Consider the following 270000-nt stretch of genomic DNA (forward strand, 5'->3'; position numbering starts at 1 on the left):
AATACATTTCCACGTTGAAAAAAAAAATACCTGACTGAATCCCAAAGTAATGACAAAGCAACAGGGTTGTCATAGAAACATAAATACATTATCAGAGATTTCACAAGAGTGGCTTTTTATATATTGTCATTTTCTGAAATTAATGATTATATAATACTTAATTTTGAATTAAAGCATCACAAAGATGCAGAGCCACTTCTTAAATACATACAAACTTTTGTAGTGAAAAGAAAAAACTTGGGTGTGTCATGCTGAACTACGGGGAAGTGTATTGATGGCAAGTAAAAAAGAGTGGAAGGACGAAAATTATGATTCATGAGTTTCACGTTGATGCACGCTGATGTTAAATATAGATTTTTATAGAGAAGTGAAGAAGAAGAAGCAGAAGGAGGAGGAGAAGAAGAAGTGGGCGGGAGTTTCCAGGTTGCCAGATGGGACGTCTCAGTCCTCCGGCTGCTCGGCACGGACGGCGCCAGGCCACCGACCCCCAGACACAACTACTGTATCACTCAGCAGTGTTTTCCTCCGCCTTCCGTCCGCTCACCCCCCCCCCCCCCCTCCCCACTTACCCCCCCCCCCCTCCTCCTCCCGACCGTCACTCACTGATGAGAAAACCCCTTGTTGTTGCCAAAAAATAAAATTAAAAAGAGAAATGCTGATTGTTTTTTGGCCGTCAAACGTGTTGTGATTGTGTTTGCAGATTTGTCACTCCTTCCCTCCCTTCTTTTCTCCCTCCCTCCCTTCTTCCCTCCCTCCGCTCCGATTGTTCTTCCACTCTTTGTCCGTCCGGCAGCAACAGGAAAGCGAGCGGAGAGAAGTGAATCAAAGAAAGCTTCCTATCCATCCTCCGGAGAGAGGCCGTTAATAGTCAAAGTCGGGCATGCGTGTGTGTGTGTGTGTGTGTGTGTGTGTGTGTGTGTGTGTGTGTGTATACATTTAGCTAAATAAAACCCTGATGAGTGCGTTGGTCAAAACCCCCCCTTATATTGGAGGACTTTCACAAAGACAGGATAGCGAGTCGGAGGAGGCAAGGAACGAGCTCCCGCCCTCCTATTTTTAACCGTCCAGTCGCTCCAGTTCCAGTTGGAGCGACTTGACTGGCGTCCGTCAGCCCAGGCCGCATACCAGAGACCCCGTTTCCGCAGTTTTTCAGCTTGTATTTTCCACCCCCTCCCCCTCCTCACCCCGGCTGTAATTGTCCACCTGTGTCTCCCAGATTGATTGCTATTGTTGCTGCTGTTGTCCTGTTGTTTGTGTGTGTGTGTGTGTGGGCCCCCCGGAGCTGTAAACCACACACCGTGCATGCACAGTTTGTGCGTGATTTTTCGCCCCTCCCGACTCTACTCCAACTATAATTTTTCACGACGAGTGGAGGTCTCCCCTCTCTCAGCAGGCGTTGCGTCTTTACGAGTGCGTCTCCGTCACACCAGCGCTCCAAACGAACGGGCCGCGTGAGGTGTGTGTTCCTCTTGTGAAAGGTGTGTGCGCCAGAGCCGGCGGGGACCCGACAGTTGTTTGATGTGCGTGTGTGTGTGTGTGTGGACCACATGCACTGCCCCCCAACTGCCCCCCGCTCCAACCTTCTGCGCCGAGACAGCTGCCACCTCCTGGTTTGTCACCAACCTCGGCGCTGCAGCGCACAGCTGAGAAGTCGCCGTATCATGCGTGTGACCCCCGAGTGAAGGGGTCCGGATGCAGGACACGGGGGTGCCCGACAGTCACCTGAGCGGTGCAACGTTGGGGCCCCACTTCGACTTTAGCACTTGCACCACATGCACACCCGCCGCTGCCGCCGGCAGCTTGCAGGCCGAGCATTTGGCCGTCGTTAGCGACGTGCTACACGTGGCCCCGCTTTCTAACTTTAACCGCGAGGCGATTGACACCAGCCTGAGGTTTTACACTTTTATTTTTTTACACATGTAGACGGGAACCAGGCTGTGAAGTCTCTAAGGCCACGTTTAGACTGCCAGCCAAAATCTGATTTTTTTTTTAGCCCATCCAGAATGTAACTGGATGGCTCTTTTGTAGTCTGAACAGTTGCAAATCACATGAAATGTGATTTTTGCACAACAGATTGACCCCAATAATGTCAATAATGTGGCCCAGTCTGAACAGAACCCGATCCCATTTGGACACTTGCTAAAAACAAGCCTGGACAGTCAGCCCTGATTGGAACCAGATTCACTTGCAGTGTGAACGCAGCTTAAATGTTGCACTGAATCTCCAATAAGACAGACAGAATCATCCCAGCTAGTGGGCATGAGTGGGCAGAGACATAGTCCACTAAACCAGTCTCAACAATGTCCACGCTAGGCTAGCCCAGACGTATCACAAGGCTAATACAGCTCCTATAGGTATGTAAAGAAAGAGCAACAACATTCAAATTCTCAAATTCAAATTCCCAAAAGCTTCTACCAACTAAGCCCTGACTTGTGCTGTAAAGCGGATGCGTAAACACATGAAGCGGAACTAAAAATGTAAAAATCTAAATATATTCATATATATTGGCAGCTGGGCGTTGTTAACACCTGCAGCAGGTCGTATGAGGCGTGTGGGACTGTGTGAGGCTGTGTGTGTGGGGGTGTGTGTTTTTTGTGTGTGGCTGTGTGTTGCTGTCAGTGGGGAGGCTGCTGCACGGCCTCCAGGACGCTCTGGCTTCATGGGCTCACAATGGCAGGAAGTGGACACACAAGTCGTCCGTCTTGTTCTGTGTCATTGTTTGAAAACAACAAATCTTTGTCTTAGTTTTTCCCTTTTTGACCGGCCGCTTTCTCCCTTGTTTATAGCCGCACTCCATCACCCTGACGATGGCCCTTTTTAAAAAGTCAGGCAGCAGCGGCGGCGACTTTCTTTCTATATTTACCTCCCTGATGACGCACATACCCACACACGCGCATATATACACACACGAACACACGCGTGTGTCCACTTCACAAGACGGTGGGGCAACATCACAGGCGTCGGGGGGCCTCAAACTCAAGGCAGCTATTCTGAGTGGCTATTCTGAGGGGAGCTCAACTGATATCAATCTTCATTTCAACCTCTTATTGGCTCAGGTGGGGAGGATTCGGGGGGGTTGAAGTATTTGTCAAACAGGAGCTTGAGGACGAGCCAAACAAGTTCTCATCAAAAACACACACACATACACAAGAAATAAATCGCCGGGCCTATAAATAAAGGCGCACTTGCTGCTGGAGGTCAGCAGTGAAAATGTGTCGGTGGCAGGAAGAGAAAGCGGGGCTGCCTCGCGCAGCAGAGACACTTCAGTGGGCCAGGGGAACAAAGGGCAGGGGTTCATCTATCAGCCGTGAGGTCACCGAGGGAGGATGGCTGTTTGTTTTACTCCGGCAAACGTTAGCTGACACTGTGGAGTCCCATTGTGAGCGGAGAGATGAGTGTAAACACGGCAACGGCGCTGTTTACATTGGATTTTTAAATAAAAGGCAAAGGCGTTTTTTTTATTACTGTTTTATTGCACCTCGCAGAGGCAGACGCAGACACGGCGGCTGGAAGGACTTTCAAACTGGCTGGATTTATTTCACGCATCTCCGCAAAGCGTCCATAAGAATGTACATACGCAGAATAACCTCAAATGTTCACAGAATGTATAGAAACAGATCAAAATTTTATATTTAAAGGTTTTTTTTGGTTCTGTTTTCAGGTTGAGCCATGCCGTTCACTCCCAGAGAGAAGTCATTTTGCTCGCACTCTGTCACCCAAGACTGAAAAACTTCACCAAATTCTTGTGCACATATTGAACACTTATGAAATAGGTCCCCATAAAAAACTTGGGATGTTCAACACCTAAACTGTTCAATGTCATTGAACTAAACTTAAGTAGTTTTCAAGATAATTGCTTTTGAAGTTTTTTTGGGGACGCCCTGCATTTGGGAAAAAAAAAGAAAAACAACGAATAATCCGTTAAAGGGGCATCCCATTGGTGGAGGGAAAAGAGGACGGATAAATTTAGATTTGCTCAGCACAGATCAATCTTCCGCTGTCGGAGGATGCTGATTGGTTCCCCGATACGACGACTGGCTGAAAAGTCTTCAGGCTGGACTTTGAGAAGATGTAGAAGATGTGAATTCTCGACTATCCAACCAGATTTGATCCCACCTCATCCTGCAAGTCACCATATCCAGCAGCTGCAGCCTCGCTGGGCCCTGCATGAGACACAGTCACATGACACATTCTGTGGATTTTTTGAGTATTTTTAAATCTGACTGATGGTTTCAAACGTCCTTTGACCCCTGGGTGCAAAATCAACCCCACTGCAAAGTGCAAAGGGTTTAAGGACACGATAAATTCAGACTAGTCGCTTCAGCCGCCAGTGAGAAAAAGACAAGATTGGCAGCTTCCTGTTGTCCAAACAGCAGCCAGCTTCGTTGGGAGCAGCTCCTGTCTCCACTCTTCCTGCAGAGCCGGTGCAGGGGGGCTGAGGGGTGGACACTCCACTTCCCCCAGCGATAGTCGGCGAGCGTGACGACGGGAAAATCTGAGAGCGACTCTTTAAAAAATCTTGTGAGTCTTTTCATCCCTCGCATGAAACACGAACCGCATCGTGGGGGAAGATTTTTCATGGCCGCGTCGACTTCACAGAGGTTTGAAAGGCAAGTCGCCACTTAAGTTTCAGGGTTTGGCACAGACACACACACACACACACACACACACACACACACACACACACACACACACAGACACACACACACTGATGCAAGGCTCACTCTCACACCACGTAACAGCCATGACTGCACCGACGGCAACACAATAAGCTATTGTAACCTCAGCCCAAAAGGTCCCGACGGCCATATGCTCATGTCGTTAGTATCAATTATGAGAGACCGTGAGGTCACTCGCCGATACACGCATTACTCTCTTTCATTCACACACACACACACACACACACACACACACACACACACACACACACACACTTGCAATTCGTACCGCCGCTGCACTTTTGCACCGTTTCTCACATGCAGAGATCAAAGTGTGTTCAAAGTTTCAGATGATGCTTAATAAACGTCAACTATTCTTTTTTTCTCACCAACAGTCTCGCCAGGGTTTATGCATCATCATGTTTTTCACAGCAAACTGGTGCATGCACAGCAACAGCAGCGTATCATCAACCTTTATTTAAATCTTGATAAAATCATTGGGGACAAGGCCTCATTTTCAATGATGTCAAGAGAACAGAAACATTCAAATACACAAAACATTGTATTCCAGGTAGCTGCAGCGGAGGAACTGAGAGCAGTTTTGTGTGCAAACCGTGTTTTTCAAAGTGATATACTCTCATGCTATTTGCAGCCTTGCAGTTGCAACAGCTGCTCTGGTCAAAGTTGTTGTGGTTGCCAAGGTGCCCACTTGGCTGCTTCACCCTGGACACTGTTATCAGGCCGCGCGTGCTGCTCCTGCTCACTATCAAGCGTCTGGTCCACTTCACCCTGGACTCTGGCTTTATCAGCATCCCAACAGGACGGACTCTCCCTCTCTCTCTCTCTCTCTCTCTCTCACACACACACACACACACACACACACGTATCCTCCCTGAGCCACTGACTTCCTTGATGGGGGAAGAGGGGTCTGGATGGACGGGAAGAGAGGAGACAGCGGGGATGTGACAGCAACAATGGCAGGAAGTGACTTCACATCAGTGCAGAGCGGCACGGAGCTCAGCCGACGTGGCCCGCAAAACACCACACCTACCCCCCACCACCACCACCACCACCAACGGAGAGATAAACACCCAACACAAACAAAAGGCACACATGTTGTTGCTGTCTGTCTGCACAGTCTTTATTTTTAATCCTGCAAACACATCCTTCAGTTTGAAATGATTGATGGTTTACAATTCAACACACGCACGGTGGTAATTACTGCAATCATAAATAAATAAAGTGCCACTGCCCCCTACAAAGCAATCCAATCGACTAGACGGCCTCAATCTCGGTGATTCACTCGGACAAACCGGCCGATCTCCCTAATTAAAGTTTGACAAACAGGAGAAGGGAAATTAAAATTTTGCGCAAAAGGGAAAAAACACAATGGCAAGATGTTTGCAGGAAGCTGTAAAAATCAACAGCAGGGGCAGATACAGGGTGGTGGTGGTGCTAGTGGTGTCGGGGGTGGAGGGGGACTGAGCAGTTCAGGGGTCACAGTGAGGTCCTTGAAACAGAAAACCCAACAGTATTTGACCATTAACCTCGCTTCAAACGTGCAGGAATCAAGAAGAAGGAGCCCAAATTTCACCTTATAAGAAAGTTGTTTCATTTCAACTGAAATCAGGAGAAACAGGTGTAGGAAGATTTAAGTAATAATAAAAAGCACGGAATGGAATGAGCTTCAGGACCATGAAGGTTTTATGAAAACTGAAGACGTGTTCTATCGGCTTTGCCGTCATGATCTTCTGAAGAGATTCTCTTTTTAAACATCCACAGATGGGCACAATAACACGGTGGATATGAATCTTCCGCTGACGGATTTAAGACTCTTCTGATGAGTCACAGGACATTCAGCAGCAGATTAGTGTGGTGGGGGTGCTCAAGCAGGTGTGCGTCGCATTCATCACTCTGCGTCAACAGAACAAAAGCCCCTGACGGATCGGAGCTCATCGAGTCCATCCAGCTCCTGTTGTCCTGAGGAGACACCGCCACCGGCCGGGGCCACGCAACCGCTCGCATCCTGTCCACGGCCGGCATCTGTCCGACCCCTGACGCCTTCCACTTCCTGTCCCACATGTGCAACCCGAGCACTTGAAAGTTTCTCAATGAGACCTTCCTGAACCCCTGAACCCCTGAACCCTGGCTGCTGTTTGGAAGAACCTCAAACGGCAGCAGCAGCAAGATCTCACTCCTCACTCACCTCCGGCGGTGGCGGTGTGGGTGGAGGGGCGCAGAGGATAATTTGTGTTACAACCACGGATGCAAATTATCGATTAATTCATTGATAGTTAGTTGATTGACCTTATTGATCGATTAACGATTAATTGATAAGCGGCGATTTTCCTGAGAACCTAAATTTCACAATGAAAAATGTGTTAGGAAGACATTACTCACATCACAGTAGCTACAGGTGAATTGCTCCTTCCTCCCACTACACTGTTATAATGATATTAACTACCCGTGTAGAAGAAGGTTCAATTAATTACGACTAATTTGATTTAATCGATTAAATTCGCTCCCTAATCGACAGTTAATCGATAATTGATTAATTGTTAACATCAATAGTTATAACTTATAGTTACAACTTAACTTATCATGCATGCACACAAACGCAACGCAGCCATTTAAAGAATTATCAGCCATTGTTCGCCACTCCCGACCTCTTGGCCCTTTTTAATCCTCACTTTGGCCATGATGGAGGCAGAGGGGGGGTGGTGTAGCCAGCTCCACCTCCCCAGGGATAAGGGTCCCAGTCAGGGATAAGGGTCCCAGTCAGGAGGAGCCCAGTCCCGGTCACCCCAAAAGCTTTAGAGAAGCTTTGCGGGCTTTCCAGAGGCCAGACTTTAATCTCCCAGACGCTTCACGCATATGTTCTCATGAGATTATCCACCACGCTCGCCTCGCCGTTCACAGCTACAGCATGCCAACGCGCAACTTGCCGCATGCTGCCTTTTCGTCATACACATTTGTGGTTTAATTTGCATGGAAAGGTCAGTGATGTCAGCGGGGTTCCAGGGTCTGAAGGGATTTTTTCCCCCCTGGATTTTACTTTTCATGCAAGATGTTTCTGCAACCACGTCCCCTCCCTATCCACCCACCTCACCCACCCACCTCACCCCTTCAATTACAGACACATCCACGAGACCTAATGTTGCCTCAGCTGCAGCATCATGAGGTGGAAGAGACGACCAAGTTTTATTATTTGTCCCAAAACAAGAGGATCAAGATGTTTTGTTCCTGTGAAATCTACACGTTCTGCAGTTTCTTTCTCCCATGGTATGTGTGTGTGTGTGTGAGGGCATGTCTGGGTCACAATCCAAAGAGAAGCTCTCTCATTACACCCTCTGCAGACTACTCCTGGGTATTATAGGAGGTCGATGTCAGTGTAAGCCCCGGCGCAAGTAAAGGAGTGTATGCGTGTGTGTGTGTTTGCAGGTGGAGGGGGGTTGTGGGTGGAGGGCAGACAGGTTTTGTAAGGGGGCGGGGGGTGGGGGGTGGGAGTCGGCTTGAGACGAGTCGGGCGTGTTTTTGTGTTGTATACAAACAGCCGTGAAAGCAGAAACCAGACGGGCACCAGGAGACAAACTGATGGGGCTCCAGTGACAGAGGGACGGAGAGACAGACAGACAGAGAGACAAGGCATCCTTCACACACAGCGAAGATGTGATAAGGGGAAAAGCAAAAAAAAAATCAAAAATCAAAATCGAAATTGTAGCAGAAGACAGGAAGTCAAGGGCAGCAGTCTGTCCAACTGTCCAACGGTGCAATTAACCAGCAGCAGCAGGTGTCAACAGAGTTTTATTTCAGTAATTCTTATCAATGATGAACATTGATTCTTCTGGTCACATGATCAGTGATGCTCCTGGATTCATCGAGTGCCTTGAGTCTTTGAACGTTATAAGGCCTCACTGGCTGCGTTTCCATTACCCCTAGAATTGCACAGAACAAATCATTAAATAAAATGTTTTAAAAAATGGTAATGGAAACACCTAAACTTCGAAAAACCTCTCGAATATCGCTAAAAGGTTTTTACGCTCTCATGAAGTGCTTTTTCAGACGTATCCATATGGAGGTAAATGGCAAAAGTGTCATGGAAACACTTTTTTTTTTTTTTAAACTCTGACGTTTTAGTTTTGCAGTTGGAGCTTCGCTGGGACTCTGGACGGCAGCTGAAGCTCGTCCAGGAAGACGACGACGGCAACGACGGTGATGGTGGTGGGAGAAGAATGAGCGGATCCTCATTCAGGGGCCAGAGGCGAGTGGCTGGTGGCGGAGGGGGCTTCTGGACGGAGCTGTGGGAATTTGCCCCATTTGAGATGCAAATTCCTGGCGGAGCTGAAAGAGCCGGAGAAACAGGTGTCCGACGGAAGTGTGTGGCGAGCGGTGGCGGTGGCAGCGGCGGCGGCTGCGAGGCCGCTCAATGACAACACAGGACGCATTGAGAGCTGGAGCCTCGACTCCCGAGGCCTCGTCTCGGTCCAGGGAGATACAGAGAGGGGATTCTGCTTCTCAGGATGTGACGGGAAACACACAGCGGCTTCGTGAGGAGTTTTCCGAAATTTTTATTGACTCTATAAGCGATCTGATATATAAAAAAAATAGCAGAGAGACCAGAAAAAGTTCCTCGACACCCAAAGGTGCTTTTTCTTCACTACAGCTGCAATAATAACTGGGAGCATCTCAGCATCCAATGGGAGTGAAGTCGATGGTGGTTTATATAAATATTTCTTTTCATTTGCACCTAAAATATACAAAGGTTACTGCTGCAAAATCAACAAGACTTGGTTGAATCCGATTTGACAACCAGTTTTCCCATGATTCACAGTCACATTGTTAAAAATTGTTACAAATGTGCAATAATTTTCAATTTATAAAACAGAAACAGGGCAGCAAACACTGTAAGAATATAGATTTATGCAAAGAGCTGCTGATTGTAAAATAAAATACATACTATTTTTTTTAAGCACCGGCACAAACATTATAGATATTCGAGGCTCCTTAGTTTCAATATGTCGCTGTTCTTTTCTCTCTACAATAAAAAGCCTTCGTGTCTGAGTGCAAACAAGACCTGTGGAGAATCGCACAAAGACGTTAGTGTCACTTCATTTCATCCAAACGCCTCCATTGGACCCAAGTCTGTGGAAATTAAAGGTCCATTTCTCACAATTCAGCATTGTTTCAGCATTTAAAAGTTAAGTCTGATCTAGAAATAGCGTCATAAAATTCTTTGGCTTTAAATCTGAAAAAGAATTCCAAGAAAAAAAGTATAAAATTATGACAATTAAAATCCCTGCACATGTCCTTCGTCCTTGGTGTCAGAATCTCACAGTTTGAATCTTTTTTTCTGCAGTCGCAACAGTGCTGCTGGTTCCTCGCTGATGCAGAGGGCGCCCTCTGGTGATCAATAACGCTATATACCGGTCAGGTTGCCCTTGCACTGCCCTTGAAGAGCGTCAGTGACTTTGGACCCAGAACCTCGACATGAATAAAATGAATGGCAACGAAGAGAAGCGAAGACTAAAAGGTCAAAGTGCAGGAGGAAAGACAAACAAACAAACAAACAAACAAACAAACAAACAAAACCAGACTAGAATCCTGATGAATAACTACAGCAGATGTTCCCAGTGACGGCATGAGAGGGTCTGGTATGATTAAGACGATTATACCGCACAAACACTACGACTCAGAGATGCCATCTGTTGGCGCTGTTTGGTAATTGCACGCTGACGAGCTCCAGGTACGACAGTCAGAGTCCAGTAGACACGAGCGGCTGGAAAGCAGAGCTGGACTTTCTGTCACTTGTCGTTAAAAGCTGCGACCGACGCTACAGGTAGGTGTCGTGCTCGCTGCTGCTCAGGCTCTCTTTGGAGCTGCCGGGGACGGCGTTGGGGAGGAGGGGGGCGGGGTCAGTGGACAGAAAATGCGGGTGGACGGGCCGCGGCCGCGTGGCGCCCTTCACTTTGTCCCTGCTGGTCTTTGCGGCGGTGGCGGCGGCGCTGCTGTTCTCCGGCCGCTCCCCGTCCTTCTCCGTCGCCGCGGGCGCCTGCGGCGACTCCACGATGATGGCTGGCCGCTGCCGCAGGTCCTGTCGCGACGGCGGCTCAGCGGCCATGATGGCCTTGGCGCCGTGCATCCTGGGCGGTGACTTGCAGCGGAGGTCGCCGTGCGCCTCCTTCCAGCGCCGCAGCTGGCCGTGATGCTCTTTCTCGATGTCCTTCTCCGACACGGGCAGCTCGGCGATCTGCAACAACAACCCTGGCGTTTACTGCCACTGGGGGTGCAAAACCTGTCCGGCTGCCGAGATCCGTCCGGTGGGTACACGGACACTGGCTAAGCGGTGTCTGTGAGGCTACAAGATCTGTCCAGGGGGTCCGGTGACTGCCGACGGCATCGCATTCGGCAACTCCAGTAGGACAAACTAAATCGTGGTCGAACAAACAAACAAACGATCGATAGGTAGATTCAGAGGTAACAATGAATTGGTAAGATTCAATTTTACCTCTGAGTCTGTCTATCTATCATCTATCTATTATCTATCTATCATCTATCTAGACATCCAGAGATAGACAGATTCAGAGGTAACAATAAATCTTACCAATTCATTGTTACCTCTGAATCTATCCATCTATCTATCTATCTATCTATATCTAGATATCTAGATAGAGGGGGTTGCTTTCTTTCAATGGCTGTTACATTGCAGTGTATAGATATGATTATATTTATCTATCTATCTATCCATCCATCTGTCTGTTCGAGCGCAATGTAGTTTGTCCTAATAGAGTTGCCGTAAGACCCCGGACAGAGCTCATAGCCTGGACAGATTTTGGACCCACGCCGCCTCTTTATCTCGAGCGAGGAGGGCAAAGGTCGAGAAGGAGGAAAACAGCTGATGAAGTGCCGCGTCAGCTCGGGGCAATAAAACTACAAGAAGAAGGCGCGACACGTGTCTCTACCTCCTGCACCAGGAAGGCCTCCTTCATGTACTCTGGCCGCACGGCTCGCAGCAGCTCCATGGTTTCGTAGAGGCCCTGGCAGGACTTGAGCTTCTCCTGGGTTCCCAGCATGCATTTCAGGAGAACCAGACCCACCCGGAAGAGGATCTTGACCCCTGTGGACGGGAAGAGACGACGCACGACGCATCAAGCAGGCGTTTGCTTGTCTGCAATACGCTTCATTACCACTAGATGCTGCCCGACCTCACACACTGGGCCTTTAAAATAGAATATAGAATAGAAAAGATGTACTTTATTGATTACCGGTATGGGAAACTACGCTAACTACGGGTTGTGCTATAGTAGCTCTACCTCTTCTGTCTGCTCCATTACATTACAGCTCCGTACCTCCAATGGCGCTCTCTGGTCTGGCATCGCATAGTGTGATGTCACAGACCGTCAAAACCAATCGGTGTGTTTGGAGCCGTTCAGACTGAGACGCACCTGTCCAAATGCCATTTGAAACTACCTACCGAAGGTGGTTTCAATCCGTTTTGCAAAAATCTGATTTCATGTGATTTGTGACTGTTCAGACTGTGAAAGCAAAACCATCCGGTTTCAATTTGGATTGGGCTGAAAATCGGATTTTGGCTGGCAGTGTGAACGAGACTGATATGTATCAGGGATATGTAGAAAACATATCATGTGACTTGAATGTCAATTGAAAATAAACTAAAAGAAAGTTGCGACAAAATCAGTATCTTTGAAGCCCCACGGTGTTTCGCTCTTTATTGAAATGACTCTTTAAACACTGAGAAAATGCAGCTATTTGATGACTTACTGACTATTCATACAATTTGTTCAAGTTCGGCGGACTCGGATCCTGTTCTGACGACGAGCACATGACGGAGCCTGCAGGCAGATTAAACACTGCCGCTGTGTGTTCAACTCCAGCGACGAGGCGCCACAAACGCACAACCGTCGTGTTTACCTGACTTGTGTGTTTCACGCTGGCGCTCTACAGGTGAAACAGCCGCGCCGCCGGCCGAGTAACCTGAAACCCTCCGTCTTCCAGAAGCCGGCGAGCGACTGAGTGATAATCAAAACGCCGCCGGCGGTCCGTGACGCCATCGCCGCAGGTTTAGCAGAAAACACACATTAGACGCACAGCGTTTGTCACGTCTCACCCTCGCAGAGGAACATGTCCCAGACGCGCAGCACCGAGGCCCACGGCAGCGTCCGCGAGAAGGCGCACATGAACCACTCGGTCATGTACAAGATGGGCTCCAGCTTGTGCTTCTTGAGGTGGCGGTGGGCGATGGGCGAGACGCGGCGCAGCAGCGCGTAGAGGATCTCGCCGTCCAGCTGGATGGCCTCCTGCAGGGGGCGACAGGAGGAGGAGAGTCTGACCACTATTGTTTTGTGCATTTATCGCACACATAATAAGCGAGCAAATGATTCACTTTACTTCTCGTTTTCGTAGAATTCACAGAGAGGATAGACTATTATTATTACAATATGTTGGTAAAGTGAATTTCCATAACACGAGCCCCATAAAGGAACACTTCCTCTTTCAGGTTCTGTTGAACTCTTTAAAAAAAAAAAACTGAAGCAGAATATTTTTTTTTTCACAAGTAATCAAAGAGAGAACTATAACAACCATGCTTGGCAGAAAACAAACGCAACTAAACAAAAGTTTGGAAACGCAGCTCCGGTTGTGTCTCTGGACTCTTACCAGCCCTGTGCTGTAGTATCCTGGGAGGTACTTCTCACAAATCTGCACAAGAACCCAAAATGCATCCTAGGGAAAAAAGATAAAACAAAATAAGATTTTAAAAAAATAATTAATTAATTAAAAAAAAGAAAATCCAAATTCATAACAGAAAAATGACAGACTGAACTGAGTTTTTAACTGGGGCCTCTCGGAGAGTAACAAGACACAAATACACAGTGAAATATGGTTCTTTTGAAAGTTTGCCACCACCACCATCATCATCATCATCACCCTAATATCTTCTATATGTGGGAAATGAGGGGACAGGTCTATGTACCTCTGCTGGCATGTGCATCAGCAGCACAGCAGCGATGGGGGCCTGGGCCTGACAGTAGCCCTCCTCCGGCCGGTGCAGGGTGTAGGCCTTCAGCACACTGAACAGGTCCTGCTGCCTGGATGGATGGACGGACGGACGGAGGAACAGAAAGGAAATTAGAAATCAATTCATGAATTCAGCCAACGCAGCAGCTGCAGGCGACGTCCTGTCTCACCCGTGACCTCCTCTGGCTGCGAACATCTCGTGGAAGGGGAACTGTCGGTGCAGATCCCGCTCGATGATGTCGACCCACTTCGGGTCGCCCGGCTGGCTGCTCAGCTCCTGAGACCAAAAGACCAAACAAAACATTTGTCAGCTTTTAAGGACGTTAGTACGACTGTGGCAAGAGGCTGCAATCCAGATTAAAGACTTGGGGGCCGACCTGGAACTTTTCCTTATTCTGCTCCCTCTTCACTTTGGCCCCGGTGAGGTAGAGCCAAGCTCGGCCCCGGAGGGATGGAGGGATCCCCTTCTGGCAGCGCTCTTTCACCTGCCGGTCGCAGACAGGTAGGAAGACAACGCCAAGGGACGGTCAGTCGTCATCTCCTGATGATGAAAGATGCACTTTCCACTGGGACCTGAGCGACAAACCTTTTTGTGCTTTTTCAACATGAACTTGTCCCAGCTGTCCAGCATCTCCAGCCACTTGGCCTCCCGCTGCCGCAGCACCGCGTTGGGGATTTCCTCAGCGCTACAGAGACGCAGGAATTCATGGCCTCGTTAGTAACGGACTCGCCATGTGATGCTTTACTGCACTCTGTGCCGTCGCGTCTTCCTTGTCCGCACACCGGAAAGCCTGACTGCAGGCCAATCTGTGTTAATGCTTTGCCAAGGAGCAAGAAAACAGGAAGCTGCCGGGGAGCTTTCCCCTTATTCACTTCCCCAGAAGTGAAAAAAAAATGCAGAGTCTCACTTCACCACAGATGAGACTTGTCATGTTGACAAGTTCCTGATCGCTCTCAAAATCCAGAAGAAAAGAGCTGGCTTGCAGGCTTGGGCCTCTCAACAGTCCACAGACTGGATTCATAACAATGAAATCAAACAGAAAAATATGATAAACAACTACAGCTCAAATGAATACGTAAATAAAATAAAGAATAGCAATGAAATTTAAACACGTATCTTTATTGCAGTTGTTTCCATTCTATTGCGCTACTACAAACAACTACATAATGTAGTATCAAGAAAATAAAAATGCTGAAATATCCATACAACTTGAGTAAAAAGAAAACTAAAACTTAAAAAAAAAAATAGAAAGAAAAAAATGGAGATTGCCTTGGTCACATGACAGGAAAGCTTACAGCACGTGAATCCTACATGAGACACATTTTCAAATGAAATGTTATTTTTGACTTATTACCTCAAAAACGACAACTAAATACTTTAATTATCTGTTGGTCGCAGTTACTTATTACTGTGTCCTCAGCTCTCTCGGGAATGACAAAACCTGATGACTCAGTGTGTGTGTGTGTGTGTGTGTGTGTGTGTGTGTGTGTGTGTGTGTGTGTGTGTGTTGCTCGCAACAACACATTACAACTACGGTATGCAGAAATGAGTGCAGAGCGACGACTTCGACCGATCCGCTATGTTCTTGCGGTATTTCCGTAAAAAAAAACAACAACAACAACAACGTGGTAAATATAAAACAGCTCTACTCACGCTTCCCCGGACACCTGCTGGGCTCCTCCTGTGAATCCGTACTTGTCCACCTGTGTTTCTCCCGGTATGGCGCTGCCGTTCGGCTCCAGGTCGGAGCTCGCCCTGCCATTGTCTGTCAGCTTGTCGGCGGCGCTGCTGCCCCGCAACTGCCGCAGCCCATTGACCTTCTCCGTCTTTGCCATTTAGTTTTCCACATTTATTTCGCTCAGCAGTAGCCGCCGGGCCCTTCGCCTCGGGACTCGCCCTCAACCCCCGGGCTTGGACGGTTGCCTGTCAAACTTTGAAACCTCCCATGAAGACGCCGCGCCTCGCTGGTTGGCCGAAGCGACGTTCCGCTGCTAGCTCCGGTTGCTAAGGCAGAAACGCTACCTAGCCGTTAGCTCGCCAAAATGCTGCTACGAAAAAGCTGCGCTCCACGAGAAACCTGTTCAATTTGATGCCATTTCTAGACGTCGCAAGTGCCAGTTGGTCAATCAGTTAAACGCGACTGCTGGTTCATCTTACTGTCGCTCAGCTGCGTGCTGGCTAAGCCGGACTGTTAGCATCACACAACTGTCAGCTGACACACCTATTTTGGTCCGTATCAGATCGGGACTGTCAGCAGGAATGAAGGTTGGCCGGCGGCTACGAGGAAGAGAGTCGGCGGTAGATCTGATAATAAACAAAACATCCGCGGCACCTTCAGCTCTCCATTGCCTTCTACTGGCCAAAATGTGAAATGACTCCCATGCTTCTTTGCATTCGCCAGTTCATTGCATTCAATTGGTAAACGGAAAACACCGCCACCTACTGTGCCGGAGTATAAAATGCACTAAGATGTTCCAACGGTTGTACGTAATTCTACGTATCTACGAGGGTTTGTAGCGTTAAATAACTAAAGGAATGACACTGCTTTCATAATAGATTGTTTTCAGGGATAAGGTGTACAAATATTTAATTAAAAAAAACAATCACAGGCAGATTTTGTATAAATACTAAATTTATTTAAATATTTTACATATTTTAAAACATATTTACATAAATTAGACCTGCATTGTTGCACAGTAGACAATAGCTGTAATCTTTCGTACACGCACATCACTTGCAGAAAAAAAACACAAGCACGATCGTTTCATACAGACTGCAGAAGAAGCACCTTTGAGGGCAGCTTTGACTGGAGAGAGAGAGAGCGCTTCGTTTACATCCAACAGACATCGGGAGACGGGACGGGCTTGCAATGACAGGAAAGGCCTCTTAAGTTACAGGTCGAGCTATTTTGTTAAGGCTGAAACTGTGCTCACCCTCACAGCACCTTTACCACATCCTTCTGCATATACAACATACATCGACATTCTTAGAAAACAAACATGTGAAATTAAAACCAGTGTCAACGGCCGTGACAGAAACCATGCACTGACAGACGGTAGACAGACCGTTTCCGTTATTTGTTTGTCCACACACCACCTCAACAGCAGGGGGCGCACGACGAGCAGCGTCCTAAACATCAGTGAGTTCAAATATGGCTTTCCTTCTTTGGTTTCATCACCCCAGTGACTTGTACTTTTTCTGCAACCAGTCAGACGCAAAAATGAAAACTCCTTTTTTTTTCTTCGTTAAAACAAAAACTGCAGGAGTCGAAAACGTACTGTAACATCCTTTTGAGCATTTCTACCAATACTGCCCATCGACCGCGCAAGATCTGCAGCGCGACGACAATTTACAGTACTGTTGTGTGATGCCGTTTACAACAAGGTGCAATGACGTACGCAAAGAAAATGTGTCTTTGGTGCAACCTGCTTTTCAACTGTAACCATGTTGTCCAGAACACTCAGGCGAGCGCTTTGATTATTTAAAAAAAAGAAAAAGAAAAGAAAAGAGGGCAGAACAGTATCGTCAGTGTCTTTGATTAATATCATGTGATGCACAAAACACATTCTCACAGACACACACAAACACACTGTGGTGATCATAGTTATATAAATCATGTTGCGTCTTTTACACACATCTGAATGATACGAAAGAGGATTAGGGCCAGAAGAAGAGAAAAAACGTAATAGGAAGGTGATTTCTTTTTTAAGAATCCATTTTGAGTTTTAAGTTGAAATTTCGTGAATAAAGTCGAAGTAAACAGGAAACTGGCGAAAACGGAAGTATCCACTAAGGTTGTGCACAGAGCCTTTCGACTTTATTCTCGACAATTAGACGTTAATCTTGGAATATCAGCTTTATTTACGTTGACTTTAATCTTGAAATTTTAACTTCAATCGCAAAATTTCAAATTTAAATTCTCGAAATTTCAAATTTTTTTCCCCCACGAAATTTCAACTTTATTCTCAAAATGGAAACTTGAATAAAAATTATTTCTTAATTTTTTTCCCCCTTCTTGCAGCCCTAATTATTTTCCGTAGAGTAAACAAACAAAACGAAAAGCAGCAAATGAGAAAAAAAAACAAGAAAAAAAAAAGAACTGAGATATTTACAAAAACAAATCTCTCTCACACACGCACACGCACACACCTGATTTAAAGTATGTGACACAACTTTCATGTCAGCAGACATTTAAAACTCTTTGAGGTCTTAAAAACTAAATAACGTTAAAAAAATACATCTCTTTGCTTTCATACACTTGCCTGACCTATCATTGCAATTTTCATTATTTTTAACATTTCCCAGATGCTGGCTGTAGCTTTTTGAGATAAATACAAATATAAACATTAAATACGTCATACACATTTGAATAACTTCACACAAGTATGCCACACACACACACACACACACATGCACACACACGCACTGCAGCACAGACTTTTTTTTTTGTTCATGTCAGCTAGTGGAAGCAGTGGGATTGACAAACCTCACATCTACACAGGGACAGATCTTTATGAACGAGTGTGTGCATCTTTCACCAAAGTAACAAAAATAAGTGTTTGCTTTGCAACGACAAAAATCGAGAAGACGACCCCAAAAAAAGAAGAGGGTTTGGGGGCAGAACCTAGCGTCCCCCAGCAAACACAAAATATATTTACAATTCATCAGGAAGTGCTCACCGACAGATCCTTCAGACGGATTAGCATTCACACATTGCCCTGGTACAATATCCCTTTTATGCAATCTTATTTTTCCGAGTTATTCCTCCTCCTAGTTCACATTCCAAAGCTGGAGACAGTCAAACTGCTGCTCTTTTCCAAAGATGAGCCTCATTCGTCATCATCACTTCATCCGCCAACTTCTCGCGCGAGCAACAAGAACAAGAGGAACAGGAACGCCAGCACTGTTTGGCAGTCAACCCTGTGACCACACCCAAAAAAATATTTAAATTGCAAAACTGCAAAATGGCTTTTGTCTCTCACACCTCCTCCCTACTGCATGTGTGGTAACTGTTTTGTCTTGTTGGTTCACTGGGTCGTATTTGCTCAGGTTGCACTCCGTGGATCCGTTCTGGGCCTGAGGTCTCGTCAGGCATGGCGATCTTTTGTTTTAAAAAGACAATTGCAATTTTTTTTTCTCCTTCTATAACGTCCAAAGTAAGTGCAAACAACCCTAATTTAACACAGCTGATGTGTGTTGCAATGACAAACGCCTAACAACGCAACATCGATCGCACCGCCTGAATAAGTGCTGGGGACAGTGACGAGCGGGAGGTCGAGAGGCTTCATCCGCTCGAGCACCAAGACTGACCTGAAGCCGTCCGCTTCCAAACGCTCAGGCCCCGAAACTAAACAGAGGAAGAACAAAACCAAAGGAAAGGAGATGTAGATGGATGGACATCGCTCCAAAGAGCCTGCGTGGTGGTGTGAGGCCTTCCCCCTCCCCCGTTGCTCCACAGACTGCAGGTGGAAGACTCAGGTAGACCGGCGACAAGGAAGGAGCGGCCAGCCACACACACACACACACACACACACACACACACACACACACACACACACACACACACACTTTCAGTCTGTGTATTCAGCCACAATGGACAGCAGCACCGTGATGTCGTCCGGCTTCCCTCCTGCAAGAGGGAGCACTTCGTTAGAGGGACGGCCAGCAAGAGAACATAATCTGTGTGTGTGTGTGTGTGTGTGTGTGTGTGTGTGTGTGTGTGTGTGTGTGTGTGTGTGTGTGTGTGTGTGGAGGAGGCAACACCCGCAGCTGCTTACACACCTCTTACATTCAGGCCATTGTCACAGGCAAACTGTGCAAAAGGAGACATGTAGTTGGGGTCGTAGGCCAGGTCATGGGCCTGCTTTGCGATGCTCTGCGCAGTTTGCAGGATGCTGTCGTAGTTGGTGTTCTGGAATATGGAAAAGGCGCAACGATTTATGATCATCTTGAAGTTGGGTTAAAGGTCCAGTGTGTAAAATTTGGCCACCATAGTTCACTGACAAGTTTTACACGCTGTACCTTTCAAATGGAGCCTATAGCGCTCGGGTTACTGTACCCACGCAAAGTGTACAACGACTTGTGTTTTAAAGTATGAATTGTGGCACCTTGAGTTTTTTGAGCTCTTGCAGGATCATGTAGTCGGGCATGTTGTCAAAGAGGCCGTCGCTCGCCGTCAGGATGATGTCGCCGAGCTCCACGTCGAAGGAGGAGCTGTCAGCCGCTTCGGGGCTGAAGTTTGCAGGGGGGGGACACACAAACACGCACATACGCACACAGACAGACAGATCGGTCACAAGAGCAACAGGAGCTGGCTGCGTCTGAGATTTTTCCAGACTGGAATTAAGCGGGTCAGGTGTCACCCTACGGCCATGGGGGGCAGGAGGGGGGAGGGGAGGGGGAGGGGGGGCAGACGCAAGCGGAGGCGTTAAATCTTACGGCTGACCGGGAAGTGGCACGTCATTGCCACACAAGAGGACACACAATTAAAAGCTCATTTACTTTGATGTAAGACTTGTTTTCCACACCAGGAGGAGTCAACGTCCACCTCAGAAAAACAAGACCTTCAAATTAAAAGAGCCGTGTCCGATTTTAAAAAGCCACAATACTTTAGTCAGCCTGTTGTGTAGAGCATTTTTAGAATTGGGTGCCATGTGCTTGCAGTAACAATATATATTAGATTTAACATTTTGTGCACATCATTTATTTGTCACTGAATAAACTAACAAAACGCCCCGGGTTAAACTCTGTGGTGAACTTGCAGGCAGGAGCGCCAGCAGCTATGATAACATTCTAGTCAACCTGAGTAACTGTAGAGTGATTGTTTAACTGCTATCTTCCCACATCTACTATTCATATCCATGAAATTAACATGCGGCGCTCCAAGCTAAAGCTCAGCGGTTAATTAAAACTGAGCTTTACTACTGTTTTAGATGTAAACTAGACATAAAAGCAGCTGTGAGGTGACATTTTACAAGCCTGAGGGCTTGTGTGGCACAGGCGTGATGCCAAAGCACATCTTGTTTATCCTGCAAACACAGTATGAATGTTCTTTACTAGGAGTCATTACATCTCGGGTGACTCCCTTAGCGTTGCTTAGTTAAGTGGCAAACACACTCATGTGCAGGAGCTAAGAAGCACTGATTCACTTTAAATGACTCGCTAATTGCTTCGTACTCCTAATTTTGTGTGATGTGAATTGCCAAAAAAAAAAAAAGTCCTTTCGACATAAACTGAGCTACCAACCTGTCGCTGAGCACCACTCCCTCAGCCCCCGGAGGGGCAATGGACAGCTGGAAGGGCGTGTTGAAGTAATGTTGCTGTTCGTCCGAGCGATGAACGACCTCTCCTCCCCGGACGACCAGGAAGCCAGAGTCACCGAGGTTACACGTGTGCAGCCGGTGACTCCGCCGATCCAGCACCACGATGCAGGCAGTGCTGCTTCCTGCAAAACAACACAGCATTTCCGTGACGCGTGAAGGATGTCAAGATGAACTGATCTAAATAAGAAACCCATCTTCTATGGACGAAACCAAGCAAAAGATGAAGTTGTGTGGAACAGCACAAAACTCTAAATTGGGTGAACCTTGGTGGATGACGTTGTTACGACACCCAAAAAAACAGGAGGCAAGAATTTACTCAAAGGTTGGAGACACTGCTGGCGACCTTGAGGCAGAGCGGTCACGCGGCAACCTTGTCACAGCTTCCCAAAATAAAAGTAGGCCAGTAGACAAACATTGTGACAAGGAGGAGAAGACAGCCAATATCCAGCTTCTAGGCTAACTGTGGCTCGCGGATATTGAGACTCTAGTGAAATGCGCCCTCGGTCACATTAGACATCGGCAGGTTTAAAAAAAACCTGCTTTGACCCATAAGTTGTGTGTCAGCTACGCAGAGACTCTTGACCTATGGAGCTCTGGTATGAGGGGCAAAGCATTCTGCCTACTTGTCGAGCTCCGAAAATGTCCCTAACGATCACCTTGTATGTCTTGGCACAATGAAAAATGGGCTGATTTCAGCAAGTTACTTCACAGGTGTTACATAACTCTGGACGCAGGTTCGCTCTAAACAATAGCTGCACAAACAAAACACTGCGCGCAAGTCCGGAACTCTTGACAAGTGACTGCCTGACTCATCCAGCAGCTATGCTTTCTTATTTCTCCAGAGTGAGCCTGTACAAATGGAAAACATGATTCACTTCATCTCCGTTTCAGGCGTATCACCATGAACACTTGGTTGAGCTATGCTGAGCACGATCCAAGGTAAAAACAAAACAAAAACAAACCCACCTAACAGAGGAACTTTGTTCTGTAAGAGCTCGTAGTATCCGGAGGTCAGGATTCCCACGGGATTGCTGGGGGTGAAGCGCCCCTCCTTCACCAGACGCTCACATGTTCTCATCAGGGTGGCGGAGAACTGAGATGGATCAACGCCGTAGTCACGCCAACCCCCCACACCGTCTGCAACACCTGAAGAACAAAAGGGGGGGAAACATTTGTTACTGGTGAGATCGTGTTTATGAAGCCACCTAAATAATGCATGAGTTGGTGGGCAGCAACAAAGAGCCCTTATTTCATAAGAAATAAGATGAGAGCAGCTACAGCCTCTTGTACAAACACTCAGTCAAATGTCCTGGATGCAAAAAAAGAAACAAGACAGCATAAGGGCAGGCAATATCAAACTAAGTTTCTAAAATTTTTACAAATAAAACTGCATTTGTACATATTTAAAAACCAATGGCCGTTCAAAATTAAAGGTTATAAATCAACAGTTAAAAAAATGATTGAAGTAAACCGTTGTTATTGATGGATGTTTTTTATTTAACAAAACGACCATGCAAAACAGTTAGGAGGAAACGGAAATGGCTGTAATTTAATTTCTTCTTCATAAAGCAGGAGGAAGTCAGATTGAATTAGGAGAAAACGGCATTCAATAATTCTTCTCCCTAATTCTTAGTTCACAGTGGGTGGGCTGCCGAGGTGACCTCAGGGGAAGTTCTCCACGCACCAAACACCACAACGTCATGTGTCACACGTGAAGCCCTAACAAACATTTACGCCCACCGACACACACTCGACATACTTTCTGCCTATTTCTTCACAATACACAATTACTTCAGGGGTATTTATGGACGTCAACGTGTGTCAACTGGGTTGTGAACTTGGACTTGGAAGCTGTTGCGAGCGTGGCGAGGAGGTGCTTGGGGACAAAGCCACTGCTCTCGGCCGAGCTAACAGGCTAATGACGTTAGCAACATGGCTGCCTCCACGCTCAACCATTCTGACCTTTGCGAGACATTGCAGTTTGGACGCCTAACGCGTGCGGTTACCAACATGTCAGTCCGTGCGCACGTATAATTTGGCGACGGCGTTTGATGACGACGAAGGAGCCTTAGGGCTGCATTCGGTTTAGCTGAAGCCTATGTGGGTGAAAGGTCACCCCGCTGTTCCGCCTCAAACAACGACACCGCCAGTCGTTCATAATTATCTTGCATCATAAAAAATGACGCAGACACAGACTGAGGGTGGGAGGTGAGGGTCGTACATCACTTAATAAGGCGAGTCGCAGCTGATAAACTAGCTGCAGAGAAGGGGATTTTATTGATTGGTGGTTCCAGTGTCGGGGGGGGGGGGGGGGGGTGCGCGCTGTTATGTTGTCATCCTGGGGTCGGTGCACGTGCGGGGCAAGCGAGCTTAAAGGTCACGCGGGCGCAGGGTGAAGCAGCGAGCGAGCCGCCCACTGGTGTCGTGCGTGGAGAGAGGGGGACTCACCAAGGACATCGGCGGCCCGGTGCCGCGCAATGAAGCAGGCGTCGTCGCCGTAGCACATCCCTTTCTTGAGGATCCCCTTGCGAAAGTCTTTGCCGAAGCCATAGCTGGCGCTGATTAGACTGTAGTCCCGACCGTCCGTCTGAGAAAGTCCGCCCAGGACAGCCCTGGCTACCAGTCTGCCATAAGACAGTACGGATAACATCCCCTGACGAGGATCAGCACCAGATTCTTGCTATATACGGGCCCCCCCTCGTCCCACCACCACTTAGCCGGCCCGGATGTCTCCCGTTTGGGCTGCTTATTCGGTTTAAGAACCCCCTCTCTGCTTTGCCTCCTCTTTATCCGTCCATTCGATACCCGAGCCTCTAGCCTCCAGGAAACGGCGAACGACCTCCAGCTGACAACGACTCGTGTAGAACCTCCTTCCCCGGACAGTGAGCTCCTTGACGCGGCTTAGGTCTCAGGTTCGCCTCTCACCAACGCAGTTCCGCCGCTGGGCTCTCTCCTTGCCGACATGTTTCCACCGTGGTACGGGACAGAAAGCTCAGCCCCCGGGAACATACGGGTGCTTACGGTTTTACAATTGTGACGTGACGTCCTTGCGTGGAACGTCCAATGAGAGCGCAGACGCACAACCCCTCGCTGCAGTTTCCACAACACCAATGTGACTGGGCTGCGCAGGAACGGAGGTGCGCTCGTTTTTAACACAGCCACGTTTTTTATTATTATTATTATTTTATATATATATATATATATATATATATATATATATATATATATATATATATATATATATATATATATATATATATATATAAAAATGTAATTTAAAAAAAAAAAAAATTCCACTGTGGGATCAATAAAGTTCTTCTTCTTCTTCTTCTTCTTCTTCTTCTTCTTCTTCTTCTTCTTCTTCTTCCATATTCTGACTGGCAGTGGTCAGGGGAAGAAGACCGTGCTCTGATGCCATAAGCCAGCCAAATAGAGGCAGGCCACGGCTTGCAAATAAACAGAATAATCTTGAGAGGATAACGTCTTTGTTCTCCGGCACCGAGATAGGAAGCAGGTCGCGTCAGAGAAATGCAACCGCCCTCTCGATTCCATTTACGGGATGTGCCGTTATTAAAACCAAGTGCATCCACGTCCCCATTTAGACGACACCACCGAGAGCGAGCGAGCGACTTCACACTGTGCCAAGAGGGAGCGCAGTCAACAGCTTTATCTGTACATTTTGCTCGGACCACGCCGTTAAAGCGCCATTTCACGGTAAGAGACGCGTTATTACCAGTAATCCACTGAATTAACGACACGGGTGTTTGATTGTGTAATCGACTAGAAACCTAAACGACCCAAACATAATACCTTAGTTACATATTAACGCTTTTGGTTTATATAATAGGAGGGTTCGTTAGGGCGACGGTGATGGTGCGTTGCTGGGTGTTCAGTTAGCAGAATAGATAAATTGTACCGTCAGTATCGTCACCAAGTCGCTTAAGGACATGTCTTTCTTTATGTTTTTATTTATTTTTTGTTTTATGTTTGCTCGCCCGTGTCCAATGACATTATTTTCACCAAAAATAACGGATCGCGGCGCTGACGTAGGCCACGTTATGATGGCAGGGATATTTAAAGAATCGCTTGGTTATCATTTATTTTATCTTATCATATACACTGTATAATAATAAAGAGGGTGTTGTGTACTATTTGATATATAATGACTGCTCGTTGATCCTGGCTAATTTAAATGGCAACGTTTGGTTTTTGTATTAAAATACCCAGAGGTTTTTTGTCTGTTTTTTTTTTTCACAACAAAACAAAACAAATAATTTATCATAATAAATTAACTCTTCACTTTTTTTCTTCAGGGCCGTGATGTCCAGGCTGTGCAATGTGGCGGTTTTGCCCTGTCTCATTTTTCTCCTCCTAACAACTGAATCGTCTTCGGCAAAGAAAGGTGGAGGCAGCAGCGGCAAGAGAGGCTCGTCCAGTAACAAATGGGGGTCAAACTCAAAACCATCCAGCTCTGTGCCGAACCGTAACAGCAACCCATATCCCGCTGGTGGAAGTTACCCAGGGGTGGGCAACTCCAATCCGGGAGGATACCCCAGACAGAACCCTGCAAGTTATCCAGGGGCCGGCAATGCTCCTAATCAGCACCCAGGTAGAGCTGGTTATCCCAACCAGAACCCTGCTGGAGGCTATCCACAGGGGGGATATCCCAACCAGAACCCTGGAGGCTATCCAGCAGGTGGCTATCCAAACCAAAATAATCCAGCTCGAGGAGGATATCCTAACCAGAACCCTGCTGGAGGCTATCCACAGGGGGGATATCCCAACCAGAACCCTGGAGGCTATCCAGCAGGTGGCTATCCAAACCAATATAATCCAGCTCGAGGAGGATATCCCAACCAGAACCCTGGCGCTGGAGGCTATCCACATGGGGGGTATCCCAACCAGAACCCTGGAGGCTACCCTGCAGGAGGATTTCCTAATCAAAGGTCCCCTTACCAGTATCCAGGAGCAGGTGGTTACCCTGTCAGAACCGGAAACACGGGGCAGGGCTGGGGCCAGCCGGGCTACAATCCCGGTGGAGGGGTTGGTGGATATCCAAACTGGAACCCGAACAATAAGATCCTAAGTCCCAGCTATGGCGGAGGAGGTTATGTTCCTGGGATGGGAGGGTCTCCCTTCTCCCAGTCTGTGCAGCGTATGGGGTACAAGCCCCAGTCCTCAGGTTTTGCCAAAAAAGCCATAATGGCAGCAGGTGTTGGTGCCGTGGCAGGGATGGCCGTCGGATACGGACTGGGACGTTTCCCTCGACCACATTTCAGTTTCCGCAACCCCGAAGAAGAGTATTATTACAACAACTACATGTACCGGCGCTATGGAGTCAAGTCCACTGATGAGAAAGACTACGGCCGCGATTTTGTCTACAAGCCACCACCACGGGCCGAGACGTACGACGCCTACATGGACAAGTGTATGAATAGAACCGACCTTCTTAAAGATCAAGGCAAAGGAAAGGGGGATGATGACACCGTCAGCATTGAGGAGATCGGATACCCGATGTTAATTGAGCAGATGAAGGCCCGGAAATGCGTGGAGCTGTACATGGAGTACTCTGCGAAATTTCTGCAGGAACAGAAACCCGAGCAACGGTCGGGTCCGGGTCCGATGAACCGCTGCCACTCGCTGAGTGATGGCACAGTCCAGCTTTTCACCTCCCTCCTAATGCTGTGCAGCATGCTCCTCCTCCAGTGAGAATAATCCAGGGAATTAATAACAGTTATTGTTATCATTTTATTTGCACGCCCAAATTCTGCAATTACAAACAGGCGGTTGTCTTCACATTGCGCCTTTTTCATGTAGTTCGTTAGCATGGCAGCTCCCATTTGCCGGATTTTAGATTTTGAATACTCGAAGAGAATTAGACTCTGGTGTTAACATTTCCAGGAAGGAAAGCACTGACATAGAGGTTGTGCTTCTCCCTCGACCTTCCTTTTCTTCCTTATGTTCTCAACCACTTAACGTTGCTCATGTTTTCTATTCTTCAGCTTTTTCCAGCCCCTTATCCAGCTTTTCTGGACAGATTTTTCCAAGCTTGAGCTGGTCATTGATTCTTCTTCCATTCGTCGCCTAAATGTTCTCCCCAGCACTGTTAGGATGTCGAGGTGAGGTGTTGGCTGGCTCTGTAGATATCTGCGTTTGCTTCTTCTCCTCCTCTCGACTGTCATAACTGGATAGGATTGATCGGTTGGATTTGAAAACGTTCCCTGCGTTTCCCCTCGTCGCTGTCGAAGTTTAACTGGAAGCTTGTTCAGTTCAAAACACTGTACACTGTTCCTTTGTGTTTGTTAAAAACCTTTTTTACCTGCTCGTTTTGTTTTTTTTTTCGATCTTTAAACTCTTTCTTTCCTGCTGGTGTTTGTAACTTTGCACTTTGAAACTGTGTTTGATAAAGAAGTTCATTGGCAAGCTGTCACATACTATAATCTACAAGATTATTTCAATGAAGCAATCTGCACGAGATAATTAGTGGCGAAGGTATGCTGCGTATGGCAGGTAATTAATCTGTTGTTCCGACAGGCCTCTGATGTATTGATTAGTGTTGGTTATTTTCCAATGCAATATTAATAACGCTTCATTGCTCACATCTATATATAATCTATATATAATTCAAACACAGTAATATCCAATTGCTAAGCATATGCACTGTATCAAGAAGTGATTTCTTGTGATAAAACTGAATCTAACAATACATTAAATCTTTTATTTTATCCCTGTTGGCAATGTCTTGTTGGTTTGGTTTGACTCTGCAAAATGTGTAACTTAATTTAGTTTCACCTTTTTCTGTAGGCTGTAGAATGTCTCAGAAGTGCACTTATGTCCCTGTCATAATTTGATATAATATACATGTTAACGGTTGTGCTTTCCTGTCGAGTACTAACACTGATGTGTGTGGTCATGATTGTTCATGTGATGCCATAAATAAAAAAAGAAAAAAAAAAACCTTCTGTCTGAATGATGTTATTTGCAGAAAGCAAGACACATGCTTGGCCAAATTAAGCATTTCATGAGTAAAATTTTTTTTTCACATTTTTCTGTTGCAAATAAACGACAATGTGCTCATTTATAGATGTATCAAGCACAATGGATAAAAGTTGAACTGGCTGTATTAACAAAGAACAGAAGGCTTATTTGTCCGGAATAGTTTTTTCCCCCACTTTATTATTAATCAGATGTTTCGGATCCAGGCAACCACTATGAAACACATCACGTGACCAAAGGTGAGAAGGACATTGGTCGCTGGAGCAGGGGCAGCAGCCCTGAGGAACACCCTCCACAGCGACTGGTTGCGAAAGCCCTGGCGCTCGCCACTCTGGTGCAGCTTCTGATCTTGCTGTTCGACACCGTGGCCATGGCCGTGGCCGTGGCCGCGACGGCTCCCTCCTCCGTGCTTGTTCTTGCCCAGGAAGCCCAGGCCGTAGCCGGTGCCCCCGCCCCCCAGCATCCCGGCTGCTGCCGCCCCCGCCCACTTCAGGCCCTGCTTAGAGAGGCCGCGGCTCTGGGAGGGAGACGCCTTGCTGTCATCACTTTTTCCCCCTTTACTCTTGGCGCTGCCACCGCGCTTGCTGTAGGCGTACTGCACGCCGGGGCACAGGGCCGCCATGAGCAGCAGCCAGACCCACAGGGTGAGAAGCTTCCGCTGGCCAGTCATTACCCCTGGAAAAAAAAGACACAGCCACTTTTCATGACCAACGAAACCCATGACACTCCCTTAATGTTTCAAACTTGAGGATCGGCTGCAAATCGGTTGTTTTTACCCCTGCCTAAACAGCCTGTTTGAAGGGACAAAAGGGCATGGAGAGTCTGTTGGCTGCCATTCAAGCTTCTACTGAAGCTTTTGATTTTGCTCACTCAACTCCCAAAATCACATGCTCACTCGGGCCGACAACACAGACAACAGACGTCCAGAACTATCTTCCCCATACTGTGGCAATACTGGGCTTAGCTGCCCTTTATGTGCGCACAGGCTGTTTAGGTTACGAAGCAGCTCATAAATTGTCATAAAACATAGTAGCAACGTTTAAAAAGCTGCAATAACTGTCTGTGTCCTTGGCGAAATAACACACTAGCAAACTTCCTTTATATTTTTTAAATTACACACATCAATATATTGCTATTAGCCATCAGGGGCCTGTTTTTCTTTTCTTTTTTTGAATTAAGTTTAAACTGACATGTTAAACAAGATATATATGTATATATGTATTTATTTTTTTTTACCTTTTGTGATGAGTCTCTGTGATGCTGCATCCACCACAGTCCACCGTCAAACAGCAGTACACAGGTGCACAGTTTTATTTCCACACCATCGTCCCCACATTGGCCCCGCCCCCTCCAAACAAACCTGGCTTAGCCATTGGTTCAATATCAATAATACAGTACAGGTTGAATGATTTCAGCTGATGGTGGCATTACACATTATGCAAAGGCTTACAAGCTATTTGCCATCATAAGTCTGCAGCAGGCGGTTTGTAAAAAAAAAAAAAAATATGTCAGTGCTCGACAGTCGTGTTTATTTATCACTTCTTCTTTCATTTTAATCTGATGGACTAGTGGAGGGCCCTAAAGCAACAAGCGAAAACAGGAAGGGCAATGATGCACTCTGGCTTTCTGGGCACCATCATTTTTCTCTGTATTCTTTAACTTTTCTTTATTTCTCAGTACGCCTTTTTCAGATCAGTGGGTGAATTCCACACACAGACAGACTGGCTGACTGACTGACAGGCAGGCAGAGCCAGAGCCATAGCAGAAGCTTCACAGAGGATAAAAGCAATTACAGCGCCAGTTGCCCGAAAGCAGCTGCTTCTCTGAGAGCTTCCTAATGATGTATGAAGGCTCCAGTGTCACCACGTCCAGCAGACACAAAACAGGAGCGGCGTCTGTTCGGAGAGGACGGGTCACGTCGGGTCAGCGTGGATGGACATCAACCACCAGCGAGGGGAGAGTTCTTACAAATGTGAAGTTGTGTGGCTGCTCCATGACACTGCTCCGTTTCAGAACAGTCTGTCCAGCCTTGGCGGGGGATTAAGGTGCCATATGGCTGCAGCCACCAAGCGCTTTGACGGTCAGCCGCGGAGCACTCATTTAGCTGGTGACATCATTGATTCTGCAACATCTAAGTTGTCTACAAGCTGGAGGCAAAGATTAAGATCAAAACATCATTGCCTAAGAATCTTTTTCACAACTGGAATTCATCTGATGTGAATTATCCCAGTGTCCCATTAGTCTCTCTGAACAACTGTCCTTCTCATGAAGACTTCTTTTTTGGTGCCAGACTGTCATTAGGCCTCACGCGACAGGCCACAAATTCTTAGAGCCAGTTGCGTGTGACCAGCCGAAATGAACAATCGCAGCTAATTCCGTCACTTTTTTAAATTCTATTTTTTTTAAACTTGTTTCATCTGTTCGTCATCCTTACCGCTTTTGTCCTATTCAACAAAACATATCCATCAGACCTGAAGGGTAATTTTGAGGCTGTTTCATGCACTTGTATTCAGTTTATTGAGGCCTCCAGCTTTTTAGACATTTTGGCCAAATTATTTACCAATCAGGTTTCAAAATCTGCATGTTTTTTTTGTCCTAGAATTTTAATCTGGTTCAAATAATGACGTAAAAAAAAAATGCATGTTTAATGCCGTTGTCATCTCGTGATCTTTATTCCAGGAGGTTGTTTAGGGTCAACATAACAATGACGGTGTCACATTCACACAGGAAAATAGAAAAACAAAATTGTTCATCTTGACACTATCATACAGTGGCAAACGAAACAATCAAGCGTTTGTTTGTTGTTGTTTTCTTTAACATCACATGCTTCAAAATGCTGGACAGGCACACATGCTCCTCTGGCGATCAGCCACAAAGAAACGGCCCAATGTGTGAAAGGACAATGCGTTGTTTCTCCTTCAAGTAAGTCTGTGAATTCTACCCAGTTTTCTGCACAGAAAAACTTCACAGGAAAGACGAAAATAAGCATGTGTCAGTTTACATGAAAATGCTATGAATGTATTCTTAAGATCCCGTTCCCCCACATCCCCTTCAAGATGATTATTTTTAGCCGCTGTCTCAGGACAGAAGACTTGCAGCTGGAAGCACAACGCGGCGGTCAGAAGCTCCGCCCCCCTGCAGCGATTAGATGACGTTCTCAAAGAGCTGCATGGAGGCCATAATACTTTCATCCTGTCCGGGAAAGAACACAGATGTGAGACGGGTGAAGTGGACAGGGAAACTGGTCAGTGTCTGCCGGCCGGGCAGTTTTTCACCTTTTGGCAGGTTTCTATAAACTCGTCGATAGTCACAACTCCGTCTCTGTTACGATCCATTTTCTGGGGGAATAAAAAAAAAAAAAACGCAGGAACATGGAAACATGTTCAATTTTAAAACATGGAAATGTTTTCAAAATTTCAATTTATAAACCGATGGAGGTGAAGAGGCCGCTGTACGTGATGCACCTGGAAGAATTTCTCGACATGCTCATAGGGGGAGTCCTCTCGTACAGAGGGAAAAGTGTATCTGCCCATCATGTCATAGACGGAGGTCATTATTGCCAACATCTCCTGCAGGATGGCAGACACGTTAGTGGGTGAACCCCCCCCCCCCCCCCCCCCCCCAAAAAAAAAACCCTGAACTTGCTGAACGTGCCTCTTTGGTAACGTAGCCGTCCTTGTTGATGTCGTACAGGTTGAAGGCCCAGCGCAGCTTCTCCGTGACGGAGCCCCTGAGCAGCACGGACAAGCCAATCACGAAGTCCTGCCAACGCAACAGAAAAGGGCAGGTAAAGTCTTGACTCACAAAAGAGGCTAGCTTGTGAAGGTACTCAAGATTAGCCGCTTTGTGCGAGCTTCTTAAACGGAGGTTTGTCAGGTTTTTCCCCTTCAGAAGCAAGCCACATATTTGGTCTTTTTCCACAACAAAATATTTGCCTTTATCACTCTCCTTGCCATATTCGGAAAGAGTCCCATATCGGACTTTCCCGCTGCGTGAGTCCTTCGTTAAAGAGGGGTGACGTCATAGAGCACGGGGTGCATTTCGGTGCTGCCGCGTACTAAATATAAAAATAAAAATTTCCAGGGGAAACATTCATTTGACAGAGACGAAAACGAAGGGAAATATGACTTTAATTTAAGTTTTAGTTAGTTTTGTAAACACACAAAACAGTTGAAGTTAGTTATCATTTTTGTCTTGTAATCTTAGTTTTTATCTATTTCAGTTAACCAAATTGTTTTTCTCAATTTTAGTTTTCGTTATTTCGTTTGTTTTCGTTAACGATTAAAACCCTGTTCACAACTCAACTAAACTGGATATCTGTAGAGTTTGGATGTCACAAAGCTTTTGTCCAACCACCGACCACTTTACCTCAAAACGTATGGAGCCGCTTCTGTCCATGTCGAACGCGTTGAACAAGAAGTGCGCGTACATGGTTGCATCTGAGGGACGCGGAATGAGGGGCGCATGATTAGAGTTCATCTGGAAACATTCAAATCCAACCACAATATTTACTACACGGCGATGACAATGAGTCATTTGGCCGGAGGAAGGGAAAGGAAAAAAATGTTGTTTTCTCGAAAGTCACTCAAGCTTTTTCCATCTGAAACATTCCTTTGAAACTAAAGATCCGATTGAATTCAATTAAACAAAAAAAAAAAAGATTCGGGTGGTTGTAACTTGCCGCACCTCCTTGTGGGAAGAACTGCGAATAAATGACCTTAAATGTTTCCTCATCCACGAGGCCGCTGGGACACTCCTGTTCAAAGTAGACAAAGCGGAACAAGGAGAAGGTCAAAAAGCCGTCAGCTTGTTGTGACCCGACTTCAGATATTAAATGTCAAGATCGTTCAACAGGTAGGCATCTATTCAACAGCATGAGGGCATCCAAGCACAAGCACAGACAGTAATATTTAAATGTCAATACCTTTGAACACATTTCTCTAATTTCATTTAAAAACTTTTTTTTCTTTCCATCCATGTGTTCGTGTAAGACTGCAGTGCATAATTGTACCACAAGAGGGCACAAAAGGGCCTTTGTACTTAAATCTTTTTTGTTTTTTGGTTGAGTGCAGCTGTTGCGTCACTTAGCAACAGTAATGTAAAGCAGCGTGTCCTGCGTGCACAACCTACTGTCAACATCAGTAACAGACAACTGTGCACAACTGAAAGCTCGTCGTGTCAGGGCGTGATTTGTTTTTTTTGTTTGTTTTATAACTACACCCAACAACAACAACAACAGCCATACATTTTTGAAACCTCTGTAAAGGGACTGAAGCTCCTTCCTGGTGAACTGCGTCTGGGCCTGGAGCTGGTCGAGGCCCTCCGGCTGATGCCGCACCATGGAGAGTTCGAGGTCGTTGTCAGCGCAGTCTGTCGACGGGAGACAGAGCGAAAAAACAGTGGGGGAGGAGAGGCACAACGGGGAACAAAGCAAAAATAAGAAAAAAACAGGAAGAGGGAGGAGGGGAAGCGAAAAATGCAAGAAACGAAATTCCAAATAAATACAGAGGTTCCAAATAAAAGTTGTTGGAGGTAAATAAAAAGACACTTACCGTCTTTAAAAACCAACAAAACAGACAACAAAAGAACAAAACAATTGGGTTTGGTTGAAAGACAAGAGAATTGGTGGAGAATAGGAAAAGGAAGCAGGGGTTAGACGTCAATAGAGAAATATCTTTTTGATTACAAGTTGGCATATGGTTGTTGCATGTAATAATTTCCTGGTTACAGAAAGGTATCTTTACTATAGATATATAGATATATATACACACACATACAGTATACATATCTACAGTATATGTATCTACGACATGCATCACTTTGGCAAAGCAGGGATGAAGCAAAAAACAGCATAACACAGGCAAAATGCTAGAAACTGCTGTTTCTTTTAATACGTTACAAAATTATAATAAAGCACGGTTTAAGAGGCCCAGTGTGCAACATTAGCCTCCACAGCCAAGAAAGCTAACCGCTAACACTAATGGTGTTCATTTTGTTTTTTGATGAAGACAACTAAATGCCACAGCAGTGACTTTATTTTCATTAAAAAACATACACATACACTTCCTTGCAACTCCCTATTTCACACGGTGGGCTTTTAAATTGACCGAAATTTAAAGGCCCATGAGGATGTATCAGAGACAATACAAAAAAATCATTACGTTAAAAAAAATAATTTGAAGTGAAATCAATAATAACGCCAGTTCTCCGTTTCAAAAAGTTCTTCCAGAATCAGCAAAGAAAAGAAATCAATTGAAATCAGATGCAGTACTGGACAACACCACTAGAGGTACTCACCATCTTCACAAGGACAAATCACAAGCAGGTAGTTGGATAAAATATAAAGAGAAGAGAAGAAGAAAACCCAGAGGATTTGAATTTTTGCAAGTTATTTTTTAAATATACAACCAATCTAATTTCCAGCACTAATTCTAGCCAATTTGAGTTTGCTGCACAGGAAACTTCTCTCAACTTGCCGTGCACGTCCTACCTTCCAGCGACAGCGGCTCCCATATTCCAAACTGCTTGAGCACGACAACAAACAGTCCGATAACAACTATAATGGCAATCACTTCCATGCCATCCAGTTCCATGATTGCCGTGCATTTATAGATGCCACCTGCACAATGGTCCTCTCCAGTGAAAAAACTTCAAGAGCAGCTTATTTAGACTGACGCCGAATCACCTCGTATCACAGCAGACGACCATCTTCTTTCTCCGGCTACTTCATTTTTTATTAGCGTTTTTGTGCAGGGATCAGCTCTTACATACACTCAAGCGAAACCCCTGACTCAAACCACTGACCACTCAGAAAAAAAAATAAATAAAGGCTGTTAGACCAAAGCATTTTTCTTTGAGTAAACCTGTCCACAGTCCGTCATCTCCTCTTGTTACCGGATGAAAAATTCACCAAGTCTCAACCTCCAAAATTCATCCGACGCCATCCCCACTCGTGGCCAATCCGCCTCTGTTAGCTCTCGCCAGCATTTTGGACTTGATTTCGGATCTGCATGTCCCACAATTCTGTCAACTCAGGGGCTCCACCTCCTCCTTATGCTGTGTGTGTGTGTGTGTGTGTGTGTGTGTGTGTGTGTGTGTGTGTGTGATGTGATGTGGAGGTGGAGGGGATGGAGCTGAGGAGTGGAGGGGGTCATTACTCAAGGAATTCCTTTACTAATAGTTTCTGATTGACAGTCGGCGCTCTCTTTTATTCGCGCAGTCATTTGAAGGATGCAGAGCTGTAAAAACAGTGCATGCATTGATCCATCCTGTGCTGATGGGCTCCGGGATGCGAGCAGCACTTAGGGATGCTGGAGCCGCTGCTGCCTTGTGTGGCGCTGCTGGTGTCTAGTAGGGATACACAAAAATCAATAACTGAGAGATGAAAAAAACAAAAACAAACTATGGTCATTGAAATAATGTTGTGAGAACGAGGAAGACACCGTCTGTCATTCCGTCACAATTACAAATATATATATTTTTTTTCTTGGCCAAAATTTGACTACATTTGCCAGCTGTAATCTCCCACTTTATTTTGTGCATTTTGGTTGCCTGTTAGTATTTTCTGACGCAGTTGCTCGCATCTTTGCGCGATTAATCTCAATGATTAATCTCAAGAACACGTTGGCAGCTCTTTTGCACTTACTGGAATTAACAACAGTTTTCCTCACCTGTCGGAACTGCAAACATAAATCAAACATACAACACAATAACCACAACAACAAAAAAAGCACTGGCTACCCCTGAAATCTAATTGGACACCCCGAGTACTGCCCCTAAACTTTAATTATTCAGGATGGTAGTTTGATAGTAAAAGACCTACCTGTGACCTTAGTATGGACCTCGCACACTTTGCTGCCTTATTCAGGAACTTTACATTCTCCCTCTTGTCAGCGGGATTTGTGCTCCGTAAATGCGTTAGCGTGTTAGCTAACATTAGCATCCACTCATGAGCTAAATTGACTTTTGTGTGAAAGGCGTCAATCTTAATTTGCAGACCAAGTCGTAACAGTACACTGTATGTACATATACTTCTATACTCAGAGTGAAAGCACAATGTGCACCAATATTGCATCTTAAGAGAATGAAACCGTGTTTTGAATTGAGACTGATTGATACTTCTGGCCTCATCTGGCCATGTTGTCTAATTTAAATGACCGTCTCATCTTGCTTAATTTTTGGTTTTCTGTTTAAGGACCTTAATTATAATTATTGAAAGTCAGCCAAGATGAAAATAATAAGCACTTTATCCGGTTTATGACATCAGTCGTGTTAGCGAACGTAAACTTTGGCTATTGTCAGCTGACGTTGCGAGTCTCTGCGATCACGTCGCGCTGCTGCGGGAAAACAAAGGAGAGTAAACGAGGAGTATGAGCCTTTGTTCACAATTGATGACTGTGCACAACATAATGGACTCGGTTTAAGAGTGGTGGAGAGGAAATCAATGGTCCGGAGCTTAAATACTGGTCTCAGACAAGCAGGAGAGAGTGGCACAGGGATGCATTCAGATGGGAGGGCGATCTTTAGTTCATGTAAATGGAGGCGGTCTTTAATGTCTTGGGAGTTAAACTGCTACAGAAATAACCATGAACTTGTGTCACTCACCGTGCAAGAAAGAGCTGATCGATGGCCAAGTCCGCGCATTTAAAGATTTATAAAAATAAAAATAAAAAAAAACTAAATGTGCACTTTAAGGTGGTTGCCTTTCAGGGTTTTAAGTTGTTCCAATTGGCGGTAGGAGTAAAAATCCCTGCTGTCTGTCGCCACCTTGTGGTGAGTCCCGATGGCGTTGCCCACGCCAGGCAGGAGTCTAGTTCTGATTCAACAGACCACAATGTAAGGAACACAATTTAATGTCACAGGTTTGAAGTTACTTCTCGTCTTGCTTTATACACGCATGTAAGTTTTGAAATGGATCTACTGGGACTCAAACTAGAACAAAGGCAGCAGCAGGTCTTTGCCAACAACGAGTCAGTGCAAAAGTGCATCGATGGCCACTTAGCACCCTCTAGTGGGCACACAATTGAGTTGGTTTTTAGCACTAGTAAATTATATCTCCATTATTTGTTCAGGGAATTATTTGTTTGGTGTATCCGAGCAGTGAAAAAGTGGAAAATTTGGGGAAGAGTAAAGCCAAATGGAAAAGTTATATAGTTAACCAAAACAAAAGTTTTTTTTCGGTCCTGCCGAAGTTGGTGAACAGACCCGGTGGAAGTGCGTCTACTGACAAGATTACCATGATTGGTGGAGGTGTGCAGGCCAGGCTGCAAAAGTAATCACAACACTGTGATATTATGCTGTATCAACTTTTCCCCTTTCAGTCCATAGCCTGCCACCTTCTGCAGACACACACACACACACACACTGCCATTACAACGACATGCAATATGTATGAGCTGCGGAAAAAGTCTCTTCCCTTAAAAATGATGCGGCATTCGGCTGTTTAATGCTGAGCAACCAACGGTGCCTCTGTTAAATCCAACAAGGAGAGAGGCGGCTTCACCCTGCACACGGATCACCGGTTCCAGTGACTCTGTTCAACAGTAGCTTTGATTGCAAACTTCAGTCCCTCACTATGCACCCTCCCATTTTTTTTCTCCAGTACATCCTGTAAGTGTATCATTCATTAAGTTCAGGCATTTTAGCTCTTGGCAAGAAAGATAACCCAGCGCCAAGCTTCATCAAAAACTGCATTGTCAGGCATCTGACATCAGAGATTTAAGCACTTTGCTGCAGGAGCAAACTTAAAGGGACATGGTTCACTGTCCTCACATTAAATCAGACCAATAGAAAGGTTAAAAATATATTATATGATTATATTTTATCAGGACTACAAACTTGCACCTGACTCCATGCAAGTGTCATACCTTGTACATATAGAAATACCCTTCCCTCTTCAAATCCTCCCTTAAAACCCATCTGTTCAGGACTGCCTTTTCTCTCTGATTTAATTTGTTTAGCAAATTTTGATATCTTTGATTTTACTTGTTTGCATTTTTTAAACCCTTTTTTACAGCCAGTGTGTTTTTATGATTATTATTTATGATGTATGTACGGTGTCCTTGAGTGCCAGAAAGGCGCTTCAAATAAAATGTATTATTAGATAGACAAAAAATAGACACACTGGTGCAGGTGGTATAATGTCTTCCCACCACAAGGTGGCAATCAAACAGAGTATATTTGCTCCAGCACAAAATCGAAGGAGACCTGTGGGGTCTGTTTGACATTATAAAAGCCTCCGGGGCGTGTTTTAGCACAAACCATCAGACCAGTAGAGCAGGCAAAGGGCAAATTCTCATTTCTAGGGAGGGATGGAAACACGGATTCTTTGAAAACATCGGTGTAGTACATTTTTAAATAATTAGTGACCTTCAGCAGAGGAGAGAGTCACAGCGACGCAAGTGGAACTGCGGCATCTCATTGAGAACTCACTGTGTGAGAACTGTCTGTCCTGGCTGTCACGTGCATGTACACGTGCCTCGCTGACAGTCGGGTGGCGATGTCTGCCGCACAAGGGCGTGGGGGTGCGAGGGGTGTGTGTCTGTGTCAATAATTTAGATGAACCAGGGAAATGAGGGCATGTAGGTGCAGCCGGCGGAAGGAGCCGCGTGCTCCACCTCTCCTCCACCACCGTCCGACACACAGCCGCGACGAGAGCCCGTCCAGAGTGGCGCGACGTCTTTGTGTTGATTAGTGTGCGTGTTTAATGACTGCAATGAGGTAAAAGTTGTGTAATAAAAAAGGGGGGGATGGCAGTGTTTTTAAAAAAAGCAGCCTGACAAATGAATCATGATGGCGTGCAAAAGCAGGAAGTTTGAACGTGGTCCTGTGTGTTACCTGGTCCCTGCTGCTTGGTGCTGGCGATGATCCACTTGACGAGGCAGCACTTCATCAGAGATTTACGCGTGAGCCGCGGCTTCTGCCACTTGGAGCCCTCCGTCTGCCCACCCGGGTTTGGGTCTTTACCGTTGGCGTCGGGCAGCACGCCACCGTCCACGGCCTTCTCATCCTGCAGGCACAGACACGTAGTACTACAGGTCACCACAAGAGGACACTGAGGGCATCTTTATGCATGCGTTACTTGTTACTTTTACTTTTAATTTGAATGTTTCTTTGAGTCTGACCACATTTTTAAAATTATTGTCACACCGTTAAAACTAGGGATGTGATGATTCATTAATCGTTAGTTGATTGACCTTATTTAATTATCTTTAAATTTTTCCTCAGAACCTAAATTTCACAATAAAAAATGTGTAAAGAACGCATTATTTAACCCTTAAATAATGTTGAGGTTCCAATGCCACCCATTTTTGCATTAGAGAACAGTAAAAACACACGATACATTTATCCTCTGACTTTAAGTTGACTTCTAATGGGTCACAACTTTTTTTTTAAGTTGTTTAAAAGTAACTTGTTCTAGGTATATTATGACCATCACAGTATCTACAGGTGAATTGCTCTCTCCTGCCACTACACTGTTATAATGATATTAACTACCCGTATAAAAAATTTAATTTAATCGATTAAATTATTAATCGACAATTAATCGATAATCGATTAATTGTTAACATCCCTAGTTACTGAAAACACAAGTTCTAACATGTTTCTCATTTTTTTCTTTGGGACACGATAAAACAATATGACACAACAACAAATATAAATAAATATTTCCTTTTAAATTGCCCAGGGGAAAGGTCAAAGTACAAAAAGTCTCCATTTTTGCATTTTGTTTTCACTAAAGAATCTGTGTGAGTGCATCTCCATTAACTTGTACTCCTTGGGCCAAACAACATCTGCACGTGTCTCAGGCAGGTTCACTGAAAGCTGTAATTTCGCGCACATGAACGCACTTGGTGTCTTAACATTTTGGCCCGCCAGGGATCAGCTTACACACTCGGCCAACTCGCCGTCTTTTCACGTGTTTACACAGATCGATGAATATTACAGGAGTTTCAGATGGATTAGGTTTCGGCAAGTAGACGTCTAGAATCTAATATTCCTGCACCATGTGTGGCAGCACTTATGAGAATAGGGACACGGAGGCTTCCAGTTATCCTGCATCATCTCACCACCGACTGCAGACGCTCTCTCCGCTGCGCCCGGATTAATATTTCAGCGGCGATGAGGCTCTCACGACAGATCCAGGACGATAGAGTCAAGTCTCGTTGGTTTCCACAACGGCGACTGTTTACAATGTTTACAGTAACGCACTTTTGAAAGGTTTCCATGTTGAGCAAAATTCTCTGTTGCTGATCTGCGTCCCCCTGTTTGCTCGTTCCAATCTTCAGCATATGCACATTGAGACGCTACCCCCTCTGACGTCACAAAGGGCAATGGCACTATTTCCCAAATTCGCGACCCCTCTCAGACCACCTTGCCGCCATTTGTCCCAACAAGTAGGAGGTCCTGTAAACAAGACTTTTAGCAGGAAGCTGAACTCAGGCTACGTTTTTTTTGTTTTGTTTTTTGCTGAAGGCTGTAAACAGAGGGCTAAATGTGATTTCATGATCAACCATGCAAACCTGCTCCGCATTCAAATGGCAAACTAAAGATCTGAAAGTTGGAAAAATATTTGTACAGAATTTTACTGTAGAAATCTGTGTGCATTCCATTTTTTTCGTTGTGGACCTGAGAGGACGGTTTTCAAAGTATTTTTGTCTCCTGTTTCTTTGTCCTCTGCCGGCCTGCGATCACAGGCTTTATGAATAAAACAACTTTCTCTCGGAGGCTCCTTACGAATGCAATGTAAAGACTCCTTTGGACGGTCGTCCCCTCTTTGAATATGAAGGAACGTGGACAGCGAATCGAGACCACCGCTCAATAATTCACACAGCTTAAAGCTGCATCAATAAAAGATCAGAGGCGGCGGCCGGCGCTGAGGTGACTGCGACACTTGACGGATCAAGAAACAACAACTCACATCAACGATATAACAACAACAAATAGACACTTAATGACTTCAATAGAGTTCAAATTAAAAAAAAACAACAGCATGCATACAGAAAATCTGTGAGTTGTTGAGAAGGCTCGAACTTGACTTGGTGCTGAAAGACACAGAGAGGTTGATGATTTGGGCTTCTGGCAGCAAGTTGCATTATTGAAAGAGCTGAGGTCAAGTGTGGCTACCGGTGAGGTGAGGCGCCCTCTGTGGGACGGACCGTGGGCGAGCGTCAACTGGACGGTCAGCATATATGTGACCTTTCTCTCTGTCACACACACACACACACACACACACACACACACACACACACATGCACGCACATGCACAGAGGCATACGCATACATTCATACATTTTTATATATTTCTTTGGAGAAAAACAAAACCTTTCATATTTCAGTCTGTTTGGGGTCTTCTTGGAAACTACTCTTCTGTTCAAAACAGTCATCATTGCTCTCTTCCTCTCTAAAATCACAACGTTTTCGTTCTTCTACCTCACACAAAACAAATTGTTTGTGAGCAATCCTGATCTCATTCTTACTTCAGACTCATATAATAACATTAAAGTGGTTTTAGTTGAAATCCTCTGCCTCACAATAAACTGTTTCTAATAATACAAGATTCAGAGACTTCATTCTTCTGTTCTTCTTTTAAGACCGCTTAACTGTTGTAAACTTAATTCCCATTCATATGTTTACATATATATTTTGAACATTCTGTGTAGATGAGTTATTCAAATTAAAAAAAAATCTTGTGTAAAGAGAGATCAGAAACACAACCAAACTGCTTGTTTGGGTTCTGTCAAGTTTCAAGCGATAATCAAGCAGACGCTGGATCAGATTCTGGATGAGAAGAGTCGGTTTACCTGCATGGTGTCTGGCTTCGCGTCGCTCTGAAATCGGTCAAATCGGTGACGGTCCCGCTCGGCTGGAGTCCCTCATGCGATGTGCAGCTGTAGACAGGCAGAGGGAGGGAGAAAGAGGGAGAGAGAGAGAGAGAGAGAGAGAGAGAGAGAGAGAGGAGGTGGCAGTGTGGTGCGGTGTGAAGTGTGAAGGAGGAGCGTCTGTCAGTCAGTTGGTTCGCCTGTCACTTAGACGGCCTGAGCAGCGACGCCAGAGTCAGTCAGTCAGTCAGTTAGTTTGCCAGTCAGACTGTCAGACAGCCTGAGCAGCAGCAGCAGCAGCAGCAGCACAGTGGGAACCACCGGGGCGCCGTCATGCCGAGTTCTGCACACCTGCCGAGATTTGCGCGCATCTCGCGGGAGCGGAGCGCACGCCGCTGTAAGCGTCGCAGCTGTAGCTGATCAAAGACGACTTTTCAAACGCGATCTGTCATGAAAATAAAGCGCAAGCAGTCACGTCACTGTAGGTGTATTTGATTAAATTGAAAATGCCCTTACTGAGTGTTTATGAAATGATTGAGTTGGTTGCCAGGTGTCAAACTTTCTGTCAGGTTAGAGGTGCGCAAAAATGTGGCAGCAGCATCAGCATCATCAGCAGTAGACAGCACTGTGGGTGAGCAGGGCCCAAACTCAGACAAGGCGCCAACAGTCGGACCCCCGGGGGAAATTAAAAGCGGATTCTTGTGTTTTCACACACACACACACACACACACACACACACACACACACACACAGCTCTGTGTGCTGGGCTTTCTTCTGTGTCAGCCTGCACGGATATAATCATAATAATAACAACAACAGCAGATATTAGATTATTAGATTTACAGTCCTCACCCTCTTTACCAACAGAAGTTGTTGCAGGAGGCTGCTGGCTGCAGTTTCTCACTCCCTCCCTGGAGCCATCTGGAGCCACGTGAAAAAAATATGAGCAAAAAAACAAAAACAAAACAAGAACTATATACAAATGTGCAAAAATATTTTTAAAATTCATACTTTGTATCATGTAATCATATTTTATAGTCCTGTATTGTGCAAATTCTCATCACCTGTGTTTTCACACAATCATCTGTGTGCCTCTGTCTGGTCATTAAAATCCCCAAACATGAAAATAAATCATCCTATTCTTCTTTGTTTGCTGTTTGTTTTAAATATTCTGTAAAAACAGAAACGGGTTTCCTAAGAAAACAGCATGACAACAAGGATGACATTGAACTGTGACCTTACAGGCCTGTCAGTGCACCTCACTGCACACAGGGTTTCATATTTACAATCCTGGTGCCGGAAGCAGCCTGAGAGTCTCTGCCTCCGTTTGGGCTTCTCTAATACATGAAAGGAGGAAACATGCTTATAATAAAGGGGATCTTTCTCATGCGGAGGAGAGAAGACAGAATTTTCGGGGGATGTCACTGTCATTGGAACAGATTTGTAAAAAGAACAAATTAAGAAATGCAAAAGTTAAAGAAAAAAGGGAAATAGTACACATAAAATAGTCTATTTCAAGAACCATCAACTTGAATAGGAAGCTTGACCCCCCTGTCCATTATTGGGACTGCAGAAACCTAATATTTCTACACCTTCTTGTCCTTGAGTCTCTTTTCTCCTCGCAGGTCCGTCTCAATGCCGCCACATCCTGGTTATTTTTAGCCCCAGTAAGTTTCAGTGGGCCTCCAGTTTCCCCAGCGCCTTTACACATCAGCGCAGGGATTAAATTAGGGCGCGTGTTCTTTGTGTTTGTGTGTGTGTGTGTGTGTGTGTGTGTGTGTGTGTGTGTGTGTGTGTGTGTGTGTGTGTGTGTGTGTGCGTTTGCCTGTGTGAAGAGGCCTTTCTTTTATTTCCCTCTTTCCCCATAAATACTGCATTTTTTATCTTTGACACTGCCATGCATGGCTGCACACACTGCAGCGCACGTTCACACTCTTTGTGCAGCCATGCAGCAGCTTCCACCTCACAACTGGAGACGGATGAAAATGCCACCGCATGATGCATTTGGAAAAAAAAATTTAAATGATTTTTATGTTTTATGAGTTCATCCAATATTGTATTATATCGTGTCCCTCAACTTACATCTATTCTGCAGAGCTGAGTTGAAGAGTCCGAGGCTGGAAATTTTCTCTGCTTCGGTCGCCCCTCCACCCAACCTCACCCCAACCCCGCTTCTACGACCCTGGGGGAATTATGGGAATCTTAAAGCCAGAGAATGTCAAATTCTTAATTAACTCAACACACCCAATCTGCCCCTCGTGTTAATTATGAAGGTGGTCACTTTTTATTTCTGGACCACTGGAGGTTACAAGTTAATTACACAGCGAGCCGCCACTTAATTTCCAGTAAAAAGTCGGAATGTGTGTGGAATATTCCAGATAACACTTTCTAATCAATTTGCTCCGCTCTTGCCTACAATCTCCGGTAATTGCGCCAAAACACTGCACCAGAGCTATTTTATGCAGGCTGATTTGAATTCTTTGAAGTGTTTTTCTTCATGTTTTATGTGTGTGAGAGTTTGTGTGTACACAGTTTCCCAGACAGGGACAAGCAGCGTCACGGAATCTTAAATTTTCATCTGCAATTTGGAACTAATATCTATTTAATTGGATATTTTATTTTTTTTATATATATAAAAAGTCACCACATTGCCGTCGTCATCAGGGGCAGCAGCACCGCGATGACGTCATTGTCCTCTTCACCTGCTTCCCTTACTCAACCGCTTCCGTTTTAGCTTCATCTTCGTGTTTCCATTTCAACTTTGGACACCAGATGTCACTGTTGTTCATGACACCGAGTCCACGACTCCTTTCCCAAATCATACATAAGAACGATAAAAGTGATCCAGAAGCATCAAAGAATTTCCACAGCTTCAAAGAAAATACTACATAGAAAAATACATTTTTTTTCTATTTGGATTACAAACTCTGATGTTTGTGAAGAAAGAGGCTGATGTGTAGTGGACGGATGCTGCAGTCCCTCTGGGAACAGTTTAATATCTGCTTTAATAAGCAGATGAGGGGGAGAAAAGGGGAAAAATGGAAAGCTTGCAGGAGTCTGCAGTGTCCATGTTTGCCTTTGGCAGAGGGTTCTTCCAGCAGGAAGTGTTCTCACATTGTGTGACTCACCTGGTAGTCTTGTTTACCCTTTTTAGCCGTGATGAAATCTAATTGGGCAGAGTGCCTCACTGAGAGAAAGGGGCAGGGAGAACTATGTCACAGCTCAGGCTGCCACACACTCAGACTTGCTGGCTCAAAGTCACAGAAAATGGATTTACATTTTTCAGCAGTTACTCTGCAGCAGATTAAGAGAGTTGAGTGAAGGCAGGACTTTCCTCCTCTGCGCTGCCAGACTTCACAAACATGCCACAGTTCAAAAAAAGAGGGGGAGAGAAAAAAAATCCAGAGTCCGCCCCCGCTTCCTGACTGGGACGTTTACGTCAGCCCAGAGAGAAAAGACGAGGCCCCGCTGAGATCCCCTGACTATCTGCTGAGATCTGCTGAGAGCGTGGAACTGCTCCTGCTCCTGCAACTCCGTCATTTCCCTACAATCAACAGGAAGACCGTCGGACTGAGGGAGCCGCCTCACTCTGCACCGGAGGAAGGACGTGGAAGGTCCAGCTGCACACGGAGGGGAACAACCAAGGCAGAAGGAATGAGCAAGAATCAGAAAGAGGTGAAGAAAATCCAGTCAGTCTATCTGCAGAACTTGGAGAAGCTCAACCAGGGGCTGAAGCCTGACAAGAAGAGTTGGAAGCCCAAGGAGGGAGAGTTTGCTGTGCAAACGGCCATGGAGAAGCTGCGGCCGCCTCCTATCGGCGGGAAGGCGGCCAAGGGCTCGGCGCACACCAACCGGATCAGCCGAGATCTCACCTGCTCCATCTGCCTGGACCTGTTCAAGCAGCCGGTGTCGCTGCCCTGCGACCACACCTTCTGCCAGGCCTGCATCGAGGGCTACTGGACTGGACCGCGGGGTCCCAGCCAGGGGGGGACGGGTTCATGTCCCCAGTGCAGGAAGATCTACCCGGGTCAGAGCTACAGGCCCAACCGCATCGTGGCAAACATTGTGGAGAGCTACTGCCAGGGCCTGGAGGAGAGCGGGGCCACGGCAGGGCCTACCGAGGGGTCCGGTGGCAGCGGCGGGGTGGAGAGGGTCCCAGCACCGGTGCCCCGCTGCACCCGCCACAGGGAGGAGCTGAAGCTGTACTGCGAGGAGGACCAGGAGCTGGTGTGTCTGGTCTGTGGCCTCTCCCAGGAGCACCGGAACCACAGCATGGTGTGTGTCCAGGAGGCCGAGCACAAGTACAGGGTGAGTGGGGATCCCGTCCAATCACAGCGCAGGGAGACAATGAGGTGGTCAGCTAACTTTGATAGAAGCATATTGGATTTGTTTTAGTTCCTCTCTCTGCTGCTCTGTTGCTATCTATGAACCAATTGAGTGACGTCGTTGAGCGATTCCTAGATGGACGTGTCGGTGTGTGATGACTGTGTGTGTTTGTGGTGGCAGGCGTCTCTGAACAGCTCCATGGAGTCCCTTAGGGGTGAACTCAACACGGCGCTGCAGTGTGACAGGGAGGCCGAGGAGGAAGTCCGAAAGCTGAAGGTACGAAACCAAAACAAGTCGCTCCCTGCAAGTTTCTGAAAACTCATCTAGTCCCTCCCAGAGGTCCCAAATCATCGGTCGACGCTGAGATATTTGCTTTTTCATCCAAAAATCACATGATTGATTATGCAAAACCTTATTAGATCTCCGGACAGCAGGATAGTTTGCCCCGTGTTGACAACTTTCTGCTAAAGCTGATGCTTACATGCACCACATGCATCCAACATGTCTGGAAGCTGGTTTGAGATCTTTGACGTGCCCACCGTGCAGATCGTCCGTTTTTTCCCACCCACCCAGGAGCACACGGCCGACCTGAAGCAGCGTATCGAGGCCCAGTTCAGCGACCTGCACCAGTTCCTGTACCAGGAGGAGAAGCTGCTGCAGGTCAAGCTGAAGACGGAGGAGCGGCGGGAGCTCATCCGTCTGGACGAGCACAAGGCCCTGCTGTGCGTGGAGATCTCCCGTCTGCAGAGGGCCGTGCAGGAGATCGAGGAGAAGCTGAAGGAGCAGGACCCTTTCACTCTGCTGCGGGTGAGTTTCACCTCCCGCCTGCTGCCTCCCACTCCTGCCCACGGGCGACGTCAAGCACCACAAACACAGTCCATCTGGATGCTGCCGAGAGGCCCCATGAGTCAGTCGAGGGGATGACTGAGGCCGGAAATGCTGAGCTGTCGATTCTGAGCCTTGTTTATGACCGAGGTTTATGTGTATTGCCAGAAAAAAACACAAGGGCTGAAAAAGGCGAAAGTTTAGTTAATTCATCGGTTTGGTCGGTGATTGAAAAAATATCTAAATGTGACGATGAAGGCTCAGTTTTGGAACGTTTGAAAATCAATGCCGCTACTACTACCGCTAGTAGGAGAAGCCTGGAGCAGTGAGGGGAGACAGGAAGTAGGCCAGTGAGCTCATTCGCTGATCGGCGGGATAAAGAGTTTAGTTTGGGCACGGCGCCACCCGCAGGCTCCCAGCTGTGGGACTTTCCCCCGGCCGCTGGGACGTCCCAGCGGCCGGGGGAAAGTTAGCGTAGCCTCAGAGGTTGATGTCATGTGGAAAAAACTTTATCTCCATTCAAGTTTCAGGAAAATGTTAATCCCCATTAACTCTCCCCCTCTCTCGCCCCCCCTCTCTCCCCGTTCCCTTCCCCATTTCTCTCTTCCTGTGTTTGTTATTGCGTCTGCTCTCAGAGCATCAAGGTCCTCCTGCAGAGGTGAGAGTCGGGCCGATCGCTCCAACATTCCTTCCCGTTCTTTGTTTTCGCTCGGCCTTCTGACTCTTTGCTTCTGTTGGCAGGCCCTCGCTCAAGTTCGAGAAGCCGGCGCTGACGCCGCCCAGTCTGTGCGAGGGTCGCTTCGCAGGGCCCCTGCAGTACCGAGTGTGGAAATCCATGAAAGGGAGCATTTATCCAGGTGCGTGAGAGAGAAACAGACACATTGTTTTCCTTTACCGACGAATCTTGCATGCACTCAATGATCAGATTCCCGTAAAAAAGTTAAACAAACGCTTTTGATTAGCTTTATTTCATCTTTTCCTGCATAAATTAAGAACAAAAGGTTCCCCTGGTGTCCAGAAGATCTAGAGATCTGAAAATTAGTAGAATATTGGGCATTATATACATACAATTATTGCTTTGATTGATTGATTGAAAGCACTGCCTGTAGTAGAACTCCACACCAAGCTGAGACCAATAATCTTCCTCTCTCCCAGTTCCAGCAGCCATCACTTTCAACTCCAGCACGGCCAACCCCTGGCTCAGCCTGACCTCCTCCCTCACCTGCGTGCGCTACCAGACCTTCAACCACACGGTGCAGGACAACCCCTACCGCTTTAACGCCGCCCTGTCGCTGCTGGGCAGCCAGGGCTTCACCCACGGCCGCCACTACTGGGAGATCGAGGTGTACAGCAGCACCGTGTGGACGGTGGGGGTGGCGCGGGAGTCCGTGCCCAGGAAGGGGGTGATCAAAGCCCTGCCTGCCAACGGCTTCTGGACCCTGTCGCTCTCCTACGGCATCCAGTACATGGCCGGCACCTCGCCGCCCAAGGTTCTGTCCCTGGAGGAGCCGCTGGCCCGGATCGGCGTCTACCTGGACTACAAGAGGGGCCTGGTGTCCTTCTACAACGCCGAGAGCATGACGCACCTGTACACCTTCAGGGAGAACTTCAGGGAGACGCTGTACCCCTACTTCAACCTGGGCTTCCTGGACAAAGTGCACGAAAACGAGCCGCTCAAAGTTTTCCTTCCAAAGATTTAGGAGGCGGCTGGTTGGAGGAGCCAGACAGGATCTGCAGCCCGACCGACCGCCGCGTGTCTAATTACAAGAGACCGAGCCGAGAGGAGCCGAGAGGGGAAAACGTCCATTTCTCCCTCCCAGTGCGCTTTTAGAACCCTAGTTGCATTTCTCCAGCGTTTACCATAAACATGTAACATAGTTGAGTGGGAAAATCGTTCAAATGGTGCCTTACAAAATCCTGTGATATTTTTCATGCAACTCATGCAAGTACATACCACTTAAAGACTAGAAATGCTCGTGCTATTGTTATTAATTAAACATGAACCAGCAATTCAGTTGTTAGATTTCATTACATCATATGTTCATTTTTTTTATTGTGCATTATTGTTGTTTTGTTTATTCTCAGATTGACTCTGGAATTTTTGGTTGTACCATTGTGCCTGCAGGACTAAAGAGAAGTTCAAGCAGCGGGGTTTAATTTGACTCACTTTGTTTCCTCTTTGGAGGAATTTCCCCGCGGAGAAAAAAATAGGGCAAAGGGAAACACCTTTATGCTCGTGCAGCCCGAACAGGATGGGCAGTAGCTCCTTAGTGATAGGATGCTGGATGGTGTCAAAGAAACAAAAAAAGCTGCATGAATGCACTTGCAAAATAATATAAAGCTTAAATCTTTGACATATTTTATTCCCTATTTAACAATAAAGTGCATCAAATTCAGATGTGATCAAACCTCAAGCTCACACAACCAAAGAGCAACACGATGTTCATCGCGTCGGGATTGAAAACGAGGCAACAAAAAAAATATATATATAGATACTGTATATATCACAATATATACATCCCACATCTCGAGCCGATGCGATTGGCTGATTCATTTACAGGCTAAGGCGGCCGAGGTGCCCTGGGGATAAATCACTAACACACACTAACAGTCCTCCGTTTTCCGCCCTACAGGCAGCTACGGGAAGGTTCGGCGCCCAGTTCCAGCAGCTGTGAGCGTGCCGGGGTTTTTGTGGCGCACGTCCTCGCCTTCGCCCTCCGTCTGCAGACAGGGCGTGTCCCGCCCGCTGAAAACATTTCGTTTCGTGGCGCGTCGGCTCCAGGTTCAGATCTGGGTTCGCTCCGACTCGCTGGTGTGCAGCGTGTCCTGGAACTTGGTGCTGGTGTAGCGCACGTGGAAGCCTTTCTTGTTGATGCTGTCGTCCGAGTGGAACTTCAACACTAAGGCGTCGCCTGCTGAGTAGACCTCCTCCGGGGCCTGAAGTTGGTTTATAATAATAAGTGCAAGACGTAATAATTAGGGTTGTCAGCATAAACGTGGCAATCGCAATGAGGTCAGATAATAACATTGGGCTAATTTCTTTAATCGCATTTTAATCGCAGACCCCTTCCTTTCACCGACAGTCAGGTCCTCAAGCCACATAGCTATGTTTCAACGACATTAGCTGTGCTTCTATTGTGCAGTTCACACCGCTGTAGCTGTATTTAACCGAGAAAGGACCCAAATTGGAACTCCTGCAAATTACATATATTTAAATGTGTCTAGATGCACCGCTTTCAAAAATCTTTTCTTTGTGCTCATTTTGGTTCCCAATTCAGACACTCCCATAACAATTAATTTACATTAATATGGACACGAAACCTGTTCTGAAATGCAAAATAACAAAATTATAAACATGCAATCAATACGCGATTAATCATTATTAACTATGGAACATCAGAGATTGAATAATTGATTGAATAATTGATTGAATAATAATAATTGAATAATTGCAATTAAATTTTAATCGTTTAATCGCCCTGGAAATAAGTACTAATAAAGTGTTTTACATGTCAGGCTGGATGTTGTTGGGCTTACCCCAGACCCGCAGTACCGTCCCAGCCTCGGGGACTTGACATCAGCGCCGTCGTACAGCTCCACATAGTCGTAGCCACAGTCGGCCTCCTCCTCGATCTCAAAGACGTGGAAGACGACCTCCACGCCGTAGCCCTTCTCGGCCGAGACCACCCACAGGCAGTCCGAGCCGCTGGGGTAGTTGTTGTCCCCAAACTGGGCATGAGAGTAGAGCTCCTTGGTCCTGACCTCGGCGTTCAGGCTTCCTCCGCATTCTGGGAATTTGCAACCACAAAATTAGAGGGGGTCAAAAAAGAAGAACTCGTTAAAAGGGACCAAAAAAAAAAGCGAGGGAAGAATGCGGGCGGCTAAATAAAGCAGCTCGCAAAAAAAAGGAGTGGTTAGAATGTCACGTTTCAAAGTCAATAATTTGGCCTCTAGTTTGGCAGCTCTTTCTGATTGGTGCGAACCTACCTGCTGTGTATGAAGCCTCGAAGCCTTTCTTCTGCACCGAGTTGTCCGAGAAGAAGCGCAGGAACATGTCGCTGCCGCCCGAGACCACCGGCGGTGGCTTCCTGGCGCCACAGAAACGTCCCAGACTGGATGCCCGAGCGTCCCGGCCATCAAAGACCTCCAGGTGGTCGTAGGCGCACTCCAAGTGAGCCTCCATGTCGACCTCATTAAAAACCTGCTCACACACACACAAAGCCTCTGAAATGTCAGAGTTTTGGGTTTTTTGGGTTTTTTTCACTCGACCATGGCAACAGAAGCTTTTCGGAAGTTCCACATAGAGAAAGATTCCACCCACTGTCAACACAAGGGAAGAAGCCTAGAGTGGCCATGTGCTTAAACATGCAAAAAAAAAAAAAAACACTCACACAAAAATGATGAAAATCAATGCAACTATGCAACACAGAATCACAGTATGATACTTTAATTGCTAAATAGACTCATTTCATGGCACGCGGTGAAACAGCAGATAATTGTAGGGCTTGCATGGGTTATACGATAAATGTCACAGGAGTTCCTCGCGCCTAATTAGCCAATTGAGAAGTCGGTCATGTGCAATCAGCGGAAGGGATGTTGTTACTTTCCTGCTTTTGGAGTCGCAATGTGGGAATGTTCCATCAATAATGTGCGACAACCTTGTTAACTGTGCGCGACTCGCATAGCTTTGCATTCCATGTACCTTGTGTGTGTCTACTTTTGTCTTTAGCGGCAACATTTACAAGTCAGCATGAGCTCAAAGCTCCGGCTAGCAACAGCGATGCGGATGTTATAAGACCATAGAGCCCTGTCTCTGTCTCTGTCTCTGTCTGTCTCTCTCTCTACCTCACTCACCCTTTCTTTCTCTCTCTCTTTGTGGCCTCCTCGCCAGGAGCCGCTGTCACGCCAGTGTGGTGCCGCTGGAAAGCTGTCGTGAGACACCAGACGAGCTGCAGCGTCACACAGCTGCCCAGACCGACTGTTTGCACGTCACCAACGTGAGCGCTGCTCCCGGCTGGGCAGGATTTTCTGCCTGCAAAACTTTCTTCTCATCTGAAGGCCACCACATTTGCAGATTCTTAAACCTTTTACTTTTCCATGGAATTTGGCCACTACAGGCTTCCATCGGTTGGCACAAATGTTCTAATCAACACAGTGGCAAGTAGCAAATGTGAGAAATTTGGATTCAAGTTGAGTTATTTGGTTTAATGTCTATTGTTAGACCCTCTCACCAAAAAAAATAAATATATGTGGACATACCAGTCTGATGCGATGTCCTGGCGTGGTGCTCAGTGCCCAGGTGCAGGCCTTCTTGCTGGGATACCTGTGAGGCCAGTTGGGGCTGCTGACGGTGCCCGACACCCCGGTGAGAACCTGATCACAGCCAGCTGAAGGACGACAACAGGAAGTAGTTTAGTACTCTCCAGCTCCTCAGAGTCTGCAGGCCGGCTGTTTTTCGTCCACGCTGTACCTTCCTTGCAGTCGCGCCGGTTGTCGTGCAGCATGAAGCCGCTGCGGCACTGGCAGCTGTAGCTCCCGAAGGTGTTGACGCACTCGTGCTGGCAGCCGCCATTTTCCGTGGAGCACTCGTCGATGTCTGTGGGAAATGTCGGTTCATTTTGATGCAACCCCGAAAATCGCATTGTGATCAGTCAACGGAGGATTTGCTAAAAGGTCCGGTGTGTAATATTTGGCCTGATTTACGACTTTTATATTGGTAAAAGTTTTCATATACCGCTTGTAAATATATTAATAAACGTGGATGCTAATTTGATTTTAGAACTCAAACAACAGTTCTTATCTATATATCCAACGAAGAAGAATGTGGACGAGGTATCCAGGCTTTGTGTGTGCAGGCCACCGTAGTAAACTGGCAAGCTCGGGAGAGGGAGGGAGAGAGGGTGAGTGCTGCATTCTTGACGTCCACTTGATGTTACTGTTTCTTCTCAAAATCACCAAATATTACACACTTAACCTTTTAAGGCCCAAAAGACAATGACAATGATCAGTGTCTCTGAGGAGGAGAAAATGATAAATGCAGATAGATTTTTGATTTCGAGAGTCACTTTGCGCAGAAGTCACGCCAACAGGAAACCAGATTAATCTTTTTCCTCCGAAATAAACCAGGAGGTCCTCCAAAACTCATCCAGCCCTAAGCAGCGCAGCTCACCGGAGAAGAAGTGAGCCTTGAAACCCCTCTTGGAGACGGTGTTGTCCGACTTGAACTCGATCCTCATGTCGTTGTGCAGCGAGGTGATGACCTCGGGCTTCTCCGCTCCGCAGAACTTCCCGTGGAGCTTGGAGTCCGAGCTGGAGCCGCTGCGCACCTCCACGTAGTCGTACTTGCACACCTGCCGGCGAAACACCGGACCATCTCACCGAACACTGACTTGACTGATTGATGTGATTCAGAGGAAAAGATGAAAACTGAACTTGAACCTACGTCGTTGCCCTCGGTCTCAAACATGTCGAAGACGAGGGTGATGCGGTACTGGATGGGCGCCATCAGCTGCCACACGCAGTTCTTGTTGGGGGGGTAGTCTTTGGGCCAGCCGGGGCTGCTGATGGAGCCGTTGAGCTGGGTGACAAACCCTCCACAGGCAGCTGCTGATGGGAGACAGACAGAGAGAGAGGGAGAGCACAGATTTTATTGGGAAAAAAACATAAATATGGTGAGAACTTTGGTACATTATTTCAGATTTTGTTTGTTGCATCCCCACTTTCATAGGCGAGTCTAAATTATTTAAACCAGCATTGCAAACTATATATTTATTGTTCGACAATAAAACTCTACAGGGGCAACACTGCCCTTCAGTGGTGCGGCATGGTCATTACAAGTGGGCTGCACAGACGTCGACAGCACGAAGCAGATCTGCCCAGTGAGGAGTCACAGAAAACCAACAAGAGTCGGAGGATGGAAACAATCAACACATGAACAACCAAAGCTGGATTAAACAACACTGCTGACAGTCTAGAGGTCTTTAAATGCTGAATGTGTAGAATTCAGTCCCCAGTGCTGCAGCTTTCGGCAGTTGTGTTTGTGTTTTGTGTGTCGGCGCCTTCACTTCACTCACTCTCACAGCTGCGCCGGTCGGCCGCAAGCTCGTACCCGGGCTCACAGGCACATCTGTAGCTGCCCAGCGTGTTGATGCAGCGCTGCTCACACTGGCCGTTGTCCGGACTGGAGCACTCGTCCATCTCTGGTTTAGTTTAAAGGGGGGAAAAAAAGAACACAAAACTAATTTTATTTGTCGTTAGCTTGTGCGCGTGTGTGTGTGAAAAGACTGAGGTGGGGGGACCTTTGAAAAAGTTGGCCGAGAACCCGGCCTTGTTGACGGAGCCGTCTGACACGAACTTGAGCCACAGCTGGTTGCTGCTGCTTTTGACCTCGACGGATTTGTCGTCGCCGCAGAAGCGGCCGAGCAGCCGGCTGCTCTCTGAGCCGCCGTCCCTCACCTCCACGTAGTCGTAGCCGCAGCTGTCGTGCTTCTCGATCTGCGGCGGGGGCAGAGGGCAGAAGTAGCACACCATGTATCACAGCAAGACACACAGTGCCGGGTCAGCCTGGCCTGGCCTGGCCTGGCCTGGCCTGGCAGACGGTCTGTGTTGTGAGTGGCTGTTTGTTTTCTTCACCTCAAAGGCCTGGAAGGACAGACCCACGCTGAAGCCCTCCGCCACCGTTATTTTCCATACGCACGCCTTGTTGGACTGGTAGTCGTCGGGGTAGTTGGGCGATTGGATCTGACCGCTGTCCCGCCTCAGGTCTCCGCCACAGACAGCTGGAGGAGGAGGAGGAACAGGGAGGAGGAGAAGGACCAGGAGGAGAAGAAAGAGAAGGAGGAGAAGATTGAGGAGGAGCAGAAGGAGAAGGAGGAGGAGAGGGAGGAGAAGATGGAGGAGGAGGAGGAGGAGGAGGAAGAGGGAGGAGGCGAAGAGAGAAGGAAAAGAAAGAGAAGGAGGAACAGATGGAGGAGGAGCAGGAGGTGGAGAAGGGGAATAAGAAGGAGAAGGAAGAGGAAAAAGAGGAAAGGGAGGAGAAGAAGGATGGGGGAGAAGAAAGAGGAGGAGAAGGAAGAGGAGAAGAAGGAGGACAAGTAAGAGGAGGAGGAGGAGGAGTAACCAGGTAGCCCTCTAAACAAAGACACTTGGAAACACTTGGCAGCGTCCTTTTACCTTCATAAGTGGCTGAGAAGCCTTTGCCCACCCAGCTGCTGCTGCTGCTGAACTCCAGCCACAGGTGGCTGTCAGTGGAGACGATGGGCTCCGGCAGAGCGTCTCCACAGAAACGACCTGCCGGGGGAAAAAGGAGAAAAAAGGAGTGAGAGGAGATGGGACGTGCAGGCGGCGGACGACGGGTGAAAGCGGCCGCAGATGAGCTGATGGTGGGGGGAAGGAAGGACCTTTGAGAGGAGCTTTCCTCCAGAAGCCGTCCCGCACCTCCACATAGTCGTACCAGCAGAGGTGGCTCCTGAACACGTCCATGGAGGTGAAGTTCAGGACGATCTGAGAGGAAGAGGTACGATCAGTGGACGCAGCCATTTGCATTTTCCACTGCGAGAATCCAGTTAAATCAGCTGCTGTGAAGCTGTTGGATGGTCAGGTAGCTACACTTGATTTTGCAACATGTCTGGGGTGGTTGTTAGTCATCCAGGTCATGTGACACGTTTGAGATCATGAGTCCAAGATCAGGACTTATCTCCTGATCAGATCAAAACTAAAATCAGCGTTCAAACTTGCAGCGTTGCAGCAAAATTCAATATCAGGTAAGGAAATAAATAATAAATAAGAATATAGTAATAATATAGTATAGTGTATAATAATATAGTAAATAACTAGAAACAGTTATTCATTCATTGGCTGACCTTCTCTCCAGGTGTGACTGAGATCCTCCAGACGCAGTGAGCGTACGCCGAGTATCCGTTTGGAAAACCGGGAGAGGAGAAGTTCCCCGAGCTCTCCTGCAGGGTTTCCCCGCATTCTGGAACACACGCACGCACACACACACACACACACACACACACACACACACACACACACACACACACACACACACACACACACACACCATAGCTGAAGTTTTCAGTTTTCTCTTTTTCCAAACTGAATAAATCCTGCAGGTAATGCATTTCGTAATTTCCACCTTCACCTGCACATCTGACGTGGATGCAGACACTCTGCGTCGTCAGTGGCACTCAGATCGATGAAATGCAACTGGTTTGGCGGACACTTGAGCACACGGCTGTGACTCAGAGAGGCGGAGGACTTACTTGCACACTTGTAGAGCTTGCGGGCCTGAGTGACGTCGCCCCTGCTGAGTCGGTTCCTCTGTCCGATGGACGGCCGGACCCCGCTGACGTCGTACCGGGGCCGGATGGTGTCCAGGACGGTCCCTCTGTGTCAGAGGAGGAGAAACACCAGCTGCTCACTTGTAGCTGGCAGATGTCAGAATGCAGTTTTTGTTTTTTCTTCTGTTTTTTCGTTTTCGGTGACTCAGCGCCTTGACAGTTTATTGAAATCAGGTTTTTGAGTCTCCCCCCAATCCCTCCACCTCCACACACACACACGGGTTCCCATAGTGACCCCCCTATGAATGACAGGCATGTGCAAACACGGCGCGCTGAATGAGGCCTGTGCACGGTGCCAGCCGGCTCAGCGAAGCCGGATCCTGAATGCCAGAGAGAGAAAAGGCGGAAAAAAAAGAGGGGGTGCGTGTCGGGGGGGCGCCACTCCAGCCGAAATTGTTCAACAAAGCCAGGCCTTTATTTAGCTTGGCCCGCCTCCACGACCCACACCGGCAAAAACCACCGTGGAGGTACGAAAAAACAAAACAAAACATAAACACTGAGCAGAGGGGGCAACAACATGCAGAGATGAAAAGGAGACAAGTTGCGTGACAATGAAAAGGATCAAAGTCCCGAAGAGCTGAACAGAGGTCAATGGAAACACCTGCAAATCGCAATTGTACTTCGTTGAAATCTTAGAAATATTGCTTTTATTTTGCGAGAAACTGTAATGGAAACGCAGCCAGTGAAACAGTAAAGTAGCAAAATAGAAGACACACGTACAAACAACATAAATAAACACACAATAATAAACACTATAGGTTGAATTAAGACACAACCCTCACCCACCTGGAGAAGGTGTTCCTGGCATAGTGCATGATGCTGCCAAAGTCGTACACCTCGCCCAGGGAGTCCACCTCGTCCGGCTCCATCTTCAGGAAGTTGTACTCCTGCCCTGCTCGGTCACAAGGACTTGACTGTGAACAACAAGCAAAAACAAAGACACACACACACACACACACACAGACACACGCACGGTCCTACCTGGCTGGATGTTGTCCCTGACGATGCTCACATGCTCGTCGCGGTCGGGTCGCGTGTGCTCGTGCCAGAAGCCGATGACGTGGCCGAGCTCGTGCACCACGATGCCGAACTTGTCGCAGTTCTTCCCGATGGAGATGGCCTGCGGACCGCCGCCCCTCCTCCCCACGTAGGAGCAGCACCTGCAGGCCGAGAGGACGGAGACACCACACAACAAGGAGGTTGCGGGGGACGGTGTGTGTCAGTTGTGAGTGTGGGAAATAAAAACAAAATTGAGTGTGTAATAACCTGGAACACCGAAGCGAACGCTGTCCAAATCTGCAGGATTTACTCCGACTTAACTTGCAGGAATGTTGGATGAGCCTTCTTTCCTTCTATTCTTTTTTTTGTATTGCTCTTCTTTTCACACAGAAAACGCAGCAGCAACATAAAAAGTCTGCAAAAAGCATTTTTCCCATAGACCATAATAAAAAATATCAACGCCTTTAAAACGGCTGACAGGACGATTGTGACCTGAAATATAGCAAATCATTCTGTTGTAGATTTTTCAGTTACGACGTGTCTGTGAGTGACGTTCTCCAGAATGGTTCTGATTGGCCAAATAGATCATGTGAGTTACAGAGGCATGATGGGAAGTGACACGACTGCACTTGCTCTAAGGGCCCATTAATGCGGAAGTCCAAAACTTTTTCGGGTATGCGCTGAGTGAGCAACTTCATTGAAACGAATGGGCCGCCACCTTGGACTCTGGGGGTTCTGATCCCTACCCGCAGGGCCTGTAGGTGAAGACAATGTAGCTCTCCTCACTCGTCCTCTCTGTGAAGGCCACACAGGTGTGTTTCTCCCAGTGACGCATCGCCTGGCGGAAGATGGCTCTCTGGCTGCCTGCGAGGGATTTGAAAAAAAAAAAATAAAGTGAAATAAACCAAAAACAACTAAACAAGGTTCCTGACGGCGACTCACCGCTGAAGTTCCCGCTGATGACGTACGGGATGATGCCGTCGGGCCACACCCGCTCCGGCCTGGAGGTGGCCGCCCTCCTGCGACGACCGAGGCCCCGCCCACCGCTGGCTGCAACACAGGGAGACACAGTTGGTTCCTCCGGCCTTCCAGCTGAGGTCAGCGAGGGGAGGGTCACTCTACCGGGGTCCGTCTGGTTGGCTGGTCCTTGGGCGCGGCGCCTGAACATGCGCAGGTCGTCCTCGTCCAGGGCGATGTCTCCCCAGAAGGCGGCTGGCGGGAAGACGAGAGATTTGAACAGAGATCAGTGAAAATGAGCGGGGCACCTCTTTAATAGAGCATTAGGAAAGGCAACGAGGGCAACAACACCTCAGCTTTGGGAAAACCTCGGATTTTTCCTCTCATCGCTGGTCAAGAACTTGCAAACTTGCTTTGGTGGAAATACAACAACAAATCTTTAAAAAATATTGTTTAAGATCCAGAACATAATAAGAACGGAAAGGAATAAGAACAGCAGCGTGCAGAGTTTATAATCCAAATCCAAGGATTTTGATTTGCATAATCCACGATTCACGTGACCAAGGAGCAGAACAATAAGATAATCAGATCAATAATTAATTGTTGAAATAATGGGGAAAGCCGCCTCAAGGCAGCCTCACTGCACTCTCCCCCGCCCCGTCTCTCTCTCTCTCTCTCTCTCTCTCCCGCTCTCTCTCTCGCTCGCTCACGTGACATCACACCCAGGCCACGTTTCCCACCTCAGCGGGATTAACTGTGTGTGTTTCCACGATTGTGACTGCAGGAATCAGCCAGTCAGGCAGAACGGCTCACTCCGGTTCGCCCCACTCCCACCACCACATCCACCCCCCCCATTAAATAGCTCATTTAGCCGCGTGACGTAACAACCTTTGAAAAGTGTGAGTGAAAAGACGCGGCCGGTGCTGCGGCGCCCCTTTGAAGTGAAGCCACTCATGCAGAGTGTGACTGTAAATGACTGTCACCCCCGCGGCGTGCACCCCGTGCCCCGAAGGCAGAGGGATTTCACCGGCGTCCAGCCGAGGACTGAGCTGGCGCGGCCTCGCTGACCTCCCCGGTCTCCAGGCAACTGCCTCAGAGGAGCAGAGAGGAGCGGAGCGGAGAGGAGAGGAGAGGAGAGGAGCGCCGTGCTGTTGGAACTTTTCAAGAAAAATCACAAGCTGAGACCTTCCTGCACCTGTTGGATGGAAAACAGCGGCGTTCCTTTTTTTGGTGCTGGATGATGATGCATCGCTGAGTTGGTGTCTGCCTGCACCTCTGTTTTTGCACCATTTTAAGATATTTCAGCTGCACACTGTGATCGCGTGCAGTCGTGGGTTGTGTGATTTGTCCTCCAGAAATGCACCATGTGAACACTGCGCAAACACTATCAGACGGAAGCAACTGCCGCAGACATTTTAAACACAAAATTCCGTCACGTAAACAATATCGTAAACACTGATTTCAGGGGACAGTTTCACTCAAAGTAAGTCAAACTCTTTCGCAAGTCTTTCGGCAAAAATCGTACGTCGGAATGAAAGAATAAAGTTCAAGTAAATGTTGGTTTTTGTAATTTTTCGTCTTTGCTTGATCTCAATTTGTTACATTCATTATTTGTTTCATTGTAATTATTTGACACTTGCATGCATCCATTGACCACAATAAGCTCTTGAAATAAAATAATTTCTACTTAATAGGGGGATTTGTATTCCAAATAACTGTCAACACTTGAAAAGGTCAAATGTCAAAATCTGGTCGTCCGTTTGATTTCAGTTGGTCGTAATTTCACCGATCTGATCTGCATTTGTTGCTCTCTGAAGATTTTCATCGCCCCTTCAACATATGTTTAGTTTGTCAGCTGAAAATACTGAACTCAATAAAATCCTTCATCCATAAATTTAAGGAAAGGTTGTATTTATTGCCCAAGCATACTCACAATTGTTGTTTCTGTCAGAAGATTCTGATAAGATTTCTAAATATCTAATTTGTTGTATTTTATATTGATTTGATTTTCAATTTTGCAGCACAGGGCTCAACACTTTCACCTGTATTTTTGCTTGCTGCTGATGAAAGCAGATATCTAACAAGCGACTAATGATTCAAACTCGTTATATCTGATTATATTTTACATCATTTGATATCATTTTCCGAGTGGCAATAATAAAATATGCCCTGTCATTTTGCACGTGATTAATTTCCATCTAGTCATGCTTTAAATCAGAAGCCTCTTGGCCCCGAATGCCCTCACAAGAGCATATAAGAAAGAAATAAAGAAAGAAAAAAGAAAAGAAAGAAAATACAGAGCAGTAACGTACCAGCTTTACAGGGATCCTTATAATCGACTGACTCATCAGCGTTGGTGGAATTAGATTCCTCAAAGTGGCGGCGATCCGCCAGAGAAACGCGCAGAGAGACGCACAGCAGGAGCGCAAAGGCAGGAGCGACTTCCATCCCTCCGAGTGAGCGGGAGGTCGAGTCGGAAATGGAGGAAGGCAGCAAGGAGGAGGAGGAGGAGGAGGAAGAGGAAGAAGAGGAAGAGGAGGAAAAGAAGGGGGCGCAACAAGTTGACCTGGACAGCAGGGCTGCGGATGTAAAGGCGGGACGCGGTTCTGTTTTGTTCTCACGTGTCCATCGTGCCGCAGTGACTCGCAGGCAGCGGCAGCGGCGGCGGCGGCGCTGAGGGAGGAAACGCGCATTTAAATGAGGGCGGAGAGGAACCTCGGCTCACCTGCTGCCTGTGGAGCGACAGACAGGCTGTCAGTGCCGCGTGCGTCAACGCGCAACTCAATTTCACGCGTGAATGGCTTCGGCGCTGTAGTGCAAATTTGTTTCCCCGTCAGTGGAAAAACAGGACTTTTACGCACGGAGCTTTTAAATTGCAGGCAATATTTGAATGATGATGAAACGATCCCGGATGTTCCCAACAAGTGGTCACCGGTCTGGTCAAACTGACTGTTCTTCTTTTAAAGTGTTACAACACAAACTCGCGTGAAAATAGGGCAAAAAATATTTCTCAATTTCTCAGACTTTAAAAAAAAAAAACAAAAAAAAAAAACTACCAAGATATGGATTGACAAGTTTCATAAGAGCATCATTTGAAAGGCCTTTTTTTTTTTAACAACATGCATGGATATCAAACTGCATCTTACTGTTTGGCCAAAAGCAAAACAGAGAGCCTGCCAAACAAATTCATTCTGTGCGTAAATAATTCAGCCTATAGCAGGAATTCACACAGGCTGCGGTAAAATTAAAGAGCATAGCAGCTCTTCAAATGCATGAAAATGTTCACCACTGGGGGGCGTAATTTTGCAGGTGGCAACTTTCTCCACCGCTCACACAAGGACGCAGAATACAATCAGACCAGCGCAATGTTGTTGATATAAACAGGAAGTGATGTCATCAGCACCCTCCTCCTTGGCTCTGCATCAGGAGCGGGCCGAAAGTTCTGATAGCAGGGAGGACGAGAAGACGGGGCAGGTCCAGACAGTAAACATAGACAGACGTCACCTCCTACTCCAGATGTCTTGTCGCCCCTGCTTCTGTCCACATTGGAAAAAATAAAAAAAAATACCGTTCCTGAAGTCTGATGAGCTGCATGTCTGTCCACAGCTCGTGTAAAGTCCTGCAGCAAACACTGGTGACATCCAGCACTGACCAGTTTGGGCTGAGAAACCATGAGGGCTGATTAGTGACGAATGATGAGCATCAGGTGTGAAAAACCAGAGTGGGAAGAGATGCAACAGGCTGAATTCAGCCAGGGGGAGGAGATTTGCTCATCTGTTTATGAGAAAAAAAATTGCAGTCCAGTTCCTCTGGTCAAATTGGCCACACTGCAGCAGCATCCACGCTGACAAAGTCATTGTTTGCTTTCTGGCTGCAGTTCCTGCCGTTCCCTGAGAACTCAGCTCAGCTGAAAGCAGTTCAAACGGGAGCTTCTCAACGTGGATGCAGGCGTGAAATCTTCTCGACCGCTCGAGTTTTAATGCCCCCCCACACGGCAAAATTGAAATCGAATACAGTACAGTTTCAATTTGAGTGCAGATACCGACCAGTAGATGGCGACAGTGAGTTGTGGTATGAAAAAGCTAAAACAAACAAACAAAAAAACAAACAAACAAAGGTCCTTGGCACACATATAGGTTGCAGGATCAATAACTTGATCCCAAGAGATGTTTTTTTCTGAATTGATAGAGATTGAAAAAAATCACTGCAACTTTCTGGCAGTGTTACAGACACAGAGAGTGAGAGAGACTGCTCAGCTTCCCTCCTCCTCCTCTGTCAACACACATCAGCCCCGAGGAGGCGGCCCAGTGGTCCAGGGAGCAGCGAGCAGATCGCAGCCATGGTCGGCACCATCACTGAGCTGTGAGAGTGGATGAAGAAACTTCCACCTGGAGAGTGTTTTTCTCCTTCTTCTTCTTCTTTTCTTTGTTTATGTTGACTCTCTCTCTCGGGCTGCTGTGGTGCAAAGCTGGTGGCAATGGCCCGCTGCTGCTGCTGCAGCTGCAGTTGCTGCAGGCTGGTCCTGCTCACCGTGGAGGTGGCCGTGCTGGTGACCCTGCTGGCGGCCGGCGGCGCCGCACAGACGGACAGCAGGAGGGAGGCGGGATCGTCCTGCTACGGAGGATTTGACCTGTACTTTGTCTTGGACAAGTGAGTGAAGCTGCTCTGGTGTTGGTCCTCTGAGGGCTTGCAGAGGGGGAGAAGTTTGTGATGTCTAGTTTGTGCATTGAATTATAAATCAGGCGCATTAGCGTTTGTGCAAAGGGTCAAATCAGAGAAATTCCATCGATGGATCTGAGATAGAATTTCATTTTGTGCTAGAGCATGAAAAGCACCGTAAAAAAGGAATGTTTGTTTTCTGAGACATAAATGAGTGATTTGAATCAAATTATGACATTTCATCTACATTTTAATTAAACAAGCCTGATTAGATCACTTGTTAATACTATATCTACCATATTGAGCGGTCATATAGAATAATAACTTAAATACCTTTGAAAATATACATAATGAACTAGAGAGATAAATGCTGTTTGACTTGATTTTGTGCCCCTCTGTGCCGTCAATAATGATCATACTCGTGATAATGAGATGGACAAGTTAAAACATAGATGGAAAAATGAGATGATGTCATTAATACCAACTTTTTTTAAAAAAAAAGTGTTTATTTATCCCAGTGCAGGCGGTTGCAGCCTCACACTTCTACACACACCATAAAGACACACACCAAACTCTGTGAGCAGTTATGGTGATGACGTTACTCCGTCCCAGAAGCCAAAGTAACGACGTGACTCGGATCACGTGTTTGTGGCGGTCGGCGTCCAGCGAGCGAGTGAGCGGCTGGAAAATGCACACAAACTTTGTGTGTTGACACCGCCGGGGAGTTGTTTGCGTTTGGCTGCTGCTGTCATTTCACTGACCCACATCCATCCAGCCGAAGGGCCCCAGCTGCACGACCCTCCCTCCATTAGAGCCAGATGTTGCAGAGATCCAGGGCGTTTGGGACTCGGCATCACCGTCTAAGAGATCAGGCGGGGAGAAGCAGCAGCAGCAGCAGCAGCAGCAGCAGCAGCAGCAGCAGGACACAAACTCCTTCATCTCACCGTGAATTCTTTGCAGCAACACCTGCTTTTGTGATCAGGGACCTGTGTGTGTGTGTGTGTGTGTGTGTGTGTGTGTGTGTGCGTGTGTGTGTGTGGAGAAGAGAAGGCCGACCGGCCGGCCCCGTGTGAGAAAATGACGTGGCAGCAGCGCCGCTGCCGCCGTTGTCTGGAATTTTAATGTGAACGGTTGAAGCCACATGAGAGGACGTGGAAATTTCAGGGCAGCGGAATGTGAGAAGCCCCGACTCGCATTTCATTCAGCGTGCGCGTGTTGCGGCAGTCTCTTCTGAAAAACAAAAAGAAAAGAGGTGACTGATTGGTGAGGCGTCTGGTTTGGATTATCGAGTCTACAATCAGCGAGTTTCCAGGGAGGATATGCAAAAAGGGGGTTTTGATGAGGTTTATTTAAAAATGATGCAAACGATGTGAAAGCACTTTTGACGGACTGTCAAAGAATATTCCGACTGTTGAACGGTAATGGAAACCATCCATCCATTTTCAATACCCGCTTCTTCCCGAGCTGTCACAGGGCAAAGGCAGGGTGGCACCCTGGACAAGTGGCCACTTCATCGCAGGGCCGCATTGAGACAAACAACCACCTACGGACAATTTAGAGTTTCCAATTCACCTCACATGCATGTTTCTGGACGGTGGGAGGAAGCCGGACAATCCAGATGAACTTTATTAATCACATATTTACATTTTTTTGCATCCTTTTGACTCAGGTCGGGCAGCGTGGAGCATTACTGGAATGAGATCTTTTACTTTGTCCACCACTTGGCTCAAAAGTTCATCAGGTACAACGTCAGCACGCAAACACACACACACACACACACGTGACAAATCAAAACAGATTTTTTATTTTTATTTTTTTTACCCTAACGAGTCTCTGCGCTCTTCTCAGCCCTCAGCTGCGGATGTCCTTCATTGTGTTTTCAACCGACGGGACGACTTTGATGAAGCTGACAGAGGACAGGTAGCAGTCGCTGGCTGAGCCACCATCCCAACACAACACAACCCCCACCCCTGTACTGATCTGTCTGTCTGTTTGTTTTTCTGTCTGTCTGTCCGTCCTGGACGTGCAGGGATCGGATCCGGGCCGGGCTGGACCAGCTGAGGATGGTGCAGCCGGGCGGCGACACCTACATGCACCGAGGCTTAGAGAGGGTGAGACAGACAGACAGACAGACAGACAGACAGACAGACGTCTGCTGAGAACCCACCGCGCTCAATGAAGCCACCTCGTTGAAGTTTATTGCCACTGACGCCTGAAAACTTCTCCTGCAGGCCAGCGAGCAGATCTACTACGGGACGGGAAGCGGTGAGTTTTTCTCCTTTTCCTCATTTTAACACTTAATCACCCTGATGGAAGATTCATCTAATGAAGAGAGACATAACAACAGCAGCGAGAGGGGGAAAAGAATCCCAGCTGCTCTTTCCATCATTCGGGTTAAAAAAAAAAAATTTCTTTCCACTGAGGATTCCTAAGTGCAGGCTGTAAACTGAGCAGCTGTAATGTTAAAGCTGCCTTAAGCTCCTTAAGCTGGAGGTTCCTGAAGGCAGAACCCTGTAAGGCAGCAGGATGGACGGTGAGAAGCCTCGATGATGCATCTTTAAAACTCTGAGTCGTCTCTGAGTCGTCTTCTGGAGTTCAGCTGGAGAAGCGTGAGCCAACTGATGGATGGGTGGAGGAGGAGAAGCAACAGCCCGAAAACCGGGAGTAGCGGCAGCTTCAGCAACCTGGAGAACGTTTCATCAAGCGCAACGAGCAGCGCTGAAGGCCTTGACGCTGCCCTGGGAAGGGAAATGAATCAGTCTGTGTTGAATTTGATAGACAGACCAGGTGTAGAAGAACTTCCGTCATAGTTATCGTCAACTATTATTTTTTTTCTGACTAAAACGAGATGATAACTAAACAAAAATTAATTCTCAAGGAAAAGACGATGACGAGGTGTAATGACATTTTCCTCAACGAATAAAAACGAGACGGAAAAATGTCTGCCAGAGACGAGATCCAAAATCTAAATCTAAAATTATTATATTTCGTCAACTAAAACTACACTAAAACTAAAAATTTAGATGATTAAAATATGACTAAAACTAAATAACATTTTAGTCAAAAGACTATGAATGAAATCAAAGTCAATCAAATATTAACACTGCCTCACAGCTCATTTTGAAGGCTCCTCGGCTCTGCAACCAGCTGCAGTTTGATCCTTTGTGTGTCTGACCGGCAGATTACCGGACGGCCAGCGTCATCATCGCCCTGACAGACGGGGAGCTGAGAGAGAGTCAGTTTGACCTGGCACAGCGAGAGGTGACCCCCACCGGCCGCATCACACTGACGTTCAGAGCAACTCTTTAAATACAAAGCACCAACTTTCGTCTTTACTGTTGTCCCTCTCTGACGTCAGGCGGGCCGAGCGCGACAGCTGGGCGCCACCGTCTACTGCGTGGGGGTGAAGGACTTCAACGAGACGCAGGTGAGTCGTCCGGCGGTGAGCAGAGGAGTCGGTTGGTTATCGGTGGAGGTGAACCGGTGAGTCGTCTCCCCTGCAGCTCTCCACCATCGCCGACAGCAAGGAGCACGTCTTCCCGGTCAACGACGGCTTCGAGGCGCTGCAGGGAATCATCGACTCGGTGAGGGTCGGCAACACGGCTGCACACCTGCATCAGATCTGGATCTGCTGGAATGCGACTCTAAACTTCTCATTTTCCTTTTTTTTTTTCTTTTCTTTTTTTTCCAGATCTTGAGGAGATCCTGTATCGAAATTTTGGCAGTGGAGCCATCAAGCATCTGTGAGGGAGGTAAAGACTCACTGATTCACCTCCATGACGGAGCCTTACACCACTTTCCTGTTTTTGATGATGACTCCCAAACAAAAAAAGAAATAATAGGGCAAATGATAATGATAGTTGCGTTTCCATTACAGTTTTTCGCAAAATAAAAGCGATATTTCTAAAATTTCGATCTGCGTCTGTGATTTGCAGGCAGTATAAAAAACTGCGAAGTCCACAAGTCGTAATGTCTTGTTTATGTTTGTTTGCTGTCAAGAACGGTTGTTATATTTTTCTCTATGATTACTTGTAAAAAAAAATATTTTGTCTCCTCTTCTGTCAAAACATGACGCGCCATTTTCACTTGAAGTGAACTGGTCACGTGACCCCATACGTAACGTCCGCTGACGTGTAAATGCGAAAAAGTGTTTCCGAGACACTTTTGCGATAAACCTCTATATGGATGCGTCTGAAAAACCACCTCATGAGAGTGTCAAAACAGTTCAGCGATATTTGAGAGTTGTTTTTTTTTCAAAATGTAGGCATTTCCATGACCAGTTTTCATTGCGATATTTAGGTTTTGCGCGATTCTAGGGGTGATGAAACGCAGATATTGATAAGGACGCTAATTCTGATTCCTCTCTCAGAATCCTTCCAGGTGGTGGTCAGAGGAAACGGCTTCCTTCATGCCCGGGACGTTCAGAACGTTCTCTGCAGCTTCCGCGTCAACGACACCGTCACTTTCAGTGAGTCCGAGAGAATTCCAGAGACGTCTATATTCCCGCCCACCTATGATCAAATGACTCCTTGATTGTCGACACAGTTCAGAGCTGAGAATTTATCCCTCTGAACACTGTTGGACAGCCACAAAAGCACCCAGTGGAACAACACAAATGATGCAATACACGGCTGCAATTGGCTAAGGAGGCACAATTGAACTCTGTAGCTGTTCAGCTCATTGGCAAAGTGAGTCGCTGATCTGCAGGAAGAAGGCTGGATGAGGGGAAGTTATTTTTGGCCTAAGGACTTGGAAGATGAATGCAGGAGGGTGTCTTTAAAGTCTTACAAGTTGTTGTTTTTTTTTTAGTTGTTATTGTTTTTGTGGATCAGGTTGATTTCAATCTCGACGTCCCAAAGTTAAAAAAAAAAAAAAAAAAAAATACTTTGGCCCTCGGGTGTCGCGGTAGCAACGCGGAGCTCATCAACAGACACTCACTCAGGCAGCCCTCCCCGTTTTCCACCAGCACAGGAAGTCCAAGGATTTAATAACAATGAAGGAATTTTGTGGTTTGACTTATTAGATTTCAGGACGGGTCAAGAGAGAGAAAGAAAATGGGATTCAACGTGTTTGCCTTTGCATCAGTAGGGTGATTATTTCTTTGTGATGAACCATAGTAAAAAGTCTTCTTTGTATTTAATTCCACAGTGAAAAGGCCCCTGGTGGTGAGAGACACCTACCTCCTGTGTCCTGCTCCTGTTCTGGAGAAAGAGGGAACGTAAGAGATTTTTGAAGGCAGTCTTCCAGCAGCAGAAGCAGCAGCAGCATCGTGAATTCACAGCCTGTCAGTTTTCTTGGTTCAAGGCTTTGATCGGAAATCTAACTGTGAGCTCTTCCTCTCCGGTCGTCACGTTACAGATCGGCCACCCTGCACGTCAGCATGAACAACGGGCTGAGCTTCATCTCCAGCTCCGTCACCATCACCGCCGTCGCCTGCGTAAGTCGGTGCAGTTGCATTTCAAAAATTCGCCAGTTTTGTTTCCGTGCGAAGCTCTTGTTTCGGATTCAAGGCTCCATTTGCTAAACGTTCTTCAAAGGGAGCAGCCAGCCGCTGGCTCCGCCCCTCTGAAACCGCCTTGTTATCGCAGAGGCTGCAAACAGAGGGCTGATTCGGCTGTTTTCGGCTTTCAGACATCTCATTGTGTGAAGCTTTCCCACCAGGATATAAAAAAAAAGCTGTAATGGAACTCACGCTGTGGATCCGTTTCCTCACCAGTCCGACGGGACCTTCGTGGCCGTGGCCCTGCTCATCCTGCTGCTGTTGCTCACCTGCGCCCTCCTCTGGTGGTTCTGGCCTCTCTGCTGCACCGTGGTACGGCAGCCCGGCTCGGACCCTCGGCCAGTCGACTGCACGCACGTGAAAAATGCACAAACCTTCCGACGGCGCAGCCCCCCCCACTGCTAAAGCATGCTTCTCTGCTCCAATCTGTGGCAGGTTATTCACGAGCCGCCGCCTGCAGTGGTGGACGACTTCTCTGACGACGAGGACGACTCTCTCAGGAAGAGGTGGCCCACAGTGGACGCCTCCTACTACGGAGGGCGGGGCGTCGGCGGGATCAAGAGGATGGAGGTACATTGGAGGAGAAGAACAACGTGGAATGGTGTTGAAAAAGTCAATGCGAGTTATGGCCTCAGAGTGGCGAGACATGGAAACTTCCTGTTTTTCGCTCAGCCAGACGGATGCAACGCGACGCTGATGTGTGACCAAGCTGGGAATAAACTCTGATTTTGTGGCCTTTATCATTTTTTTCAAACGACTAAAAGACCATAACTGGAAAATCTACAATAGAAAGTTTTGCTATGACTCGCATTTCAGGTCACAGTCGTCCTGTCAGCCGTTTTAAAGGCTTTTATTTTTGTATTGCAGTCTATGGGAAAAATGCTTTTTGGGCCCATGGGATTCTTTTGCTGCAGTACCTCAAGTGGCCATTGAGAAAAATCAGCGTGCCGCCATATCGCTGGTCCAGTATCCAGTTCTTATAACACATCCATGTGTGTGATGCGCAGTGAGGGCCAAACAGGAAGTGAGTCGCTCCTCTGAAAAGAGCTGAGCGAGCAGGCGGGAGCTGGAAGTGACTCCAGGATCTGTGTTGTTGCTACTGGAAGGCCGGCGGCTGCTGAGGTCAGCTCTTCCCGCCAGTAAACTGTTGGGACGAGGAATTTATCAAACTGTTTGGTTTTGCGGCGGCTGGAGTTTGTCTGTTCCAAGCAAACATCTCGAGTCGAGCGGGCGAGTTAGTTTGCAGTAGCATCTTTGTTTTTCTCAGCGTTACAGTATGAGGAAAAAAATGATTGGAAAATGGGACAAAAAGTCAAAGCAGCGTCATTGTTTTCAAGAGGAAAGAGAAGTTGGAAAATGGATTGTCCCAGTGTTTAAAGGTGCCATATTCTACTTATTTTCATATCCTTCACATGCATTTCATCCATGATTAATTTGCAAAAAAGAAAAAGTAGAAATCTCAAGGAAATTGCATATTTAGCCCTTTGTTTACAGTCTGGTTTCAACTTCCTGCTCTACTGATGCTTTTATGCACCAGGAGACAAAAAAGGGGGAGCTGGACTGTTGTTTACTGACCAGCCAAAGGTGTCGGTGAGATATTAGCGCTCTTTGTGACATCACAGAGGGCTGATCCACTGGGGCAACCATAAGGAGGCGAAGGACTGAAGAGCCGAACTGGCAACATAAAGACACACATTATTTCTAGGAAACACATTTTTACGTAATATAGGGTTAAATTTAATACTTACTTTAATTGGGACCAAGGTTTTTTACTTGTTTGGGTTTTATTTTCAGATGTCCAATTTCAGCACCGATAGGCTCTGCTGCTGAGACACTCTGCTTGCTTCCAGGTGCGATGGGGCGACAAAGGCTCCACGGAGGAAGGCGCCAAATTGGAAAAGGCCAAAAACGCTCGAGTCGTGATGCCCGGTGCAGAGGAATACCTCCCAGCTCGGCCGCACTACACCGCGCACAGGCACGCCAGCGCTCACAAGTGGTACTCCCCCATCAAGGTGAGATAACTGACCAATCGCCAGCTGGCACGCCCAGCACGACGTTTTTCTTTTTTTTTTTTTTTTTTTTTTCAAATTCTGGAGATTGGCCTTGTGCTAATTCCCCCCTTATGACGCACTTAGCGCTGATGTCATGCATATGACTTAAACAATTCCCCACTCATTTCTAAACTCTGAGAAAACAGTCCGCCACAGGATTCTCACACCAGCTGTAGGAGGGTTTTTTTTTTTCTCCCCTGGCTCGGCTCGGCTCAGCTCAGTTGTTGTAGAAATGTAAGACTCTGTCGCCAGACGTGAGACGAGTCATAAATCACGTAACATTTGCACCTCTGTTGCAGATGTTTTAACTTAAAAAGCTTCAATGGCCCAGAAAATATTTCACTTACGGGCTTTTCTGGAACTGATTATGTTCTTGGGAAATTGTAGATAACTTTTTTTCTTTTTCTTTTTTTTTGCCCAATTAAATGAATCAGCTGGATGGACAGTAATCGCAACCAGACTTGAACCGAGCGAACCTCTGGCTGCGGAATCTGTCGAGCGGCTTAAAGTTGATCCTCTGTTTACTTCCGTTTCCACGCTCGTTGCCGGATCAAACGGAGACATCTGGGGCAAAAACTAGTTTGTCACCTCAAGTTTTTGAAGAGCCGCCGCTGACGGCGCCACGAGGAGTCGATGTCGGAGCTGCTCGGTTCGACTGACGTGTGTCCCGCTGTCACTGCAGGGTAAACTGGACGCTCTGTGGGTGTTTCTGAGGAAAGGCTACGACCGAGTGTCCGTGATGCGACCTCTTCCTGGAGACAAGGTGAGAGGCAGCAGCACAACCAATAATCCCACAATCTAATAATGATGATGATGATGATGATGATGATGATGATGACTGAGCCTTAGAAATTCTGTCATCACAACCACGTACCGGGTGGTAGGGGCGCCCCCTGAGACCGCCTTGATTTTTTGTCCCCTTTCCAAACATGTGGAAGGTCAAACAGAGCGTCGGTTTTAGCAGGAGGCCCTAAAAAAATAACAGCTGCAAGATAATCTCACTTTCATTCAAAACAAAACAATCTAGAAGAGTTGAGAACTTACTGGCTAATAAAAATAAAATAGAAATCTTATCTTGTGAAATTATGCTGGGAAGGAAGTTGAAACGTTGACTCTTGTTTGAGCTGCAGTGAGTCGTCGGCCCTGCGGCTGCAGAGCAAGCAGGCAGACAGGTAGACAGACAGACAGGTAGATAGACAGATAGGTAGACAGACAGACAGAAAGGCAGACAGACAGACAGGCACACAAACAGGCAGACAGACAGGGAGGCAGAAAGACAGACAGGTAAACAGACAGACAGAGAGGCCGACAGACAGACAGGAAGGCCGACAGACAGACAGAGAGGCATGAGTTCTGCAACCGGCCCTCGCCTGCAGAAGTCATCAATGCGGCGCTGCCGGCTGCCTCCCTCCCACCACCCATCTCCCCCACTCCCCCTCCCCACTCCCCCCGCAACCCAGCCTGCCTCCCCTCCTCCCCACGTCAGCGTGGCCGGCCTGGCAGGAACGCCGTTTCCAGAAGGAATTTCCTCTTTCCGTCTGCAGCGCTCCAGACCTGACAAACCCTGCGCCGCAGCAGACGCACAAATGTTTGGTGCAATATGCGCTCTTCTGGTTTGCTTCTTTTCTTTTTGTCTTTTGACACCATGCACTGCACAGTCATGTGATCCAATGGAAAGTTCCACTGCACCAAATGTTTTCTTTACTCCTGATCTTTGCTCTGAGTTCGCACTGCAGCTAATGTGGTACTGTTGCAAGAGCAATATTCATGGTGAAAACAACAAAAGGAAGAGGTCTTGCACAATTATTATTTATGTGAAATATGTTCACACATGCTTGTAGGAGTTTTTTCTTACTTAAATGTTTGGCCAAGTTTATTAGCTGTGTTTACATTACCCCTAGAATTGCGCAAAACCTAAATATCGCAATAAAAAGCTGGTCATGGAAACGCCTGAACTTGGAAAAACCTCCCAAATACGGCTACAAGGTTTTTACGCTCTCATGAGGTGGTTTTTCAGACGTATCGACATATCCATCGATTCATTTTGCGCAAAAACGGTCATGAAAACGCAGCATCCGTGTCGTTGTGTTCACATCCCTCCTTCTCTGCATTCAAGGGCAAGTGCATCAACTTCACCCGCAGCCAGTCCTACTCTCCGCCCCGCTACCCCATCTACAACCACCCCTCGGCGCCGGTCTACACGCTGCCCCACTGCCACCAACCCCACCTGCCGCCGTCGCCCACCTCGCAGCTGCCCCCCCTCCCCTCCTCGCCGCCGCCCTCCTGCTCCACCACGCTGCCCGCCTACTCGTCGCCGCCCAACGACATCAACCTCTTCTTTGTGCCGCTGTGCCCGACCGGATCGCTGCCGCCTCCGCCGCCGTGCCAGGCTCCGCCCCCTTTCCGAGCACCGCCTCCATCACGCCCGCCGCCGCGCCCTCATCAGGAGAACAGCTTTTAACGGATTTGGAAATAATACGACGACGACAACAAAGCAGACGAGGAGGATCTAAACTCAGGATGGAAACGCACACAGACTCTCTGATTGTCCAAAGCCCAAAGTGAAACAAGAAGACAGTGTATTGTATCGTGTGTTGTAAGTGTAAAATGCTGGTAATTCAACACTTTTATATTAAATATTAAAGGCCCAGTGTGCAACATGGTGCAACATTGACAAAGTCGCGGCCCAACATTGATATTTATTGAAGAGATCTTCCTCCAAATAGAACAGTGAACCTTTTTATATGAACCCAAACAAGTTTTGCTTCAACCTGAATATTGAAAAAGCAAAGCTTCCGACTGTACAATAAATGACTTATTATTGCACACATGCAAAACCGAATTTCAAATTAAAAAAAAAACGCATCAACATAAATAAAATGTAAATAAAAATCATATATGCCTCTTTTTTTATGTGCAGCCTTTTAAATTCCAACAGTGACCTTTTTCAACAGGCTAATAATACATTTAAGAATAAGAATAAAAGTAATATCCATCACGGAACTTCCTGTCCTGATTGACGGGCCAAATTAACAGCAAAGCATTCTGGGATTTGTAGTATTAGCGGAATATGTGCTGTATAATACGGGCAGGGCAGCTCTAGCAGTGTTTTTATATTGCCTCGCGGGCCAAATATAATTACACTGCGGGCCAAATGTGGCCTGCGGGACAGAGTTTGACACCAATAATTTAGAGGGATTCAAAGCAATGGAATACAAATTATGTGATCTTTGTATTCAGCGATTTCATCTCTGCAGGCGCTTGTTTGTGCGTAATACGCGTGTTCCCACCACTAGATGCTGCTAAATCCTACACACTGGTCCTTTAACAGCAGGCGGCTCATATATATTTGGCCATGAAGACTCTTTTGTGCAGCAAATGCAGCTTTGCCTAATAAACGCTATTGAATTCACAATATATTTTGCCATATTTTTGTGTTTTTCTTACCCCCTCGAGTTTGAAGAGACAAACTTGAGGTCTTCAGTAGCAGTTGTGGCTTTGCACCATTGATGCAAGACAAGATGTTGCGCAGCCAGGGGACAGGAGGAAACATCTGCGCAGCCTTTGCCTTCAAAACACATCTTGGGAATTCTGTCCATACAAACTGTCACATTATAAATCAGACGTCCCGTCGTGAACTGTCACGTTACATCATGTCGGCCTTCAGGAAGCAATAAATCCGACGTCAAAACATTCACCAGAGAAAGACGGGAGAGGGTTAAAGCTGCAGCTGGGAAAAATGACACACATTTTAAACATCTTCTGGTGATTACTCAAGGATTCTATTCCTGCTCAGACGTGCTAAAATAAACCTAAACGTCTTTCCCACGTGTGCCTGACGGCCTCGGCTGCGTATTCTTTTGCTCGCCGGTGCGTTCGCAGACAGACTCGCCGCTCTTGTGGTCGGTGAAGTCACGAGGGCGTGTCCCAGCGTCGTGCCAGTGGCAGACAATAAAATTCGCAACCCAACCGTGATGCCACCAGGATGTGGAAGAGGTTGACACTCGCTCGTCGGCCAGCACAGAGGAAAATATCACTTAAGCCAACTTTAAGGCTTGTAAATTGAGCTCTGGGATTAAAGGGCAAACCACAAAGATTTTTTATGCATTCATTATAAATGTATAACTCAATATTAAACTTTTATTGCCCCTGGAAGTCTCAGCGATTCATGAAGCTGAAGAAGCTGAAGAAGCTGAAGGTTGTTTTCCACCTTCCTGACTGGTCCCCCAGAAATGGCCAAGAAAACTTTGTCAGGTGACATCTGGCTTCCTTTTTTTTTTTTAAAGTTAAATCAAAACATATCGCTCATCTTTCACACATGCTCGACTCGCCCCTTTTTCCTCCCTAAAGGGAAATTTTTCCTGCCTGAAGTTGGGCAGACGAACTGCAGGCTGATCCACCCGTGAAGCCGCAAACTCCACTCCTGAAGATTTTTATCTTTATTTTTCCATTTTATCTCCGCATTTCACTTAATCTGCACAATCTGCTGCGAATAAAGATAAGCTGTAGAAGAAAAAAAAAAAGCTCAATGCCGTTTACCTCACTGGATCAGATTACTCTGTTTGCTGCTGGCTTGCAGGAAGACAAAGCCGTCGACGTTCTCAGGGCCAAACTTTACTTAATAAGGTCAAAACTATAACGAGAGGAAGAGAAATGATGGATATGAAAAGGGGTGATGATAATAATAATAATAATAATAATAATAATAATAATAAGCAGAATGTGATCATCTTTACAGCCCTTTAATAAAACACTGTTTACCTTTTAGACTCATAATGAAGTAAAATACAAATACTGCAAGCAAAGCAATGAAGGTTTACAGGTTCACTTGGTTTAGCGCCTGACGAGGCAAAAGCAAATAATAAAAATAAAACAATATAAAAAGAACAGAAGCAGTTTTTCACATTAACAAAATAACAAAAAATATGTGGAGATACTTTTGCAAATACTTCGACTTGACACACTGAGATGTTGCTAAAATACAAACTGCAAAACACGATATGAGTCAAATACACTTCAAATACAACGTGGCAATGATTACTGTGCAATAATAATAATAATAATAATAATGGTAGAAAAAAAAAAAAGTTAATCAAGTACAAGAGCCTGCTGGGAGCTGCTGTTCGGTACTTGGTGCAAATGTCCCGCCGCCCTTTTTTTTTTTTGAGATTATTCACAGAGTGTTTCCAGTCACGGCGGGACAACACTGACAGCACAAACACAATCAGGCCTCCTGCCACCTCTTTGGCTCGCAGGGGCAAAATATTTGGTTCGGTGTGCAGCACAGCACAGCGCTGCGTGGACGCAAACAAGGTTAAAGGCACAATCCGTACGTTACGACGTGAGAGGAAAAAAAACCTGCCACGATTCTGAGATGAAAAACACAAATGCTAGAAGGCAGGAACAGAGTATTTTTGTTAATTGTGTAATATGTGTCTCTTTGAGATGAGAGCGAACCCATCAGAGAAAGACACCAAAAGTTCACCTTCATTCATATGGATTTAAAAAATGAAAAATGAAAAATGTCAAGGAGCAATCCTACAAAAATCACCTTCAGAAGAATCCGGAGTGCGTGCAAGGTGCTGCTCCTCACAAGGCAGGATTTGCAGATTTCAGCGGAACGTTTTCACTTCAACATGATGGAACTGGAGCGAACAAACCCTGCATAGTTTGAAACAGCTCACAGCAACATCTGCGGGTTGCTGCGAGTGGAATAAACACACTAGCCGACTGCTGCCAGGAGGAAAATGTGGCTTTTGTTGTTTTGTTATGTTTTTTACGAGTGGGTAAACTGTCCCTTTAAGAACTGCTTGGTTTCAACTCAGGCGTATTATGTAAAGTGCGAGAAGAAATGTTGCACTCACATGACTGAGGTAGGACTTTCAGTTTGAGTACACGCTGGTCAAAAAAAGGAAAATATACTAGTACTGCATCAATACTGACGATGGTAAATCAAAACAGGCAGCTCTATGGCTCCCTCTAGAGCAGAGGTGGGCAAACTACGGCACGGGGGCCAAATGCAGCCCATTAGGGTTTTTAATCTGGCCTGCCGAACTTGAAAAAATTATAGTAAAATAACAGTCCTAAAATAGCTGCATTTCATCCATTTTTTCCTGTTTTTGATTTCAATTAAAAAATTAAATCTAATTTAATTATTTAATATAATTTCAAAAAATACCTAAATACTGTTGGACAGATATCTTTTGTTGCAGAAAGTTTGCCCATCCCTGCTCTAGAGTTTTAGAAGAGCCTCGCCGTCTCGCCGTCTCGCCAGTGTCAAGGTTTCCCCTGAGAGCACCTGGGCTGAAAGGGCGCGGTGGTAAAGGGGTCCTCCAGGCTCCGCCCCACGATGGTCCAGGCGTGCAGGGGCCCGACGGCGACCGAGCCCACGGCGGCCTGCTGGCCGATCCGGGACACCACCCGGTGCACGGCCACCGGCTGCTGCAGCAGGGGCGTCTCCACGTGCACGTACGGCGCCCGGACGCCGGTGGCCGAGGAGGCCGGCAGCACGCGGTGCCCCGGCAAGGGCGCCCCCTGCTGCGCGTCCCGCTGAAACACGCGAGCGTTGCAGGAGACAGCGTTGTTGTTTTGCAGCTTCTTTCCGAACGGCGCCTGCAGGAAAACGTCACACGCGTCGGTGGGTTTGTGGGGCGTCTTGCTTTCCTTGGCGGCCGCTTTGAAGGGCGCCAGCTGGAAGACGTCACAGCTGAGTGGGCTGGGTGGGCGGGGCTCGGGCTGGGACGCGGCGCCGTGACGCTGAGGGCTCTTCCCGGCGGCATCGCTGGACTGCAGCCTCAGCCTGTGGTTCTCCTCTGCGACCTGCACAGCAGCCTTGGCACTTTGCAGCCCGTTTACGTCGGGCGCCCCCTGCAGGTCTGTTAGCCAAAGAAACGGGAATAAAGTCAGACAGATGATAACAGACATTCAGAAATGAAGGTGACAATGCATGAAATCATATCAAAGGTGAAAAAGCCAAGACAATGAAACAGAAAAGGATGATTTCACATTTTAAAATGTCAAGCAAAAGTAAAAGTAAGGAACACAGACACGCAAAGAAAACTTAGTTCAGAGGTTAAAAAATGAGTGGATAAAAAATGAAGCACATAAGTATTTTGGCAAATGATATGAAACTTTGGTGGGACGTGAAGTTAATGTCTGGTCTTACCTGAGAGGAATCATCCTGCTATATGAGCACAATAAGTCTTGGATTAAAGAATTAGACAGCAAAAAAAGCTCCTAAAAAAAATCATCACCAAGGATTAAACAAACTGCGTTGTTATGGTTTGGTTTGTTTTTTTTGGAAAAACACATAAAACCCTCAGTGCAACTCCACCAACTACTCATACGTAAGAGATTTGCGTTGTTAGCAGCTAATTTAGCAAAAAAAGAATTACAGAAGTAGCATCAAGTTTTTTTTTGGTAGTTTACATTTAGTTTTATATTAAAAATTTTCGCACCCAAAATAAAAATCAACATATATTCATAGAATATACAAACAAGAGATGAAAACCACTTTAAATTTGAGCTAATTGCTAAAATGTGGAAGACACCTGTTGAGTACATCGACACAACATTAAAAGCAATATGAACCCGGATGACCTTTGTTGAGTTGCATTGCTCATGACTTCGACCAACCCACCAATTAACACCCGAGGCCGTGACATTCACATTTGTATTTTATTTTCCATCCCGTTATAATTCTTTAATTATCTCACAAAAATAGAAGGAGCACACGATACCACAGCTCAGACGCAGGTTTGGAGAGGCATCTCCAAAAAAGAAAAAAAAAACACTCAATAGTTTCAGGTAATCGACACACGTCGTTTTTGGCAAAAAACAAACAGAGGGAAAATAATTACAAGGGGCTCCAGTTTCACATAAAGGACTAAAATCTTCACGACCTGCTCGGCTTCAGCGGTTACAACGTCGGCGGGGCGGCTACGGGGGGGGAAGAAGCTCGGCAAGTTGCATAGGTTCAAATGGAGACTGCAGAGGACGGGCGTATAATTCTGGGCAAGAATATCGAGGGAGACGACGAACAAAAACGGTTTGAGATCAGATTCTCAATTTTTCAATTTTGAGATGAATCGTTTCGAAAAGCGGCGACCGGACGTCAGGTCCTGCGAGTGCACGTGAAACTGGCGCACAAATGAAAAGATGAACAAAAATCACGACTACTCAGAACGATGTCTGAATGAGTGCTTGGCAAAATAACATAAAGCACTTTCAAAATGTTATTGGATATCGCTTTGTCACAAATGCTGAAGGAGATCCCGACCGCGACAACCGGGGAGCAGCAAAATAAATAATCAATCACTTTACTACTACTTGAGTGTCAAAGTGGTGGGAATATTGCTGTTTCGTGAGTGAAATTGGAAAGTTCACCTCAAAATATTTCTACTTTACACATTTTATTTCAGCTGCAACAGGTCTTCAAAGGAAGACAACTGACACAAAGGAACTATTTCCTTTTCATTTTTATCGCTCATTGGGAAGCTTCCAGGTGGGCGACTAGTTAACAAAGATTACTCATCGTTTTTCGCAGAATAAGAACTGATTTTGGAGTGAACTGTTCCTTTAATGCTGCCTCACATAATAAAGAATTTTGTGCACTTGATCGATTTAGGGGCCGTTTACACGAATACTACAGGTTTCTCTGAAAACGCACAGACAAAAACCACAAAGCGTTTTCGTGGTAATAATAATCTACGAAAACACTCTAACGAGCGATCTTTCTTTCTGTTCTCCGTGGTGCGAATGTTGTTAGCTAGCAGCTATTTCTTTAAACGGCGTGCTTCAGGTGTTTTTCTTCTTCCGCATTCAGGAAGTAAACTTGCGGCGCCACACCAGGCCTGGCATAGGTACTACAGTCGTTTCCAGCGTATACGTGTAAAAGGGATTTTTTTTTTATACGGCTTCATGTAAATGTACATTTTTTGGGTTTTTTTTGAGAGAGCATTTTTGAAAATTTGTGGTTTCAAAAATAATCCGTCTCCATGTAAGCGGCCCCTTATTGGGTGCGAGGGGGAGAATCAGGGTTGCAGACTTCTGCCAACAGGGGGAGCAATTTGCCAATGCGTTTCTGACGTAGCTCTGACTTCCTGAGAGAATTTGGGTGACGGGTTTTGGCGGAGGCGGGGCTGTGCTTTCAGAAGAGACTTTCTCGACGGTTGCAGGAAAAACGACAGCACAAGTAGGCTACTGGAGAAAGAAACGAAGGGGGCGGGGACACGCACACGTCCCGACGAAAAGAACCGACATCACGCACGCACGCGCACACTTATCGTAACACTGTACAGCAACACACGAGAACATGACGTTCGACGACACTGCCATGCTTTTTTTTTTTCCACACAAACTTCATGGTCACCAAAAATTCTAAACGAAGCTTCATCGAGCACAAGTTTCGAGGAAAGAAAACAAGAAAAGGCGGGAGAGAGAGAAAAAAAAGGTTTCTCGTTCACCGCAGTGGTGAGTTAAGGGGTCAGGAGGGCGCTCAGCTGCTTCGGATAGAAATAGAACCATGGGTCAGTACGTCTAAACAGACAAACAAACAAACAAAGTCAGGTTCTTTTCACAGAGGAGGAGGAACAGAAGGAACCTGATCTCTTGTCATCTAAATGATTGAGTGGAGCGACCAGTGTTCAGAGAACCGAGACAGAGAGAGAGAGAGAGAGAGAGAGAGAGAGAGAGAGAGGAAAAACTTTATCCACACATGGAATGAAATATATTCTTCAATATTATCCAGTAGTTACGGTGTTAAGAATCATAGAGATTTTTTTTCCTTATAATAATTATAGACTAATATTCATTTCTTACATTCATTCTCTAACACTCTATTCATATTAACATTTATTAACAGGAGAACAATGTCATTTTTCCATTCATATATTTATCTATATATAAATATACACGCAGTATATAGATATATATATGAGAATCCACAAGTGACGCAAAAATGCTTTTTTTTTCCCCACAACAAAGCTTGATGACAATGACTTCATATATACACGGAGAGATGTTGCTGTTGTAGTTGCAGTTGCTGCTGGATGAGTGGCCGCAGGGCGGCGCACGTCTATTTACACGACGTGGGAGTAAAACAAATGGCGGGAATGTGGGCAAGGATTGCACAGTGTGTGAGAGGGGCGTCGTGAGGTGGAGGATTAAAAAAAGAAAAAAAGAAATGAAAAATCGAGAGTTTGGTCTGGGCCAGTTTCTGACGAGCCCAGAAGTGGCGCTCCCTGGCCTCTCTGCAGATATATCCACATATAGGTGGCGCTACAGCAGCACGTCTTACCTACTACTTCCTATTACGCTTTCTAATTCAAATCATTGGGATGATTTCATGCACGCTCTACTGATATGGCACAACGCTCTAGGGTTCCGCCAAACTGAACTCTGTTGTATCGGAAACAGAAGCTCTGAGGTTCGCGGCGCGGCTACGACGCCGGAGGAGAAGCTGCAGCAGATGTCCAGATTGTTCTTGTCGTCGTGTGCAACCTTCACAGATCATTTCATGGCACTTTGGGGGAAAATTTCTGATCTTCAGCGCGTTAAACATTTTTGCCCTGGCAGATATTTTGTTTCCGGATTGACCGACCCATCGATCAGTAGCAGCTTTGAGTTCGTAAGCGGTGTCCAAACTTTTTTTCAATGGGGCCCAGATCAGATAATGTGAAAAGGCCCGCGGGCCAACACCGCAGAGATCGTGGAGATCGCACTCAGGTCCCGGTTTCCGTCTCGCTGCCAGCGGAGAAGTGCTGCCATCACGAGGTGAACAGAAAAATTGCAAAGTCAGCTTGTTTGATTAAATACCGAGTGGCGGGCCGCAAGGAACGCGTTTTCAGGGACAAACCGCCGGCCACTTAAAATCAGTTGGCGGGCCACAGTTGAGGGCCAGACTTTGGATATGCCTGTCTTAAGAGATATTTCCCATCAGCCCCAGCGGCGGGGGGACGGGACGTTGACGATACTGTGCAAATCAGGCTTCTTCCGAAAAACCTCATTGGAATAAATGCTCATTTAAACTTCTTCCATGGATTTCTTTTTTTTTTTTTTTTTTTAAATGTGCAAACAAAATCCGGAAAGGAGGTTTCAAAATCTATTTTTTCCCTTAAAAAAAAAAAAAGGCAAACCACGACAAATTCACTTGTGCACCATAATAACTACGACCACTTAAAACTATGCCTATTGTACATTACGACGATGATCTTCTATTGTTTGCTAGTAAGACATAATGCATTATTGTTCAAACAAACGGGACGGCGGTACTATATCTCCACTGACTGACTAGGGGGGCGAGTGCAGCGCGCCGGCGGACGACACAAAGATGCGAGTGAGAGAGATGGAGAAAGAGAGAGAGAGAGAGAGGATGTAGGTGAGAGGTGAGAGCGGGTGATAAGACGAGATGTGATGAGATGAGATGAGATGAGATGGGCCAGGACGTAAGGAGGAGGGAGTCATGTCACATGCGCGGCGGAGGTCGACGGATGCAGAAGCAGAAGAAGGAAGTTCGAACCAGAGCGAAGGCGGCAGCGGGGGAGGGGTGGGGTAGGTTGGTGGGAGTGGGGCGGGGCGGCTGAGGGGGGGTATGATGACACAGGTGGCTGCTGTTGTGTCTCGGCCAGTCTTTCGCCCGCCGCTACAGGTGGGTGGAGGGGCGTAGGGGGCTAGCAGGGGGGGAGGGGCCTACAAGTCGATGAGCTGGTCCACCAGCAGCATGGAGCGCGCCAAGCTGGGCAGGCTGGACTCAGAGCCGCCACTGTTACTACGCGAGTGGCCTCCTGAAACTGGCAGTGGGGGGGGGGGGGGGGGGGGGGGGCAAAGAGAGGAGAGCATAGCAGCCAGAGGCACAACAAGCAAAGAGAGAGAGAGATGAGGGAGGGAGGGAGAAAGAGAGAGGGAGAGAGAGAGAGAGAGAGAGAGAGAGAGAGAGAGAGAGAGAGAGAGAGAGAGGTCCAGGAAGAAGGAGGGAGAAGGGAGAGGGCAGAGTTTCCCCTTTAATCACACTGGTTAAAGCAAAAACATTTTAAAGGAACAGCTTGCGCAAGAATTCGGTCAAGGTGCACGACCTGGGAAAACTAGTAATAATAATCTTTAACGCTGTTGAGACGCCAATTTCAATGTTAAAGGTCCAGCGTGTAAATTAAAGGAAGTCCACCTGACAGCGCCTTTTGTATTTAGGTGCTGCAGGTGAGCCCTTGACACCCCTGTTGTATGTATGTTCAATGTATTTATGGGCAGTTGGTTCAACTTTTACCAATCTAAAAGTAAGAAATCAAGCCAAATCTTACACACTGGACCTTTAATGTAGGGGGCTCTTTTTTTTAGCGAACTGTTCCTTTAACCTTGAGGATGTTAAAAGAGAGCGCAGGCCTCCGATCCTCTTTCACAACTATTCAAACATTTCAGTGTTTTTAGGTTAAGCATGCAAATAAACAGCTTAGGAGGACCTTCTGGACTCAACTGTGCCTCCTGGTGGACAGTCTGATCGCTCACCTTGTGAATTCTTTCTCCCGGTCACGGGGATTGGATCAAACTCGTCCTCCGTGCCGGCCTCTGCGCTCGCTTGCTGGGGCTCGAGGTCTGAGATCAGAAGCGAGGAGTCTGCACGGAGGGAAACAAAAGGCGTTGGACCAAGAAAGAAAGAAAATCAAACAATTATCGCGTTACGTGGGCGAAATAAATCTTGCGGCTAACCTCCTTTTGGCTGCGTGGAGTCTCCAGACAGCAGGCTGAAATCATCCAGGACGGAGGCGGCGGAGGTGGGAGCCGAGGAGAGCGAGGAGGAGGCGCTGCCCGCCGCCGGAGCGGCAGACGGAGCGGAGATGAGGGAGCAGCCCAGCAGGGAGTCTTCTGCAGTCAGAGGGTCTGAAAGGAAGCAGTGGCAGTTCAGTACCCGGGACACAGGAACACGCAACTGTGTGTCTACAACCTCCAAGTCTGGAAGAAAACATGACTAGAACATCCGGGTCCACAGTGTGAAAACACCCCCAGCTGATCAAAGCAAGATGGAGCTGTGTTTGAAATGCACACACACCTTTCCCAGACTCCTCCACGGAGCCGCTGAAGGGGTCAGACAGTGACAGCAGGTCGGGGAGCATCAGCGAGGACGTGTCCGGAGACTTCAGTCCTTCAATCAGCTTCTCTGTAGTCAGAGGCATCAAAGGACTTTCTTATGCTACAGCTTATGATGATGTTTTAAGTAACGAACTCTCTGAGGAGATTATTTACCTGGCGCGTTGGACAGCTCGAGCGTACCGAAAGGATCCGGGACGACTAATAACGAAGTCCCCGAGTCCGAGTCAAGACTGCCGGCCGGCTTTTCAGCTGGGAGACAAGATGCACAATGTGTACAAAAGGCTGTTAAAACCAAATAAAGCAGACAAAGTCATTTACGGGATGTAGTGTGTTCAGTATATCTCTGTGCCTGTTGCGACATCACAAAGGGCTGATCTCCAGTACAGTGTTTAAGCGCACTCGTTCTGATAAAAGGCAGCGAAAGAAGAATTTCTGGTCGAAATCACCGACAGGATGGAGACACAGATGTTTGCTACAAAAAGCTGATAAAGTGAAAAAGTTGATGGCATTTAAACAAATCAAGTCTCCAAAACTTTATTGCAACTAAACTTAAAAAAAAAAAAAAATCCCGGATTTACTTTTCATAAACGCTGTAAAAAGCAATACAATTCCCAAGACACCTCTATTGCTGTTTGTGTGACGCGCTGAGGCAGCACTTGCTTCCCAAAAGCTTTCAGAATCTATCAGGTAAATGGACGGTGGAGTTAAGCCCCCTGGTGGACGTGATGGATTCAAACAGGGCGAAGAAGTTTTTTGACGGTGGGGATTTGATGCAAAGCCGTCTGATCTTCCAAAGGGCAAAACATGTCAGCAAATCTTAAAATCCTTTTCTTTCTGATGTCGCAGCGGGGGGGGGGGGGATCGGGACGCACCGCTTTCTTGAGACGAGCTGTCGGCAGCCAAGGCCTGCAGACCCGGTATCAACTCCACGCAGGATGTTTGTTCCAGTTCTGACGGTGCGTCTGGAAGGGGAGGAGGTAGTTTTAAAACCTGGACCTTCAGAGGAATTTGCATTAACGCGTGCGCAACGTGCGCAGGCTTTTTACCTGCAGGCTTCTTGTCCTCGTGTTTGACTTCCTCTGCAGGGAGGCTGGAAAAGGTGTCATCATCAAACGGGTTCCACAAGGCCTGTGCAGCGCCGTTCCCCGCTGTTACCGCTTTTCTTTGGTCCTGCGCTGCGTCACCCGGCTGGGCGGCGCCGGCTTCAGGCGACCTACGAGAGCAGGAAAAAAAACAGAAAGGAAAGAAAAAAATGAAAGAATGACGTGAGTGAAAGATTCCAGGATGTTTCTGGTTTGTTCCAATGATGCAGCAGCACTTACTGGTCCAGGCCAGTGTTTCCATTAGTTCCTTGTGGCTGCAGTGGGCTTTCGGTCACTGGGACTGGACCCCCGCTGCTGGCTGCAGCTGCTGCTGCTGCTGCTGCTGCTGCAACATCGCTGGGCTGGCGTTGGTGGCCTTCGCCCGTCTTTGGAGAAGCAGGTGGAGACTGATGTCCAAACAAAGATAGATAGATACTTTATTGATCTCCAGGAGAAATTTGCATTTACAACAGCTTGAAAAGGGAACAAATGTAATAAAAGGCATTCATGGTGTTCTAAATCTAAACAATAGTATAAGAAGAGATAGAAGTACGGTAAAAATTTAAAATAGAAATAAAAAAATTGTGTGTGTCATACGGTTGTGCAATGTGGTAGTATGTATACACTTAAAGACAATGGCATTGATATTGATAAAATCGTAGCAATTCCCACTCCTAGGAAAAACTGTAATCCTTCATTAGTCATGTAATTAAAAAGCAAAAAATTAGAACAGCTGTGGCACACTTTTCATATGACAGATATAAATAAATAAATGCTGGCAGAGGAAAAAAATCATCTGTTCTGACGCGTGTCCAGCGACGGTGACGGAGTTGATGCCGAGCGACAGGAACACTCACCGTCTCCGCTGCCTCCTGGCTGACCGTGCCGGTGGAGGGCGGAGCCTGGACGGCAGGCGGCTCAGCGGCCGGCTGAGCGGCGGGCGGCGGCACAGCTTTGCTGGGCGACGGCTGAGCGGCAGGCGGCTGAGCCTGACCCGGCAGCTTGCGTCGAGCCGGGCGCTGCGGCGCGGCCGGGCTAGGCGGAGCCTGTTGCTGTGCCGCTGGCTGCGCTTGTGGTTTGACGTCAGCTTTGGTTGCAGGTGACACGACGGCTGCTGCTGCTGCTGCTGCTGCCGCTGTCTCTGGTCCTGAGGCGGCTGCAGGCTGCAACCACAGCATTATTGAATCAGCATCTTTGATGTCTTGGATGGAAAAATGTTGCCATTTGAATTCAATTTGCAGCTTTGATGATAATGCATTAATATGAACCTGCTTCTGCGGCGCTGCTGCTGCCTGACCCAGATTGTTTTGTGGCTGGACGAGCGGCGCGACACTAGTCTGAGCCTTCTGAGACTGCAGAGCTGCAGCTGGCTGCGAGAGGTCCAGGCTGACTCCTGCGGGACGTCACGTGTGCACAGACAGCAATTTTATTTTTTTTAAGCAATTACATTTCAAAAGATACACAACTACATAAATATGAAGAAATGTAAGAATTATACAGAAGAATCACAATCACAGCTGCGTTTGCATTCGTTTGAATTGTGCAAAACCTACATATCGCAATAAAAAAAATGGTCATGGAAACACCTAAACATGGAAAAACCTCTCGAATACGGCTAAAAGTTTTGACGCTCTCATGAGGTGGTTTTCCATTGCAATTGCACTTTGTCGGAATTTAGAAATGTTGCTTTTATTTTGCGAAAAAATGTAATGGAAACCCAGCTACTCTTGAAACATCCTGTAGAGGGAGATGACATTAGGTGTTGGCTGACAAAGGACTGCGAGGTGATTAGTCACAGGTCTGCGCTCAGCTTGCTTTAATTTGCGCGAGTCTTAACCTGCACACTGGATCGGTTTCCTTCAGAGATTTGCGCAATTCAACACGTGCACCGAGGATTAGAGGGATTCCTTCCTTTCGTGCGCCGCGTCTTAATTCGCGAGCCTGATTTTGTTTCGCCCCGGCACGGAGAGGCGACCGATGGCCGTACTCACCCACGGGCTGAGCCGCAACGCCGGGAAGGTTCGCACGCTTGCGAGGGGTGAGGGCGGCAGGCTGGATGGGGAGGATCCCCGCCGCGGCCTGAGTGTGCACGGCCTTGGGCCTCTGGCGGGGGGTGATGGAGGTCTCGGTGGTGGGGATCGGATCCGTCAGTCTGGCAGCAAACACAGCACGTTGGCCGTCTTGTTAACCAGCACAATTACTTTCAAAGACTCAAAACAATTGCTGGATGCAGTTTGAGATGTGAAAAAAGCTAGTGTTAGTGCAGCTTTAGTGCAGCTTTAATGCAGCTTTAATGCAGCGTCAGCCGGCCGTGCTTGCCTGGGTTTGTTCTGGCTCTTCTTTGCTGCAGCAGCTTCGCTCGCTTTGATTGGCTCCGGTAGTTTAGAAGGAATCTGAGAATTCTAGACGGGCGAATGAAAATACTTGCAGTCAGAGGTTATGGTGAGGTTTTTTTTTTTTCAGCCGCAGCAGATTCAGACTGACCTTCGCATTCTGAACTGGGCAGGTCCGCTGAGCGAGTTTAAAAGCAAAGTGAGAGACCTGGTAGATATCTGGTCTTTTGTCGGGGTCTGGCTCCAGCATGTATCCTGTGGGGGGTGGGGGGAAAATAAAAAGAGTGAGATTCAAGAATTAGAGGAAAGAACAAAAACCTTGACGCTCACAATTTAGCCATGAGTGCAAGAGCGAATAAATGAACTCAAAGGTACTGACGGATGAGACAGTGCAGGTCATAGGAGTAGCGCGAGTTGTCTGGAATGGTGAAGCTGCCGTCGCAGATGGCCACCTGGCTCTCACCGAAGGGCAGCGTGAAGAAGCACAACTTGTACAGCAGACAGCCGAGCGCCTGGAGGAGACGCCGCAGGTGTCACACCAGGACAGAGGAGGCGGCAGACGCCAAAAAATCAACACACCAAACCACCGGCCCGGTGTGAGAACACGGAAGCCTTCATTATGTCACCCATTATCATCACTCACCCAGATATCTGCCTTTGTAGTGATGATCTTGTTGTTGTACAGGTTCACCATCTCGGGAGCGCGATATGATAAAGTTGTGTATCTGAGACAGAGCAGGCAGACACATTTAACGTAGACAAAGAAAATCCAGATCCATACCGAGCATCAATTAACCGTTGCAGTCAAAATAAGTCCTTTATGCACATTTACACAATTTGGTTGAGCCATGACGAGGCCACAAACATCAACTTCCACACATCCATCTGTCCTGCAATACAGATGAGGGAGTGACATGTTCACTGGCAACCTCAACAAACAACTACATGTAAAAAAGAGCCACAAACTTTTTGATCTCCTCCTCCACGGAGGCCACTCCCTCGGCCTGCGGGCTCTGGAACCTGTTGGTGGCGCTGCCAAAGTCGCACAGCACATAGTGGCCCTTGTCGTGCAGGAGGATGTTCTCCACCTGTCAACGCAACAAGGCACGAGAGTCACGGCGTGCACAAACTGGCACGGTGCGGCGCAACGCGGCCAAGCGTGTCACCTTCAGGTCCCTGTGGACGATGGGCGTCTTGCGCTGGTGCAGCTGGGCGACGGCGTCGCAGGTGTCGCAGAAGATCTGCAGCACCTCGGCCTCGGTGAAGCCCGTCTGCAGCCGCTGGTTCATTAGGTTGACCACCTGACCACCTGAGGCAACAAAAATGGGTCAAACATGAGGAAATATAGAGCGCGATATAAGAAAAAAACTAATTAGATGACCAGACAGCAGCATATTTAGCCCTCTGTCTGCAGCTTCAAGCCTGCTTGCCCTTTGTGATGTCATAAAGGGCTGATATGCAGCGCTTTGCGTCCTCGAACACACTTTCCAAAACAGTGAGCAAGCATGAGGCTTGTCTCACTGGAGAAGGAGTTCGCTGATGGGCTACAGACAGAGATTAATGACAAGAAAATACTGACAAAGCAAATTTTGCACAACAAAATAGCTTTGGCGTTTTTGTTTTGGCACATTTTTGACGGGGAAATGAGTCCTGGTTGGACGATAAGAATCTTGAGGCATCACATTTAATCCCAGAGAAATTACAAAGATTATAATGATAAATTATTATGGAATATTGTGCGACGTAGACCAATTAACAACATGATCCGCTAATTACGTGACAGTGGGAAATTAAGCCCATTCAATTCTAAAAAGTTCTAAAACAACGGTCACCACTTGCCCTTGCAGAAGTCCATCAGTATGAAAACCTCCCACACGTCCCTCGACCCCATGGCGGTGACACTGGAGTCCAGGTAACCCACTATGTTCTTGTGACCCACCAGATCTTTCTGGAAAAAAAAAACAAACACAGACACACACAAATAAAATATCAGGAGCATCAACAAAGTCACAACCCTGACGCGTTAGGACGATCGCTGTGGTCGTCACCTGCAGAGGGAGCTGCAGCAAAGACGGCCGCCTCAAAAGTAAGGACATAAACTCCGAACTAGGTATGCTAACAATTAATGGATTATTGATTAATTGTCAATTAAGAATTTAATAAATTAATTTAGATTAGTCACCATTAATTGAAGATTTTTTGTTCTCTGATGGCAGGCGACATGGTGGCGCAGTGTTTAGCACTGCCGCCTCACAGCAAGAAGGTCATGGGTTCGATTCCGGGCCTGGGGCCTTTCTGTGTGGAGTTTTTATGTTCTCCCCATGTCGGCGTGGGTTCCCTCCGGGTTCTCCGGCTTCCTCCCACACTCCAAAAACATGCATGTGAGGTCAATTGAACACTCTGAATTGTCCGTAGGTGTGCATGTGAATGTGAATGGTTGTTTGTCTCCATGTAGCCCTGCGATGAACTGATTTCAGATGGGGAATGTGACTCCAGGTTCTCCCGGTGCTGCTTCTCAAAGGTAAATCTGCGCCTGAGCCATTACACTGTGTACAGTTTCTATTATTCAGCAGCATGTTTACACACTTGACCACTTTTTAGTCATCACTAACCCTAACCCTGCCTGAAAGTTTTTTTGGCATAAAAGAATAAAATATTTGTTTCAGTCGACGGATTTCTGCGCCTGTCTGAAAAAAAATCCACAATCCACTGATGAAATATTTATAGTTTTGGTTTTTTAAGACATAAAATGTTTCATATTCAGCATATTTTTTTTAACCAACCATCCCCCTTTTATCCAGCTAATAACCAAAACTCTCCTGGTTTGCTAGAAACCATGAAGAGAAAGAACAGACGTCCTCTTTGAGCTGTTTTAAAAGCAAATGGCAACGTGGCTGTTCTGCCCATTATCAGTGGAAACAATTTCTATTATTATCAATCTGCTAGTTTTCTTTATAGTTTTCCTTATATCTGTAAATAATCTACTTACAGGATTAATCATGACAATTACTGATGAAGAACTATCAGATTCTCTGCTGATAACAAAAGACGGTCCTCACACTCAGAACACAGAAACGGTCCATTTGACAAACCTCAAACATCTATTGTTCTGTTCAATGATAACAATGAAAAAAAAAAGAAAGCCATCCAGAACAAGATGGCGCATCAGTAATTGATGTCCACACAAACGCTTCCAAATCCCTCACTCTTGAAGGCGTCTCGAGAGGAGAGAGGAACGTGTAAGACAACACTATGAAAACAAAGGCACACCGAGGGCCAGATGAATAAACACAGGACGACCCTGCCGAGGGCCGGCCCGTAAACCAAATCACCAACAGTTCTTACATCTTTTGCAACTATGCTGAATTTGAGTTTGTTTCATCGACGCAAAGGAGAGGTGCAATATCACACGTTTTCAAGACGCCCTCGTGTGTGGCTTTAACCACGGAAAACCGCGTGCGCTCAGGCAGGAAGGCGAGCGTTGTTTTCTGCAACTCACCATGATTTGGATCTCGCATTTGCACACCTGCAGGTCGTGCTCATTGTTGACGTACATCCTCTTCAGGGCGCAGCGCACCCCTTGGTTCATTCGCACCAGGAACACAATTGCAAATCCCCCTGGAGGGTTTAGGAAAAAAAAGGGGGAGCAAATTAAAAGGTGGCAGACGTCATTCGAAAATCAGGACTGCCGACCTGCGGGATGAAATTCCTGCACGGCATCGGATCGTTTAATAAAACTGCAGCGTGACGCCTCATGCAAAACGTCAGAGGGCATCGAAATGTTGGTCTGATGCTAAATCGCAACACTTGATTGCTTTTGCCGTTGTTACGCTGAACCAAATGGTGCAGCCTTATAGTGTTATGTATTAGTCATGCCATAGCTGCAGGGTTCACATGGAGGCCTACATTGAGGCCTAGCCATCTGGTACAGCTCAGACCTCAAATTCACTTTGCTGAGTTTTGGCTGTCACCGAGTCAACTATTTCAGGCAGCTCGAAACGGCATCTCTGAAACTGGCGTGTGTGAAATTGTGTTGCGCGGCGGTGTTACCCGCCTGCAGGGAATGCCTGCGGACACAGGTGGAGGTTCACGGTTTGCACCTCTGATGCAAAGCGATGCGCCGTAGAGCAATTGCAGTTTCACAACAACGTCCTCCCTTTGCCAGCTCACTTAGATTCTATATTTAGTCGTGCATTTTCATTTGGACGTAAGCAGTTTACAGACGAGTGATTTGGCCTAAACAGTACGAATACAACAATAACAACAAGGCAGGTTTCCAGCTTTAAACTGATGACTCGATTGGACTTTGTTTTGCTCCGGTGCCGGCCTCTGCTTCTGCATCAGCCATTTGGTGCTGACCACCAACATTCCTAAAAAAGAGCACAGTGTCCAATATCTAGAGGCAGATGCAACATTTCTGCATCCATCCATCCATCATATCCATGTGCTGCACAACAAATCTGTTTGTTTGTTTTGTTTTTTAGCTCAAATAACTGACTGCCGCAGCTACGCAGCATACTGTGAGTGTAAATCTCTTGGAATCACACACACACACACACACACACACACACACACACACACACACACACACACACACACACACACACACACACACACACACACACAACAGAGGAAAATGCTGCGTTGCTCGAGGGAAAGCAGTGCGGCCTAGGTCTGAATTTTTACATCCAGGAAACCGCTCCATCCATTCCTAAATGGGGATGGCACAGGGCTACGTCCCAGCTCTGTCACGTGACTCGTCGTGCATCTGACTGGAGCGTGCAGGACGCTCAAGGATCAACAGAATACGCATGACAAAAAAACAAAAACGGGGGTATAAAAAAAAAAGGGCATCATCATCATCATCATCACCCCGAGCAGCGCAGTTCTCACCTTCGGCAATGATCTCCTCCACGGTGACCTGGTGCCGCCCGACGGCGAAGCTCCTGCCAATGAAATTCCCGCCCGCATGACTGGACCCGGAGGAGCTGCCGCCACCTCCAGAACCGGGCCCGGAGCTCACCAACTCGCGACGGGAATCGAAGAACTTCCTCATGGTGCCGAGGCGACAGGAGGAGTGTTTGTGACTTCAATCACACACAGAGAGACACACACACACACATTCACGTCAGAACAGCTCGCTTCCCCCCACCGCACCGACGGTAACGCATCGGTCAGACGGTGCACCCAACGAACCAGACCTCGCATCCAGCCAGTCTACGTCCAGTCACAAAACATGCACTGATGCATCTGGCCGCGGCGACGACGATGTTGAGACAACCCAGATCCCTTTCCCCCTCTATCTGTGTGAGGCACATTTCCCCCATTGGCTTTCAAACGCAAGTCAGTTGGTGATTGCTAGAGCGGTTGCGAATAAGTGTTATGTAAGTGAATTACACCACCCAGGAGGCTAAAGCATCTCCGGAGAAAGTATTTTCTTTAGCTATCTATCCAGCTGTTCGTGACTGGCTGGCTGCTGCGGTTGGAGCAGGGGAAAAAGCGTTTAGGGTCCCTCTGCATCTCGCCCAGCCATTACGAAGCTAGAGCTAAGTGCTAGCCACTTACGCGCTATGACATTTCGCGTAAGGTTATCCAGGTTATCCTCAGAAGATAATACCTCCGGATGCGATGAATCCGACGGGGAACTTGCGTGATAGCCTCGCCCGGAAAAATCTTCCCATCCTTGGTCAAATGGAGCCAACCGTGTGGTGACACATAGCTGCCCGTCAGAGCCCTTTAATAGCTCCCATTCGCGTGAAAACTGTTATTTTCTTTCGGCTTGCTAACGCATTAGCGCGATGCAGTCTTTCGCCAACGCAAATTAGGCGACGTGTCCGTGAGGAGAGCAGAGCTGTCGTTTGACGTGACTGTGGCGGCGGTGGGGAAATCTGACATCTACCAAAACATTCGGGGAGCGGGTTCAGCCCTGCCACCTAATCTCTGCAACCACAGCAATCTTTGACTGCCAGCGATATCGCAACATCCTAGCTGTTGCTGTTGACGCGAGGGCGGAATTGTGGGTAATGGAGTTCTGGACCTTCCTCTGCTTCCCCTCCCCCTCGTCGATGAGGTCATATGCGGCGTTCGAGGCGTGTCGCTCACTTGCGAGCAGCGTTGAATATCGGCGTTGTCTGTCCACTGAGGACGTTGTGGACAAAGTGGTCCTTTGTGAGGGGCGAAAGGCAGCTAATCGATGCTACGGAGGCCGCAGAAAAGTACACAGATAATGTCATACACGTTTTAAGCCGATTAAGGTATATGTTAACTGAGTTAGTGGTGCAACAACAAATAGAATAGAAGTTAACAAATAACAGACATTGACTCCCGGTCGTTGGCCTTCCCAGAATGTTTCCACCGTCCAGCAGGTGGTGCTCTAATCGGCACCAGTTGGTTTGGAATGTGCTATTTTGGAACGTTAGTTCACACTATCATGTTTTGTACCAAATAAAATATATTTTACATACAAATAAATGACAGAAAAGCACCTATTTTCTTATCTGTGTTCTGTTTCGAACCCAAAATTTTTTTTGCCATTACAGTAATTTGAGTCCGCATTTCCGAACGAAACGTCGCAGTTGTCCCCATCTTCCCCCGTAGGTTGGTGAATGTATCAGCAGACAGCACAGCAGCTCGCGTCGGCGGCGGGAAGCGCGCGCCTCGCACCAGCGCGCGCACACGCGCCTGCAGGACCCTCCTGCATCTGGGCGGAGCGTCTCTCTCCACAGCTGTTAAAAGTGTCCAGTTTCCTGGTCGCTAGTCTCCCCCCTCGCCGTGTCTCCAGGCCACGCTCCAACTAGTGAGACGTCTCAGCCGACAAGGTAAGGCGAGGACCGGGGAATCCGCCGCCCGCGACCCCGGCTGGCTGCGTTTCTGCGCGGTGTTTGTTTTAGCGCGAGGCTCAGGGGCTCGCGGTTGGTGCGTCGTCTGCAGGGTGTGTCCCTGATAACTTAATTCCAAAGTTAACTGTCAGCGGCCCGAGTCCTCGAGTCCTTCCACAGTCCCTCGTCTTTCGAGTTGTCAAACTTTCATCTAACGTTTGACTTGAAATAATACTTGAATACGTTTTAATGACGTATTCAAGACGTTTGTAAGACGTGTGTCTATTGTCGGGTTTTTTTCCGCCTTTCGTTTCGGGCCACTGTTGCTCAATTTCCAATAAACTCGGTGACGTTACATGTTAATTTTCCAATGGTTTACGTTCAAAATAAATACGCCTAGTTTATTTTCAGTATAAAAGTCCAACTGCAGCAAAATAAAAGTTTAAAAGGTTGCCAAGTTTGACAGTTGCATTTAATTAAATCCTTTAACCAAACAGAAGTGTTGTTTTATTGACAATTTTTGCTGTGTGTTGTTTGGAAATGGATTATACTTGAGCTTGCAATATGAGCCACAAAAACATTTGCATGCTGCAAAAGTGTGTGTGTGTGTGTGTGTGTGTGTGTGTGTGTTTTGGGTGTGAGGGGGCAGGTGTCCTGTATTTACATTAAACCACTCGTTGACCCAAAAACAGTGGTTGTGCGTCTTATCTGTCGAATCGCATGACATGTGCTATTTTGATTTAGATGAGCATTACCAGCCCTTTATTGTGCTCAAGTGCTAATAAAAGCAACAGTTGTAATTCTGCTAAAGTGCGCTTCAAAGGCTTCTAAGTAAAATCTTGATTCATACTAAATTTGTTCATCTGAATAGATTATCGACGGATATATCGGTGGGTAAGATGATCTGAAAGTCCCCTCCTCTGTTCTTTGGTGTCAATGGAGTCATTACAGTTGAGTCCAAACTGATGTACCACCTCCTTAACAAGATTAGCTCCTGGAACTGGAGGGTAGAAGACCCTGGGAGGAGACATCTCACAGCCCACCACCATCTGTGTGTGCGTGTGTGTGTGTGCGTGTGTGTGTGTGTGTGTGTGTGTGTGTGTGTGTGTGTGTGTGTGTGTGTTAAGGAAACCCTCTTTCAGGTGATGACCTGCGTACATTATTGATTAAAGGTCAAAAAGGGGTCACGTTCCAAATTAAGTGTGCTTCCTGAACCATCACCTCCTCTATTTGCCTTCTGTCCAGTTCTAAAAGTTGTCATTGTTTATTTCTTCTTCTTCTTTTCGCAGCTTTTTGAATCTCCAGTTTGGGAAACCTCACTCTACTTCTTACAATGGCAGCAGTAAGTCAACTTGTGCTCATGTCAGGCCTGTTTTTGCAAATTAATATTTTTCTAAAGTCCAGGCATGACCTGACGGTTTGCCATCACGCGCCACAAATTACGGGAATCATTTTTATAAGGGCTTCCTTCTCTGAAAAGGTTGTTACTGTGTTGTTAACATACAGATTGGAAACCGTGGGACAGTGACTGAGGCGGCTAATTTCAACCCCGAGGCAGATGTCCAGAAACTTCGAGAGGCCATGAAGGGAGCCGGTGAGTGATCCTGACACTGTCGCCCTCACATCATCATTAGCCGGAGTCCTGGCTGCCTCAGGGGAAAGAAAATGTAATTTATAATTATGATTTTTTTTTTCTGTAAGCCTCTCTCCTCTCCTCTTCTCCTCTCCTGGAAAATCAAACTCACGGTCGCCTCCGTTGCTACGGCAGCTTTAAGTCCGCTCGGCTGCAGGGCGTGTCCGTGTACTTTGTGTCACGTCTAAGCGTTTTGCTGTAAAGTTTTTCCGCCGGGCGGAAGGCAAACTTATCATGTGTTTGCTGATGTGGCAGAAGAAAATGAGAGCGAAATAATCTCATCATGCGATGCAGAGTTTGGGAATTAGGTTTGGCCGGGCAAGGGTTCAGCAGCGGCCACTACTTGTTGACCATCAGCTCATTCACCGAGTGGAATGTCGATGTTGTTCAGGTTTGATAGTTTAATCGGGTTCTCCTGACTCCAGTCTGAGCTGAAAAGACATATTCCTGTTGTGAGCTTCAGTCTGAGCTGAAAAGACATATTCCTGTTGTGAGCTCGAAACATTGTGACATGAGCCTTAAAAATGTCAGATTGAGTTCCGGATGTTCCCTCCAGCTCTTCTATTTAGCCTCCATCTGCTGAAGAGACTAAACTTTTGGTAATTTTTTATTTTCTTTATTCTTCCAGCACACAATTGAACTAGAGGAAGTTCTTAAAAATCAATTTCACTGTTCTGTGCTTTCAGGACAGAATTGAGCATCGTAATGTAGAAACAGCAGAGCAGATTTGTTCCCATACAAAAAAAAGAAATCTGCTGCTGCAGCTGCACTTTTTGAATTAATCTGACACAGATTCTCTTCATGCTCGCTGATCACTCCTCAGACAGGCACTCGGGCTTTCACACAAATTCCAGTCAAAAATACTTTGAAACTTTGCCAAGACAACTCACCGGTTACAACAAGCAGATTGTAATGAAATCAGCAAACATGCTAGACAAACATGAGAGGCCTGGATGAGTCTTCAGTCCTAGTGTTAAAACTGTCCTGTGGGATTAAAATCTGAAGAAAGGGTTAATTTACCCGTCTGCTCCTTCATATTGCATGTTTTTGCATGTTAAAACCATATATAGTGAGCTTCACATTACCATGGTTGCAATCACCTGCCTGTGGTAACTGCTTTTGTAGCAATCCTGGCTATGAGCCAGTGCAGAGATCACAATATTAAAAACAACAAAAAAAAAAAGATTTCCTAATTCTTTCGTTTCCTGCTCGCAGGGACCAACGAGGCCGCCATCACTGAGGTCCTGGCACATCGCACCATCGCCCAGAGGCAGCGGATCAAAGAGGCCTTCAAACAGTCAGTGGGCAAGGTGAGAGACAGACAGACAAGCTCAGTTTATCACAAATCAAGGCTCCTGGCTGGAGCCAGCTGTAATCTCCGGTGTTTCCTCAGCGGGACTGACCTGTGAGTGCAGGTTGTTACCCATTAACCACGACAGGGACGTTGACTGAGGCCACTTTGTAGTGAGGAGGCAGAAAAAGAGGATTGTAATTGGTAATGAAAGCATGTGAGCGAACTGATGAACTTCCCTTCGACCGTTTCCTCATTTCTCTCTCGACAAAGCGAATCGATAGTTCATATCGACTCGATGGGGGGGGGGGAGGAAACTGTGGTCTTGTAGTCAAGACCGCACCAACCGAGACCAAGACAGTATCGAGACTAGAGAGTATTAAGATTAAAACAACAAGACATTTGGATTTAGAGACCAACACCAGACCAAGACTTTAAATAGCAAAGAAATTAGCAACAAAACAGAAAACAGTGGCGAATGTCTTTTTGAAATTCAAGTTTGCCTCTAAATCGAACAGCAACATTTCTTCAGCAATGTTTCTTTTAATGATTTTCTTTACCATTTTGCTGCTTTGCAAACTATTTTGAACTATTTAAAAAAAAAAAACAACTTTGCTTCATAAAATGTAAAAATAAATTCACTCGGAAAAGGCGCTGTGTCACTCTGGGTGTCACAAACAGAGCGTGAAATGCCACCAGCTGGATTCTTTAAGTTATTATCGTGTCATTACAGTGTTGGCTGAGTCTGTCCAGTCCGAGACCGAGACAAAAGCCAGTAAAAATGCCTCCGAGACCCTGAAAAAGTGGTCTCGAGTCTACAAGACTAGGGTCAACTGTGTGACAAAGAAAGGTGTCAAAGTTGTGTGAGCAGCGACGGAGGTGAGGCCTCCAGTGTATGTATGTGTGTGTGTGTGTGCCAAGTCCTCGCAGGCAGGCAGGCAGGCAGAAAGAGTGAGTCACGGCGACGCCCTCTCAGCACGCAACTGCGAAAAACACACCCCCTAGTGGCAGAACGCTTGAGGTGGTTTCTCACCTCGGCGTCGGCGGGAGGAGAAGTTGGACACCAGCGGCGAGACCTCGGTGTCAGTTGGTGTCTCTCTCTGACCGCAGTCTCCGCCCACAGGACCTGGCCGACGACCTGTCCACGGAGCTGAGCGGGAACTTCCGCACGGTGGTCCTGGGCCTGCTGATGCTGCAGCCCGTGTACGACGCCTACGAGTTGAGGACCGCCATCAAGGTGCGAGTGCCACCCCGCCCCTTCCTTTAGCCAAAATGATTTTGGGTCCTGTGTGTTTTTTTTTATCTCGCCTCTTGCTGCCTCGGCCGACTGGTCCTGCCTGACCCAGGAGGGTTTTACCATCATTTGTCCCTTTTTTCTTTTTTTCGTGAATCGCAGGGGGCCGGAACAGAAGAAGCCTGTCTCATCGATATCCTCGCCTCCAGATCAAATGACGAAATTAAAACCATCAATGCCTTCTATAAGAAAAGTGAGTGGCTCCGCTCCGTCTATGAATAGATATTCCAAAACGGGCGGCTCATCCAGCTCGCCATGACACCCAATATTGTATTGTACCGCTGACACACGACGACCTCCCTCGCTTCATCAGCACGCTGCGGACGGAAGGGACGAGTTGTTCAGACGCAAACGTTCCGACCAACTTGTCCCCTCTGCCGATGATTAAATAAGTCTTGGGATTCCTCACCTATGTACACAGGTGCATCATCCATCCCACACTTGGCAAGCGGAGTGACTTCTGACTAATAACCCCAAATCCTGCTAATAGTTCTCATATCTAAACACTGATTATTTATTTTTAGAAGCACTGCCCTCAGCTCCTCTTCCTTTTTCTGTGACCGTTAACAGGAAGTGTACTTACTCATCTGGCGCCATGAAATATGACGCGTTCTGCACCTCCACTCTTTGTCTTTGAACCACTTAATCACTTCACGTCAGAACCGTCAGAACCAACTTCAATGAGAATGTTTTCCTCTCTACAAAGTGGGCGTGGCTAAATAATGGCCGACAGAGTCTGACTTTGTGTGTGTGTATTAGGGATGCAAATTATGTTGATTGACCTTATCGATTGATTAATGATTAATTGATAAGCGGCGATTTTTCCTGAGAACCTAAATTTCACAAAGAAAAATGTGTAAGGAAGACATTATTTAACCCTTAAGTAATGTTGAGGGTCCAATGTGAGGGTCCAGAAAAGTAACTCGTTCTATGTATATTATGAGCATCACAGTATATACAGGTGAATTGCCACTACACTGTTATAATGACATTAACTACCCGTGTAAAAAAAATGTTCATTTAATTGCGACTAATTTAATCGATTAAATTCTTAATCGATAATCGATTAATTGTTAACATCCCTAGTGTGTGTGTTTCAATATGTGAATTTTGTCTTTGGGTCAGAGTACGAAAAATCCTTGGAGGACGACGTTTCTGGCGACACGTCGGGAATGTTCTGCAGGGTTCTGGTCTCTCTTCTCACGGTAAGCGAAGCCCGTCAGACGGCCTTTTGGAGAAATTCAACTTCCCTCTTAAGATTAATTCTAGCTCTTCGAAAATCTCTTGTGCAAGAAAAAAAAATGCAGCGTCAGTCCAAAATTTAGATCAATCGGTCGTGCCAGAGTCTGTCGAGGAGGAAGGAGGAAAGGTTCACTTCCGCACTGTAAAAACCTGACGTTGGTGTTTGTGTTGTGTATGTGTCCTTGGCATGGCAGGCCGGTCGAGATGAAAGCGAACATGTGGACGAGGCCCAGGCCATCCTGGACGCCAAGGCAAGTGACTGTCTGTGAGCCGATGGCTGCAGTCACTTCTAGAACTGCAAATTTACGTCGCAAGTTTCTGTGCGATTGCAGGAAATCTACGAAGCCGGCGAGGCTCGATGGGGCACCGACGAGGTCAAGTTCCTCACGGTGCTGTGCGTGAGGAACAGGAATCATCTGCTGCGAGGTATTTGCACCGCACGCGGACAAACTTGGACAAAAAAAAATGAGTTTTTGGTTCATCGGATTCAATTGGGTTTTTTTTCCGTCAGTGTTTGATGAGTATCGCAAGGTTTCTGGCAAAGACATCGAGGAGAGCATCAAGAGAGAGATGTCCGGCAATCTGGAGGACGTCTTTCTGGCCATAGGTGTGTTTTTTGCGCTTTACGTTGTCTAACTAGTGAGGGAACGTAGATAGAAAGATGTCAGTTAAAAGTCGGGTTAGGGCAAAACATTCAACTGAAGTTAAGCACATAGATTTTGCTCCAAGCCAAAAAAATTCACATAAAGATCAATTAAATAAATCATCTAGATGTTTCTAGAAGAAGCATCTTTGTCAGATTTGAATATTTTTATTTCAATCATGTAAGTTAGTTAGTTAGTAGTTAAAAAGAAAAAAACACAAAAAAAATCAAACAAAATAGCTGCATTTAAGATTACATGAGCGAAAAGGAGCAGGAAGAAGTACAAACTTATTCAATCCTACCCCTTAAAATCTACTGGTTCATATTCAAACTAAATCATATCCTTAGCATATATATTCATATATACACATACACACCTATTCATACATATACATATATACATACATATGCAGTACACACATACTTATACATATGTATAATTGCATACATATGCATATATACGCATCTACATTCAGTTCCTCTGGACATCTAAATCATTTTTTTGCTCACCGCACTCGTCATCGCTTGAACTAAACTGCACAAACGTGCCTCATTTCCAGTCAAATGCGTGAGGAGCAGGCCGGCGTTCTTCGCGGAGCGGCTCTACAAATCCATGAAGGTGAGAAATGCTTTGCCACATCCGCCGATGGACCAGGTCAGGTTTTTTTTTTTTTTTTTTTTGAGACGTGAAGCCGGACGAAACCACTTGCGACTGTTGCCCTCAGGGTCTGGGCACCACGGACAGCGTCCTCATCAGGATCATGGTGGCCCGGGCGGAAATAGACATGCTGGACATCAAGGAGCAGTTCCAGAAGATGTATGGCAAGAGCCTGCACTCCTTCATCAAGGTGAGGCGACCCGGGCAGGTGACTCACTGACTCACTGTTGGAATGTGAAGTCATCATGCAGCTAAACGACTTTAGTTTAAAGTTTTCCCCGTATAGCACCAATTTTCAGAACATTAATTTTGGATCACTGGCTGCGCTTCCAGGACAGTTTTTTTGAAAAAATAAAAGCGACATTTCTAGAATTTCGACAAAGCACACGCAATTTTCACTTGAAGTCAACTGGTCAGGTGACCCCGTACGTCATGTCTGGTGACACATAAAAGCGAAAAAAAAAGTGTTTCCATGATTCTTTTGCGATGTACCTCTATATCGATATGTCTGACAAACCACCTCACGAGAGCGTCAAAACCTTTTAGCAATTTTTGAGAGGTTTTTGTTGAAGTTTAGGCGTTTCCATACCAGTTTTTAATTGGGATATTTAGGTTTTGCGCAATTCAAGCTGTAATTACCCGACTGTTTTTTTTTTTGGTTTCTTTTGCTTAGCTTCCCTGCTTTGTTAGAACTCCCACATCCTCAGCAGCGAACAGAAACGAGGCGGTCCGGCGCCCCCTGGAGTCCTCTCGCTGCTGTTGTATTCTTCCTCCTGAGTCTCACTCATCTTCTTTTTTTCTGTCCAGGGAGACACGTCTGGCGACTACCGCAAAATCCTGCTGGAGCTGTGCGGAAGCGAGTGAGCGACGCCCGTCAGTCCGCCTGCGCAGAGCCGTTCGTCCCTTAAACGGTGCCTCTTACATTTCACTGATGGAGCGTGGCACTCCGTTTTACTGTTTGTACTGAATTAGCGATTAAAGCAAAGACCCGGTGACCTTTTCCACACGGCTGTGTCGTTGTCGTTTTTCCCCCCGTCTCGATTCCTCCCCACGGGGTGATTTAACACTGTTTTGTTGCTGGCAGATCTACGCTTCTCACATCCTGATGCACATTTAAAGATGAATGTTATTGGCTTCGAGATCCGGATCACTCCGGGAGCCCATTTGTTTAATTAGCAGCGGTAGCTCGCGTGTCGAGTCAGCCGTGCGTCATTTGACTCAATTACATTAACGGGCCGCTGTCTTGATTTGGGGAGGCTGTAAAGTCTGCTCTAATCAAGTTAAAGGACAGTGTCCCATAGCTCATACAAACTTAGGCACCCACCTCTGAGGAATAACAAGCAGCTGTCATACTCCAAGGGACCACCAGGGGGAGATGAGGTTGGAGTGAAGTTTGACGCTACCGGATTGTGTTCTTTCTTTCCCGTGCACTTTCATTTCCTCTTTGTTCCACTGTCTGCAAATCAGACTTCAGCATTAGTTTTTGGACTTCATCTTGTGGAACGGACCCGAATGCAGACCTGAAACATATCAAGATTATTTTTATATATTTTTTTAAGGGGAAGTAGAAAGTTGCATCTGTAGCATCCGTTTTGCATAATTAACAAACAAACAAAAATCTGTATAGTTTTTTGCATCTATATTTAGCCCTTTGATCACAGCCTCCTATTAAAAATACAGCATTTCAGTAACCTGCTGGGCACTGGACAATTGATTTTTCGAGAGCTGTATGTTTTAGCAGACACTTTCTAAAAGAAATGGAGCCAGTAAAAGAAGTGAAGGTTGGACTTTCAGTTGCAAGCAGAAAGTCTTTCCGCCAGAGAGCTTTGTCAATGCAAACAACACACGTAAATAAATTAAATTAAGCAGTGACACACTCCATGGTTACAGCACAACACTCAACATTTCTCTCAAGTAATCTTTCCAGCACTATGGCTTTTATGAAAAATGTTTATATCCACCCCTCCCCCAAAACACTACAGGAAATAAAGATTCTAAACGTATCCAGAGTGTGAAGGGTTGCAGAAGGACGTAAGTTGTTTACATTTGCTTTATTTTGATGCCTCTGAGTGTCTGAAGAGTCTTTCAGCAGAGAAGAAATAATTGCAGCGTGGGAGCAAACAGTGAATTCTTAATGCTTATGCTGTCGCCTCTGATGGGAGCGTGTGGGCAGAGGTGATGCGTTAGACTCAAAGTGTCTGTCACTGCAAACAAAAAAACAAACAAACACGAGAAGTGCATGGGTTATATTATTATAAGATCATTTTTTTTCTTATATATTTTTCTTATATATTTTTTAGGTTTCTTAATTGACCTTTCTGTGTGGAGTTGGCATGTTCTCCCTGTGTCTGCGTGGCTTCTCTCAAGGTGCTCCACAGTCCCTGCCTGCCTTCGTCCTGTGACAGCAGGGAGAAACTCCAGCGTGCCCCTGAGCTCAGGAAGAAGCAGGTATTGAAAATGGATGTATGGATGGAAGGATTCTTAATTACCAACAGAGAACCACATGAGAAGCGCCTGGGTTTACATAGTGGCCATGACGTGAAATTACAACATCGTGTGACGCTGGTCACTGCAACACCATTCTTGTAAAAATAATTCACAGTTTTCAGGCTCTTCTTTAAATCCAGAGATGCACTTTAAGAACTTGCAGCCACTGCTGACAACCATTATTGTCCAGTATACACACACACACACATACACACACATACAAACACATCTGGTGCCACTGCTCATTTTCATCTCCATGCACAATGCATGTGAAATTGATCTGGTGGGATTCTTTTAGAGGCGTTGCTGCAATATCTCCTGCGTGTGCTGTATATATTTATCTGTCTGTCCGCATGTAGTTTCTGTAATGAGTTTACAGCTACATTCGCAATACGCTGCAATACGTTGGAGATTAAATGAACTGCAGCTCTAAAGTTGCAAATATTTAAAGAAAGAGAGAAATTTCAGCCGCATACGTTCCTTGCCAGCTTTCAGCCGAGTCCGGGCGGCCGCTGCGTGTAATTGACTCTGCAGCCTCTGTGTGGATGAAAGCCCTGCTCTGAAAAATGCAAAGTTTGTTTCTTGCTGCCTCAGAGGGCTGCGTCAATATTTCGGTGCCTGTACATGGATTTTCTCTCTAGATCCTTTGAGGGATGAACCAATTCCACAGACTTTTTCTTTCTTTCATCCTCGACTCCAACCACAAGGATTTTTGAAGCTTTAGGTGAACAACAGACAGCAGTGATGTCAGCACGTGTCATTCAAATTGGCTGTTTTCTTCTTTCTTCCTCTGCTTGCTTTGCTCACGCAGCCCTGTTGTCATTAGGCTGCCTTTCTGCCTATTTCTTCTCCATTTTTGACATTTTGTGTATTCTTTCCAAGCTCTGCTGCAACCAGGAAATTACTGTTTTAGCTGTGAGAAGCGAATCCTCGCACCGAATCCTCGCACCGAATCCTCGCACCGACTCCTTGGCAATTACAGGGAAGCGGAAGGAAAAGAGGCCGAGCGGTAATGGCTGCTGACATTCATAATTTGTCCGTCATTTTTACTAAAAAGGCCATTTTATAAGTATTTTCGGAAGGAGAGGGAAAAAATTGCGATTGCGCCGTCCTCACGCTCGGTTCCGCAGACAGAACTCGTGGAACTGTCAGTCACGGTGTCACTTATGAAACTTATTCAAGCTTAGTCTGAGAACAGCGGACCCAGTGTTTAAAAGCTCTTCATGGGCCAATGTGCCCCCCCCCCCTGCAGAGCATCTCCCACCGCAGGGTGTACAGCAGAGCCGCCTCCATCCTCAAAGACCACACCCACCCCCAGCACTGACTGTTTACACTTCTGCCCTCCGGCCGGAAGTACAGAAGAAAAAAAACAAACTCTTTCATCTCCACTGCAGTCAGACTCCATAAGACCAAATAGGAGTATAATCATCAAGGACAACATTCATCCATAACTGCACATTTGCACATGCACAATTGTCTGTTTACGTTTACAATTAAAAAAAAATAATAATTTGCATTGTTTTCGCATTCTGTATATTGTTTTGTATATTCCGTATTTTGCACATTTTTGTTTTATTCTAATTTCCAATGAAGAATTTAATAGCATAGGGAAACTTGTTTCTGTCCTGTGCATATGAAAATAAACACATTGATTAATTGATTGATTGATTGATTGAACAGGTCATTACTCAGACAAATTCCAGAAAGCAGTGTGTTTAACCCTCTGTTTACAGCTTTCCATTAAAACGCTGCCTTCTACCTTCCCTAATAAACCTGCTGCTTTGTTGGAGCGTCACATGGCAAAGCGAACAGAAACCCCCCCAAAAAAAATTGGAAAAATTGAGCAGGCAATGACTTTCCTGTCACAACAGGGTCAAAGAACTGCCTTTGAAAATTGAATTTGTGATTTTAAAAAAACAGCCTCATTTGGTCCGTTCAGAAAAAGGCAACTTCCTGCTTCAGAGTTGTTGTGTCACTTTCAGTTTTTACGACGTTGTCAGATGGATAGATTTATGCTTTTGTTTATGATTTTTTTTTTTTTTGTACTTGATTTGCAGCGTCGACGACCTTGGCCAAAACTGTCCATTTGCCTGCAATTTCATTGGTTGTAATCCATCAGAGCGGTGGAGCCCTGCTCAGTCTGAAGGTGTTGTGTGCAGGGGAGAAAAGAGCGGCTGCGACCACCACCACCCTCTCCCCTCCCATCCTAAATACCCCTCCCTCATCACCGGTTAAAGGGGAGACAAGACAATTAAAACACAACACCCGGTTGGTTTCATCAGACAAATTCATGTTGAGACGCTCATTCAAATAACAAATTAAAGACACGGTACGGCGGTTAAACACGGCTTTGAACAGCTTCACACACACACACACACACACACACACACACACACACACACACACACACACACACACACACACACACACACACACACACACACGTCTGTGCTCACTCATCCATCCATCATCTCCATCGCTCTTAATATTAAGATCCACCTTCATGATCAAGTGTCGAATCCAACAACACAAACGTGAACAGTGTGTGTGTGTGTGTGAGTGTGTGTGTGTACTGTGTGATTGGCTTGCTGTCAATTTGCCTCTCTCCTCTACTCATTCACTCTCACAGTCCCTCCCCTACCACCACCACCACCAACATCCTCAAACAGCCGCCGCAGCAGCTCAGTCACACAACCAGCGAGCGTTCTGCTCGACACTCAACTCCAACGCAGACAGAACTACAACACAGGTAGGTGCTGCTTCTCTGCTCCCTCGTTTATCAATTATCAATGCCGTTCTTTGCATCCCTCCAGAGCAACGATAACAAGGATGGAAGGAAACAATATCAAAGAAACAAATGCACTGCATGGATTTTCTTTGTTTTCTGCATGGTTTCAAAATTCCAACATCTGAAATATATTTATACGCCACGCAACTTAATTTTAACAAACCACATCATGTTAATTTGCACCCACTGCACACCCAACATATTTCCATTCCAGAGGATGGAGATGGCAGTTCAAGGATTGGAAATCTTGGATCGCATTTTCCATCCTTTTTTTCTTGTTGTTTTTGTTTTGAAAATGAAGTTCTTGAAATAATTTTCGGTGGGAGCGACCCTGCAGTACCATCCTCTTATGTAAGATTGCCCCCTGACATGAATTATCCAGCCTCCTTCAGTATTTCTTCAGTTCAGCAGCACAGAAAGATTATGCAAATGATTGGGTGGCGGAATGAAATATTCAAATATACTGTATATATGGTCTTTAATGTAAGACGGCGGAGAACCTGTCGAAAAAGTGAACAAAGCCGTCCCGTGGGAAGGAAATGTGAGAAACATCAAGTACTATCTGATATGTGTGTGGGTTTTTTTGAAGACTATTTATGCAACGTGACATTCAAATGGAACCGTCTCGTTGTGGGAGAAGTTATTGTCTCCGAGCTGAGCGCAGTGATGTCAGCATCCCTGTTGGAATATAAAGTGTCGTCAACATTTACACGCAAATTCTAATAATTAAATGTGGGAGGCTTTTGCCCTGCGACAGTAATTAACTATTTCACGTTTGAAATCTTCTCCTCCCCTGTATTTTAGTGGGATTTAGTTAAACTGAGATTTATTTTTTTTCTGATTTGGTAATTTGTCTTAAAGGAACAGTTCCACTGAAAATGTGAAACTCATACGACGTGATCAAAAGAGGGAATATTGCAAATGCGAGATTGGATTTTTTTTTTTTTTTTTTTCATTTAGCGTCAGATCCACAAAGCCAAACCCTTTGAGTTGGGATGAATGAGCGGGCCGCCCGAGTTGACTGGTTGCAATATCGGTAATGAAGCCCACTTGGAGATCATTCGATGGACAAATTGATGATTGTAATTGTTGCTATTTAATAAATAGACTAGGCAGCGACTCGATATCAGTGCATTCAACACACACACACACACACACACACACACACACACACACACACACACACACACACACACACACACACACACACACACACACACACACACAAAACCAAAACAAAACTGGGGATGTTTATTTCATGCAATAATAATAGCGACACTGAAGTATATGATAAACACCTCCAGAAAAAAGAATATTTCATGTATCCATTCATTCATTCATTCATTCATTCAACAACAACAAAGATTTGGACTGAATTTTGAAGACCCCTCCTATACCTCCAGCCGCTCTTCATTTGTAGAAATTCTGAAGAAGAGGCAAAAAAAAAAAAAAAAAACTGTGACATCAACAGGGGGAAAAAACAGTTTGTGATGCAACAAAGTCCTGTCACCTCTCATGCAGCACAGGTCACCCCGGGAGCTTTTTCACTGCAGGAAGTTGAGCTACCAATACCGTGAGTCAGGCCAGTCCTCCGTGTCGGCAGAAACAACCAACCACATTTTTAATGAGGTTTGTAAACTTCACTTATAATAGGAGCGGTGGGGGGTGGGGCCACTGAGAAGTCTGCGGTTGGTACTTGTGTGCGAATTAGTACGCGCGCAGTCATTGAGGCACGAGAGACGAGGAGACAACTCGGATTTCAAGCACTTCAGACCAGCTGCAGGTATGAGAGCTGTATCGCTGTAATATGAATTATATGTTGATGGTTACGAATGATCAATTGTTAATATCAGTTGTGGCCATTTGCGTCATCATTTACTAAAATGCAGGTGAGATGATGCCACTGCAGGACAGTGCTATTCTGTAGATATTTTCCTTGTGTTAATACTTTCATTCATGGCTTTGCTTAACAGAAGGATAATTACTGTTCTGTACTTTTGCTAAATTCCCCCCTTCAACATTTTTAATATTCCATATTGCACCATTTTTTTTAAATGGTGCAGCCTCATTCTATTGATGATTCTCATTCAGACTGCAGGCGAATCTGATTCAAATCAGATTCCTTCTCAAATCCAAATTTTTAGGGCTGCCTGTCCACAATGTTTTCAGCAAGTGTCCAAATGGGATCTGGCTCTGTTTAGACTGGGCCACATTTGTGACTGTTCAGACTACAAAAGAGCCATCCGGTTTTAATCTGGATGGGCCAAAATTCGAATTTTGCCTGGCAGTCTGAACGCAGCTAAAAATCCAGGCCGGACTTTCACAACATTTTTCCAACAATGGTCATTTCTATGATAACATTTTACAGTCCACCTCTGACTCGTCGCTCTATGCTGAGTGATAATTGCAGGTTCTGCAGGCACCAGCAGTTCCAGATTCATATTGTGTACCCTGATGTCCTTTACGATGCAGCGCTTTTAAATTACATGGTCAGAGTGTGTTAAGAGAAAATGTTCTCTCGTGGCCTTCTATCTACGAAATATCAAGACCAGCTTTATTTCTGAACACTCTCAATTATTGAACAAAGCTTTTCTTTAACACGCAGCCTTCAAAGCAGATCTAAATGTGGTTGGGATTTGAGGGGTTTTTATCTTTAGTTTTTTTTTTTAGATTTACAACCATGGAAGGTAATCACAGCAGCGCACCAACGGACGAATGCATCTACGAGGTGGCCGTGCAGAACGTCTCCAACAACAGCAGCTCCCTGTTCGCCGACGTGGCCCTGCTGCAGACCTTCAAGCCCCTCATCATCCCCTGCTACGCGCTGGTCCTGGCCGTGGGCGTGTTCGGCAACTACCTACTGCTCTACGTCATCTGCCGCACGCGCAAGATGCACAACGTCACCAACTTCTTCATTGGGAACCTGGCCTTCTCCGACATGCTCATGTGCGTCAGCTGCGTGCCCTTCACGCTGGCCTACGCCTTCAACCCGCGCGGCTGGGCGTTCGGCCGCTCCATGTGCTACGCCGTGTTCCTCATCCAGCCCGTCACCGTCTACGTTTCCGTCTTCACGCTCACGGCGATCGCGGTGGACAGGTGGGTGGGATGTTAAGATACCGGGCAAAACCTACGGTGGCCGACAAGGGCCAAACACAATACAACGGGCTAATACGCCTTAGTTGGCAAAAACAGCTGCACGTATGGAAACGATGCGATGGAAGTCTAAACAAGGTACCAAAAGAGGATCGTCTGCAGCTGAGATTGTCGCAGGTGTGATTTGCTCACTGATCAAGGCAGCTTTCAGGGGTCACTGAGGTTTTAAACCTGAAATCTCCAACAGCCGACCTGCAGAACTCCAAACTGAGGAGCTTTCAGCCTGGCTTAGTGCCGAGGAACTGACGTGCATTGTTTTGTTGTTGTTGTGTTTGTTTTTTCATTACGTGTTTGTGCAGATTGTGTAGACCTCTGTTTAGGATGACGATCAATATATTTTTTTCTAGCAAATTGATTACATTTTTAAGAGCAAGTTCACAGCCTCCTGCAAAAACAGATGCTGGAACGGGACTAAAACAAAGTCGCCTAGTCCTCCTCATACCTAGCTGAGGATGTCGTCTGACATGTTGTGAGAGGTGTCTGTACCCTGTGTGACATCACAAAGGGATCTCTTTCATCACTGCATGTTTTAGTGCACGCTTTCCACACACTGGGGGTCAAGCAAAATAGGTGAAGGACAGAGTTTTCACAGTTTTTTGAAGTTCTCCAATAGGACGGAGACACAGATTAGCGTTCAAAACAAGTTGCAGCATATGCAGACGATGTAATGAAATGTAAAACTCACCACTCAAACCGCGGCTCTCTTCTCTTCCGCAGGTACTATGCCACGGTGCACCCGCTGAAGAAGCGCACCTCTGTGGCCACGTGCGCCACCGTGCTCAGCGGCATCTGGCTGCTGTCCTGCGGCCTGGTGGCTCCGGCCGTCGCGCACACCTACCACGTGGACTTCAAGGACGAGGGCTTCACCATCTGCGAGGAGTTCTGGCTCGACCAGGAGACGGAGCGGCGCATCTACGCGTACAGCACGCTGCTGGTGACGTACGTGCTGCCTCTTTCGGCCGTCTTCCTCTCCTACCTGTGCATCACGGTCAAGCTGAAGAAGTGCGTGGCGCCGGGCCACAGGGCTCCGGGTCGCGGCGGCAGTGGCGGCAGCAGCGGCGGCGGCGGGCTGCAGGCCCGCAAGCGCAAGATCTTCCGCCTGGTGGCGCTGCTGGTGACCGCCTTCGCCGTGTGCTGGCTGCCCATCCACGTGTTCAACGTGCTGCGGGACATCGACATCCACCTGATCAACAAGCGCTACTTCCTGCTCATCCAGCTGCTGTGCCACCTGTGCGCCATGAGCTCGTCGTGCTGCAACCCCTTCCTGTACGCCTGGCTGCACGACCGCTTCCGCGCCGAGCTGCGCAAGATGCTCAAGTGGCGCCGCCGCATCGGGGCTCCCGCAAACCACTGCGTCGCCACCGTGGTGCTGTGAGAGCAGCGGCCGGTGGCGCAATTCAAACCGGGGGGGGGGACACACACACACACACACCTCAAACCACTGAGACCAGTTTGGAAATATATCTGTGTCCACATTGATCGATTATCTTGCTTTATAAGGTGACAAAATTACAAAATAAGAGGAAGACTTTAACCAGCATGGCAGCATTCATCCTCTTTAGACCATGATTGCAGCTGTTGACTTTCTTGGACATTGGGCTTTGGTACATACACAGTAACATCAGTCCAGTATGGGAAGCTTCATCTTCATTTCTCTGTTGCCACTCCACTGTAAATTAAGGACATCATTTGCATGGCGAGCTGCAACCTGGATGGATCAGATCACTGGAGGCGCGTGGCGGCGTGACGCGCAGATGAAACGATATCTGGGTCGGTTGGCGAGCTGTTGCATCAGTGAATCCCGCTTGTTAAATAGCATGAAGGGCAAAAGTGTCGTGCATATATGAGGGATCTGTGGGGATGTGTGGATCTGCGTCGTCCTGTGTGTTTGCAAATAATACTAATGATACTAATGATAATAAAAAAGTACCTAAGATGGATGATCAAAGATGTTTTTAATGAAGTAGTTCACTAGTTAATAATTGCACACATTATGACTAAAGTATGCAGAGTAAAGTGCAGTTAGGGTCTGAGTCAAGTAAACGACTTTCGGTACAAAAGCAAGAATCCACTTTACTGGAAAAAGGCTCTTCTTCATTTTCAGTTTCTCCAATTGAAAAAAGCAATAGGAGGAAGGAAAGAAATACATTTTAACATTAAATAAAAATCAAAATGCGACAGCGATAGAATCTGTCAGAAAGGTTTTTTCTTCTGAGCGCGACGGCAGAAACGGAACCTCGTAACGACTGCACCGAGGCAGCGTGTCAGTGCTGTCCAATCACATCCTCACACCTTTTGTCTTCCAACATCTTCTGCGCGAGCGCAAACTCTCGAGCTTCTCGAGGGGTCCGGATGTACGAATTGATTTCACTGTCGGAGATTTCCTCGTCGCCGGTCACCTCCTTCCCCTCCGGCCTCTCCACTCGTCTCCTCTTGGGACTGACGACACACGGAGGGGCGAACAGCAGCTTCTTCCCCCAGTTCTGATCTGGCTCGGGGCCCTCGGCCACGTCACTGCTGCCGTGTTCTTCAGAGGGTCCATTCCGAGTCTCCTCCTCCACAGGCTCAGGGACGAGGTCGGAGCTGGTGGGGTTCTCCTCTGCCACCGTGTCCTTGTGCGCCTGCACGGCTTGTCTCAGCAGGGCGTGCCGGTGCTTCAGGATGTCCTCCACCTGCAGCAGGACGTCGGCTGGCGTCGGCGCCACCGTCTCCCAGGGGATCTCGCTCCCCAGCTTGCACAGCACCTCCTTCATCTCCGCCACCCTCTTCTTGGCGACCCTGTGCGGCGCCACCTGGGCCATCCGGCAGAATTTGTCCAGCGTGTACTTGAGGCGCAGCCGGCTGGGCTTGAGAGACTGCCAGGCCAAGTACATGGCCGCCGTCATGATGGGGACGGGCCGGCGTCCCGTCACGATCCAGCTGTCGGCCGCCAGCTCCACCAGGGCCACGGCACGCCTGCTCAGGGCCTGGCAGCTCTCGGCCAGCTCCTCGGGGACGTGGGAGGAGCTCAACTTGAACCTGCCGCACAGAAACACATCCTCAGTCGCTGTCCAATCCCATTACATTTGCATTAGTGTGAGATAAGCCACCATTTAAATGTTCCATAATGTGCCAAATTCACTTTAGAAGTGTTTTAACTGTTGCTGAACACCACAGGAGTGAGAAAAGTCCATCCTACACTTTTTTTGCTAGCTCCACTTCTTTTTTTGAAAATGTAGGCAAAATATAGTTCTGGAAATAAGCCTGTTGCAATGTCACAAAGCACAGTAAGACTTTAGCTTGAGCCAACACGGTGATAAAGTGTCTCTGCTCCTTTAAGACGACCTCATTTTTTATCCAATTTTAAATATTTTAAGAATTGTTTTTACAAAAAGAGACATGAAATGATTGATGTTTTGAAAATATATAAAATATAGCATGATATCGATATTCTAATAAATATGACACTAAATAGTTTGACCTCACTGGCTGAAAAAATATGCTATTATACACTACTAGAAAAAATCTTTGTTGTTGTTGCCATGTGTTTGCAGTCGTCACAACAGTCTTCCTCACTCACTCCGCGCAGTGTCCCTCCATCATGGCCGTCACGTTGGTCACAGGAGCCTCGATGTTGAGCACCTTGACCATCTCCAGGTAGACGGTGCCCAGCTGCGCCGGGTCGGCCTCCAGCAGGGAGCTGACGGTGCCCATGCTGAGTGGCCAGTTGAGGAGCCTGCAGCTCAGCAGTATGCAGCAGCCACCGAGCACTTCCTTCTTGTGGAGGGTCACCTTGATGAAGCTGTCGTGCTGGTAGGCCTTGTTGTAATAGGTCTGCGCCAGCTCCTCGATCTCCTTGTTGAGGCGCAGGATCTGGCAGATGGCCCTGACGCGCTGCAGTCCTGTTTGAGGTAGGATGGAGAGACTGCTGACGCAAAAAAAAAATACAACAAGTAAAAATAAAAGTGCTTCGGACGGCCAGATCTCACCTTTTATTAGGTTTGAACAGGGCTTTTTGGCAACGGCTGCAGTTCGGCTGTAGCTGACAACTGTGGAAAAAAATGACAGAAAATTAAAGTCACCATGTTATGTGTGTAAATACAGATGGCATTCTCCCCTCCCCCCAATATTTCAGGATGGTAATTAGATAAATATCATTTCAATCATTTCTTCATACAATCGCAATATTAGCTGCATCTGGTCAGTGGAATTACACAGTTTGTCCAGCAGAGAGCACTGATGGGTCATTAGCTTGTCTTAAATTCTCCTTCAGCGTAAAAGTACAGAGATGAAAAGAAAAATGTCACAATTGTTTATTTGATTTGAGTCAAATTAGTCTGGTTGTGTGTCTGTGTTTGCATTACTGGCTAATAAAATGTAAGGATACTGTAAATAAGAGATACTGCAGGATATTTCTGGATTTCTACTTGTGAAAACCCATGTCCCAGTGTTCCCCAGTTCAATCTGTATTACCAAATTACTTTTGGCCTTGAGATGCAGCGTTACAATGTGGTTAGTGTGTTGTTGTTTTCTAAAGCGAATCAGATTTTATTTTGTTACTAAATATTGCTTGATTTTAAACCAACTCCACACTCCGGCACTGAGAGACAACTCGAACCTGAACCTCCCACCGGGTCGTGGGCCAGCACACCCTCGGACACCACGGAGCCGCAGTCCACACACACCAGCTGGGCCTGGCAGTACAAATCATCGTCGACGATGTTGGACGAGCCGCAGCCCGGGCAACTCAGACCCGCACGGGACATCTTCCAAAACAAGCCGCTGCCCGCCTCGCCTCGCCCCGTAGCGATTCAGAAATATATCTACAACGATATTTACGTCAGTCAGTCAGAACAGACAAGACACACCGACATCCTCAATTTGTTGAGTTAACGAGCGGGTTGTGAATTGACAACGTTTAAAGTTCGTTTTATAAAATCCGGACGCGGCCTTGGGACACATCCGGCGCATTGGTGCGCGGTAAAATAAGTCCGGGTGGATGTAGCGCCCCAAACATTAAAGGTTCCACTATGAAAGCTAATCGTGTCAAACGTGGTTGTTGTTGTCGTTTTTGTTTCCTAGTTTATTTCACGTCTAAGGCCAGTATGAATTAAAATCTGCTCTTCATATTCGTTGAAGTTATGTTCAAAACCAAAGAAAAACAATGGTCACTGTACCTTTTTTTTTTTTTTAGATGAATGTGGTTAGCTTCTGTTATTGTACTAAAAACAGGATCTCAGAAATTCATAAAAGGTTATTTAAACTAACCATTATCACAGATATATTAAACACTCTTATTCTCCACATATGACTAGTATCCACATATTTCCCAAGACTTTCATTCCCAAACAAACTGGTCTCTTCTCAAATAAATACAAAAAAGTTGTGGAAGTTATTGATTTTTGTTTATAATAATGCATTTTTATTTGACCTGTTTTAATAGAACAATACAGTGTACTGCACCAATACAGTGTACAAGTAAATAGTGTAAGCTGAGTAAAGTGCCTCTTTGCAGTGAGTATAATCACGATAAAGAACTTTCAGTACAAAAGCAAGAATCCACATTAGTGCTCTTTTGGAAGTAACAGCAGATTAAGGCTCTTCTTCATTCTGGAGGATTTCTCCAATCGACAGGCAACAGGAAATCTTCGAGGGATGAGGTGGGCAGACTTGGACATTAAAGACAAATCATAACGTAACAGTGATCAAATCTGTCATGCTAGCAAAAACATTCAACATTTATAGATATTTATTTTCTACAGATTGTGACAGCAGAAATAAACACAAAAAAGGACTAACAGTTGTAACAAGGCATCATGTCAATACTGTACAGCATCCAAAATCAGGAATATTCCAAGAAGCTGATGTGAGGCTCAAACTGAAATTCTGAAATGTGCAGCTTATGCAACATTTTATTGAAAAAGAAATCTCAAAATGACAATACAAGGCTGTGATTGTGACTGCAGGGTATTTCTGAGGATAAAGTGCCAGCCGGCGGTCGACTCAGACAGCCTTCCTCGGACAGTTCAGCGACATGAGGATGTTCGGACTGTCTTCCATGATGCGCACCAGCAGGTTGTCAATGTACTGCTCCAGCTCCGCTACCTTCTTGTCCCTGTCCGACAGCTGCTTGTCCTGTTTGAGCACCAGAGAGATGAGCTCGGCCTGAGTCAGCTGGGAATACGGTCCTTTGGTGGTGTTGCTTGCCTGCGAAGAGACGCACGAACATCGATTACAGACATTGCAGCGGAAACAAAGGCAGCGTTGGAGTAGCCAAATGACGAAGCTAATCAATGGGCCTATAATAAAACCCTTGGAAATCAAACCAGATAAAAACTGAACAGTGTTGTGAAAAAAAACTGCTACCTTTGTGACATCTCCAAGGATTTCTGTGGATTTTTTATCCCCCTCGAGGGAGGCAGTCGGTGATCCCACAGGGCTGAGGGGTTTCACAGGTAGAAGCCTGGAGTCACAGACAGAAGAAGAACAGTGAGCTGTGTGTGTGTGTGTGTGTGTGTGTGTGTGTGTGTGTGTGTGTGTGTGTGTGTCACACTTCGAAGTAATGGTAAAAGTTCCAAAAGTGGCTCCAAAAAGTTGCAGGACCAGAGAAACACATGAGGAAGGATTTCAAGCCATTTACTTCTGGAGGCCTCTGATTGGTCAGAGTCAACACTGGGGTCAGGAGTGGTATTTCTCACCTGCGTGTGGCCGGAGGAGGCCCCTCCTTCTTCTCCACTGTGGCAGGCCGCGACTCTCGGCCCGTCGGCTCCGGGGTGGAACTTTGCGTGACTGCGTCAGTGGGCGGCGCCGAGTTCTGCTTGACTGTGCTTGCAGGCAGCGCGGGAGCGCGAGTCTTCTTCGCAGATCTGACTCTCGACTCCACAAACTCGCCATCATCCATGTCATCCTCAAACGGGTTCAAGCTTCGGACGCTGGCCGCTTGTTCGGGCTCTCCGAGGGTCCTTTCCACGATGGACGGGGCAGTTTTGGCCCCGAGCGTCGCTCTGCCTTCAGCAGACGGAGGTCTGGACGGCGCCAGCCCCTTGCCGTGCTTGGCCTCGGTCACCGGTCCACTCACACTCTGGCTGTCGCTGGCGTCGGACCGGCGCTGCGGCGAAACGCTGAGCGTTCTGACGTCTTGGGCCTGGTTTGCGGCCGGAGGCTGAGGAGCGGCTCGCTTCTCCCGCTGGCTGCTTGCGAGATCCCTTTGATGGGAGGAAGCGGCGGCGCTTCCTGGTGATAACGCAGCTGTGTGACTCCTGGAAAAAAGGAGACACGACAGACGACGGGGCAGTTCAGCTGACTCAAGTACTTCTTAAAAAAAACAGGGGATAGTAGTTCAACAGAAAAAAGAAAGAGAGGAAATAGAATCAGAGGAGAAAGAAAACATATTCATGGGTAAAAAAGCTGAGCCGAGCTGAGAATTCTCGCTCATCCATCTTGCCGAGCTCCAGTCCTGGGCGCTTTCACCCGGTTGGTCTTAGTGTTACATAACCAAATTGACCAAACCACTTCAGCTGTGAGAAACGCAGGAAACCCACGCTGGTATCTGCCCTCTCACAGCGAAGACCAGGACCGAGGAGAAGCACAGGAAACAGCTGCGGCCACGGCTCAGGAGATTAGCCTGGGCGCTGCAGCCGCAGCACTTTTACCAGGCTTAGACGACATTTTTTGCATAAAAAGCAAGAACCAAGAACGACGGTGAAGGGTTGGAAAAAAAAAAAACGCCACCTTTGCATCCTATTGAAATTTTTTTTTCTTCTGTGGGCTCTTCTCTTTTATCTGGTGCATCAAGTCAGACGGCTGGATGTCTAAACCAGCACGTCAACGTCAGCAGGCGTCCGTCTGCTCGCTCCAATGCAAAACATTTTTACAGAGAGACGCTACGACGGGAGATAAAGGCCTGCTCGGATAACAAGGCCTCGTACGGAGGCCATCGCGGTTGGCGGGACAGAGCGTTCCGCTCTGATGAGGATCAAACAGGTTTTTAAACCGACGAAGACAATTTGGTCACGACATTGAACTTTTTCTTTGGCAATTTCACGTTTTAGAGATTGAACGCGGGAGGACGAGGGGAACTGACCTGCGCCTGGCACTCAACACCACCACTGTGCCGCCACCAGTCGCTGAGTAGTTCTCGTCGAATGGATTAGTGGAAGAGACTCTTGCCGCTTCCTTCTTCCTCTGCTCCTCTTCCTCAATTCTTCTACTTTCTTCTTCTCTTTGTCGTTTTTCTTCCTGCAGTCGCTCACGCTCCTCTTTTTCCTTCCTGGCCTTCTCTTCTTCCTCATTTCTCCTCCTCTGCTCCTCCTCCACCCTCTCTTCTTCCTCTTTTCTTATTTTTTCTCTCTCCACCCTTTTCCTTTCCTCCTCCTCCTGCTGCTCTTCCTCCTGCTTCCTCCGTTCCTCCTCTTCCTGTTTCATTCTTTCCTCCTCTGCTTCATGTTTCCTCCTCTCTTCCTCCTCTTCATGTTTCCTCCTCTCTTCCTCCTCTTCCTGTAGCCTTCTTTGATGCTCTGCTTCCTGTTTACACCTCTCTTCCTCCTCTTCACGGTTCCTCCTTTCCTCCTCTGCTTCCCGTTTCTTCCTCTCCTCCTCCCTTTGCCTTCTTTCTTCTTCAGCCAGCCTCATCTTTCTCTGATGTTCTTCTTCCTCTCTCCTCCTCCTCTCCTCCTGCAACCTCATCCTCTCCTCTTCATCCCTGATTTTCCTTTCTTCCTCTTCCTGTCTCTTCTTTTCCTCCGCCAGTTTAAGCTCTTCCTCTCGCCTCCTCTTCTGCTCCTCTTCCACTTGTCTTCTGTTCTGCTCCTCTTCCACTTGTCTTCTGTTCTCTTCCTTCAGCCTCTCTTCTTCAGCTCTTTGAATCCTCTCCTCTTCTTCCTTTCTTTCTCTCTCTTCTTCCTCTCTTCTCCTTGCCTCTATTATTTCACGCTCTTCCTCTTGTCTCCTCCTCTCTTCCTTCAGCCTCTCTTCCTCAGCTCTTTGAATCCTCTCCACTTCCTCCCTTTTTTCTCGCTCTTCATCTTCCCTTCTCTTTGCCTCTGCTATTTCACGCTCTTCCTCTTGTCGCCTCCTGATCTTCTCCTCTTCCTGCCTCCTTGCCTTCTCCTCTTCCTCAGCCAATCTTTTATGCTCCTCCTCGAGTCTCCTCTCCTCCTGCCTTCTTCTCTCTTCTCTCTCCTCTTCAGCCCTTCTTTGTTCCTCTTCCTCTGCCAATCTTTTACGCTCTTCCTCTTGTCTCATTTCCCTCTCTTCTTCATCCTGTCTTCTTTCCTCCTCCTTCCTTCTCTCCTCTTCAATCCTCCTTTCTTCCTCCAGTTTCTTCCTTTCCTCAGCTAGTCGTTCTTGCTCTTCCTCTTGTCTCCTCACCCTCTCCTCCTCCTCCTCTTCTTCTCGTCTTCTCTTCTCCATCTCTAGGAGAAGCCTCTCCTCCTCCTCTTCTTCTTCTCGTCTTCTCTTCTCCATCTCTAGGAGAAGCCTCTCCTCTTCCTCCTTCTTGGCTTGCTCCTCCAGTTTCTTCCTTTTCTCCACCAACTCCTCTTCTTCTCGTCGCCGTGTCTCCTCCTGGGCCTTTTCCTCCTCAATCCTCATCCTCTCCTCTTCCTCCCGCTGCCTTTTTTCTTCTTCTCCCCCTTCCTCTTGAATCTTCTGTCTCTCCTGTACCGTCATCTCTTCATTCATCCTGACTCTCTCTTCCGCCTCTTCACACTCCACCTCAGCCGTGTCTTCCTCTTCCTCTGTGCAGGCTGAGTATTTCCTCGCCGCCTGCAGAGAATCGACAGATGGCGGAGAACCGTCCAGAACGTCCTCCATGGATCCATGGCCCGAACTGGTCAGACTGAAGCTGGAGGCGACACGTGACGGCCGTGACGGCGGCAGCTGCGGCTCCTCACAGTAGACGTGAGAGCCGTTGATGCACAGGTTGCTCTGCTGCTCGGCGACGCCTTGTCTCTGCTGGACGTAGGAAGAGGAGGAGGTGGAGTCCTTGCTGTCCGAGCTGCCCGAACGTTTGTGGATCTTGAACTTGAACTTCTTTTTACCTGGAAGGGCAGAAGAAAATATGGAGATGCGTGAAATTGTGCGTGGAAAAGCAAAGCAGCGAGTGAGTGAGTGAGTGAGTTGCCACCTTCAGAGGGATCCACGTTCAGCCCCGACGACTGGCTGCCGCTCAGCGACAGGTTCTTCCCAGGGAGAACCGACATGGATTGAGACATGTTCTTCTGCAGGTTTGACTTGGGAGAGAACAGCGACTTTATCTTCTTCTTTTTCTTCTTCTCCTCCTTCTCCTTCTCCTCTCCACCCCTCCCTCCCTCCATCTCCTCTTCCTCGCTGTCCGTCATGACCTGCGGATACGATGGCGCCGTGCCGGCCGAGGCGTCCGAGTCCTTCTTCTTGCCGCGCACCTTATCCTTGATTTTGCCCAGGCGGGAGCGGGGCTTCCCGGCGGCGGAGAGGTCGAACATGCTGGCCGTCATGTTGTTCCTGGTGAACTGGATGTCCACCAGCACTTCTCCTCGGTCCTTGTCCGCTTTGCCCGTCTTGTCCAGCAGCTTGAACCATCTGCGGAGGAGAGGCGTCTCGTTAGGACGGTGCATTTCAAGCGACTCTTGGTGGCAGCGGCGCTGCTCCGATTTTCAACTCAGAATCCTGGCTCATCCATCTCGCCAAACTCATGAACTGCAAATTATTAATTAATTCATTAATCGTTAGTTGATTGACCTTATCGATCGATTTTATAATTAATTGATTGGCGATTTTTCCTGAGAACCTAAATTTCACTTAACTACCCATGTAGAAAGTGTTCAATGAGTCAGTGACTAATTTCATTTAATTGATTGAATTCTTAATAAACAATTAATCGATAATCGATTAATTGTTAACATCCCTATCATGAACATGGATGTTTAGCCTCCTTTTAGTTGGAAGCAGCAGCTACGAGCTGGCTTTAAGCGGTCAGCTCTCACAGACCAGAAAAAATGCTGTGTTGCTGCTGTGTCCAAAACGCGAGCTTGGAAAATCTAAATTCACCTCCATTCGCTGGTTAATTGCTGAACAGAAGAGTTACTTCATCAATTGGCTCAAGAGGCTGTTTGAGTTACAGTAAGCTGAAGTTGGTATTCAGTGGAAATTATGATGCATCCTGGTGGGGTGTGAGTCAGCAGCTACTGCAGTGTTTTTGCAGAGCCTGCGAGCAGGCCAAGTGACCGCGAAGGAAAAGTTTTCTGCCGAATAAAACGCTGCTCTTTGTGTGTCATAAATGTATGTGGGTTTCTACCATGTTTACAATACTGGAGCGCGGCCTGATTTCACAAGATCCTCCCCTGTAGCAACACAAGCAACTTGTGACAAACCTCAACTTCAGATTTTAAATGAGAAAGAATCATCATTTTAGCATTAGCGCTGAAAACATGTTATCTTTGGCTGCATTTCTGCACCTATGCCACAGACCAATAGTGACAGAGGGGGTCCCAAAATAAGCAGAAGGATTCAACAGAACCACTAGAAAAAAAGGAGTCAGCAGAAAAAGAAGAAAAAGTGCCGACTAGGCGGAAATCTGAGGTCAGATGAACACTGAGCAAACAGGCCTCTGGATCTGGAAATCTGGATTCCTGAGGAAATGAAGAAGTGTCTGCATGAACGTGTGAACGCGTGTGCGAGTGTGTGTTGCAGTCAACACCGCATCAACTGAGACCAAGACATGATCAAGACTAGAGAGTATCAAGATCGAGACGAGACCAAGACATTGGGCAGCCCGATAACCTGCCGTTGAACATGAAACAAAACATTACTGGTCAGTACATTTTGGCCTTGATGACTCTTTTGTGACGTCCATGTGCATGCGTCCACCATCTCCTCCCCCATCTTCTCCTTCTTCTCCTCCCCCACAACTTTTTCCCCTCCTCCCCCACCTCTTCCCCAACTGTGGAATGCCTCAGACATGCGGCACCATCAGATAACGGAGGGGAAAACCTCCTTCCTGTAATTTGCTCTGCTGAGGCTGATGTCAAAGTCATCCTACCAAATACACTTGTGTCGAGTCGCTGCAGTAATGTTCAAACATAATTCCTTGGAAAGAGAGAAATCAAATAAGCAAAAAAAAAATATATATATTTTTTTCATTTTAGGATGACCATGGTCTTGGGCGACACAGCCGCTTCCTCTCATTTCAATGTAGCTTCTTAACGTAGCGCCTTACTCTGATCACAATCTGATAGATTTTGATACACAACAATACGCTGAAACAACACATCAAGCACAGGCATAGATGAGTAAGCGAGTAAGCATGTGCTGTACTTCTCCAAAATGGACACAACATGCCATTGACAAAAAGGTCACCACACACAGCGAAAAGAGAAGAGAAGAACTTCACTTTTACAGCCTGGGGGAAGTTGCACAAGTGTGAAGGGAGTGAACGGCTGCAGCGACGAGTGATGGTGCAGCAGGAGGAGGAAATAGTAACGCCCAACAGTAGAGCTTATCACAAGAAGAAGAAGAAGAAGAAGATGAGCTCCACTAGCCAATACAGACAAGACCGCACAAGGGGGGGAACGTATTGTAAATTCACGCGACGCTCTGCACACGGTGTCACACGATAAGACAACGCTGTGAGCGACTCAAGGCTCCCTTATCGCCAAAACACAGCTGCGTGAGGCGGTGTTGACACACCAGAACAGTGACAATTAGCGTGAACAAAGCACGCAGGGAGAGTGACAGAGGGAGAGTGACAAGTAAAATATTTTTAAAATAATGATAATCCTTTTGAATTTGTTCACGCCGGAAATAAAACCTTTGTGGCTCTGACGTTAGATCTGCTCGCAGAGCATGTTTGCACTGCGAGGCAGGAGGATTTGGCGTCCAGTGAGGTGACCTCGCGAGACTTTCACTGTGGCCTTTTTTCACTGATAAAAGCCATCAGGAATGCGAGGCCGAGGCCGGATTTAAACCTGGGAGGCAAAGTTCAGTAGCTGCCGACTGCAGAGGACTTTCAGTCAACACAGGTTAATCTGTGTTTTCCAGGGTTTTCTGAGAGCAAAGAAACACGTCATGCAGTGGAACCATGGATGTGTTATAAGAACTGGATAACTGACTGGCAATATGGCAGCGCCACCGATCTTTCCCTGTGGCCACTCGAGGTACTGCAGCAAAAAAATTCCCATAGACCGAAATACAAAAATAAACGCCTTTAAAACGGCTGACAGGACGACTATGACCTGACGCACACGACCAACCAGGTGTGATCACACCTAACTGCGAAAACTCGACGTCAAGCACAAACACAGAGCAGACGTCCGCTGAATCTCCTCTCGAAGAATGAGCAGGACTAGATCCAGAAAAACACAAACCGGCCATGTCGGCTCAGACGCCACTCTGATCTGTGGAGCGTCATGGCGAGCTTCCCCAGTGGGCCCGCGGCCCTTTGGGATGAAAGGTTGGAGGCTGGAATATATAAATAATTTCTTTGAACAATTAAAAAAATAATAATAAGATGTGAGAAACAGGAGCGGCACACGAAACAATTCGCTTCCTGCTGTGATCCAAGACATTGGAACTGAACAACACACAACCTCTTCAGAAAGAAGAAGGAAGTGTGTGTGTATATGTGTGTGTGTGTGTTCCTGCCTGGTATGCAGCCTGCTTTTGTTTAACACCGGTCACACAGTGGGGGAACAGCAGTACCTAAATAGCGAAGCTCGGGAAGGCTTGAGAAAGAAAGAGAAGAAGAAGAAGAAAATACAAAAGCCGGGACTAACCCGAGTTTTATTTTTATTATGAGAGCTAATTTGCTGCTTGAAAGGAGGGAGGGAGTCACCTGGTGACATCGGAGTCTGGTGAAACCTGATTCTCGCCGTTATTACGTCAGCAGACATTCACCGGATGGGTGTGAATATTTTGGACGATGAAAGCTGCCACCACCTCATGTAATTACTTCGCTGACACGCCTTCAGAGCACGACCGACGGTTGGGATTAAAGACGTTTTTAATCCCGCCAAGCGCTTGGCTCGGCTCTGTCCTCCGACGCCGCCAACGTCTGCAAGATGAAAGAGTGGCGAAACATTTTTGACCCACAAATTTTGTGTTTTGATCTTAGGACTCGTGCGCCTGAGCGGGTGATGCTAATTGGCATCCTTGAGTGCCGCCACGGAGGGAACAAATCCTTTAAGCTGCGAGAGAGGTCGACGCTCAGAAGTCAGAATGGCGAAGGGTAGTGATGTGTGCATATGTGTGTGTGTGTGTGTGTGTGTGTGTGTGTGTTTCGTTCAAATGTTCAAAAACACAACCTCAGCCCGAGATAATCCACAGATCTGCACGTGTAACAGCTCACAAAATGAAAAATTGTTTGATCCCCAAGTGTTGTCAAAGAGGAGGGACTACACACTGGGCCCCTACTCGCAGACACTCATTTGTCAAATATCTGCGTTTCATCCTGCTGCAATAACAACAGAAGATTCTTTAGCCCTTTGTTTACAGCCTCATGCTAAAACTGACGCTCGCTTGGACCTTCTACAGGTTCACAAGGGGACAGAAAACGGGGCGGTCTAAGCGGGCGAAGCCAACACCTGGCTGCGGATGTTGTCACTGACATCCACAGCCAGGTGGCCTTTGTGCCCTTTGTGACATCACATCTCTTCTCTTGTCACTGCTGACGGTCTAGTGTCAGGAAACACTGGTAGTAACAAGTGAGGGTCATCACTTTCCAGCTACTTCCCGCCACACTTTCGTTGACGCACTTCTGCCTCATCAGCAATGAAGAACTGCTGCGTTGAACTGCAGCGTAAGAGGAGAATCAGAGTCAATCTGCCATTCAACAACTTGGAAAGGTTTCTTGACTGCTGAGATCAAACAAACGGATTCCTAGGTGGGAATAATGAATGAAATAGTTCATTGACAAACAAACAAAATAATCGACTTGTAATCCTTGTCGTCTCTTTTTTGTAAAAACCCTCCGATGCTACTTTCCAACCGACAGTGCTGCGGTCTCACTCACTCCGTCTTGTTGCGGCTCCGGTCCTGGCTGAGCTGCAGCAGGTTGATGACGGCCTGGCCCAGCAGCTTGTCGGGCCCCACCAGAGCCCGGTGCAGGACGTGGACGTGCAGGGTGGTCCGCTCCGAGCCGGCGGCGGACTGCGGCTGCGGCAGGTCGAACGTGGCCTCCTCCTTCCACACGGGCGCCACGCACTTCTCCGCCACCGACGTCTGGTACTTGTCTTTGCCCACCTGCATGAGCGCGTACGCGTCGTTGGTGCCGCTCTTGCCCTTGACGCGGAGGCCGCGGGCTTGCAGCACCGTTACCTGGGCGCTAGTGGGGAACCACCGCTGCTGCGCCAATACCGGGGACATCATCGTGCCGGCCGGCCGGTCGCTACCTGTTGCCAGGTCCCTCAGTCAAGTCGGCTATTTAAAACGCCACTGCGCCAAACGCGTGGCGCCCAGGGAGCTCGGCGACGCACTGTAGGAGGAACGAGGGAAAAGTTTTTCTCTCCCTCGGCAGCAGCAGCGCGCGTCGGTCGGGGAAACTTGAGGAAACAGCTGATTGGGCGTGGTCACGCCGGCAGGGGGCGCCTCCGTTAAGGCCACAAGACACGCCTCCCTCTCCCTGGCAGGATTATAGGACTTGCTTGACGACACTCGGTTCACCGCGTCCATTCAAGGATCTCAACGAGCCGCAGCTGCATCACTTCACCCACTGATTTAATGTCCCCTTCATGTGCCTGCCAATGCAAATTCCACTCTTCTTCTTCTTCTTGCGATTAATAATTCACGGTGGCTGACTCCTCTCGTGTCGTTGATCTCGTTCCACATACCTGGCAGGATACCGACCTATCCGCTGTCACAGACTGACAGCTGATAGGTTCACTGTCAGGTGGAGCTGCAGCGCCAGTCTGAGTGCCCAGTAGGCCGCAGAGGAAACTGGTTCCACCCTGCAGGTCGCCTGGATTCATCTCCACATTTCTAATCTGTTGTGTGGGCTCACCTCACAGTAAACCTGGGATTAAACCTGTCTGTTTGCCTATGATGGTTCAAGGTCGATCTGTCACATGCAGATTCATTTCCGTTCGCTTTGACTCTTGTGCAACTCACTCCGTTAGGAAAAAAAGAGACTTCCCTAACAACTTCAGAGGAAACAAAATAATGTGTAAATAGTTTAAGGTCTCCATGTGTGGCCACTTGCGTTTGAAAATGAATATAAACACTCACATTTCTCACTATTTCTGACTATTTCTGTCTGCAGACGGACTACCGTCTGTTTTGTTTTGTTTTTCCAATGAGCTTCAGTAATAGTAAATCTGGTAAGAAATAATCACAAAACCTGCCGGTAAATGTTTGATCTCTCCTTCTCGGCGCCGACCAAAGATCAAAGGTGATGACAAATATAGGCGCCTGAGCCAATTAACCCACCAGCGTTGGCGGCACTGTCTGTCAGCCTCTGATGCAACTACTTTACACGTGAAATTAGCAACTAATGAGATACAGATTTTCTTGAGAATCGATGTTTCAATGAGGCATGAAACAGATTGTTTTGACTGAAAAGAAGTATTAGGAAAAAAAGAGGGATCAAAACAGAGACTTTGGTCACAGAGTCAAACCAGTCAAACTTATTTTATCATCAAATTATAATCAACAACAACATTATTTATTAATATTTCAAGAGAAAAGGCACAGTTTCAAATACTAGTTTTTATCACACACCACGGCATTAACCAAGGCTTCCCCCCCCCCCATTTTTTTCCAGATCGATAACGCCATTATCCTTCCAGGTTCTCCTCTTTGGAATGTTTGTCATCTCCACCTTGTGTCAGCTCACTGACCAGAACCTTGCTGTAGAGTCTCTGCTGTTCCTCCTTGTAAGCTTCTTTCACCTTTGCACGTTTTAATCCTCCATCCCTGATGGGTGACAAGAGAGTGAAGCAGGTCTGCAACTATGAGGCTGAGACTTTAAGAGAAACTTAAAGATTTGCAACATATTAGTCTAACATTGGGTTTTAGCTTGAACGTGAATGGCACTCTCATTGAACTATTTCATGCTTTCCTCCTGAGTAGAGAACTACTGCCACCTGCTGCTGACCCCAGATTCACAAGCATCAGATTACCTGAACATGTCATGTCATAAGAAACTGCTTTAACAGAAAAATACAAGGGGAGGCTCACCAGTTGAGATCCACCAGACCTCCTTGTGCAGCTATGGCTGCTTTCACCCGGTTGGCAAACTGCACAGCATCCTCACCTCCCTGCATGCAGAAGTGAAGGCAAAAGCATGCAAAGAAAATGAGCTATGGAAGACCTCATCACTCTCTCAAGGAATTGACCAAGTGCTTTTCATGACTTTAGAGTGAGATTCACCTCTCTGCTCATTGGCGGCAGGTACCAGACACTGCACACCATGGCCCAGCTGCTCATCATCCTCAGCAGGTAGCTCACCATGCCGAACTTGCTGCTGTCCCAGAAGGCGTCGCCGAACCGTGGGTCGTACTAAAAGACAGACACCTGGTCAAAACCTCAGAGTGAGGGGTGAAAAAAAGAGCAAAAGAAAAAAAAGAGAAGCTACAACCTTGATGGCCACCGGGTGGACAGCGCCGCTGATTTCAAAGCTGCCCTTCCTGAACATCATCACCGAGGTGTTGTTGATGCAGGTGCCTGTGGAAAAATGCCAGGCCATAAAATATTGTCTTGCTCTTTATTTTTGTAATAATCTCACAACAAAGACCTTCAGGGAAGATTAGAATGGGCTGTTTGGTTTTGTCTGCGACGTGATCACTGAGCCTGAAACAAGAAAGCAGAAGTGATCAGAATGGAGAAACTTCTTCGTCATCATCTGTTTAGTTTAATATATATTTTTAAAAAATCCAAATATTGATATAGTTTGTGTTAAATCCGTCGAGGGATTGTGAGCAAAAATTAAAAAAGGTTTTCTGTTACCTTTTGGCTACCAGATGTCTGTCTTTGACTTCGGATCTCTCAAACCAGATGTGATGCGTGGACTTGGCCATGGCCCGCTGCACCATCCCCAACAGCCCTTGATGCGCCTGGCCCACCTAGGAGGGAAAAAAACACATTAGATACTCACTAAAATATTTAACACAGAACAAGGAGAAACAAAAAAGTAAAAAAAAATCCATCCACCAGTGAGTAGCGACCGTCGTTGGCCAGGATGATGACGTCGATGGGTGTCGTGTGATTGGCCACGCAGATGCCGCCGTTCTTTGGTTTGTTCTCTCTGGGGGACAAAACAGAGCGAACCGAATGCCTGAGCTTGGTGTTTGCAGACGGCCGGCTGAATGTCAGCGTCTTGAGCGCATGGGAGTGATCAGAAAGCACCTGTTGTGGTAGGTGACGATGGCCGCTAGAGATCTGGCGCAGATGCGGTAGCATGTCAGGTGGACCTTCTGGCTGAGGAAGAACCTTAACCTGAAGGTGATGAGGAAAGACTGGAGATGTTTATATGTGGATCACCAGGACGATGATCACTGAAGCTATCGCACTCACCGTCTGCTGGGTAAGAAGCCCACCAGGGTGGTCAGGATGAGGAGCAGGATGATCCCGGTGGCTGCCAGAGTAGCTCTGCACAGCAAGAAGACACACAACAGGGCATCAGAAAGACTGTTCGCAGCTGTGAGAAGGACCTCTCACCGCTCTGACCTGAGAGGGAGCAGAACACCGTAGCGGATGAGGATCCCCAGAGCCCACAGGACAGTCAGCTGGGGACCCACGTGGCGGAAGTGACACCTGCTTCGGGTCAGAAGGTTCCAGCTCTCCAGCTCCTGCGCTGAGAAACGCTTGGTCACCTCGTCGTCCACGATGCTCTCCACACCGCTGTGGCAGAAGTAGAGGATATCTGCCACCTGGAACCCTGACCGGCAGTTGCTGGGACCTCGGAACCCCTGGATACCCTGCTGCAGGGAGAGTGATGCTTCTTTGGCAATGATTCCTTTTTTAGGACAAGGTAGAAGAGTTAGATGTGCATCAGAGTCTCTTCTTGCCTGATAAATATTGCACCATGACTCTTTTTTACCATTGCGCCATGGCTTGTCCAGCTGCTGATTCTTCTCCTTGGCTGTCATTTTCATCTGTAAGGTCACCCACTGATTTGAAGAAAAATGAGTGAGAAGGAGAAGGAACAACACAGTGAGAAACTTTCATTCTGCAACAGACAGTGGCCGCACCTCGAAGACGTTGAGCAGGGTCGCCACGTAGAGCCTGTGGAGGCCGAGGGAGACTCCAAGTACCGCTGGTGCCAGGAAGAACACCAACAGAAAGGTCAACCACACGGTGATGGAGATGCTCAGGCATCTGCAGAGCGGGTCAGCAGCGGAAAGTGTGAACCAAGTCATGCTGCTGAAAAGGCGATGAGTGGAGGAGACTGTAGTGGCTGAGATTTATTTAAAATGTTCTTCCTTCCTTTCTTTGTTTCTTTGTTTCTTTTACAAAAGTGCAAATTGTAGAATGCCATTTGTTGAAGTCATGTTTTGACTCTTTGGAGCATCACTCTGTGCTGATGGGGTTCCGGTAAGGCGATGCAATGCCACCCTGCGGTAGAAGTAAGGAATGGCACCGTCGTCCGGTTTATTTATGTGTAAGGAACGTAAATCAAATACTACGCATTAACCTAAAGGTGAGGAGGCGGTGGTAGTGCAACTAGTTAGTTAGTGTCAAATTTAAAAACCTCTCAGCCAATCAGAATAAGAAGGCGACAATAATAACTGCCGAGGAGCACATTTAAAGTGGGCTGGGAAGACTTGTCCCTGTTCATATGTCAGTTGTAAAGGCATCGGGCACGCTTGATGTGTAAAAATGAGAAGACAAAGAAGATACACACACACACACACACACACACACACACACACACACACACACACACAAATGAATATCAGCGTTAGAGAGGAGCTCTCTGGCTCCCAGCAAGACAGCTATTAATGTGAGCTTCGAGGTAATAAGGCTCTTACCTTCCAGTCTGGAGCCACGGGGGTTTTGAGTAAAGTTAGTTCTCCATCTGTTGAATTACCTGGAGCGCTGACACTGTGCTGCTGTCCTGCGTACCTTTTGACAACATGCCACAATAGGATTCTCCATCCCAACAGGTGGCCAAATCATCGCATGCACTGGGGGTTGGACCTGGACAATAATCTGATTACAGAGCAGAAGCCCCATCAGAGGGCACATTTACCGGCTCCTTCTGTGCGATCATACAACGAAGTTTAAATATGTGAAAATATATGTGAAAATAATATCCATATAAAGAATATTTATATAAAAGGTAATGTGTCCAGTTGTGTTTTTTCAAAGTTTAAAGGGAAATTGACATTCTTTCTCTTTGCAGTTTAAAATAAAGACAAAAAAGTAAGAAAAAAAGTATTGGATGAAATACTGTTCTTCTTGCACAGGATGATAATAAAAATCGAGGGGGGAAAATAGTTACATAAATCTGGGCAGATTATTTCACTTTTGCTTGGTCCACTAGGTGGCAGTAATGCCATTTCTGAGTTCCGGTTTCTGAGCCGCCTTTAAACCACAAAGAAGAAGCGACAGGATGTTTGTGCCTGTACGTAACATTGGTTAATGCTAAACCAGCTAGGGTGTCTAGCCTATATATCAGTCCAGTTCCTCTGTTCAGTGTGTATTTAAATATAGTGTTTGTTTTGAGTCTTTAAATATTATTTTTGTCGCGCGGAATTAGTTTTCTGGCTCGTTCGCTTCGTGTTTACCATAGTTTTGTTGTTAGCTTCTAGACATTAGCATTCAAGGCTAGCGGCGACCACAATGGAAGGCAGTGCCAGCGTGAGGAGGTCGCTGTCTGGTACTCTGGTTCCCTCGTCGGTGACAACAGTCGCTCTCCTACAGAAACCCGAGGAGAAGACGGGCAAAATTTCCAGGAAGGTCCTTGACGAGGAAGAGTACATTGAGGTGAATACGTGATTTGTCTCGACACAAGCGAGAGGGGCTCCCAGCCGGAGCAACAGCGACGTCAGTGTGACGTTGATTTACTCGTTCAAAGTTGACTGCTTACTAAATGCAGAAAGCGTTTTTCGGGTCTTTTAAACTTTCCTGAGGATGTTCAAAAATGGCATATCATAGCAATCATTCTGCTGCTTGTTTCTTTAACAGAACTTAGAGAAGATCATCCAGAGAGACTTCTTCCCAGATGTGACCAAACTAGAGGCGCAGAAGGACTACCTGGAAGCAGAGGAGCATGGTGACCTGCAGAGGATGAGAGCCATTTCCATTCAATATGGATCCACTTTAGCAAAGTCGACACCAAGGACACCTGTACCTTGTGAGTATAATAGCAAGTGAAAGAAAACCACACTTTTTGTTACGTGTAACAAAAAGTGTGGAATACACATATATACACATTGTGGAATTTTGGAAGACAGCGTTTTGTTGTGCTTCAAAATGCACTCGATTTAATAAATAACACTAACCACAACCTTTCTTCCTGTCTTTTTGTATGTCAGATTTGACTCCAGCTAGTTTTGAGACACCGGTTGGCCGCTCCAGATCTCCCTCGTCAACTCATGGCACTAAAACTGTGGAGGGAGGTAAGAAATTGAGACGAGGAGAAAATAAACACTTTACCAGAATTAGATGTATTAAAAAATAATAATAACAATTTCAGTGCTAAACAATGTTCATTTTCTTGCACAGAGTCCAAGAATGATGAGAGAAAAGAAAAAGAGCTCCCTGGTCTGGACCATTTCCTGGCTAAAAATACCAGCGAGGACTGTGCCTCGTTTGAGCACATTATGGAAATGGCAGATGACAAGGAAAAGCTGAGGCACGCCTGGTTATACGAGGCTGAGGCTGAATTCAAACAGGTATGTATCGGCAAAGCTCAAGCAAAGTCATCAAGATGCCTGGTGGTTTTTCAGTATGCATGTGTAAAGTTTGTCTGGTCATTTAGAGGCTAAACCAAACAACCCTGTAATTGTTAAATATACTGAATGTCTGGTGTGTGTTTTTTTTAGCGGCACGAGCAGAACCTTGCTCTGCCAGCACCGGAGATGGCGGCACTTGAATGTGTGAAAGCAGGACTGGAGACCTGGGAGTACAAGGCGAAGAACGCCTTGATGTATTATCCAGAGGGTGAGTAGGCTCGCCGTGGTTGTCGCCTGAGGCACGAGCCAAGTTACCGATGATGTGTGTTTGTGACAATAAGGCCGTGTTTTTACCTGTGGAGCAGGTGTTAAAGACGATGACGCCATATTCAAGAAGCCACGGGAGATTGTGCACAAAAACACGCGGCTGGACAGAGACCCCTTCAGCAAAGCGCTCAACAAAAGCCAGATCCAGCAAGCTGCAGCCCTCAATGCGCAGGTAAGTGTTTTACTCTCCTACTGTCATTTATTTGTTGGGAACAAGTTCTGTATTGATGGACAGATTTTTTTTTTTTTATTGATGTATGGTTCTCCCTCTTCAGTTCAAACAGGGAAAGGTGGGCCCAGATGGAAAAGAGCTCATACCGCACGAGTCCCCAACAGTGAATGGATATGGTTACGAGGGCGCGCCTTCGCCCGCGCCTGGTATGAAACTCCAGTGTTTTTCCTGACGACTGAGTTACTTGGAACATGCCGTCTTTTCTAATTGTGTCCACTACGTTGCAGTCTTGTCGTAATAATTGCGTTCATGTGTTGCTAAGAATAAGCACTTGCAACAGAATTTTATAAGGTGTCCATCTCCACAGGTATAGCAGAGTCCCCCCTGATGACTTGGGGTGAGATTGAGAGCACACCGTTCCGTCTGGATGGATCCGACACGCCTATCGCCGAGCGGAATCGTCCCGGCCCGTCATTCAAGGTATATATGACCCTGGGTGGAGGATGCTTTATCTACGGCTGTTTTCATTCACCGAGGTAGTAATTATTTGTTGCTTGCCAAAGATTCCGGAACCAGGAAGAAGAGAGAGGCTGGGCTTGAAGATGGCAAACGAAGCCGCCGCCAAAAATCGCGCAAAGAAGCAGGAGGCGTTACGAAAGGTCACGGAGAATCTTGCAAGGTGAACATGTTTTTTCCTTACGCTTGCAATTGTGTCCCAGAAGATTTGTAGCATTTTGTAGTGTGTTTGCATGCTTGTCCCAAAGGCAATTCGAACAAGCAATCTGCCCAGACCATGGGTTTAAAAAATGTGAATGAGTAGTTTTTCATAGTAATAAATGAGAAATAAATGAATTATAAATGAGAGTTCGTATGCAAGTAAATAAAGTGAGTTAACAGACCACAGGAATAAAAATCTTGACATCATACCACTGCTTGGTTTCATACAACCACAAAGGTTGTATAAACAGGAATACAGAATCCAGCAAGTAATCATTCCTATTGTCCATCTTCTGGGTTTAGCAGTCAGATTGTCCAGGAAATTAAGGATTTAGCGAGATGGTTTGTTTTCCTCGGGGGCTATAAAGTGGTTGCCTGAAGGCATTAAGATGATCTTAGCAGACAGGATGTGAACCTCTGTGTTAATGGTTCTCTAAAAATAATCTAAATGACGTTGTCAATCTTGGGTTTGCAGCCTCACGCCCAAAGGATTGAGTCCGGCCCTCTCCCCTGCACTGCAGAGGCTCGTAAACAGGACGTCCAGCAAGTACACTGACAAAGCGCTGCGGGCGAGTTACACGCCGTCGCCCTCACACAGAGGCTCCGGCAACAAGACTCCCCTCGGCGCGGCCACTCCCACAGGAACGCCAACGCCAAACAAAGCAAAGACGCCGAGTTCTCAGGACCTCACATCGCTCACAGACAATCTGCTGCAGCTCCCCAAGAGACGGAAGGCCTCCGACTTTTTCTGAGTTGGAGGAGTCGTTCTCTGCGGGCACTGAAAAACTAAAAAATGGCAGCGATTGTGGAGGTAAACTCAGAACCCCTCTGATCCTGCTTCTCCATGTCAAATGTGTAAGGGACACATTTATTTTTGTGGGTTCATTTGTGAAATATCTTTCTCTCTTTTTTGTACAAATAAACAGATTGTAAATTATGCAAATAACAGATCACTGGTCAAACTCTGCCTTGTGCTCTCTTTTTCATATTTTATATGTCCAAACTGACACTGAATGCAGTGATGCTCCGTTTCTGTGGCAAACTTTTAGCCAAGTTTCTTTGTAATGGTCCACATGGGTCAATCGGAAGGTGCCATTAAAATGTGAAACTAACTGCACTCCTATCAGCTTTTGACATTATTGTAAAATATATACCTTACCTATCCACTTCTTGCCAGGTGGCAAATAAGGCCTTCACCTAGCTCTATCACCTATGTCTGTTAGCTGCCGCTTACTCTCACCTCTGCCCACGACCTCCATCCTGCAGCTTCTCTTTCTTTCTCCGCTGTGCGTCTCCAGGAGTCCGTGTCTTCCATCTTTGCCACTTCACTTCCTCGCTCACTGGCTTCATACCAGCTCTTTCCAGTAGCTCATCAGTACTGATATGGTCTTGCCACGATTGTTCTCGGGCATCTGTTATGGAAAAAGTCCACTGCTTTGTTGTCTCCCTTGTTCATCTGTTTCACATCCATAGAGTAGGACAGGCACTGCTAGTGTTTATATAGTTTTGTCTTTGTTTTTCTCGAGATGCTCTTCGAGTTCCACATCTTTTTGAGTTTAATGAAGGCTCCTCTCACTTTTAAGAGTCTGTTTTATAAGTCCTTCATACTACCTCCTTCTTTGCATAATGTGGCTCCTGGGTAGGTGAACTGGTCTTCGTCTTTGATTTCTTGGCCATAAACATTTCATGGTGGATATTTAGACCTGGCCTGCTGGCCTGGTCTTTATCATGTGGCCTGTGGAATCTGTAGTTCACCTGAATTAAGTGCAGTCATCCTGAGGAAGTGACTACCTCTCGACATCAGGGTGTTATGATCGGTTGCAGAGAAAATACACGTTGTACTTTTTGTGGTGACACTTTAGGGGGAAACCTGTTTCTGCGGGCGGGGTGAGGACACGCGCGCGCACACGGCTGCTCGCCTTTCACCCTGCTTTAATCCGCTCGGGCCCCGCCCCGCCCCGACAGCTCCTCCGGCTGGCGGCCCGTGACGGTGCTCTATGTTTGGGATTGTTGTGATGGAAGGCCGCGGCCATCTTGGATCATCGCCGCTCCACGGCGGGAGGGGGAGGAGGAGGAGCACCAGGAGGAGAGCGAACGACGTTAACGGAGGAGCCGATTAGCCCGAGACGCTAGCAGTAGAGCCGCGGAGCTAGCTGCGTCGTCGTCGAGTGGAGAGACACTTTTTTCATTTTGATTTATTTTTCCTCTCTCACGCGCGCCTTCTATCTTACTCCGAAGAGTCAATTTAAAGGGCGGAAAAAGGGAGAAGAAGGGAAAAAAACATGGGCCCGAGTCGTGCGAAGTGTTGTACGGGATAGGAGACGGCGGTGGTTGCGGTGCTTGCAGCTCCTTCGGTACATTTTGCTTAAATTTCTGAATAGCGGAGTGACTATGAATGGAGGATAAATGTTGCCAAAGGCTGACAGCGGCAGTTTCGTCCTCTTCTCTCTCCTCTTCGTCCTCACGTTAACGGACCCACCACGGACAGGTAAATTTGATTTATATATATGTATATATATATATTTTTTTTTTTTAAAGAATAAAGAAAAAAAATGTTGGTGTTGCTGCTGCTGCGTGTGTTGGACTTTTTATGGCCATTGCTCTAGTTTTCCCCACGGACACACGGAGGCTCCAGCTGGGAGCGGAAAGGCCTCTGTCTTAAGCCGGGGACTCCGGTGCGTTTCTAAGCCGCCGCTCGGTGGACGCCGAGGGGGCGTGGAGTACCGCTGTACTCTCGTGTATTTTCGGCTCGGCCCGCGATATTAAACAGCTTAATGCAGTGTAGCTTAGCATTTACAACTCAATCCAGGTAAATCGCCATCAAAGCAACGTGCTATCTCGCGGTTTTGTTTACCCCCCCCCCCCCCTTCCATAATCAGCCCCGTTAAAAAGTAAAAGGTAGCTGCGTCTGGAAGTTGCAGAGGGTCGCCTTGGCATCTTTTAATTGAACGTAAACGAGCCATTGTTTCCTCGTTGTTTGCCAAGGTACATTAACAGTACCAATTGTGTGTGCGTGTGTGCTGCCTTAGTTTATGTACGGTCGGCCGTGAATGTTGTGCGAAATTCGTGTCAACACTCTGGCTCCCACATCATTAAAACTGTTCCCTAATTAGCTCGTATTTTAGCATCACAGGTAGAAAGCCTGCGGTGCAGTTGGCAGGCTCCGTCTTTCCCACGCGTTGGGTTGTGTGACTAGTGCGTTGCTAAATCAGAATTGAATAACATATACATACTGTTGAGTTTTGAGACTGTCACACATGAACACACTGTTGTTTGGCTTAATCCAAAGAGGGAACCTTCGACCCAGAAAAGCGCTTTGCACACAATGTAACCGCTCATGTGTGTTGAAGGTCGGCGTTGTTTACACTGTAAGGCTTGATACAATGATTATTGTTATTTTAAAATAAAACGGAGCCATGTGTTAAGATTAATCTCTATCTTTAGATTCATCTTCTGCCCACTTTCCGTCTCATGTTTGCTCGTGCCACTGTAAGAGAACTGCTGTGGTGGGATGTTGTGACTTGAGTGGAAGGGTTCAGTCAACATCTTCTCATGGAACAACGGTTTCTGTGTTTGCGTGTCCAGGCATCACAATCCTTTTCTAAATCTTGGAGGGTTTTTTTCTTTCTTTTTTAGATTGTGTTCTTGTCAACTGCTAAACCTGAGCGATTAATAAAAGGCTAAACCAAATTTCATCCCTTCACTTTGTGATGCAGGTCCTAACAAGCAACCTGAGTGTGTGTTGTTGTTTTTTTTTGCAGAAGGTGTGTGTTAAGGTGTGCCCAGCAAATCTGTTGCATGATTCAGGACAAATTTAAAGACAACCATGCGAGAAAATTATGAGGCTGTAAATATTTTTCATTACTAACAAGGTGGGATTCATTTTTAAGTGTTTCTTCTCGCAGTTATAGTTGTTACTTGTTTTCTATTCAGTCTGCAGTATCGACTTCTTCGCTGGTTTATTACAGCAACATTATGTTGAACTACCTACTGCCATCTGTCTGCAAAACAAGCAGAGCTTATTGTCTCGAACTGCTCGATGCAAACAAACCAAATTCACAATGTTGTTACCTTTTAGTTAAAAAAAAACAACTTAAAGATGGAAACAAGGCTAGTGTTTGAACCGAATAAAGATCATGTGATAAACATAAAATGAGAAGTGGAAATATCCAAACAGCTGTGTGACGAGCTGGTTGTGGCCTGAGGACGAGGTCGTTAATGTGGTCTTTGATGCTGTGTGTGATTGCCTCTTTATTTTTTTATTTTTGTAACTTTCGGCTGCACAGTAGATGTGGGTCGTCTTCGGGCCAGGAATCCTCGTTCAGACAGACTTGCCTCAATCTGAATAATTCAAGTAGACTTTACAGTGTCTCGTCTCCTTTCTACTTTTATTCTTCTAAATCCTTAAACCAAAGCATTCAACATTAAACTGGTCTGAAAATTACTCATTCGATAGTGAATTGAAGTGATTATGCATATTTTAGCTAAGAAAAAGTGTTTATCGGCAATGTGACCCACTTGGCTGTTGTTAGAAAACGGAAAGCAATTATTTCCTGCAACAGGAGGATGTGAGACGGCCCGCAGCTTCCTCATTTTGCTGCTCCCTGGGGAATGTTTTTCTTTTTAGTTTCTTTCATATCTCAAAGGTTTGTGGTGTTTTCTTTGTGCTGCCGCCCTGTGTTCCTAAGGCCCTGTTTGCACTTGGTCACTTGTAACTGTTTTGGGGGATTGGATCACGAGAACGGATCTCGAAGCATCTGTTCGCACGTAGCATTAACATGCGTCTCCCCCATGCCGAACCTATGCAAATGCAACATGCGTCATTTCCGTTTTTAACGACTGGGGGCAGTAAAGCGCAAAACCATGGCGAGTTTTACATGACAGTGAATAAGAATCAACTTCCTGTTTGCGGTCTATCAAGTCACTCGTTTTAATTCTACTGCAGCTCGTATGGATCCAAACGAGGAGTAACGACTGGTGGGACAGAGTGGTGACGACTTATTTTTCGGATCAACAGTGGCTGGCAAATTTTCGGATGCAACGTCGCACATTTAATCACATGTGGGAAACTGCGACCGCTGCTACGCTGACAAAATACGCTCATCCGGAATGAAATTTATTAGCATGCTAATAAACAAGTCTAACAAAAATGATTTGTTTTCGCTTCTTGTTTGTAACTTTATAATGACGACGCCGGGAGGTGGGGCGCCGACCAAGTACGTACACGGGAGAGGTGAGTGGAGTAGGCGGTCGTTAATGTGGACTGAGCTCGCATTCTGTTCACACGTCCGTGACGAATGCGTTTTTATGCGATGTGACTTCGGATGACTTCGGATGACACAACGGATTTGGACTGTTTGCACTTGGTTACTTAATGTGTTTTTTGCCGATCAGAATACGAGAAACGCATGAAATGACCAAGTGCAAACAGGGCCTAAGTTAAGTCTGTCTAATGTCAGAGCTGCAGACTGACAGAGAGGTTGGAAAGGCTAACATCACTCAAGCTTGTGGAAACTTGGAAAGCCACAAGTCTTACGCATAATAAGTTACTTTTTTTGGTCTTCTGGCTCAGACATGACAAGTTAATTTTAGTTAGGTATGTTTTCCAGTGTTATTCAGTCAGTTATGCAGTTATTCTCTAACGGTTTCCTCAAGAAGATTATAACTGTTGTTGCCTGTCTCTTATAAAAATGTGGCAATTGCGACTCCCCCTCCACCCCAGCAGTTAATCAGTGAGAGATCAAAAATCATTTAGAGCATCTGCATCAATATTGGTTCCAGTGGTGATTACAAAAAAAACCTTAGCTGTCTTTCATATTTGTACATAATGTTTCGGTGTGAATCACCGGCGGCAGCTGCAGATGATGCAGCCTGTGCACACGGCCGGTTCACTGTGCCATCACACTTTGGTGCCTTTGGTGTCCTGAGTTGTTATGTAAGACATGCAGAGGCTCACTTCTCGCCAGGCTGCCAGCCGGCCTTCTCTTCATATGGCAATTTGAAAAAGAAAAAAAACTGGAATTGTGAGATTTTGTGCGCACCTCAATGACGGCTTCCTGCCTCTTTGAAATAAATATTTCAGAGAACAAAACATCCGCCGTGTTGCTGTGACTAATAACACAAACATCAGCACACAGCGGTGAAATATATTGTGACCACATGCAAGTCAATCGGAAGTAATGTTGTGATTAATGGCGAGCCGCCAGGGCCTTTTATTCCTGCACGTCATTAAAAATAAAAACTAAACGCCCACCTTCATTATTAAGCGCCTGCAATTGAACTGCGACACAAATATGCCCCGTGCACGAGCAGAGCGACGGCTCGAGCCGCCAGTGAGTCCGTCTGAATCAGCCAGGAGGGTCGGATGAGTGCGCTGCACTCTGGCTTTATCACAAAGGCTTCTCTGCACCCGAGCGCTGCCTTTGACTCTGGGAGTCGGATAGCCTGGAGATGTAGGAGCCGGTGCCGCCTGAATAGATGCTGCTCCTGAGAATTCTGCAGCGAGAGAAGAGGGAGGGAAATAAAGCGGCGCAGTCAGAAAGAAGCCGATGCTCACAGGCAGAAAACCTCTATTTAGAGGAGCAGGAAGCACGAGGAGGTGCTGCCGGGCGCGTTCAAGAACAGCGGTGAGCGCAGGACGCACGGCCACACGTGTTGACGAAGAACAGGAAGTACTTTATACAAGTCACAAAAAGATATCAGCCGCTCGTCGTTTCTCACATGGCATCAGTTAATTCTCCAGACTTCATCATGAGATGTGCTAATCTGTTTGCTTGACCTCCTTTGGTCCACGCACACATTAATTATGAACCATAATCCCTTCTTATGCATTGCGAATACAAGAGCCATGAATGTGATAAATGGTTCCGTGCTTGGGAGTCGTGATGCATTCGGTCTCGGGTGGAAGGGGGCAGGCCCTTGTAATGCATCTCAATCCAATTAGCATTAGCGGAGGAAGTAGCGGGCAACCTCCTCAGCTGTGGAACTGGCCTTTCAACGACCCCGAGGTTGTTTCCCTGGGTCGCATTTTGCGGATGATGTTTGATGTTTCCACGTTGGTCTGAAGTGAAGCGGCAACACTTTCTCAGCCAGTTTCTCCTTTGTAGCACATTTGCAACTTATGCAACAGAGGCTGATGATTAATCCTGTTGTTCCCTGCGCGGACGGTTGATTGACGCATGCCGTTCTTGAAAAGATGATGATGAGCTAATGATGAACACCCCCACAGATTTGGAGCTGAAGGAACATTTCCACTGTTGGTCAAGCTTCAGACCTCTTGTGCACGGTTTGCAAGGCTGCAAATCATCAGTGGTTAAAAATTGGTTCGTCGACGTGACGTCATTACGTAGTCACGTAATCGTGACTAATCGGAAAAAGGATCGATAGATTTAGTGGACAGCAATTTATTTATATGCACAAGGTTTTGTTTTTTGTAACTCTTGGCATCCTGATGCAATAAAATGATTCAGTGGACTGTTGATCGAACACCAGAGTCTGTCTGCACAAGTTCTGCATAAAGAGAAAAGCATCAGCTGACATCCAGTCTGATAGGCATCCTGCTTCACGCTCACTCTGCTGCCTCACTCTTTGTTTCTGTTTTAAAAGTTTAGCATAGTTGAAGTTATGATTGAAAGTATTTATTTATTTATTTATTTATTAAAGAAGCTTCCTGAAGCCTGCTGTGGGCTGTTGGCACTCTGTGTGGGTTGGTGGCCACTGGTGCTTGAAACCAAAGTCACTCCGAGCAGCTCAGATATTGTTTTATTTTTACTTTTTTTTCTCTCTTTAAATACTGCATTTCCATATTCGTCATGTGAGTGGGTGGTCTGGCTTCGCTGTAGGTAAACAGGAACACCTGTAGTGAACAGATGGCGTGATGGAGCCGAGCAACTGGGGAAACAACTGCAGACAGTCGGCAGCGCAAACGTACGGAAGAGGATTAGGGCCTCAAGAAGAGAAAAAAGATTTAAGATAGATTTTTTTTTCAAGTTTCCAATTCGAAAATAAAGTTGAAATTTTGAGATTAAAGTTAAGATTTTCAGAATAAAATTGATGTAAAAATAAACAATGGAATTTCGTCAATACAATCGAAATTTTGCATAGAAGTTAGTCAAAATGTCGAGAATAAAGTGGAAAGGCTCTGTGCGCTATTCAAGCAGAGTACTTCCATTTTCGCCAGTTTCCACATGACTGTGGGTGAACCTTGTGGGCAACCTCCTCCGAGTTTGCCTGGTTTCTTTCTTCTCAACAGACGTTAAGTTTGACACAGTCTTGTCAGTGTCCTAATACTTATTACCACACTGTGTTTGTGTGCGAGAAGAACAAGAATATCCTTGTTAGTAAACCCAGTTTTGAAATACAATTTCACAAGTTGTTCCACAGAAGACGTTTGTTGTCAAGTGACGAAGGTTCGCGAACGCCATAAATTGATTCATCATTAATCTAAAAAAATTTGACTTGATTCACAAAGTTTCATCTTTTTTTACGGCGACTTTATTCACCAAATTTTGACTTATAAACTCAAAATTAAAAACTTGAATAAAAATCTCATCCCTGTAATATTTCTTCTTTTCTTGTGGCCCTAATTCTCTTTTGTATAAACGGGATTGATGAGTGGAGTTGAGAAGCCAACAGAGGAGAGTCACTGGGTTGTCTCTGTGTTTCAGGTCCGCGGCTAGCTTTGGCAAGATTATTGTCAGGTGAGTAGGCACCATGTGTCTTTATTAGTGTAGACGTGACTTTGTTTTTCAGAGGTTCTTTAGTCTTTCCTGGTCTCGGAACAGCAGATGACTCCCATATATAGTACTTAATAGAAAGACAAAAACAACCGTCTGTTATCTGTTTTTTCCTAAAGTGACTCATCAGCCGCCCACAAACCAAATCGGCTGATCAAGGTCCCTGTTCAGGCCTCTCTCCCATGACGCTTAACGTGGTTTGGGCCTGTGTGACTTTTCTCAGAAGTTTGTGGCCGAGCACGACGCATCTCATTAGTCGAGCGTGACACAGAGACCCACTTTTGCCACAGACAGAGCGCTCCTGAAGCAGGGCCGCGCTCCCGAAGCAGGGCCGCGCTCCCGAAGCAAGGCCACGCTCCCGAAGCAAGGCCCGCTCCTGAAGTCCTGAAGCAAGGCCTGCTCCTGAAGCAAGGCCTGCTCCTGAAGCAGGGCCGTGCTCCCGAAGCAGGGCCCGCTCCTGAAGCAGGGCCGCGCTCCTGAAAAGCTCCCGACGTCGTGCGTTTGCTCACCTCCTGCGCCGCAACATTTCTTTTTGCCGCCACTTGCCAAAACCTGTCGACAACTTTATTCCGAATTTCCCCCCACAAAACAACGTTTCCATCAAAAGTTTCTCCCGCGGTCTCCCCCGGTCCTAGTCCCCACAGTAACCATGTTTCTTTTGCTCTTTTTGTGCTGTGTTTCAGAGCAGCGCTGCAACGCCGAGCAGTTCGCCTGCCGCAGCGGGAAGATGCAGTGCATCCCCATGTCGTGGCAGTGTGACGGCTGGACGGCGTGCGAGGACAAGAGCGACGAGATGGACTGTCCCCGTGAGTGCACCTCCGCCCTGTTGTCACCCCACCGTTGCTGCTTAGGGGCCATAAGACGCCGATGTCCTGCGAGGAAAATAGACTCACAATCCTTCAAAAAAAAAAAAAAAAAAAAAAAAAACTGTCACTTGACGATGAAATGTTATTGTTTTAGACCAATTGATTGAAATTGGCAGATTTTTCGCAGCACACCTGACAATATCTCACAGTACACTAGTGTGCCGCTGCGTAGTGGTTGACAGGCACTGGGTTAAAAGATGCACACAGAGCTAATCAAGCAGTAATCGTGCATGACCAGTGATGCATGCAGCAGCGTCCGTGTTGCACAATAAAGCCCCGGAGAAGATGAGTGAGTGAGGCACAACTTGCACGCAACAACATTTGTTGTTTGCAGACCAACTTTATCATCATTTAATCTCAAATTGTGAAAAAAAAAAATGCTTGTCTTTGTCCTGAAAGTGCAATTTCAGTCTTCAGATCTTGACCTATAGATTAGATTCTGCAGATTCTTCACTCAGTTCTTGCTTGTTGTGTGTCAGCTTTGGATGAAAGCTAAATGCTAAATGAAATTGTTGAATTTTGTCCCCCTCAGTGCCCCCCCCCCCCCCCCCCCCCAAAAAAAATATCAGTGCAAGTCTTTAGATATGCAAAAAAAAAAAATCCCTCATAATCCATCACAGAGTCAAAACACTCGGGAGCAGGAACTCCAGACAGGCTGATGACGGCGTCAGACACCAGAGGGGGCCGAGGAGTTCAAATCCAAAGTGGCCGCGCATTTCTGTTGCGTTTCCGTTGTGTTGATCTCTCCCCAAGCGACACACACACACACACACGCCAGTGCTAAGCCTTTGACCGGAATCCTTTTGTTTTCCCATCTTAAATCCGGAGAGACTTGATCCCCAGATCTCTGACTGCATAGTAGGAATTATTGAGAGGATTGAGAGCAGCATGTGACCTCCATACTGCTGTGTCCTGCAGCTCTGACGCTGCAGGACTTGCTGTCAACACCCAGCAACCAGCCACTGCTTCTTTCTTTTTTTTTTCAAAGAAAAATAAAAAATTGTTTTGGGATGTGAATAACAGTTCTGGAATGTGAAATCGGCGAGAGATCATCAGCAGTACCAGCGCCGCTTCGCTCCCGGCGAAGCTGCTGCTATGAAAGGTCTGATCTGGGGGATCAGAAACAGACCGGCCGCTGATTTTTGTCGAACTTTATTTGGCCGAGGAGTCGGATGACGACGTCTCCGCAGCTCCTGACTGCAGCGGCAGGAAACCCCCCCCAAACACATCTGACGTGCGGCTGCTCGCCGTCGGTTAAATCTGCAGCTCTCGTCGAATGTTCGACTGTTTGGGATTAACTCTGCGAGGTGGCACAATCCCACTCACCCTGTAATCTTGACTGCCTTTGTTCCATTGACGAAGCGTCAGAGGGGGAAATAGCGCCTCGGTGAAGCACATTCCAAACAAAACGCAGGTTACCGTGTTTTGTTTGTGGCTTTTTTCAACCGCCAGTCAAAATCTATTTCAGCCAGATCCTTGTTCCCTGTTTTCATAGAAAACCACAGAATGAGAAAATCTATGCAGCTGCATTCTGCTTTTCTAATGTGCTGCTGTTTAATTGTTCAGTTCCTTAAACTGAGAAACACAACTAACTGAAAGACTCGCAGGTCAGCAGCTGAAGCAAAACTCTGTAAACCCCCCCCCCCCCTCAAAAAAATGAGTCTTTGCACTGGGAGAATCTGATTGTTTTTTCTCTCACTTCTTCTTCAACTTCTGTTCACTTTCACAACTTAAAAACCTGCTGTCTTCTGTCCCCAGCTGCCAAGGAGGAGAGGTTCCGCTTCGCCAACGGATACGACCAGGTGGAGGACGTCATCGGCGTGGCTCAGCCAGTGCGCTTCAACAGTAAGTGGCGCACACGCACACACACGCACACGCACGCACGCACGCCGTCCACAGCTGCAGCACTGAACCCCCACCCCACCTCCCCGCCACTGTGCAGAGAAATGCCCCAGCGGCTGGCACCACTACGAGAAGACGGCCAGCTGCTACAAGGTGTACCTGAGGAACGAGAACTACTGGCAGGCCGTGGACACCTGCCAGAAGGTCAACGGCTCGCTGGCCACGTTCGGCACCAACGAGGAGCTGCAGTTCATCCTGAAGATCGAGGTGGACTTTGACGACAAAGTGTGCGAGCGCAGGGACCAGTGCAAGTGAGTTTGCTCAGTCGCGCGCCCTTTAATTGAGATGTTTTTTTTTTAAGCCTTATTTCTGCAGAAAAGTGCTGTGTTGAACACCTGCAGTCGTTTCAACAACAGGAGCTTCATTGGCTCAGAAGTTATGTCAAATCCCTTCAGGTCGCATTTCAACTGCGATGCTTTCAGAGGGTTTCTTTTAGTCTTTATCCCATTGAAATGCGTCTCCACCAGTCAGCAGTAGTATATCGTCCACTTGTTGCCATCTAGTGGTCAGTAGTGGGGGTTTCAGACAGACTCAGGGTCAGACTCTAGAGACCAGCGATTTAAGCAAGTCAGGGTGAAGTACGGGGCCCCACAGGGGACATAGGGTGGAAAAAAATAATAATAATAATAATAATTTAAGAAAAAGGTTGACGAAGAAAATTAAGGCTAAAAAAAAGAGATGACAATTAGTAATAAAAATATTTAAAAAATATTTTTTTACTCTTCCAAAAAAATATTTTTTCCTATCTCTCTTTTTGTCACTCTTAGAAAAATTGTTCCCCCCATCTTTTTGTCCTCTTAGGGGCTCTGTGGTGGGAGTTTCATGGAGATTCAGGGGTCAGACCCTGGAGACAATTAAAGCGAGTCGGGGTGAATAACTCGGTGCTTTTTGACGTGCTTTGCTCCTCAGGTTTTGGGTGGGCTACCAGTACGTGATCACCAACCAGAACCACTCGCTGGAGGGCCGCTGGGAAGTCGCCTACAAAGGTTTGTGGCCAGAATCAAACTCCTCTCTCCTCCTCTGTGACTTTTTCCTTTGCTGCTGTGTGAAACGTGCGACTGTTTCCTGTCCTCAGGCTCCATGCAGGTGTTCCTGCCCCCGGAGGGTCTCACCAACCTGGGGGAGGCGTCGCCCAGCCAGGACAACGTCTTCTGCGCCCAGCTGCAACGCTTCCAGATCAAAAACATGAACGAGCGGGGGCTGCACAGCTGGCACGCCGAGAACTGCTACAAGAAGTTCCCCTTCCTCTGCAAGAGACGTGCGTGCACGCCCGGGGACGCCCAGCGCGCAGCTTCGCACCTGGACTTGGATCATTGATCGTTGTTCTTTTTCCTGCTTTCCCCGCAGGGCAAACGTGCGTGGACATCAAGGACAACGTGGTGAACGAGGGCTACTACTTCACGCCGAAGGGCGACGACCCATGTCTGAGCTGCACGTGTCACGACGGCGAGCCGGAGATGTGCGTGGCGGCGCTGTGCGAGCGGCCGCAGGGCTGCCAGCACTTCCGCAAGGACCCCAAGGAGTGCTGCAAGTTCACCTGCCTCGACGCAGGTACCCAGCGGTCGGCACCGGGTCGACTTCTCGCTTGCTTGCTTTCCTTCTTTCCTCCTTTTTTTTTTGTCTCAACCCATCTCGTTTTCCTCCGTCGCCGCAGACGGAAACAGCCTGTTTGACTCGATGGCCAGCGGGATGCGGCTCATCGTCAGCTGCATCTCGTCCTTCCTCATCCTCTCCCTGCTGCTCTTCATGGTGCACCGACTCCGGCAGCGCAGACGCGAGCGCATCGAAACTCTGATCGGAGGAAACTGTGAGTCTGAGTTCTTTCTCACTCGTCTTATCTTAATGACGTTCTACTGCCCCCTGGTGGTTGGGAGGGACCTTAACAATGGCTTGGCTGCGTCTTCCTCAGTGCACCACTTCAACCTGGGCCGCCGAGTCCCGGGCTTCGACTACGGCCCGGACGTCTTCGGCACCGGCCTCACGCCGCTGCACCTGTCGGACGACGGCGAGGGAGGAGCCTTCCACTTCCAGGAGCCGCCGCCGCCGTACGCCGCCTACAAGTACCCCGACATCCACCACCCGGACGACCCGCCCCCTCCGTACGAGGCCTCCATCAACCCGGACAGCCTGCTCTACGTCGACCTCGGTAGGTCCCACGCATGTAGCGGCGGTGATTGAATTGAACAGATGTGCTTTATTGATGTAAGCTACACTGTTGCAGCACTAAAAACAATACAAAAATAAACTATACATACATGCCCGATGTGTCAGGACCTTTACGGTGTTGTTTATGAATAGACGAGTGTGTATTCTGTATGTGTGATTTCACACGGCACCATCTGTGTCTCCAGGGCACCGCGGCATCTCCATGGTGCCGAGCCAGATGGGCGGCACCATGGTGGACGGGCTGGACGTCGGCGTCCCCGACCTCTCCGGTCCCACGTCGGACTTCCCGGCGCCGCCGCCACTGCCGCCACCTCAGGAGAGGGAGGACTCCATAGACAGCAGCACCATGCTGGTGGGACCCGACACCCCCGTGGATGAGAACGGACCCACGGATGGTGGCGCCTCCTGCCTCAGCACGGTGGTATAGGACCCGACCAGCAGGGGGTGTTTGGTTTTTTTTTTGTTTCTTTTTTTAGGAGCATGGCAGCCGGGTGGGCGTCGCCCTTCACCGGACCGGCAGTTGCCGGGACAAGCCGGATCCTCCCTCGAGGGTCAGAACCGTGGATGTTTGGTTTTTTCTTTGGTGATTTTTTTTGTAGGATGCCGAGGGAGCGCCGGCGACTCTTTCTGTACAGAGACAGTGAAACCAAAACACTACAGCCAGCAACAGAACGGAACGACTGATGTAAATACTTGATCCCCAGGCCCCACCCCACCCCACCCCGCTCGCTCTGGCGCCCCCTCCTGTCCTTCGGTACCAGGCCGCCGCACGACGAGCCGTCTTCCAGGTTGAATAGCACAGGTGGGTTTTTTTCTCGCGCAGCCAAACAAGCTTTTTTCTAACGGAGAGACGGTGAAGGTCCTGTTTTGGTTTTTTTTTAACCCGGGAACCTTATTGTGGTACCGACCAACGTCCCAGTTTGGCCTCGCGCGCTGATTTCAATCCGCAATTTCTGACTGCAGGCGGCGGTGGTGGCGGCGGCCGACGAGTGACGTCAAGTTGTCATGAAGTGATTCGATGGTTTGTTTTTGTCCATTTTTTTGTTGTTGTTTTTGCAGAGGACCTCACGGTCAGTTCTTTAGAGACGAGTTGCATATTTGGCAAAGCTAGATCAGGATTTCTGATTGAAAGCTTTTTGTTTTTTCTTCTTTTTTTTTTTGCAAGTCGGACTCTGACTGAATTGTTTGCTTTTGGCGGGAAGCCGCTCTCCGTCTCGGTTCCTGAACTACCCGTGAAATGATGCTACTGACTGTGGCTCTGATCATCATCATTATTTTTTTTTTTTCCCTCCTCTCTCCTGTTTTTGCTCTGTAACTGTTGTGTTTTCCCATTGGGATCGCAGTGAAGCGAACAAACATTGTAATAAAAGGAGACGTTGTTTTGGCCCCCTGTTGTCATGACAATCCTGTGATGTTTAATTATGGGAAGAAAAAAACAACCACCAGCATTAAACAGGCTATGTGTCAGCATCAACCAGCTGTAACTGTGACTGGCTGTGTGTGTGCGCGTGTGTGCGTGTGTGCGTGTGTGTGTGTGTGTGACGTTTTGTTTTTGCCGCTGCTGAAGTTTTTTTCTCATTTTTGATTTTTCTTTTTTTTTCTCTGTCTTTCTTTTCTTTTTTTTTTAGCTCTGACAATCCGCTGTGGATTATTCGTAATGTCATAACCTGAGGAAAACGTCTACTGTGCATGTGTGCGTTATGGAAATATTTGTGGTTTCTTTTGTTTTTTATTTACATTTGCAGTGCTTTTTTTTTTTTAATCATTTGGCATGCTGTGAGATTATTTTGTTTCTTTCGGCGCAACATTCGGTTCATGCATTCAAAGCCAGCCCACCCCATGACCCCTGACCCACCCCCCTTGACAAACAGCTGCATTCACACTGGAGTTTGTCTACAGGACTTACAGTGAGAGTTAATTTTTACTAGGCTCTGAAAATGTTCTTTGTGTAAAATGTGTCTCTCTCTCTCTCTCGCTCTCTCTCTCTCTCTCTCTCTATACATATATATATATATATATATATATATATATATATATATACATATATATATATATATATATATATATATGTATATATATATGAAAAAGCTTCAAATTTTATTGTCTTTTATTTCATAGCCTTTAAATTAAAAGGAGACAGACGCTTCATTTGCAGGGGGAGCTTTTGTGTTTTCCTGAAGTAGATGTACATCTAATCAAATGCCAAATAAAGCTGCACCGTGACGGACGACTCATGCGTCAGTGGCTTCGAACACAGCGGCGACATTCAGCCGACGGTAACGCAGGAAACCCCTCGACTCCTGCAGAATGTAGGGGGGCAGGGGGGGTGGGGGGATTAAAGGTGGGATGGAGGCGGGAAATCCCGGAGGTGGCTTGCGGGGGATGGAGGGGAGGAGGAGGAGGTGGGGGGGGTGAGTTCACATCCACAGGCAGCGGGTGACTCAGCGGCCGGTGACGGTGATACCCAGCTGGGCCGCGACGAGACAAAAGGCCGCTCTTGTTCTCCCCGGGCTGAGCGCCGGCCGGCAAGAGTCACATGACCTGGACGGGGGCTCGGTGCTCGGCCACGGGGCGGCGTGACGTCACCAAGAAGCTCCAGTCCACCGCTGCTTGTCAACATCCAAAGTTGCACCGTGAACGTTGGAATTCACCTCGACCTCAACGTTAAAAGGCGGCACTGTGTGAGATTTAGCAGCCCCTGGTGGTCAGGGAGCATATTGCAAACAGTGTTGACGTTCCATCCAGGGATGTACTATAAGGAATGGATACCGGGAACGGCAGTTTCGTACTGCGCATGCTCTATGGGCACATTAATCATAAACTTTATTGGTGCATGCGCTCGGTGAGCAACTTCATTGAAATGAATGGGCCGCCATCTCGGACTCTTTGGGCCTGTTTGCATCTCCGACTGTGAAGCTGTGAGCTGTGTTACAAAAAAACGTCTGTATTCTCCTTTACATCTCGACTTTGACTTGATGAGGTCACTCTTCTACACTCTAGTGCAGGGAGGGGTTTGCAAAGCTTTTTGACTGGTGGGGCCACAATGAGTTCTATGCGGATGAATGGAGTGTTTTGGTGACCCACCTCAGGAGCAAAACCATATCATTAGATATTTGAATTTATTTGAATTTATTATGGGATAGCCCCTTGAGATGCGCCATCTCATATGCAGAATATGCAGAAAACGTGTTTTAATGCCAATTAAAAAGTAACAACAAAAACAAAACAGTGTCTTTGAAGCCCCTTGGTATTTAGCTCCTTATTGACATGCTTCTTAAAACACCCAAAAAGATGAAATAAAGCTATTTTATGACTTGCTTACTATTAAAATAGGTTTTTAGATACCGATTCACGCTGATGATCCGCCGAGGTTCCCGTGATTAAAACCACAAAGCTCGATCTTGGTCTCCTCAGATGTTTGCAATGACCAGTTTGCATCCTCTGACCTCCCCGTCAGATGAATGGCTCCTGTTACTGCTGGCTGCTGTGCGTCTCCATCGGCAGCATCAGCTGAAAGAGGGGGAGGGGGGGAAAGTAGGAAGGGGGAGTCCGGCATCAATGAGCCCGTTGATCAGAAAAGTCCACCGGCTGACTGGTAATGAGCCGCTCGGACCGGCGGAGATTCCGATACTTTAGCTGCGTCCTATTAAAGCGGGACGACGGCGCCGCTCGGTCGTCAGTCCACCTCAGGTGCCCACACCTGCCGCCACTATGATCCGGACCGCCGCTCTCCTGGCCATCCTGCTGCTGCTGCTGCTGCTACCCGTTCATTCAGGTGAGGGCCCGGCAGAAACCTTATCTCGCCGATCTCAGTCCTTCATGAAAAAGTTTTGGACTTGGCAAGCTGTGAGATGGAAAATGTTTCTCTTTTCATTAATTTTTTTTTTTTTTTTTTTCCCCCCCCAGAGGATTACTGTTACGATGAGCCACAGTGTGGTAAGTAACTGACTGTGTCGTCTATTATATTATTATATTATTATATTAATATATAATATTAGAATTTTATATAAGATGTTAGATTTCTGTCGTCAGGATCAAACTGGACGTTGGAGGAAATATTCAAAGTCAAGGAGTTTGAAAAATATGGTTAAAATGATAAATGTCAATAGATGTTGACTATATTTATCCTTTTGTTGTTGATAGTTTCTTCTGTTAATGTTGAAATTGGTTAGTTAAAACATTAAGGAACTGTTACGATCCCTGTAAAAAAAAAAAAAAAGAAAAAGAAAAAGCACAAAAAAACGTCTACTTCCATGAGTTGCTGCCTTGAACCGCTTGAAGGTGTTCTGACCTTGTTGTGTTTTCATTACTGCATCACTGGAGTGTTTTGCCTCAATCTTTATTTTAGAGCAGACTTCCACTCTTCATTGCTACTGTTTTGTTTTTTCTCCTTTCTCCATCCTTCACCATCCTAAGATCCGTACTCCTGGGGAGACCTGTTCCCATCCTGCCACCCTCTGCTGGAAGAGCATCACTCTCCCATCAACCTGGACCACCGGATGGTCCGGAACCAGTCTCTGGGCTCTTTGCAGCTGCAGGGCTTCGAGGAGGTCCAGGCTGGCCAGTGGACACTGCACAACGACGGCCACTCGGGTGAAAACTCTCTCTCTCTCTCTCTCTCTCTGTCTCTCTCCCTCTCTCACTCTCTCTCTGTTTAATATCTGTTGCTTTGTGCTTGCCAGTCGTCCTGCAGGTCGGTGGCGGGATGTCGGTGAGCGGCGGCGGCCTTCCGGATGTTTATCACACCATCCAGCTGCACTTCCACTGGGGGGGCCCGGCCACCAACGGCTCCGAGCACACGGTGGACGGCCGCAGATACCCGATGGAGGTACAGTTCGGTCAGTAGAGGGCGCCGTTTCCACTGACCTGGCCACAGCTGCTGCTGCTGTTGCTGCTGCTGACAAATGGTGTGGCGTTCAAGGTTTCCCGCTTTTGGGTTTTTCCAGATGCACGTCGTCAACATGAAGGCTGTCCATCCCAACCTGACCACAGCCCTGCAGGACCCGACGGGCCTGGCCGTGCTGGGGGTCTTCTTCGATGTCAGTTCAGGGGAAAACGCTTCGAAAACTGCATTTTCGGATTTCAGCACTCAGTTTTTGTTTTTGATTTTTTTTTTTTGCCACCCACGTTTATGCAGCTTTTCTTTTCTTTTCTTTTCTTTCTTCTTGCAGGTTGTTTACGCGGACAACGTGCACTTTGGGCACATATCCCAGAAGCTGTCCTCTGTGGCCTACAGAGGTCAGAGTGGACACCAAATCAAAATCAAATTAGTGTTTGAAGCAAAAGAAAACCAAATATGTGTCTTTGAAGGTTTATTTTAACTATTGGTGCAAAACTTATCACTAAACTGTGCCTCTCCCCATCCACCTCCCACAGGACAAGTGGTTAAAGTCAAGCCCTTCCCGCTGATGGGCCTCCTGCCGGAGCGCAACCTGAGTCAGTACTATCGCTACTCCGGCAGCCTGACCACGCCGCCCTGCTCCCAGGTGGTGCTGTGGACCCTGTACCAAGTCCCCGTCCTCATCTCGTGGTCACAGGTACTTCACCTCCTCCCCGCGTCCAAAAAACCAACACCTTTGATTGAAAACTTTGATGGAGCTCCATGACGCGCCGTGTTGCTGTTCTTCCTTCCAGCTGGCTCAGTTCACCTCGCAGATCTTCTCCACCGAGGAGGACGCCGAGCAGGTGACGCCCCTGCACAACAACTTCAGGCACAGCCACGGCCTCTTCAGCCGCGTCGTTTCCGCCTCCAGAGACGCCAAGCTGCTCAGCGGCGCCGCAGGGCGCCCCCTCTGCTCGGCCGCGCTACTGCACATGGTTCTCTTTGGAGAATTTCTGCGCGCAATTTAGCTCCACCAAACATGAAGAACGTAAAAAAAAAAGTTCAATTGCCGGTGATGGTTTTCTAATCGAGGGGTGTGGGGGGGGACATTTTGGTTTTATTTTTTATTTGTTGTTACCGTAGTGCAAGAAAAGATCAGAACAAACAAACTGTGAAATAGAGTACTGTAAAGCCACCAGTCTCAACGGGATTAACCTCATATAACGACGCAAATTACCTCAGTTTAACGGTAGCCAGACTGAGATCGACCTCACCATGGACTTGCCTTGATTCTCCATAAAAACGTGTAACCATCACGTTATTTCGTGACAATTTTCACGTAAAAAACATGAAACTATAACGTTATTTCGTGTTAATTTTCACGTTATTGTTTGAGTTTCACGTTATTTCGTGATAATTATTACGTAAAACGCAAAACTATCGAGGTATTTCGTGATCATTCTTTACGTTATTTTGTGAAAGTTTCAGGTTATAACGTAAAAACTGTCACGTAAAAACGTGAAATTATCAAGTTATTTCTTGATAATTTTCCCGTTATAACGTGATACTGAGCCCTGTTTTTATTTAGTGTGGCAACATTCTAGCAACTCTGTAGTTAGCGAAAAACAAAATGTTTTCTGCTCGGGCACAGTTAGCGATTTTGGGTCCTGCTCTGCATGTATGCTAGTTCGAGAGTGAACCTCATTTAACCTCATTTTAAAGTCAATAAACGGAATAACCTCATAACAAACTGCAACAGGAAGTGGCATCTTATTTTATGAACGAGTCGTCGACCTTGTTGTTGTTGTTTAAGTTGTGACAGATTAGAGCCGTGTCGAAAACGCAGGAAAAAAATGATCAGACCAGGAAACACAAAAGTTAAGTTTAACAGCTGCAGTTCCACACAACCAGCACCGCGTTTTCCTGCTGCATCAGACCTAAGCCTCCTAATAGATAGATACTTTATCATTCATCATCTGCCAGTCACACGGCCACACAGGTGCAGACCATTGAGTTGACCTGTTGCCCTCCTCCACCGTCAGAATGGTTTTGCATGTGGGACGTTTTAAAGAGACCCGCCTGAAGCCGCACTTATTAGTTGAGGCGCTAATGGTGCGAGTCTCCTGCATCTAACATGCAAAACGCCACGGGTGCAGTTTGCATGTTTTGCAACAGCGCTCGAGAAAATGGACGTGTGGAGGCACGTTGTGTTCAAGGTCGCGCACACATGCACGCGCGCACACACACACACACACACACACACACACACACACACACACACACACACACACACACACACACACACACCTGCTCATAAATCCAAAACGCTCTTTGTTGATTTTTGCAAAAACTTCTTTATTTCCATTTCTCCTTTTTCATACATTTGTTGTGTAATAAATAGACGTGAGGAACAGGCGTCGGTCGGTCCTCTTCCCAATGCCGATCCTGCACCTTTTGTCTTGTTTTTTTTCCTCCTTTATTCACACTGCAAACGACTTCATAGAATTTACAACCGAAAAAATAAAAAAAAAAAAGAAAAAAGAAAAAAGCTTGACACAAGCTGAATTTTCCTGCTACCAGCTCATTGCTCTCTTCATAATTTTTTTTTTCTTTTTACAAAGACCTCTGAGCTGTGTTCGTAGCCAATCCCAGGGAACAAAAATATATATATTTATATATTTATATAGCTATTCACAGTTACAGTATTTACATCTTCTAGGATTACAAAGCAGATGGGCAGAAAGTGAAGACGTTTCTACAAGAAACAATCTTTCAATAGGGGAAGGTGGAGGCTTTCTCCTGTACACAGTGGACTTCTTCTTTTTAAATAAACAACCTTGTTTTCAACCCTCTGATTCCTTTCACAGAGCTCTGAAAATATCTTTAAATACTCAGTCTTTTGTTTAAAAAAAAAGAAGAGATGCATCTTAAAAGTGTTACCCCTGTGGAGATTAAAAAAAAAAAAAAAAAAAGAAACCCAACAACTTAAGATCTTCTGTACAGGCAATCATATACAATATAAACATCACTGGTGGGAAAATAGAAATCAGACTTAATGAATGTAAAGCGACGACACATGACTGGCAGGGAGGGGAGGTGGGGGGGGGGGCTGCAGAGCGTTCCTGTTTGTAATATCTTAATTAGAGCAGAAACGAGAACCTTGTTGGACTCCGACTGGGAGGAAACACTGAGCGCTGGCGGCGCGATAGCAGTCGGGAGGAGGGCGAGTGAGCGAGAGACGTGTGTGTGCGTGAAGGAAGCCAAACGGCCGCAGTGTTGGCGAGGAGAGACAGGCGGTGAGGCCTCTGCCCCGCAGCTCACATTCATCTGAGCCCGCTGAGGTCAGCGGGGGCTGGGTGGGGTGGGGTGGGTCGGGGTCACCATTCTTATGGCACTTCGCACGAGACATTTCAGATTTTTTTTTTTTTTTTTGACGTTCTCGGCCTGAAACAAACTGCGTCCTGCAGGGGGCAGTGCACTCACGTTTACAAACACAAATTCTCTTAAAGAGAAGCCACACTCACACGCACACACACAAGGGGAGGGTCTACCTAAAGAGCAGGGGGGGGGGAGACACTGGAGCATAATTAATACCATTAGTTTCTTCTATTTTTTGCACATTGTCGTCTGCTTTTTGCATAAAGAAACAGGAAGCAGCATGATCCGGTTATCAGCTGGTGAGAGCAGGCGTGACGTCTGCAGTGCCCAGACTATTCTTTTTATTTTTTTGCAGCAGGGTTTTTTTTTTTTTTTTTTTTTTTTTAAATCAATTTGTTGTTGCTTCATCCTTCTTCTGAAAGTGTGTGATTTATTTTCAGGAGGACAATAATGTGAGTGCAGAGGAGGTAGGAGCACAGGGGCCCGGCCACCTGTGTGTGTGTGTGCGTGTGTGTGTGTGTATTTTTCTCCTGGCGCTCTTGTGCGTCTCAGCAGTTGTCAGTAAGCAGCGGAACTTGTGAGTCGGTACCGTGTGTGTGTGTGTGTGTGTGTGTGTGTGTGTGTGTGTGTGTAAAGCTTATGTGTGGGAGCGAATCAGGAGCAGACGTGTTGGGCGCAATACTGTCTGATGTCAGAAGGGAGGGGGAGGGGCTGAGAGGGGGGCATTTGAAAGGGAGGAGGGTCAGGTGTTTAGTGGATCTTGTCTTGATGGCAGATGCCAAAAAAAGAGGGGGATGAAAAAAAAATATTTTTTTTTTCATTCATGAGCACCATTAATCGTAAACAATCTAGAGTTTTTTTTTTTTCAAGGAAGTGCCTTGGGTACCGCCGGCTCTGGCTCCGCCCCCGAGGCCTGACCTCCGGCGGCGGTGGTTAGTTGAGTGTCCCGCGGCAGTTCTCGGCGCCGCACAGGCAGGGGATCTTCTCGTCCTCGATGGGGAACTTGTAGTCGTACGTGATCTCCTCATTGACGTTGATGGGCTGCCGCGAGTAGATGACGATCTTCTTCTGCGACTCCACCGTGATCACCTTGGCGTAACAGTTGGGCTGCACGGGGGGGGAGAGAGAAAAGAAAAGAAAAGAAAAGAAAAGAAAAGAAAAGAAAAGAAAAGAAAAGAAAAGAAAAGAAAAGAAAAGAAAAGAAAAGAAAAGTCATGCTGCTGCTGCTGCTGTTGCTGCGTCTTCATTAGCTGCGTTTTAGCTGCGTTTCCATTACGGGACGAGATTTTTACGAGAGTTACGGCTTATGCGCTTCGCACCATTCAATGGAAACACCTGCAAGTCGCAATTGTACCTTGTTGAAATTTTTTAGAAATATCATTTTTATTTTGTGAAAAACTGTAATGGAAACGCAGCTACTGAGAAGACAATGATAAATGATACACCAGACAACAAAATAACCATGGAAACACAACTGCTGGTGCTCGTGTGCGAGTTTTTTTGGTTTTTTTTTCCCACTTACGTTGCAGCTGTGGTTGATGAATCGGGCAAAGTTGCCGCACTTGGTGGCGTCGATGATGGTGTCGTGGTCGACGCGGAACATGTAGCTGCTGCCGATGCCCTCCTCCTCGTAGCGCTTCTCACGCATGTCGGCGATCACCTGTTGAGGGAGGAGTGGGGTGGGTGGGGGGGGGGGCTTTCTTCAATCAAAGTCCTGTTCTTATTGAGCAGAGCATTCTGGGATTTATAGTATTTGCGGTTCATGTGCTGTATAATAGTGGCGGGCCGGCTCTAGTAGTGATTTTGTGTTGCCTCATGGGCAGAATATATTGACAGTCCTGTGCGCTGGAGGCAGACAATCCCTTCACACACACCGCCTGTGCATTACATTGTTTCTGCTAAATGAGGATAAAACGCAGAGTGATAATGAAAGGGCCGAACCGGTCAACTTCCTCTCACCTGTCTGATGTTCTGGCCGACGTACTCGATCACCATCTCGTCGGCAGCGATGGGCTCCATGGCGAACAGGCCCCAGTCGTGGATGTGCGACTTGCAGAATCGGATCCTCTTCTTGCGGAACTACAGAAGAACGAAACAAACAAGAACGACGTCTCGCTCGGCCGCAAACATTGGCGCGACGGCCGCCCTCGGCTTTTTGCCTGACTTTGCTTCGCTCTACCTTCAGCTGGTTGAACTTCAGCAGGTCGCTGTCGCAGGCGAACGAGGACAGCAGGCGGCGCTGCTCCGAGCGGCGCTCCGATCCGGCCCTGGTGGAGGCGTGGACCTGCGCCGGGATGCTCATGCCCTGCAGGAAGGAGATGAAAGAGTTTGGGCATGTCCGTCACCCCGCCCCCCCCCCACCTGGCGGTGGGTCGGCCGGCCGGCGTGGCGGCTCACCTGCGTGTCGACCGGCGGCTCCTCCGACAGCAGCCTGGTGCTCTGCAGGTACTTGATCTTGTCCTTCTTGTCGATCTTGTAGTAGCCTTCACTGCGCGCGCAGCCGGTGGTGTGATCCCGCATGCCGTCGTCCCGCCTCTTCTTCTTCACGCGGGGGATGTTGGTAGGTGCAGCGGGGGGGGGGGTCAAGGAGGAAACTCAAAAAGATCTTCAGGCAGCGGCGAACAGAAAAAAAAACAAACAGTTCGCCCTTTTCACCAGCAGAGGGAGCTGCTCTTTGAGAAAAGCGCTAAGCGAGGCTTGGAATTAGAAACTAAGAATTGAATTCAAATCCCAGAAACATTTTAATTGGGAAAATTTGTATTGGGTGATATCTTGTTGAGAGTAGAACCCGCAACCACTGATAAATGGGTCGACTCCCCAGTTCTCTTCTGCTTTGTTATCGACTAAAACGTGTGACAGTTTTATATAAAAAAAACTAGCGAGGCAAAAATGGACAAACTCTCACAAACCTTCTCTAATCGTCTTCCTGTATATCCTTGAATGGCCAAGTCAGTTACTAATGTATGAAATGGAAATTTGCCTATTTTTTTTTTTGCATTTGATTTGAGATGACCTCTTGACCTTTGCGCAGTGAAGGATATGAGGGTGGTTGACCCACAGCGTGTCGTTGAGCCAGTCGTTGCCGTTGTCCTGCTGCAGCATCTTATCGTAGGTGATCTGCAGCAGCCGCACGTCCTCCTCGTCGATGCCCTCGTTCCAGATGTCGTACAGGATGGTCATCTCCTCGAAGTCAGACCGCCGCGCGAAGTAGGAGTGGGGCGGCGAGCTGACGGGGGAGAGGCTGCCCAGCAGCAGCTCCTCCCAGTTGCGCCGCTGCCGCCGCGTGGGCTTGGCGGGCGGTGCCGGCGGCTCGTCGTCGTAGGACAGGAAGCCGTCGTCCGCCGGCAGGACCGTCCGCCGCGGCTCCGCCTCCCCTTCCCGGAAGTCCAGGGTGGGCCGCTCGGGCGACTTGGCCGACGACGCCTTCTGCCCCGGCGGACCGCCCGGGTCGGGCAGCGGGCCGGCAGGCTCGGGGGGAACCTCCACAGACTCGTCCGCGCTCGAGAGCGCACCGGCCTTTTTGCCTTTGGGACGACCGGGTTTCTTCTTGGACGCGGCGACGGCGGCATCTGATGGCACAGGGACATCTAGAGTGAGAGCGGCGGCGGGAGGGTCCTCGGGGGCCCGGCCGGGGGGCTCGGGCCCGGCCGACGGCACCTGCGGGGGCGGCGCGCAGACGGACGGCTCCTTGAACACGGGCCGCTCGTCCAGGCTGTCGGACGATGCCTTCCTGTTCGGAGCGGGCGCCGCCGAGGGGTCCGGGAAGACCGGGGCGAAGGTCAGGTCCCGGCCGGGGGTGCGGGGGACGCCTGCGCTCAGGACGGGGGACTGCGAGGGGTAGGAGAAGGGGCTGCCGGGGATGTGGGGGGAGCTGAGCAGCAGGCTGCTGCCCGTCAGCGGGGCGTCGCTGCCCGGCGTGTTGGGCACCGTGTCCGTGCTCTGGGACTTGCCCAGGCTGCGGCCACGCTCCATCAGGTCCCTGCCGGGCGTGCGGGGGAGGTCCTCGTCCGTGGGGAGGCGGGGTCGCTGCGGGAGCTCGGGGAGGGGCCCGAGGGGCGGGTGAAGCAGGGAGCGCCCCTCTAGGGACGGGTGAGGAGGCAGGGGGAGGTGCATTAGGGAAGCGGCAGCAGCGGCGGCGGAGGAGGAGGAGGAGGAGGAGGAGGCGGCGGCGGCGGACGACGACTTGGGGAGCAGGGGGGTCGCGTCTGGGTGGGGGGGCGCGGGCCGGCCGGGGGTGCGCGGGACGTCCTCCGGCTGGGTTTTACCTTTGGCCTTGGTCTCCTGGTCACTGTCAGGCAGGGCACCTGTTGGGGTCGGAGGTCGCAGGCTGGAGAGGTGATGCTGGGCGTCAAGCTTGATGGAGGGGCTGCTGCCGTCCACTCTGACCTCCGGCTCTTTGACTGGAGGGGAAACATGAAAATATGCCAATGTAAATGTTATACATTTTCCTTTCTTTTTTTTTCTTTTTTTAGCTATTTAAAGGTCCAGTGTGTAAAATGTATTCCAGATTTCCATCCGACATGGGCTGAATACGAAAAGCGCTTTGGGCTTCCTTAAAACTTTTCTCCACTGGAGCTTTCAGACCAGACACTGTTGATTTCTTTGCAGGCTTTGTGGCCAGACTCACCCGGGACCCCCTGTGGTGACGGTGGTCTCAGCTCCTCCCCGGACGCCTCCTCCTCCTTCGGACTGGCAGCTCTGCGCTTGGCCTTGCCACTCACTTCCTCCCTGCCCCTCTGCTCCTGCTTGACCTCGGGGGCGGGGCTTCTGGCCTCAGCCGCCACCGCCGCCGCCGCCTCCTCTCTCGCCTCCTCGTCGGAGGACGAACTGGAGGAGGACGAGGACGAGGAGGAGGTCCGGGCCGCTTTGGCTTTGTCCTCCACGTCCAGCGAGGACAAGCGCTCGGCCTCCTCCGCCTCCTCTGCCTCGTCCTCGGAGCTCACCTCGTCCTCGGAGGACTCGGAGCTCTCCGACGACGAGTCCGAGCTGGACTTGGACGATGAGGAGCTTTCGGCTTCTGGGGAGGGGGAAACAAATTTTTAATTTGACACACACACACACACACACACACACACACACACACACACACACACACACACATACACACACAAAAGGAAGGTCTGACGCTCAGCTCACCGTCGTCGGACGAGTCGGAGGAGCTGCTCTCGCTGGAGGAGTCGGCTCCGCCCTCCGCATCCTCCTCACCGCCACTTCCCTGAGAGACCGGCACAAAATCAAAATTACGACTCAATCAAAACTGTTGTTCAGTCCATTTGTCCTGGAGGTTATGGCCCTGTGCATGGACAAACTACGGCCCGGGGGTCATACCTGGCCGGTTAAACTTTTTAATCCGGCCCACCAAACTTGAAGAAATTATGTTATGAATAAGTAAGTAAGTCAGTAAGTAAGTCAGTCAGTACTCTGTCAAAGTTCAGAACCCATTGCGGCCCCACCAGTCAAACAGTCTGCCCACCCCTGACAGAAAGACTGAGCTGACTTACTTTGGCAGCTAACAGCCGCTCCGCCGCCTCTCTGATGTCGGCCTCCTCCTCCCTATCGGACTCCTCCTCCTCCTTCTCCGAGGTGTCCGCCTCCTCCTCCTCTTCCTCCTCTTCGCCCTCGCTGTCCAGCTCAGCCGGCCGCGAGTGCCGCCGCTTAGCCGCCAGGGCGTCGGCGTCCGCCTTGGAGTCGTCGGCGGGTAGCTCGGCGGCGTCCTCCAGTTCGTCGTCCACCGGCGTGGAAGGTCTCGCTCGCTTGTTGTCCCCGGCCGACGCCGCCTCGGGCGGATCCTTCCGCTTCACCTGGACACAGCAGCCCAGCGGTTGACAGCAGCGCGGCAACGATAATGACACCCGACACGACATGACAGCGAAGAGCGTCGGTTACCTTGAAGGAGGGCAGGCGGATGGCTCCCCGCAGGCTGATGCCCAGGCCCATGCCCTCGTAGCCCAGACCCTCGCCCTTGTTCCAGTTCTCCAGCAGACTCGAACCCATCGTCTCCTTGGGTTTGGGCCGCTCCTCCTCCTTCCCCTCGGCCCCCTTCACTGGAGTCAGCGACGCCTGGACAAGCGAGATGAAGAGGTTTAAAAAAAAAAAAAAAAAAAAGCTGGACATTTAAAATATTATTAATCTACATCGCAAAAGAGGGTCCGGAAGTACGGAAGTGCATGGCTGCCACCCGAGAAAAAAAACAAAACAAAGCTCAGTATCACGTTATAACGTGCAACAATCACATTTTTAAGTTAAATGGTTTGCGTGAAAATGATCACGTAAAAAAAAAACAATCACGTAAAAAAAAAAACAACATCATGATAATTTTCACATAAATGCGCTTGCATCAACTAGAGTTGACTGAAAAGGAACCCACAGCGATTCAAAGTACTGTTTTCTAGTTGAATCGAGCTCTATCAGCTGTGTACAAATACAATAGAGCACTTCCCACTTATCTGTTCTAATTACTACGAAAGCGCATTGGTGCCACACTAGAAAAAAAAATAGGGCTCAGTATCACGTAACAACGTGGAAAAACGATCACGTAAAAATGTGATAGTTAACGTTAGAATGCAACACTGAGACCCGTTTTTCTTTCTAGAGTGGCAGCAATGTGCTTCCGTACGTAAGAGATGGAGGCAATGAGACATTGAGAGGTGCAACAACTTAAATCACTTGAAATTAGAACTTCATACTGCACACGCAGCAGACGACTGTTATTTCCAACCCTGGGAGCCCGAAATCGCCGACTCACCTTCGCCGAGCGCTCCTTCTTGTCCCACCAGTCGTCAAAGGCCCTGAAGGCCACCACCTCCACCATCTTGCGGTTGAGGTCCCTCTTCATGATGGCCTTCAGCTCCTTAACGATGACCAGCAGCACGCCGTCCACCGTGGCCTTGTGCGGGTCCTCCTTCTTGGTGTCGTATCCGGGCGGAGGGACGCTGGGGTTGAACTTTGGTACGCTGGGATTCTGCCACTGCTGTCCGGGCAGCGCCGCGCCGGCCCCCGTGGGCGTGGCACCCATGGACAGGGGGGCGTAGGGCCCCCCGAAAGAGGCGGCGGCGGCGGCGGCAGCGCCGTCCATGAAGTGCGGGTACGGGTAGGGCCCGCGGGTCTGGGCGATGCGACTCAGCATCTGCTGCTGCATCTGGAAGGACATGGGGACGGTGCTCCACTGCTCCCAGCGCAGGCAGTTCATCAGCTCCATCTGCATCAGCGGCACCATGCTGTGTGCGTAGGGCCCCAGGTGGGGCAGCATGTGGGGGTGCACGGCCGCGTGGGCCGCCAGGTGAGCGTGGTGCCCCTGCACGGCCGAGTGGGCCGCCAGGTGGTGGTGAGCGAGGGGGAAGCCGGCCTGGTGAGTCAGCGGGTGGAAGCCGGGGGGGGGCATGCCGATGGTCTGCATGGGGGACACGGCCGAGTTGACCACGATGCCCTTGCCGCAGTCCCCGCCGTCGATGGGCGAGCCCGGCATCTCGTCCTCGGAGATCTCCATGTCTTCTCCCGACGACTGGTTGGCCTGCGGAGAAACAAAACCAGTGTGAGCTGCGACAATCCAGACCGTCCATCCATCTTCTACCGCTTTACCAGGAGTTGGCTCGCGGGGGCAGCAGCCTCAGCAGAGACACCCAGGCTTCCCTGGCCCCAAGTCACCTCCTCTAGCTCGTCTGGCGGGACCCCAAGGTGTTCTTCCTCAAGGTCTCCTCCCCTCCTGGTGGGACATGCCTCTCCGGGGAGGCGTCCAGGAGGCATCCCAAACAGATGCCCAAGCCTGCGCAGGAGCAGCGGCTCTCCTCCAAGCTCCTCACCCTGCCCCCGAATGGTGCGCCAGGCTCAGCCACCCGACGGAGGAGCCTCATTTCGACCGCTTGTATCCGCGATCTGGTTCTTTTGGTAGTTACCCAAAGCTCATGACCACAGGGAGAGCAGAGCGTCGCCTTTCGGTTCAGCTCTTTCTTCACCACGAAAGATCGGTACGGCGACCGCTGCACCAATCCGCCTGCCGACCTCGCGCTCCATCTTTCCCTCACTCGTGAACAAGACCCCGACATACTTGAACTCCTGACCAACAGTTTATATTGAAATCTTCTCCGCTGGTCTGGTGAAATATACGCACATTTACTGGTGTTCGTTTTTCACTTTTTTTTTCTTTGGGTGGGGAATCAATTTAATCTGGTTTCGATGTTTTCGTGTAAAGTTTGGCATGTTGAATATTTAGGACATGAGCTATTTTTTTTATGTCCACTGAGTTTTTGTGCAAGCGGCAGTGCAACCAAGTCATTCTCATGAATGTATACACATTCAGCATTGTAATGTTTTTTTCGCCACGTCAGTCTACTGTAGTTTTTTCCCGTTGCCCAAAACAGATCGTTTCAAAGCTGGGCCGAGTTCAAAGTTCAGCGTTTGCAATGACACAGTCAAACAGAAGTGACCTGCGTCTGTGGTCAGCATGTTTCCAAACAGACTATTTGCTCAGGGCATCAAACACTTGACGGCCTCTTTGCACTGAGGTTACAAATGTGAGCGTGCTGCACAACGTGCCTGTGCTATCTGCCCCTCGTTAGCCTAAAAGCATCTGCGCAAATGGAAAGTGTGCAAACGCGGCACGGGAGCTGCCGCCGCCGCCGCCGTGCGATTGACATGTTTGCACTTCTTGCTTTGTGATCGCTCGAAATGCGAGGCGGCCAATCCTGTCAGACCTCACCGCACCAGGAAGTGTGCTGCTGAATGGAGCCAACAGCCAAAACTGTTTTTCTCCGCCGCGAGCGTGCGGCAAGTGTTGGAAAGAGGAAACAAGAGCGTTCCATCCCCCCAACAGAGGAGAGGCTCTCGTTTTGTGTCTTTCACGCCGCAAAGAGTAGAAATGCGTCGACGGAGGGCAGATGGTGTTACATCAAAACGCAGACCTCAACGCCCCGTCAGTGTGAAGGTATTTGAGAGGCTCCGAGCGATTCACCCAGAGCTTCTCATTCACGACTCACTCCACTTGTTTAATATAAACTCTCAAAGGAATTCGGCTTTCACTTTTGTAAGTTTCAAAAGAAGAAAAAAAAAAAAGAAGCGTTAAACAAAAAAAAAGATGGAAAAGAAACGCTCGTCCAACAGTCTCAGAGATCTTTCCATGCACGCGGCAGACTCCCTCTCAGGTATGTTCACGCCGCGGCTGTTGTGAAACTCAACCCGTTAGAAGAAAGGGAAAGTCTAATACCGCTACTACATGCCTTACTGAAACCAAAGCTCACATCCCGTGTCCTGCTTCTAACTGCCGGCCTCGTAGTAAACGTCAACACACACTGGGGATGTTAACAACTCATCGACTATCGATGAGTTGTCGATGAAGAATTCAATTCAATTCAATCGATTACGTTAAAGTGGTCGCAATTAATTCACATTGGACCCTCAACATTATTGAAGAGTGAAATAATGTCTTCCTTACACATTTTTCATTGTGAAATTCAAGTTCTCAGGAAAAAACGTCTCTTATCAATGAATCGTTAATTGACCAATACGGTCAATCAACTAACGATTAATGAATGAATTGATAACTTGCATCCCTAACACACACACACACACATTAACCATCTGCATCAACTAATCACTTTCTATAGTCAGTGGTCCGTTTTGCATAACTGCGGATGCACTTCCCAGCAAAACTTTGCAGACATGAATGAGAGCGTGCGTGTTAGCTGCCTCTGACCGGAGAAACACTCAACTCGTCAATGAAAAGGTAAAAAGGCGTCTTACCACATCCATGTTCTCCGTGGGGGTGCTCCCTCGGAAATGTCCGTCCTTGAGGTCACTGTTGCTCGTCTTCTCCTGCGCAGGGGAGCTGACCTGCTTGAGCAGCGAAGCCGTCCCCGGGATGGGCTCCTCGTCTTCCGAGTCGGGCAGCGGGGTCGGACTGATGTCCTCCAAGCCCGTGCTCTCGGGACGGGAATTCTGCTGGCCGCCGTGGGAGTTCCCCGAGTAGGGCGGGATGGGCGACAGCTGCGAGGACGAGGAGGAGATGGGACTCCCCTCCATTCGCACCTCGTTGTCCGAGTCCCGCTCCTCCAGGAACGGCAGCAGCTTTGTCCTTTTTTCCTTGAGAAGCATCTCAATACGGGAGTCCAGGCTGTTGCGCTCGGGGTCCAGCGCGGGGGAGCCGGGCGAGGGGCAGTGCTCGGGCGTCCGCGGGGGAGGGGTGGCTGGCTGGGGCACTGTGGGCTCCGGCGGGGGCTCGGGGATGGGAGGGGTTTCGGGTCGCTCCTTGATGGGCACAAAGTCAGTAGACGCGGCGAGGGGCGGCTGCGGCGGCCGCAGGTACTCGCTCTCCCTCTGGGACGGGTGATGGAACGATGGTTCCGACGGGGGGAACGCCGGGGGCAGTGGAGCCTGGTAGGGCGAGAAGGCCGACTTGAAGTTTGGCGTCGCCGGTGGCGGTGTGTAAGTGAAGGAGGGCGTTGAGGGAGGCGGGGGCTCGGGTGGCGTGAGCTGGTGCTGTTTGAAAGGAGCTTGCTCGGACGTGGAACCCCGGAACATGTTGCTGCGGTACTGAGGCCTCTCCGGCCTGCGGTTGTACGCATCTTGGAACTTGCTCTCGTGCCTCCGCGACTTGTAAGCCCCCGAGCTCTCGGCCCGGCCCCCAGACTGATAGGCAGGTGTCGACTGCCGGCTGGAGTAATTGGAGTCCTGCGAGAAGGGCGTCCCCGACTGGCGAGGGGTGTGAGGGGTTCCCTGGGACTGAGGCGTGTCCTGCCTTAAGCTGGAGTAGCCCGTTTCCAGGGACAGCGGGGTGGTGGAGCTGCTGGGCGGCAGAGTTCCTCCGGCCGCTGACATACTGCTCTCAGACAACCTCCGGATGGGTTCGCAGGCCTGAAGGGAAACAAACAGGTTCATTATTGACGGTGAAACAATTTGCCGTCGTCACACGAGCAAAACCTTACACAGGCCTGACATCTAGATGTCCACCTTGTCAATTTACCAGCTCAAAGTTACTTAAAAGGTGAACCAGTGGTGAGTAAAGGTTTTTCGAGGTGCCGAGCTCGACCAAAGTGCACATTTTAATGGCTTAGTGACTACTAGACAACAGGTGAGGGTCTGGATAACACTGCCTCAGCTCAGGTCTACCACCTGCTGCAGCGATAAGGTGAACAACAGATAAGAACATTAGCATGCATTGTTTCTACACATTAAAACACTGTTGCAAGGTTTGCAAACACCAGCGCAGGTCGCATGGAGCAATATCATCAGTGAAGTCCCTGTACTGTTCGGTTTGTCGTTACCAGTAAAGCCTCCGCCAGACTCCGAGGGGAAACTTCTCTGGCTTCCTCTCCACCGACGGGCAGCGTCTGCGGATTGTAGCTGCCATTCATCATGAGCTGGAAGTACCTCAGGCGATTCTCACCTGCAGCGTGGTGAACATGGGCCGGTGCCAGGTTAATAAAAAAATGATTTTGTTGAAATTTTAAACAGATCGCACACAGCAGTCGCTAACTCAGGCAGCGGAGCTGCAAACCGATGATCCGAATAGCCTGATTAATAAGTGAATGCAGTCCAAATTGAAAGCTTCATTATCGCCAAGCAATATATTCACTGTTACTAGAATGAATGACGCATAGCACATTTGCAAAGCTAATCGCGTTTTAAAAACAGAAACACGCCACTGAATGACACAAAGTTTTGCATAAATGTGTGCGGAGCACGTGCTTCCACAACACCAGTTTGCATTTGTTTACAGATGTGGAAATGAAGCCCAGTGGGAGTCAACATGCACCCTCCGCTCTGGGGCTTGTGGGAGCAGGACACATTCAATGAAATTCAATTATCCCACGTTACCAGGCAATGCGCGTAAATACGGCCACGTGACACGTACCCCGACCCTTGATGAATCAAAAACGCGGACAAGACGCGCGAGTGTCGGTTCTGCAGCTGCAACAGCGCATCATGCATGAATGAGCACGCGCGTGCGTGTGTGTGTGTGTGTGAGTAACGACCGTCTGTGTTTACCTTTCGGGTCCAGCTCCACGTGGATGAGGTTTCCCATAACAGACGTGTCGTGGAGCGACTGCACGGCCACCTTGGCGGCTTTAACCGACTCGAAAACGACTTTGGCAATGCCCAGGTGCTTCTTGTTCTTGGGATTGTACAGGATCTCCACCTCCTCGATCTCCCCGAATTTTTTGCACATGTCAGTGAGGAATCCTTCCCTGATGTTGTCGTTGAGCCGAGCGAACGTCACCTCCTTGGGGGGCACGGGGCCGATGTAGCAGTCGTCGATCTGCGGGCAGAACGACAAGCCGTTATGATTCCGGGATGCTCTGCGGGAGGGGGGGGGGTAAACGTCGCACCACGTGCGCGACAGTTGTAACAACTGCGGGGAAGGGAGAGAAACACGCCAGTGTCCCTCTGGAGCTGCTCGTCCCTTACGAACCGGAGCGAGGAGTCGCTTTGGACTCAAACGACCCTCCGTCAAACTCCGTCGATCATAAATTCCCTCGACATCCCGGAGATAAGTGAGGGGGGTGTGTCTGCAACTTTTGACAGCCCCCACATCTCCACATGGACAGCAAGGCGTGCATCGTGTCATTCTGTCTGAGCAGATACCTTAAACTTCGGCACCGGCAGGTCCGCCTCTTTGTACTTAGTCCAGAGACGACCGATCCTCGGGTCCCGGACCATGTCCACTGGCGGGCTCCCGGGGTTCTGTGTGAGGAAAGGGGGGGAGGGGAGGGGAGGGCAGGGCAGGGGGGCCACAAGATTAACCAAGCGGCGAGAACTTGTTGCGAAAGCTGCTCTGCCGAGTACCGACCACGCTGCTTGATTTTGAACGCGTACAAAACACAAACAGCGGACGGGCTGACGTTGACCATCCTGGAACATGCCCGTGGCCACGGCACTTGCAGCCACACCGGAGCCTATCATGGAGGTCGGCTACTCGGTTACTATTGTAGCCGCCTGGCTGCGGCGAAACGCGGCAACACTCACGGGCATGCTGAAAGTCTGCCCATCGTAGCGATACAGCTTGTGCGATCCCTTCTTGAGCGCCGGGTCGATGATCAACTTGTAACTTCTCCAGTGGTGGCTCCGCTTCTCCGCCGCGCCGGGATGACTGTCCATGCCGTTCGCCAAACCTGAAACGACAGGCAAGGCGACAGGGAGAGGAGAGCCGCGGTGAGGCAACGCTGAGGCAACGGCTACGGTTTACAAGCCCCCAACACTTTCTAACCAGCCAGGCGCCGCAAACAGCATGACTTCGTCGGGCTGGGGTAACCCCCAGTGAGGGCAAAAAAACGGGATCTGCTACACGGAAAAATAGACGTTAGCGTGGCTAAAGAAAGAGACGAGGAGGGGAGAGAGAGAGAAAAAAAAAAGAACCAAGCTCACTTGAACTCTGCTTTCTGCCATGGTCCTCGTTCAATCTGTTCCTCTCGCCCGGCTTGGACATGGCTCGTCCGATCGAGTGATTCTTGCTTCAATTGATGAAAAGAAGATATCGCCGTGCGTTCGCCGCGATCATGACATGATTTCGCCTAAAGAATACTGCCTCCTTTACGGCGAGAGCCAACACATATTGTGTGTCTCTAGGTCTGTAGCTTCTGTCTCTCCCACAATACACCGCTAGGCTTGCCCACCCCCGAGCCGAGCCGCACTTTCGACACGAGCTCGCCGCTTTTTTTTGTACTGCTAACCTCACGATGTTACCACGTCGCCTGAATTAACTGGTGCCATTTATTTTTCTTTCTCCCGGTCGCCGCCGGTTGCAAGTCAACGTTCGACAGCCAGTGTCCTCGCTAACGGCTTTGTGTCGCTAAAGCCCTTAATCATTTTTCATGTGGAATCTGTCGATTGCATTTACCTAAATGGCAAACACAAGATCGACTCGAGGGGGGGGTATGTTCGCAACCGCCACTAAAGGGTTGTAAATGTGGGCTTTCCCTTGCAGGTGTGCGTGTGTCGTGTACAGTCCCCGTTCTTTAAGTTCTAAAATGTTAGACCCCGGCCGTGTTTGAATACGAACACATCAAAGAAAGGGGGGAGGAGGACCCGAGTGTTTGTGTGCTAGTTGTTGACAATGTGGTAAGAGGAATACGATTTCAATTCACAACTCCGTTTGCGGAAAGCCGGATTTTAAATCCCATACATTTTCTTCAATTACACAGCAAATGCATTTAGTTAGAATTGAAAACATAACCGTGTGGTTTCAGCTTTTGGAAGTGGGTATTTTATTTAAAATAAAATAAAAAATAAAAACCGCGAAGCATTTACTTTTATGTCATCTGCAACTCGCCATAGTTCCGTGCCGTTAACATGTATTTTATTTTATTTATTTATTTTTACATTTCGGCGTTGTTTATTGTCGAACAAACTGGGTTTTGTTTGACATTGCCTGGTATTTCGCAGTGCTCGGGCAATTGGCTGGTTAACAGCGGTGGCTCGGCTGGCCAATCAGAGCGGAGCAGCAGCTGAGCCGTCTGCTATTAGAGGCACGGCTCCCGAGTCCTTCAACAGAGAGCAGAGAGAGGGGGCCGAGCGCTCATGGCAGCCATTTTCCTAAATAAAAAGGACTCAATGGCCTATATGGGTTTCCTTTGTTCCAAAAAGGGATCTTACACTTGATTTCCTCACCTCTCACGGACTATTGATAAAACTATGATTCCTCCTTGAAAGGATTGAGAAGAAGGAAGAGAATGTGCTGGATGTAATGACATTTTGAGCCTTTTTTTCCCTTTGCCTGGAGTCCATCTTTGTCTGATCTAGGTCATGGCACACCCATATATATAATACTATTTATGTTAAGTAAAAAGTTGCCAAAATATTGTGAATAAACGGTAATGGTTTATTTTTTTTTATCAATTAAAAGAGAAAACACAGTTAAAGTGAACATGTGTGATGGCTGATTGTTGGCACTGCACTTTTTGTGGCCTTGTAGGATAAGAGTTACCATGAGTAAGTTCAACTCTTTCATCGTAATTCAAATCTTTTTGCTTCTGTAGTGTTGTGATGTGAGGCATGCGGCTATTACAAGTAATTTTTTTACCTGAAATATTTTTTTATAAGACGTTATGTTTATCTTTACCCTTAAAAATGGCATGTTTATAAATATATGTAGACTTCACATTGTAGGTTATTTGGCACAGCTCCTCAACTGAAAAGGTGGATTGACTAATGACCTTTTACCTTAATAGTTTATTCTGTCTGCATTTTTTCCTACTCCTGACTGATAGCACATTTGCTCTGATTAATGACTGAAAACAATTTCCTCTCACAACAGCAACAAATTTCACTCCTGAGCGTTTGGGTTGTAGCCTACCTACAGCTGTGGAGACAACTCAAAGCACGTTTAGGTTTGAACTTTGCCATGAAGCAACCAAACGTGTCCACCTTGTTTAAAGGGCACATTCAATTGTCCAAAAACAGGGAAAAAACAGACAGGTAGTCCCCCTTTACACACTCCAAAATCATTTAAAAATAGTCTGTCAATTGTACAGAGGAAACAAAAGGAAGCACAACTACGAAAAATTACCTCGTTGCTTTGGTGAAACGCAGTTAATAGGCCTAAACGGAGGGGCAGGAGGAATGTTTTCAGCTCCATCTTCGGATCCTCTAATATTGGCACTAACAAGGGGTGGGAGAGCGTCTCCTGTGAAAGGAAGGAATCCATTAGCACGAAGAAAGAGCTCTTGTGAAAACTTTTGTATTTTTTTTCTTCTTGTTGATCTGTGGCAGGCAATGCCTTTTTCTGTCCCCTGCATGCGAACATGCATTTTGAAGCATCATCTGAGTGGGCAATATGCAAACCATCTCTCTCTCTTTCTTTGAAGACAGGATTTGCAGTCAAGTAGGCTTTAACCCCGTCTTATTTCGACACTTCTAACAGAACGCAAGTTAAACAGGTAATGTTATGGAAGGTAAAAAAATTTTTTTTTTTTAAAGCAATTTTACCTTTTATCATTTTATATGTTCAAGTATTATTCTCTCTGTTACAGTATTGAAAAGTATGTTTTTGAGACGTAACCAGATAGATATTATCGTATCATAGCATTACATTTTAATAACGTATTTTTGATTAATACTGCAAACTTACATTTGTATTCAAAACATGTAATCCATGTCTTATTACGAGAAGAGAAAATAATAGAGAGGGGAGTCTCGATTGTTTTAGTGCTTCCTTTCTTCCAGAAAAAAAAGAAGTCGTTACGGTGACGGGATGGGCTACGATCATGTTTTTCTCTGCCTGTTCTCTTGTCTCAAAATGGCTTCTCTACAGACAAAGGAGGGCAGTGTGCTGTGAAATGTTGCTGCGCCATAACTGGGTGGGTGAGGCTCGCGCATACGGGAGAGTGGAGGCTTTTCGGTCGATGTTTTCTCGTTGTTTCGACGTCATTTTTTCCATTCACATCGTCGTGGAGATGTTTTACCCTCCCTTTTTGCCCCCGACACTTTCTACGTTTGTCAAGGGCAACAACGCTCGCCGGGAGTTTGAGGAAGCGTAATAGAAGAAGATGGCGAACTGTGCTGGACGTTAGTTTAGCGGCGTTGCCTCGCTGGACGGCTGCCATTTGGAGTGCGAGCGAGGCGCGTTGCTGCTGCTGCTGCACCCCCACACTGCCATATAAGGTCATGAGGACTCTGGCGCCCTTGCTGTTCTGTATCTGGGTAGAAAAACAGTGGGGGTTGCTTCCGGCTTCCGCGTGCACTCGCGCGCGCGAGGCAGACTGACAAGGGTATGGCGTGGAAAAAAACGTATGCTTGTAAGTGCTTCACTGCAGATTCAGTAATTCGAGGAGATGCGATTTACTGTTTACCGATAGTGGAGGCAAAGAGAAAGGGGAGTTTCATTTTCTTGCGTGCTTGGACCGGGATTTCCTGATAAACCGCCTGGAATGCACGTACAAAGCAGCCTGCCGTTAATGAATGCGAACGTCACAGGGGCTATTAGTTGTTGTCGGAGGCCTGTTTTTCCTGTTCACCCGGCCGCCTCTTGCGCGCGTTCCCTCCATTTCCCGGGTCACGAGGCTGCTCGCAACCATGTCCGTACTCAGCGCTCTAGACTAGAGCTCTCAAATTGGAGACAAAATGGCGACAGCGGGACTCGCACATTCAACACCAGTGAAAGGGTAAAATCGCTGTCAGATCTGCCTGCAGGTTATTTGTAGGCGTTAGCTTGGAACAGAGGGAAAGAAATCGTCTGTAGTGGGGGGTAGCTGCTCGCCACAGCTTTGCGCGCCGCTGACAGTCTGGAATATTCCACACAGAGGATTGGCCTCTCCTGGAGGACAGCTGTCTCTCTGCTCGGCGAAAAGCTATTTTTGACAAACGGGTCTTTGTGTAATTAATTGATTAAACTGGGATGCACTCCTGTGGATATGCTGTTAATCTTCTGGATAATTTGGTATCCTTTTTTTTTTCTGGAGAGAGCTAAAAGGGGCTGCCTTGCTTATATGTATAGGCAGTCATTTTTCCCCCTTGTAGTCTCAGTCAAATAAGCACTCCTTTTTTCGTATCTTAGGCCTGTGTTGGGCTTCAGGCGTTTTTCATGGCGTCAGCTTCACCATACTGTATTGTGGAAGCATATGGGACACACTGAGAGGTGTGTGGCTCTGGAGGCACGAAAAAACAGGCAAAATTCAGTATTCTTTCTTTCTTTATTCTTCTAATAAGGATTTCAGTCTGGTGGATTGAATCTATTGCAAATGAAAGAAGGTATCTCATACTATTTGTTTTTTCTATGTATATACTTTTTTAAGATATGTTTCATTTGAGACTAGTTCTTTGATATTTTGCATGTATGTCTTGGTGCTAGTAGATTGTCAGACTAGTAGATTTTCCTTCGCATCCATGTTGCACTGTTTTTATGCCTGTGTTTTCTGAGAATTTCCAATAAATAGTTCAAAAACGTGTACCTTTGTTTTGTGACTGTTGATCTTTAAGATAGATGTGTGACTTTCTCACACCCAGCATTTCCTTACCAAATTGTTCCTAGGCCTTTTGTTTAAAACAGTATTTTAGCCCAGCATCACAAACTGCACAATGGCAATAGTTATGATTCATGCTGTACGTTATGAATTATGTTTGATAATGTTTTATTTAAATATTTGCAGGAAATATGTGTTTCAGTGAAAAGAAAACCTCTTAAAATAGACACAGGGCAGTGTCAACTCATCTTAAAGGGGCAGCTCAAATTTTTATTACTACCATTGTCTTCAAACGGCATTTTCTTTTAACAATTCATAATTGAAGTATTTATTTGTTCCTCGGACCTCAAACTAAGCTGATCCCACTTTTTGATCAATTGTTTACTACCAGAGCCAATATAAATTGTCAAATACGAGATAAGTGCACGGGACACCTACAGTAAGCCTCATCCTTTTTTCCTTATTTGCATCCGCATGGCTTCAATGTATTCAGATATTGTCATTGCGTTTACGGTATTATTCCAGACCATTTTGTCTGGGAGACTTCATTGCATATCCAGTCCCTTGGTTATTACCGTACATGCATGGCTCACTAAAATTCTACAAGGTTATTTATTACAGCAGTTACTCTTTTAAACATACGATTTTCTTTACTTCACTGCAACATAACATAGTGTACCTTTGTGTGTCTATCATCCCCCACATCAATCCTTTTTGCTTGATTAGGTCTGCATGGATTGCGCTACAGAACGAGAAAAAAAGCTCTTCTGTGATGTCACGGCTACGTGTGGCAGTGCAGACTAAAGCAGTACGACTGATACTGTTCAGAAAATACGTCCTGGGATTTATAATTCGAGCACAGCAAAGAAATATCACTTTATGAAAAACACATGGATGTATGATTTCTTATTAATTCATCACCCATTTCTGTGTTTTGAACATGTACACACTTTGGAATTTTAAAATTCAGTAATTCTATTTGCAAATATCAATTATTTGAACAAAAAGTGCGCAAGCCTGCATAAATTATGTGATAGAAATTCAATTATATCAGGCAGCTGATATACCACTTATATAACGTGTTCCACTTGAACAAAAGAAGTCTGAATGGCTGTTGATGGCATCAAAGAATTAAAAAGGAGCTCACAAAAGTCAAAGGCACAGGTGCAGTGACAAGATTAAATCCTCATTCCTTGCGTTCAGACCATATATGATCTGCCTGATAAGATTGTAGAGATTAATGTGTCTCCAACGTTGGAGGCGGGAGGCACGATGCCTCTGATGGAGGCAGAACTTAAGATTGAGCACCCACCCATAAAAAAAAAAAAAAAAATCAATAAAGGCGTATGCAGAAGAGGAAATAGGAGCAGCCGCCACACTCTGCTCTACAAGTTCTCACAGGCCAGAGATGCTTTCAGCGTGCGGGCTCATAGGACAGCGCCGCACAAGCACAGGAGGAGGCGGGTGTCAACTGGGGATGGCGTCGATGTGACAGGAACAGGAAGTGGTGAACCCCGAACGCTACCTGCTTAAACATGAGGCTGGTCTGTTCCTCTATCTCAACGCCGCCTGCGAACCGTCTCCGCCTCTCCGCATCCAGATTCGTGATCGGTCTTGGCCACAATGTGCTACACATAAATCTGGAGGGAGAACACTTGGCCCCGTCCCCCCTGGCACCTGTTTGAGTATTTTGTGGGCGAGGAGATGACGCAGAACGGTGCCGGGCCTGGCAGTGGCACGGCAAAATGGGGCGAGGAGCTGAAAATTGTGATAGTGGGAGACGGAGGTTGTGGCAAAACATCACTTCTGATGGTCTATGCCAAAGGTGATTTTCCAGAGGTAAGAACTTTATGTCAATGTAGTGAATCTCATCTTTTATATATATATTTTTACAGTTAATTTTTACATTTAAATATGATCCCCTTTGGAATTTAAACTATTCATAGCATTTTATGATCAAAATCTGTAAATTACACCTTTTTTAAATTACTTTCACCAATACAGTAAAATGTTCTTAAATTGTGAAATATACACCCAACACATTTTTCTTGTGTGTCAAAAACAGAAGTATGCGCCATCAGTGTTTGAAAAATACACCACCACAATCTCTCTGGGGAGTAAAGAGATAAAGCTCAACTTGTATGACACGGCCGGTAAGAATGCATATCAAAACCTCAACCCCACCTGTCATACATTGTTTTGATATGATTATCGATCATTGTTGCTTGGGGAGAGGACGTGGTTGGACACCCAACTGGATGATCAAAATAGTGTTTTTTTAAAAGTTTTTATGTAAAATGTGGGCGTCGCTTCGCCTTTGTGTGCTCATCTCTTATCTGGTTGCACTGACACGGGAACTGATAAAGGTCGAAGATGATGTCACAGCATCATTTTTCTTCACTCTGTTTCAAGAACTATCTGTCTTTGACTTTATATGCTGACCCTCAGTATATTTTAATTTAGTCTTGGGTAAATAGTAAATTCTGTACAAGTAGTAAGATTAGTTATCCAATAAGTGTACAGTCACACTCTTTTAACTTACTTACAAGAATTTCAAATTCAAATTGAATGAAATATTAGTCATTTGCAGTCAAACGGGTACTTTATCTTCTGTGCACTTGCTGCAAGGCACCTTCCACCAGCAGGAAAAGGAAGCTGACGCCAGGATGTGGTTGCATTCATCCTCTCTGTCTTTGTACAATACATCATATCTTTATGCTCAGGCTGATGCATGTAATGCTCACAGCTTCTATTCAGCTCTAAACATTCAGTGCATCTTGACTGGGGGGAAAACTAACTGAAAACACAGAGCTGCAATAAATTAAAAAAATATATATATATACCTAGTGTATTTCAAGTAAAGTCATCAATGCAGTAAAAATGTCCAAGTTGACTCTCAGGCTACTTAGATTAAAAACATTTGGATTCATTCAATGTCAAAAGCAGATTTTTTTTTAAAAAAATAAGAAAATCAGCTATCTTTTTAAAACTACATTTTCTCTTTGTTTCCAGATTATTTCTCAACAACATTAAAACACCTTTCCTTTAAATAAATTACATTACTACAGACAAAAGCTAGAAATTGTCGAATCAAACACTGCACATAAACACTGCACATCTCTTTTCAGGGCAGGAAGACTACGACCGACTGCGGCCGCTCTCATACCAAGAGGCCAACCTGGTTCTGGTCTGCTTTGACGTCACCAACCCCACCAGCTTCGACAATGTCCTGATAAAGGTAGCAGCCTCTAACGCTACCCGATACGAGCAGACACTTTGCAGCAAGCTTAACTGGAGGTCAAACTGGGCTGGTGAATGATTGATACAATCAAGTGGCCGGGCCGCATTCTTTTGGCTATGATTAACTCGCACGACTGAACGAACATTAACCCCTCTGTTTGTGCAGAAAGGATTAGCACAGTGAAACAACGAGAGTAGCCATGAAGCTCAACAACCAGGTGATAGCGAGGAGGGAGAAACACTGACTTGTGACCTTTTTTCCTCTTCCAGTGGTTCCCAGAGGTGAGGCACTTCTGCAGGGAGATTCCGGTCATCCTGATTGGCTGTAAGACTGACCTCAGAAAGGATAAAGAGTGCACAAGGAGGCTCAAGGCCCTCAATCAGGACCCCATTACATACACGCAGGTATGACAGAATGTATGAGCATCTAAATAAAGGTCAGTTTAAGAGGAAGCATGCGAACCAGAAACCAAAACCAATAAATAAGTGCAGTCACCCGAGCTGGTTTCTCTTTGATCACAGGGCGAAGAGACCCGGCAGCAGATGAACGCAGACCTGTATCTCGAGTGTTCTGCTAAGTATCAGGAGAACGTGGAGGACATTTTCAAAGAAGCCACCAAAAAGGCTTTGGCCTTCATGCGCAAACAAAGAAACTATAAGAGGAAGAAGAAATGCATCATTTTGTGAGTCTTGAAAAGGCCTTTGTTCAAACTGAGAGACAGAATGGTCAAAACAACAATGATGTGTCCAGTACTGACGTGGGAGCAGCGGTGTTGTCCAGGAAAAGGACGAAAGTCCTTTTGAAGTATCGTGAGAGCTTTAAAAAATTACGCAACAGGAAGAACATTTTGCAAGAATTTGCAACAGAATTTTTTTAAAGTGCCTACACACAGTGGTTTTTTTTTTTTTAGTTAGAAATGGTAAAGAAAACAGATTCCCCATTCCGCATAAATGTTGCTATACGAGTCTCAGGTGACAAGTTGTATGAACGATTAACTGGACGTGGACTGACTGTTACCGTCGAGCAGAACTCTTTATCTATGCCAACAGCGCCCACTAGTGTTGGAAAAACAAAAGTGTTCGACAACTGCACACATAAGACTCGAAGTCGGTAAATAATAATAAAACAATATTAAAGATGAAAAAAGTAACAAAAGCAATATAAGTTGAATGTCAGTGTTGCTGTTACACAACATATGGTAAGTGATTTTATTTTAAATTTAATTTTATTGATACTCTTGTCAACGTAGCATTGGCTAAAAACATTTTCCTGTTACTGATCACAACTAACCACCAGTTAGTCTTAAATAGACAATGCAGTGCGGCGTCTCGCACACATGACGTGTATATACAGCCTGTAACCTTGAATAAATTTTGTTTTATTTTGAAAGCACGACATAGTGGGAAATAAGACATGCAGAGGTTTGGAACGTCTTGAATTTTCTTGTTTTATTTTTTCCTAGTTGCTTCAACAGGCTGGAGGGAAAATAAGGCATCAGTGAGCTCACGTGGCAAAAAACAAAACAAAAAACACCGTGTAAAAACTTTATCAACAAACATTACACTCACAGAGCAGTGACAAGCAGGAGCTTCAGTTTTCACTCTCGAAAAAAATCTAAACATAACAAAACAAAAAAAAACAACAACTTTGAATCACTTTATTCGGTTGGCTGAGTGGAACTATACACACAGAGAAATTTTTTTTAAATTATCCAGCACATTTAAAAAAAAAAAAACATAACTTCATAAGTCAGTCTCACAGTAACAGCATAAACAGCAGCATTTGACCACGGTGCATTTCTGTAACATCACATAAGATGGGAGCCAATATGAGCAACATCACATCCTGAAGAACAGAGGAGAAACAGTTGTGAATGGGTGTGTGCATGTGTGTGTAGCTGCTGCCTGAAGTGAGAAGACTCACACCTCACGCTGCCTTACAGTGTCAGTTTGTGTTAGTGAAAAAGAAGAAGAGAGAGAAACAGACCCACCACCAAGTCCAGGAACTTTTATTTTGATGAGAATCCTTTGTGAACTTTGTGCGCTCTAGTGTTAACGTGTGTTTTTTAAAAAAATTTTTTTACCAAAATTCTAACAGCAACTTCTTGTTAACACAAAAAGAGGTTAGCGAGATGAAAAAAGGAAACGTACCAAAAAAAAAAAAAATTGTGGGTGGGGACAACAGACTAGAAGCGCGGCGTCGCGTTGGACATATTCTAGAAGCTACTTCACAGAAGTATGGAGCGTGTTATGTGACAGACGTCTGGTCTTAAAAGGCAAAGTGTGTATCTGCTCTGATAATCAACGCTGTCGCCTGTCCCCGCCCGGCCACGTACTTCGAATTGCATATGGTTGGAGCCTCGGCCCGCCGACAGATTCATGTACTGACACAAACGCCTGTAAAAGGAGGGGGAGGGGCTTTTCACTCACACTCTCTTTTTTTGTCTACGTACACGATAAAAGCAACAGACTGTTGCTCTACTTGGTGCTAGCAGCGACATGAACGAGTCATTAAAAAGTTGATTCAAAAAAGAAAAAAAAAAAGTTTATCCTCCCGTCCAGATAGGTCAACAAGACGCCGCCGTCGCCGCCGCCGTGGAAGCCCGTGAGAAATGGCGGCTACATTTTCCCTTTAGCCTGATTGGACACCAGTCAGTCCCATCAAGCGATTGTGCGTGCTGCTGACGAAAACTACTATTGGCCCTTTGTTTAAAAAAAAAAAGAAAAAAAAGAAAAAAAAAATCTTCGGTGCCTTGTTTCATAGGAACAGTTTTTCAACCTCAGTCATTCTTTTCCACCTTCTCCTGGTTTTTCTGAACCTTCTGGCGGACGACTTTGAGCGTGGTGAGGAAATTTCCCAGGAACAGGACCAGGAACGTCAGAGCCAGCATTAATACCTGCAGACAGAGAGAGAGAAAATATTAAATTATTTATTATTTTATTTCAAACAGGTCGTGACACTTGAAGCAATGTGTGAAATGTTAAATGGGGTCAAGAAGTGTCAAAGGGCAAAAAGCACGGCCACATCTTTAAATGACAACGACATATCCTACCTAGCTGCGTTTCCATTACACCTAGAATTGCGCAAAACCTAAATACGGCAATAAAAAACTGGCGATGGAAACACCTAAACTTCGCTAAAAGGTTTTGATGCTCTCATGAGGTGTTTCTTTTTTTAGACGCATCCATATAGAGAGGTATTTCGCAAAAGTGTTATGGAAACATTTTTTTTGCATTTAAACATCATAGCATGTGATGTTCGGGGTCACGTGACCAGTTCACTTCAAGTGAAAGTGGTGCGTTATTTTTGGATAGAGGAGGAGGATGAGGAGGAGACTGAATTTTTTTTAATAAGTAATAAAAGAGAAAAATATAACCATTTTTGACAGCAAACAAACAAAAGCAAACATAATTCTCATAAAATCTCATCGCGCAAGATTTTACGAGAATTACGGCTTGTGCGCTTCGCACCATTCAATGGAAACGCCTGCAAATCACAATTGCACTTTGATGACATTTTTGAAATATTGCTTTTATTTTGCAAAACAACTGTCATGGAAATGCAGTTTGTGCAGTTGAGCTCCTTACCTGCCACTCCTTACAGTCCTCCAGCCATGCTAAACGAAACAGGGTCACTGAGTTGTACAGCTGCCAGAACTGCAAAGGAAGAGGACACGCTGGCTTCAACAACATGGCTGCACACCTGCACTAATCAATTTGTTTTATCTGATTAGATTTTTTTTTAACAGGCTGAGCTGTCCTTTCGTCCTTTGCGAATCAAACATTCCGTGTAAATGGGAGATAATCCAGTGATTTGTGGAAAACTCTCCGGTCCTCCCCCAAGGATTCACATAAGGTGTCAAAGTGTTATAGGATGTATACACTTACATGGCCAAAAAAGAGGAATGGCAGAAGAAAAGTGAGGCCTCTCCACATCCAGGACTGGAATCCCTCTGCAGAGACACAAAACTGTTCACCTGAGGCACCTGACAGAATGTTTCCCAAAATCTCTCCACGAAGCCAGACCGCGCAGCAAAGCCACGAAAAAAAAAGACAAAAAGAAAAGCCTCCATCCCTCCATCTGCACAAAGGATGCTGACAACCCATGCTTCAAAAAAAGGATCTTTGCAAGATGGATTTATAAGGTTTCAGACAAGATGATTATTCTGCTGCTGCCAATCTGGTAAATTTCTTCCAACGTCTGCTGAAGAGCTGCGATGCAGACTGACAACTCGAATTTTCACCTTTGCCCCATTTATTGTCCCACACAGACTCACTGCTGCAGATGGTGCAACAGTTAAAATGCCTGCCTACCACACACACACGCAAACGCACCCACTGTGAGGTCCAGCTGATTTCTTTCTCCCAAAGCTCGGAGCCGGTACAAACAGCCACTCTGGTAGTAATACTGGAGGAACTGGACAAAGCCTGGGAGAGAGGCAGCAGAAGGAAAAAACGTCACGTGACGCTCAACATAGGATCAAGTGATGGAAGTGAATTTTTTTTTTAAGGAGCTCAAATCAGAAGGTGCCTTTAAAGTCTAATTCCAGCCTCCCTGACAAACACGTCAAGTCCTTACTTTGATAAATAGAGAATGCAAGAAACTGACTTCTGAACTTCTGGTACATAGGCCCCTCTGGCCTGCAGAGACAATTGAAAAACAAAACACACACACACACACACACACACACAATAGAACAGAGAAAAAGTTCAGTAAATGAGGTCTTTACCGTCTTCCTTCAACGGCTGTCATTAACGAGCACAGCTTTGTTAGAAAGGTTGTAACTCACCAGGTGAGCATCACACCGGACAGAAAGGTGGAGACATAATGATGAGACACCCACCAACCTTTGATCCTGGGGGGATGAGAGGAAGAGTATTGGAAAGAAATTTAAATGGTGTGAAGCAATAACTTGTAATACCATAAAAATCAATGCAATGCTTTCAAATAATTGTACAGTTAAAAAGGAAAGAAAGGGGTTGGGGCCACACCTGGAGCCGTTGCTCATTAGGATGCTTTCTCTTATGGTCAGTGTGCAGTAGTACCACACCAGTAGGAAATTGAAGATTTCATCTGTGACTCTAAACAAAAGGAAGATTGAAAAACAAAAGATGACACTGTCACCTGAGCCGTTCCACAAAATCCAAAGCAGGGAGCTCTGAGAAGAAAGAGTTTTCTCACCGGCAGTTGAGGAAAAAGAGGCAGGTAATTGCTCCAAACATCAGGATTATCGTCATGTAAAGCTTGAACTTTTCATACTCATCCTTGTAGGCAAATCTGTATGGAACGATTGAAAGAGAAACGATGAAACTCAAGCCACGGCAACGTGTCCCTGCTTTCTTCAGGCTCGGACCACTTACTTTGCCTGGTTGCTGAGGAGTGTGACGTTGACATTGCCCAGGACCAGATTCAGGTAGAGCCTATAAACACAACAGCAGCAACAACAACCTGAGAACTGAATCAGACTTTTTTTTTTCATTGTCTGGTGTGTGAGTGGATGTGACCGGTGGTACCCACCCGTTTCTCTTTGGCAGATATGCTTCCATGTCAAAGAACACGTTTTCTTTCTCTTTGATTTGCGTCTTGATGTCCCTCATCAGTTCGAGCTCCTTCTCCTCGCAGCTCTGCACGCACCTTTGGGCAAAAGGCAACACAATTATTAGAGGGAAACTTTCATACACTTGGAACGGAACTCCAGATATTTAGTTTTTCCAGTGACCAGAAGGTTTCTCCCACTCCATGCAGAGTGTAAGGCTTGAGTTTCTCACTTGTTCATGTTGTAGCGTAGGTCTCGCAGACATTTCCTTTGCTTGCTGATGGCACTGCTGCATGTCGTCTGCAGGTTGGTGAGCTCCTCAAGCTTTTGCCGGTAGATTTTGTGTGTTTCCTAATGTCAGAAACGAGCAAATAAACAAAGGCACACACTGTAAGAACATTTGTTTAATAGCAACATCTGCTGGGTGGTTGCAGCAAGGGGCTCCTGGGTGCCTTCAGGGAAAATAGGGCATAAGCAACCAAATTAAGCGTAAAAAAACCTAGCTTTGCAAGTGAGGGCGACACAGGCAGTTGTCATATGACAGAGAAATAAATGTACACGTCGATTTGCATTTCCCCCGCGGCTCTGGTGTGATATAATCTTGTGGTTGAGGCTTTTAAGGACCAGTTCCCAAACTCCTTGTGACTGAACATTCTTCATGAAAACCACCGGTGGTTTCCCCATTACCTACAGCTAGGTTCTTGTATCCGTGAAGCGGTCATATAGGGTAATAAAAAGGGAGACGACGCAAACCTGAGATCAAGTAAGATCCTTTCAGGTTAGCTAGCTAGCAAACGTGACCTATTGTACAGATGATATACGATGATGCATTCAAGGACCACAGTACAACTTACATTTGCTCGGGCAAGAGGCACGGCCGCGTCGTTCAGCTACCTCCGCGGCCTCTTTAGTAACTTTACTAACACAGGACATCCGCTCAAACTCATTGATTATTGATAAGTGTAGTTAGCGGCTCCGTTGCTTTAGCCGATCATTAGCCACACAGACCAACTAGCAGCGAGAAGTCTGCATCTCAAGCTAACGGCTGAGGCAACATTAAAATTAGGGATGCTGAACCTTCAACGGAACGTAACCGGTTCGTAAAACACCGCAACCGGGGCGATGCTGCGTTTACGGCCGGGACGAGAATGAATGACGGGCTGGAAAGGAGCTATCCAAAGTAACACAGCCAGGACCGCGACTGGATGTCGGCGCCATCCGTGACGAGCCGGAGCCGCAAAAAACAGCGCCAGACTCGATTGGGTGTAGTGTTCTGGATTATGGTCACCTGCAGTTGTTGATATTCTTCATCGATTTCCTCCCATTCGGTCTGGAACTTCGGTTTGGACATCGTGGTCCTCTGGTCTGATGTAGCACCGAGGGGGACGGCTTCACTTTGGGTCCACCCCGAGTCCCTCTCCTCACGCAGACTGGCCACTCAGACGCTGCGCTGGAGTGGGCTGCACGGCGCATGCGCACGCCGTGATCTGGCGAAGCGTTGTCTAGGCAACTGCTTTGTTTTCGTGAGAAATGGCCCGGAATTTAAAATTTAATAAAAATGCAAATCCGCGGCTTGGCTGGACCACACAGACACAGCGAGGTGATATTTGTGGGATGGATATATTATTATTATTATTTTAGCTGATTCTGCGGTGAAACGTCTTTATTTTACAGACTGATTAGTAAGAGTAGTTGATGTTTGCAGTTTGATTTAGGTTTGTGTACGAGCTTAGTTTTGACGCGGCTTAAATTTACAAGTCAAAAAAATCGTGTTTGTCATCGGATGAAGGTAGTTCGGTATTGCATATTTGTTGCTTCCACCGTGGGAAGAAACTGCAGCATGTCTTTCATTTTAGTATTTATTTTGACCGTTTAGTCAGTTAACAGTTTTCACGCTGTGTGCATTGTGACATCGAGCAAGTGCTGAAAAATACCATGTAGTGCATCCAAATTTGTTATTTCAGGAAATGACCATTTTTGATAGCTCTACTTTATTAATGCTAGGATAACAGAAGATGGTCACGTTTCTTTTGTAAATGCATTTACAGCATACATACAGCATGCATGTTGTGTCTAAATTAGATATTCTTTTAAGATGCAGAAAGTGTTGCACAGAAGCAGTTGAAGCTCTTCAAGGATATGCTCTTAATGCAAGTGTACTTTGGTAAAGAAACAGAAAGTCACCTGACAACATAGGGGAAAAAACAGCTTTTCTAAATTCAAATCTACAGCTGAATACACAAACTTGAAATTCTCCCCTGCTTTGTGTAAAGATTCTGCCTTCGTCGCTCTGGATGATCATCATATGAATCAAACTCCCACCTTCCATCATGGCTGCTTAACTGTGTTAATTTGGCTATTAAAATGTGGCTTCATGGCTTATCTCAGTCTTTTGGAGATTAAAGTCAGATTTGGGTCAAATAAGATCAAAGTGGGAAGTTTGATGGCTGAAAGCTCAAAAATATAAAAATTACTTTACTTGTACCTGTAACTTCAAAAATTAAAAACATTGAATATATATTAACATTTCAGTAAGTAATGTATATGTTTTTTAAATTTTGTTTGTACAGGTTTAATGCAAAACATTCTGTTATTTGGTTAAGACAATATAATGCTTGTTTTTGGACAAACACGGAGGTTCAGTAAGGTATGTTTGCTGTCTTATGACACTGCTACACTTTTAGAAAACATTTGTTTAGGAATACATGCTTAAAATTGCTGCCACTGCAGAAAAGGCCAGTCAGTGATAAAAAACATTGAATATGCTGTGCTGTTTCAGTCTTGTGAAACTCAACACACATTACATGTCACAGGGTCTGGACCCCAGTCGCCACTGGCCATGGCGGAGGACGACAGATCTGGAAAGAAGCAGACACATGCTGCCAAGCTGCTGCTGAAGTCACAGATCAATGGACTGCGAGGTGCCGTATTCTCTGCCGATGGAGATGAATACACTGGAGAGTGGCTCAACAACAAGAAGCACGGTGAAGTGTCTTTGTTTGTGAAATACCCACCGTATTAAAAACCCCTTTCAGCTGAGACAATTTGACACCACTTCTCTTTGTTACTAGGGCGGGGCACTCAAGTTTGGAAGAAGTCTGGCTCTATCTATAACGGCCAGTGGAAGGAAGGCAAGCCTGATGGATACGGTACGATAGATAGATAGATAGATAGATAGATAGATACTTTATTCATCCCCTTCCGGGGAAATTCAGGTGTCCACCAGCATACAGTGTGTGCCATACACAAACCAAGCACACTTGGTCACTCTTAGTCGCTCTCTTAGGTACCTACACTGTGCTGGTGCCAGAAACAAAGGAGTACACCAGAAAGTACTGCGGGCAGTGGAAAATGGGCAAAAAACACGTATGTATTTAGATGCACTCACATGGGTGCCAGTAGGTGCCAGTCATCTTCACCCATCTTCTATATACCTGCTTCCTCCTACACTCATGGTTGTGAGGGATCGGTTGGAGCCTATCCAAGTTTTTTTTAGAAACCAGTCGACTTTTGACTTCAACTCCTCAGGGATTTGGGATGTACTTCTACAGCAACTGTGAAGTGTACGAGGGCGACTGGGGTAAGAACCAGCGCAGCGGCTGGGGACGGATGTACTATGAGTGCGGGGACATCTACGAAGGAGAGTGGGTCAACGACAAGAAAGAAGGGCAGGGCATCATCCGCTACAGTGAGAAGACTTGGCTGTTTTTGGACAAACGCATCTTCAAAAACTAAGACGGTGTGCCGTTTGAAAATGCCACTGATTTCTTCCAGCAAATGGAAACTGGTTTGACGGCGCCTGGCGGGATGGCGACAAGAACGGAAATGGGAAGTTCTTCTATTCGGACAAAGGCCAGATTTATGAAGGCATCTGGGTGGACGGAGTGGCCAGGTGCGGAGCTCTGTCTGACTTCGGCAGGGACGAAGCACCAACGCCCACGCAGTATCCGATCCCAAAGGTAGCAGGCTCTGAGATGAGACGCCTCCCGTGTCGTGACTGCAGGCATAACTCTGTGTTTTGCTCTCCTTTTCAGTTGTGGCTGGACAACATGGACGAGATCTTGAGGGAGGCCAAGACAAACGTTTTGGTCAGACTGGAGGAAAAATGGAAAGCGCACAAAAAGCAAAAATCACGATGGCCAACGGTCACCGAGGGCGACAGATACAAATAAATGCTGTATTCCCATGCAACAGGTTTGGTTTCAGAACTATTTTTTTTTTTCACATCCACTTCAGTTCTAGTTTCTACAGCTCTGGCAAAAGCGTCTTTAGAAAATGTGATTATTTAATGGGACTGTCACAATTTTCTAACAAGACTGTTTTATATTCCTACAAGATATGACATGAAACACCTGGCAGGAGACCTTTAGTCCGACTGAGGAGGTCGTATCATACCTGCCATGTTTTTCGACGCAGCCGCTCCGTCTTCTCCAGAGGTGTTGGTGTGGACATGTCGGATAAGTGGCTGTTACAGCTGTTTAACAGTCTGTTCGCTCCTCCACAAAGTATCTACATTTTGGTGATCTACAGGTTGTTTTTTCTTTTAATAATGAGTCATGTGAGGCAGCTAACTAAACTAAAATATGGAGCATCCATTATTATTGATCTGTATAACAACGCAAGAGTTTGGATTTCTTAGAAATAAAGATTTGTCTTGACTGAGGAGACTTGAAATAGACAGAACTTTGTGTGACTTGTTGAAAAGCAGGTGCAGATATGTTCTTTGTCAAAGATTCTGTTTTCCAAACATGGTGTGGCGGTAAAAACATTTTTAATAAAATCCACCATCTTGTGTACAGATGCCAAGCAAAACTTTCCGATAATACTGTAGTTTGGCAGCTTCTAGGTTGTTTTGCACAGAGCAGCGGCTAATTACACTTTGAAATGGTGAGATTTAAAGTACATACTAGGTGAACATATAGAGATAACATACTGTTCAACCAAACATGTAAATGTGCAGCAGGCAACAAACAGTTCCTTTCCTTATTGTTGTTCGGACGTCTCTGCTGTATTATGTTAAGAGATAAACACAAATCACAGTTAACACGTTCAAGTTGCATGCACTGCGGCACATTCGTGAATTCACAGTTGAATCTTTTTTTTTTTTTATCTTTTCCAGAAACACAAATTCTCAAAAAGTACATTCCATAACAAAAAAAACAAAAACAAAAACAAAAGTGAGGCATTATTGTTCCCGTTGGAGACAAATAAAAACAGGAGCTAGTAATTAACGTGGAATCTGGTTCTGGAGTCACAGTGCCGGTGCACAACATCACGTTCCTATGGGAAGTGTGAGCTGGGAGACTGCATGATGGAAGGATCCCCCCGGTTGTTGTCCAGCTCGTTCTGCAGCCTGGTGAGGTTGGAGAGCTCCTCCAGCTCCTGGAACTGCCGGTCAGTCTTGTGGCTGACCAGGGAGCGGTAGAAGTGCACGGCGAAGATGATGAAGACCAACCCAAAGGGCACCATAATGGAGGTGGAGGTGATGGCGGCCGCCACACCGGCTGAGAACGTGCCGTTGTTGCTGGTGCCGCTCCCTTTGGGCTTGACGGGCAAGAACTTGACCCAGCAGAGCAGGACCACCTCGGCGAGGAAGAGCAGGGTGCCGATGACGGTGGAGAACGCCCACGCCAGCTCAATGTGCCGGTGCATGCGCTCGTGGGGGGACTCCTTCACCGAGTTGAGGTTGTGGACATTGCTGACCGCCTCGATGTTGGGCAGGATGCACGTGCTGACCATCAGGGCGAACAGGTGCACGGCTACCAGCACGGTGGTGCAGGCGCTGAAGGCGATGAGCAGGGCGGGCGGGTACGGGTAGCTGTTGTCCAGCTGCACTTCCACCATGGCCACCTGAGGAGTGTGGGAGCAAAAATTCATGTAATAAAGGAAACACTAACCTTTAGGTGACATCAGTCGTCAGATCAATAACAGGGACCATGTTGCCTGTCTGCAGGCAACATAGGTGAGCACTCATAAGTCCAGGTAGTGGTCAATAAAGATAAGGCAGAGACAGTGGTCAGGCAAAGGCTGCGTTCAGACTGCAGGAGAATCTGATTCCAATCAGATTCCTTCTCAAATCCGACTGGGCCACATTATTGACCGATCTGACCGATTGGTGTATTTGGAGCTGTTCAGACTGAGACACATCTGTCCAAATGCAATTAGAAACTACCTCCCGAAGGTGGTTTCAATCCGTTTTGCAAAAATCGGATTTCACGTAGTACTTTTGGATAAATCAACACACCACAGGAGGAAGTGAGAACGAGCTTGAAAAACGCATGTTCACAATCTGTCACGTGACTTGATGATCCACACACACAAACAACACACAATCAGATGGGGGGGGGAGAGAGACGTTACCATGGCAAAGCCGGAAAGCAGTGCAGATGTCCGGCTGGAAGCCTTCAGCTTGGCCCGGCTCAGGTACAGCTTCCTCCAGGAGAGCGCCTGCAGGGAGTGCTCGTTCAGACTCATCGTGTTGCGCTCTCAAAGCCAAGCTGAACGAGCGGAGATGACGTCGTTAGCCCGAACACACGTCCAACAACATCGCCGGCCGCGTGGCCCCTTAGAGAACAAACCCAACTCGAAGATGTGGCCAGCTGGCGCAACTGCGGAAGCCGCCGCGAGTCTTCCTCCTTGTCACTCACCCCCCTCCCGCCTCACTCGCCGAGTGTGTCGAGCGTGTTGTACTGCCGCCGTCGCTGCACCTTACACTACCCATAATGCCGTGCGCTGCGGAAAAAAAAAACCCCCTGTCATCCGCTCGCCGCCGTCACGTCTGTTTTCTGGTTTCCTTCCTCATGTTGACGAATGAAGCCAACCAAAGGCAAAGAAAAAAAAAAGCGTGGAGAAACTTTGCGAGCTTGACTTTTGAAGCTTTGTCTCCGAACGTCTTTGACGCTGTGTCAGACCACGTGACGCACGTCACGTCCAGCGTGCAGAGACATATATTACGACTGGATTGAATGGAAGCGATAAACAGTGTTTTCTATTTGAAATAAGCGATTTTGCTGCCCCCTGTTGCGGGCTTAATTATTAAAATAAATTATGTAAATTACATTAATGATGCCACCAAAGGCTAAACATAATAGTTTTGGCTCTGATAACAAGAGTTTTTATTTTCCCGTATGTGTGCGCGCGCTTAAAAGCAGCAGCAAATAACCACTAACACACCGTGACGTTGCCCAACAATGTTTTGGTTCGTGGCGGTGACGTAATACACGAAAACATGGTCGCCTTGTTTTGAACCCCGTTAAAAAAAAACGCGTGCCGAGTGTTTTGCTCTCACTTCTCCCCACGCATGAGGACGCGCTCGCCTCCCGAAGCGGAATGACCGGGGAGCGTTCGCGGGAGACGGCGGCTCAGGCCGCGGATACGTGTGCCGAATCCGGACGCAGGCTGGTGCGTTACGTTGAAACCGTCCGCCGCCGCTCGGGTTAGCATGATACGAGGGCTAGATTGGCACCTAGCTAATTAGTTAGCCAGGCTAACTGCACACGCAAGTCACTCGCAAGCTGTTTTAAGTTTGGAGGCCACGAGAGGGGTGCAAATAAACCCCCACACGTCTTTGCAGCGTTTGAAGCTGCGACTCCACGCACGCACGCAGGAATTTAGCAAGTGCACGACAGTTTAACGCCCAGACATCCTGCACTTTACACTAATGGTTATATAATTACTCCAGAAGGCGTGACTGCTTTCGTGCACGGAGGAGCTGCTGCAGCTGTTAGAAAAGACAAGACGACCCGAAACGTGCAACTGAAATGCAACCTTACCGCAGTTCAAAAGTTAAGACTACAACAATCAACGCTGCGTGATTATTTGTCTCCACGCACCATTCATACCCGCTGTCTGTGCAGGGGTGCTGCGCAGAAAAGCCAGTTTGTGTTGTTGCCGTGCATGCCGCAGCATTGTCACGCTAATCACCCTCGTTGTTTGTGGGATGGCAGCGCTCCATTTGCCGTACGATGTACGACGAGAACGAGGACCTGTCCGACGTGGAGGAAATCGCCAACATCCGAGGCTTCAGCGTGGAGGAGAAGCTCGTCAGTGACAGCTACAGCGCAGAATATGTGCAGTACTTGGAGGGCAAAGGTGAGGCGACACTCTTTGCATGCACCCTGCCTTTTCTTGTCCTTTCTCGCCTTTTCACGCACATGCCACTGCACACCCCGCTGCAGACTTCTCCTATGAATATGTGCAACGGGAGGCTCTCAGAGTGCCGCTCATCTTTAAAGAGAAGGATGGACTTGGCATCAGGTAAGCATGCCGTTCCCTGGCCCCCGCTGCCTCGCATTTGTCACTGAAGTAGATTTTTGTGGCAGGAATGTTTGTTTGAGCATAAACTGAGGAAATTGTTGTCTTTCATGTGCTCAGAATGCCTGATCCAGAGTTCTCTGTCAGTGAGATTAAAGGCCTGGTGGGTAAGTACATTATCGTAGACTGTGGTTCTGTACATACTGGAACTAAATGTTCATTTAGCACGAGAGTAATTTAGCAGAGCCCCAAACAGATTCTGCATCATTCTCATGGCCTGTCCTATGCTAGGGTCTGGGCCATGGCTGTGCTTGTGTCTCCAGTTTTTTTTTTGTCATAAAATTCCAGCAGAATTTTCTTCAAATTGTAGAATAAGGTTTTTGTCCAACTAAAACCTGCTGTTTTTGTTTACTTTTTTAAAATGTATGAAAATACATAAACATATAGACAATATGACTTGTCTTGTCACAAGAGAATGTGTGATGGATGACAGTCCAATTTGTTTAACTTCATGTCTGTATACCTTAATTCCTGTTCAAAAACATATCCACCAAGCGTTTTTTTTATTGCAATAAACTATATTCAGTGAACTTCAAAAAACAAAACATGGTCTGGGTGAATTTACGCCATCTAGGGGAGAAGAGGAAGAATTACATCAATAAGCTGCAAGTGGGATAATTCCTGGGGAAAAAACGAACTATTTTTGATTGTAAATGCCACCTTAATGTGAGGATTATTTTGTAAAGTCCCCTTCAGAACTGATTGAACTGCTCATGGGCTCATGCTGGACTTCTGTTTGGCAGGCAGTCGTCGCTCCGTGGACGTGATGGACGTGAGCACGCAGAAAGGCACGGAGATGACGATGGCTCAGTTTGTCCGTTACTACGAGACGCCGGAGGAGGAGCGGGACAAACTCTTCAATGTCATCAGTTTGGAGTTCAGCCACACCAAGCTGGAGAACCTCATCAAGCGGCCCACAGTGGTACTCGCACGCACTCTTTGACGACTGTTTGACCGGCGGGAGAGAGCCGACGGCTAAAAGTGCGGCTTCTTTTGGTGGCAGGTGGATCAGGTGGACTGGGTGGACAACATGTGGCCTCCCAACCTGAAACAGAGCCAGACGGAAGCCACCAACGTCATCTCGGAGATGAAGTATCCCAAAGTGCAAAGGTAGGATTGATCTAGATTGATGTTTTTATTGAAAGCCTTTGAGCAGGAATGATGTAAACACTTTGCGGAAATTTATGCTGTGTGTGCAGTTAGTGCAACGCCCCCTCCTGTTAACTGGATGCCTGTGTGTGGCTGCGCAGTTATCCGTCTCCTCCTCTAAGTGCTCCTGATTGTTGCCAGGCAGCAGATTTTTTTTTCTCCCTCACGGTGCTAAATTGTTTTATGAGTGCTGCCCTCCGACTGCACACACACACACACACACACACACACACACACACACACACACACACACACACACACCATCATCATCATCATCAGTATTAGAGTAATATCCTACTGTGGCCTTTCTTTACACCTTTATCTGCTTTAATTTAGTTTATCAGGAGAATCTGATTTCAAAATAAGGAAATACATCAGATACTTGCTATCATTGTGTAACTTCTAATAATTATTTTCTGAAGTTATTACACATGTTAAATTGTGTTCTGTCCTGATGAAAGATTTGAGATTTGACAAATGATCAAATTTGGAATTAAAGTATTACCAGGATGTGTAATGTTAGAATTCCTCAAACAACCCTCATCATCTTCATGATTTGATCTTAAAACGTCCTGTTTTTTTCTTTTCGGTGCGGTCAACTTGTAACGTGACCTGCATGGTTTACATGCACCTCATTGACTGGATGCTTTCAGACAAATCGAGTCAGTCCCATCTGGCTCAATTACCCAATCGTCTGTGCCTCGGCACGCTGATGATGGCTCTTCAATTAATTTCCAGGGGAGAGGTGTCCCATTGTGAACAATTTTCCCTGGCGTAGTGCCCTTCTGACTGATCGGTTGTTGAGATTTCTGCCGGTAGCTGTTGTTTTGCCGGCTGAGTGAGATTTCCGCCGCCATTATCAGACACCCTCTTGCTGACAGTGAGACTCTTTGCTGTTGTTTTCCCCCTCCAGGTATTGTCTCATGAGTGTGAAGGGATGTTACACAGACTTCCACATCGATTTCGGCGGGACGTCTGTTTGGTATCACCTGTTCAAGGGGCGCAAAGTAAGATCAGCCAAATGGAAAAAAAAATTGAAGCATTTTCAAGCAATTTGAAAAATATACTATATATTTTGGTTGTTTTTGGCTGTTTTTGGCAAACTCTCACATCTTCCCTTCAGGTGTTCTGGTTGGTGCCGCCAACGCCTCACAACCTCGCCCTGTACCAGGACTGGGTCCTGTCGGGCAAGCAGAGCGACGTCTTCCTGGGAGACCGGGCCGACGGGTGCCAGAGGGTGGAGCTGAAGCAGGGATACACCTTCTTCATCCCATCTGGTGTGTTGGCATGATCTCTCAAAGTGTCTGATGGAGGCGGTGATGGAGGCGTTGATGGTGGTGGTGGAGTGGAAGGGGGGATTTAGCTGGCCTGATTCAGCGAGCAGCTGTGTGGATCCTCACTCCCTTCTCGTTCTTTTCATCTAAATTGAATTGGTTTCCAGGCTGGATCCATGCTGTCTACACTCCTGAGGACGCTCTAGTGTTCGGGGGCAACATCCTGCACAGCTTCAACATACCGATGCAGCTCGCCATCCACGAGATCGAGAACAGCACCAAGGTACGAGTCAGCAAAACCAATGCCAAGAACAGCAGGAGTAGGAGTAGTAAGTTCAGAAGCAGAATCGTGATGACCGTCTGCTGCACATGCTCAGGTCCATTCCAAGTTCCGCTTCCCCTTCTACTACGAGATGTGCTGGTACGTCCTGGAGAGGTACCTGCACTGCCTGACCAGGCGCTCCTACCTTAAACAGGAGCTCCACAAAGAGCCTGCAGCAGCGGGTGAGGGTTTTTATTTTTTCACTCCACCTTTGAAACATTTATCAGATGCAAAATTGAAATCAATTTAAAGAATTTGGGAAAAGTCTCTTTTGCCTGTTCAGGTTAGTTTTACAGTACATTTAAAATCTTGTGGTGAGTCATTGAGCTGCAAACACACCATTATGGGAAAATAAATCCTCAAATTTATAGAAATTAATTTTCTGTAAATAAAATATATTTTAATACAACCCTGCCTTTTCCCTGTGACAGCTGTGATAGGCTCCAGTAGGCCCCCACCAGAAGAAGCGGGTTTAGAAAATGGATGGATGGATGGATGAAATACATTTTTAGAAGTTCTTATTTTAAAAGGTTGTCGCACGTTCCTGATGTTGTTCCCCTCAGACACAGAGACCAAGGTCAACGCAGGAAGCCCCTCATCTGACTCGCAGAGCCAGGATGTGAACGAGGACTCGTGTGAGGCTCAGGTCAGGGACGAGCACCCGGTCCAGGACGCCGTCCCCAGCTCGCCGGACAGCCGCAGGGGCCAGCTCCTCAAAGCTGTCCTCTCCGTGGACTCGGAGGACAGTTGCAACCCTGGCTCCGCCTCCTTGGATTTCCCACAAACCCCCCTGGACTCTCCAGCCTCGGAGCCTCTGAGTAGATGGACTCACCTGACAGAGTTTGAGCTGAGTGGACTGAGGACGCTGGTGGGGAAGCTGGAATCGCTTCCTGAGAACAAAAGATGTGTTCCAGAGGGGATTGAGAACCCGCAGGCTCTGCTGGAAGACATGAAGGTGAGAGACAACACGAGGCGTCGAGGTTGGATGCACCATGGAGATCATTGTTTTCATCTTCTGGGGATTTTTTTGACTCTCTGTTGTTTTTTTTGTGGCTCCTGCAGCTCGTCTTGAAAGAACACGCTGACGACGAGCCCAAGCTGGCCATCACCGGAGTTCCTGTGGTGTCCTGGCCGAAGAAAACCGCCAAGGTAGGAGTGCAAAATAATTGATTCACAGTGTACGCAGTGAGAAGTACAACTTTAGTATCATTAATAATTAACAATGAATTCACTTCTACTGGGGAAGCTGCCACTTGAGCAGCAGACTGCGCACCTTGCTGGCCTGGCAGAGAACTGTTGAAATTTGCCTGCATGGCTTCTGCTTGTACGAATAGCATGGTTCTATCTGAGGGCAGCCAGCAGAGGGCGATGTGTCAGCATCAGAAATTCTCCCCTTTAAAGAGTAATAATAATACAATTTTAAGGGGGACAAATACGTAGCATTCCTTTAAATATAATAGAAAAAAAAATATATCTAATGATGATGATGATGATGATAATAATAGTAATGATACATTTTTATTTATAAAGCACTTTTCGTAATAAAATGTCAAAGTGCTATCTATATCTATGTATCTATATCTACTTATCTATATCTATATCTATATATATATGTATAATTTAAACAATATATATTTATATCTATATCTATATCTATATATGATTTAAACAATATCTATCTATCTACCTATCTATCTATCTATATATACTGTATTTATATAGATATATATAGATATATATAGACAACACACACACACACACACACACATATGTATGTTTGCGATTTGAAATGGTATATCTATCTATCTATAGCTATATATATATCTATGCCTATATATCTATATCTATCTCTTTCTCCATATACCATACATACATATATGTCTATATATGTATATATGTATATATACATGTATCTCACACAGACACACACACACATGCGCGCACACAGACACACACCCCTCTTGAAAAGAGCAGCAGCTACTGCTGCAGCAGCAGCTATTTGGATCCTCCTTGTGTTGCTGTTTGTAATGAGATGCCATCTGGCTCCATCCGATCATTCTCTTCTCCCCGTGATGCCGGAGCGACGACCCACCTCCCCTGCATTCCCTGCCCCTCACTGGACGGATGCCGACTCCCCCCCGCTACATATTCTGTCGCTCGGCGGCCTCTCATTGGCCGCCCGCTTCCCCACTTCCCCTCCTCTCCTGCGGAGAGTTAATCCATATTAATGGGGGCCGAGTCGTCCGTGTGTTTTCCTACATCTGCTTGTGGCATTGTGGAGCGGTCGGAGTAGGAGGAGGAGGAGGAGCGGGATAAGGGGAAGGAAGAGGGGGAGGGGGAGGAGGAGGAGGAGGAGGTGGAGGAGGAGAAGACTGCAGCCATGTCAGTTTGCTGCGAGCTGGATGGTGTGTGAAAATAATAATTTTAAAAAAAAAAGCAGCGATGGCCATGTCGCTGAGCGCCGACGATGAGGACTACGAGTCTGACACTGAGCAGGTTAGCACGCTAGAAAGCCTGCAGGCAGGAGAGTGTGTGTGTGTGTGTGTGTGTGTGTGTGTGTGTGTGTGTGTGTGTGTGGCATCGCAGGATAACGAGGAGATTGAGCTACCTGGAGTGGAACGCACTGATTCTGTCACAGCACAGAGACCTTATTTTAGCTTCAGGCTTTTTGACGTGCGTATGTGTGTGTGTGTTTATGCATGTGCACGCCATGCTTGTGTTTGTGTGTGTTCTGTTGATTTGTCAGGTGCATCCAGTGATGGGGAGCAGGCTGTGTTTAAGTAGCTGGGAGCCCTGGATGGATGGATGGATGAATGGGGGATGGGGGGGCGGGGGGATGCAGACCTGTGGGAATTCTCCCAGATTGAGTGGATGAATTTTTCATGGTTTGATTGTTTGAGGACGTCGGAGTGCACGTGAGAGCGCCAGATAAGCGCTGGGAGAATGACGCTCGGTCGGAAGTTGCTGAGGCTGCAGCAAAAACCTCTTTGGTTGTTGGTTCAGTATTTTCCCTGGACGGAACTCACAAAAACAAAACAATTCCGTGGCTCCATTCAGGTCTTCCAAACACGAGGTGGTTTGACTGTGTGGCTCGGTCTGTTTCGTCGGGAAGATGCTGCGGTGCGACCTGCACCTGCCTGCTCTTGAAATTGAAGTGGGTCAAACGTCAGAAGCTGAGACGTGCAACATGCGCAGCCCCGAGTTGGCGTCACCGAGTCAAACAGCTGTTTCTCACCAGGTGATTCTCTGCCCTGCAGCCTCATCGCTTCTCGTCTCCGGAGCAACTTCTGAGGTTTCAATCAGAATTGAAACAGATGCTGCAAAGCTGTCAAAACAGAACATCCTGCGAACTGGAGCCGCCACAGAGTTCCAGTACGCCACCTGGAAAAGCTTTAGACGTTGTTTTTACTTATTTTTTTCTTTGTTTTATTTTAGTCACCAGGTGCAGCAGGATTAAAATCGCAACTTCCTGCTACTGTTGCAACTGAGGCGACTCGTCCAGCTTTTGACGAGCCCCAGAAACGTTTCAGTGACTCTAACAACGCTGCAAACTGCCAATCTGAAGACTCGCTCCTCACGTCAAGGGTCGCTGCCACTGAGAAGGAGGGGCAGATTATTCCTCCAGTGCTGTTCTTTTTTCGCGCGTGTCAGCCTGTCATGTAATTCTGAGCACACAGAGAGCTGCTCACTTGGCAGCCAGAGGGGAGGGAAGGGGGGAGAAGGAGGAGGAGGGGGGGGAGGGGCCCGCCGAGGATTTAGGCGACAGGCCTGGACATCTCACTGGAGCATCTTTTCATTCCACTTTCTCTTTTTCGTCGCCTTGCAGTTAAACTTACATCCGAGCGCGCCGACTGATCTAATCTGACGTCGGCACATTGATTCTGTTGCCTTCTGCTTGTAGCAGCCACAGTAAAGCTTGATTACATGTCCTTTTTTGGGGGGGTTATTTCTTGCAGAACACCCTCCTCACTCCCGCCCCCTCGCCCTCCTTGGTCCCGTCCGTAATCCACACACCCATCCACCACCAGAACCCCCTTCCCCCCCTTCCCCTCCTCACTGTAGAGCTTTAATCCCGTCTGCTAACCGCGCAGTAGTGCTGCGGCTGTCCCTTCGGTTGCTTCTGTCACAGTAAAAAACAACAAACTGGGTGATACGGCAAAGATTGAGCCCCGCTTCCTGTCACAGAGCCTCGTTACAGTTCTCATTGGTTACAGGTTCTTGTGTCAGAGATGCTTCTGTCAGGGAATGGGACGCGGCTGTTGCTATGCTGACTCCAGGAAAAAAAAAATAAAAATCTGCACTGCCGATTTCTGCAACTAAAGACATCTGATCTTCATATTTTGTTCTGCTGCTGCTGATTTTTCTCAAGATTCTGGCTCTCTTTTTTTTATTACCTCAATGCACTTTTTTTTTTTTAATCATCTATGATTTTATTAACGAGTGGTTTAAATCCTGAGAGGAAGAATAATTTCTGAATCTTAACAAACAGCAAAAACACAATAGTCACAGAGATCAAAAAGCACATTGTCTCGTTTTTTACTCAGCTCTGTTTAATGATGCACTTGTAACATGTGCTGTATTCGATCAGCCTCTGTAGCCCCCGGAAGACAGGATAATGGGCTGTAGTGGTGATCTTTGTGTGTGTGTGTATGTGTGTGTGTGTGTGAGCCGGGAGTGCAGTTCTTCGCTTTGATGTAGAAACGTGCGGAGCAGCGAGTAGCAGAGCTAAATTTGGAAGATGCCCCTCGGGGGGCGCTCTCGATGTGTTTGTTTTCTGCAGGATGCTGTTGCTCTAACAGGCACAAGCAGCCCAGAGATGATTTGTTGCTCATGTGCATACAGGTAGTGTTTTTTTTTTTTTCTCACACTCACCACCATGTGCTCGTATGTAGAACTTTTGACTGAGCATTTTTTTTTAATAAAGAGCAGTGAAAACAGTTTAGAAAACCCCACCTGAGCCCTGTTGAAATCAATCCTTCTCCCTCATCTTCCTCTCTCTGTCTTCAGCCCAGGCCTCCCAACCGGCCCAAACCAAAGGTGGCAGCGTCCCCGGCCTCGGCGGTCAAGCTGTCGTCCAGTCGGGGGACGTCCGGCGCCCGCAGGAGACGGACCAGGTGCCGGAAGTGCGAGGCGTGCCTGCGGACGGAGTGCGGCGACTGCCACTTCTGCAAGGACATGAAGAAGTTTGGCGGCCCGGGACGCATGAAGCAGTCGTGCATCATGAGGCAGTGCATCGCTGTGAGTTTGCTGTGATGCTCTTGTATTTTCTCATGCGTAGGAGAAGGAGAAGAAGACCTTTATTGCTCCCAAAGTGGGGAAATTTGCATAATTACAGCAGCAAAACTATATAATGGAAAGATAGAGAATTATATTAATCAAAGCAATAAAAAATGAAAAATAAAAATAAAATATTTGTAGGTATAAACAGAAAAGAAAACACAAGATATTTACATGTTATGGACAGTTGAATAGGGCTCAAAGTCTGCAAACTGTATTTCCAGTGAGCAGGGTAGGGGGTTAGCATTTAGCTTAGCGCAAACAGTGGAAATTGAAGACAGCGCTAAGGGAAATATAAGCCAGACATCTTTTAATGCTCAGATACCAAGACGTCCTGCTCCTGGTCTTGTTTTATGGTCCAGCAGGGACTGTGAGGCAGTGGAGTGGCTCTAGAAACGATCGCAGCTTGTGACCCCTCACCAAAAATATCTCTTACTGCATCGATCAGATCAGACATGACAAGCTGCAATCTTTTAAAGGTGCTTGAGGTGGATTTAGTTGGATTGATTTTTTTTGTTGTTGACTTCATCCGTTAGAAACGGCCACAGAGAGACCGACCGTGGCGCATTGAAAGGGCTTCAGCACCACGGACAGAGACACAGACACACTCAGCTGTACTTTGAGTTTCAGCAGCGCTGCTTTGTCTGAAGTCGGTTTTGTCGGACCCGACCCGGCCGTCCTGATTGTGTTCCCCCCCCTCCCCTCCAGCCCGTCCTGCCCCACACGGCCGTGTGCATCGTCTGCGGAGAGGCCGGCAAGGAAGACACGGTGGATCACGAGGAGGACAAGTTCAACCTCATGCTGATGGAGTGCTCCATCTGCAACGAGATTGCGCATCCAAACTGCCTCAAGGTGAGCCGCCGCTGCCACAGGCCCGCTCTGAATGTTCTGTTCTGTTCGCTGTCGCTGTGACTTATTTTGAGAGACAGCGCGGTCAGACACTGGATTATGAAGAAGTTTTGTGTTGTGTGAAGTTTTTGAACTGGAACTGCTGCTGCTGCTTGTGAGACCAGCGTGGATGCTGCCGCTGTTTTATCAAAACATTCATTCAAAAGGCAAACAGATTTTATCCTCACAGGCAGAGCTTGTGAACCGAGTGTGTGAATCACACTGGTCGGTTGAGGAGCTACCTGTTGAGGCGTAGTTTTTCCTGAAAATCGTCAATATAAGCCATTCTATAACTAGTTGAATGGAATTTCTGATAAAAAAAAACTCAGGTTCTTTTCTTGTCCCATGCAATCCTATGCCCATCTGGAACAATCCTGATATAGTGCAAAATGTAAAAGTATTAAACTTCACATATTGAGCCCTAGAGCCGGCTCTGCACTCTGCAGCTGCTCCTTTAGCTTTGCCTTTTGAAAACACAGTAATCAGCATCTGCACCTCAGTCATTCCCGCTGCGGTGTTGCTGCTCCTCAGGTGAAAGATTCCAACGGAGTCGTGAACGACGAGCTGCCGAACTGCTGGGAGTGCCCCAAGTGCAACCACGCAGGGAAGACGGGGAAAGTAAGTTTTGGACTTTCTTCCACATGTCATGTCGTAAGCCAGAAGCCAGAGAAATACAGTTTTGTCTCGTCTCCTCTCAACCCTTTTGGCCGCAAAGCAAAAAAGGGGCCCGGGCTTCAAGTACGCGTCCAACCTGCCCGGCTCGCTGCTGAAGGAGCCGCGGCTCTTCCGGGACGTGAAGGAGGAGCCCGAGCCGCTGATGGTGACCACGGCTGCCATGGCGGTCGCCGCCTTGAGCCCCACTGCGGCGGCTGCGGCCGTGAAGAGGAAACTGGAGCGCGACCAGGAGTTCCCCAGGAAGAGGGAGGAGGAGGAGGAGGAGGGGGATGAGGAGGAAGAGGAGCCGCCCAAGAAACGCCCCCTGCTGTCGTCGCTGGATGTGGCGCCCCGGCTGCGACTGGAGGACAACCCACTGAGGAAGAAGAGGAAGCTGTTTGAGACTGGCGAGGACCCCGTCACTGTGAGGAAGAAGGTGGGAAACGTCGCCGTGGGGTTTGACTTTGGAAATTTTCCAGAGATTTGATTTCCTGTGTCTTAATCGCATTAATCACGATTAATTAAAGCTGGACAGGAAGTCACTCAAAGAAACATGAGAAAATCTGCTAAAATTTCAAAGTAAAAGCAATTTTCAAAATAAAATGCAGCACTTGACAAATGCAAACACATTTGTGTACGTTATATTTGATAGTATCTAAACAGAGTGCGAGAGAGATGAAAACACACACACACACGAAAGATAGCAACAGAGTGAGCTGGCTATGGCACTTTCGTGTCCAATATGAACCCGACGTAAGCCTTTTTGTCTCTCTTGCTAACATGTAGTCAGCCCCAAGGGTTAAAACTGCCTTGAAATGCAAAATAACAGAATTTTACACATGCAATTCAACCCGTGATTAATCGCAGTTAACTGTCAAGATTATGCGATTAATCGCGATTAAAAAAAATTAATCGTAGTAGATGAATGGATAATTAAGATATTGAAGATGTATTTTTCTTGTACCCTTCTTTAACAGAAGAAACTGCCAACACTGGAGGATCACTTAACTCCAAAGCTGCTGAAGCAGATCAAGACTGAGAGCGACCAGGGCGATGAAGAGGGCGAGCCGGAGGACTGCGACCACCGCCGATTCCCCTCAGAGGGGATTCTGGGTCGGGAGAGGACGGCGTGTGAGGAGCATGAGGAGGACGAGGACGGGGAGCGGGTCGGAAAAGAGCGGGAAACTGTCAGAGACGCTGAGCGCTCCTCCTCCAACCCCTCCAGAGCTGGACCGAGCGGTGAGCGGGCAGACGCCGCTCAGCCGAAGGCCCGACAACAGCGGCGGCGCCTCCCGGACAGAGAGACGACCCGGGACGTCTCCAGGACTGAGGACTGTCCGTCCAATCAGAGACGAGGTCCGGTGAAGTCGGAGTTCGGCCGCACAGCTCCGAACCGCTGGCCAGTGGTGAAGAGCGAGGAGCTGGCAGCCAACCAGAGCCGCCGGGGGGGCCTCAAGATGGAGGACGGCGCGGCCAATCACAACCGACGGCCGGTGAGAGCGGAAGAGAGTCCGGCCAATCAGAACCACCGGGCTGTCAAGTCGGAGAAGGACGAACCGAAGCCGAAGTGGCACCTCAACAACGGCAGCGGCGACCTGGGCGACTGGCTGAGGCAGAAGGGGCGGGAGGGGGCGGAGCCTCCGAGGGGCCCCTCGCCGCTGGGCTGGAGCCGGACCGCCCCCGTGGCGCCCGCCTGCCCCCGGCCCCTCCCCTGCCGCTCGCCGCCAAAGTGCGCGCCCATGGAGCGCCATGTGATCCGGCCGCCACCCATCAGCCCGCCGCCCGACACACTGCCGCTGAACGGCGGCGAGGCGCACGCCATGAGGCGGGAGGCCTGGATGGCTGTGTTTGGTCACCTGACCCACCGAGACCTTTGCGTCTGCATGCGGGTCTGCAGGACGTGGAACCGCTGGTGGGTGCAGGAGCGAGCGGAGAGGCGGAAGAAAGGAAAAAAGAAAGGAAAAGAAAATCCTCGATCCCAACACTGTGTGTGTGTGTGTGTGTGTGTGTGTGTGTGTGTGTGTGTGTGTGTGTGTGTGTGTGTGTGTGTGTGTGTGTGTGTGTTTTTGCTTCAGGTGCTGCGACAAGAGGCTGTGGCAGCTCATCAACCTGCACCGCTGCAAGTCCATCACACCGCTGATGCTGAGCGGCATCATCAGGAGGCAGCCGGCGGCTCTGGACCTCAGCTGGACCAACATCTCCAAGAAGCAGCTGAGCTGGCTCATCAACCGGCTGCCAGGTAGACACGCTGCAGTCCAGGGGAGGGGGTCATAAATTCCACTGTCTGATATTTACTGTTGAAGAACTGCGTCTCCAACAGCTTCATTTTTAAGGTCAAGTGTGTAATGTTTGGAGATTTTGCGAAGGAAAAGTGACATCACACCTCTCTCACCGTCCCTCTCACGAGCTTGCCTGTGAACTACAGTGGCCTGCACACACAAACCTGGATACCTCGTCCACCTTTTTCTTTGTTTGTTTTATTTGAGGACGCCAGCGTTCACCCTTAATATAAAATATTGTGGTGCAAGATGGCAAATGGGAGTAAGACCCTTGCATTATGTATATTCTTATATATAAATAGGAACAGTTTTATGGGCAGGAAAAACAAATACATTTTATTTTACTCCATATATATACTGTACTTTTATTAATGTATTTGTGGGCAGTATATTAAGCTTTTACCAATATAGAAAGCATAAATCAGGCCAAATTTTGCACACTGGACCTTAAATGAATCTGCTGCTTTGGATCAGCAGATTGTTGGAGGAGGAAACTCTGAATCAGCAGGTTTTCATTTCGAAGGACTCACCATAAAAAAGAAAATGAAAAATAGACAAATGAGGGAATTGTTGCTGCGTTTCATCCACGCTGGGCTGTTTGTCCCTGCTGCCCCCTGCAGGTCTGCGTGTGCTGCTGCTGTCGGGATGCTCCTGGGCGGCTGTGTCGGCCCTCTGCACCTCCAGCTGTCCTCTCCTCCGAACTCTGGACGTCCAGTGGGTGGAAGGGCTGAAGGACGCCCAGATGAGAGACCTGCTGTCCCCGCCCACGGACAACAGGCCAGGTAGGGGCGGCACGCAGAGCGTCGGCAGAGGCTGCGGGTGGCTTGTTAGGCGGGAGGATAGGAAGTTAGTGAGAGGGATGCTTTCAGTTGTTCCATTTTCTGTGTTTCTTTTGCCCAAATGTTCCAAAAAAATCATTGCCAAGAGTGCTAAAAACCAGTTTGTTGTGATTTCCGCTGCCAGGTTTATAGCACAGGCGTTGGCTGTGTCAGCACAGGCGTCGTCTGTGCCACCCTGTGGCAGCCGGCTGCAAACAGAGGGCTAAATATGTTGTTGTTGTTTTTTTCTACAGACAGGTTGAGTTTTAGGAGGATAGATTTTGCGAGGCGGCTCCACTGGGGTCCAGGGTGAAAAATACAGATTAGAATAAAAAAATATGGGGATAAATAATATGAGACCTTTCAAAACACTGTTCATAAGGAATTAGGTCGACTTCCCAATTTCCTGTTCTTTTTTTATTTGTGCGTATTTGTTTGCGACTATTTTCCGCCTGTGGATAAATGCACACTGGCTGCCTGTGTTTATTAGCAGCAGCAGCAGCAGCAGCAGCAGCAGCAGCAGCAGCAGGAGGATATGTGAGATTAGCTGAGGGTAAACAACATGTTTATCCTCACAAAGGAACATGTGAGGTGTCTGCCAGCCTGCCTCATTATTGTGTTTTTCACACATCCCCAACAACAAAGACAACAACAATAACAACAACGGCAACAACAACAGAGACATTTCTGGCTCGCGCTGCCACAACCTGCGTCGGCTTCCAGTCACTGATTAGTGGGAATCCTGCTGTCGTCACCTCGGGTTTTAGAGGTGCAGAAGCGCTGCATTTAGCCGGGGATTAGAGGTGCACGACGGGCGCCACATGCACGCGCCCTCCGCCGCTTCAATCCATTAGCGACGCCATCTCCGCTCCTGCAGGTCAGCTGGACAACAAGAGCAAGCTGCGCAACGTGGAGGAGCTGCGGCTGGCCGGCCTGGACATCACCGACACGTCGCTGCGCCTCATCATCCGCTGCCTGCCGCTGCTCTCCAAGCTGGACCTCAGCTACTGCAACCACGTCACCGACCAGTCTGTCAACATCCTGACGGCGGCGGGCACCACCACGCGGGACTCCCTCACTGACGTCAACCTGTCCGGTAGGTTGTGTTGGTGCCCCCTGCTGGGCAAAGATCAGAACTTGTCACGATGTCCTCAGTTGATTTTGCTTTCATTTGGGCACAATTTGCATGAAATTGAAGGGGATTTTTATTATTGTTAATATTAGTTTTTTGCTCGGCCAACTTTTCAGAAAGTGTGCACTTACTCATGCAGTTCTGGAAAACATCTCCTTGTGATGTCACAGATGACACTAGAAAAAAACAGTATCATGTTATCATGTGACGTGAACATAAAAACAAGATAGTTTCACGTTAAGAGCCCTGTTCCCCCCCCCCCCCCCCCCCCCCCCGAGGGTGGCAGCAATGCGTTTCCCACACTCTGGCTTGTTTTTGCCCCTTTTGAATCATGTAGAAACATCAGCTTTAGCAGCAGGCTGTAAACAGAGGGCTAAATGTGCTCTTTTCTGTACATCTCCAGAATTTTTTGGTGGATAATTATTCATCCAGCGCTGATCCACTTGAATCCGGGATAAATAAATAAATGAACATTGAAATCAAAATAATTACAAAGGATGTGCAAAAAGCTAAATGAGCATAATAAGCACCACAAAGACAGAAAAATAGTAACTGATTCAGTTTTCTATTGGAATTCTTGTAGGACATGAAGGAAGAACAATCGATGAAAATAACTTTTGTGCCTCTCTGTGGCTCCTGATCAATCCCTTTTTATCTAATTGAGGATTTTTTTTCACTCACTTGCCAAAAATATACTAAACTGTGGCGCGTTGCCTGCTCTGCCTCCCTCTGACCTGATTATAATTTCCTCCCTCTCTGCCTCGCTCTACCGTTCAGTCTGCAACAGGGTCACCGACCAGTCGTTGACCTATTTCAAGCGCTGTGGAAGCATCTGCCACATCGATCTGCGCTGCTGCAAGCAGGTGACGGAGGAGGGCTGCGACCAGTTCATTGCCGAGATGTCCGTCAGCGTGCAGTTCCAGCTCATCGACGGGAAGCTGCTGCAGAAGATCAGCTAGGAGGACAAAAACTGAGTAAGACTTTTTTTTTTTCCATGACACCTCTGTCCGTGTGGGGGCAGCAGACGGCCGAGTGGCTGACGACTCGGCTGCATCTGTTCCCGAGGTTAGAACTGCCGAGCCAGAATGTAAAAATAGAGACTGTGCTCTGTGAAGGCAATATTCTACATGACAAACAAAAAAACAACTTTTGGTTGTTTTTCTTTTTTTGCACCTTTTTTTTTTTTATTTATTTCTCCATTTTTTTTTATTTTTTTTTTATATATCTTGTTCATCTTTTGGTGTTTACAGATTACAAAGTTTATAGAGTAAATATATTTTTGTATCAAAAAAAGTCTTTGATATGTTCATGTGCAACATGGGCTGCGGCACCGTCCGGCGTCACGCCTTTCAAATCGTTAATCAGCCGGCGTTGCTGTTCACCATTTCCTGCCAAACTCTTGGACGGTAGTTTGTGCTTGTTGGAAATATATCAATCTATGTGTATTTTTTTTGGTCTATGTTGTTCTTTGTTATAAGTGCCCTGTGTTTTTTGATTGGAAGGTACAGGTACACATTTTGGTTCCCATAAAATGTTCCTCGGGGGGTTAAAAGGGCCAAAAACAGACGTTTTAAGTTGTTTGCACTAAGTATTTCAACGTGAATGTATCCCATTGAACACTATGAAGTGTTAAAAAAAAAAAAAAAAAAAAGCATATTTTATTTTTTTCCAGTGTTAAAATCTGTTCATTTGACAAAGGGTTTCTATATGAGTGGATTATATTTAAAAATGCGTGCACAAAAATTTCCCTGCTGGTGCTAATTCCTCTTTGAGGCATCATGTGCTGAAAGAGCCAAAAAAAAAAAAATTAAAGAAAATCTATATTTAGACATTTGATTCATTTCATATCATTTTTGTTTTCATTCTGAGGAATTTGAATCGTCACCCCAGGATTTAATAAGGTGGAAAAATGACAGTGGCTGTTGAGTCGAAGCCATCCTGGTTGCCTTTTTCTTTTTTTTTTTTTCATGTCAGAAGTCATTTTATTAAGATATGGACGTGTCAAAATCAAGCCAGCATGAAACGATCAAAGCCCCACAGTGTTTATATGAGATGTATTTATAGCTCCTGTATGTAAATATTATTTACCTGTCTGAGAAGCTGCAAAAAACAAAACACTTATGAACACTGGTTATTTTCTTTAATTTCTTAAATGTGTCTTTCTTTTTAACAACCTCTATTCCATCTGTCAGTAGCATTTTAATAATTTAGAATTTAGACTGCTTTAGACTGATAAAGAGAATAAAGAGGGGTGTGTTGCCAATGCCGCAGTTTCATATTGTGACTGATATTACAGGCATCTTTTTTTTTTTTTTTTTTTTAAGATTTCTTTGTGCGCTACCTGACAGCGCTCTGTGGTTTACAGTTTACTTTGTAACGACCATGTCTTTTTTTTTTTTTTTAAATATATTTTAGTACATCACTGTCAATGTTTATATATAAATATACTGTACAGGTAAAGCCTCTATTGGGAAAAAAAAGAGAGTCTTTGAGATATTAAAATGACTTTAAAAAACACCGAGCGGCGTCCGTTCCATTTTTCATGCTTCCTCAGTTATGAATAAACAAACAAACAGACTCGGACGAAAAGATGAGCGGGGCGTCGCCTTCTGGTTGGTAGCACTGCATTTTTATTGAATCTAATAAATCTTTTTTTTTCATTTCCTCTCCTTTTATTAAAATAAAAAGTTCCACATTCCAAAATATAAAGATCCAGGATTATGAGTGGCGGCGATGATCTCCTAGCAGTCTAGTGACACTGTAGCTGCCCCGCGAATGACATCTTTGAGAAACAGCAGCATCGACAGACAGACTCGGACTCAAGGCGGCCGTGACAGAGCTCAGCGTCCGAGTTCCGGGCTTATTCGTTCAGACGGTGACGGTGAGCCACTACACATCAGAGCCGGTAAAGAAACCAGTGATGAATAAAAACCAAAACTGTGTAGATACCATTTGTTTCCTCTTTTCGAATCTCTAAATAAACAAAAAAGTTCAAATCACGTCCTTTGCCAAGTCGATGGAAAAAATATACGTTAAGTGACTTCTACCCATTTAACACAGCACAGTCACAGAAGTTTGGTGACGTCATGACGACTGATTCATTTGCATAACAAGGTTCAAACTTGAGCGGCCTGCTCGCCCTCACTGTGTGACGGACAGCTGGAAGGATGAGACGGGGGGGCGGGAGGGGAAGAAAAAAAGAAAAAACAGACAGCAGGAAATAGCACCTGTTACCTTAAGTCACCTCAAACAGCCACCATCGAAGACACGGTTGCCACGGAAACTGGCTGGTGGACGTTTTTAAGGAGAAATAAAATTTTTCACGTGTAGACAGAATGGGGGAAAAAAAAAAAAATCCAAAGTGATTTTTTTTTTTTAACCAGGAGTTATTAAGCATGCAATAAGCATGTGCGATTGCACAGGGTCACATGACTCGGGGTGCTGAGTGGTGCCGTTCAAAATGTGTTCCAACAGCACCAGGAAGGAGCTTGTAAGTCACAATTTTGGATGTTTTTTTTTATTACATTATTATTATTGTTGTTAAACTGCTGTTTCCTGGGACAAAGGGACACAGTGAGAAATGATTATCTGAGTTTGGTCTTAATCTTTAATCTGAAGTCAAGACTTTCTGATATTCAACCTCAAAAATTGGAAAAAAATCAAATCCGGCGTGGCCGCTCAAACTCTCCTGAACAAAGGCGACACGGATGCTGCCAGGATCTAAAAGAGGCGCAGGGGCCAGAAATCTTCTTTGTTGTGACAAAGGAAAACAAAACAAAACCAAAAAAAACCCCAAAACATCTTTTTGCCACACAGCGAGGAAACCGGCGCCCCCTTTTGAAGCTCCTACTGCTAAACCCAACAGGTAAACTAACACACGAGTTTTGCTGGTTATGACGAGATGCATAATTCTGTGAAAATCTCAACTGAAACCCCATCGAAGGCATGACGTTTGGCACCTCTGCAGTGCACGTGGTAGCTGGGGTTAACCAAAGAGCCGGTTCCTAAGAAACAAGACACACACACACACACATATTCACACTCACACTCACTCTCACACACGTAAAGTCTCTGTTTGCTCCGATATTGCACATCCTAAAGAAGAACACTGAGGGGGGGGGGGGGGGGGGTTGGGGGGACAACACAGCGTCATGTGTGTAAACCATATCGACTCCTCACATTTATCATGTTTCCCTCCATCCAAATGCCTCTTTTCCACCTCTACCTTCACCTCCACCTCCACCCACTTCTTCACTCTGGTGAGTAGAACCTAAACAGAACAGGGGGAGTGGACGGCGGTGGCAGGGCAGCCTTCTGCTAGACTCACGGTCCCGGTGCGGCTGATGATGGTCCACCAGGGGGCAGGAGAGGCGGGACACCAGTTAGTAAAGGGAGGATGTGTGGGAGGGGTCACGTTTGCTTGCTCATGGCTGCTGCAGCGCCAACAGCAGCTTCCCCCTCAGTCCTCGGACACCACGGCTCCCCCGGCATAGTTTTTTGTTTCTCCCTCTCCCTCTCAAAGTTCTGTCTTTTCCTCCAATCAAGGTTTAGGACTTGAAGACGTGCACGGCCCGCACCACGTACTGCCTGCAGATGGGGCACTCGCTCATCCTCTTGCCGCATTTGGTGCAGGTGACCATGTGGCCGCACTCCAGCAGCACGCAGTCGATGATGGCGTCCATGCAGATCCGGCACAGGTTCTCGTCGGCCGCCAGCTGAGCACGCACGCCGTCTGTGGAAACAAGATTGGCGAGAGTTCAGTTGATTTTTTTTTCTCTACTTATCCATGTCGTGTGTGTGTTAGGCCGGGTTACATGTAGAGCAGTGTAAAAAAATTGTGATTAATCGCGAGTTCACTCAGGACACTAATGCGATTAATCGCGATTAAAATTTATAACCGACTGACAGCCCGCATATATATTTGTATACGTATGTATTTTCTTTGCAAAAACTGGAAGGTCGAATCTGTTTGCCAGAACACATGACCAGCAATCAGAAACTCAGCCCTTTGTGACCTCATAACGGGTCTGATTTTCAGAACTGTGTGTTTCAGTACAAAAGAAGCGAAGGATGGAGAGTTCACTGAAGATAATTGGTGTTGGTGTGTGATGTAAAACTGAACGTTTTACAGAAACCAACATCCTCCCAGATGGTGTTTATGAAGGACACGCAGATGGAACGAAGCGACGGGAGGCTGAGTGACATCCCAGCGGCACTGAAATGATGAGAAATTAATGATTTCAGGGAAATCTTAAAGGTCCACGGTGTGACATTCACAACGTTTTCTCCCAGTGACTCTTTAAGATCCAAGAATTCCTTGTGACGTGCAACCACGAAGAAACATCGTCAGCGCACCGCTTGCCCAGTTTCCGCCGCTCACTTTTTTTTTTGTCTTCATGCCCGATTAACAGCGGGCTAATACGATTCTCCAGCCCATTAATGTCAAGGAGCGAGAGTCTGGGAAGCACCACGAGGCAATCACACATGACGGAGGCACGTGACGCAGGCAGGGTGGAGGACGGGGGGGTGACGGGACGCTGAGTCAGGCGGGAGATGAACCACCCTGAATGTGATCATGTGACCATGCGAAGGATGATGGAATGGACACGACTGCGGCTGATGGACGCTGGGTGTGATCAGGGCGGAGATGGTTTTCCTCTCCTGGTCGAAGGTCTTACCTCCGCTGGTGCAGACGGGCGACGGGAATGCAACCACTTGTTGGGACAAAGACGAGCAGCCGGAAAGAAACCTTGGTTATTACTGTCGTCGCAGCGTTATTGCCGTGTCAGCTTTTCCAAAAGTAGCGACGAAGGAGCCAAATCAAACTTTTTTCAAACTTTTAAAAGCTCTTTTTAGCAGGCTCAAAATGGGATGGCGAGAGTGTAATGTCCAAGTCAGTAATGATGTTTTTATGCTGACAAATCCCTATTAAACAAAAACCTTTTCCTTTTGTTTTGTGTAATACTATTAGTAGCAGCTTGACAGCTAAAAATCTAAAGTGTACTGCAAATAACACCTTTAAGTCGGTCCAATTATTTCTATAATATTGCAGGATCAATCAGAGTTCATCCTCAAACAGGGATCATCTGTTGCCTCTGCATGATAAAATATGGAAATTAGAATGATAATAATAGTAGTAATAGTAATAATAATAATAATAATTACCTGCAGTTATGCTGACATTTTCCACTGTAGGGAGAGACGGAGAGAGCAGTTAATTGGTTGGCTGTAAAAAACAACAACACAAAAAACAAAAAACAAAACTTGAATTCTCCATGCTAACAAACTGAAAGGGCCTCACTGGACTTCCTGTTCTGCTCGTTCTCCCGGTAGAGCCGGTGCACTCGCTCCAGCAGTTCCCACTTCTCGCAGCAGCCCGAGTAGTTGACAAAGTTCCGGGCCAGGATCTCCTTCAGCTGGCGGACGGACAGGTTCTCGATGGCCTCCTCGTTGTCCAGGTCGGACAACGACGCCCTGATCCGCCTCTGTGTGGCCGGGCTGACCTGCGGATGGATGGACGGCTGCAGTTCACTGCTGTCTGTCTGTCTGTCTGTCTGTCTGTCTGACCACAGCAGCGGGAAAAAAGTGTCTTACCTCCAGGATGCTGTCGGTGGGCTCCAGGTTGAGGAGGGACGCTGTGGGAGTGTCCTCGTGCTCCTGTTGGAGCAGAAAGAGACTTTGTCAAAAGCCACATATTTAGCCCTCTGTTTAAAGCCCCCTGCTAAACGAAGGAAAAAAACGACTCCTGGCTGGGGGTGTGGCCACCTCACCAACAGACGGATCAAAGTCTGAAAACTGGGGCGAGTTCTTCTCTGAGGCGTTTGAGAAGAAGTTCTTCTCTGAGGCGTTGGAGGCCAGTCTGGGGATTATAATTACCAGCTGAAAACACCGGGCCAAGTTAATTTTGCGCAGGGCCATTTCATCACTTTTCTCCTTGATCACCACCAACGATTGAAAGTCTCCATCTGCTGGCAAACGACGTGGAAAGACTCTGGACTTTGGATCTCGCAGCCCTGGAGGAAATGATTGATGGGAATCTTTCCACGCCAGAGTTTCTGATCCACCTCTTTGGGCGGCTGCTCACACGTCTAACGAAGGAGCCGCTTAAAGCGCCGAGTCGCTGCGCAGTTAATTATTCCCTTTGAAGGTGGAGGTCATGATTGGGCTGGAAGAGAGAGAGGATAAATGGAGCGACGGAGAACAAGGCGCAGACGAGACGCCGTCGTCTCTGAAGACGCAGAAGCTTTTTTTTTTTTTTTCATTTACACTCCTTCTTCTCTGCTAAAAGGGAAGCATTTGAAGGGCTGAGATAAGCGGTGGGAAATAAGTCAGACCTCCGTCTTCCTCCGGCGGAGACGTGTTAATAATGAATCCGCCGGCGTCGCGGCAACAGATGCCGGCACTCCGCCAGACTCCACCGGGACGAGAGCAGCAGCCAGCGACTCAAAGCAAAGAGCGCAAATAAAGTTTTTTTTTCCCTTCTCTTCTTTCTCTCCTCCCGCCTCTCCCAGCCACACACACTCGATGTTGGATCTCAGTCAGGCGTTTCAAACATGCACAAGTACTAGAAAGCCCTGGCAGAGCCCGTGACTGTGCCACAGCTGCTGAATTTGTCGGCTGAATAATAGAAGGCGTTCCGACGGTTCTTTCGTTTCATTGCATCAGCTGAGTCGGCGCTGCTGATCTAAACCAATCAAGCAATCGAGCATCTTTAGCCCACTGTCACTGCCTGTGAGGGAGGGCAAGAAAAGATTAGTGAAGGAAAACTGAAATCCAGGACAAAAGGAAACAATATTTATGAATGAATAGCTCAGATTTTTTATATGACAAATTTTCTTCAAATCGTCTCTTGCCTGCTGGTCAGAGAGACCGATATCTAATAGTAATCATAATAAAGTCGTTACATACATCTAATCTAAAAGCCCACATGGACCAGTTGGATTAGATCTTTAATCCCAGCAAACCGAAATGGTCAGATTTAAAGAAACAACATCTCTTTTTAATTAACGTTCCCTCTCGTTATGTGCAGAAAAGACGTTTCCTCAGACAACTAAGACCAAGGAACTCTCAGCTGTTCGTTCTATTTCTTTTAATGAGATCTGTGTCTTATAAAGCAAAGCAGCATTTAGGATTTTCTTGTCAAGGGAAGCAAAGAAAAAAAACTCTAAATCTACACCGTCATGCTTTCGTCGCCTGCCTTAGAATAAGAAGAAAAGAAGAGAGATGAATAAATAAAAAGAGAGGCTGAGAGATGATTCTCGGAGCGGATGACGGGAGGATGTACCGCGGCCTTAGTGCAGCGCAGCGCTGACGCTGTGGGGACTTCTCAACCTGCGCCGCTCTTACGTAACAGACTCAGCCTATGTAACAGACCTAAAAAAAGGCAAAGGGCTTAGATCTGCACGACTGGCCTCAACACACACACACACACACACGCACACGCACGGAGCTGTTCGCACATCTGTTCCCAGCCGTCACATGCACATCCCGTCGGAGCTGCAGCTCTTGGCTTTCAAAGCATCAATGGAGGAGGAAGCCGGCAAAGTCGTGGCAGTGGGGGTAATTTTAAAGTTGTAAATGAAACATGAGGGAATAAAAACATGGCAGCTGAGAGCAGTGAAATGAAAAAAAAAGAAAGGTAGGAAATAGTTCTAATAAGAAAAAATAAGGGGTAAGTTTTGATATAGTCACAGATTTTTAATATAAAGTTAAATAATATATTAACAAATAATATAAATAAATATATGATTGGAAGCAAATCCACATACACAAACTGTTCCTTTACCGAGCACCTTCACACATGCATGTAAGCACATGTTTTTGCTCATGAGCAAGACCAGCAAAGGAGATCCACCTCTGAAATGAATGATCTTGTTTAAACATGAGAACAGTTGTGAAAGAACTGCAATGGAGGTCAGTTAGTAAGGGTCTGTGTAGTGTGTGCAGACGCGTCACCTGTGCGCTTCCTCTCCACCCACCTGGCTGTTGGTTCCTGAGCTGTCACTCGGGCTGAGCGCGTCTCCCTGAGAGGCAGAGAGAACCGACAGTTCCGAGGCGGAGTGCGTGGCGGAGGGGGGTGATGCGGCGCGCGACTGGGGCAACGAGTGCAGACTGTCTGTGTCGTCCCCGACTTCATCCTCCTCCCCCTCGTCCTCGTCCTGCTCCTCGTCCTCATCCTCATCCTCGTCCTCCTCCTCCTCCTCGTCTTCCTCCTCCAGCACCGGCCTGGCTGTCTCCCTGCTGCCCTGGTGGCAGAGCACCAGGTCCACCAGGTCCTCCTTCTCCCGGCAGGTGTCGGTGGGGATGTTGCGCAGCAGCAGGTACTGGCGCAGGTCCTTGACGCGCAGCTGCATGAGCCGAGGTCTCTGGAAGGCCGTGCCGCGCAGCAGGTGGCAGGTGGTGCAGCAGCGCAGGTCCTCCTGCAGCACGGAGCACAGGGCGCAGAAGCTCTTCTTGCAGTCGCAGCAGATGTGCTGTCGGAAGAAAAAGGTGTGAATTAAGCAGTGAGTCTCTTTTTACCAGGATGGGGTAAACAGAAAAACTTGGGGAGTTAGCGTTGGTGTTGGGATTAGGGTTAGGGTTTTGGGGTTCCTCATGGGCGAGAAGCCCCAAATTTGACATGGCTGTGTCTTGGGAGTTCCCGATGAACCAGCAAGTGGTCCCGTGTCTCTAGGACAAAGGTGACCTTTGACCCCATAGACTTGCATGGCATTAGGGTTAGCGATAAGGCTGGAATTAGGGTTAGGGTTACTGCTGAAATTAGGGTTAGGGTTTTGGGGTTCCTCATGGGCTAGAAGCCCCAAACTTGGAGCGGGTGTGTCCTGAAGGATCCTGATGAACCAGCAAGAGGCCCTGTGTCTCTAGGACAAAGTTGACTTTTGACCCCATAGACTTGCATGGCATTAGGGTTAGGGTTAAGGCTGGAATCAGGGTTAGGGTTTGGATTGGGGTTAGAGTTGGGGTTGGGGTCTGGGTTGGAGTTTAGGCGTGGGGTTGTCAATAGGGTTAGGTTAGGGTTCGGAAGTGGACTGTATGTCCTGCGTACACATTTTCTGAGGAAGAGGATAGAAGACTGAAATAACAAGTCGCTCTCTGCGATGGCTGACATTTTACCTCCCGAAGGCTTCAGGCTGACACGCAGCCACAGTCGAGCAGAGCGACACTTCAAATGAACCAGGAGAAAAAATGGGTTGACTAGCCCCTTATCGCCGGCACACAAATGTGCTCTGGTCCACCCGAGGCACAGTTTGGGTGCAATGGAAACCTTCCTTCAAACGTATCGCACTAGCACACCAGCACGCTTCTCTTCCACCCCCTAAACTTGTCAGCAGTCAACATCCATGTATTAGGGGAGTCAGACAGGCGGCTGCTGGTGTTGTGTGTGTGTGTGTGTGTGTGTGTGTGTGACAGAGAGAGGGAGATGATAAAGTGAGCCGAGAGGGAAGCCAGGCACCGCAGCGTTTTTCATCAGTTTTTCACAGAGTCTGACAGATAAACTCTGCCATTCAACTCTGACACGCCGGGCTGTGAAAACACTCAAGAAATGCCAGCATCACCACAGCATCTCTTCCTAAACATGACTGTGACAGTGATTTGAAGTTTTTTTCATATTTTTTCCCCTACAAGCTCTGAAACTGGAAGTCCTGGCCATGAGTCATTAAAAAGAAATTGTGAATTTGATGGAGGCTCAGCAATTATGGTTGCCAGCGTTTTCTCGAATAAACTCAGAAACTGCACGCTACGATTACATAATTCGGATACAACCAAAAATAAATATATTAAGCTGACTGAGTGGATTCGACCTGTGCAAGCCCACAGTGTCTGCAGGGCGGATGTGAAGGTAAACTTGTCTCTAATTGACCGCTGTCACGCACTCTCACCTTACGCCTGAAGACGGAGAAGGCCAGTCCGCAGGCTTTGCACAGCTGTCCGGCGCTCCCTGAGCTGGTGGGGGGGTAGGTGGAGTACCCAGCGCTGGGGGCGAAGCGGAAGGGCCCCGCCCCCGCTCCGAACCCCGGCTGCTGGGCCCGTACCGTGCCCGTGCCCATCACCTCGTTCAACAGTCCGCAGCATGACGCCCACATGGACGACGCCCCAGCCTGCCCGGAACACACAGAAACAAATATGGTCATGCTTCTGCTTCTTTATTAGTCAGTGGAGATGGCATTCACTCATTTATATTAAAACAAGAAAATCCTTCATCTTTTGGGCATAATGTGCTCTGAGAAAAGTCATATTATATGTTGTTTATTTTTTTTCAGGAGCCAAAAATGTTCAAGGCCCAGATGAGCCCGAAATCCGTTGTGATGACTCTTCTGATTGTTTAGCATGAAAAAGACATTGCATTCTACCACTGTATCTCATGCTAAACTTTGATAGGATGGTAATTTCTTGAGTTTTGGACTGACTAAACAAAAACTGCAGGAATCAAACCCGGACCTCCCACATGACAGTCAACAGTTTAACCCACTAAACTACCCACCTCTCTTGACGTTGGACTGCAGAGGTAAGCAAGGACCTCAAGCATGCATAGCTGGTAATAAAATCATCAGGAAATTTCAGTTGCCTCTAGAGGAAATTGAACCTGGGTCTCCAGCATCACAGTTAGCAGTCTAACCACATGAGCTATCCTGTCTGTTTCAAGAACAGGGTTTAGAAGTTTATAAGTACCTCTGGAAAAAACCCAAACAAAACTGGAAAATCTTTTTGGGGAAGTCCAGTCGCCCAAAGCAGGAGTTGAACCCAGGTCTTGCACATCACAGTCAGTGGTTTAACCCACTAAACTATCTACGGCTCATGACTCTGGGCTGCAAAGGTAATATCAGTACCTCAATTATGCGAAAAAAGAAAATCTCAATTGCCCCAAGCAGGAATTGAACCCAGGTCTCCCGCACCACAGTCAGCAGTCTACCCACTGAGCTATCCTGTCAGCTGCAAAGTCAAGGGTATAAAAGTGTACAAATACCTTTGTAGAGAAAAATATTGCATTTTCTAAGTAAGGTTCTGTTGACTGGAGCAATAATTGAATGCAGGTGACTGCAGAAGCATACAAGTACCTCAATTATGTGCAGATCGAAAAAAGAAAATCTCAGCTGCCCCAAGCAGGAATTGAACCCAGGTCTCCCGCACCACAGTCAGCAGTCCAACCCACTGAGCTATCCTGTCAGCTGCAAAGTGAAGTTGCCTGCAAAAAGTATAGAGGTACCTCAACCACGTGGAGATAGGCACAAATCACGGTACGTTTCAGGTGCCTGAAACAGGGATCGAAGTAGAAATTCCAGATATATAGTCCTGCCTTCTTGATTTTCTTTTTTTGTCCATCTCCAAAACTACCTATGATCAGGTGAAGCACTGAGGCCGTCAAACTTCCTCACTTGTCAGCGCTGAAGATGGCCTGGTGGTTAACAACGCTGACTCCCAACTCCGAGATCACAGGATCAAATCACAGTGCGGACCAGAGGTACAACACTTGCGTGTGTGTGTTTGTGTGAATGCCTAAACCAAAAACCAAAAACCAAAACTCAAAATGTAAACCCAAAACAAACAAACAAACAAACAAACAAACAAACAAAAACCCAAACAAAACAAAACAAACCCAAAACTTGCGTTGCGTTCGTCGAATTTCCGAGCATTTCGAATTTCCTTCGACTGGGACCAGCAGGATCAGCAGCAAACAGGTAAGAGGAGCTAGCACCAGCTAGCTCCCCCTTCTTTCTTTTCTAATTTTATTTGAATTAAAAAAAAAAAAGAGTAGCGATAAAAAAAACAAACATTGTGAAGGTTTAATTTGAAATTCTTGAAAAGATTTCTGAGAATCTAAAAAAAAAAAGGCATATTACACTGATGTTTTTTTGGGGGGCGGAAAAAAAAATAAAAGTCCCAGATCAGTTTTATGATAGTTTGGTGTGAAAAAGAGTCTTAGAAGTCAAAATCTCAACATGTCCAAAAATTGGGAAAAAGCCATAATATGTTTTATTTTTACAGTTATATATTGGTTAGTTTTTATTTTTATTTTTTAAGTGTATAGGATGATTTTTTCCTGACATGTTTTGAGGTGTCAAGAAAGTTGTCCTCATTCACCACGCTGAAGGTGAGGAAAGAGAGTGAGTGTAGGAGCAGACTTCCGGCCAACCACATATTACTGAGCGCCTTGCTGGAGTCTCTGTGGCTATTAGACAGAAATGCACTCTGAAAGATTGTTATCGATGGCCCGTCTCCAAAGAGAGCCGTGTGGGTAAAACGCCTCGGCTGCTGTGTTACCGTGACCGATCTGACAGATAAACGAGGGCGGTGTCAGGGCGCTGGGTCTGCTGGCCTGCGGTGGGTGAAATACAGGAAGTGGATCTGGACGTCCTGCTGGGAGATGCGAGAGAGGGTAAAAGCTTAAAAGGGTCGAGAGTCAAGCCGGCCGGATGTGTTTGGCGATGGCAGGGCGACCGGAGCGGCGGCTCCTCGGAGCATATTGATGAGGGGGGAGGAGGGTGGAAAAGGGGGCCGGGGCCTGTGGAGAATATGCCTTCTGTTGTGGTGCGGCCCAGCCTGACATCAACAGCTGACACGGGCGTGATGTCAGCCCTCTAGTGGTCCCAGGCTCCGCACGGGCAAAAAAAAAGACAAAAAACCCCCCCAAAAACAAAACAACAAAAGCAAGCAAGTACTTCAGCTTTTGCAGAACAGTGTTTTGTTTTTATCGAGCGATGTGCAATATTATCGACGTGGGCAATAAGGGATGTGTGCATTTCATTACACACTAAGGGTCTTTGTGCAGTTGGGAATGTGCAATAACAGCAGCACTTTACATCTTACTGAATGCACTTGAGCACTGAAGCACTTTTACATTTGCACTTAAATATCTGGTCCCTCTGGTTGAATTGGGGTCCACAGGGTTGTGTCCACTTACAATATTTGATTTTATATTGTACTACAGTTGAATAGTGGAATATTATATGTCATAGATTGTAATGTGTATTTTTATTTGATCTACACGGGGAATTCATATGCAAATTAGCTTTACACTAATTTGCATTTTTGTAAAAATATCCTTTAGTGTACGTTGCCCCTCTTTATCAAATCAAATCAAAATAATAAAGAAATAAAACAATGGGACTGACTGACTGGCTGGGCTCTTCTTAAAGCAGCGCTGCACTCGGGCGCTGTCACAAACAGCCTGTGATCTGACCTCCGCCGACGGCTCAGGGACCAGTTATGTAACCTGAGCGAGGAGGCACGATGGGTGGAGACGGCCGGAGGGGAGGCCTGCCGCTGCTGAGTCAGTCTGCAGGGATTCTCTCTGTGCCTTAAATATTAAGGCCCATCCTTCCAGTGGATGTTCCCGGGATTGTGTGTGTGTGTGTGTGTGTGTGTGTGTGTGTGTGTGTGTGTGTGTGTGTGTGTGTGTGTGTGTGTGTGTGTTTATATTGTCTGTGGAGGGGGAAGAAAAATAAACAGCATCCAAAAATTCCCTTCATCATCCCCCCCACCCCCCGAGCGCAGAGGTGTTACACCTTTAAACCTTGGAACACAACTGGATTAAGAAATTAAGATACATCCCATCCTGCCAAGCTGCAATATGAATTGTGTCCCGCTGGTCTTTCAGTATTATGTAACCAATCAGCTTCCCTTTTAGCTGTGATGAAAGCAGGAAGCTGCCGTTTGCCGTGAGCTGGTATTAAAAACGAGGAAAAAAAGAAAAAAAACGCACAGAACAAGGACAAATCCAGGAGGCTGCAGGTTTATCAGAACCGAGCAGTGTTATTTCCTCCGACCAATAGGAGGCCAGCTAAGCTAGATGATAAAGACCAATGTGAAAAAAAAGGGTTTGCCCTTCAAGTCTTTCTCAACTTGACTTTGTGTGCACGATTAAACCGAGGCGCGTGACAAACTCGTATTACTCCCTCAAGGACACAGCAATGTTGAGCTGTTGATGTTTAAAAAAAAACATGGCAAACAACAAACAAACAAACAAACAAACTATCAAACAAAAGGAAAAGTCTCCGAGGTCGGACGCAGCCGCCCTCGCCCGGGAGTGAATCGCATGAAAGAGATTTTTTTCTGTTCCTCTGCGTCGCCTCATCTGGCTCGCAGCCAGCAGCAGCACGAGCTCCCTCTGTCACTTCAATTAGCGCACTGTAAGCCGAGCGGGCGGGGAGTCCCGAACAAACAAGTCACACCAGCAAACACCACTAGCTGAGCTGTTGTTTTTTTTTCCTTACAGTGTCATCACTGATGAAGCAAACTACAATGTGATAAGGAATTTCAGTCCCTCCAGTCGCCCTCAGAGACGCTAATTCTCAAGTCATTTATATACGTCTCTCGCTCAAAGGCAAAAATAAAAGCAGCCAGGTCCAGGGAGTGCAACAGAGAACAAAAAAACCACGAGGACAGACTGACGAGGCAGTGCGAGCATTTTTCTTGTTTTCTTTGAAACCATGACAAAAAGGGGGCGCAGCCGAGCCGACGGTGACGTGACCTGATAAAATCCACTCGTGAGGTTCGGATCTTCAAAGAAAACATCCTCGACACCAGCGACGCTGCTCTTACGGGAGTCCAGACGCAGCCTAAGTGGGTCACGTGGAGAGTTTAAGTGGAGCAGGAGTGACACCGAGTTGACAAGAGTTTCCTCTTCACCGTCTCCCCGAGCAACTTCTTCTGACACTCTGGCGGGTTTAGAAGAAGGACGGAACGATCCCCGGCGCAAAGCCGCATGAAAAAGTTAAAGTTAAAGGCTCGAGTTTGCTCATCACAAGACGAGCAAATAGTCCTTAGCGACCTTCCAGAGCTGCGCTAAGAGCTGTGATGTCACCTGGTTTCCATGACCAGATTTGTATTGCGATATTTAGGTTTTGTGCAATAGAAACGCAGCTAGTAGCTCTGTGGCTAACTGCTTACTTTTGTGACCGCAGTCAGGTCTGGAGATCAGCCCTTTATGATGTCACACAGGGCACGGATACCGCCTTAACCCACTCAGGTTGGGGACAATATCACCGATCCAGGTGTTGGAGGTTGTGTTGTTTCACAGAGGCTGTAAACAGAGGGCTAACTATGAAGAGATTGAGTTGTTTTTTCCCCCCGGAGGAAACTCCACTGGAACGTGGAATAAAATGATCACATCTGACTCCTGGTAAAACACGGCACCTTTTAAACCTGCCCCTTGTTTGCTTCCCTTTGCTAATTATGCTTTCACAAGGCAGGTGAATTAAAATTCCGTGTACAACACCGACACAGCGCCACAGCAACCGAAGCGGGGAAGAGCCTCCGAGGTCGCTGCGCTCGGGTCTGCAAAGAAAAAAAAAAAAAGGCGGCACGAGTGTCGGCTGCCTGGTGGAAAGGTGTTCCTCCTCCTTGCAGGACCTGAGAGGCTTCGAGAAGGAACTCTGGTTCTACGCCTTCCAGCTCCGTCTCCCACGGCTCGGCTCGCAGCCTCGTCGCGCAATTAGCGGTTAGCCGCCGTGCTAACGCTCTCCTTTTTAACTCGAAAAAGAGCTCAGCGCATTTATTTGTGGAGGACTGAATAATTGATGGGATGTGATGAGGTTTCAGATTAATTAAACACCTGACGACTTCATTACGCAGTAAAATGAAATCCTTCTAAATCCTGAGAGGGGCCCGAAGCGCCGCCGCTCGCCGATCCTCCTCCCACCAAAGATATGAGAAGCCATTTGACTGGACGATATCGCAGCGTCATTTCACCGCCGTACTGCCTGCTCGCTTTTTTTTTTTTTTTTGTTCCGTTACTTTTTTCTCCTCGAGCAACCGCAATTATTTCCCGTGTATTTCTTTGAGGATATGAACCAGATGGCGCCCAGACGCTTCTTCGCCGCCGCCGCAGCAGCCCTTCCACCGCTCCACATTTCATTTCCTCTTCTGTGCCCGCTGAGTCTTTCTCTTATCTCGTCTTTTCGCCCTCTGAGACATCAGACGGAAATGTCAGTCACATGGCGAGAAGTGAATATTCGTGCCATCGTTCCAACGTTCATCGTTCAAAAAAACAAAAAAAAAAACAAAACAGACGTCTCTCAATGTGGCCTGCGGATGCCAAACGTGGACGTGCTCATAAAGCCCGGAGCTGCCGTGGCAGCAGAGTTTGTCTGCGAGAGGAATTGATTTGCATCCGGAGTCAGGCGGGGACACAAAGAGGATTTTTCGTTTTTGGATCGGGAAGATATTCAAAGTGCAGCCACGTAAAAAATGAATCAGTAAATAAACTCGGTGCGGAGTGAAATGATCTCACGCTACGTCTCGCATTATTGTCAGAGGTTTGGGACTCGCTGCATCAGGATGGACAGGGAGGAACCGATGGCTGAAAGGATTTCTTCTTCTTCTTCTTCTTCTTCTTTCTGAATGGGCAGCATGTAACCATAATGAAATCTTCAGAAATGTCAACGCGTGATTAGAAGCTGCTTGGCAGCGGTGCAGGGTTTCCCGCTCGCGCCAGTCGCAGGGGCCCGAAAAGCTGCTTTCCGATCTAAACCCGATTAGTCGATGAAACATTGCGGCCGTTTTTCCGTCCCCCGAAACGCCGCTGGAGGGTGTGCGGGGGGTGCGGGGGGGTGTCACCATGTGCCTCATTAAAGTAGACTGGTCGCCGAGGGAGCAGCCACTCTCAGACAACACTGGACGGAGGAGAAGAAGCTTGACCTGATTCATAAAAATGTGACAGCGCAATCTGTTGTTGCGGCCGGCGGAGTGTTCAAAAAAATGGGAAAACCAAGTGAAACGATGGCGCACGAGACCCATTTCCTGAGTTTCATCATTTCATCTCCAGTAGAGCAGCCCGACATGATTAATTATCCAAAAACTCTGCAGGCATTAAAGAAAAAGCACATTTAGCCCACTGTTTGCAGCCTCCTGCTAAAAGCGACGCCTAAAAACGGGGGTCTTGACCTTCCACACATTTGGAAGCAAATGGCAAATTAAAGCAGTTATTAATGTTTTAGAATATCAGTGACGATGCATTTATTTTTGTTTAAAGCCATCCCGAACACTGAACGACTTCTGCTAAAAAAAAAAAAGGCAGCGAACATTTTGAGGGGATTTGCTAAAAAAAATATCCGCAGCACTTAATCAGCCATAAATATTAATACGACTTAGAATATTTATAGTATCAAGGGTAAATGATGAATCACTGCAAAAAAGATTGGAAAGATTCCCCCGCCCCCGAAACACACACACACACACACACACACACACACACACACACACACACACACACACACACACACACACACACACACACACACTGACTAATCGATCGCATCAGTCCTGCAGCTGCTGATGCTGCAGCTCGGGAAGAAGAAGAAGAAGAAGAAAAAGAAGAAGAAGAAGAAACCTTCCTTCCTTCCTTCCTTCCTTCGATCCATCCGTCCTTCCTCTCTTCCTTCCTCTCTTCCATCCTTCCTTCCTCTCTTCCTTCCTGTTTCACATTCAAAGCATCCTATCACAGACGGCTTTCCTCGGCTTGCATGTTGTGGTCCTTGCTCATTGCTGACAATACAGAATAAAAAGAAACCCCCCACCCCCCCCCCCCCTCAGAGAAACCATGACGACGCAGGAGACGTTCCCCCTCTCACCGCCAGACAGACAGACAGACAGACAGACAGACAGCACCGATGACATCATCGCAATCATCTTCGTCATTAGACCTGAGCTCGAGCTGACAGACAGCATCAGCACCTTTCCTCCCCCATCCCTCTGCAATTCTCTAACGCTGCAGCCGCGCACGAAGCAACGCAACGGAGCCCCCTTGACTGTCCTGCAGCCTGGACGCTGAGAGGTGAACCTATCACCGCCTCCAAGGAAAACACCCCCCAACACACACACACACACACACACACACACACACACCGCATCACGCAGCAGCGGCTCTGCTGGCCGCAGCCTCGATCCCATTAGAGCGGATTAGAGGCTGGAGATGAATGGACGTCGCTGCAGCGGCTTTAGTTAGTGCGCTTGAACTGACGGCGGCAGGCAGGCAGGCAGGCAGGCAGGGGGGGGGGGGGGGAGTGAAGGAAGGAGGAGCGGCGGCTAATTAAAAGGAGACTCACTGTACCTGCTGTTTATAGGTGCCGAGCCGAGGGTGCGCGGCGAGCGAGCGAGCTAAAATAAGAGCCGCCGGAGGTCAGCGAGGGGAGGAAGCTGCTGCTGCTGCTGCTGCTGCTGCCGCTGCTGCTGCTGCTGCTGCCGCTGCTGCTGCTGCTGCTGCCGCTGCTGCTGCTGCTGCTGCTGCTGAGGGGAGAAACACCGCAAAAATAATCAATGCGAAGCTGCTACTGTGCAGCCTGCAAGTGCACGCGAACACGCCTGGCTGGGATCAGATGAGATGAAACGGAGGTGTCCCCCCCCCTCCCCCGTTTGCTGCCTCTGTGTGCTCAACGCAGCGCACCGCGCGTATAAAAAAAAAAAACAACAGGCTGAATGAGCCGTACAATGTGCAGGAGAAACGGGCAGCGGTACCTTCATGGCGCCTCGGGTCCCGCGAATCTGCCGAGTTCCGTCAGCGCGGCGAGCATCGCCGAGCGCACGGCGAGTCAAACAATTACGTCTTCCCCTCTCTCGCGCTGGCCGTGTGTGTGTGTGTGTGGAGTCAGCGGGCCATGACGTCATGGCCAGCGGAGCCGCAGCCAACCAGGGCGCGCGGCCGCGCGCTGGTATCTTTAGCAGCCAATCCGGCGCGGCGCGTGGCCACACGGTGGGCGTGCATGCGGCCGCGCTTAAAAAAAAAGAAAAAAAAAGACGAACAATAATAAATAAATAAATATAAATCGGAGGCTCCCGTGGCCGTGCGTGCGCGTGTCGCTGCTTTCACGCTTGCATTTGCGGAGGCTCAATTCACTGATTTATTATTGTCGCGCTGCTCCTGCAGCGCGACAAAAGAAGCCGGTTTTCAGTTCATTTTTCCGCTCTGAAAACTTGAAACGAGTCTCATCTTGTTGATGCGTTTGCAGGGATTTGAAATTTCTGATTTATTTTATTTACCCCCCCACCCCCACACACACACACTCACACATTTTTCCATGTCAAACTTCAATCAGGAGAAGTAAAAAAAACAAACAAGATTATCCTCAGTTGCAGACACACGCCGCTCTATTTCTGTTTGTATGGCACCAAAACTAAACACGCCTACAATCTTATTTTACCGCCACGGTTAGCCCGCGCGTGCCCGTGCCTTTGACTGTGTGCGTGCATGCGGCCGATGTCTGCAGGAAGGAGATTAGATGGGGGGGGGGGGGGGGAGGCAGGAGGAGGAGGAGATTCGCTTCTTCTATTTTGCATCGCCAGTGCCGCTTTGAGCCCGCAGGGGGCAGCAGATAGCTCTGCCACAGCATTATTATGATCATCCAGTCAGAGGCGAGCCGCGGGGGAGGAAGACTCCTGCTCCTGCTCCTCCCCCTCCTCCTTCTGCTGCTCATTATGCTCTCGGTGCAAGATGCTGCTGGATTCATGAGAAATAATAATTCTTAATGTGCGGCAGCAGATGGCGGCGTGCGTGCTGAGGAGTCATGATGATGCAAGAGTTGCATCACGCAAAAAAAAAAAAAACAACAACAAAAAAAACAAAACACTGCCATTTCTAGTTTTATGTGGCATTAAAAAATTTTTTTTTTTCACACAAGCGCCTTTAAACCGAGCAAGCGGGCGTCTTCTCTGGGCCTCCAGGCCACCGCTGGCACACTTTAACACTTTATAGATTTATGGATTTTGCCTGAATCTTCCTGCTCAGTCAAGGCTGGATGAAAGTGCAAACACTGGGGCGAAGACAGACGCTGCAGTTTAACTTGACGAGACATCTTTGTTTCAGGCTGCTTTACCAGCCCTGCGTCTGACGTGTCCTCTTTAAATTGTTCCCACCGCCTGCCAAACACAGACGAAGACAAAGAAGAAAATCTCAATTCTGCTGCATAATCCACAGAGCTCAGTGTTTTTTCTTCTTCACATTTGTCTTCAATATTTCAGGCGGAGGCTTTGGGCAACTTTGCGTTTGTGCTCCGGGTCACCCTGACTGCCAAACCCATCTGTTCGGGCTCACCTGACATTGCCACTCCAGCCTCACAGAGAAAGGGAGAATGCTACCCGAGCTGAGCGGCGGCTCCGCTCGCTGATCTGTGACGCCTCTAATTTGGAACTTTGAGCCGCGGAGAGCAAAGTGAGGCGGGCACGCAGCCAGACACCGCAGAGCTGTGCAGAATTGGGCTGATTTTTCTGGAAAATATAAACAGCCCGAGACAGACTCAGGATGGTGTGTAACTTGATGGATTGGCCTTTGAAGCAGTGCATATCTGCAGCTGAAGCATGGAAAAAAAAAAAAAAAAAAATCAAGTGAAAACGAGACAATCTGAGCTTTGAGTGGAGGGTGAAAAAAAAAGCCATATGATGGATATGGAGGTCACAGAGTGGAATGTATTAAAGATCACGGCTCATTTACTTTCACTTTTTTCTATTAGTAAGTCCATTAAAAAAACACACCTCTCTAAACCCTTTAAGACAGTTCTAGAGCAAGGCCGTCCTGGTTTGTTACAAATGTGAGAAAAGATTAAAGAAAAAAGTCTAGACAGGTATTATAAACGGTGGATTTCTTTTGGCTGTTTCCAAACTACTCACCCTTCAGTGTCGACTCACCAATTTTTTGGCATCAACACGAGCTGGACGTGCTTGTTTTGGTTCGGCCTGACTGGCAGCGGTTCAGCTTCCTACAGAGTCTCAGGGAAAAGTTAAAGCACCCCGCTGCAGTTCTGACCTCCACTGTTCACGCCAACAAACTAGAGCAAAAAAACAAAAGAAAACATAATATTAAAGGTAAACATCTGTGCAGGAGATCTATCTATCTATCTATCTATCTATCTATCTATCTATCTATCTATCTACACAATATGTATTCAGTGTTTTTTTCTTTAGCTTAAGTACTTTCTAGATAGATAATGAAAAGCACGTTAAATGACTCAAAATATTATTTTCATGAAAGGCTATTTTGAAGAATTTAAATATAGTTAATTTACACTTTTATTGTTTCCGACATAATTTCAATGTGTGTTCATATGTAGTTTTGATGCCTTCAGTGAGAAACTGTACTGTACTGTACTATGTCAATAGAAAAGACATTAAATTCACAGGTTGTGTCCAAACTTTAGACTGGTGGTGTATATGACTGGTGAAAACAGATTTCCACTGGACTGGAACTCCTTTTAGTAACTCTTACAAAATATCCTAAGTAGGATTTTCTCACAGATAATTTGTTCAGAGTCTTCATGAAAAAGTGCTCACAATCAGTGCAATTAATCGGAAAAAAAAAAAAAAAGATTTTTCTTCTCATTTGCGAAGTGACTCAATCAGTCAAACCTCAGTCTCTCACCAGCAGTCTTTCAGTTTCCTTTACAATCTGCAAACATTCCCACGAACGTGACCTGATTTTCTCACCCGTGTTTCCCATCAGCCTCATTGCAACATCGTGGCTTAACAAAACAAGATTTACGGGAAAGATAGAAGTGTCACTTTCGTGTTGAATCAGCAGAGAATAAACCAAAAGGCATCGACGTCACTCGCATGTGAAATTGATTTTTTGGATTCAAAGAAACGAGTCGACTACTCAGACTGGTCTCAAGTTCCCTCACGAGCGAAGAGAGTCACATATGAAGCCTGCGCTGCAATGCCAGCAGGCACCGCTGGGTGGCGGACGAGCGCTTTCCCCCTCGATAAAGGAAAGGCCAATCGAAGCGACGAGCTTGTGCGGCCTCAGCTGAAGTACCTTGTTGAATGAGGCACGAAAAAAAAAAATTATAATACAAAAACAGGATATTAACAAACGATATTTAGAATTTTTGAGAAACAGTAAATATGTCAGAGTTGTTTAAAAACCCAAATATCAGAATTGTGTTGATAAATAACAGAAACTTGTAAAATGTGTTTTTTTTTTAATTTGTCTCGAAGCAGCAACATATGAGCTTTGTGGGTAACAGACGCGGACCAGTAGGCGCCTGGATAAAACCAGCGTGGGGGAAAACAACAATAAAAACACTTGGACGGATTTTTGAGATTTTACAACAGATTCGGAGCTTTGTAAATAACAGTTTATTGTGCCGTGAATCAGTAAATTCCTCCTTTCAGCCTCATTACGCGAACGCTCACTCGTCGCCTTTAACTGCAATGATATTTCAAACAAAGCTGTTCGCGGCTCCCTCCATTTTCGGTCCTTCACTCCCACGCGCCGCCAGCGAACTTGAACCTCGGGGGTGGGTGGCCCCCCACGAAACATTTCAAACATCTTTGAGCCGCTAAAGACGAATTTCCCGTCTTCTGCACATAAAGGTCCCGGGAGTTCAGAGCAGAGTTTAGAGAAACGTCAGAAAGAGAGAAACACATTCCCGATGAAGAATCTGGTTTACATCTTGCCCCCCCCCCCCGCTCCTGGTCCCCTGTGTGGGGCCCCCCATGATGTCAGATGAAGTCAGATTTTCTCTTGGGGGGTTGGGGGGTCCTAAATAGAACAATTTACTCGCACTAAAAATACATTTAGTCGTCCGTACTTAGCCGACATTTATTCTTTATAAGTGGGAGGGTTTTATTAATTCATAGTTGAGCTGTGTGAGCTCAGGTTTTTAATGTTATGTAACGCAACTAGACGGCGTCCTGCTTGTGGTTTCCTGCAGATACTTCAGAGCAGATCAACAACTCCACTCTATACTGGTTCCATACTGTGACTGAGCCTGGCTGCTCCTCCTCTCCAGAACCCCCACCGCTCTGCCCTCAAATTAACCTCGCCCCCCCCCCAAAAAAAACAAAAAAAAAAACCTGCCGGAGAGCCTCCCCACCCCCACATGCAAACATTGTGGTGTTGTAATGCGACATGTGCGATGCTTTGTGTCAGTGGGAGAGCTTCGGTTTCATGATGACAGTCGCTGCAGCTGCCCGATCTATCTATCTATCTATCTATCTATCTATCTATCTCATGACTATTGACATAAGTGTAATAAAAGAGAAACTAAAACACGTTTTATATTTAAATTCTTCAAAATAGCCACCTTTCATAAGAAGCATATTCAGAGTTATTGAACATGTTTTTCTACGCTGCATAGTTACATATATCTTGCTCATATATTTGATGTCTTCAGTATATGTCTACAATGTCAAAAGTACTTAAGATAAAGAAAAAACATTGATAGTGTGTCCAAACCTTTGACTGGTAGTGTATCTATCCATCTATCTGTCTATAAACAGTATATTCATATATATGTATACAATATGTGTGTGTGTGTGTGTGTGTGTGTGTGTGTGTGTGTGTGTGTGTGTGAAGACAGACAGCATTGCATTGATTTCCAGCTGAGGAGCAGAGGCTCGGTGTCCCACCACTCGGCAGATGTGCGTCTGGTCGGTCGTTGACCTGACGCACATTATGTTGCTGCTGCCGTGTGAAAGCGCTCACACAAAGGCTCGGCGGATTACATTCAGCAACTGGGTCGTGGTGTCTGGAAGAAGGAGACGTTATTCTTGTGTTGATCTGTTTGCACACACGCCGTTACGAGTGTTTCATGCAGGTGAGAAGGCTGGACGTCTCCAACGGTGTCAAGATCTACCTGGAGAAACATTAAAAAAAGGTAAAAAAACAGGAAATTAGGAAAGAAGTCTTGGGGTTGGTGAACTGTCCCCCCCCCCCCCACCTCTAACCCCCCCCAGTCCCTTGGGGAGGCTGTCAGAGTTTGAATTGGGGTCACAGCACAGGAAGAACCAGAGCAGTGAATAAATGAAGAGTCCACTGAGCTCCACCTACCACGTCGCTGCCGCACAAGCGTGTGATGATAACTTGCCCCCTGTCAAGGCGCACAGCCCGGTTCTTAGAATAACCGGGTCAGCGTGGACTTGGCTGGACCGCAAACAGCGAGGACGGCGCCTTCTCTGAGGGGAAGGGAGTCTTCTTCTTCTTCTTCTTCTTCTTCTTCTTCTTCTTCTTCTTCTTCTTTTTGGCATCACACAGAGAAAATCTTCAGTCTAAATTCAATCAGGTATTTGAACAGCACCGTCACCTGGAAAATTATCTTTTTGAACTCAAACATTCTGAACTGAAAAGCTGCTAAATGAACAAACTTCGGTGACATTTCAGAAAGCAGAGAAGATTCTCGAGTGTTCGTGGACAATTTTCGCACGGCGGCTCTCAAATAACCGTCAGGCCATTTCAGACCTTCTTTGGTGGTTCCTCTTGAAGGGCAAGAAGAAGATGAGAGAGAAGAGGAAGAGGAGGAGGAAATCAGGGTGTGAACAGCTAGGATGAGTGAATTACAGACATCAGACATCAAAATTTACAGAATCGTGATGATAGTTTTCTAAAAATGCCTAAAGTGCCTTTGAAAGTCTGCAGCACCTTCAAACTCCAGCTATATGTGCAGAGCTGCTGTGCCGCAGCACAAGGCTCTGTCTGATGAGCTCCGAGGGGCCTGAGCTGGCGGAAGTCCGGTGGGACACAGACCAGAGACGCAGCCTCTGTCACATGACAAAGCTCCAGATTCTCTCCGTGGGATGACGACCCCTGGGATGACCCCCGAGGGCGTTGGGGGGGAGTTGGTGGAGAGGGACCTTCTCGCTGCCCTCCTCCTTCCTTCCTCTTCCCAGGCCAACGTGAAAGCGCCTTGCCAGCAGAGCCGCCAGACGACAGGATGTTGATATTTTTCTCTTCGCACACACACACACACACACACACACACACACACGCACACACACACACACACACACACACACACACACACACACACACACACATAAATACACACACTCTGTGTCACATGGACGCTGGCGGTGAACACACCCCGCAGAGTCGTCGCACTCTCACTCCCATGGTTCCCCCTGATGTACGAGAGTAATCGTGGACTCTCAGGGCCTTTATTTATTATTCCTACATTCATCCGTGTTTTCCTAGTTTAGCACTGAGAGAGCGAATTCCTCTCCTCGGTGACAGGCCCCCGCAGCGGAGCTCGACAGAGAGTAAAGTATACATCACGTGGAACGAATTCCATTCGGATTCTCGCTTGGAAATGATTGCAATTAAAACCGTAAGCGGTGCTGGACGAGCCAAAAAGTCAACTGGTCTGTCCGTCTGTTCACCTTGGCAGAAGGAGGGGTTTCTTTTTTAACATGCGACTCCAAAGTGACAAAAAAAAATCTCAGCAGCTTCCTAACTGATCATCCTCAAGTCATCAACTGTAACTTTGAAGTATCTGAAGTCGATAGCATTGAAAGTTTTAAACCAAAACATAAAAAAAATACTCATACTTATATTGAAAATATCCCACTTCAGACTTATTTTTTTTCTTGTCTCCATGTGGTGTCATTCGTGAATTAATTTTCATAACTGTAGCTAAAGTAAAGATTGTACTGCAGCTGGCCTCTAGGGGGAGCCTCTAAGCCACTTAGTTATACCTTTTTTTTTTTTTTTTTTTTTTTTTACAGTTTGGAAACAATTTACTGTCTTGTTTATTGGAGAGAAGCCACAGCCTTGCCTTTATTGTTTATTTGATTGCCGCATGATACAGTAGGTTATGGAAATATTATAAATCTACTTATAAATTGGATTGGAATAAATATAATATGCTGTGCAAAATAAGGGAAATAATAATGAAACTTCATACTTTACACCAAAATTCCCCCCCCCCCACCCCCCATACTCACCACAGTGCAGCCACCATCCACACAAACCTCTGCCCGACTGCAAAAACACAAAGAAACTTGAGGTGAAAATTTCTATTCAGATGGGACATTTGTTTGCGTTAACATAAATAGCACGACATGACGATGCTCCACAATGTACATTTGAGATGAACTTCAGAACATCGTGTGTTTGTTCCTGCCAGGAGGGGGAGATTTATTATTTCCCAAGCGATAAACACAATGTCTCTCTCAGCCTCGGAAGATTAAAGATTAGCTGATGCTGCTGTAAAGACAGGACAATCACTCATCAGGAGGTCGTAAACATGGGCGCTGGTGCCAATGTGTGTGGTTATTGTGCTTAGCTAAGGACTTGTTGATTAGGAAAGTGGTCAAAACCTGTAGGGAACTGTGACCTTGACTTGAGAGCCGGGTCGTTCTGCGATAATATTCTTGATTTGTGCGAACGTCTATTTGTTTAGGTCACATTTCCTGCAAGCCAAATGCACGAAGAGGAGCCCTTTGAAATCCTACCTGCCACCTGTTTCAATGGCACTTTTATTCCACTGTATTTTTTTTCCTTCAAAGAAGTTCATGCGTAACTCCACAAAAGGCAAATTTTTATTCAAATTCAGTATTTTTTTTGGAAGCAAGAGCAGGCAAACATCACAGGGGCTCGAAGAACGAATCACGACTTAATGAAGCAAAAAAAAACAACCAAAAACAAAACAAGTAACTCTTCGGCTCATTTTTTATATATTTTTTTTATCACGGTGACATTTTGCGGAACGGCCGATGGATCGGGTTTCTCAAGGCGAGGGAAAAACACCGCATCCAGGATGTGGTCGAGTTGTTTTCACGTCGACGGCAACAAGAACAAGAACGAGAAGAACAAGGAGGCGTTAAAACAAAAGAGCTCGTGCATTCAGGGACAGAGTCGCCCTTAAAGTGCAAATGAGTAAACATTTCACTTCCACCATCAAAGCTACTAATTTGGTCCACACACACACGCTCACAACACGTGCACGCTCAAAATGACACGGCCTTGATATACACCCCCCCAAAGACACACACTCTGTCTCTCTCTCTTTCTCTCCAACACACACAAACATCCACTTCATTAAAATTCCTGTACACATAAATTAACAGTATATTTTTTGTGTTTCCTGAATAACAACACAGTAAGATCAGGGGGCTGGACTGGTACACTGGTTGGTGTTCACATGCAGGGAAGAATGTCCAAGAAAAACAAAATCCCAACATGACATATCAACACACATGTAAACACGCCGTGTCACGTCGCAAAAATATTTGTCCGGCTTTAAAAAGAAAAGTGTGAGATGTACCGATGGAAAAAACAAAGCCCCACATCAGAATTAGCATTTTCCTCCGTGCAGCAGTAACAGAAGAAGAGCTGAAAACGCTGCCGCAGCTCCAGAGTCTCTGTGTCGGCAAGAAAAATGATCTGATGCTGCAGCCGTTTCTTTTGTCGCTGCGAGTCTGACTCATAAATGGAATCATTCATGAACCACCGTCGGACACGAAGGTCCGCCGCCGGCGTCCTGTCTGTGGAGCAACAACACAAAAACAAACAAATGGACAAAGAAAGAAATCGATCCCTCACTCCCCATCTGCACCTGTGGATGAGCGAATCAGTTCACCGGTAGCACAAACACACTGTGTGTGTGTGTGTGTGTGTGTGTGTGTGTGTGACTGATGCTGCAGCTTCAAGACTGGACTTCAACAGTTAAAATTAATTCCGGTTGTCTGTTGCCCTTCATCTCAACTCACCTTTTATAACAGTTAAAGTTTTTTTTTTATGCTTTCATTGAAAAATAAAACCTGACTGCACTGCAAAATGAAAATTTCACTCTGTTGCGATTCAACAAAAATCAAAGTCGATGAAAGGAAGTTTTTCCCATCAACGTGATGCTTGGCGACGTTTACATGCTGGCAATTAGCAACACGCTATCTTAACTGCGCAAAGCGCAAAGACTGTTAAAAAAAAAAGGGAGATTTGCATGCTTTTTTTAATTGAAAAACTAAAAAAACTAAAAAAACGACAAGATTGCAGCTGGGTAACTAGAGGTGTGTGAACTGAACCGACGTGCCCGTGAGCAAGGCACTAAACAGCCTCCAGTGGACCGCGGCGGTGGTTGCTGATTTGTGAGAGCACAAAAAGACGCTGGACGGACTTCCTGTTGGACTGATGTGGACCGGTGTGAGCTTGAACGTCTCTGCCACCACCAGCTCACCAGCAGGGGGCTCCACTCAGGGGCCGAAAGCTCCGGACCGAAGCTCAAGCTCATCACCTCTCGCAGAAGTGCACCTGGAGGCTCTTGGAGGAGTTTCCTCCCCCGAGGCTCCAGGCCTGCAGCTCCAGCCGGTCCTCCTCCTCCTCTCGCTCCTCCTCCTCGCCCTCGGCCTCCTCGTACAGGCTGGGCTCCTCCAGCGACGTCTCCAGGTTGGGGCAGTAGCCGCCCAGCGGCAGCGCCTCCTTGTACTCGTAGATGGTGGGCAGGCTGCTGCGCAGGCCGAAGCGCCGCCGCAGCGCCACCAGCAGCGGCTGCGGCACGGTGAAGATGTCCGCGTTGTTGCCCAGGTCCACCCAGGCCAGGCAGGGGAACCTGACCGGGTCCTTCACCGCGTCCGTCAGGTCTTTGAGCACGGCCAGCGTCAGCCGGTTGCCGTTGAGGGCCAGGATGGTGAGCTTGGGCAGGCGGCCCAGGTGAGGCAGCAGCAGCCGCAGGCTCTCGTCCTGCAGCTGAGTGAAGCTCAGGTCCACCGCCGAGACGGCGTCGCTGCTGCTCTGCAGGTAGAAGGCCACGCGGTGGACGTCCCGGCGGGACAGCGGGATGCCCGACAGGTTGACAACGTCGCCCGACAGCTTCTTCTTCAGCGTGGTCTTCAGGCTATCAGAGGAGGAAAAAAACAAAGAACAAAAAACGTGTCAGTGACAATAAAAAAGGACAAAAAGCAAAACAACAAAAAGTCATCTTTTTGCTGCAGGACGTGTTGAAGGTGGGCTAATGAGGGTGGGGCCGCTGAGTCTTTTAATGGAGACCAGAGGGAGAGGAGCTCAGTGCAAAGCCTGCAGAAGGGCAATTTTTGCATTTAAATGCATGTGTCTGGAACCTGAGCAGCAGACACAGTGAATAGATTCACAAATAAATCAGGAGGCTGTTTTTCATATTCAAGGACCAGTTAACTGTTTCAAGTGTTGAGAGACACCTTGCATGAGGCCTTTTGCTCGAGCTGAGCAACTTTAATGCTGCAACCAAACAAACCAAAAAAACAAAAAACAAAATCGTCTTTTAGCCATTTTCAAAGAGTCCACAGACACAGAAGCACCAGCAGAGCAAAAGACTTTCTTGAGTGTCTAAAATAAAACATTTCGGCAGGGGTTTCTCAGTCCGAGGAATTGAAGGTTCAATGGAAGTCAGGTTAGAGAAGCTAAAGCTAAATTAGCTGTCTAATAAAAACGGGGGCTACATCTCAGGCCAGGTGAGACGGTGGGCGCGAAAGGATCCCGACGGGGAGCCAGCCAGGACCGGTTGGGGCCAGTCGGGTACAGTCAAGGCCAGTCAAGGTCGGTCTGGAGCGGTTGTTGTTGGTTGTGGTCAGTCAGGTCCAGTCGGGGTCGGCCGGGATGGATCTCAGTATCTCCAGCCGCCTAGCAGTGTTGAGACAGAACGTTTCCTGCATGCGTGCAGGAACGTGGTTAAATATGCATGGCCGAGTCGTGAGAAGTCCTGCTGCTGCAGCAGCTGCTGCCTTGTCATCACCTTTGTTTTTACCAGCACGCCGGCTCGGAGGAAGTCCTGAGGAGGACACCTGCCAAACGAGCTGAGCCGCTGCTTCACAAATCTGACTAACACAAGGAAATAAAACGCTCCTCAGGCCACAGGGCAGGATTATCCTGCGACTCTCTCTCCCTTCGACTCTGGGCTCCGTCTGGGAAGGTTATAAATCAGCGGCCGGTTGCGTTTACATCCGTCTCCAGGCCCCCCCGGCGCTGCTGTGTATATGTGTGTAACGGCCACTCATTCGCAGTGTTATTGATTCTGGGCTGAGGCCATAATTTAACTCTCCCTCCTTCAAACTTCCTCATTTCTGCTTCGCTGTGTTGCTCGTCTCCTTCCTCAGCCTTGTAATCTTGCCGCTCGGCTGCTTTGTCTCTTTTAAATCCTATTGGCCCTTTTTCCGGCTCCTTTGGACAAATTGTGGATTCAGATGATCGCCGTCGATGTTGGTTTAAGAGAAAGCCAACGAGAAAACCGAGGAGCTTCTCGATAGTTAGCAGAGAAGCAGGAGAAGGAAACTGTTTGTGTTTTCGCATCAGTTCAGGATTTGTTGCGTTTTCAGCAGCAGGGAACTGAAAGCAAACGCCAAGAATATGTAAATATTTGGCTGTGAATCCACCCGTAAAAATTTGTTAGAGCAGCTGGGATTATTTATGTTTCAACCCAGAGGCATGTTGCATGAAGGCCATGAGGGAAAAGCCAAGAAAAAAACCCTCCACAGATGCATAGATCTACAGCCAATAGGCACACTTAGCTCTCCGTTTGCTGCCGCCTGCTAAAATGGAAGGAAGGACCTCCAACTTCTCTGGAAGGGGACGAAAACAAGGTGGTCTCCAGGGGCGACAGCGACGCTACCAATCTGAGACTAGCTAGCGGCGCCCTTTTGTGACATCATAAATCGTAAATGTATTTGACAACGCTCTCCCTGAAAGAGAGGGAGTAAATGAACAAACTGTTGTTGGGAATCTTGCATAACATGAGACTTTAACTGCAGCCAGTTTTGTTGGATGTTTTCCACTTTGACGGTTGAATCAGAAGTCAAAAAAGAAGACGAAGCTGCGACAGCGACCGTCTCTGGACCTGCGATCCTCACAGATCCAGAACGCAGCTGCTGCTCTCATCCATAATAGAAGCTGATTATGAGAAACAGCCTTGTTCTCTCTCCTTGTTTCTCTGAGGTTTTTTTTCTTCTTCTGTTCTCCTCTGGATCCACCTGCGCGCGCAGCCTGCATGTTTTATTCTTTTTTCTTTTTTTTTTGCAAGAAAGATGTTCTTACATGAGACAAATCCCGGCTCTGTGGGCAGTTCGTCCTCCCACAGGCCGCTCGGCCGGCCGCGGGGGCTACAGCTAGCGCCTGTCAGAAGCCACAGTGCGGGACTGCAGACCATCGCCACGAGATGATAGCAGCAGCAGAAGAAAGCGAAGGCAAAACAAACATCTCATCTGCCCCCGACGACCGCCTCCTTCCCTCCCCCCATCCCTTCCTCCCCCTCCTCTGATGTGGCTGCCGTGCTCGTGGGCAGCGCCGCACATCGCCTCGGACCTGACTCGACACGCACAGGCAACTTCAAAGGGGCGTCGAGCAGCATAAACAGCGTCGGAAAACAGCCGTCTGCATCGGGACTCATTTAAAGGCAAACTGAGGGAAATGCATTTATTGACATCCTCCTCCTCCGCAGCGCAGGAATCTAATAAGCGGCGACTCTCGTGTGTCAAACTATTGGCTGGCTAAAAGCGGTTGGAGGCAGGCCGCCTAATTGCTTTTTCGGAGCGCGCTCGCGCCTTTCCTCGGGGATGTTGTTAACTTTCACACGTTTGAGCAGGGGGTCTTTGCTGTACGGCGGTTATGTAAAACCCAGAGGTGGGAACCATTTCAAACAAACCGGGAAGGTTTGTTTGAAATGAGAGCGAAGGCGAAGAGACAAAGTCTGTAGACAGGGTCAGAAAAATTTTTTGATTTTTTTTTTTAAAGGATTCTGCGACTCAGACACGCCTGCAGTGTGTCTGAGTCGCTTTTTGTTTTTCTTTTGCTTTTTGCCTGTTTTTGTGTTGAAGAGTCAAAGTCTTTGGAGTTCCCGTCCTCTAAGCCAACCGTCCAATGTCATAAATTAAAGAGCACCTGACGAGGCATCTTAGCGCGTCAAAGTGATAATCAGTGACAAGAAAGAATGTGCACTTTGTACTTTTGAGCATGTTTGTCTTTTTTTTTTTTTAAGACAGAAAAAAAACTCATTCAAGTCTTGTGAGCCTTGTACATTTGTTCCATTGTTGCTTTTTATAGCACTGCTTGTCTTCTATCATCTTCTCTTCTCTTCTCTTGTTTCTCATTTTCTATTTTTATTTCCCAGTCTTGAATTCTTGAACTGAACGTGCTCAGCAGTGACCCCATGGTATCTGCCGGTGGTATTGCATTTGGTCCGTGTCTTACAACTTGCTTGGGATGAATGTGGAGTGTGAGGAAAGTGTTTTCTGAGTGTCTGGTGTCGACCATAAACTGCTGTTTTACCGAATCGTGCTGCACGTTACGTCCACAGACTCTCCTCCAAAAGGTCAACGCAGGTCAAACTACTGCTTTCTCTGTACCGTCAAGTGTCTCTGCTTAGCTCCGCATCTTTCTCATGATACTGCTAATGTTATTAGCGCTCATCATCAGAGCCGGTCTGCTTCATCACCGCCCTGCAAATCACTTGCCTCCACCCGCTGGAGGTCTTTTCAAAGGAAAGAAATGAAAAGAGTGGAGCCTCAGCACGTCAGACTCTCCCGAATAAAACCCTGTAACCTGCATGGGAAAAAAAGGAGAAAAATCTCAATCTTTCGACACTCTGCCAGCGTTAAAAGCAGATGGCAGGAGAGACATGTTTTTCGGTCCACCCACACAGAATACAAGTTCCACTTCATTTACTCTCATGAATCAGTTATACATCAAGAGACGGCAGGTTCCAGGGGTCATATTTTTATCCCGCTGTTCATTTACTGGAGGAATAAATGCAACAATGGCTTTGGAAAGGCTGTCTGGTGTCTCAAAAGAAATCATATTTATGATTCAACCTCCTTTTTTTTTGTTGCCACCTCTGAGATTCGACGGCTTCTGCAGGATTGGATGTTAGTGCAACTTCAACTGCAGCAGTTGATGTCTCGAAAAGCTTCTCTTCTTGTAGGATTTGATGCTGGACTATTGCTGTGATGTGAAAAACCTGCTGATTCACTCGGGGCCGTTGACCTTTGTTTGCGTGCGTCTGGCACCGTCGCTGTGCCTGCGATCGCATGCGGATGTGCGTCAGCTGTGTTTTTATTTTCTGACGTTTTCAACGAGAGCTGCCAAAGGTTAAACGAGGCGGATTCATTTTAAGTTGGAAAAATCTGAACCGGTCCAAGACATAGCTTGGAGCTGTTGAAGCACTTGGTTTGCATTGGAGTTAAGGATTAAATCAATGAAAAATAAACTTTTTTATCAGCCGGACCTAAAAGGATGGAAATTATTTTTGAATAAAACATTTATTTAACTTCGTGGGGTCAGATTTTAATTCAGCTAACTCAAACGCTGACACGTAATGGTCTGCCAGCCACTAGGGGGAAGCAGAGATATTTTGGCTTGAATTTCACGCCTACATCTCTACTGTAACTCTACTGTAGCGCTAGCAATGGTTGTCTCACAGCAAAAAATATCCTTCCCTTGACATTTTGTGATACTGTTTTGCTTATTTTTTTTCTGGTCTGGTTGCAAAATCCACGGCCTACTTTTTCAAAAATGGACTGTGAGATGTAACCAGCGAAGAAGAGAAAAAAGGAAAAAGAAAATCAAACAGGGGCTCCACAGCGCTTCTTGCTGATCGAGCTGAACGGGAGACGTTTGACTCATTCCTGCAAAAACCAAACAAACAAACAAAAAAAAAGAGTGTGGACGGTGGGAAGCTGTGACACAGAGCACCGTGGGACACGACCCGGTCGATGTCTGCTTCATCGACGCTTTGGTCCCGACCTGTTTGTTCCCACCATCGATCTGAGCTGTTCTGCCTGCGGCCGTCTGTATAAAACACGCACAGCGCTCGTCTCGGCCGAGTCGTGGGAGAATCGGCCCGCCGGCACCGGGATGAACAAACCCGTCCGGTGAAAGCGAGCTGCTGCTAGAAGTCTGCTGCTGCTGCTGCTGCTGCTGCTGCTGCTGGACCTCAGCGTCGCTGCTGCACATCAGATTCCTCTGCAACCAGCCGGCAGTTTGACTTTAACCCAGTTTTCAGCCACTGAAAGTGTGAAGCTCGGGCCCTCGGGGACAGTTTGGCCTCTGTTAATGAGACTCCTCCAGAATCATTCTCAGGAAGAAAAAAAGAGAGAGTTAAATTCGCTCTAATGCGACTGTCAGACTGATCGCACGCTTCTGCGGGAAATGTGCTGGGAAACATGAAAGCCGCGACCGCTTCCACCAACCCAGCGGCCCGGCGAGATAACTGCACTTTTTTTTTTCCGGGGGAAAAAAAGAGGCCGCCGAAACTAATTTTTGTGGATGTGGATTAAAATGTCTTTTTTTGTGAAACGAGATGACGGAGGCCTTCCTTTGTTTCCAGCCGTCGCCGGCGGAGGGCTCTCACATCTCGTGCGAGTTTCAGCAGGATTCTGAAGGAAAACGTGGGCAATAATCACGTTACTGATCCGCACAGCTGCTCCGAACATCTTTCAAAACATAAAAGTGTGTTTCCGAGGGTTTTTTTTCCTCCGTACTGGCAGAATGAGACCCGAGCGGTGACGTGACCCCCGCAGCACAACGTCCCTCCAGGAGGCGGGTTTTTTTTTTTCCCCAGCACCAGCGGAGGGAACGTGACGAACTGCTGCGACGTTTCTTCCGGGCGCAAACCCTCACAAATAAACAAACAAACTAACAAACACGCACGGGGCGACATACAAAATGCACGCAACAACGCCGTCGACGGCTGCAAACATGAAAGGAGGAGGAAGAAAGAAAATTTCCTCTTCAATCTCACTTTGGTACCAAAAATAACACCATCGGCGGCGCCGTGAATGCGGTGAGGCGGATTACCTCGGATGATGCGCGATTCCCCCGACACCCCCGACCGCCCCCCCCTCCCCTCGATAAAACAGGCTCTTATTTGCGCTGTGCCAATGATCATGAAACCTCTTAGCACAGAATGTACCGCAAAAAGCATTGGCGTAGCGTGTAAAAATGCAAAAGGCGCCTCGCTATAAATTCACCCGCGATTTGATTCGATGTGACAAACGACACGCTTATAAAAAGGGGGGGAGGGGGAGGCGGGGTTGGGGGGGGGTGAGGAGGCGGCTGTGTGAGGGGGCAGGGGGGTAAAGCGACAGAACACATAGAAAAACAGTTTCAGTTACGTAACGGCGGATCGCGGCTGCGTCTTTTTGCCGCTCGCTGTCAAGTCGTGGTTATGAAATGAGCATTAAGATGGCGGGGGAGAGAGGGTGAGGGAGGGGGAGGGGGGCGAGGGAGGAGTTGGCGGGGGGTGGAAGTTGCTCAACCGTGGGATCAATGAGCATCAAAGGGACAAAAAGGCAGGTTTTCCTCTGAGCTTCATCCGAGATTTACATTTAATAACCTCGATGGATCAAAAGGCCGACGAGATTCAATCCCTCTGCGTCGGCTGTTGTTTACCGACCGACGCGTTTAACCTGGATTTCATGCCGTCGAAAGCGGCGGATACTGGAGCGGCGGATACCGAGCATCTGTTCGTCCTCCCCCTCATCCTCCAGGATCTGGAGTCTGTGCTGTGGGAAGCCCCTCAATTATTCATTTGCCAGGCTGCTGGCTGGTTCTTAAAGCCTCTATTAAAAGCAAGAGGTCAAGTCGGAAGCCGACGGTGCAGGTTGAGTGCGGCAGCCGAGTGGAACGCTCCGTCTTCGAGGGGAGACGGACGCGGCCCCGGAGAAGGCAAAAAAATCCTTTCGGACGGTAGAAATCTGTCCTGAGGAAAAAAAAAAATCCCTTTTTCATTTTTCTTCGTCCGCCTTGTCCGTCAGATTGCTGCCCCCTCCGCCCCTCGGCAGTCAGAGCGGACAGGGGTCAGGCCTGCTGAGTCAGAGCCCGCCGGGGCCAGAAGGTCACACTGCGGGGGGTAAAGGGGACGGGGGAGGGGTGTGTAGCCTTGCTGCAGAACTGGGAAACTGGGAAAAGGCAAATGACGCCTCTTCATGTGCACAAAGTTTGTTTTTGCAGGTGCGACGTGGCGGCAGCGGCGGCGGTCTGAACGCTGCAGGACAGACTCACACATCTGCAGCCTTGGCCACAACACAACAACAACACACGGCCGGCGGCCTTAAAGTAAAGCAGTCCGGCGACGCTCGTAAACGGGTTGCGTAACTCGGCGCTGGAATGGCTCTGCTGACTGTCTAGAAAGTTACGACTTTATTGCTTTACACGCAGCATATCGTCCCATAAAGTAGCACGACTCCTTTGAGCTCGATGTCCTCGACTGGATACCGACCACCCTGAGACAGAGGTCAAGTGGGAAATGTTGTGGACGGCCCCCTGATAGTTGGCTGCAGTACTGCGTTGTTTCGCCAGCGACGTCAGGTTCGAAAACAGAAGAAAACAAGACAAATGTACAAAAAAAAAGCCAGATAATTTAGCTGAGTGAAGCGGAAGGTGCAGAGCCCGAACAGCGATTCCACGGCTGCGGAGGGATCAGGTGACCGTGAGCAGTCCGTTGGAAGCGACAGCGAGGAGGAGAGCCAGAGAGGATTTCCTCAAAGATTAGAGCAAATTAGCTTAAGCAAGAAGCCGAAAAAAACTGGAGAGAAAGAGAGAGGGAGAGCACATCCTCTGTGATTAGCCGCAGAAAAGCTGTCGAGGAATCTGGAGTAGAATATATATATTTATATGTGAAAAGAAAAAGCAGAGAAAAAAAATGCTAACAAGCATCCAGACTTTCAGCGAGATGTCTTCAACTTTCCTCGCTCCACTGAATAAAGTCGGGAGGCTCAGATTCCGAGACCCATTTTCAGCAGCTAATGCCTCCCCAGGAGTGACTCAGAAGTGAGAGGATGGCGTGACACCTGAGCAATTTAGTCCTTTTCTCTCGCTCTTTCTTTTTTTTTTTGCTCTAGCACGAGATCGAAAATGTGCATGGGGGGGAAAAAAAAGCCTGCCGTGAGAAGGGAAGGATGAGAAAATCTGATATGCACGACAAAGAATAAAATCCCAGTGGTTCCAGCAGGTAATTTGTTATGAAAATTTTTCAATTTATATGCACACACCTGTCGACAGGTGCTGCATTATATTCCGAGCCAGAAGGTGCCTGCAGTTTAATGTGTTTTGTGTTTCCACGTGAAGAAGAGCCCGTTGAAAACGCATGTAGAACTTATTTCATAAACTTCTTCTTCGTCTTCTTTGGTGGTTTTAAAAAGGCGACTTGCAGCTGTTGGCTCCTGAGTTCCTCTGATGGGAAAATGTTTTAGATTTTGAGCTTGTCAACATGGATGCGTCAATTTGTACCTGTTCTCGACTCGTCACTTGTAGAGGCGGAACCTATACATGACTGAAATATGATTTGTTTCACTTGCCTTCATTAAGTTACATTTATATTGTATTATTTTAAAATTATATCATTACTTTTTGCTAAATCTAACAGCCCATTGGCTCTTTGTGGAAGTTTGCAGTGGACTTTTCTACGCGATAAGCCTCCTTGCCAGCAGCCATGCGGGAACGAAATTATGCCATCTGACAAACCAGCAAGCGCACACGAAGCGTCGTCCTCCGGGCAACGTAACGACGGATCGCTGTGGCGTGTGTCGCTGCCCATAAAGAGGAAAGAAAAAAAAAATCAGGAGAAAGCCGAGCGTTCGTCACGGAGGGACGAGCTTTGAGTGACGACTGGAGGGGGGAAATCAGGCGGGAAGCCGAGAGGACGAGGGCGAGGGCGAGTCACTCCGAGGCCGGGGTCGGGCTGCTTCGTGACACACGGCACGTAGCCGCTGACGGGGGAGGAGGATCTTCCGTATAGCTGAAGATCAGGAGCTCAGCCAGGACTGACTCCAGTACGGCCCAGTAGAAAGTCTGGCACACGCTCAACCTGTCAACCTCCGACGGAAGGGCTATCAATCAATCTTGAGAATATGAAATGGGACTGAATCCGATTCCCAGACATACAGTATAAAGAGCTGCTCCAAACACCTCAGACCAGGAAGGAGGAGAAGAAGAAGAAGAAGAGGAAGCTGCTGAGAGTTGTAAACAACAGCTGCTGCTGAGGAGAACACTGCAGAATTTACTTTTACTTTTAAGTTTTGCCTTTTGTTTTTAATCAACGCTGGATGTAATTCTAGGAAAAAAACAAAAACATAAAAAAATGGCACGGAGGGTTTTTTTCTCCCTGTGGACGACGTGTTTTCACTCTGACTGGTCACTCGCGGTGATTGTGGCACCTCTCACCAAGCTGAAGACTCAACTGTGCAGCCAACCGCTCGGCAGCTATTGGCTGTTCCCAAAGTCGCCACCAAGCTTCTTCGCTACGAGGCAGATTTGTACACGACGGACGCCAAGAAAAGGCAGCAACAAAAAAACAGGCAATATGTTTAGAGCCACAGATATATACACATATATAAATCACAGGCCAATTAGATACAAGCTGTTGATAATTCAGGAAAAGAACAAGATGAACAAAGCAACGACTTTGCTACTTTTTGTATGCTGTACTTCTATAAACTGCAAGAATATGTTGTCTATTACTTCCAAGAACTGATCTGGGAAATTTTTTCAAGCAGGCCTAAAGCAAAAAAAAAAAAATCAGATTGTTCTGTTTAAACAAGTCACTTTATCGTCTCCCCATCTTTACCGTCTACTTTACCGACGTGTCAAGCAAAATGATGTCCCAAGGCCTCTGAACCGTCGCACCCGCAGTGCCACGTTCACCTTTGCAACACTCGATCTGCAGGTCTGTGCAGGTCTTTGCAGGCAAATAACATTTGTCGCCAAACTCACTTGCCTGAAAGCAAATAAAAGCGTGAAATGATTCAGGCAGAGTCACCTGCTCGGGCAGCGACTGTCACAGCCGCGATCCTCTCGGTGCTCAGCTCCACCCTACTTTTAGTGAAGAGAGGTAGAAAAAAAAACCCACCAGCCTGCTGCAAATGTTCCCGCTGCACGTTGCCGGTCTTTGCTCCGCAGAGCCGAACACGAGGATTCAGCCGTCGTCTTGAAACACAGCCTGACTGTCAAGTGTCTGTGATGTAGCTGCTTGAAGAAGCAAGAAGAAGCATCAGAGTCCCAGTCTGTGGGAAATGAAACGTGCTGGAAGGGGCCAATTACAGTATCATAAAAAAAATATATGTATGTATGTATATTATGCGTATATATGGATTTATAAGCTTGATTAATTTGAAATTCAATATCTCCAATTACTATGACTAAGAACCTCGTCTGGGAACCCAGCAGCGCAACAACAAACCTGCAGGAGAAATTGAACTGCCTTCACGATAATAAAGTGAGTCAGACGCCTCCAGCATGTGAAGCTCCGAGAAAAACAAAACGCCTCAGCCGCGGACGATTTGCAAGTCTTTGTCGGACATGTTGGGATTACTCCATAAAAGTGATGCAACTACTGATTAATCCATAATAAAGTCATCTAATTACTTCTTTAACTGCTTTTGTTTCAAAAATAATCTTTATTACTGATTACTTTACAAGTTACTTTAGCTAAAAAAGGATAAAGTAACAGTTGCTCAGTGCTTTGGAATGAACTTTATTTAAGTGAACATTTTGCAATATTGCCTCTGTCCTCTTAACATGAATGAAACTGCAGTTTAATTACAGTAGTGGATTACTTAGTAATAGATTACTCGCTAACCCTGGTCAGACAGACTTCGTTTTGGGACGTGCTCCGATTGTGCAATGCAAAAACTGTTTTTTGTTTTTTTTTTGAGAGCGCATGAATGCAACAAAAGACCTCTTTGGCTGCCATTGCTCAGCACCGCGAGGAAAGATCAGATTCCGGATCGATTTGCCGCGCGGCTACGAGAAGAAAGCGGGAAAAACACCCCGCTTCCAATCAGCGAGCGGGCGAGTCTCCTCCGAGTCTGACACTTCGCTCGAGCTGCAGCAGGACCTGTGGTGTGTGTGTGTGTGTGTGTGTGTGCGCGCGTGTGCGTGCTTGTTTGTGTGGCAACCGATGCTGAGCAAAATAGACTCTCACACGAGAAGGAGAGGAGAAGAGATCCCCCCCGAGGAGCTGGAAAAATCAATGCAAGCAAAGAGATTTTAAAATAGGAAGAGTAGCCGAGGGGCTGGGAGCGAGGGGGGGGGTGAGGAGGTGTGGGGGGCGGGAGAGATAGAGGGGACGCGGAGGGTGGGGGGGTGCAGACGTGGTGATCAATAACAGAGGAGCATTTAGAGCCGCGTGAGCGCCACCGTAATGAAAAAAACACAGATTTTGCAGGCAAACACGGACTTACATATGAAATAAAGCTGCTGCTGCTGCTGCTGCTGCTGCTGCTACAGACCAGAAGCTCGATAAAGAGCACGCGGGGACAGTCTGCTGCTCTTCTGCTCGGCGCTATTTCCAAATTATTGCTACCAAGAGACCCGGGAGGCGGCATGCAAGCTGTCGAAAACGACAAATAAATAAATAAAATCTTCCGATCTGGGTTAATTGCTCGGGGAGCCGCGGCCTCGCCATCATCTTCATCATCATCATCATCATCATCAGACGTGATATCTCGCCTCCACCAGTCGACCTGTTGCTCACTTTGACTGGTGTCTGCAACCGTCTGGCTGCTTTTAAACGATCAGTCTGGTCGACTGGCTCGGCTGCTCTTTTTTGCCGAGTCACTCAGTCACTCAGCCTTCAGGGCCACTAGCTGCTTCTCCATTACCCCTAGAATTGCAAAAAGCCTAAATATCGCAATAAAAAACTGGTCATGGAAACTTCGAAAAACCTCTCAAACAGACGCTCTCGTGAGGTGGTTTTTCAGACGTTGCGATATATATCGAATTTCGTGGGATGAGCTTTTCGCAAAAAAAAAAAAAAAATCGCTTGTACTTTATCGGAATTCTACAAATGTTGTTTTGATTTTGCGAAAAACTACAATGGAAACGCAGCTATTGATTCCCCTCAGAAAGATCACACTAATAATTCAGAGTTGTGAAAAAAAATATCTGTGTATAATACAAACTGTGGTGTTTAAAGACAAGTGCGAAAACAAACAATCAGTTCACCGTCTGATACTCTGATAGTGTGTTTTTTTTGTTTTTTTTCCAAATCAGGGTTTGGCACCAATCTCAGTTCCAGCCCTGCCGAGACTCACTGGGAATATTCCTGTCAACTGCTGAGGTCGAGTTGAGCCGCAGTAATTGATCCCTTTGAGTCGTAAACAAACACGGCTGTGCTGACGGTGCCGTTGAGAGGAAAAACTGGTTTGACCCAATTAGCGACGCGGCCCTTCAAAAAGCAGCCATCAACATTAAAACAGAACAAAATTTGGATTTGTTTGTTTACACGCCAGTGGCAGCTACTTAATTTAGATTTGTTCAAGTGGCTGCTGATGAGACGGTGCTGACTTGAAAGGATCCGAAAAGAGAAACCAACCATCCATTTATTTATTGTTTTTGTTATTACCATAATTATGACATCCCTGTTCGCAGCCGAGGTCGCTCTGGGCGCAGACGCTGCAATAATTGATCCCTTTGTGTCGTAAATAAACCCGACCCGGCTGAGAGAAAGAAAAAAAAAACAACCTGTTGAACTTTTAATTAAGAACGTTGAATTTCAGCCTAAATCAGAGCCGATCCGGCAGCCTGATTCTGATCTGAAAATGTTGCTACTTTCCTTGAGCTTTTTTTTTTTTTTTCTGCCCACTTTTTTCTAGCTTTTTTGAAAGAGAACTGGGTCACTTGCACCATGTGCTGTAAATCCAGCCACCGCTCCCCTGATATCTCAGTCACCGAGGCTCTTGCGACTCCATCATCTGCTGCCATTGGCAGCGGGGGAGCAGAAACACTCACCAGGCCTGGGACTTCCTCCTGGGCACACTCTGTTTGGTCCACTTGGAGTGGGGCGTCAGGTGGTAGATCAGCTGGCGGCAGATCTTGTTGGTGGCCTTGAACGATTCGTTCTCCTGCACACGGAAACAAAGCTGGGAATAAATCTGGTTTGCAATAAAAAAGGAGAACGCTGGATTTTAGGGGGATTAAAAAAACAGTGTGAATTGTGTGTTTATGACGGGAGGCATAAAAAGAAAACGGAGCTAAAAGTCTATTATGGTCGCCAGAGGGCCTGTGAATCATGGATTTACTTTCTTTTTTCTTGCTTTGAATGCGGGGCTTCAAACATGTTCCACATCAAAACTTTAATTTGTTTGCCAGCCTCCCCTGCGCTTCTTTCTCCTCCCCCTCCTCTTCCTCATCTTTCTCCTCCTCCTCTCCCCCCTCCCCTCCCTCTGTCAAAGGCTTTAAATGGAATGGGCTGTGCAGGCCAGAGTAAATCTAATTAATGGCACGACACGACAACAAGAGGGAGGCAATGTGGCGAGGAGGAGGAGGGGGGTGAGGAAGAGGAAGAGGAGGAGGAGGAGGAGAGAACGACACAGCAACAGACAGGGACAATTCACCTTAAGGCGATTAACCGCTGATGCCGTTTTTTTACTCTTTTTCTTGTTGTCGTTGTTGTTGTCTTTGCTGGGCAACTAAACACACACGTCTCACACTTTGAAACAGCCCGATCCAGACACTTGGACGACGCACGGCGTCGCATTCTCGGCTCGAAAAGAGCAGGAAGCCCGGAGACGCTGAGGGGAAGCCAATCACAGCGCTCGCAAGAAAACACGGACGGTGATGAGACTCGGAAGCATCCAGAGTCTGTTTAGTGTAAATACGCGTTAATGCGCGGTGGTGATGGCAGCATTGGTGGTGGGGGAGGGGGTTCGTGGGGGTGGGGGGCGGTGCCAGCAGGAGGGTGGGGGCGGGTGGATGGACGGCTGCCAGAGGCCCTTGAATCCAGCAGGTTGGGCCTCTCTGCATCCTCATCACGTCCCACTGAGTCCGCCAGCCAGCCAGCCAGCCAGCCAGCCAACCAGGCAGGCAGGCAGGCAGGCAGGCTGGCAGGCAGGAAGAACATCTCCCCCCCACCCTTACCCACCCTCCTCCACCTCCTCCGCTCCTCCTTTCCTCCAGGGTTTTTCCTCACTAAAGCACACGGCGATGAGATTAGAGTCCCTCACAGGTGATTATCATCTGGCCGTCGGTGAGTAGAAACCAGCACTGCAGCCACTTTTATCTGAGGGCAGCCCGTCACCTCCCAGCAGAGATAAGCTGCTGCAGCTCTAGTTTGGAGGAGTGGGCTCAGTGTGTGTGTGTGTGTGCGTGCGTGTGTGTGTACTCCCGTCACTCCCGACTCACTGGTTATTCTAAAATCGGAGGTGAAATTCATTGCATGCCATTTGCGTCGCCACCAGGCTGCAGGTGGCGGAGCTGCCGCACTGCTCGGATGATTTGCGATTCACTCATTTTATTTGACTGACCGTATCGACTCGCCGGTGCAACGGCGGAGCTCCAACTAGACACGACAACAGGTGGATGCGAATGTCAGTCTAGTTGTTGTTCCACTTGCTAACAATACTGGACAAGCTGCCATTAGGCTTGGTATCACTGGTCTGTTTTAATTCAAGCATCTTGAGGGAGTCTAGTCTAGTCTGCAGCTGGACTATTTTAGCCGTTTCAATCAGGATTCTGTCTGCAGAGTTTGTTGGTTATAACTATTCCTTTTGCAACCACTAGAGGGCCCTCAGTAGATCTTTGTAATGTTCGCTTGGGCACTTAGCATGAATTTTTTTTCTTCAGTTTTTCCTGCTTCCCGCTGAAAACAAACCTTAGTTGTACCTTCTGTTGGTCTGCGTGGAGGCAGAAGAGATACGAAGTGCACAGAGACTGTTGCGCAAAGATGGTGTTGAGGTGTTTTGTTCACTGACAGATTGGAGACACAGTGGGGATCTGATGTGAAGTTTGACATGCGGGAGCATTTTGAATGAAAAGTCCGAGAGAGAAAAAAGGTCAAAGTTCATCCGAATTCATAAGCTGATACGAGCTGCGGTGGCCAGTTTATAGTCTCAAAGTTGCTGTTTAATTAAAACTTACAACATGTTTATCAGGATCCATTTTTTCTTTTTTCTTTTTTAAAAAAAGGCAATAACTATCGCAACATGGACTTGGTGCCAAGATGTCATCACACGCTGAGTTTTCGGTGCCGTTCAATTCCCCCTCGATGAGCCGCAGAGTGAATCCCGACGGCCCCGGGTTCGTCCTCTCTTGTTTTTTAATGAGTCCCTGAAGACCTTTGCAGCTGAGTGGTTTCTTTTACGCAGACCCTGTGTTCTATGCACCGCGGCGCAGACGTAATAAACGTTAATGTGTCACCCAGTGCTGCACACGTTCCGCGGACGCCGGCAGGCGTGAAGTGATCCTTGATGCTAATGGTTAACAGTGATGCTTTTTTCACGCCTCTGAGATTTGTTTTTTTATCGCATTCAGTGGGAGCCAAAGTGACAGTTTTTGCGGCGGCGGCGGCGGTGACACGTGCACCTGGGCGTGGCTGACACACAGCAGATGCAGATCCTCTAGAGCCTGCTGCTAATTAGCGCCGAGCTAAGGGCGGATCTCTTTTCCGTACCCTCTTTGGACACTGCAGGTCCCGGGCCAGGCTCAGCAGCAGCTCGTGAGAGATGGGGTCCACCAGGTTGAGGAAGGCGGCGTTCTTGTACAGGATGTCGTTGAGCGACGTCCCCTGGAGGCCCAGATCCTGAAAAACAGAAAGCAAGAAAAAAAAAAGAAAAGACAAAACAATCAGTTCAATCATTTAAAAAACAAACAAACAATTAAGTTAAAAATTTAAAAGAGATCAAAACAGCTGTGTCATGGTGAGATTTGGTTTAATGTTGATAGTTTATGGGAGATTTATTGGGAGCAGATGGCCTTCGTTGTTTGGGCTTTGTTGTTGGTGTTGCACCCCTTGGCTGCGCTGCTGGCTGATAAGCTTTTAGTGGCCGCTGTGATTTATGTCCCCGAGATAAAAGTCAAATCACCTCTTTTAACGAGATGTAAAGTCGAGCTCACATGCAGAATCCCACCGCCGCAGCGCTTTGTCTTATCTTTTATGGTTTTCAGTTGCAATCTGAGCCAGGAGTCCGGCTGGTTTGTCAGGCTCCTTACTTCATGGAGGGTGAATCAAACTGAGACCTCCAAACTGAGAAGATCCATCTGCTGTGAGGCGACAAATCCCGACACTTAGTGTCTGGAAAGAGCATTAAACGGAAAACTTTATAGTGATGAAGATCTAATTTTCAGGTAAAATTTTCTCCTGGTTCTCCTAAAATCTTGTGTTGCCGTTGCACAGTCGTTGGAATGAGCTAGTCAGATGTTGAGATAACAACCGGCTGAGATGATTTGGTGAAGTTCTCCGTACTACAGTAATAAAATAAGCTGCTCCATTGACTCCATCGGCTTGGAGGCACCTCGGGAAACTTCCATCGGCAATTTTCTCCTCCTCCTCTGGCCTCCAGGCCTTGATTTATTACAGAAGAGCTACATGGGATTTCCTCCGACGTCAGGTTGTCCCCCAGGCCTACCCCTCCCCCTCCCCCTTCCTTCAATAAACCCCATTTAGAGCAAAGTGGGGCGTTGGGAAGCCACGTGTGTCCATATCTGGAAGCACGGAGGTGATTTTTACTGATCACGTAACAGCAGAGGAAACTGCCAGGACTGTCTTTGTTTTTGCGGATTCGAGGCTCAACAGAGCAGCACGTCGTCCTCGGATTCTGCGGATTATTGCGACCCATCCCCGATGGCGAGGGGCCGTGACACGTTGGCTTGCTCGTCGGCGGGAAGGATCACACGGTGTCCTGGCCCGAGCTGCACAATCCAATCTGACGTCTGCCTCGTCATAAAGTCTGAATAAAGGGACGAATGCCGTAGCGCGGAGCATCATCCCACACACGCAGTTCATTAGAATCCAATTAAGCATATTACAAAGCGTGACAAATCCACCGCTGCAACCCCTTCTCCCTTCCTCCCCCCTCGCCTCGGAGGGAGGAACATGTCACGATGGTGAAAAACCTTGTTTACTTTCTTTTATGCTCTTGGACTGATGCTCCTCATCGCAGCGACAATAACGCGCTTCTTTTATTGCAACCATTCAGAAGCTGAACGTCGCAAATGGTCGACAAAACAAACTTGAAAGCTGTTTTTTCTCTTCTATTTCTTCTTCTTCTTTTCAAGAGGAGTCATAGAAACCAAGCTTGGCCTCCGGCGAGTGTGAACGGGGAAATAGGACGAGGTCAAAATGTCAACTTAGTCACATGTCACATTCCTTTTTTTTTTAATGCTCGAATGTTCTAAACACGTCCTCGGGGACGATGTTGCCTCGTAAGCTGCAGGGAAGTTCAATCCTACTGTAGTTTTCCTGTGTCTGCATGGAAAAATGCTGTAAAATCATCCCTGTTGTTTTCGTGACAGTTGCTTGTATCTCGTCGGACATAAGGGAACGTTCTTGAACAAAAAAAATAAATGCAAATTTTGCAGTGATTTCAGGTCTCAAGTCTTGCCGAGCCATCTTGAAAAGCTCAAGCTCAATCATTTTTAGCTGGACAGTACGGTGGCCGACAAAGGCCAAACACAATTCAACTGCCTCATGCTTCAGGTATGGCAACGATGCAAATTCACAAACACAAGTCTAAACAAGGTACAAAAAGAGGATTGTGGTGCTTGTGTACCTTGTTGGCCACCGTAGGACAGAGACCAAAAGGACCAGTCAACAGTAAAAAGAAAATATACTGTTTGTCTTCTTTCACATTCCTCATGACAATTAGCCCAATTAGCTTCCCGATCATTTTCAGAAGGAGATGTTTTTCCTCACAGCAAGGAGAGTAAACGAAAAAACAAACAAAATAAAAACCCAACACAACACGACAGAACACCGGGGAGGAAACAGCGGAATGAACCTCAGCAAACTCAGACGCGCTGCTACGACGGTACGACTGCCTCTCGCTACAGAGAGCAACACAATTAGCGCCTTCCTCGCAGCTTCCCCCTGGTGACTGTCTGCGCATGCTGTCAGCTGTAATTGATATCCGCCGATCCGATGTTTGCTAATGAATATCGAGGAGATCCCAAACTAATTAACTCCGAGGCCCAGGGGGCGGATCCCTGGCAGAGATACGGCGAGAGGAGGGCAGCAACGTGATTGGTTCCTCCTCCGCGTCGATTATCTCGGAAACCGTCGGCTTCTGGGAGCGCGGGGTGGGGGTGTGGGGGGGAAGAAAAAGCTGCTCTGCAACGAGGGGGAGATGTACCGCCGGCACTCAAGTGTGGTTAGTCACACACTTGGCTTCGGGGCCCCAGCAACGGGTTACAGTAGCAGCGGTGGAGATGGTGGTGAAATGCTGAGTTGCAGCAAATCTCTGAAAAGTCACGGCGGGGCAGATGCATGAATCATTGCCCACCTGCTTCGCACAGATATAGAGCTCGGTGCAAAAAGAAATAAAGTCCATCACCACCACCACCACCTGGGTGCGGCTCTGTTCCTCAACTCCCCCCTCCATCACGCTCCCACACTCTGCTCGCTGTGCATTCCCAGCTATAATTTATTCAAGAAAAGACTACAGATGGGCAGGGGCGCCTCTGAGACAGAGGAGGGTGGAGTAGGAGTGGTGGTGAGGGTGAGCAAGGTGGGGGTGAGGGTGTCTTGATTGGAATTGTTTTTGTCTGAACTTGAAACCTCCTCCTGCTTTGATCAAACCTTCGGCAACCAGCAGGCAGCACGCGGGGAAAGCTCACAGAGAGCTCCCGTAGTTGCTGCTGCTGCTTCTTGTTCTATTTAGTTTGGACAAATATTAGGAGGGTTGAGCCAGAGGGGATATGACTGACAGTATATCAAAAGAATAAAAAAAAGTCTCGGCTGCAGCTGAGAATCGAGACAGGCCGTCGACACAAAGGTGCAGGATGCGGGAAAAGCATCAGATTAACTCGGAGCTGTTAAACAAAACCGAATGCGGGAGTCGGCTTAGGTTTTATAAGCCGCTTCTGCCCGTGTGGGCTTTTTATGTGAGGTTTATTTCAAGCCTCAGTCTTAGAGGATTCTGCGGATGGAAGCGCAAAAAAAGGGGGCTCCTGGCTGTTCATTAAGACAAAATATTTGAAATGAAATGAAAAAAAAAAAAAAAAAAAAAAACAGCCCAAAGATAATATCTTGGTTATGTAAGAACGCAAGTGCTGTTTTATAAATGAGGCTCATGTGCTCTGCTTTATGAGATAGTGAAGGAAATGAGTGGATATAATCACTCCACTGTGTGGCTCCGGGGCTGATTGACTATTCAGAACATGCAGGCCGATGGCTTCCTGGCAAATCCCTTCCAGTCATAACAGGTGGTTGATTCAGGGCAGCGTCTCGCCAGAGGAGACACCAGCCTCACTCCCACAGGGTCGGGATTATTATTTTAAAAAAAGAAGAAGAAGAAAAAGGAGAAGAAGACGTGTGTCCGCTCTCCACACGTCAGTCAGGATGTCAAACATTCACGACAAGTTGCAAACAGCCGAAGCCTGACTGACTTTAAGTTGTTGTTTTTTTTTTGAATGATTGAACGGCGGACACCTGCTCAGACATGTGCTCCATGTAAAAGTACTCTGCAATACTCTGACTAATCATTCACTCCATGTATCTGCATGAAACCAGGATGAGGTTACATAACAGGATGCACAACTTGATCCAATTATTTCTGGAGGGGGGGGGGGGAAAGACAGGATAACAAAGAACATTTGAAATTTCAAATTGTTAGAAATATTCTTTGGAAATATACAATATTGCAAAACTTTTTCTTTCTCCCTGCGCATTACCGCACAAACTGCGCACCTTCTGGCGCAGCACCACGTCTGTATATGGAGCCCCACAACACGCACCGCTCCGTGCCCGGCCCGGCCCGGCGCCGCACCGCTGGCCTCACCTTCCGCAGCAGTCTGAGCACCTCGGCGGCTTGCTCCGTCTTCTGCTCGCGCAGCAGCCGCTGGATGTCGCGGATCCACGCCACGCGCCTGACGTACGGGCAGGGGTTGCTCCTCCGCAGCATCCCCGGCAGCTTGTCGGACTTGAGCATCAGCGAGGTGAACAACAAGTCCCTGCCGGAGCCGCCGCCGCTCCTGTCGCTTTCCGCCGGAGCCTCGCTCCGCTGGCGTCTCCGCCTGGACAACTTGGTGTCCAGGTCGAGGCTCCTCTGCCTGGTCAACTTGGAACCCATCACTCCGCGGAGGATGTGGAGGAGGGAGAGGAGCTGCTGGTGGCGGTGGCGGTGATGGTGGTGATGCTGGGGATGATGAGAGGGATTTCACAACATGCTTCCAGAAACATCACAGCCGGCTGGCAGCGGGATGTTGCGCGCATCTCTCAGAAAAACTAACAAGCAAACAAACAAACAGCGAAACCAGACAAAGCGGACACTCCCCGCCGGGATGCGCACTCGGGGAAAGTTGAGAAGACTGGATTGAAGTGCACAAGCATCTTCGTGCAACACGCGGCGCGAGAGTCAGCCGTCGTCGCTCGCATCCGGCCACGCACTGCCCGAGCGCACGGGCATCCTTGGCTCTGCTCGGAGCTCCTCAGCCAATCAGATCGCGAGCGAGAGTCACGGAGCGAAGAAGAGAGTCGGTGGATGGGATTTTTATTTATTTATTTATTTTACCCACCTTCATCCAAGCGTGCCCCCTCATCCAACCCCTCCTCCTCCCATCCCCGCGAGTCACAGGTTGTTGTTCCTGCGACACGAGTCAATCAGAGCGAGTAGATTTTTAAATCCCGCACCATGCCCGTTTATTATATAAGAGATTATAATCTTGTAGACAGACAGACAGACAGACAGACAGACAGATTGACGGAGGGATAGATAGATAGATAGATAGATAGATAGATAGATAGATAGATAGATGGACGGACAGACAGAGAGACAGACAGACAGGCAGACAGACAGATCCAGTGTGCCAAATTAAAAGAGATTGACAAGCGACAGAGACTAAATAACCTTTGTGTTTTCATTCACTAATAATAGAATGGTCTTGCTCTTTAAAGGCGCTGAACCTCGGTTTTCTGACAACAGCAACTCCCCGGCAGTTATAAAAAAAAGTTCCATCCTTTTACTTCTCAAGCTTCAATCACTTTCAGGAAAGTGCGTGGTGTAACAGCCATTTCTTGAAAACAAAATAAAACAAAAAAACCCCTCAAAACAAAATATATATATAGATATATTGAAGCCCTTTAAAAATTATTATTTTCCTTTCAAGCTGTCAAACTTGAAGCTCACGTCAAGATGAAAACCAAGCAAACAGCAGGGTGGCATGCAGTTTGGATTCCTTGGATGGTCTGCAGCCAACTGGGTGACGCTCGGCCTCCGTCTGCTCAGACAAACCTTTTGCCTCGCAGACATTTATTGCATGTGTGCGTGTTATTACGTTGCGCTATCAAGACGTTCAAATTGATATTCCGTCCTGCTGAAGATCTCATGATGACAGGTTTCAATGGACTATACGCAGCCTCTCAATAGACACGCCCTGTGTCTAGCGTATCTTCACTCACTCTCTGTTCCATGATTCCGGGTGCAATTGTTCTAAAGTTTCGCAAGACGAATGCATCCCCGGACTGACGGGCAGTTGGATGCCGTGACTGAACTGCAGAAAACACTAAAAGTCCGTCTGGCTGTGCGAAGTCAAGGGTTCCGTAGCCATTTAATCCGCCTGTTAAAAACAGTATCGACCAGCCAGAGCGGCAGAGACGATGCTCCAGCGTGTAAACACAGCAGGCTGCAGAATAACTAGTGAAAGTATCCAAGTCTGAGTTGGAGTTCCCTTTGACCTCTAAACGACCTTGACCAATCTGCACTGCCGTCAAAAATCCAACGATATTATCGCCCAGTGTGAGTGTCTCCGATTGCATCAATCTGAGACAATTTAATTTTCCCAGTTCAGCGCCGCTTGTCATTACCCAATGACTGGTTCATGCCCGGTCAGGCAATTCATGAAAATGATGCAGCAAAAAACAACAAGTGATGGCACAGGTTGGCTGTTTGTGGTTTCACCGCAGAGTTGAGCAAACTGTCTGGGGTTTTAATACGTCTGAGTCTCAATTTTAGGACGGGTTGCACACATAGACAGTGAGGGACACTGAGGAGAGAAGCAGAGACAGGAAGTTGGACGGTATGAGAGAGGATTCAGGGGAGCAGAGGGTCAGATAGAGGCAGGCGATTGGCTGCAGCCGCCCTTGAAGGAAGCAGAAGAAGGAGAAGCAATAAGAAAAGAGGCACTGATGCTCCCGACTGACTGGAGTTCAGTTCGGTGATGCCGACTTTTGCCAAAAAAAGAAGAAATCTGATTGGTCCATTTTGATTGTGACAGAAACATTTGTAAAACCATCTTTCAAGTTGCTCTAAATGGTCCCCCCTGTTTTTCAAAGTTGCTAATTTTCATTCAAAATGACCCTTTTTTGGCAACTAGGCCAGAATGATTCACTACAGCATTACGCGATAATTCATAAAGAACCCAACGACTTCACAGCAACTTTTTTTCCCCCTCCTCTTACCTGCAGAACTCGGTGACGTCCACCTGAGTCAGGAGACAGGATACTGATGTTGATGTCGATGTCGGGGGGAAAAAACTCCTTCTCGGACCACCAGTCTGTCATTGAGTCCGGCCGCTTCCTGAAAACCTGCTGAGCCAGAGTCGGGTCGCTGCTCCCTGGAACAGACTGGATTAAACTGAAACAAGGAGGCTCATCTCTAAAATTTACTATGTTTTTGGGCTTTTTTTTTTTTTTTAAAGTGCAATAATCTTTGAATGTTTTTTGCTGTGGCTGCTGCATGGAGTTCAGACAGTATCATCAGCATACGTCAACATTTATCAAAGGTTGCGCTTTGGGCGATTTACCCGCATGCAGAATAGCTTTGAAATAAGAATGCAATTAGAGAACTTGAACCTTGTTGCTCCATTTGCCGTCACATGGGCAAGAACCCAGCAGGACGTCGCGCTGACGGCGTCCCAGTTGGGTCTTGCCGCTGCCCCCCGGAGGATGGCCGCCTTCCCCCGCCGCATTTCCACAGGGGAAGGGCCGCCGTTGCTGATAATTATCCATGCGTGTTCTCCCGCTGCTCAGACACCCCGGCTTGTTTAGCTAAGCCTCTAATCCTCCCGCGGTCATCACGCCTCTCTGTTCTCATCCTTCGCTCCCTTCCTGACAGATGTGATCTTCCGGGCCGGCCGGCCGACGCCAGAGCCTCAAGTTTTCTGGTGAGGAGGCGCTTTTTTTTTTTTTTAAGTTTCATTCTTTAGGGTTTGATAAGCTGTGACGTGGCAACAGACAGATGGATTGTTGGGCAGTGAAATCAATTTCTATTTGTAGACTGTAAAAAAAAAAAAGAAAAAAAAGTTGCAAGGGTTTCTGAAAATTTCTGCAATATTCAATATTCAATACTCAACATTGCTTTCGATTCTATATTAAAGATTAGCTTTGTCTTGGCATCTTAGGTCGTCTGTGTATGTTTTTTTCTTTTTACTGCCGTCATTGGAAGTAAACCAGTGTTATGTGATAGGGTGGGTTAACCTTTAATCACTGTGACGTAGTCACACGTTGAAAAGCTGAAATTGTCTTTTACCTGTGAGCCGCTGCAGATCGTGGCAGAGACACACACACAGCCGCTGGACGTGCAGCTGATACTCCCAGGCAGGAATCGAGGTAAGACTCGTTCTACCTTCTGGCATCTTGACCTTTTTGGCTCAACAGCAAGATTTTTATTTTATTTTTTTTATTAATAATAACAATAATAACAATAATATTATTATTATTTCTTTCTCTTTTTTTTTTAGATGTAAAGTTGCAATCAGAATTCTATCATGATAAATTTGAGATGTTTTTTAGTTTGTTTCTTTGTTTTGCTTTTGCCCGTTATACTTACTTACTTATTGAGATTTCATTCCTCCCACGGGCTGCGACATAAGTGGTCAATTTATATTTTAGACAGCTTTATTCCCACACAAGACTTCAGGAGCTCGTTTTTTTTTATCTGCGAAAGACGAGTCGACGATGCCTAAGCAGGTCCTCAAACACACGCAAACTCGTTGGTCCCGTCAGTTTATATTGGGGCAGGAAGCGTGACGAGGGAATGTTGATGGTAACAGCCCTTTAGTGCTCCGAGTGCAGAGTCAACAGAGCCGACCGGGTTCCCGCCTTCCGCTGGGAGAGACAAACACTCGGCGGCCTTCGGTCACCTTTGTGCGGCAGGATCGCAGGTTTACCATTGGACAGTTATCAGCATGTCGCCGGGTCGATGACCCTCAATGATAAGACGCTTTCACCCTGTTTTAAGGTTTTAAAGCGACAGGATCAGAACATTTAGGCCTTGAGGGCCGGCGGAGGTGACAACAACGTTGACGACAACGCCAACGTTGTTTGTAACTGGGACGATTTTATCGACAAAGATTTCAAAAGCAGGTTTTGCAGGAGTGTTTGTGTGTGTCTCACCTTGTTGCACCTGGCCAGTCCGCTGACTCATCCAGTTACACAGTGACTCTGCGCCGGGTGTCGTTCATCTGTTGACACATTGACTCCACACACACACTTGTTGTTGCCACTAAATGTTGTTCAGGAAAAGTGAAGCTGAACTTTGACCATGATAATCGTAAAAAAGATAAAACTCAAATTGTTTTTTTCTAAACAAAAACAGAAAGAAAAGACAGAAAATGTCACAAATATTTGCACATTTCATAGAAGACGGATTCTTATCATGTTTTCCTTGTTATCTTGTTATCACTCTTAGCGTGAGCCCTTCGTCTGAGACTTTTAAGACAATCACAACGACTGCGTGTGTAGTTCGCCGTCAGAGCATGACCCCCCTACTGCAGGTTTTTCCTGCCACTAAGCTGACATTTCCGACTTGATCTGATAGGGTTGACGCTGATGACGGCAGAGCCGTTGCGTTGACAAAACACAATACCTCCATCTTGTTTGTCAGGACACTCCCACGTTGGGCTCAGACCTTCGCAATACGTCTGTGGTTCGTGTGAGGAGCGCAGGGTTTGTTTGCTGTCTTCTTTAAGGACGTGTTGGCCACTGGAACAAACTGCAAACACAGGGAGCTTTTTTTCCACCCCCGATGACTTACGTCGGAGCAGTATTTCAAGTCCTACTTGACAGTCCGCCAGAGACCTTTCAGTTTATGCTCGGCGGCGGACTGTGCAACAATGTTTGTGCCTCTGCGCTGCGAGCTAGTCGAAATGGAGCCTCTGATCGAGTCTCCTCTGATGTTCCCGCAGCTGCAGCTGAGTTCCCGTCGACCCGCAACCGGCAACATGGTCAACAAGACGATCGTCCTGGCGCTGGCGCTGCTGCTGGTGGCGGCCGTGGCCACGTTCCTGGGTGTCTTCTACGGCATCGGCAAGAAGGAGCACGGGCTGAGGGCCGCCGTGGCGGCCGACGCAGGGCCGTGTTCCGTAGTGGGCAGGTGAGCGGGGAGGTCAAAGGTCACACCTTGTCAAACACAACCCCCTAAAACTCCCAAGTTGGGGAAGTCATGCTGTTCTTTAAGTGCACAGATGAATCCTCTGCTTCCCCTTTGCCTCAATTTCAACTCATCTCCCTGCAGAGACATTCTGTTGAAAGGGGGCACGGCGGTGGACAGCGCCATCGCCGCCCTGCTGTGCGTGGGACTCATGAACGCTCACAGCATGGGCATTGGTGGAGGGCTCTTCCTGACCATCTACAACGCTACAACTGGTAGGCTGCACACAGACAGACAGACACACACACCGTCGCAGCTGTACGTTGACCCAGAGTGACCCCGTTGCCTTGCTCGCGCAGGCAAGGTGGAGACCATCAACGCCAGGGAGACGGCGCCGCGCGCCGCCACGGAGAACATGTTCGGCGGCATCGAGGATTTATCCCGGAGAGGTAATTTGAAACCGCAGCTATCGGAGGAGGCGCCAGAGGTCGGCATGACCTTGAAACAGAAAATATGTAACAAAAAAACCCCCACAACGCCCTCAATGGTCCCATATTTTACAACATTAGTTTGAGGAATATTCTCGAACACGGCTCCTAGTCTCTCTGTCTCTCTGTCCTGGCGGTGAAGTCACCAGAAGAGAGGGAAACACACAGACAGGTGTCAACCTCCACCCCGTTCCCCTCGAGGCTCCAAGAAAGTCTCAGTTTTAGCAGGGAGCTGTAAACAGAAGGCTAAAAGGGTAGGAAGACACATTTTAGCGTTGGGCCCAAAACATAGTTCCAATTTTAAATGTTTGCCTGTGTTTAGTTTTCGCCTGGCGCTCCAGTTGCTGACCATTTTGAAAAATAAAGATTTGTCAGTGGCTGGAATCGGGGACCTTTAAAGGTCAAGAACAGACCTGAAGGCGCCAGCGATGTCAGTTTGAGACAAGTTGCTTCACCCTCGGTTGTTTCAATGATTTGGTGTGTGAGCGGTCAAAGGCCCTTCGCCAGAATCTGACCGCCTCGTTTTCTGCTTTGCTTTGTCTTGTTTTTCCCGGCTGCTAGGTGGTTTGTCCATCGCCGTGCCCGGTGAGATCCGAGGATATGAGTTGGCGCACCGAAGACACGGCAAGCTACCGTGGAAGGAGCTGTTCCAGCCCAGCATCCAGCTGGCGGAAGATGGTTTCCCTTTGGGCAAGCCGCTGGCCGACGCCATCAGCAAGAACAAAAACACCATTGAAAATGACAAGGCGCTCTGGTGAGGCAGCGTGACAGTCGGTGGAAACACCTGGCAAACCCTCGGCTCGTCGACTCACCTCGCCTGCTCTTCTCCCGCTCCAGCGAGGTGTTTTGCGGGAGCAACGGTGGAATCCTGAAAGAGAACGACACCATCAAGTTCACCAAGCTGGCTCAGACCTACAGGAAGATCGCCGAGGAAGGACCCAATGCTTTCTACGAGGGAGAACTGGCCAAGAGGCTGGTGGACGACATTCAGGCAAAAGGTAGGGTGTCCAATATCAGAACGGCTCAAAATGCCCAAATCTGTCATAAATAAAATAGAAGTTCCTAGAACTTCATAACTCTACTATTTCATCACTTTTATAGTCGAGTTGTCAGGATACATTTTTATTGGTCCCAGAGCTGGTAGGAAAAAAAAAATCACTGTTACAGCAGCTACAAATGATGGCAAGATAAAAAACTAGTACTACGACTACTACTATTACTAATATTAACTTTTAACTCGTAAGCCATAAACGTAAAAGTCACCAAAGACAAATTGTCTTCCAAACACCTGGATAATTTCACCAGTATTTCACCCAGTATTTCATTCGTGTTTTTACTAGCCTATCACTCGTGTTTCGGAGACTAAAGGGTTAACGGAGGAGCAAAACATCCAAAAGACCAACACCCTCACTCTCAACACCGGCTATTATATCAGCCACAGAAAAGCAATTTCCACAGATCAGATTGACTCTCTGTCCCTCTGGAAGCACATTTATGAAACCCATCATATTTTTCTTTCTCTTTCATTTTTTTTTTTTTTTTTTTACCTCTACCACCCCCCATCCTCGAGTCATTAACAAAGCAGCGACTCAGAACAAGTAATTCCATCTGCTAACATGCACCTCTGGCTACAGCGAGGTTTTTTTTTTTGCATTCATGCTTCTCTCTCTCTCTGTCTCTGTCTCTCTCTCTCCACCTCCAGACGGCATCATCACGGAGCAGGACCTGAAGGACTACACGCCCCTCTTGGACGAGGACCCTTTAAGGGTGCAGGTGGGCGACTTCTCCATGGTCTTTCCCACCGCCCCGGCCAGCGGGCCCGTCCTGGCGCTGATACTAAACATCCTCAATGGTTGGTGAGCCTTGATGAAGGAGTGTGTGGGTTTGTGTGTTTGTGTGTGTGTGTGTGTGAGAGACAAAGAGATAGTGCTGTGTTTATGATGAACACTAAATCCACTCTTACAGTAAATCTCTTAACCTCCAGTTACCTGCAAGTGTCTTGAACTACTTTTAAACTTTTTTTTTTTTTTTTACTTTTTTTGTCATGTGCAGCAAGAGGGGTGCGTTCAGAGCATTGGCTGTTTAACTCAAAGGACAAATTGAGGGGGGGTATGGGCAGAAGCAGTTCTCATGCAGTAAATCTGCCTCGCTGTGATAAGCCAGGGGTGGGGTGGATATGTGGGAGGTGTGTGTGTGTGTGTGTGTGTGTGTGTGTGTGTGTGTGTGTGTGTGGGGCTCCAAAGAGTGAGATGGGGAGACTGATAGCGGCGGCACGCGTTATGTAACACCTGCTTTATAACACACATTCTTACAGAGTAACTTCCCACCAGCTAATGTGTAACTCCAACGTTTGCAGTGTAACTCCACTTTGTATTGCGCAACACTTGGGTAGTTTACTATTAACAAAAGAAGAGCAAAGAAAAACATACAAACCGAAAAAAAAGAAAAAGAGAAAAATCACCCCAGAATTAAATTCAGCCCAAACAAAAGCAGAGCAGTTTCCCTACCCATCATGCCGCGCTGCTTAATAATGCATCTCGCTACACTAATATTACCGTGTAATTGCGGGAAAGACCGCTTGCATGCATTATTCATTCGTGCGTATTAAAAAAATAAATAAAACCGGATAGAAATTCCAGAATCTCCTGCACGTAATTCAACATTTAAGAGTTTCAAATTGCAGTTTTAACCCCTTGCAGCAGGAGGAACCAATACTCCTCCATTAGTGCATCCGGAGCGCTGACCTATTTTTCCTCCACTCATTTTGACATGTTATCACGTCAGAGTCAGGATGACGTTTGCAGATTTATCTCGCATGCAAAGTACGGTGAGACATGACGAGGCGGAGTCCCAGCAGGCTGCGCTGATAGACGGACGGCGAGCCCCTGCTGTGTTATCTTGACACGGAGCGGCGCCGAGTCATTTTGACGCAATGTGACGGCTGTGTCTCTGATAATGCTTTGAGGCTGCAGTTATTTTCGTATGTTCAAAACGTGTCCAGAACAGAACTGATGCGCTGGTTTTGTCTTTGCAACTGTTGCCTGTTTTATGTTTTTTTTTTTCCCCCTGTTTGCACCGCGGTCTCATTGAACGCCCTCTGCCTCCCGCCGCCGCCGCCTCCCGCCGCCGCCGCCGCCGCCTCCTCCTCTCAGCACGGTGACAGCACCGCCTGCCTCTGCAGATTAAATGTGAAACTTCCTTCTAAAGTAATTAATCTCTCCGAACCTTCCCTCTCCAATGACTGGCCACCCACTCACTCTGCCCTGCTGCCTTTCTCTCTCTCTCACACACACACACACACACACACACACACACCCTAATTTGGTCAATTTATCTCTAATTGGACACAGCTGAGCAGTGGAGCCTCTCAGAAGAAGATGCAGAAGAAGAAGAAGAAACTAAATCTTCCCATTCTGACGGTTTCTGTGACTCAGTCTTGGCGTCTTAGCTCCAAAACTCTGCCGTCAGCTCACTCGGCTCACTCGCTCAGCTCAGCATTTTTTTTTTTCAAGGCTCAAGTACAAAAAAAAAACAAAAAAACTGAGCCCCTGCTGAGTCACAAGTGTCGTCTCGCCGTCTTCATTTTTTCCTTGCTCAGGCGTTTCTGCTTCTCCGCCAACAGGCTACAAGCTGAGCCCGGAGAGCATGATGGGCTTGGAGAACCAGGTCCTGACGTACCATCGCATCGTGGAGGCCTTCCGCTTCGGCTACGCCAAGAGGACTTTGCTCGGAGATTTGACGTATCTCAACATCACAGATGTAAGGTCACTGCAAAGGTCCTAACAGATTTGCAATGAGCTGCCACCAGGGGGCGGTTTGCCACATCACTCAGACCTTGAAATGCACCCATTGGCTGTCGTGCTATAAAAGCCCCCTCTTGTTTGGTTCTGCGGCAAAAAGGGTGGGTGTTTTTGGGTGCGTGTCCATAAGGTTGCTGTAAGTCATTTTATTAAATTAGCTAGCCGCCTGCCGCAAGCTAACACCCCTCCGTGTTCTTCTTTTGTGGTTTTTGAGAGAAGTTTGGACAAGTTATGGTTTGTTACATCTATTGAATGACGGAGTTTGTCGAGTTGGATGTTGCAGATTTTCAGAGAGGAAACCTGAACCCTCCTGATCGATAGCCAGGTCTCCTGGGAAGTCCTGCCGTACATGTGGCTTTTTGTTTTTTGTTTTGTTTTTTTCACGTTCCACCCTCTTTGTCCCCAGTTTGTCGAGAACATGACCTCTGCCGCCTACGCCAATGAGCTCAGAAGCAAGATCACCGACGACACCACGCACCCCATAGAGTACTACGAGCCGCAGTTCTCCGTCCCCGACAACCACGGCACATCGCACCTGTCGGTGGTGGCAGCCGACGGGAGCGCCGTCGCCGCCACCAGCACCATCAACGTCCAGTACGGCTTCCCAGAGAAAGTTGTTTTTTTTGCCCGCTGCCGCCTTGGGATTTTTTTTATGACAACACCACCAACAACAAAACTGTCTCATTCACCTGCAGTTTTGGCTCCAAAGTCATGTCAAACTCAACGGGGATCATCCTCAACAACGAGATGGACGACTTCAGTTCCCCGAACATTACAAACGGCTTTGGAGTGCCGCCCTCGCCCAACAACTTCATCAAGCCAGGTAATGGAACGCCAAAACACACGCGAACACACGCGTACACACGTGCGCACGCACGCACACACACACACACACACACACACACACACACACACACACACACACAGATGCACACTTATCAAACAACAGATAAGCAGGCTGAGTGAGGGTTACGCACAAGTCGGCTCATCCTTCGAATGCAATTCCCCCTCCGAATTGATTGCCGAAATATTACCGGCCCTTTCTGGTTTGATCATTTAAAACGATTGCCCTTGTACAACGTTACACAAGCATCCATCCAATCGAAACGGCTCTTCATGTGTAATTGTAGTTCTGTTTTCCACTCGTCTCGTCCGATTCTAGCCTCACAAACAGACGTAGTTAAGGAGGCACAAGAAAAGTGCATTCCAGTCGAGTGCCTTCACTATATCTGTTTTTCCCTTTTTAAAAAAAATTACCAGGAAAAAGGCCGATGTCTTCGATGTGTCCGACCATCATCTTTGACAAAAACAACAACCTCAAGATGGTGGTTGGCGGTTCCGGAGGAACGAAAATCACAACCTCCATCGCTATGGTGGGGAAAAACAAGCGGCACTCAAGTCAAAAACATTTTGACATTTTCTTGAGACTCGACCGCTTACTGTCATTTATTTATTCATTTTTAAAATAGGTCATTCTAAATGCACTGTTCTTCAACTATGACGTCGAAAGAGCCGTGATCAGCCCAAGGATTCACAACCAGCTGAGCCCCACCCAGACGGTGGTGGAGCATCACTTTAACAAGGTAAGCGACAAAGAATCATGGGTGAAAACAGCGGCTGTCATCCGGCTCGCTGGATTCACCCGTAGGCGTGTGCGTAATATAACAAGTGGAGCATTTATTGTGTAATTAGAAAGTTGCCGACGTAATTTGCCATCAGGCCAAGTAGTGGCAAATGCTAAAGTTTTCCGCTGATTACGAAATCTCTGCGGGCTACTGGACGTTTGGATCCTCCACGTAACATGCCAGTGTTTGTGCTCCAGTACACAATAATCTGACTGCGCAAGTGGATGTGTGTTGACTTTGAGACAGATGCGAGGTTGCCCTTGAAAATTTGAGCATGTAACGATGGAAACGCTGCACCAAGCGGCAAAAGCGGCAAAAGTAGTGCAGCAGCGCTGTGAACTAGCATGCTAGCTAACGTTTTTGGGACCAGCTTGCAAGCTGATGTGCTGTGTTTACCACCTTAAATAAAAAAACAGGTTGTAAACTTTCAGTGACATATAGGGAAGGAAATATGAAGCAAATGAGCAAAATCTCTAGAAACTTTACATGTTTTGACTACAACAACTGCGCGTTTGATGCTAGCGTTAAGCAAGCTCTCAGCTTGGTGCACACTGTTCACTTATCAAAGCTGCTGTTTTATTTGACTTCCCCTTGGTGACAAAAAAAAAAAAAAGTCCAACAACAACAACCAAGACGCGGATCAACCGCATTCTTTTCATGCAAACGCGCACTGTCAACTTGTGCAAATGCCTCCTTTGAAACAACCAGTCAGGCTCAACTTTGCTTTACTCGTCTTAATGTCTTTGTGTGCTCCTGTCCGCAGGCCATTGCGACCGGTTTGGAGGCAAAGAACCACACAGTGGATTACCTCACGACGATAGGCGCCGTGGTGCAGGCGGTGGTGCGTTACCACGACGGACTCAGAGCCCAGTCGGACCCTCGCAAGTCGGGGTACGCTGCTGGCTACTGAGGTTGCTAAAACACGGCTCGGAGGCAGCGGCCGAGGGATTAGAGTCAATCGCCAACCAGGGTCTGTCTCGTCCTCTGTGCTCCACCCTGACGGCAACTGGCTGCGGTTGAAAAGTAACAAGTGCATATTGACCCTCAGGTGCAAAGCAGTGCGGGATATTTAACTTAAATCAACTTAAGAGATGTTGAGAGTTGTTGTGAAAAAAAAAAAAATCATCTTTTTTTCAACGAAAAGATGATTTTCACTTCACACACTTTGGAAACAGTGTGAAAATATTTATTTTCAATGAAGTACTTCTGTACAACAGGGTGCGACAGACAGAATTGTTTTTTCAGTTTGAGCAAACAATCTAAAAATCCGGGTTTCAAAGTTTTAGCCAATTTTTTTTTATCATAAAGAACTCAATTGATCTCTGGAAAACAGCATATTTAGCCCTTTGTTTACAACCTTCTGTGAAAGCCGCAACTTGTTGGACCTTGTTGCTCATGTTTGGAAGGGGACAGCTGGGTCGGGTTGGGGTGTGGGTGCCACTGAAAGATCCCTTAGTGACATCACAACTAGCATTTGCCTCACACCTGTGTGAAAAGCGGAGCGAGGGAGTATACAAAATATGAGACCTTTGATTCTCTTGGTGTCTTTTTCACCTTCTTCTTTTCAAGACATCTGCTGTAAATGAAATGTATGTATATTGTAAATTTCACGTAACTTTAAACCTTTTCCGTTCTGCTTCTGCACTCCAATTTTGCATGATGCGGTACATTTTCTTTTGTTTTTTTTTAGCCTCAAATTTAACTTCTGATCAAGCCTGCATTGTCCTCTGTGGTGTCCAGACACTCCAGAATAGAAAAAGACACATTTCAGAAAAAAAAAGATAAAAAAAAACAAACAAAAAAACAAAGGCGACGACGGTGATGAGACTGTTCGACCTCCACCTGCGGCTTCCCGTCTTCCGATGCACTAATTGTGTTGCAGCTGCTGTAAAAGGAAGCGAGCGGGACACCTCAAACGAGCACGCCTCCTTGATGGCTCACGGCCAAATCACCTCGACGAGTCGGCGTTCCGACGGCCTGTGGCGACCCCCGTAACAAGGTCGCAGCCGCGACCGCCGCCGCTCAGATTCAGGGCCCTTATTATCTCGGCTGGAATGTAAATAGCCACGTGAATGCCAGTGTCACGACAGAGGAGACGGCCTTAACGGCCTCAACCCTGCGGCTCCACCGCAGGTCACTGTTTATTTATTTGCAGACAGAAATCTGAGAGAATTTGCATTTTTATATTTTTCTCATCCGCTGAACATTTGACCGTGTCAATTTTGTTGAATCTGATCTTTGGGACGTGCTTTTTGTTTTTCCTGGAAAAAATAAACCTGAAGTGAACTGATTGTAAACCGCAATGGTATCTCATGTCTTTATTTTGGGTTTGGATGGTGATAAAGGCTACAGGCTGCAAACATTAAATAAACGGAGTGCAGCCGGTTTCATTTTTTTTTTTTTTATGATTGACTATTCTCAGCAAACTGCAGACAGTTAAGCATCTGTTAGTCAAACTGAGCCAGCTTTACACACACACACACACACACACACACACACACACACACACACACTCCAACATAGAGGGGGCATCAAAAGCTGGACCTCACTCAATTTGTGAGAAAGAAGAAGATTAGAGGAGAATCATCAGAATTATTAAGAATTCATTAAAGCTTTGGCCGCCAATTCAGGTACGCTGGTTGACTGCATGAGAAAGTTGTTATCATAAATTGGGTCACTTTCTGCAGTTTTAGCAACTCAGTCCTGGGGCTCAGCAGGACCAGGTTGTTGTGCTTCCACTGTCCATGTTGCACACAATGACACATGCACTCACAAAATACCTGTGATCCATTTCCGGGCCTGTTTAGTCCAACGCTGAGCAGCCAATCAGGATCCTTGTAGCTGACTGGTTCACTTTGAAGGTTCGATTCTTTCCCAAAGGGTTTTTTTCTTTTTTGGATGGGCCCTTAACAGTGTAATTGAAACAATTGTCTGGATGCTGCTGGCAGTCAGAAGGTCGTCTCCTCGAGATGAGGGTTAATTTCTCAGCATTGAAGCGATGAAGTCTTAAACTTATCCAGATGAACTCATTTGTCACACGGCGGCGGCGGCGGCGCTTCTCGCGGACCCAGATTTGCATCTTCTCGCAGCTCTCGTGGAGACTCTCGGGGGGGGGGGGGGATCCGGGAGCGGGAGCCACTTAAGAACTCATCACTAATTCATGAGCCACTCCAGCGCGGAATGTGTCTCATTAACCGCTCCCTTTGTCTCGGCTGCGCGCTGACACGAGGCGAGCCGGGAAACAGCGATCCGATTATTGCCCATCGGCGGGAAACTGTGACGGCGGAGAGGAAATCTTCAAAGAAGTGACGTCTTAGTGCGGGAAGTGCGGAGAAAGAGGAGTGTGAAGGGAAACGGGGCAAGCACTTTATTTGTTGTAGAGGTGTGTTAAATACAAAAATACGTTCAACATATCAGATCTAGAAACAAAACTGGCATTTTCGATATAAGACACCCAGAATCACAAGCAGGTGACAAGAAATGTCAAAATCGCTGTACATTTGGTCAAAGTAAATGAAATTTCACACCCGACCTGAATTCGACCAGCTTCACATTCAGTCTGTCAGGATCACAGTTAAAGCTGCCGTTTTGTTATTTTGCTCTCTGTGGCTCAGCGTCGCAACAGCTTTCAACCGGTTCCACAAGATCTAAGCTCGATCATCACTTTGTTCAGTCGCTCAAAAACGTCCAGAATTTCAGACGCCGCCGTCCTGCAGTTGGGCCTGCAGCTCGTCCACCTGCAGGGACGGCCGCTGCAGGCGAGGCTGAAGGCGAGGCTGAAGGCTATTAAACGGTATAAACTCTAAAAATAGACGATAAAAACTGTTCGTAAAGACGAGCACAATTGCATCAAGATGGAAACTACACAACGGTCACAGTTGCTCTTCACACAAACACACACACACACACACACACACGCACACAGGGACTTCACAACAGTAATCTGATTACCTGGATCTGATTACTTGTAATTACTGGCTTCAACCCTGTTGTCAAACACATTTATTCTTTAAGGCTTGATTAAAAAAAACTAACAAAGAAAATCACATTTTCTTACTAACTTGAAATTTAACTCATAATCAGGTGGTTTAGATCTTGCTTTGGGCTTGACAAGCAAAATAAACCCAACATAACAATGCAATATGTCCCAAACCGCACATATCTGATGTCTCTTTTGTCCCCGATCTCATCTCTACTTTTTAAAGTCGCAAACAAAGGGCTAACGTGACCAACATTGCAGACTGAAGCAGACTTTGCCTTCGTGAAGGTTCACAAAACAGAAACAGGCTCAGAAAACCAGTTCACACAAACACAGGATACAGTCAGAGTGGCATCTGTATATTTCTTTTTGGAAAGAAATATGCAAATAGTCATTGAAAAAAGGTCTAAAAACAAAACAAAACCAAAAGAAATATCTATAACTTACATCTGTACAACACGGCGACGTTCACAGTTGTCAGGTCGATACGATCTCCTGCCTCCAACAGCTGAGAAACCCGTGACGCGGCTTCCGCAAGTTCCGCTCAGAGAAATATCATCACCTGGTTGAGAAGTCCTCGGTTTGGGACACACTGCTTGTGTAACGACCCCGGCACTTGTCCGGGATGATGTGTCGCTTACCGGCGAGCCAGACAGACGAGGGGCCGGGGGGAGGGGGGGCGTGGCCCCGCCGGGTGCCGCCGCTGCAGGCGCCCGGATTAGCGATTAGCGTCCTCACAGTTTTGGCCGGAGCCGGCGCTCAGTAGCCGGCCGGCTCGCCTCCCTTCCTGCTGTCCGACACGGCGGCGATGCAGCCGCTGGGCTCCTTCTCCAGGCCGTTGACCACGTTGAAGAAGCGAGGCCACTTGCCCACCGAGTGTTGCAGAGCTCTGAGTTCCTTCTCAACCGACTGCAGAGAAAATGATTGGAGGTTAAGGGGGGGGGGCGGGAACTAAGCAACCCCCACCACCTGAAGAAAAAGTGTGTGACTTCTTCACCTCGTCGAACCCGCGTTCAAAGTTTGCGACGTTCTTGGAGTCCACGTAGATGATGGGAGCCGCGATGGCCTCCTTCAGGTTCATCCCCAGCCACAGGCGGTTCATGATCGACTGCCAGGAAGGGAAAGGAACGGGAAAGAAGGAAAATAAAGGGAGAAACAGAGAAAAAAGAAAAAAGAAAGAAAGAAAGAAAGAAAAAGAGAAAGAAAGAGAGAAGAAAGAAGGAAAGAAAGAAGGAAAGAGGGCGGGGATAAAAATCACGTGAACAAACCAAGTCGGAGGCAGACAAGCGAGGTGAGTTGAGGGTTCGTTACCAAGGCGACGGCCGAGGTGATCATGCTTCCTCCTGAGCCGCCGATGAGGAGGAGGCCTCCGGACTTCAACTCTAGGATGGCCGGAGTCATGGAGGAGGGAGGCTGCTCACCTGTGACATCATCATCATCGTCATCATCATCGTCATCATCATCATCGTCATCATCATCATCGCCTCCACATTCCAGCTCAGCCAGGGTTGGACAGGTACCTGCCCTCAGTGCATCCGCCCGCCCGCAGAAGTCCGACAGCTCGTTGTTGAGGATGACGCCCGTCCGCGGCGAGTAGACAGCGCCGCCGAATCTAACGACAAACACGACGGCAACATGAGGACGCCGGCGTGGAATAGAACTGAGTGGCTGATGTACATCGGATTTAGAAACGTTGCGTCTGTGCCGCTCACAGTTGGTTGATGGTGCTGGTAGCCGAGACGCCCAGTCCGTCGTCATCCAGGACGGACAGGTGAGTCGTGCCGAAGCGATCGGAGGGGACGGAGGACGAGGAGGAAAAAGAGGCGGAGGAGGGCTTCACGTTGGTGTAGTAGGCGGCGTCGTGGGTGCGGTTGGGGGAAATCATGTCCCTGATGCGACGGATGAAGGCGGGATCGATCAGGTGATCTGAACCCTGGAAGGACATGAAGACAGTGACTCGGGATTGAATCACATCCGGCTTCCTGCTGAGGTCAAACTAGACTCTTTCCAATGACCATTAAGCAGAGATTGCTAAACATGTTCTGCAATTATTTTGGTGTGGCCACGAACTAGCGGAGGTATTGGTTTCTTTTTGTGACATCACAAAGGTCTGACTCAAAGAAATGTGTGTTTTTAGGCACGCTCGTTAGAAGAAGTGGAGGAAAATAGTAAAAGTCACACTGTTTTCATTTGGTGGGAGTTCACAGACATAATTCTCCAAAATATGGAACCTTTAATTTTCCAGCCAGTGCCATAAAGACCTGCTTCCAAACCTTTGGGTTATTGAACTGCGGATCTCTGATGCTCCTCTTCTGTCCATTGGCAAACTTTGCCACCTCTATGTAGTGATGGAAGGTCTTAACCCCACGCTCGCCGCCAAGGTCGTCTGGGGTCAAGCCGAACTCTGCAGAGAGGAGAAGAGGAACACGCTCACCTATATTTAAAAAGTTGGAAACCATGGTACAATTGAAGTGGAACATCATGAAAAGGTGCTGGAAACCTTTCATCAGTCGGAGAATGAAGGCCAGCAGAGCACCCCCTGCAGGCGGCGGAGCGACGTGCAGATCA

The 270000-nt window shown here is 47.2% G+C and overlaps 27 protein-coding genes and 1 long non-coding RNA gene across 48 annotated transcripts in view; 13 read left to right on the top strand and 15 right to left on the bottom strand.

Annotated features, from left to right (window-relative positions):
• Window positions 1-9210: 9210 nt before the first annotated feature.
• On the bottom strand, window positions 9211-16021 carry LOC142900568 (TBC1 domain family member 10A-like). The gene is made up of 9 exons (XM_076044933.1): window positions 15346-16021; window positions 14278-14377; window positions 14069-14176; window positions 13862-13968; window positions 13648-13762; window positions 13332-13397; window positions 12784-12973; window positions 11618-11772; window positions 9211-10905 (listed from the first exon to the last, which is right to left on the bottom strand). Exons 1-9 carry the CDS (start codon window positions 15525-15527, stop codon window positions 10489-10491), a joined length of 1440 nt encoding a protein of 479 aa, XP_075901048.1. The 5' UTR covers window positions 15528-16021; the 3' UTR covers window positions 9211-10488.
• Window positions 16022-17290: 1269 nt separating this feature from the next.
• On the bottom strand, window positions 17291-24059 carry LOC142900582 (protein phosphatase PTC7 homolog). The gene is made up of 6 exons (XM_076044959.1): window positions 23463-24059; window positions 21981-22160; window positions 20938-21136; window positions 19800-19923; window positions 19474-19603; window positions 17291-19321 (listed from the first exon to the last, which is right to left on the bottom strand). Exons 1-6 carry the CDS (start codon window positions 23662-23664, stop codon window positions 19263-19265), a joined length of 894 nt encoding a protein of 297 aa, XP_075901074.1. The 5' UTR covers window positions 23665-24059; the 3' UTR covers window positions 17291-19262.
• Window positions 24060-24572: 513 nt separating this feature from the next.
• LOC142900571 (uncharacterized) lies at window positions 24573-27975 on the top strand. 2 transcript variants are annotated; one of them, XM_076044936.1, is made up of 3 exons: window positions 24573-24728; window positions 25328-25773; window positions 25813-27975. In XM_076044936.1, the coding sequence occupies exons 2-3, from the start codon at window positions 25335-25337 to the stop codon at window positions 26721-26723; spliced, it is 1350 nt and encodes a 449-aa protein (XP_075901051.1). In that variant the 5' UTR covers window positions 24573-24728; window positions 25328-25334; the 3' UTR covers window positions 26724-27975. The 2 variants fall into 2 exon arrangements, with proteins under 2 accessions (XP_075901051.1, XP_075901050.1); XM_076044935.1 differs by having other exon boundaries at window positions 25328-27975.
• Window positions 27976-28185: 210 nt separating this feature from the next.
• Window positions 28186-29322, bottom strand: sprn2 (shadow of prion protein 2). The gene is made up of 2 exons (XM_076044974.1): window positions 29247-29322; window positions 28186-28685 (listed from the first exon to the last, which is right to left on the bottom strand). Exon 2 carries the CDS (start codon window positions 28678-28680, stop codon window positions 28198-28200), a length of 483 nt encoding a protein of 160 aa, XP_075901089.1. The 5' UTR covers window positions 28681-28685; window positions 29247-29322; the 3' UTR covers window positions 28186-28197.
• A 1343-nt stretch (window positions 29323-30665) lies between these two features.
• Window positions 30666-42003, bottom strand: LOC142900599 (calsenilin-like). The gene is made up of 9 exons (XM_076044982.1): window positions 41813-42003; window positions 38847-39018; window positions 33256-33380; window positions 32697-32766; window positions 32379-32449; window positions 31665-31772; window positions 31475-31579; window positions 31286-31348; window positions 30666-31202 (listed from the first exon to the last, which is right to left on the bottom strand). The coding sequence occupies exons 1-9, from the start codon at window positions 41816-41818 to the stop codon at window positions 31155-31157; spliced, it is 768 nt and encodes a 255-aa protein (XP_075901097.1). The 5' UTR covers window positions 41819-42003; the 3' UTR covers window positions 30666-31154.
• Window positions 42004-45303: 3300 nt separating this feature from the next.
• Window positions 45304-49128, top strand: trim69 (tripartite motif containing 69). The gene is made up of 6 exons (XM_076044919.1): window positions 45304-46138; window positions 46337-46432; window positions 46730-46963; window positions 47617-47639; window positions 47723-47838; window positions 48137-49128. The coding sequence occupies exons 1-6, from the start codon at window positions 45485-45487 to the stop codon at window positions 48679-48681; spliced, it is 1668 nt and encodes a 555-aa protein (XP_075901034.1). The 5' UTR covers window positions 45304-45484; the 3' UTR covers window positions 48682-49128.
• A 179-nt stretch (window positions 49129-49307) lies between these two features.
• LOC142900596 (bone morphogenetic protein 1-like) lies at window positions 49308-60768 on the bottom strand. The gene is made up of 20 exons (XM_076044979.1): window positions 60594-60768; window positions 58447-58536; window positions 58267-58374; window positions 58071-58188; window positions 57307-57485; window positions 57112-57217; window positions 56248-56372; window positions 55843-55958; window positions 55381-55483; window positions 55154-55270; window positions 54614-54759; window positions 54280-54475; window positions 54055-54180; window positions 53424-53587; window positions 53151-53331; window positions 52452-52577; window positions 52241-52368; window positions 50969-51182; window positions 50519-50769; window positions 49308-49918 (listed from the first exon to the last, which is right to left on the bottom strand). Exons 1-20 carry the CDS (start codon window positions 60727-60729, stop codon window positions 49766-49768), a joined length of 2883 nt encoding a protein of 960 aa, XP_075901094.1. The 5' UTR covers window positions 60730-60768; the 3' UTR covers window positions 49308-49765.
• A 1807-nt stretch (window positions 60769-62575) lies between these two features.
• LOC142900560 (anthrax toxin receptor 1-like) lies at window positions 62576-73897 on the top strand. The gene is made up of 17 exons (XM_076044918.1): window positions 62576-62931; window positions 64610-64681; window positions 64789-64860; window positions 64970-65051; window positions 65172-65205; window positions 66122-66201; window positions 66299-66367; window positions 66444-66524; window positions 66632-66692; window positions 67310-67408; window positions 68089-68158; window positions 68299-68377; window positions 68657-68752; window positions 68876-69010; window positions 70291-70452; window positions 71174-71254; window positions 72608-73897. Exons 1-17 carry the CDS (start codon window positions 62759-62761, stop codon window positions 72950-72952), a joined length of 1791 nt encoding a protein of 596 aa, XP_075901033.1. The 5' UTR covers window positions 62576-62758; the 3' UTR covers window positions 72953-73897.
• A 1320-nt stretch (window positions 73898-75217) lies between these two features.
• Window positions 75218-92988, bottom strand: LOC142900595 (AP2-associated protein kinase 1-like). Its single transcript, XM_076044978.1, has 21 exons — window positions 92604-92988; window positions 91880-92073; window positions 90486-90604; window positions 88826-88934; window positions 88153-88295; window positions 87953-88074; window positions 87630-87711; window positions 87366-87498; window positions 87138-87241; window positions 86973-87055; window positions 86645-86805; window positions 85922-86046; window positions 85511-85816; window positions 84894-85060; window positions 84618-84784; window positions 84444-84533; window positions 83725-83820; window positions 83531-83638; window positions 83191-83361; window positions 82990-83097; window positions 75218-77366 (listed from the first exon to the last, which is right to left on the bottom strand). Exons 2-21 carry the CDS (start codon window positions 92040-92042, stop codon window positions 76768-76770), a joined length of 3156 nt encoding a protein of 1051 aa, XP_075901093.1. The 5' UTR covers window positions 92043-92073; window positions 92604-92988; the 3' UTR covers window positions 75218-76767.
• Window positions 92989-94673: 1685 nt separating this feature from the next.
• On the top strand, window positions 94674-101571 carry anxa4 (annexin A4). The gene is made up of 14 exons (XM_076044981.1): window positions 94674-94879; window positions 94932-94946; window positions 95094-95146; window positions 95311-95398; window positions 96653-96747; window positions 97852-97965; window positions 98125-98215; window positions 99148-99227; window positions 99459-99515; window positions 99597-99690; window positions 99776-99871; window positions 100468-100526; window positions 100633-100755; window positions 101373-101571. Exons 3-14 carry the CDS (start codon window positions 95138-95140, stop codon window positions 101427-101429), a joined length of 963 nt encoding a protein of 320 aa, XP_075901096.1. The 5' UTR covers window positions 94674-94879; window positions 94932-94946; window positions 95094-95137; the 3' UTR covers window positions 101430-101571.
• A 6769-nt stretch (window positions 101572-108340) lies between these two features.
• Window positions 108341-110525, top strand: LOC142900597 (prolactin-releasing peptide receptor-like). The gene is made up of 2 exons (XM_076044980.1): window positions 108341-108936; window positions 109711-110525. Exons 1-2 carry the CDS (start codon window positions 108464-108466, stop codon window positions 110366-110368), a joined length of 1131 nt encoding a protein of 376 aa, XP_075901095.1. The 5' UTR covers window positions 108341-108463; the 3' UTR covers window positions 110369-110525.
• Window positions 110526-110931: 406 nt separating this feature from the next.
• Window positions 110932-114012, bottom strand: brf2 (BRF2 general transcription factor IIIB subunit). Its single transcript, XM_076044938.1, has 4 exons — window positions 113591-114012; window positions 112962-113021; window positions 112553-112874; window positions 110932-112011 (listed from the first exon to the last, which is right to left on the bottom strand). Exons 1-4 carry the CDS (start codon window positions 113736-113738, stop codon window positions 111258-111260), a joined length of 1284 nt encoding a protein of 427 aa, XP_075901053.1. The 5' UTR covers window positions 113739-114012; the 3' UTR covers window positions 110932-111257.
• A 352-nt stretch (window positions 114013-114364) lies between these two features.
• Window positions 114365-124644, bottom strand: rab11fip1b (RAB11 family interacting protein 1 (class I) b). The gene is made up of 6 exons (XM_076044902.1): window positions 123959-124644; window positions 119099-119532; window positions 117056-119012; window positions 115671-116231; window positions 115339-115435; window positions 114365-115179 (listed from the first exon to the last, which is right to left on the bottom strand). The coding sequence occupies exons 1-6, from the start codon at window positions 124312-124314 to the stop codon at window positions 114976-114978; spliced, it is 3609 nt and encodes a 1202-aa protein (XP_075901017.1). The 5' UTR covers window positions 124315-124644; the 3' UTR covers window positions 114365-114975.
• LOC142900602 (uncharacterized) lies at window positions 122872-125180 on the top strand. The gene is made up of 2 exons (XR_012928907.1): window positions 122872-122980; window positions 123941-125180. It is a non-coding gene; the product is annotated as an uncharacterized LOC142900602 (long non-coding RNA).
• A 519-nt stretch (window positions 125181-125699) lies between these two features.
• Window positions 125700-129207, bottom strand: gpat4 (glycerol-3-phosphate acyltransferase 4). Of its 3 annotated transcripts, none has more exons than XM_076044923.1 (13): window positions 128972-129207; window positions 128133-128259; window positions 127982-128051; window positions 127609-127897; window positions 127456-127530; window positions 127288-127377; window positions 127093-127186; window positions 126889-127004; window positions 126677-126732; window positions 126521-126606; window positions 126313-126441; window positions 126121-126200; window positions 125700-125856 (listed from the first exon to the last, which is right to left on the bottom strand). In XM_076044923.1, the coding sequence occupies exons 1-13, from the start codon at window positions 129127-129129 to the stop codon at window positions 125718-125720; spliced, it is 1509 nt and encodes a 502-aa protein (XP_075901038.1). In that variant the 5' UTR covers window positions 129130-129207; the 3' UTR covers window positions 125700-125717. The 3 variants fall into 3 exon arrangements, with proteins under 3 accessions (XP_075901038.1, XP_075901037.1, XP_075901039.1); XM_076044922.1 differs by having other exon boundaries at window positions 128133-128304; window positions 128972-129206; XM_076044924.1 differs by having other exon boundaries at window positions 128133-128304; window positions 128913-129041.
• Window positions 129208-129468: 261 nt separating this feature from the next.
• ess2 (ess-2 spliceosome associated protein) lies at window positions 129469-133114 on the top strand. The gene is made up of 10 exons (XM_076044934.1): window positions 129469-129870; window positions 130072-130240; window positions 130422-130505; window positions 130612-130781; window positions 130932-131049; window positions 131147-131280; window positions 131384-131486; window positions 131648-131760; window positions 131844-131959; window positions 132473-133114. The coding sequence occupies exons 1-10, from the start codon at window positions 129727-129729 to the stop codon at window positions 132747-132749; spliced, it is 1428 nt and encodes a 475-aa protein (XP_075901049.1). The 5' UTR covers window positions 129469-129726; the 3' UTR covers window positions 132750-133114.
• An 848-nt stretch (window positions 133115-133962) lies between these two features.
• Window positions 133963-147889, top strand: dgcr2 (DiGeorge syndrome critical region gene 2). Of its 2 annotated transcripts, XM_076044920.1 has the most exons (11): window positions 133963-134485; window positions 140664-140696; window positions 141416-141538; window positions 143357-143443; window positions 143541-143751; window positions 144410-144486; window positions 144576-144758; window positions 144848-145051; window positions 145155-145307; window positions 145410-145646; window positions 145852-147889. In XM_076044920.1, exons 1-11 carry the CDS (start codon window positions 134404-134406, stop codon window positions 146091-146093), a joined length of 1632 nt encoding a protein of 543 aa, XP_075901035.1. In that variant the 5' UTR covers window positions 133963-134403; the 3' UTR covers window positions 146094-147889. The 2 variants fall into 2 exon arrangements, with proteins under 2 accessions (XP_075901035.1, XP_075901036.1); XM_076044921.1 differs by lacking the exon at window positions 140664-140696 and having other exon boundaries at window positions 133965-134485.
• Window positions 147890-149195: 1306 nt separating this feature from the next.
• Window positions 149196-152239, top strand: car15 (carbonic anhydrase 15). Of its 2 annotated transcripts, XM_076044957.1 has the most exons (8): window positions 149197-149441; window positions 149573-149602; window positions 150083-150259; window positions 150349-150494; window positions 150613-150705; window positions 150838-150904; window positions 151043-151203; window positions 151301-152239. In XM_076044957.1, exons 1-8 carry the CDS (start codon window positions 149378-149380, stop codon window positions 151514-151516), a joined length of 954 nt encoding a protein of 317 aa, XP_075901072.1. In that variant the 5' UTR covers window positions 149197-149377; the 3' UTR covers window positions 151517-152239. The 2 variants fall into 2 exon arrangements, with proteins under 2 accessions (XP_075901073.1, XP_075901072.1); XM_076044958.1 differs by lacking the exon at window positions 149573-149602 and having other exon boundaries at window positions 149196-149441.
• Window positions 152240-152818: 579 nt separating this feature from the next.
• On the bottom strand, window positions 152819-170973 carry setd1ba (SET domain containing 1B, histone lysine methyltransferase a). Of its 4 annotated transcripts, none has more exons than XM_076044900.1 (18): window positions 169924-170973; window positions 169363-169479; window positions 166824-166969; window positions 166443-166541; window positions 165846-166116; window positions 165122-165243; window positions 163602-164711; window positions 160612-161376; window positions 159753-159926; window positions 159368-159667; window positions 159003-159081; window positions 158494-158883; window positions 156908-158266; window positions 156264-156430; window positions 156046-156171; window positions 155826-155945; window positions 155389-155526; window positions 152819-154973 (listed from the first exon to the last, which is right to left on the bottom strand). In XM_076044900.1, the coding sequence occupies exons 3-18, from the start codon at window positions 166953-166955 to the stop codon at window positions 154800-154802; spliced, it is 5526 nt and encodes a 1841-aa protein (XP_075901015.1). In that variant the 5' UTR covers window positions 166956-166969; window positions 169363-169479; window positions 169924-170973; the 3' UTR covers window positions 152819-154799. The 4 variants fall into 4 exon arrangements, with proteins under 4 accessions (XP_075901015.1, XP_075901016.1, XP_075901013.1 ...); XM_076044901.1 differs by having other exon boundaries at window positions 156908-157435; window positions 158132-158266; window positions 169363-170973; XM_076044898.1 differs by having other exon boundaries at window positions 169363-170973.
• Window positions 170974-173097: 2124 nt separating this feature from the next.
• On the top strand, window positions 173098-176384 carry rhof (ras homolog family member F). Its single transcript, XM_076044972.1, has 5 exons — window positions 173098-173593; window positions 173820-173907; window positions 174883-174992; window positions 175265-175399; window positions 175517-176384. Exons 1-5 carry the CDS (start codon window positions 173459-173461, stop codon window positions 175679-175681), a joined length of 633 nt encoding a protein of 210 aa, XP_075901087.1. The 5' UTR covers window positions 173098-173458; the 3' UTR covers window positions 175682-176384.
• Window positions 176385-177707: 1323 nt separating this feature from the next.
• On the bottom strand, window positions 177708-181974 carry tmem120b (transmembrane protein 120B). Of its 3 annotated transcripts, none has more exons than XM_076044954.1 (13): window positions 181820-181974; window positions 180764-180882; window positions 180513-180629; window positions 180356-180415; window positions 180177-180272; window positions 179987-180076; window positions 179785-179850; window positions 179574-179635; window positions 179330-179422; window positions 178883-178947; window positions 178583-178651; window positions 178439-178481; window positions 177708-177891 (listed from the first exon to the last, which is right to left on the bottom strand). In XM_076044954.1, the coding sequence occupies exons 1-13, from the start codon at window positions 181880-181882 to the stop codon at window positions 177779-177781; spliced, it is 1056 nt and encodes a 351-aa protein (XP_075901069.1). In that variant the 5' UTR covers window positions 181883-181974; the 3' UTR covers window positions 177708-177778. The 3 variants fall into 3 exon arrangements, with proteins under 3 accessions (XP_075901069.1, XP_075901071.1, XP_075901070.1); XM_076044956.1 differs by lacking the exon at window positions 181820-181974 and adding an exon at window positions 181386-181771; XM_076044955.1 differs by lacking the exon at window positions 178439-178481.
• A 27-nt stretch (window positions 181975-182001) lies between these two features.
• morn3 (MORN repeat containing 3) lies at window positions 182002-185644 on the top strand. 3 transcript variants are annotated; one of them, XM_076044960.1, is made up of 8 exons: window positions 182002-182131; window positions 183345-183515; window positions 183603-183680; window positions 183818-183897; window positions 184060-184219; window positions 184306-184490; window positions 184566-184725; window positions 184868-185644. In XM_076044960.1, the coding sequence occupies exons 1-7, from the start codon at window positions 182062-182064 to the stop codon at window positions 184701-184703; spliced, it is 882 nt and encodes a 293-aa protein (XP_075901075.1). In that variant the 5' UTR covers window positions 182002-182061; the 3' UTR covers window positions 184704-184725; window positions 184868-185644. The 3 variants fall into 3 exon arrangements, with proteins under 3 accessions (XP_075901075.1, XP_075901076.1, XP_075901077.1); XM_076044961.1 differs by lacking the exon at window positions 182002-182131 and adding an exon at window positions 182626-182695; XM_076044962.1 differs by lacking the exon at window positions 182002-182131 and adding an exon at window positions 183037-183178.
• On the bottom strand, window positions 185286-188496 carry orai1b (ORAI calcium release-activated calcium modulator 1b). 3 transcript variants are annotated; one of them, XM_076044970.1, is made up of 3 exons: window positions 188364-188496; window positions 186892-186978; window positions 185286-186381 (listed from the first exon to the last, which is right to left on the bottom strand). In XM_076044970.1, the coding sequence occupies exons 1-3, from the start codon at window positions 188364-188366 to the stop codon at window positions 185812-185814; spliced, it is 660 nt and encodes a 219-aa protein (XP_075901085.1). In that variant the 5' UTR covers window positions 188367-188496; the 3' UTR covers window positions 185286-185811. The 3 variants fall into 3 exon arrangements, with proteins under 3 accessions (XP_075901085.1, XP_075901086.1, XP_075901084.1); XM_076044971.1 differs by lacking the exon at window positions 188364-188496 and adding an exon at window positions 188304-188322; XM_076044969.1 differs by lacking the exon at window positions 188364-188496 and having other exon boundaries at window positions 186892-187281.
• Window positions 187339-205158, top strand: kdm2bb (lysine (K)-specific demethylase 2Bb). Its single transcript, XM_076044977.1, has 21 exons — window positions 187339-187932; window positions 188478-188622; window positions 188709-188787; window positions 188905-188951; window positions 189588-189766; window positions 189848-189954; window positions 190907-191000; window positions 191117-191270; window positions 191435-191550; window positions 191645-191771; window positions 192153-192544; window positions 192652-192738; window positions 196597-196827; window positions 197575-197718; window positions 198286-198372; window positions 198470-198844; window positions 199386-200320; window positions 200484-200647; window positions 201308-201469; window positions 202383-202601; window positions 203415-205158. The coding sequence occupies exons 1-21, from the start codon at window positions 187861-187863 to the stop codon at window positions 203594-203596; spliced, it is 4098 nt and encodes a 1365-aa protein (XP_075901092.1). The 5' UTR covers window positions 187339-187860; the 3' UTR covers window positions 203597-205158.
• Window positions 205159-207145: 1987 nt separating this feature from the next.
• Window positions 207146-222217, bottom strand: rnf34b (ring finger protein 34b). Of its 4 annotated transcripts, none has more exons than XM_076044944.1 (9): window positions 222090-222213; window positions 221686-221804; window positions 213518-213736; window positions 211616-212110; window positions 209232-209294; window positions 208939-209140; window positions 208803-208826; window positions 208316-208351; window positions 207146-207369 (listed from the first exon to the last, which is right to left on the bottom strand). In XM_076044944.1, the coding sequence occupies exons 3-9, from the start codon at window positions 213719-213721 to the stop codon at window positions 207185-207187; spliced, it is 1209 nt and encodes a 402-aa protein (XP_075901059.1). In that variant the 5' UTR covers window positions 213722-213736; window positions 221686-221804; window positions 222090-222213; the 3' UTR covers window positions 207146-207184. The 4 variants fall into 4 exon arrangements, with proteins under 4 accessions (XP_075901059.1, XP_075901058.1, XP_075901057.1 ...); XM_076044943.1 differs by having other exon boundaries at window positions 221686-221807; XM_076044942.1 differs by lacking the exon at window positions 221686-221804 and having other exon boundaries at window positions 222090-222217.
• Window positions 222218-229862: 7645 nt separating this feature from the next.
• On the bottom strand, window positions 229863-255790 carry lrrc75bb (leucine rich repeat containing 75Bb). 3 transcript variants are annotated; one of them, XM_076045019.1, is made up of 6 exons: window positions 254630-255790; window positions 252748-252816; window positions 252012-252368; window positions 247688-247816; window positions 245029-245141; window positions 229863-232171 (listed from the first exon to the last, which is right to left on the bottom strand). In XM_076045019.1, exons 1-6 carry the CDS (start codon window positions 254906-254908, stop codon window positions 231568-231570), a joined length of 1551 nt encoding a protein of 516 aa, XP_075901134.1. In that variant the 5' UTR covers window positions 254909-255790; the 3' UTR covers window positions 229863-231567. The 3 variants fall into 3 exon arrangements, with proteins under 3 accessions (XP_075901134.1, XP_075901135.1, XP_075901136.1); XM_076045020.1 differs by lacking the exon at window positions 252748-252816; XM_076045021.1 differs by lacking the exons at window positions 252748-252816; window positions 254630-255790 and having other exon boundaries at window positions 252012-252732.
• Window positions 255791-256947: 1157 nt separating this feature from the next.
• Window positions 256948-265750, top strand: ggt1b (gamma-glutamyltransferase 1b). Its single transcript, XM_076045017.1, has 12 exons — window positions 256948-257543; window positions 257685-257815; window positions 257900-257989; window positions 258590-258782; window positions 258866-259026; window positions 259731-259880; window positions 261651-261787; window positions 262235-262422; window positions 262524-262651; window positions 263089-263201; window positions 263298-263411; window positions 264217-265750. The coding sequence occupies exons 1-12, from the start codon at window positions 257284-257286 to the stop codon at window positions 264361-264363; spliced, it is 1812 nt and encodes a 603-aa protein (XP_075901132.1). The 5' UTR covers window positions 256948-257283; the 3' UTR covers window positions 264364-265750.
• A 1055-nt stretch (window positions 265751-266805) lies between these two features.
• ggt5b (gamma-glutamyltransferase 5b) overlaps window positions 266806-270000 on the bottom strand; it is a 7605-nt gene continuing 4410 nt past the window's right edge. Inside the window, exons 6-12 of one of the 2 annotated variants that reach the window (XM_076045016.1) lie at window positions 269933-270000; window positions 269706-269836; window positions 269145-269365; window positions 268953-269044; window positions 268744-268853; window positions 268430-268540; window positions 266806-268341 (exon numbers count right to left, since the gene is read on the bottom strand). The exon at window positions 269933-270000 is cut by the window's right edge and continues 79 nt beyond it. In XM_076045016.1, coding sequence (XP_075901131.1) covers window positions 268192-268341; window positions 268430-268540; window positions 268744-268853; window positions 268953-269044; window positions 269145-269365; window positions 269706-269836; window positions 269933-270000 — 883 coding nt within the window. In that variant the 3' untranslated portion in view covers window positions 266806-268191. Of the gene's footprint in view, window positions 268342-268429; window positions 268541-268743; window positions 269045-269144; window positions 269366-269705; window positions 269837-269932 lie in introns of both variants that reach the window. The other variant, XM_076045015.1, reaches the window with a different exon arrangement.

The sequence above is a fragment of the Nelusetta ayraudi genome, unplaced genomic scaffold, assembly GCF_046127955.1.
Source record: "Nelusetta ayraudi isolate G7.1 ecotype Tasmania unplaced genomic scaffold, CSIRO-AGI_Nayr_v1 ptg000083l, whole genome shotgun sequence".
NCBI lineage: Eukaryota > Metazoa > Chordata > Actinopteri > Tetraodontiformes > Monacanthidae > Nelusetta > Nelusetta ayraudi.

Bases quoted from the DNA above. Each gene is read 5' to 3' on its own strand.
- LOC142900568 (XM_076044933.1), bottom strand. From the start codon at position 15,527: ATGGCAAAGACGGAGAAGGTCAATGGGCTGCGGCAGTTGCGGGGCAGC. The intron at 13,969-14,068 runs GTCGGCCCCCAA...TTTTGGTCTCAG, and splicing joins AGAATAAGGAAAAGTTCCAG to GAGCTGAGCAGCCAGCCGGG. The intron at 12,974-13,331 runs GTAAGAGTCCAG...CGCCCCCTGCAG, and splicing joins GATACTACAGCACAGGGCTG to GAGGCCATCCAGCTGGACGG.
- LOC142900582 (XM_076044959.1), bottom strand. From the start codon at position 23,664: ATGTTATCCGTACTGTCTTATGGCAGACTGGTAGCCAGGGCTGTCCTG. The intron at 21,137-21,980 runs GTGGGTTTGTTT...GTTGTTTTGCAG, and splicing joins GAACAAAGTTCCTCTGTTAG to GAAGCAGCACTGCCTGCATC. The intron at 19,322-19,473 runs GTGTGTAAGCAG...TCCCTCTTGCAG, and splicing joins CAATGGCCTGAATGTAAGAG to GAGGGAAGCCGGACGACATC.
- LOC142900571 (XM_076044935.1), top strand. From the start codon at position 25,335: ATGTCCAGGCTGTGCAATGTGGCGGTTTTGCCCTGTCTCATTTTTCTC.
- sprn2 (XM_076044974.1), bottom strand. From the start codon at position 28,680: ATGACTGGCCAGCGGAAGCTTCTCACCCTGTGGGTCTGGCTGCTGCTC.
- LOC142900599 (XM_076044982.1), bottom strand. The intron at 31,773-32,378 runs GTAAAGTGGTCG...TTGCGTTGGCAG, and splicing joins GCGGCTCCATACGTTTTGAG to GACTTCGTGATTGGCTTGTC. The intron at 31,203-31,285 runs GTGAAAAACTGC...TTTCCCGGACAG, and splicing joins TTATAGAAACCTGCCAAAAG to GATGAAAGTATTATGGCCTC.
- trim69 (XM_076044919.1), top strand. From the start codon at position 45,485: ATGAGCAAGAATCAGAAAGAGGTGAAGAAAATCCAGTCAGTCTATCTG. The intron at 46,139-46,336 runs GTGAGTGGGGAT...TTGTGGTGGCAG, and splicing joins AGGCCGAGCACAAGTACAGG to GCGTCTCTGAACAGCTCCAT. The intron at 46,433-46,729 runs GTACGAAACCAA...CCACCCACCCAG, and splicing joins AGGAAGTCCGAAAGCTGAAG to GAGCACACGGCCGACCTGAA.
- LOC142900596 (XM_076044979.1), bottom strand. From the start codon at position 60,729: ATGGAAGTCGCTCCTGCCTTTGCGCTCCTGCTGTGCGTCTCTCTGCGC. The intron at 57,486-58,070 runs GTAGGGATCAGA...CTCGGCCTGCAG, and splicing joins TTCACCTACAGGCCCTGCGG to GTGCTGCTCCTACGTGGGGA. The intron at 49,919-50,518 runs GTAAGCCCAACA...AACCAACTTCAG, and splicing joins GACGGTACTGCGGGTCTGGG to GCCCCGGAGGAGGTCTACTC.
- LOC142900560 (XM_076044918.1), top strand. From the start codon at position 62,759: ATGGCCCGCTGCTGCTGCTGCAGCTGCAGTTGCTGCAGGCTGGTCCTG. The intron at 66,202-66,298 runs GTGACCCCCACC...CTCTGACGTCAG, and splicing joins TTGACCTGGCACAGCGAGAG to GCGGGCCGAGCGCGACAGCT. The intron at 66,693-67,309 runs GTAAAGACTCAC...TTCCTCTCTCAG, and splicing joins ATCAAGCATCTGTGAGGGAG to AATCCTTCCAGGTGGTGGTC.
- LOC142900595 (XM_076044978.1), bottom strand. From the start codon at position 92,042: ATGAGGAAGTTCTTCGATTCCCGTCGCGAGTTGGTGAGCTCCGGGCCC. The intron at 88,935-90,485 runs GTGAGTTGCAGA...TTTTTTTTCCAG, and splicing joins AATGCGAGATCCAAATCATG to AAAGATCTGGTGGGTCACAA. The intron at 88,296-88,825 runs GCAAGTGGTGAC...TTGTTGCCTCAG, and splicing joins ACTGATGGACTTCTGCAAGG to GTGGTCAGGTGGTCAACCTA.
- anxa4 (XM_076044981.1), top strand. The intron at 96,748-97,851 runs GTGAGAGACAGA...CTCCGCCCACAG, and splicing joins TCAAACAGTCAGTGGGCAAG to GACCTGGCCGACGACCTGTC. The intron at 100,527-100,632 runs GTGAGAAATGCT...TGTTGCCCTCAG, and splicing joins GGCTCTACAAATCCATGAAG to GGTCTGGGCACCACGGACAG.
- LOC142900597 (XM_076044980.1), top strand. From the start codon at position 108,464: ATGTGGTTGGGATTTGAGGGGTTTTTATCTTTAGTTTTTTTTTTTAGA. The intron at 108,937-109,710 runs GTGGGTGGGATG...TCTCTTCCGCAG, and splicing joins ACGGCGATCGCGGTGGACAG to GTACTATGCCACGGTGCACC.
- brf2 (XM_076044938.1), bottom strand. From the start codon at position 113,738: ATGTCCCGTGCGGGTCTGAGTTGCCCGGGCTGCGGCTCGTCCAACATC. The intron at 113,022-113,590 runs GTTCGAGTTGTC...TTTTTTCCACAG, and splicing joins CGACCCGGTGGGAGGTTCAG to TTGTCAGCTACAGCCGAACT. The intron at 112,875-112,961 runs GTGAGATCTGGC...TACCTCAAACAG, and splicing joins CTGTTCAAACCTAATAAAAG to GACTGCAGCGCGTCAGGGCC.
- rab11fip1b (XM_076044902.1), bottom strand. From the start codon at position 124,314: ATGATGTCCCCGGTATTGGCGCAGCAGCGGTGGTTCCCCACTAGCGCC. The intron at 116,232-117,055 runs GTCAGTTCCCCT...CCTTTTTTCCAG, and splicing joins GTGTTGAGTGCCAGGCGCAG to GAGTCACACAGCTGCGTTAT. The intron at 115,180-115,338 runs GTAGCAGTTTTT...GTCTCTTCGCAG, and splicing joins TCCTTGGAGATGTCACAAAG to GCAAGCAACACCACCAAAGG.
- gpat4 (XM_076044922.1), bottom strand. From the start codon at position 129,129: ATGTGCCCTCTGATGGGGCTTCTGCTCTGTAATCAGATTATTGTCCAG. The intron at 126,442-126,520 runs GTTGTAGCTTCT...TCTGTCTTTTAG, and splicing joins TCCACCCGGTGGCCATCAAG to TACGACCCACGGTTCGGCGA. The intron at 126,201-126,312 runs GTGAATCTCACT...TTCTGCATGCAG, and splicing joins TGCCGCCAATGAGCAGAGAG to GGAGGTGAGGATGCTGTGCA.
- ess2 (XM_076044934.1), top strand. From the start codon at position 129,727: ATGGAAGGCAGTGCCAGCGTGAGGAGGTCGCTGTCTGGTACTCTGGTT. The intron at 131,281-131,383 runs GTAAGTGTTTTA...CTCCCTCTTCAG, and splicing joins CTGCAGCCCTCAATGCGCAG to TTCAAACAGGGAAAGGTGGG. The intron at 131,960-132,472 runs GTGAACATGTTT...TTGGGTTTGCAG, and splicing joins GTCACGGAGAATCTTGCAAG to CCTCACGCCCAAAGGATTGA.
- dgcr2 (XM_076044920.1), top strand. From the start codon at position 134,404: ATGTTGCCAAAGGCTGACAGCGGCAGTTTCGTCCTCTTCTCTCTCCTC. The intron at 140,697-141,415 runs GTGAGTAGGCAC...GCTGTGTTTCAG, and splicing joins TTTGGCAAGATTATTGTCAG to AGCAGCGCTGCAACGCCGAG. The intron at 141,539-143,356 runs GTGAGTGCACCT...TTCTGTCCCCAG, and splicing joins CGACGAGATGGACTGTCCCC to CTGCCAAGGAGGAGAGGTTC.
- car15 (XM_076044957.1), top strand. From the start codon at position 149,378: ATGATCCGGACCGCCGCTCTCCTGGCCATCCTGCTGCTGCTGCTGCTG. The intron at 149,442-149,572 runs GTGAGGGCCCGG...TTCCCCCCCCAG, and splicing joins GCTGCTACCCGTTCATTCAG to AGGATTACTGTTACGATGAG. The intron at 149,603-150,082 runs GTAAGTAACTGA...CACCATCCTAAG, and splicing joins TTACGATGAGCCACAGTGTG to ATCCGTACTCCTGGGGAGAC.
- setd1ba (XM_076044898.1), bottom strand. From the start codon at position 169,603: ATGCATGTTCGCATGCAGGGGACAGAAAAAGGCATTGCCTGCCACAGA. The intron at 159,927-160,611 runs GTGAGTCGGCGA...TCGCTTGTCCAG, and splicing joins AGAAGGAGCGCTCGGCGAAG to GCGTCGCTGACTCCAGTGAA. The intron at 159,082-159,367 runs GTAAGTCAGCTC...CCGGTCTCTCAG, and splicing joins AGCGGCTGTTAGCTGCCAAA to GGAAGTGGCGGTGAGGAGGA.
- rhof (XM_076044972.1), top strand. From the start codon at position 173,459: ATGACGCAGAACGGTGCCGGGCCTGGCAGTGGCACGGCAAAATGGGGC. The intron at 173,908-174,882 runs GTAAGAATGCAT...ATCTCTTTTCAG, and splicing joins CAACTTGTATGACACGGCCG to GGCAGGAAGACTACGACCGA. The intron at 174,993-175,264 runs GTAGCAGCCTCT...TTCCTCTTCCAG, and splicing joins TCGACAATGTCCTGATAAAG to TGGTTCCCAGAGGTGAGGCA.
- tmem120b (XM_076044954.1), bottom strand. From the start codon at position 181,882: ATGTCCAAACCGAAGTTCCAGACCGAATGGGAGGAAATCGATGAAGAA. The intron at 180,883-181,819 runs GTGACCATAATC...TTCTGACATTAG, and splicing joins AAGAATATCAACAACTGCAG to GAAACACACAAAATCTACCG. The intron at 180,630-180,763 runs GTGAGAAACTCA...TTTTGCCCAAAG, and splicing joins CTACGCTACAACATGAACAA to GTGCGTGCAGAGCTGCGAGG.
- morn3 (XM_076044960.1), top strand. From the start codon at position 182,062: ATGGCCCGGAATTTAAAATTTAATAAAAATGCAAATCCGCGGCTTGGC. The intron at 183,516-183,602 runs GTGAAGTGTCTT...CTTTGTTACTAG, and splicing joins GCTCAACAACAAGAAGCACG to GGCGGGGCACTCAAGTTTGG. The intron at 183,681-183,817 runs GTACGATAGATA...TCGCTCTCTTAG, and splicing joins AGGCAAGCCTGATGGATACG to GTACCTACACTGTGCTGGTG.
- orai1b (XM_076044969.1), bottom strand. From the start codon at position 187,005: ATGAGTCTGAACGAGCACTCCCTGCAGGCGCTCTCCTGGAGGAAGCTG. The intron at 186,382-186,891 runs GTAACGTCTCTC...CACACTCCTCAG, and splicing joins TGCTTTCCGGCTTTGCCATG to GTGGCCATGGTGGAAGTGCA.
- kdm2bb (XM_076044977.1), top strand. From the start codon at position 187,861: ATGACCGGGGAGCGTTCGCGGGAGACGGCGGCTCAGGCCGCGGATACG. The intron at 196,828-197,574 runs GTGAGTTTGCTG...CCTCCCCTCCAG, and splicing joins TCATGAGGCAGTGCATCGCT to CCCGTCCTGCCCCACACGGC. The intron at 198,845-199,385 runs GTGGGAAACGTC...CTTCTTTAACAG, and splicing joins CCGTCACTGTGAGGAAGAAG to AAGAAACTGCCAACACTGGA.
- rnf34b (XM_076044942.1), bottom strand. The intron at 209,141-209,231 runs GTAAGACACTTT...ATCCATCCGCAG, and splicing joins CCACCGACAGCATCCTGGAG to GTCAGCCCGGCCACACAGAG. The intron at 208,827-208,938 runs GTGAGGCCCTTT...CTCTCCCTACAG, and splicing joins CGAGCAGAACAGGAAGTCCA to TGGAAAATGTCAGCATAACT.
- lrrc75bb (XM_076045019.1), bottom strand. From the start codon at position 254,908: ATGCAGCAGCCACAGCAAAAAACATTCAAAGATTATTGCACTTTAAAA. The intron at 252,369-252,747 runs GTGGGTAAAATA...CATCATCCCCAG, and splicing joins GGGGGCACGCTTGGATGAAG to CATCACCACCATCACCGCCA. The intron at 232,172-245,028 runs GTGAGTGTTTCT...CTCCTCTGATAG, and splicing joins AGGAGGAAGTCCCAGGCCTG to CCTGAAGACCACGCTGAAGA.
- ggt1b (XM_076045017.1), top strand. From the start codon at position 257,284: ATGTTTGTGCCTCTGCGCTGCGAGCTAGTCGAAATGGAGCCTCTGATC. The intron at 261,788-262,234 runs GTAAGGTCACTG...CTTTGTCCCCAG, and splicing joins CGTATCTCAACATCACAGAT to TTTGTCGAGAACATGACCTC. The intron at 263,412-264,216 runs GTAAGCGACAAA...TCCTGTCCGCAG, and splicing joins TGGAGCATCACTTTAACAAG to GCCATTGCGACCGGTTTGGA.